At 37.5% G+C, this 288358-nt stretch overlaps 1 protein-coding gene across 1 annotated transcript; it reads left to right on the forward strand.

Moving 5' to 3' along the window:
* The first annotated feature begins 92392 nt into the window (after window positions 1-92392).
* Window positions 92393-185114, forward strand: LOC149261049 (putative MO25-like protein At5g47540). The gene is made up of 11 exons (XM_089421593.1): window positions 92393-93019; window positions 96880-97041; window positions 97320-97438; window positions 116757-116831; window positions 122984-123077; window positions 145400-145459; window positions 145780-145848; window positions 160293-160391; window positions 184041-184085; window positions 184254-184356; window positions 184719-185114. Exons 1-11 carry the CDS (start codon window positions 92906-92908, stop codon window positions 184793-184795), a joined length of 1017 nt encoding a protein of 338 aa, XP_089277719.1. The 5' UTR covers window positions 92393-92905; the 3' UTR covers window positions 184796-185114.
* The last annotated feature ends 103244 nt before the right edge of the window (window positions 185115-288358 follow it).

The raw sequence follows: 288358 nt of genomic DNA on the forward strand, positions 1-288358 counted from the left end.
TCAACCTAGGGTCGTAAGACTCAGAGGCGTAGCACAGGTAATGCCAAAATACGACCTCAACGACTTGCGAAATCAAAACCCTAGAACCTACAAGAAATCAAAAGGCATCAATCAATTAAAGAAACAACACTCTTCAAGGCAAAGTAAACACACTGGGAGTCTACTTCTGGCTCCTCCTGGGTTGGGTTGACTCCTGCAGTAAGTCTTCCTCAGTTGTCCAGGGGACAAAGGAATGTAGGTTCCACTCACACTCACAACATGTTCAGGAAAATAAATAAATGCAAGACACGACCAATGAAAAGCATCTTAAAATCTACTGCTACACTACAAAGATGAAAGAGCATGAACTAAGCTAGAAATCATAAGATCTACTGCTATACTACAAAGATGAATTGAGCTAGAAATCATAAGCAATTAATTCTAACTAACTTACAAAAATAGTTGAATGTTTTTAAAGGAATCAAGATGATGATGTTCTACTTCAACACAAAGTATATCATAGAAATAAGATAGATCCATCTGTTGCTTCCAGGCTCACAGAAATACTATGATATATGCAGCGTTAGTTATGATGAAAGGAATATTAATCATGATTATTGATCTTCACTTATCCTTGCATTATTTCGTTGAGATAGTAATGAATGATAAGAAATCAGCGCCATGAACACTCTAATTTCCTTTTTAGAATCTTAGGGTAATTTCCATTATGCAGCAGTTGAGATCAAGGTAAATATAGTGTTTTAATTCTACAAACTAGTTGAGATGCAAATGAAAGTATATACTCTGCCTCACTCTTTTTAATATAGCATCATTAGTCAAGTTTAAATAACATTCAAAATAATGGAAAGGATTTAAATAATATGCTTGACTTGTAGTCTAGACCAGAAGCATGTTGTCATACTACGCAAAACAAATTGTCACATAATCAAATGGTAATCTATGCCAACACACAGTATATCAAATCAAGCTATATCAATCTAAGCCAAGAAATTAGAAACTAAAAAGACTAGCCAACATTTAAACCATGCGAGGAAATCTGGAACAAGAATTGAGTGGAAAGATTAATATATAAAACTAATGTCGGATTGTATTAATTCTAAAATCGATATTACATATCTGGACTCCAATGGTCCCCTCGGTCATCCCACTGAGCACTAGTAAAACTTAATCTTCTACATTATAAAAAAATACCCTGCCTCTATCAAATGCAATACATCATGTGCTATCGATCCAAATGTGCCCCCCTCTGCGTGTGTATCTGTCTCTATGTGCCTCCCTTGTACAGAGTATGGCTTCATGTTTTATAACCATGATGGTACACCAAAAATCTGTATTCTATGATGGTATAATGCATCATTTATAGTTCAACATCTAAAAATAAAAGATATGATAACTAATTTGCAGTTCCCCTAGAAAGGCAAAAAGAAACATTATTGTAGATATTGTCGGAACGTTGTTTAAATGGCATGTGACCGAATGTTTGACTTTAATTCCACCCGTTGTTTGGAAGGCCTGGACTTAATTGCAGGAACACATCAACATATTGAACACCTGCCCTCCAAAACTCATATGGCCATTTTCCTCCATGACAGTCCAAAGTATGAAAATCATGGAAGTGAGAACAGGATTTCCACTGTTGGTGCGAGAACTGGGCTGCTGGAATAGGAAGTGGACTAGTGGAACTAGATCTATACATCTGCCATCATGGAAACTTGATATGAGTGGTGCTTTGACATGAAAATACCTTCAGATTATTACATAAAGAAGAATTCAAGAATTCACAACTTATTACCTCTAGGTGACTATATATTAGCATAAAAAGGATGGTAATGGCTATAAACACCTGGTGCAAACACAAGTTGTTTAACAAAAAGCATAAAAGATCGAGACAAAACAGAGGCTCAACCACGATTCAACATCCCCCCATGCTCAGCTTCTTGCACGTCCTCGTGCAAGCCAAACCACAAGATGGACTTCAAAACTTTAAAAATTGCAAAAGATGCATAGTTGTGGCCTAGAGCCCTGTTGTATTAATCGAAATGTTCAATTTATTTCTTGTTGTGCTTTTGAGCACTTCAATTTCTGTTTTCAAAATCCTGTTATGAGTAGCATAGGACCTAGCTCGCTTGGTCCACTCCTTGACCAACTTCTGCAATTTCTCTGTCTTAACACCTAGTCTGACGTTTTTATTATATATCTTGGTGTATAGTTCCTCCCAATTTTGGTTCTCTCCTTTTACAATTTCTTCACGGGCAACGAGCTCTCGCACCTTTTTCTTCAATCTCCTAATCACCCTATTTTTCTTCTACAATATGTAATCATCAGTAAGCCCTTTTGATCTTGGTTGATTGTTGGAATGAATGTCCATTGTTCCAACCTTAGGGGGATCAAATTGGGACTCAAATCCTTGGTCCATGGGGCTTTCAAACTGAGGCTTTTCCTTTTCAAAATTTTGATTTGTCCCTACAACTGGTTCAGTGACTGGTTCAGATACCGAATTCTTGATTTGGGACATAAATTTTTCAATAAATTCAGCAAATTTCTGGAGTTTATCTTCCTCAATGGCACCCATCTGTCCTTTTTCCATTTCTTCTTCCTCTGGATCCAAATCAATGGCTTGAAAATCCAAGTTTCTAGAAGGAGGTCGAATGACTTTCTTCATACTGCGTGTAATCCATCGTCCTACAGTGGGAGTCTGATGTTCCAGTGGTGATGTTACGGGCATTATAGGGTGTACAGGGGTTGCAAGGATTTCAAGAATTTCTGCCCTTGTCCACCTCGATTTCCTGGGATGTGAGGAGAGGCAACCATCTATTTTGTTTTCCTCTAGGTTTTTGTCTCGTTTTTGTTTGCTTCACGCAATTCATCAGGAGGCTGGTTGTCGAGCTCCTCAACAACTGTTATAAACCTATTTCTCCGAAGAAAATCGTCTTGGTCATTGTCCCTGATGCCTAACCCTTCTGCAATTAATATTTTGATGAGACCGTAATGGTAAAGGCTTGCCCTAGGATTTTTAGCAGCCCTACGGACCCCCAATGACATCTTTTGCAAGCTCTTGAGAAGGAAATATGGAACATTGATTCTTTGCTCACCAGTCAAATGTAACAGCAAACCTAGATGATAGAGAAAAATGGTTGCATACCTGCCTTCGCAAGTCAAATACTTCTGGAGAATGAATAGAGGAGTGCACCATTCGTCTCTGAAACACAATAACTAAAGGCTTCTAGGGTTCAAATGAGCAGAAAGGATGCTAGGGTTCAAACGAGCAGAAGCAGGTGGGTTGCATCTCCAAAATGAAACTCTTTCCCTCCACCGGTGAAGTGTAGCCCGATTTTTTCCCACGTGTAGCTCGATTTTTTACCTCTGCTTCATGTATTTTTCCCTCCCCTTTGGCCAAAAAAATGTGTAAACAATACCTTAGGTTATATATATTATTGTATAGTATATTAAAACTCTTCAGACCCTCACTATAACCCCAATATATTATTTTGTGATTTTTCCATTTTTAATGCCCCAATATGAACGCACGTGATATAATATTGGTTTATCAGTGACGCCCCCGTGACTAATTCATGACTCTATGTTCTACAACTTCAAGGGAAAGATCAAATCAATCAAATAGTTTAAAATGGCTCTTTTACAATGGTAATAATTAACCAAGGCATGACATCACTCCAGTTGACAAAAACAAATTGAAAATATATCGAGGGTCGTTCACTAAGAATGAGTTCATTTCCACTCTACATAGTGAAACAAAAAAAATAAATGTGGTTGAGGGTACCATTGCTCTCAATTTGGACTAATTCTTTCCAAAGTTTGCTGAAGTGAAAAATAAATTATTTTAGTGAAAAAATTCTTGAAGGCACTACAAGTGTTTAGAACTTGAAAACCATCATGCTTGCAATTCCTTCACTAAAGGAAAATAAATGAATTTCATATTTATAATTCCATATCTATTTTTAAATTTGTCTCATTCCATCTCCAATTTGTAGAATACATAATACTCACTACGTAATAAAGTTTTAGAATACATAATACTCATACTACAAAATAAGGCTACAAATAATCAATGATATCCTTTCACCAAAAGTTGGGAAGTCACACCAAAAGCCACGAAATCAGACTAGTAACATCAATACATGCATTAAAACATCATCCCACAACTTGACAGTGAAGGTAACTTAGATACATATCCATAAATATTGTATTTATGCTATTTAATTACCTATGTTGATTATAAGGGAAACGTTTTGAAGGCTACAATAAGTCCCCAACCTCTTCATAGCTATTAATTCACCAATTTTGTAGCCTTTCTGAAGCTCCAATTTACCAACCTCTTCATAACGGTGCCTAAAGTCAATTATTATTTAAGATTAGCATAAGGACGGGGGAGGAAAGAGATATTTTTCAACCTTCATATTGCTTAAATTGATTGAAAAAAATTATAATATTTCACACCACCAATTTTCCTACCTACATGCCAATTGTCATAAATTTATAAGAAAGGAATGCAAATTAAATGATAGACTACTAACTAAGGGTGAAAAACATGAATGATAATGGTTTTAATGACCCATAATTTGGATAAATATTGATCACCATGGAATTGACATGCAAATTAGTGAAACTACCAATAAGTATTTATGGAGGTGAGAGATACATTGGCTACCAACCCCAACAACGGATTTGAAATAGATTTGGAACAAGTGAATGGAAATGAAAATCATTGGCCTATAAAAATGCTATAGAAACTAATAATGTTAGTTAAAGGTAATGCTAAGGAAGGCACCAAAAATGGTTTTAGTGAAATGGAAGCGATTCCATTCAGCTTCCTACACGTGGCAGGAAGGTGGAAACAAATATCGCCTTCCATCGCACACTAATGTCCGGAGGCCTTGTACCGTGCGATATTACTCTCAACCATTGGATTTCGCTGCATGGATCAACGGCCAAGATTGATTGTGCAGTTAGGTGGGGCGGGACGGTTAAACATCGGACGGTTTCGCTGGACAATTTCTCCCTCTGCCTTTGGATTGCGCGTGGAGATTGGATGGCGTAGATTAATGGGGCTTGTCTGGGGGCTGGTGCGCGGGAGATTCTGCAGATTTTCATATGTTCATCTAACCACTTGGTACAATTATGGTTTGTATTCCTAGGGTTCGGTGGATACTTTTGTAGGGTTGGGGGTTATGCCTTAGGCGACTAGTATTTTATTTTTCCCAGATCCTCGACGTCGGGTGGACGTTTGTATATTATGTAAACTATTTTCTGGCTTAATGAAATAGAAGGAACGACACTTGCTTTAGCAAAAACAAAAAATGCTAAGGCACCAACAAAAGGTAATGGAAAATATTGTTGAGTTCATCCATTGTAGCTTATTGTACAATTCGCTAGTAAACTTTGAAACAGAAACTGTACCGATTACCCGTTTTTTTGAGATAGCAAAAAAATCAACCTATTTTGAAAAGTATTGATTCATAAGATATATATATATATATATGGCATATATTTTGACACTTTAAATTTTTTTAAGTACATTATTTTTAAGATGTTAATGATTTTCATGTTGACTTTGAAAAGTGTTGATGCAATGTCAAGCCCTTTTTTTAGAAGACCTATTTTTTGCCTTTAAATTTTCTAATGTATTAAATGTGGATAATTGTTTTCTAAGTTTAAAATTTTTTTAAGTAATCATCTTCTTCATATTTTTTTGTTTTTCTTTTCGTTTTTTTTGTAGTGAGATCTTTATTTTTTTGCATAGTTTATTAAAAAAAAAATCAATATTTTAAAGTTTCGATCTTCTATATATTTATATATCGTTAATTAATATTTCAATACACATCAAATAATTATCTCAAAAAAAAAATTAATAGTTGACATAAAAATACACATTTTGAATATAAATATAACAGAAAAATTACACATTTTGAGTTTTTTTTTTACTAAAAATGACATGTCAAATAAACAATTTTTATAGGAAAATTTTAACAAAAAATGGTTAAAAACAACATTTTTTTATGAATTTCATGTCAAAAAATAATATTAATCACAGTTTTTTTCAAAAAATAATGGTTCACATAAAAATTAAAGTGAAAATCACATAATACAAATATTAAACATATAACAACAATCACTTAGTACTTATTCTTCTCATAAAATCTCAAAGTCAAAACATTACATGTATAACTAATTAATAGTTACAAAAAATGAGTTTGATTTCCAAGCATAACTTAAATTTAATCAATAATATCACTTAATCCATAATCTTCATCTTCTAGAGTTTCGTCATTGTCTTCTTCCATAATATGTTCTGCTTTAGTTTGCTCATTTTCCTTTTCTTATGGATCTTTGATGTCTGTGAATCTCCCAATGTATGCATTTCCAAACATTTCATCTAATGGTGGTTGAGGCCCCTTTGCCTTTTTTGCCACACGTGATTCATTAAAATCCATTTTCCTCAAACCAACTACTTGCATTGCATCTCGAAGAAATTGAAGAGCATTAATTCTTCATTGAATAAATTTGCACTGTACTGGGTCTTTTCAATGACAATGCAATTTCTTCCTTTTTGTAGACAACATGCTAGTGTTGTACCTAATCATTAAGTACCAAAGAAATAATGAAGTAAATTAGTATAAACACATAAAAATTAAAAAGAATATATTGAAACTCAATTTTATATAATAAACACATAAAAATTAAAAAAGAAGATTTTGAAACTCAATTTTTTATAATAAAACTTACCTAGGCCCGAGAATAAATCTAAAACCCATTCTCTTTCATTTGATCATAAATCTATAAGATAGTTAATCAAGCACTGTGGTTTTTTATAAATGTTAAGTATTTCTCCTTTTACTTTTTTATCTTCATATGTTAGTTTTTTTACAACAACATCATGAACTTGTACTTGGTTGTAACTCTTTCCATCTACCCAATTTACAAGCATAGGCTTATAGCTATCATCTTTTGTCCAACTTTCAACATGGATGAACTCACAATCGCTTATAATTGGTTGATATCCGCGGTTAATAAGATTTGGCTTTTGCCTATAACATGAAATAGTAAAAGTTCAATTAACTTGTACATACATTATTTTTTTAACATTAATCAAACATACAATTTTAACATCTTACCATCTAAGCTGCATCTTTGAAATTGCTTTTCCCTTGAAGCTTGTCAATAACATTGCAAATTGTGTGTCTGAATGAAATGTCAAAAATTTCCATAATGGTGATGTTGTGACATCTACAAATCCCGCAACCACTTTACTAATAGCTTGATAAGTATAGGGTTGCTATCATATTTAATGTTGGGATATTGAAACCATGAGAAATATCTGCAATAACTAGGGAATAATCCCTTTTAGGTATGAGTTTTACGATGTCTTCACAATCACATTGTATTATTTGATATTGGATAGCCTCGAGCTCATTCCAAATGAAATGAGTAAGGCTAGGATCAAGTTCAACATTACTAAGACGTTGCTTTCTCAATATTTCCATCTTAATTTTTCGTCAATAAGGCTTATGAAACTATCTAGTGCTCCATTTGCATCCTTCTTCATCTTTAATAAAATAAACAAATATATGTATAAGTTATAAAATAAAAATTGTATACACATGAATAAAAATGAGTGTATAAATCAACATACATTTTTTAATGTAAGCTGAAAATATTTTAGTGTTGATGTAGAACTTGAATCTGGGTAGTTGCGTACAACATCCTCCTAGCTATCTTCATTCAACAATTTAACCATTTGTTCTTGTATCCTCATTTCAACCTTGTGACTGAATAAATAAAGTAAAAAATGTTAATATAATGATATGTATAAGAAATATTACTAACAACAATATGTTATATTTAAAATAAACCTATAATCTAGAAATAAGTAAAAATAATTCAACAAACTTACTTTTGAAATTTCTCACACATTTCGTCCAATGATAATTCCCCTACTTCACACGAGGTAATATTGTTTTGTCAAGCTTTTCATCCTTCACTCATTGCAATGATCTCCAATGTGTGATAGTCATATCTTCTAGAAGGAGGTTCATTTCAAGACATGATTTAAAGCTGCTACATATCAATGGTTTAGAATTTTTGACCTTCTAGTTTTTAATGCCAATGTTCTCCCATGTGTCGAAAATCTCATTAATAAATTCCCATATCTCTCCAGTTCTAAATTCCAACTGGAAAAGTTATCCATAGCTCTGAATATTTCAGAATTTACTTTGCCACCTTTTGAATTGATTTTTTCCTCAATTTGATACCATGTTTCCATACAACATTCCTTCTAAAAGGCTAGACTAACTTTTGTCATATCCCCTTATGAATAAATATAACCCTTTGTATGAAATTCATAGACATACTATACTAATTATCTATATTATGATCCCATGCCAATAACTTTGTTTTTGTATCTGTTAAACCAGCATAAATGATACAATTCATTGTTTCAAAACATGGGTTGTTGGGATATTCCTCCATCAATTTCCTTTAAGCTTCTACAAAATGTTTCCCCCTAAGTACATAATATTTGTATTCAAAACATTTTGACTTATCAAATGCTTCTTTGTTGGGAACTTGAATTGGATCAACAAGAAGCATATAATCAACCACATGATCATATGGAGTTTACCTCATCAATGTTTTCAACTTGTGAACATGCAGGTGGTGTGGCTTTCTAATTTGATATTTAAATTGTCCTTCATTTGGCTTATAGATTTGGCTGACATTAAGTTGAAATATACACCACCCTCAATTAAATTTGTCTTTGTCAACTAATGTCAAATGGCATTTTGTTTTGTTTTAATAATGTCATCCTCTAAATCAGCTCATGGTGTAATTATTTCCCTGCTTTCTTTTGAGTTTTCACTAGGATCTTCACTGTTGGCTATGATTTTTTTCAGAATGATTAACTTTTAATTTCTTCCTCCTATCGGTTATCATATCTTTTTCTACATAAACAATATCTTCATCATCAACTAAAAGGGAGACATTCTTGGGCATTTTTTCTTTTTGTATTTTATGGCTCTTCTCCTTTCTAACCTCTATTCTAATCTCATCCTCGGTAACGGCAACATATTCTTCATCCTCAGCTTCAATTTCCTAATCTTTAAAAGTAACATGTCTAGCTTTGCTAGATTTATCCACTATAGGGATTCCTTGTTAATCCCTTGTGTGTAGTCTTGTAGCATCATGAAGTACTTTTTTTGCTTGTTTGTCATATCTTCTTCGGAATCTGAGTAGAAACTATCAACAACATTCTTAATATCTCACTCTATAAAATAAATTCCTCCCAACATAATTGAAAGACCCTCTGATGCAGGAGCATTCAGCTCAAGAAAAATCATTGTATTTTAGTAAACATAGGGGGTCTTGTATTTTAAGGAACTTGGTTTCCTAAGTGTAGAATTAATGTAATTATTTAGGCTTTTGAGTGATTTTAATGAAAATAGGAATTAATTAAGTATTGTGAGGCATGATGTAAATGTTCTTGAATGAAGGGGAACATGAGAGAATCAGGATAGTTAAGAGTTTATAAGGATTGATATCTTTGGAAATTAATTGTAGACCTTGAATTAGGAATTAGTTCATGATTTATAGGATTGAGAGGATTCTTAAGTTTTAGTTCAAATTATTAAGGATCTGAACCAAAAATTGGTTATAGACTCCTTTTGTATAAATGTAAGCCTAAAATGCATAATCAAGTTAGATAGTTAGTTGGTTAGCTAGTTAGAGGTTTGATTGTAAGCCTACGAGCAGGTAGTAAAACAAAGGCCACTGATTAGAATATCAAGCCAGAGAGAGAGAGAGAGATACTCTTATGTAAATATTTATTTATCAATATAGAGAATTTGATTCTGAATTGTGTGGTGTGTATTGATTAATGGAGTTATGAATTGTGTGTGAATTAGAATTTTCTGCATAGTATATATATGCAGGTGAAATTCGAGCAGAACACAAAGAAGAGGTGGAGTATGAAGGATCATGGTTTGATCGATGAATTCAATCAAAGGATCCAAGTAAAGTACAAGGATGGCAATGAATAAGAGAATACAGAGTTAAGTTGAGGAGGGAGTTGTGTTACAGAACAACCAAAAACCAGAAACCCTGAAGTAAGCCCGAAACCACAGAGAACATTGAGAAACCACGTAAAGGCGAAGAAAGTAAAGGCACGAAGGAAGGAAGTAAACGTGCACATGAGCCGTTGGATAAGCTAGATCAACAGACGAGATTGTTTGCGATAAGCAACCAGGATTAAGTCGCGCGACATAAAGTAAAAGAAATGAATGACGGAGATTAAACCCAAGTGCTTACAGAAAGTGAATCGCAGAAGTTGATCTAGATCGTCAGATCAACAAATATGTTAGATCAATGGTTATCATGTGGGCAAAATGTGTGAGCATTAATGCGCGAGAAAAGTAGTTTCGTAGGCAAAAATGGTTTATCGGGTGGAGAAAAAGTGATAAGTGGTAATTCAGGGTGGTCACCCGATTCCATTAATCAACCAACATGTAGCACTCGGGTGGAGAGAGAAAATCGCTTTATCAAGCGGGTAATCCTCATGCAAGTTGTTCGTTCAATATCGTTGTTAATCATTGGATCAAATGGGTTTTTGATCAACGGTGGAGGATCGCCAATTAGGTTTGTCAATCGGGTGAACCAACAATCGTCAGATTGAAATGATGAGATCAACTGTGGAGATTGAAGCCAATAAGGCTTGGGAAAGAGAGGGCCCGACGAATTATAATCGGGAGTTTAAGTTTGTTTGAGTTCCAGAGGATGAATGGAAATCACGAAATAGTGATTGATCTGATGGAGTGAAATCAACGGTGGAAGATTGAACTGATAAAGGTAGAGCATCGGAAAATGTGCAAAGGTCGTGGATTGGCGGAAAGGTAAGGTTTACGTGTGCTTTGTGGAGTATTTCTATTATATAAGAATTATAATAGAAATAAAGCGGATAAAGGTTTTATGGGTTAAGTTGAATATAACCAAAGTTAAAGAGTGTGGTTTGGTTAATATGCGTGGGGTATAGATTAACTAAAGTTTATTTAAGGTTGAGTAAAGTACCACTCAAAGGTTAATAGAGGGTCAGACTTAGATGGTCAAAAGTAACGTTTCTGCATAAACTTAATTAAGAAGCCTTAAACCTTGTTTAAGAAGGTTTTCACCATGGATCAATTGATTAAGGCCTGGGACCATTGACATGCAATTTTATTTGCATAATGTGGGTATTATCGGCTTAGGTTGGCATCATTTTGGTATCAAAGCAAAATAAGGAAATTCTGTGTAAAAGGTCTTTGAGAAATTTAGAACTGAGTTATGTTTTAAGATGTGCATGCAGAAAAGAGAAGATCAGATTTTAATCTGAAAAGCAGTAGGCACACAGGGATAATGTGTAGCAGAACTTGCAGATGCAAGAAAAAGAGAATAATCCATTCAAAGTGCATGAGAATGGTAGAACAAAATCATGCAGATATCTTGAAGGTAGAAGCATAAGAAGGTGAGAATATTGCAGCAACCTAGAGCAAGGAGTGCTCAATTGGTTCCAGAGGAAAGAACCAGAGAAATGCTAAAAGACTGAGCTCAGAGGAGAGAAGCTTAGTGAGGCATATGTAGCAAGAAGGAGACTTGTTACTGCAGAGGTATTGTTGCAGTTTCATAGAGGATGTGGGTAGAATTGCTAAGGGATAAAAGAAGCTGGTAAAAGTTTCTGAATGAAAGCAGAATGTGGCAGAACCTTGAGGAATTCCAACAGAGGTTGGATAAAGAGGACAGTTGTGTTCTTGAAAGGTGTAGATGAGTTGAAGCCTAGAAGGAGCAGAGAGAAGTGCTCAAAGAGGTTCTAGAGATAGAGAACCAAGTGCTTGGAAAAAGACCAAGTACAGAGGGGAGCTTGGTGAGGTAAGTGGCAGCAGGAAGGACTTGTTGTTGCAGAGGCTTTAATGCAGCTCCTAGTGAGTAAGTGAAGAACTCATAGAGATGGAGAAGAAGATGAATACTGATAGTCACAGTGAATGTTCTAAGGAATACCACAACAGAAGAAAAGTGAAGAAAGAGAATGCCAAGGTAAATGGCAAGAGGATGAGTCAAGAGGAAATTGACAAAGAGATTGTTGAGATGAAAGAACAACTCAATGTATTAATGATGATACTTGAGGAAAGACAAAGACTAGGTTGGGTCTTGAAGAAAAATCCAGTGAAGTGGCATAAGTTACAGAGAAGGCTACAACAGAGGCAAGTGAAGGGCCTAGTGGAAGAACTGAGAGAATCTGAGTTGGAAATGGAAGTTTCCATTTGTGAAGCATAACGGGGTGAAGTTCTGGGTGAAGATGAAGACTTGAAGATTGAAACTTCAAGTGAGACCAAAGGGTCACATGATTTTAAATCTGACAATTTGTGTATGTTTGCAGGTGAAACATGTGAAGAAGGACAATTTGCTGATATTAACATAAAGCAAGAAGAAGTAGAGAAGGATATCAAGAAATCAAGTGAAGGACTTGATGAGATTGAAGAGAAGACCATTGAAATATTTCTGAGTCATGTAAAGAACTTGGAACAACAAGAGGACTTGGTGATTGAATCATCAAATGAGATCATGAGGTCTTGTGGTTTTACAACTGACAAGTTGTGTGCGAACGTAGGTATTGCAAAAGACAAACCATTTTATGGAACTGTCTTGAATGAAGCTAAAAGTTGCCAAGCAAAGTATGATGATGACTATCTTTCAAATGAAGATCAAGTTGAGTTATTACAACAGAAGGAGTTCATAAATTCCTTGCTTAGTGGAGGAAATATCTTCAGTAAAGATGAGACAGTTATGTATTATGATAAGGAATTTTCTATTGATGAGGACAAAAAGGAATTGATTTTATTAAATGGCCAAAGGGAGAGATATGGATAGACATCTAAAACTATCACAGAGATGGAGGATCATAATTTTATTCTAATCAAGAATGAAGAAGTAGTGTTAACAAGAAGTTATACTTGTGACAAAGAAGAAGATACTGAGGATTGTGTAGAGCTTTTAGGAGAAATTCCAAGTGAGATGGCAAATTTATGGCATGAGTTAAGTCTTTTGGAGAAAAGGCTAGAAAACCAAAAAGTAAGTGTTCAGGTTGTAAAATCAGAACTAAATGAGAATGAAGAAGTTCGCTATAGTGGACAATGACAAGAAGACATCATTGAAACAGATGTCATGGAGGAGAGACTAGCTGACAGACTCGTGAATTCTGTTGAGAATTCAAAACAGCATACTGATGTGCTGACAGAGGAGAAAGAATTAGAGCAGCAAGCTTAATTGTTGTGAAAGGAAGAAAAGGCACAGAAGCCTTATGATTTTTATTTTAACAATTCTTGTATGATTATAGGTTTTGTTGCAGACAAGGAGCAGAAATTAGATGTTGCAGAGGAAGATATCTTCAAGGATATTCAGGAAGTTTGGGTAGAAGCAATATCTACAGCGGTACCTGGAGCAATATCAAGAGTAATAGCAGAAGCTGAAGTAGAAAAGGCTTAGGGAAGTAATCAGTAGTTTGAATATGAATGGACAATGTGCAGTGAGATGTAGAAAGCGAAGGTGCCGAAGTTAGTGGACAACGACAACAACCTGAAGTAGAGAGGAAGATATAGCAGTAAATCGCAGAGTATGGACCAGCCCAAGGATGTGTTGGAAATGGAGATTGAAGAACTATGGTAGTTGATCATGAAACAGTCCAGGCTGAGGAAAATGACAGCAGGATGTGTGATCAATTAGAATTTGAAACTGATTGAAGACAGGAAAATGAATCGGAAGACGACAGATATATAGAAGCAGCAAAGGTGCAAGGCATTTGGGCAATTACAAAATAAAGTTTGGGGCCCTGGAGGTTTTCTATCAACATATGAAGACACATGATCAAGAGATCATGAATGTTTTCTACCTTAGGATTATGATGCAGGCGCATTCAGCTCAAGAAAAATCATTGTATTTTAGTAGACATAGGGGTCTTGTATTTTAAGGAAGTTGGTTTCCTAAGTGTTGAATTAATGTAATTATTTAGGCTTTTGAGTGATTTTAATGAAAATACGAATTAATTAAGTATTTTGAGGCATATTGTAAATGTCCTCAAAAGAAGGGGAACATGAGAGAATCAGGATAGTTAAGCATTCATAGGGATTGAAATCTTTGGAAATTAATTGTAGATCTTGAATCAGGAATTAGTTCACGATTTATAAGATTGAAAGGATTCTTATGTTTTAGTTGAAATTATTAAGGATCTGAACCAGAAATTGGTTATAGACTCTTTTTGTATAAATGTAAGCCTAAAAGGCATAGTCAAGTTAGATAGTTAGTTGGTTAGCTAGTTAGAGGTTGTGAGTTAGAGGTTTGACTGTAAGCCTACAGGCAGGTAGGAAAACAGAGGCCATTGATTAGAATATCAGGCCAGAGAGAGAGAGATACTCTTATGTAAATATTTATTTATCAATACAAAGAATTCGATTCTGAATTGTGTGGTGTGTATTGATTAATGGAGTTATGAATTGTGTGTGAATTAGAAGTTTCAGCATAGTATATATATGCAGGTGAAGTTCAAGCAGAACACAGAGAAGAGGTGGAGTATGAAGGATCCTAGTTTGATCGATGAATTCGATCAAAGGATCCAAGTCAAGTTCAAGGATGGCAGTGAATAAGAGTATACGGAGTTAAGTTCAGGAGGGAGTTGTGTTGCAAAACAACCAAAAACCAGAAACCTGAAGTAAGCCTGAAACCACAGAGAACTTTGAGAAACCATGTAAAAGTGAAGAAAGTAAAGGCACGAAGGAAGGAAGTAAATGTGCAGAGGAGGTTGGAGTCGTTGGATTAGCTAGATCAGCAGATGAGATTGTTTGCGATAAGCGATCAAGATTAAGTCACGCGACATAAAGTAAAAGAAATGAACGGCAGAGATTAAACCCAAGTGCTTTCAGAAGGTGAATCGTGGAAGTTGATCTAGATCATCAAATCAACAAATCCATTAGATCAACGGTTATTGCGTGGGAAAAATGTGTGAGCATTAATGCGCGAGAAAAGTAGTTTCGTAGGCAGAAATGGTTTATCGGGTGGAGAAAAAGTTTTAAGTGGTAATTCGGGGTAGTCACCCGATTCCATTAATCAACTGACATGTAGCACTTGGGTGGAGAGATAAAACTGCCTTATCAGGCAGGTAATCCTCGTGCAAGTGGTTCATCCGATATCGTTGTTAACCATTGGATCAAATGGTTTTTTGATCAATGGTGGAGGATCGCCGATTAAGTTTGTTGGTCGGATGAACCAACAACCGTCAAATTGAAATGATGAGATCAATAGCGAAGATTGAAGCCGATAAGGATTGGGAAAGAGCGGACCCGACGAATTATGATCAGGAGTTTAAGTTTATTTGAGTTCCGGAGGATGAATGGAAATCATGCAATAGTCGTTGATCTCATGGAGTGAAATCGACGGTGGAAGATTGAACCGATAAAGGTAGAGAATCGAAAAATGTGCAAAGGTCTTGGATTGGCGGAAAGGTAAGGTTTACGTGTGCTTTGTGGAGTATTTCTATTATATAAGAATTATAATAGAAATAAAGCAGATAAAGGTTTTATGGGTTAAGTTGAATATAACCAAAGTTAAAGAGTGGGGTTTGGTTAATATGCGTGGGGTATAGATTAACTAAAGTTTATTGAAGGTTGAGTAAAGTACCACTCAAAGGTTAATTGAGGGTCAGACTTGGATGGTCAAAAGTAACGTTTCCGCGTAAACTTAATTAAGAAGCCTTAAACCTTGGTTTAAGAAGGTTTTCACCATGGGTCAGGTGATTAAGGCCTGGGACCATTGACATGCAATTTTATTTGCATAATGTGGGTATTGTCGGCTTAGGCTGGCATCACCCTCAATAAAATTATGTCAATAAAAATTAAGTTATAAAAAATATATTGATACAATTACAATAACGCAAAACACATAAATATAAATAACAATACTTACAAAGTTTTGTGCAATGTTGTTTATGATTTGTTTACATATCCTTGTAGAGTCATCTGTCGTTTCATACATTGATAATGCAAACTGATATCTAATCTTGTCACGTGACTTGTGTGGTTTTGTAAGTACATAAACAACTTCAGTATCCAACATCAAACATATGTCTAGTACTTTTCCCATCACCTCGTAACTTCCACAATCGTAAATCATACCAGCATTTAGATATATCTGCAGATCTTCTTCACCCTCTCTATCTTTCACAAACCATGCAAATTGTGTATGCTTCACTTCTTTGATTTCCTCTAGTAAGAAACCAACTTCTTTTCCTTTGAGGAGCCACTTGCTAGATTTTTAGTCATTAGCTCAGGTCGGGTTCATTCAGTAATATTTTTTTAGGGTCCACCTCTAGCTTTAGATGATGTAACCGTTGTCTTTGGTCCATAAAGATTCACATAAACCTTCCTTGATGTCATTTTCCTGCAATATATATATATATATATAAAAAAACAATATCTTAAGTAAACAAACAAAACAAAATAAAATTTAAAAACGAAAAAACACCATAAACATGCACAGTGACCCCCATGACAAGTGGGTTGTTAGGTTCATCCAGGGTACCCAAAAAAAATCCATTCCTTAAAAAAAAAATTACAATTGTCCCTCAGCCCCCTGGCAGGCAAGGGGTTGATTCTCATAATCGACCACTTGCATTCAAGGAGTTGATTCTCAGAATCGGCCCCCTGCCTACCAAGGAACCGTTGTGCCTTAGGTAGGCACACCCGGCCATGGGTGTGCCCATTCGCGGCACAGCGACTCCTTGGCAGGCAAGAGGGTGATTCTTAGAATTGGCCCCTTGATTGCAAGTGGTCAATTCTAAGAATCGACCCACCCACGGCACAGCGAGCCTGCATGACTACACGCCCACTATGTCGAGGGAGGGCACTCCCACAACCGAGCGTACCTTCCTGATCTGTATTTGTATGATTAGTTTTGTTGTGCTAATAAAAATTACATATTTATAAACATGTGCTTGTGTCTTGCTTTTTGTGCTGAGGTTTCCTTAGTTATTGGTGCTTACAAACAGGTAAATTTCCTTAAGTTAAACAATACATTCATGAGAAAAATAGCTTTAAAAATGAATAATGAACAGCAAACATGTACAATGCAGCAAACCATCAAAGAGACACATTAACACAGTGTTTTAATGAAGGAGTTCACCCCTCCTGGGCTACATCTCCTTGGTCCAGCTTCAATGGCTTGGGCCTTTGTATTAGCTCAATGTGGAAAAAATGTTGTTTAGAAAGCTCTATGGCTCCTGATACCCACACCAATGCTTTCAAAAAGTCCAAATTAGCCAAGAACACTTCTTTCTGATCTCAATTTGGTTGAAAATTGAACAAGTTATGCTTCATTTAAATTTTTCCTAGGAAACCCCGCTAAATCTGGAGAGACTCCAGTTAAGTCCGCCAAAACTGCCAGTTTTCGCCTAATTTGGCGTGCCTCCAACTCAATCCAGATTTAAAGTGCACTTAATTAAACTTTAAACGGAATTAGTTTTAAAAAACATGATTAGCATTAAGCATTATCTGTTGCTAACCCTTGGTCATGTACTTTAGGTCGCATGGAATGGACGCTGGCCTGTAGGGCTGGCTCCCACCACCCTGCCTTTAGACTTTAACTGCACATTTAGATAGGTGTACGTGGTTGTATTTTTCAATTCTGACTTGGTGGTTCGTTGGTAAGGCATAAACTTTAGGTGGGGGAGGTCAAACCCACCTCCACTCATCCCACATATGTTTTACTGCCCCATTTAAATCATTTCCCATATAATATTGTTCGGACTTTGACGTTGACCATATCATAAAATTTAAATGTGCCATTGTATTATGTAGATTTCCAATACATATATAGATTAGATATATATGTGGATTTCCAATACATATATAGTTTAGATATATATGGATTTGGGACTTTGGTATAATGTATGTTAATATATATATATATATATATATATATATATATATATATATATATATATATAGTTAAAAGAAACTTTATAGTATAAATAATAATTATGTATAATATATGATAATATTAAAATAAAAACAATTTCAAATTCCACCTTGGAGCCAACTAGGTAATTTCATTTTCACACAAGAAGATTCCCCTTACTGACTGGACTGCCATGTCATCATTCTGCCCCATTTCTCCAATATTTTTAATTGTTTAGGAAAACGAACAGTGGGCCTTTTCTCCTTCATTTGAACTCTGTTTTCGATGAAACAGATTGCGTTGTGATCGTCTTAATGAGACTGACGCAGTTGTATAGTTTTTGAGCCAATCTGAGAAACTTTGATTTTTGAGCTAAATATTGAGCCCCTGATCACCACAAAAGGCATTGGCACATTCGAGCATGCCCACAGCCAAGCCCCTGCCCAATACACAGGCACTACCTATGCCACAACGTTCATGCGTGCCTGCACGGCCATTGTTTTGCGGGCGGGCACGCCCACGACTAGCCACGTCGGCCCAAGACACAGAGTGCCCAGATGTGGGCGTGCCCGTCAGCGGCACAACAACCCCCTCGTGGGCAAGGGGTAATTCTAAGAATTGGTGTGCCCCACGCAGGCACGCTCAACGGTGGGTGTGCCCACCCGCGATACAACAAGCATGCAGGATGGCAAGCCCGTTATGCCACGGGTGAGCACACCCGGTCATGGGTATGCCTGCTCCGAGTAGAGCGACCACCAACCTACCAAGGGGTTGTTGTTCCATCGGTGGGAGTGCTCGCTCGCGGCACAGTGGCTCCCTGCCTACCAGGGGGCCGTTGTGCCCCAAGCGAGTGCGCATGCCCGCCTGCAGCACATCGAGGCGTGCTCCCATAGTAGGCAGGCCCTTTGTACCACGAGCGGGCACGCCCGCAACACATCGAGGCATGCTCCCACAATAGACACGCCCTTTGTACCAGAAGCGGGCACGCGCGCAGCACATCGAGGCGTGCTCCCACAGTAGGCACTCCCTTTGTACCGCGAGCAGACACGCTCACTGCAACATAACAGCCCACCGGCAACATAGCGGCCCCCATCCTGCCAGGGGGCCGTCAGGCAAGCCTAGCCCATGTGAATTTTTTTTTAATTTTGAAAATTTGAAATTGAATCTATATTTCGTTAACTAAATGTAATTTTTTAATTGGAATGGGTTTTTTGTCTGGTATCCCGCATGAACATAACAACCCAGCTAACACTTAACTACTAATAAACCTATGGGAGTTTAAGACCAGCACTCATTGGGATTTGAACTCGAGTCTACCTAGTTTCAAAAGTTTCCTAAATTTCGAATTAATAAATTGAGTTGCTCCCTAAGACAAAGAAAATAAATTTAAAAAAAAATGATTTGTCGACATATGAATGGTCGAATTAAAAGGGAAATTAACCTTTGAAATGTGATAATCTTTCGTATGTGTTGTCGATGACAATGTAGCTGCTCCACAAAATCGCTCTAAGCTTTTTAACGAAACCTTGAGAAGTCTTGATGTGATGTGAGGAATAGCAATAACAAAATTTATTATATAGCGAAAATTATGGAATTTTTTTATTGCTTCTTAAATGTGGTATTAAAAATACAAATAAAAAAACTAAATATATATTTAATATTATGACAATACAATAATTTATGTTACATGTGGGATAAAAGATATAGTAAAAAAATTAATTAAAAAAAAAAAAAAAATCATTTCTCTAGTAAATGTTATATAATTTAAGTAAAAGATTTAGTTTAATTTTGAAGGAATGTATTAAACGAATTTTTTTTGGAAAATTTGAATGGAAATTAGAGTCAAAATTTTCAAGAGAAAAATTTAGTAGAAATTTTTCAATAAACTGTAAAAGAAAATTTTCAACGAAATTTTTTGGCGGGAAACTTTGGAGGGAAATTTTCATTCTTTAAGCTATATAGTATCATTAGGAGAGAGTGCATTTGTATCATTCAACCTCTTCTGTTTGAAAGTCATGGATTCTTCCGATAGTGAAGTTTCTCTTTGTGAAGCATCAACATCTTTGTCGCGTAACAACTCTATTCATATTAATGAATATAATGAAAATTATTTCACTGTGAATAGAGAGTCAAATCTTCCACTTAGTCCTAATCCTAAGGAATATGAGAGCAGCACTGATGAAGGACATGATGAAGAATTTCAAATAAATAGAGAGTCGCATTCTCTACTTAGTCCTAATCTTATGGACTGTGAAAGCAACAGTGATGAAGGTCGGGATGAAGAATTTCCAATAAATCGAGAGTCATATTTTCCACTTAGTCCTAATCCTAAGGACTATGAGAGTAATAGTGATGAAGGGCAGGATGAAGAATTTCCAGTAAATAGAGAGTCACATTTTCCACTTAGTCCTAATCATAAGGACTATGAGAGCGGCAATGACGAAGGGTAGGATGAACAATTTTCATTAAATAGAGTCATATATTCCACTTAGTCCTAATCCTAAGGACTATGAGAGTGGCATTGACAAAGGGCAGAATGAATAATTTCCAGTAAATGAAGAGTCACATTTTCCACATAGTCCTAATCCTAAGGGCTATGAAAGCAGCGTTGACAAAGCACAGGATGAAGAATATCCAGTAAATAGAGAGTCAAATTTTCCACTTAGTCCTAATTCTAGGGACTGTGGGGGTAGCAATGACGAAGGAAAAGATGAAGATGATGAAGAATATCCTCCAAGTCAGTATTTTAAAATCAAAGATGATGGTAGTGAAAAATTTCCTGCAATTGAGGATGGTAATGAATATTTTTCAAACAATGCTGGTGATGAATTTCCTAACTATGTTCAAAATGATCATAGTGAGGATAATATTCCTCCTAATGATGATGAAAATGCTTATACAAATGATGATGAAATGGAGACGTTGCCAACAACTATTGCATTTAGGAGTAGGAGCATACCTTTTCATATCAATCCAAGATGTTCTAGTTATACAATAGGGTAGAATAGAATATTTCATGAGAAGAAGTTCTATCAATGATCTCATTTCAAGTGAATGTTATCAAAAGGGTTGCTTGAAACATATGGATTTCAAGTTTGCATTGGAGAAAAGGAAAAGATATGTGTCAATGAATAAAAGCATGAAAAATTCATATTTAGTGGGGTGCATGCAATCTACATTGTTAGGTTATGGTTATCACATTGGGTCTTTATTTATCTGTTAAAAGGCTTTCAAAATGTTTCATTCAATTGGTAAATTTCGTCTGTCAAGAATCCAATAAAATTTGGAAAAATATCCCATATTTTATTCATTAGTATGTCATAAACGAGAGTTTGGGCCATTACCAATATAGCTTTATATTAAGAGTATATAAAGGTCATCATTACATAATCAAAAGTCGGATAAGGCATAGAAGTGCCCAGAATCACTTTCAGAGATAGGATGCAGATAGGGAATTAAGGCGAAAAAGGCCTATCAGTCTTTGCAAAAATAGATGACAGATTAAACAGATCCCAAAACAAAAAACTCGAATACCAGATACTATAGATGATCAAAACCAGATATACCAGGACTGTCAGCAGAGACATTCCAGCTTCTGTCATAACATAACCATGAAACTAATGCATGCAAAAATCCTATAAAGAGAGAAGGGGCGGAAAATTCCCAGCCTTGGGAATTTGCGGATCCAAAAAGCATGAAACTGGCGATCTGGGAGCCAAGATCACTAACATGAGCAAAAGACCATGGCATCATGTAGAAGACATGTTCAGCAAGGAGACTTCCTGATGATAGAAATCATGACAAGCCAATATGCGTTGAAGAATAGCTTGAAGAGGTTCCTTAGAGCTTTGGAAAATATGAGCATTCCTCCAGTTCCACATGAACCAACATGAAATGATGAACAACGATATCCAAGATGTTGACTGTCTGCTCCACCATTTAAAGCCCTCCTGAACAGAAGAAAATAGATTGTAAGGGAAACCAAAATGTAAAGAGAATACATACCAGATACGAAGGGACAAGGGGCACTGAAAAAACATATGCAGGTTTGATTCCCCGTCATTGTGGCACATGGAGCATCTACTCGGACCCTGCCAACTTCTCTTCTGAAGTATCTCCCACGTGAGTTTTTTGTTTTCAAAAAGCAGCCAGGAGAAGATGATCATCTTTATCAGGCATGCAGCTTTCCAAAAGCAGGGAGGGAAGATCAGGGGAGGACTTCCAATACTCGCGGAGATCATATCAGCATAAATGTGCCTTACAGACACATGGTTCTAAAGAGACCATAGCAGACGATCCTTTGTTCCTGTTCGAGAAATCCCTGAATTTTCAAGGCTCGCTTTAACCACCCGCCAGAGAGGAACCATCGACTGAGGTAAATATAAATCCGCCCCCTCTTTCCAAACCGGGGAAGAGCCTGACCAACCTTCAATCAACTTATCCCAGGTGAAATATCCCAGTCTATGAAGATCGCTTATCAATGGATGAGGGATCAAGAATTCCTGGTCTGGAGAAATAGAATCAAAGGCAATATAAATATTCGATCCTGAAAAGAGGTTCCATTGGAATTTTTTCATGAAAAATGGAAGGACCTTTCTAAAACTTTGCCATATCCTCGATCTGTTCCGGATACCAATGGTCCGCCTCCTATACCAAAATTCAATGCTTTTCCCTTTTAGATACTTCGACTTTATAATCCTGCTCCATGGCCCGTCATGGAAAATTCCTCTATAGAGAGACTTACAGAGGAGAGCATTTCCAAAGATGCGGATGTTCAACAAACCCCATCCACCGGCCTTTTTTGGTTTTGCAATAGAGGCCAACTTGACAAGATGAATTTTGCTCTGTTGTGCATGACCACCCCACAAGAAATTTGCAACCAATCTGTTCATCTGTTTAATAATACTGATGGGAAGAAAAAAGATGTGTGCCCAGTAGATAGAAAGTTGACATAGGACAGCCTGAACTAAAATGAATCTGCCAGCAAGAGAAAGAAATTTATATTCCCATCCTGCAATTTTTTTATAAAACCGATCCAATAACCAACTCCAGTCCTTTTTTGTATATCCTTTGGCCTTTAAAGCAAAGCCCAGGTATTTAAACCCATGTTTAACTGAATGAGGAGTTATTCCCATCAAATCAGATATCCAATGAACAATTTCCATATTTACATCATTATGAAACAGGGAAGATTTATCCTTGTTGATAAACAAACCTGTAGCTTTCTGGAATGTTGTGAGGATTTCGTTTAAACATGTCCAAGATGCCCTGCAAAGCATAGCGAGGATAAGAACGTCATCGACAAAGAGACTGTGTGAGATGTAATTGTCCTTGCAGATTTTGACCGGGCGGCATCTCTTATCCTCGACGGCTCTATTTATCTGCAAGCTGAGGGAGTTCATCACCAGGATGAACAGTAATGGGGACAGTGGGCATCCCTGTCGGAGGCCTCTCTCCGCTTGGAAAAAAGATGAGGGAATACCATTAACAATCACCGAATATTTAACATTCTCTACGCAAGACATGACCCAATTGACACTTTTTGATTTCAGTCCTGTCTTAGCCAGAAGAATTCTCAAAAAACCCCAGTCAACACAATCGTAAGCTTTTTGTAAGTCGATCTTGAGAATAGCCGCATCCATATTCTTCGTCAGGATAGAAAAAAGACTTTCCTGTGTCATGGCAACCGCATCCAGTATGAGTCGGCCCTTTAAGAATGCATGTTGTTCTCTGGAGATGTAGGAATTGAGAATAGGCTTGATTCTCTCCGCAATAATTTTTGAAATTAATTTGAACATGATGTTGCATAGAGAGATTGGCCGAAAATCTTGAAAGAATTCCGGTCTGAATTTTTTTGGAATCAGCGCAATGAAGGTTGTGGTAGTAGCCGAGTGAATGTTTCCAGACAATCGGGATGCTTCGATCATGCGCAATAGATCTGATTTGAAAAGATCATAGAAATGAGAAAAGAATTCAATAGGCCATCCATCGGGCCCTGGGCTTTTATCCTTTTTGAAGGATTTGATGGCCTTTAGAAGTTCCTCTTCTGAGACTGGTTTAATGAAGTCTTCATTTGCAGCATCATTGAACATTTCTGGCACCAGCTCTATGCCCCAAAGGATATCTTGAAAGATAACCTCTCTTCTTCTATACTGATTTTGGAAATATCTGACAGCCTCCCTCGCTATCTCATGCTGTGATGTGAGGACATTCCCTTTTTCATCTTTTATGCTCCAGATAGAGTTTTTTTCCCTTCTCGCGTTTGCAAATTTATGGAAGAACCGTGTATTTCTATCTCCCTCTTTGAGCCAGATGGCTCTGCTTTTGAGACGCCATGTGGCTTCTTCCTTTAAAAGAAACAAAATTTTCCTTTTCTCCAGCTTTCTGATCGTGTTCTTCAGGTCAAAAGATAAACTATTGTGATCAGTCGATTCGTATAGGGAGGCTAGTTCCCTGTGTATTTCATTTAATTCCTCTTTATCCTTTCTCTTCTTATTTTTTTGCCATTATTTAGACATTGTTCTCAATCTCTCCAGTTTTTTGCGAAACGGCAAAAAGGGAGCCATTTCATGCTCATGGATGCTCTTCCAATTTTCTGAGATGATTTTATTATAGGACTGGTCCTCTAGATAGATTCTGTTGAATTTAAAGGAGTATCCTAATCTGTTAATGCCTTCATGCCATTTTAGGAGAATGGGCCTGTGATCAGAAGAATGGTCATCTCCAATGGATAGTACTGGCATACCCATGTTTCTGATAATACTAGCATGAATAACAACTCTGTCAATTCTTTTAGCAATGTAGGCTTGTACAGCCCTGTTGTTTTCCCATGTGGGCTTCAATTTGTCCAGAATAATGTCCACCATATCCCTGTACAGAAACTCCTTCTTTATAAAATCAGCTAGAGAGTCATTTTTCCTGCAGTTCCCCCAACATTCACCAGAATTGAGTGTCAAATTAAAATCTCCTGCAATTAACAGCGATTCAATCTCAAGAATATGGGAATCGAATAACTTTTTCCAAAAAGGAAATCTGTTTTTATATGGAGCATAGAGATTTAGCAAGTTTAATGCTTTTCCTTGACCCCTGATGGATGCTTTAATTAGAATTCCTGCATAGCATTTGTAGGCTTTTGCCATAATCCAAACAGGATCCCATATAACCATGAGGCCACCCGACTGACCATTTGCTTCAGTGGCCACTATATGCCACAAGGGAAACATTCTCCTAAAGTAAGCTATGGACGCGGAGCTAGGATGCATGGTCTCTTGAATGAATATGATCTTGGGATGTGCCATGTAGAAAACGTCCTTCGGCGCATTAAATTTGGGAGCTGCGCCCAGACCCCTAATATTCATGGAAACGAGGAATGTCATTTTGACGATTCACCAGCCTCACATGCTCTAAGGGGCTGAAACTCGGGTGACTCCAGGACCGAAACTTCGACTAAGGATAAGTTCCTCACACCATGCTCGGATACAACATATCTCCCTCTAAAATGTCGGTTGTCTCCCTTTGATTTTTTCCTGGCAGTGATATTTTTTGCAGATTGGGGACTTATGCAAGGATAGGACGGACTAGACGGTTTATGAATAGTAAGTAGTTCAAGTTCAAGCGAGGCCTCTTGAAGAGACAGTCGATATCACTATCAAAATTATTAGGCGTAGAATCTAAGAGTCGGTTCCTCAGGGAGTGAATATGACATGGGTCATTTTCTTGAATCATGAATGGATTCTTTCCTTTTGATCTTGCAGGGCGGCCTATCACTTGTGTCGGGGAAGAGGAGGAATTCTGGATAGGAAGGGAGCCTACGACGAAGTCCTTTTGTTCCATTTCAGGGGGAGAAGGAATCGGAATGTCCTCTCGGGGTTCCGGAATATGAGAGCATATATGTGGGGAGTTGATAGGATCATGACAGCCAAGGGTGTCTCGAAAGGAGCAGCAGAGATCCGGCTCTGATGTAGGATTTTGTGAAAGGGAAATATGAGACCTCTTTTGAGAAGAATTCAAGGGGATTATGGTATCCTGGTTTGAAATCCCCCGGGAATCAATATCCAGGGAGTAATCAGATTCAGATCTCCTGATTTTCCTGCCATTTATTTTCTTGTTTTTTCGAAGATACCGATGGTTGCAATTCTTGATTAGGTGTCCGGTCTTATGGCACAGGGAGCACCTGAAGGGGATACCCCAGAAATCCAGCCTTTATTGGATCTTATACCCTCCCCAGACAATTTCCATATGGTCAGGATATCCTCCTTTATACGGCTTCTCTATTAAGATCCAATCAATTCTCTTATCTTTCTCACCTCTACACCAGGGGTCTACATAAACAAACTTGCCTATAGAGTTCCCAATTTTTGTAAGAGATTCTTCGGACCAAAATTCCAGAGGCAAATTCAGAAGTTTCATCCAAATCAAGCTGTTGGATGGGATGTTCTTTAATGGATCAAATCCTATATACCATCTAGAAAGAGTCAAGAAGCTTCTTCCAGAAACCCATGAATGGTTTAGGATAAAATCTGCATCATAGGCTTTTTGGAAATGGAAGGAATACCACTCCTTCATGAGGCGGGAGATGATAGGAGTGTATCCGATCAGTGGAGTCCATTTGTCCGACAACCACTTTCGCATATCCAAGTCACCCATCTCAGGAAACTGCCATTTCCCGACCAGTGCTAGATTCTTAAGACTGTCAATTCTTTCCGAAAGGGTAGCTCCGTCCAAGGCTATAGCTGGGTCTCCATCTTCCTTTTTTAACAAAGCAAAGAACCCGGTCAAGACAGAACCTCCACCGAAAGCAAAAAAATTGATTTAATTTTCTCTTGAATTAAATCAAGAGAAAAATTGCAATTTCATATCACAAGACAATTTGTATGAGTTAACTATATTGATTTGACATAGTTGGTTCAATTTATTCAAGTTGAGGATCGAATTTGAGTCATGTAGAGCGTCTCCTACTTTATAGGAGTTCTAGTTGAGTTTATTTTGAGTTGTAACTAATTAATCCAGTTTATCTGAGTTAAAGTCACTTAAATTAGTTCCAACTGATGGAGGAACTAGTAAGAGGTCCAACAATGGGGCGTTGCTTCATGTGTTCAACCAATTTATTGATAATCTAGCCATAAATAACTCATGCATGTCAGATCTAAGAGTTACCCAGATGAGATTGGAGTTCAAGGGCAGTGTACTATCAATTGTATAATCATCCAAGTTGTACAGGTGGTGCATGCAGTTAGAGGAAGGCCTATGATGGATTGCGCAATTCCAATTCAGGAATTTCTCTAATTAACAAGGGTTAATTCCCAAGGAAACAACGCAAGGAAATAGGGACTTGGGGAAGAATAAATTTGGTTAAGTATTGGCCAAGGCTTGTCTAAGAAGCAGTGAGATAGATAGAGATAGTGCAAAGGTTGCTCGGGCTTGAGGAAAGCATTGTAATATTCTCATATTTTCTGACTAATGCAATATACAGATAGTGGGGGTTTTTAGTTGTGGTTTTCCACAAGAAATCATTATGTAATGTGTTGATTGAATTCTTTCTCTTGTATGCTTCGTGATTTCTCGATCGATTAATTTTTTCCGCTAATAAGTAAAGTAGATTCAAGTCTTTTGTTTTAGAAAATTACATAAGCAGTTTGAATCTACAAGGAATTTATACATGGTGCAAGATTTGAAATCACACTAGAAGAGAAGAATATGAGTTTGTCTTTGCAGGTGAAATTGAATTTGTAGTATCACTCTTCAGAGCCAGCAGGATGTCGTTCCATGGATTGAGACTCGAATATGCCCTTGAGGATAGTTCTAATTATATTTCTTGGAAGGACAGGATGGAGGCAGTGTTGGAAGACAACAAGTTGAAGGAATCCATAGACAATGATATTCCTAAGCCTCCAACAATCGATGCTCAAGATCTGACGAAGTGGAAGAAATTTGTTGTAAAGGCGAGAAGGATCATACTAGAATAGTTTGAGACTTGTTTCAGAACAACAATGACCATAGGAAGCTGGCACTGAAGGACAAGCTTCGGAAGATCAAGATGGAGAAGGGTGACAGAATAACATAATACTTGCATAGGTTCACCCAATGTCAGGATGAGCTTCGGAGCGTTGGTATTATATTTTTTTAATATGATCTGGTCAACCTATCACTTCTAGGCCCTCCCAAGGGCTGGCATAGCTACCAAGATTCGGTAAATGGGAGGGAGCGTCTACCAAAGTGGCAGAGTTTGTGATCTGAATTCATGCAAGAAGAGATAAGGTGAAGCACTAGAGATGGAACCTCATCCAAACATGATGATAAGGAGAATTGTGCCTTAGCTGGAAAGGCAAAGAAAGGGAAAGGGAATAAATCCCAATCCAAAGGGGAAACCAATCAACGAGGCAAGAAGAAGGACTTGTCCAAGATTAAATGTTTTCACTGTCATGAGATGGGACACTATGACACGAAGTGTCCGTACAAGAAGGCCAACAAGAATCTGTCAGGAGGAGCGGTAGGTGAAGCTCTAGATTCACAATTCGAGTTGGATTTCACCCTCATTGCATGCATGGTGACATCGGTGATGGGTAGTGTGTGGTATCTGGATAGTGGAGCCTCATTCCATACGACCGACAACAAATAATTTTTTAGCGACTTTGAGGAGAAAGACCTCCATATGCACATTGATATGGGAGATGATGGAAGGTATAGCGTGACTGGTATTGGTATTGTTACTTTCCAAAGGGAGTCTGATTCTCCTTTCGTATTAGAAGATGTCATGTATGTTCTGGGTCTAAAGAAGGATTTAGTTTTAGTTGATGTGTTGTAAGATCGTGGATATGATGTGATATTTAGCAAAGGAAAGGATTTCCTTTGTGACATAGCCCTAGGACAAGTGAAGTAGATCGGGGTTCGGGTGAAGAACCTCTACAAATTGGATGTAGAAGATTGTTCTTCCTTGAGCACAGAAGTAGAGAAGGTGCAGAGCCGAGACATTGGTGAATTATGGCATAAGATACATGGCCATTTGCACCATGGAGCTTTGAAGATCATGCAACAAATTTCTATAGGACTTCCCAAGGGTGCACAAGAGCAGTGAAATACATGCAAAGGGTGTACATTGAGGAAGTACACCAAAGCCACCTTTCATGATAAGGACAATAAAATGCAAGCAATCCTTGAAAAAGTTCACTCAGATGTGTGTGGACCGTTCTCGATAGCCTCCATGGCCAAACACAGGTATTATGTGATATTTGCGGATGATTTCATGTAAGTGTTGGATTTTCTTCATGCAAAAGAAAGATCGTACGTTCTCTAAATTTTGTGAATTTAAAGCGCTTGTTGAGAAAGACACTAGTAGGAAAGTGAAGGCTCTTGGGAGCGACAATGGTGGAGAATCTGTGTCGAATGAAGAACTTATGTGCATCAAAATGCATTAGATGAGAGTTAATAACACCCTATAACCCACAGCAAAATGGGGTGACTAAAAGGAAGAACAAAAGTATTGTGGGAGTTTCACAAGCGATGTTACGTGATCATGGCCTACCGTTGCACTTGTGGGATGAAGCATGCAACATAGTTGTATATGTGTAGATCGGGAGTCCTCGTCAGATTCTCAGGATGAGTACACCAGAAGAAGCTTTTTCGGAGAAGAAACTAGATGTGTCACACTTCAAGATCTTTGGTTCATTAGTTTACTGTCATGTTACCAAGGATGGAAGGAAAAGTCTAGAGCCAAAAATTGAGTTGGGCATATTTGTGGGGTACATTATACACCTCACAAATATTGGGTCTACCTGTCATCCCACAGGCTAATGTTTGTTCGTAGAGATGTGAAGTTCGATGAAGAGAAGGCCATGAGATGTTCCCTTGAGAGGGATCTTCATTCACATGCAGATGAGGAGGTTTTAGCTCCAAAGGAAGAAACTCGGGATGATGTGGAGCACACACATGTAGAGGAGAAGAGAGTGTAAGAACCCACTCATGCAGAGACATCCAAAGATGGAAGGAAGCACGCCAAGGAAGCTAAAAGATTGATGCTTGATGCTAGAGAGAATGCTGGAGCACCCACATCACTGCGTAGGAAGAGGAGGTCACCAGATCGGTACATTGGCTACATGGCTCTAATGAGCGAGAGTGTATTGACTAAGCGATCCTCATTCGAGGAAGCAGTTCAACAACTAGTATGGTTTGATGCCATGGTAGAGGAGTATGAATCCATTATTAGGAACAGTGCTTGGGAAGTTGTCCCAAGGCTAGAGGACAAGTCAGTGGTAGGTTCCAGATGGATCTACAAGGTGAAGCAAGCAGGAAATGGGAGTGTCGAGAAACACAAGGCCAGAATTGTGGCCAAGGGGTTCTCTCAGGTGGAGGGAACTGATTACATGGAGACCTTTGCTCCAGTAGAAAGGTACTCTTCAATAAGATCTATTCTAACACTTTTAGCGCAGATGGGATGGAAGATATATCATATGGATGTGAAGACAGCCTTCCTCAATGGATTCATTGAGGAAGAGGTGTACAAAGAGCATCCGGAAGGTTTTGATACCTTCGAAAAAGAGTCACATGTGTTCAGACTCAACCAAACATTTTATGGATTGAAACAATCACCCTGTGTTTGGTACATCGGAATCAACAACTATTTCACCGAGTTGGGCTTCACCAAAAGTGAAGCAAATGCAAACCTTTACCATATTGTGGTTGAAGGTAAATTATTGATTATAGTATTATATCTTGATGATTTAATTCTAGAAAGTGAGGAGAAGCTAGTCAAATCTTCCAAAGAGGATCTTACAAGAGAATTCAAGATGAAGGACCTGGGGCTCATGCATTATTTCTTTGGTATGGAAATATGGCAAGGAGATGAGGAACTGTTTGTCTCTCAGGGCAAGTATGCCAGCGAGATATTGAAGAAGTTCCACATGGAAAGAAGCAAGCCCATAGAGACTCCTCTAGAAAGGAAATAGAGGAAGGAAGATGCTACTTAAGCTAAAGTAGTGGAGGCTATTATTCACAGGCAACTTGTGGGTTCACTTATGTACTTGGTCAAAACACGACCGGACATGTGTTTTAACGTTAACCAACTTAGTTAAGCAATGGTTAAGCCAACCAAACTTTATTGGAAGACAGTTAAACATGTGTTGAGATACCTCAAAGACACTACTCAGTTTGGTCTTTGGTACAGACGGATAGAGGGGGTGAAGCTTCAAGTCTTCACAGATGCAGATTGGGTAGAGATTCCATCAGACAGGAAGATCACATCAGGAAGCATCTTTAGTATTGGTTCAATACCAGTTTCTTAGTACAACAAGAATCAAAGATCAGTTGCACTTAGTTCAACAGAAGCAAAGTAAATTGTTGCTAGTCAAGCAACTTGTGAATCTATCTAGATGAGGAAGATACTTGTTGGTATATTTGGTCAGCAGATGGATCCTACACTGATGTACTGTGACAATTAGAGTTGTATCAAACTCTCTAAGAATCCAATTTTTTATGAGCAGTCCAAGCATATCGACATCTAGTATCACCATTTATGAAATTATGTGCAAAGGAGAATCATATTGCTAGAGTACATTCCTACAAAGGAACATGACGCAAACATATTGACTAAGGCACTATCAAGAGGAAAATTCGAGTTCCATAGAGGCATGATTGGGGTATCTGATAATCCCTTTCTTGTTGAGAGGGAGCGTTGAAAATGAAAGAAGAAAAATATTTATTTAATTTTCCCTTGAATTAAATTAGGAGAAAAAATGTAATTCCACATCATAGGACAACTTGTACGAGTTAACTAAGTTAATTTGACTTGGTTTAGTTAATTCGAGTTGAGGGTCTAACTTGAGTCATGTAGAGTGTCTCTTACTTTATAGGCGCCCTGGTTGAGTTTATTTTGAGTTGTAATTAATTAATTCAGTTTATCTGAGTTAAAGTCAGTTAAACTAGTTCCAACTGATGGAGTAAATAGTAGAGGTCTAAAAATGGGGTGATGCTTCATTTGTTCAACCAGTTAATTGATAATTCAGCCATAAATAACTCATGCATGTCAGTTCTGAGAGTTACCCAGTTGAGATTGGAGTTCAAGGGCAGTGTACTATCAATTGTATAATCATCCAAATTGTACAGGTGGTGCATGTAGTCAAAAGAAGGCCTATGATGAATTGTGCAATTCCAATTGAGGAATTTCCATAATTAATAGGGGCTAATTCCCAAGGAAACAACACAAGAAAATAGGGACTTGGGCAAGCAAAAAATTGGTTAAGTATTGGCCAAGGCTTGTCTAGGAAGCAGTGAGACAAATAGAGATAGCACAAAGGTTGTTCTGGCTTGAGAAAAGCTTTATAATCTTCTCATATTTTATAACTAATGCAATATACAAATAGCAGGGGTTTTAATCTATGGCTTTCCCCAGGAAATCATTGTGTAATGTGTTGATTTAATTATTTCTCTTGTATGCTTCGTGATTTCTCGATCAATTAATTGTTTCCACTGATAAATAGAGTGGATTCAAGTCTTTTGTTTTAGAAAATTACATAAGCAATTTGAATCTACATGGAATTTCTACATTATGTATGTTTATTCATTTACTTTTTTTACATTGATTTTCTTTTTTTCTTATTTTATTAATATTATATTTTTTCCCAATTTAAATCTAAATTTTATTTTTTATAACATCACTCTTTATTTTATGGTCAAAATGAGGACTTATTTTCGTCCTATACACCCCTAGCACCCTCATTGGGATCAAAGTGATGGAGGTAAGAGTAAATGGTGTTATCACTTTAAGGGCATGCCCCTTTGGGGATTCTTAAGTATAACTTAACTAGGGTGCATTGAGAAACGAATTTGAGATGGTTGTGGTAAATTTTTATTAAGTTATCTCTAGGTCAAATAAAGATTGACTTCTTTAGATTTACTTTCTAGCATTACATATATTATTTTAGATTACATCACATTTTTTTCCACTCATAAGTGTAGCTTTGAGGGTCCTGATTTTAGTTCTTTTATGTTGTTATGAGGGTGAGATTGTCTAGCATTTGTTCTTGGACTATACTTACACTAGGCAAGTATGGGACTTCCTTGAAGTGGAGATGAATTTGTAGCATTTGTGGAAGAAATGTAACATTGAGGCATGTTTTAAAATATTTTGACGATAGAAATCTTAAGAAGTTGAAATCATTGTGCATTGTTGCAGTATGGGACATTTGGTTGAGGATAAATTGACTTGTCCTAAGAAGGTTTCACTTCAAATATTGATTATCTTCAATTCACAAAAGCCATATAACAAGTTAAATCCTCCTCATTATATTGGGGAGCTTCATATCAACTAGGATGTAACATGGGGATCTTTTTACGGTGTCAATCAAGAAAATGCTTGTTGTATGGACTTCATCCTTCACTTCTCAACAAACCATTATTTCATGGACAAGGCAAATGTGTGCAATGGCACCAAGAACATGGGGGAATTCAATGCCCTACTTGCATTATTAAAATGTGATATGGAGAGAAACATCCCACACCTATAGGTATTTGTTCATTATGTATTGGTCTATCATTAGATGCTAGATAGAGTCCAGATTAGCAATCCAGGCGTCACTACTATTACACAACAACTGAAATCTGTCTTGGTACACTTTCAAAAGATCCAATTTTCTCATATTTACATAGAATTAAATGTACAAGTGGATTCTCTCTCTTAGGCCTTCCTACTCACAAAGGGCATATTTATTTGTGAAGAGCAAAATGACATGCATATCATTTCTTGACATGGGAGCAACTTCATTAACCTATGATTTTTTTTGTCCTCTACTTTGTTTTTTCTTACAATTAATGTATATGTGCATTTTTTGGCCACATCATGTCAGCAACTTCCCTAAGAAAATATGATTTATAACTATTTGATATGAAGCATATTCTTTCATTGTTTGCCCAAGGATCCAATTTGATACTTATATGAGACCTTGTTTGATTTGTTTAACATTTTTATACACTTTTGAAATGTATTTTTAACTTTATCTTGAAATAGAAAGTGTGGTTTTTCTTCTTGGAAAAAAGAGTGCATCTTACTTCTCTTTTTACAGCCAAGGGTTGCTCACCAAGCTCATATAAACAAATACATATATAGATGATGTGCCCATAAAAAATCATAAAAGGCATATTTTAAAAATGCCTTTCCACTTATAACATATTAGAAATATATATATAGAATTCAACCTCTTTATTTATAAATTCTTTAACTTATAAATTATTTTATTTAATACTTTTATAATATTAATGTTAACTCCATTAATTTAATCCCAACAAAATATATATATATATATAATTAACTTTACAAAACCATTTAAATAATTATTTAAAATTAAAAAAATTGCTCAAAAAATATTAAAAACATATTTCCATAACCGCTCCATTTCTACTTAACAATGATAAAGGAAATAAACCCACTTTTACATCCATATCACATTTTGATGTAGTCACATAAATCCAAACATCCCAATCCAATATGAAACCTTTGATTTTAACTACAAAGTGATAAGCACATCAGATAAGGAATTGACATATACCCTCGGAAAAACACCTATGAAATCCCTACAGATCACGATTGAAATTTATACGTGTATCATGCTTTTCCATATGACCATGCGCATTGATAGGAATACAGCACATTCCCAATCCAAAGTGAAACCTTGATCTTGACTTCAAGGTGATAAGCAAATTGAATAAGGAATCACCATAGAAAAATACCTTGATTTTGACTTCAAGGTGATAAGCATATTGAATAAGGAATCACTATAAAAGAATACCTTGAGATCACGACAATACAACCTTTGAGATCACCATCAAAATTAAAATTCTTCATGCATAAGAATATTAGTGATTCATAGTTGGATTCATAATTTAATTTATGAAAATAAGTATAAGTTTTTTTGGGTGATTAAAGGAAATTATAATTGGGTTGATTTAGTATTTACATGATATGGGGTTGATTCTATTATTGTTACTATACCCCTAAATATTTACATATATTTTTTTTTACAGATATAAATAAATCATAAAATTTGAATCTCTCCCCTTTTACAGATATAAATAAATCATAAAATTTGAATCTCAAATCACTTGATACAATATTTCATTGTCACTCTAACCCCTAAATATTTTTTTTTTGGGGGAGGGGGTTGTGCAGAAGAAGCTTTTTATATTACATAATTTACATTTTGTACAACAGGATTTTTTACAATTGTTGCGTCACACTGACAGCAACCCAGAATAATCAATATACGATGCGTACAGCATCCGGCATGCAAGGGAAAATCGAACCCGGGTGGGGAGGACAATATTGCTTTGTCCCAACCACCCGGGACATGTCGCAAATACAAACCCCTAAATATTTACATATACTCTTTCTACAAATATAAATAAATCATAAAATTTGAATCACCCCTTCTACTGATATAAATAAATCATAAAATTTGAATCTCAAATCACTTGATACATCATTTCATTATCATAATATTTACTAATTAAGTTATCTCAAAACTAACAAACATAAACATAAGTGTACAATAAATTTTTATAATAAACATAAGTGTACAATAAATTTTTATAATTGAAACTATTTACAATAAAATTTTATAATTGAAACTATTTATATTTGAGAAACATCTTTAATGTTTTGGAAATACCACACCTTATTTACAGTGGAATCAAAATAATTAATAAAAATAAATTAAAATAATATTAATATGCAATAAATTGTTAATAAATTTCAATATAATAATGTGCTATTTGTTTTTATTAAAATAATGTATAATATTAGGTAGATAAATATAAATTATAAAGATATTAAAATATTAATATGTAATAAAATTTTAATAAACTAATAAAATGATTGATTCTTGTATTAGATGTTTGATAGGTATGTTAGATAAGTTGCATGAAAGTATAATTGTTTCAATATGCCACCTACCACATGCTGGACAACGAACGGTATGGGCCATGTGAACTTAGTGGTGTAATTTATTGGCAAGGATAGCCCTGAGCTGGAGAGGGATATTTTTCTAACATAGTGTTGTTAGCATGATATAGTTACAAAAAAAAAAAAAAACATGTCAGAAATTGATGTAATGAGCATGGTTTTAACATGGTTTTTCTTATGATTTGGCTCCTCGTGTCTTGCAACAAGCAAAGAATAAGATCGATCTAAGAATTGGAAAGCATGATTCAATGTTGCATCTATGTCTTTAGACATTGATTCATTTTGGATGACCCCAAAATTAGTATATTGTTAATTCTATTTGTGTGCATGGTTGTTTACACATCTCATCTCGAAAGGCCTCCATTTGTCAGAGTAGGGAAAATATTGATGCTCTAATTTCAAGAATTTAACTTTATCCACCATTTCATAATTCTATTAAGGCCATTAAAGATGACATCAAGGTAGAGAGAGCCTACAAGTACAATGAGGAGGTCAATCATTTGGAAAAGGAAATTGTTTTTAACTTAGGAATTAGTCGCATGCAAGACACCAAATTCATCCCAATTACGAAACTCTATTGGGACACCAAGATTTTTGTTGCACATGCCTTACTCACAAAGGAGAATTACTTTCAGGAAGTTTAGTAGAGGTTGGACGTTCTGGAGAAGTTTAATCACCTTTTGATTACCCTCTGCTCCTAATTACTACGAAAAAAAGGAGGGGTCCTCCCAACGGAGTTGATCGAGACCTGAAAGGACTCCCCTATCATGATATACCTTGTCAGGGTTGTTATTAATGGGCATACTTAGTTTTAATTATGGGTTTTCATTGCAATGGTTTTTACTTTTGATATCACTTGCTATAGTTTTTTTACTTCATGAACTCTCTTATATGGTTTTATATCACACTAAGTCCATTTTCCTCTATGGAATATCTGTCTAGTTTTATCCTTATATAGATACTATTACTCTGCAACTCTGAATTTTTGGTATGGCATGGTTTCCCTGTGGACAAGTTAGGTTAATTTATTGACTTTTTGTGAATTCTTTGCACATATAGGTGTTTTGGGACTATTTCTTAGCATTAACAGAGTCGTCAATTTCCCTAAGGTAAACTAGTTTTGTAGCTTCTTTGGTTTTGTTGTAATTATATATTTTCTTTCTAAATACAATAGAATAAAAAATTCATACAAAAAGAAAAAGAAAAAACTAATACAGTAATAAAACAATTTATAAATTTATGTAAATAAAATATAACTTAAAAAATATCATATTAAAATTTGAAGTGGACTAATGCAAAGTGCCTAATTTATCCCATAATGCTTAGTTGTAGTGTATCCTTGGATATTTAGTAATACTAAACATGAAAGACATAACAACATAGGACTCTTTATCTTCTTACCCAAATTTTATCTAGTCTACCATTGCCATACGAGTAGGTACTATATCAAGATATACAATAACCCATTGTTATTTTTCTACTAAGAGGTTTTCCATCTTAATTTCCATGGCTCAAAGATCTAATTGTTAAATTTGTCAATATCAATTCTAGAACACTCATCATTCCCTTTCACACAAGAATAATAGATGTAGAGCTCCTACTCAACTTGGCTCTATCACAAACCCAAGATAAACTTGTTCTATCAAGGACGAACAAAAGCTTGGCAAAAAAAGGCATCCCCTTTAATCCAACAACATGCTTCCAAAGAAAAAAAATTAGTGACTTTAAAATGAAGCAATGCATATAGATTCTCAAGCAATGAAAGGTAAACAATGGGAAACATGCATAGTACACATAGATTTACCTTCAAAACATTGTCTATAAAAACTAACAAAACATAAATCCATGCCTCTATTTGCATTGTATTAACTTGACCATTTACAATATAATATTTAAATACTATGTAACATCCAAAGCCCTAATATGTTAATTTGAATGAGGTTATATCTCTAATCCCTTAATGATGATTAGAATACAATGGCTTGAAAAACATTGGATCGAAAGAAACAAAAAATAAGCTAAAACATAAATAGTGCACATATTAGTTTTTTGCTTAGTGCAACTAACACTTTGTGGTCTCACTCCTTGCATGTTGCACATTGTAATATTGTTAGCTCCTTATTTGTTCATTTTTTGTATTACGTTATAACATTGACATTTAACTACCTTTAAAAGCCATTTATGTCCTAGGAGGTTGAATACATATCTAATGATTTACTATTTTTAGCTTCAACTTGAATTTTATTTACACATCATGTCAACTAAGAAATAAAACAAATATGTTTTCTTACTACTACATGCCTCAACAAAGCATTAAAAAGCCTTGCAATCTAAGAGATATCCTTATTATTATGATTCTTTTTCAAGTTTTTTAGTACTTTGACTAATAATATTTATACAATAAGAATCTATCAAATTCACTACAACATAAATATTTTTGATATATACATAATCCACTACAACATAAGTATTTTTGACATATACATAAATTTTACATTTATTACATAAAATTATATAACTAATATTAAAAAAAACAATAACAACAACATCATATTAATACATACACATTAATCTACATTAAAAACAAAACTCATATAAAATATTCATTATTAATAACGCCATTATTTCCTTGTCTAATAATGTTTTTGAAAATCACAAGTCATCGCACTCCTTTTAAAGCAATCAAACATTAAAATCCATACACACTAATCTACATTAAAAGCAAAACTCATATAAAATATTCATTATTAATAAAGCAAAAATGAGACTAATTTTATAGGGGCGGTAAAATTTAATTTAATTTTTTTTAACAAGGAAATCATATTTTTTTTGTTTGTTTGTTAAGTTGTTTGTGATCTTTTAAGGTTTGATTTATGGTTTGAGGAGTCGCGACCCAGGAGCATTTAAGTCATCAAAGTCACCCGGGGATTGCACCCAGGCTAGGCCACACCAGCCCTTAGCTAACTGGGTTTTTAGCATGTCTCCTCCCCTAGCAGAGGGCACAACCACCCCGTGAGGTTTGATCTTGGGTCGCCTTGCTAACGAGGCCTATCCTCAACCAGTTGTGCTAGTAAGACTTAACAAAAAAAAAATCATACTTTTTTTCCCGTAGAAAAAGTCGTAATTTCTATTAATCAAAAAGAAATTACATTCTGTAGATGCTGAGCATATGCATACTGAGGCTGTTTGCCTCTCAAGAAACTTCTAACAAAATACTGTTCTTTGTTTCAGACAACTAAAAAAACTAGATAAGCTAGACAGTAGTTACTCCTCTCACCAAACTGTTTGTCCACACAGGGAGTTTGTGAGGTCCATCCAAAAAAAAAATCATACTTATCTTTATCTTTATTTTATATTGCTAATTCGTTTAAAAAAATAAAAAGCCATTATAATAAATATTTTCCTTATTTATATATTTTCACTTTAATCTGTAATATTAATTTTAATTTTTATTAATAATATAATTTTAAACCTTTATTAAAGATATAAACTCATTAAAAATATAAAATTAAAATAATTATATATACAATAAAACCACACTGATTTCTCAATTTAAGTAGGGTTCTTGACATGGATCACATCAAAATCTTTAATTGATCCATTTTCCATGAGACATATTTAAAATGTAAGCAACATCATGTAAAGTTGATGACATCTCTAATTTCAATTTTAATTTAAAGTTTCTTTAATTCAAATGTTTTTAAATGTCGTATACAAAAAACAATGAAAGCCATGGTACTTATCATCTTCAATTTTCAAAGAGGGAACTTTGTCATAAAAATTCAAATAACCGCATGTATGGATTGATAGGATACAAAATATTCATTTACATTCGAGAGATATCGTATTGCAATTGAAGAGTGTCATCCTCCATTCCTAACCATGACCCCACGCACCTAGACATATGCAACAACTTGGCAAATGGATTCCCTTTTTGCTTCCAAATCAAATGACTCCCGTGTTTTCTCAAAGATATCATATTTCAAGATTCGATTCTCTCAAGAGATATGACAATTTTCTCTTAGCTTTATTTGGATTTGGATTTATCCACAAAAAGTGTTTCTCTTTCCGACATTCCATAACTCTAGGCAAAAAGGCAAGGTAGAAAGATGGGTGGGTTGATTATTGTGGATGGTTAAGTGGGACCTACCTATCTAGAAGGTAGGATTGTTATGGTGGATGGGGTAAGTGGGGGCTACCTATTTAGAAAGTAGGATTGTTATGGTGGATGGGGTAAGTGGGGCCTACTATCTAGAAGGTAGGATGGTTATGGTGGATGGGGTAGGTGGGGCCTATTTATCTAGAAGGTAAGAGGAGTAATGATAATGATAAATGGAATATGGGAAGAGCTTCTAATTTAATAGTAAAAAAAATTGTTTCCATAAAGTTTATGGCATCATTACATTTCACTTCATTGTGAAACCTTTGATTTTGACATTATGGTGATATCACCATAATAGATAAAAAAATCATTATATATTTAATAAAAATGGTAGCATCAAATTCTTCATATTGGTATAAAATTGTAGCATCAAACCCTTTATATTGATTAAATGTGGGAAATAAATATGGTTTATTTCTAAGTAATAATAATTCATTTTAATAACTTTTAATATAGGGATATGTAATTATATTAAAATTATGTGTAAAATTATATAAATATTTGATTATGAATAATATTAAAATATAATAATTTTTTATCATTTTTATATAAAGAAATGTTATTGTTATTAAAATATTTTCATTCTAAGAAGTATTAAAGTGAAATCTAATTTTATTATATAAATCTAAAAGATATTATTATTGAAATTTTCTAAAAGATATTATTATTTAATAAAATTTCAAGAAAATGTAATTTATAAAATATGGTTTTAAATTTCAATAATGTAAATATCAAAGGTTAATTTTCAATAATGTAAATATCAAAGGTCAATTTTCAAATTAGTGAAGTTTTTGGTGCAATTACAACAATATCTAATCACCAGCTAAAACAATATTAATTTAAAACTTTGAGTAACCACATGCATGTACTAAATGTTGCCCAAATAAGTACAATTGCATTCTCAACGTTAGAGTTCTTCATATACCATAAAAGTTTCATAACCTTTAAAGATATAAAGAGGGTTAATGTATAACAATATTCTAATACAAAAATATGTTATTGTAATTAAATAACTTAAAAATTTACATAAATAACAACCACAACTCAATGAGCATGAACTACAATATATATTGATATGAAATGTCAATGATATTAGCACCAAAGCGACCATGTACAATAATTTCATGCAAATGTTGAACGCTGACTAAATAAATATAATTGGATTCCTTAACTAAAACATAGTTCCCTTCATATAGTTAAATTGTCATAGCCTCATGCAAGCATTAACACATATTAATGACATCCTAGACATTCATTAGATGTCTATTATTATTAATCCATTATGTATTATGTCTGTCTCACAATTATTATTAATGTCAAATTTTTCACCACAACCCATACAAAAAAAAAAAAAAAATCCATGTATAGATTTAGATGATTAAAAAATAAATTAAAACATATCAATAATAAATTTTTGACACAAATAACCTACACAAGGCTTGATCATGATTTGCACTCATAGGACTTGTGAATCTCTATCACCCTATGAAACTCGTATTATTTATTGTCGTAAGTTAAATCTCTTATTTTGGATAACAAATTAGAGAAAAATAATAATATTTCTTTAAAATGCATAGTGATATTCAAGATATTAATTGGCCTAAGATTCATAATGATCTCCTAACAAAGATGTTTTTTAAATTTGATGGTATGAAAGAGTTATCAAATAATGACAAAGTTGTTTTTTTCTCATGTTTTTGTTGGAAATACTGAGAGGGGGGTGAATCAGTATTTCTTATTTATTTTTTTTAATTGTTCTAGTGATTGCCAAAAGCATATATAGATATGTATATGTATACACAGAACACAGAAATCAACAGCTGGAATAAATGCTTTTATTAAAACTCAAGACGGTGCAATGAAATAAATACAATATAAGTATATATCTGACTGTGAATAGTTGCCAAGCTCCAACTTTGACTTCAGTGAGGCTCCAACCTCAAGAGCACCAACTCTGTTTTACAGTGGTTCTGCACTTAGGAGCACCTACCCCTAATGATTTTAATCTTGTTCAGTTCTGAGGCTCCAACCTCTTGGGCTCCAACCCAACCTTGGTATAAACTGGTATGTTGCTACACTCTATTCAGCTGAGGTTCTCTCACTCCTACTCTCCTACCTCTGCTGCTTCTACAGCCTTCGCTGCTTCTGCTGCCTCTTCTGCCTCTGTTGCTTCTGCTACCTCACACTATGGTTCTTCACCATCACAACAGCACCAACAGTTCTCTGTTTTTATAGTTTTATACATTCCCATGCCTTTGTCCATTCGTTTCCGCTTTCTCGTTGGCTCTTTGGCTTCCTCCTCGCTCGCTTGAGCTTCGGATTTCTCAACACTCGCTCGACCTTCTGGCTTCCCTCCTCCATTCGCTTTAGCTTCCTCTGTGCTTGAATTAACCAATTCTTCACGGGACACGTTCAAGAGGAAGAGGGGCCGAATTACAATAGAAATGATGCTTATTAAAAAATATCAGAGAGGTCCCTTTTTTCTTTTCAAGTTCACGAGTCATGAACTGTTATTTGTTCGTAATATAGATGCCCGAGATCAATTCCAGAAATGAAGTGTTTCAAAATATATATATATATATATATATATATATATATATATATATATATATATATATATATATATATATATATGACTTCTTCCTATCACCAAGGGACATGTTCATAGGGAGGAGAGACCGACTTGTATATGAAAAATATATATGTCGGAGAATCTTTTATTCACAGACTTATTACTTCACGGGAACCATATAAACGAGGCTATAGCCATATAGAGGTCCCACATGCCACGTCATCCTTTTATCGCAATCGCTGCTTCCGGAGGTTCGCACATAACATAGTCGATTGTTGATGGCCAATTCCCCTGCTGGACGCGATATTATATAAACTGTTTTTGATGAGTCCATCGGGTCCATACCTCTATCGCAATTGGCGGATTTAACATCCCTTCGAGACTAGCGACACAGCGGATGCGATATTACATTGAACCATGTTGCAATCGGACCATCAGGTCCGTGACTTACATCGCAATCAGCATTCGGGAGAGTGTAATTCCTTTGTGTATTGTTGCGATGGGCGGATGCGATATAGCATTCAACCATAACACAATGCCGCATCGGGTCCGCATGCGTCATCGCAATCGGCGCATAGCAGGAGGACAGCCCTTTGGATATTGCGATGTGAGAGTCCCGATAGGGTGGATGCGATATTGCATTCAACCATAACACAATGCCGCATCGGGTCCACGTACATTATCGCAATCAGAGGTTTCGATGGTGACACATAGCCGAACCGCCGATTAGCGCTGTCACCGATATACATATATATATGCCGATATATATATATATATATATATATATATATATATATATATATATATATATATAAACTTCTCTGTCGTTAGTGTGTTTGCCATATATATGTGTTTTGGCCTCCGTTTTCCCTCCGATAGTGTTAAACGCCATATAACTATGTTTTTGCCGCCGATGGGTAAATGCATATATGTATAAGCCTTCCGCCTCTGTTTGCGTTAAACGCATATATATAAGGTTTTCTCTAATGGCTCTGTCTGTTCTTTGTGTTGGTTGCTCCCCTGGTGGCTCTATCTCCTCCTTTTTGCTTCGATAACTCTGTGTGCTCCTCTTGGCTCTGTCTACTCCTTGAATATTGCCATATTGACATCAATGAAAATCTGTGTCCAACAGTTTTAAATAAGAAATAATATCATTAAAACAATGAATTTGTAATGGATTACCATGTTGAAGAGAATGATTTTATAGAGTTTCTCATAAATAGATAAAATTTCATGTTAGATTACCACAGTTCATAATGTTATGGTATAGATTAACTTTAACTCTATATTTTTAAGTAATAAAAGAGATAAAAACCCCAATATCAAAGCATCTCATTATTTAACAAATCAGATTGTTCAAAGCATATTACAATAGCTCTCTTCCTCTCTTCTTTTATTATTATTATTTTTTCCATTTTAACTAAATTAATTTTATTTTATTTTTTTACAACATTATACATTAGTTTTTTTTGAAGTTCAGGAATTATTTCCTCCCTATATACTCCTAGCACCCTCATTGGGTTCAAGGCGATCAAGGTAGGACCAAATGGAGCTACGACTTCGAGGACATGTCCCTTTGGGATTCATAAGTAGATCTCAAACGATGCGCATTGTGATTGAACCTAAGATATGTGTGGTGAACTCTCATTGGTTTATCACTACATAACACCTCAATGACTTCTTCCATTTTAGTCTATTACCATTGCATATTATGTTAGATTACATCATACGTTTTTTCACTCACAATGTAGAGTGCATCTTACTTCTATCATTACAATCAAGGATTACTCATTAAACCTATATAGACAAAACATAGATTCATAAATGCCATGTGTCCACATTATAAAGGGACATAAATAATCAAATACCTATTTAAAAATGCCTTTTAACTATAATGTATTGGAAATATGTCCATAAGAGATTCAACCTCCTATTTCAAAGATTTTTATTAACAAATCACCTTGCTTGAAACTTACATGATACTAATATCAATTTTATTATTCCAATCTCCAATATTATATAATATCAAACATTTAAATATTTTATAATATATATTATAATTATATATAAATATAATTAAATTTATAAATTATTAACAACATTATTTTTAATAATTTATTCATTGAAATCAAAATTTATAAATTATTTACTTTAAAATAACAATTTTTTATTAAATAAACTTATTACAATCTCATTTTACTGCCCTCTAATAAAATCAATAAATTTGTATACCTATGAAGAGGTGAAAGTTAAAATTAGAACTTCAGCATGCAATTTTGAATGTTTTAGAAGCGATATCGAGGTCAAGCAAGGTTGCCCACTCCTACCATTTTTGGTTTATATATCAACAAGCTTGAGGAGTGGTTAAATTTGCAAGGGGGTGATGGTATCTATTTGTGCAAGTTTGTTATAAGGCTTCTTTTTTACGCAGATGACCTTATTCTGATTGCTAAATTGGCTCTTGGTTTGCAAGAGCACTTACTATCCCTTGAGCATTTTTATAGAAGTGTGGGGATGCAAGTAAATATCAGCAAAACGAAAGTAGTGGTCTTCTCTAAGAAAAGAAAACATAACCAGCATAAGTTCTACTTTGAAGACAACATTCTGGAAGAAATTGCGGATTACAAATACCTCAGAATTGACTTCAACAAAAATCTAAGCTGGAATGGTTGTAGAAAGAAAAGAAATTTGGGGGTTGGAAAGCGTTTTATGCTTTTCAAAAGCAAAATAGGTGTAGAGAGGTAGAGTTATGGGACTGAAAAACCAGTCAAACTCTTTTTGGGATTCTAGTGATTCTGGTGATTCTCTATGGTTGTGAACTGTGGGCTAGCAGTACCTCCGACATGCAGTGGAGACAAATTGAGAAAATTCAGAAGCGTTTGATTACAAACAAATTTAAAATTAAAAGTGCAGTTCCTTATGATATATTGTTAAGTGAAATAGGGACTGCTCCTATTGAAGCAATTGTTATGGTGTGAGTCATAAGGTATTTAAAAAAAAATGAGCAAATGGAAGAGGGTAGATGGCCTAAGGTTGTCTTTAATGATAGATTGTGCAAGAGCAAAAAAACTTGGATGCAGCAAAATAACAAATGGTTTAGTAAATGGGGCATTTGCTTGAATGTGTGTCTCATAAACAGCAAAGAGATAAAAGCTTTTGTTATGGAAAAGTTCCACAAACGTACTTGGGATAAGGAGCTAGGAAGAAAGAAAAATTACTATATTGAAGTGTTTAATCCCACTCATAATCATCAACCAAAAGCATACATAGAGGCAAATATCTCTTGGAGAGCCAAAATTATTATTGCTCAGTTAAGGACTAATTCTCATCAACTCCGTTGTGAAACAGGGCGCTGGAAAAGGCCAAAGGAAGTGTGGGAGGAAAGGGTATGCATTTTTTGTTCTTCCAGAAAAGTGGAAACAGAAAAACATTTCATTTTAAAATGTGAGGCCTTCAAAGACAACAAAGAAAGTTATGCAGATATGCTGGCAGCTAGCTCTTGGGATAATCTATTTAGCGAGGGGTTTGTCGAGAAGCTGGGAGCATTTATTTTGAAGCTTCACAGAAAAAGGGTCGAATACATCAAGCAGATAAAGAAGCAATCTGTCCCATAGGCTATCTTTAGCCTCGTGGACATTAAAATAATTTATTTCTTTCTTCTTTCTTCTATTTAACCATCCCAATCCATCATAAAAACTTAAACTTTTCTAGAGTTATTAGCTTATGAAAACTTAACCTTATTCCCCCAAAACAGTAAGTATATGAATTAAGCAATCACCCTTTATCTCCACTTGAGATCACTACTATAACACCTTTAACGTCACTAGTATAATTTTTATTTATATCATGTTATTCCATGTTGTTAGACAAATTCCTAAGAATGGAACTTTTAATTTTGATTTTAAGGTGATAAGTATATGAATAACTAAGTGAGGTATCTTAGTTGGTGATATTGGAGTTAGTGAGTGTTGGAGACACAATTGTCGTTACACCAAAACCCGCAGGTGTTAGTAAACAGACACATCGCTAGTGTTAAGCACATGCCACGAAACACACGGGTAGCGTTGGATCAACACCACCATTAACGAGGAGCACAACAATCTCCCCCCCCCCAACGCGAGCTAGGTGTGTTTCGAACTCGAGACCTTAGGCTCTGATACCACTTGTTGGAGACACGATTGTCGTTACACCAAAACCCACGACTGTTAGTAAACAAACACATCGCTAGTGGTAAGCACATGCCACGAAACACACGAGTAGCATTGGATCAACACCACCATTAACAGGGAACACAACAATGAAGATATTGGTTTCCCAAGGTCGTAGGTCCAAATCTTTTTTAATAAAAAATGCATTTAGAGATGAATAAAAAAATAAACAAAATAAATATTAAAAATATACCTAAAAAATAAAAAATAGATAAAAATAAAAAATAAAAATAAAAATAAATAAATAAATAAACTTATATATAAAAGAATATATATATCGACATTAAAATTAAAATTAATTATATATATGTTAAAAATTTTCCTATTTTGGAAACATTAATTCATTGTTAAACCATAATTTAATTAATAAAAATAAATACACACATAATTAATGTGCAATAAAATCTTATGACAAACATCTCGTGTATATATATATATATATATATATATATATATATATATATATATATATATATATATATATTAAAATTCTTCATATTTCGAAACATTAAAATTCTTCATATTTCGAAACATTAATACATTATATATCAAAATTAAAATTCTTCGTATTTGGAAACATTAATACATTATATATATGACCATCAAAGTTAAAATTCTTTATTGTTGAGCAGCCCTGGAATTTCAAATTCCTTTTGCCTGTCAAATTAAAATTTGACGACGTTTTTGTATTTTTTTTACCCTTCGTTTTACGTTTTAATCAAATATGTGAGTGTCACAGAAAACTCTATTTTAACAATTTTTGTAAATTTATTCCACAACACACAATAAGTCATCAAATTGGAGGCTGATAATGACTGTTATTTATAATGATTCTTGTTAGATTGACATTGCAGATTTGTAGTCTATCAGATTTATAGCTCAGATTTATGGTGGGACCATTTAAACAATAAAATCTTTGCAAAACTTACAATCCATGGACTATAAATAAATTATCTAGTGAGACTATAAATAAATCATCTAGAGAAAATACAGAAAAGTTATGCAATAATAAACAGTGATTATACTTCATTAAAAGTCAAACTTTCTGGAGAAACTACAAAAAAATTTATCAATAGGAATATCTCAATACATAGATCCTCTATTAAACATAAACTAGAAGAATTTTCAAAGCTCAAGAATCCTTCTTGACTTTGTATCTGTCCATATCTCATATACTGCATGCCAATCAACATTAGATGATTCAGGTCCATTCAAAGATACTCTCATTAGAGCATCTAGTGTATCCAACCCAAGCCTCGATTTTCTAATGTCCTTGATGATGTTTTGCTTAGAAAATCCCCTTTCACAATCCATTGTACTTGCAGGAATAGTGAGGACAGCTTGCCATAATTTCATCATATTAGGATAAGTTTTATGCCATTGTTTTGTGTTACGAAAGACTTTCCATGCTTCTTTCATAGAAAACCCCTCACAAGCCAGATTTAATGAATCAACAAAAGGGTACAACTCTCTTTTACAAGCTTTAACATCAAATAAAGCTACAAATACAACATCACTTGATATGGTATGTTGCAAATGTTGAAAAATCTTTAAAAATGAACGCTCTGAATTTTTCTCATGACTACGACGCTCTTCTGAATAATAACAATTGCTGAACTATTTCGCTGCATTAAAAAGATGAAGGTCTAGAAATCTTTCATTCAAAGAGTCTATGAGAGTCTTTATATAACCTTCAGTGAGTTGTTGGCAACTCTTTTGTGTACCTTCAATACAAGGTATCATAGATTGCTTCCTTGCTTCATTGGATTCAATATCCATGGCTGAGATAGAGATGTATCGTAACTCATGTCTATCTACAACTTTCCCTTCATCTTTAATATCAATGTATCCATTTTGAGAATCATTTAAAAACTTTGAAAGATAAGTTGCAAATGTCTCTTTTCTAAAAAACCATCTAGATAATGTGCTTATAGTTACTTCAAGAGCCAACCCAATAGTTGTAATGTCTACATTTTCTTCTTGAAAAGTCACATTCAACTTGTTCAATTCCCCTAGCACATCAGCAAGCATATGTAAACAAAACTGGATAGAATATATTCTCGTCTTATCATACCAAGATGAAGTTTTTTTTCATTTTTCCACAAAGTTAAAATTGCTGGCATAAGCTTCACAAGCCTTATAATAACTTCCCCCCTGGATAACCATCTCACTGAATGTATTTGTAGAACATCAAGAACATCAATTTGCATGACTCTAAGCAAATCATTAAGTTCGTTATTTCTCTTTGGAGAGTTTTGAACCCATGAATACACTTTGTTTGCAATTTTTTCAACAAATAATAACTCAGGTAATTTCTTAGAAGCATCTGCTGCTGCTAAAGACTCACGATGAGCCACACAATGAACTGTAATAAGGTTTGGATTGTTCTTTTTCAAAAATGAAACAAAGCCATTTTCATGTCCAATCATTGCTGAAGCTCCATCTGTAGAAACAGCTATCAAATCTTTATATTGAAGGCCTCTAACATCTATTAATTGATTGATACTATCATATATTGTTTTTCCTTTTCCATCTCCTACATCTTTGAGCTTCATAAACTACGAGATAGGTGACCCGAGACACTTTGAGTCTAAATATGTTGCATAAATAACAAGGTGTTGCTCTAAGGTTCGATCACTGCTTTCATCAACCATCAATGGGAAGAAAGGAATTTCCAACATATTTTTTATCTGAATCTGTTCAAGATGTTTTGATATACAATATATAAAATCATTTGCAGACTTACAATTTGTGTATGAAGAGTACTCTTGAGACTTTGGCATATTTGGAGTTTTTGCATCCATTAGAAATTTGCAAAGCTTCTCATACTTTGATAGAGATAAATCTTCTTGACAAATGAAATATGATATTTTCATTGTAGAAATCACTCTTTCCTTATTGGCATCTCTCACCTGTCTAATATGATCTGGAATTGGTTTCATCTTTCCCTCTAATGCATTAATCCATCTTTCCTTAGCATCTTTATGCACCTGTGATTTTTCATGAGTAACAAGAGCATCATGTTGTAATGTGGTGCAACCATTCCCTAAACCCCATGGTCCATTCATCCTATACTTCTCACAATAGTTACACTTCATAGTTATTTTATCATCAAACCTCACATAATTCAACCAAACAAACTTATCTAACCATTCCATGCGAAATTGTCTTTTTGTTTGCACTTTCATTTTTGAATTATCACCAACCTCTTCTTCAACTTCATTTGTTTCTTCATCTACATCATGTTCAGAAGAACTTCCAAAAATTTCATGTAATTGTTGTTCCACATGAGCATTATGGGTTTCTTCAAGTGTTTCTGAATTATGTTGAGTCTTAGAAGTTTTCCCTTTTGTCCATCCATACATTTCCCCAATTGTAACTTGTATCTTTCTCTTTTGAGACATTTGTAGGTTTGTGACCACCTGTATAAAATATATATATGAAAACTAAAATTCATTAAATCAAAAGTGAATATAACAGTTGACAACATTGTAGAATAAATAAGCAGAACGTAAATATACCTGAAAATGAACTTCAGCCTGCTAAAATTTGCATCCCAAATATGCAACACACCAAACAGAGACTCCAGCACTAAATATAAACAAAAGCAATAACTAAACTGAAGCTAGTAAGAACTTTCAGGACCTTATCTGACTGAGAATGGTCGTTGGAACTTGGGGTCAACCCTATAAGACCAGCTTTCCCATTTTGTTTGAAACAGGTATATTGCCTATTTATATTTATGTATATTGGATCATGGATGTCAATCATCAAACTGCATTTCACGCATCACAAAGCTAATCAAGTATGTCATCCTGGTACGTATTTTGGTACTGATTCGCAATTCTGGATGGTTTTGTCTGCACAAATTTCCATAATAGTGACTCCTAGAGGGCCGGGATTACCATGCTTTAAATATACCCGGGATTACCATGCTTTAAATAGCAAGAGTGGAGATAAAAATCAGTAAATTGGATATTAATATCGACATTAAATACAACAAATATTAAACACTATACAGTAAGTTAATTTGGCTCATTACTTTTTTAACAAATAATGAGCAAGAACAAATATTAAATACTACCCAATAAATCAATCTGAATCATTGCCTTTCCATTTTATCTTATAAATAAAATAATATTCAATAAACAAAATAAAATAATAATAAAATAATTATTAATTTAAAATTTACCCATCAAACACAACCATACGTTAAGCACCAAGAGTGGAATAAAAACCCTTATCCTCAGATGCCAAGCATGGCCATACAATATGATACACCATTACCCTCGTACAAAATTAATAACAGAATTTTTTCTCTGGTATATATCAAAACAAAATGAATGTTAAAGGGCCAGTTAGGCTTCACCCGACCTTCATATCGGGCCTGGGTTTAAAGGTCATAATACGCGGGTACCCATAACATTTATCTATAGTTGTGGGCGTTGGAAGCCAACTCCATGTCTCCTCGCTTAGACTGTAAACGGCTATATCCATACATCTGCCAGATGTGAAGCACATGCAATCCCCCACACCTACGCACTCAAACGAATCAAAATACGAATTCCTCTGAAAAACTTGGCACAACGATGAAGGCATCCTCGCAAATTGAAACCCTTTGAAAAAATTCTATTTTTCACTTATTTTCATGGCGTTACTGCTTTCTTGTGTGCAAACTCTAATTTCTAGTGGCTTTCATTATTAAAATAATAAAGAGCAACACGCTTGAAGCGCGCAACTTTCAGTGAAGCCTCTTTAGCACTGTCATTGAACGCTGCCGTTTTTTAAGCGTTTTGATCTGTTCTTTTTTTTACATTATACGATAGTTTTGTGTGCTTGAGCTTTCCAGAGATAAACCCTCAACATGGTTTAGTCTTGTTGTAGCTGGTAATATTTCCCTGGTCTTGTAACTTCGAAACCAGAGGAAGTACCACTAACAGTACCGTTTTTCTTACTCATGTCGGAGGAAGATTCTGAGGAAATTTTTTAGGGTTTTCCTAAAATTCTAGTGTATTTTTTAGGGTTTTTTTGGTATTTTCTTTTCAAATTTCCTAAAAGTTCGATTTGTGAAGTTTACATAATTTAGTTTGTTCTAGTTTTCTAAAGTATTGAAATGATCGGTTCAATTCCTGATATATCAGGATTGGGGTGATACAGTGGATATTGGGGGTGATATGGGTGATACAGTGGATATGTTGAACATGTAGTTTCGTCAATTTTAAAAAAATAAAAAATGTTTTGCTAAATTCTGATAAAAAAAAATAAAATGTAAAATGATTAGACAAGAAATGAAAATTTGAATTATACTTTCAGTGTCTTTTATATTAGTAAATCTGTTCCAATATTTATATTTGTAACCCTTAATTTATTTGTTATAAATTTTGGAAGTTTTCCCTGCTTATTTTCCAATCTAATTTGCTCATAATAAAATACAAATTTTAAAGATTTTCTCCCTTTATTTTCCAATCTAATTTGATCATAATAAAATAAGAATTTGTTTATAACTTATAAACTCTCCACATTCTAATCCTCAAAAAGTTTTTCAAGATAATATAACTTTAAAAAAAAATTACCAGATTTCTACCAAAAACTCTGAAACAGTTAGTTAGTACCTATCTCTAATGGTTGTGTTTTATCCAAAAGTCTTTTACCGGTAATATGTCGCTGACATATGCCTGCTCTGATTCATTCAGATCTATGAAGTGTTTATTTCGTTTGTAAATGCGTCGGGAACAGAGTTTGAAGAATTATAGAATGATTAGAAAAGGTTTAATGAAAAATTGAATCTTATTTTCAGTGTCTTTTACATTAGCAAATATGTTACAATATTTATATTGGTAAGCCTTAGCTTATCTGTTACCTATTTTGGAAGGTTTTATTTTTTATTTTCTTATTTAATTTTACATCAGCAAATATGTTACAATATTTATATTGGTAAGCCTTAGCTTATCTGTTACCTATTTTGGAAGGTTTTCCTTTTTATTTTCTTATCTAATTTACCCATACTCGGATAAGAATTTGTCAGTGAATCATAAGGCTCTGATAGGAATTTGTTAGTGAATTCTAAACTCTCCCCATTTTAATATTTAAGGAGTTTTTCAAGGTAATATGACAAAAAAAATCACCATATTTGGTAGTCAACGCCTATCTGTAATGGTTTGGTGCTTTATCCAAAAAGGTTTTTACCGTTAAAATGTCGCTGACACATGATTGCTCTGATTCATTCAGATCCGGCGAGCAGAGTTTGAAGAATTGTAGTCAGTTAAACGCGCAATGGCAGCCTACTTGGAGATTGGAAATGGTTGGCAGAGCCCACGCATGTCATTTACTCTCGACCTCTCGCAGACCGACACTACAAGTGACGATAGACAGAGCCCTAGAATTTCATTCTCCCTCAATCTCTCGCAGATGGACGGGATTTCACCGGAGAAACGGAAAAGAGAAGATGTTGCAGATGTTAGTTATGGGCCACGATGCCTTGGTGAGTTAAAGCCCAGATTTTAGGTAGAAGATGGCAAAGAAGAAACGAAGGTTAAACGAACAACTGATGGAGGCAAACTGGGCAGTCCTGGAATTCCAGCATAGAGAATGAGAGGGAGTAAGAGCGGTCAACGAACTACTGGAAGAGTTGGTGGGAACGGGAGATTCATGGTTCGAAACTTGGAGAGGTGCAGTAGTAATGCCGCAAAGGCTGCCAGCTTGGACTCCCCACTAAGCAAGCGGATGGCCAAGGGATCATTGCTCGCCAAGGCTAACAACTCCATGGGAGTTGAAGGAATGAAGGTGAGTCCGGTGGTGAATGTGTCTGTGTGCATTGGCTATGGAGGAGGCGGGTGGATTGGCGGTGGTGGCCTCTTTGGCTTCTTCTCCAAAAGAGAAAAGAAACAACAATCAGCATATCATCTTCATCACTCTCATGCCACCGTTGCCAACAGGAAGAAAGGCACTTGAATCCCATTGCTTATTATTATTCTTTATGAATCAGTTGATTTGTTTTGTTGGATATACCAGACTTAAGAGAATGATTTCTGTATTTGTGAATTTGTAGCTGAAACATATCATGCCCACCATAAATATTTCTAAAATAGTGTTCAACCTAACCCTATTTAACTGTCATGCTTCTGCTATGCATTACACTTAACCTCAAACTCTAGATGGGAATCGAAAGTACCAAATTATTTTATAGGAGAAAAGTATTGGAATACCTGTGAAACTTGAAGTGGAGAGTTGAGTTGTTGAGCATCCAAGTTTGCTCACAGATTCCACTCAGACATGGTCAATCCGCAAGAGAGGAGCACGTTGCACCACTGCACCAGAGCCGATTCCCGAATGTGCAGAAGTCGCCTAATGTGCAGAACTCGAAGACACCTTTTCTGCGACGCTGCAAGTTGCAACAATTCTCCAAATTAGCCAGCTGCCAGGGTGAATAGGTAAACCGTAAGCCTTAGAAGTTAGGGTGAACACTGAATAGGTAAATCGTGATTCGTAAGCACTAGCAGACTGCAGTAGATTGCAATTTGCAAATTACAAGTCTTGTCGGATTAAATTTGAGCAGCGGATTGTAGCTGGATAATTAATGGTAAGTACTAGGTAGTACGCAGTGGGACGGTGATGCATTTAAATGCTTTTAGTTTAAACTGCGTTGTGTACCAGTACTACTGCTGGTCCGGTGGTCCCAGTCTCCAGACTCCTAAGAAATAAGGTATCCTAAATTTTTACGTTTCAACAAGTGAAACAGACGTCGTTTTGACGGTTTGCAGGGGTGTATCACACGTCGGATTTGACGTGGAAATTTTTTCTGCTCCTATCAAATACTTTCCACAAGTCATCAAATTCCAAGCTTGTTGTTGAGTCATAACTCAATTAATAAAAATAAATACACATTAATTATGTGCAATAAAATCTGATGACATATCACTTATCCATTATTATTATTACATTTAATAATAAATGATTAAAACAATTTAGTATTGAATTGTACGGCTAATAAAATAAAATTATTATCTATTTGGTAAATAATAATTATTAATAAATAAAATTTATGAAATATTTTTAATTATTAATTAAATTATTTGACTTATAAGTATATGTTTATCAATTTTATTTGAAATACAGTGATTTTTTTATAATATAAATTTTATTTTAAATAATAAAAACTCAAAAAAATGATAATTAAACTACAACGTTGCATTTATTAAAATTTATACAATAATATTTTAAGAGTTTACCTAATTTTAAAATAATTCCCGTTAAAAATTTAATTAAAATTGTGAATTAATAAATGCTGAATTTTTGTATGATAAAACTTTGAGAATTGGCATAAAGTTTCTTATAAAAGTAAATATTTTGTAATAATTCACGTGACTTTTTGGTTCATGCTTTAATGAGTGATGAGGTTAATAAGATCATTGATTTTTGTACTGGACAATACACCAAATTACGTGATGTTATAAATGGATAATAATATTCGTATGGGGAGAGATTAATATAAATTGATTTTAATGTTAGTTTTATTAAATATTAAGAAATAAAAAATAATTTAATGAATTTATGTTATTGTATTTATTTAAATTATTAATTTTTTTATGGGTGAATATTGTGGCAGTTGTGGTAGAAGAGGGGACCAGGTAAGTCGTTACTTCTTAGTATTCAAAGTAATTGTAGATGAGTGCCTCCCTGTCTCTTCACGTGACACTAAATAAGGTGACACTAAATAATCTAGTTGAGTTGATGGCTCACAGTTAGCGAATCAATGGGATGAGGTATGGTGCAATGAAGTCTCGGGTGGAGTTAGCAAAGGTTCATTCACTCATAGAGTTGGTAGAGGAAGTTATCACTTGAGGAATCGAGAGCCTAACTTTGTGTTGACATTCTAGTTCAGAGGGGGAAACTGAGTGTGGCGGCCAGAGAAATTCAAGGATGACAAGAATGGAAGGTCCAAGTCTTCCTACCTTACCTTCCCACTGAATTGTTGTTCCATCGACCTTGAGTTTGAGTTGAAGGGCAATAGAATCTCCTCTGCAATGGTGGCTCTAGTTTTTGGAGGAGGAAAAGGTAGTGACGTTTAGACTACATGTGAGGGTCAAGGTCTTTTGGTTGTTATAAGGGAGTCAATAGTTTAGTTGCATGGTGTGTTAGGCTTATTCAATTATCGACCTCTATGGACAGTGAACCACATAAAACAAGACCCATTTTTCTCTCAACTTGATAGGTTATTCTTGGTAAGCTCAAGTCCTCATTCTGGTTTCACTTTAGATAAAGTTGTCTCTCAAAATCCTGTATTATCATTCGCGAGAGGTATCCTACCATTTTATGTGGGATTATGTTGTCTAGTTTTAGTTAGTGAGCTCTTGCAACTTTATTTGGTTGGTTATTTATTGTTTCCGCTTAGAGGGGGGAGTCTTTTGGCTCAATTTCGTTGCACTTGTTTAGCTTTGATGGGTCAGGAGGGAGCGTCACCTTTTAGGTTATTTCATTTCTAGTAAGCCATCCCCAAGATTTCTTCGTAGATTGGTTTTTTGACTCGCTTTGTAGCGCGATCACCTTTGGTAGGGTTGTTCGGTTTTTGGGTGTTTCCTCAAGCCCTCACGACATGGTCATTTTCAACCCCCCACCTACCTTACTAGTCTTGTCAATAGCCACCTTACCAAACATGCCACAATGCCACGGAAAAGGATGAGGTCCCAATGAGGAAACGACAGCAAGGGACCTGATCCTTGGAGTCAGGAAGTTTTGGGTAGCTCATGGGCCCATGAACAAGCTCAACGGGTTACTCAGGGCTTTAAAGCTTGCAATCTATAACCAATTAAAGAAGACATTCATGGAGTGGAGTTTGAGATCATTGGAGAGGGACGATCTTTATCTGATTCTGAAATCAAAGGTTGCCAAAGATTGGTTTCCTGACATTAGACACACCAAGGGTCGAAGAAACCAATACATTTAGGCTATTGAACTTTACTGGCACATAAAGACCCTCATAATGAAAGTGATGCACGACAAATCAACTACTCAAGAGAATTCAACCAACATCTTGAGGGATATTCAAAAGACATCCAACACTTACACTATCATGTTCTTAGTATTAGATATAGACTCACCTAATTGGAGTGACATCTTGGTGGTGAGAAATCGCACAGCCCAGTTGGCCCGACCAACAATATGGTACACTTAGAGGTCTGCAGCTCATCTGGCTAATTTGATGCATTTAGACGAAATGTTGTCTTGGTTTTATTTCAATCATGTCTTTTAATTGGCGATGGTGTCGTAGCTTGTTATCTAGTTTACAATTTTATAGTCTAAGTATGGGGGGAACAATTTTTGAATGTTTGTCTAGTGTTTTGTATTGGTATAATACATTTTGGACTCTTCATATAGCACTTAGTGGTCATACTAGTTTCCTGTCATGGTGGAATGCCCTACGTAGGATCATTATGACCTGTGAATATTTGTGATATATTAATAAAATGATGTTACTAATTAACAAAAAAATTTATCAATTTTTATTTTTTTCCTATTTCATATTAAATATTGAATACCAAAATTATTTGATTTAATTTATTAATGTTATATACATTATAATATGGTGATTACTAATATTTACTAAAATCATAATTAGTTTGTTGAGCTTTAGGAAAGGTAATAGATTACTTAGATTTCTTTAAAATTATATCACTATAAAAACATTAAAAGAAGTGCTCCAAGATCACTATAGTTTTGATGACTTAGAAGTTTGGAGATGTTGGTATTATGGCAAATACTTTGAAATTGTGATCTAATTTGGTTATATTCATGGCACTCTAAGAGAAAGTGTTTTTCATTTTCAAATCTTGTAATGTCACAAAGATAATAGATTCTTTCATCCCATGGTGTTTTGGAAATTCTTCAATGCCTAATCTTACCATGTAGCTCACGAGAGATTGTTCTTATTATAACAATGTTAATTCCCTTATTTGTGTAAATCAAAATTAAGAGATATTTTTAATATTCTATATGAAGATTGAAGATCTCCTTGTATTACTTTTCATGTGATCAATATTTTACAGAATAATTTCTTCTTGTGTTCCCCAATGGTTTAGCCAAGAATTGGAATCCTTATGCCATCCATGCTTGCATTACCAGTGGTTTTGGTTAGACTTTAAAGCAATTTGGGAAGCCTCTTATCATGCATGTTTCTTATCTTGTTCTTATACATTAAGTACCTAATCATGGTTGTGTTGTCAATGTGGGAAAGTCTTGCTTCTATGAGGAGGATGTGATAGGGTGTATTGCTTTTAATCTTGATATTATAAGGTATAAAATTCCTTTCGATCTTCCCTAATTTTCTTCAGGACTCTCTAGAGATACAACATCCCCAAAATTCACATCCATAGTGCATCCATATAAGATAACACTTGTTACGATAATCTCAAATAATAGTTTTTCCTTCTCCTATATCCAAAAGTCCACTTATTTGCAATTGCTTTCTAGCCCATGATAAACTTTCCACCCACCATTTATCATTTTTTAAATGCTATAGTTTCAATTGAGCCTGTGATTAATATCAATTTTGAGATATTTGTATGAAGATACTTCCTCCAAGCTATTGTTGTCATACATGAAAGTATGATATGTGATCTTTTTTAATTTAATTATCATAACATTTATTTTATTATCTTCACAGTCATATCCACACTAAAGCAAAAATCCTAAAGTATTCTTATTTGCTTATCAGGGTCATATGGATTCCTTTCCATAAGAACAATTGTTTAGCGTAAATAAGAATGATGATGATACCAATGAAAGTTGGACTGACACAACTTACATCTTTTAGATAGCCATCTAACTTGTTAATGTATATGCCAATAATGGTAGGGAATAAATAACAACGCTACTTGACTCCTATATTATAATTGATTTGTTATGGTCCTCATTATTCCTAAACTTGGCAATAACGTTCTCATACAACCTTACTACTGCTGCTCTCAACTTGAAAGGTACTTTGAACTCTTCTAGCCTATTCCAAAGGTTATGTCAACAACTTTTCTAAAATCAACAAAACAACAAAGGAGATTGGTTTTATTATAGCAACACTCATTTGCAATAATCCTAATTGTAACATGGTGGTCTATACTCGAATTATAGTGTTTGATCTCAACATGGTGTTTAACTCTTATTTGTGGCTTTCTAATCATATGTTGATGTTCTTTTCCAAAATGCTTTCATACAATTTCACTAAAATGGGGCAAACTGCAATGTTCCTATAATTAGAAAGATTGTTGTTATCCCCACTTTTAATAATATGTACAATGATCTTTGGGTCTAGGGTTTAGGGAAGCCTTCCTTGACTACTAAATTGAAGAGCTTGTGTACGTGGAGGATGAGGAATGAACCTCCCATGTTTAAGATTTTATATTGGTAACCTTCAAGGTCCTTTGAGTCATTTAACCTCAATCTTTATGTTTTCTATATATAAAACTTCATCCTCTATAAACATATAAACACATGTGAAATGTTATCCATGATAACAGGGATTTCATAAAGACTTTTAAAGTAGGAATCCCAATCCCCCAAAGAGAATCATATTATTTTCTTTATTTGTACAAGTCTGAATTTACTTCCATAGTTTCTTAAGAACTGACTTAGATAAATACAAAAGCTTCTTTTACTTTTTATGAATAAAAAGTTTGTTTGTTTGTTTGTTTTTTGGTTTTTTTTTTAATTAAAAAAAATGTAAACTATTTATTTTATCAAATTTAATAAGATAATTAAAAGCGTCTCTAACAACTTGTTTTTACAAATTTACATTCATTATCATAGATTATATTATATACTCATATTTTCTTTATCTTGTTCTGATGATGAACCACACTTGTTGGTTCGAAACACGTCGACAAATGAATTTTGATGTGATTATTGCCTAAAATATGTCTCAAAATTTTGATATAAATCACAGAAACCTCAATTCAATAATAAATACGATATTTTAAAAATATTTTTACATAAGTATACATTTTTTAGTAAATTTATATTTTAATTAAATATATATATACAAACAAGTATAAAAAGCCATGAAAAAATAAACACCTATTTCAATATTGTCTTTCAATATAACGTACTCCAAGTATATTCAACTTCATCTAACAAAGATTTATTCATTTGTAACTAGACTTACTTAACGATAGCACTTGGGATGTATAAGATACATTATCATGCATATTATCGCATATGCATTAAAATGGTCGTAGTCTAACAATTATGCTTTTTTGTTCGGAAAGTTATGGAAATTCCAGCTATATTTTGAACAAATCAGGTAGAGATTTTTGTAAATCCAAGTAAAAGATGTCAAAAATCATAATTTTAGGTATTTTAAAAGTTTTCGATGCCGCTGAATCTATTTCCACCATCAAAAACATGATTCAAACATTCACTCTACAGGATTTTTTGAATTTTTTTGCCCAAATTCTGGCCAAAAGTGGTCGTCCAAGCAATTCCTCTGCCTGCATAGACGACTCCTTCAAATTCCTCCGCTTGCATAGGCGACTCCTTAAAATGTTCTTATGAGGATGGATAAAACAAATTAAAAAATAAAAATAACAATAAAATTTGTTGTTTCTAATGATTCCTTTGCAGCTAGTTTTTTACAAAGAAAATATGCCGAGCACTACCTCACCTTGCTCAATTTGACCTCATGTCTACAAAGCTCATGGGACCATCAAATACATTACCTAACCAAGCTCAATTTGACCTCATGTTTGCAAAGCTTATGGGACCATCACATTTGTTACATCGTGTACAAAGCTTATGGTAAATGACATTCTCTGACCTTTTGTTCCCAAGGCTCATGGGACCACCACATTTCTAAAACTTTATATTTTAACGTAAATATGATAAGGAGAAGAGATAAGGAATCACCATATACCTAATTGAAAAAAGCATTCATAAGGGCATAAGTAAAAACCGAGATACTGGATTAGAAACTCCTCATGCTTATTTTTATTAAATAATAATACTTCATAATGAGTATAAAAAATATTAATACAATATAAAAAATTTAATTTAATGATATTTTATTGTTATTAAAATAGTTGATAAAATTAATAAATATTTAATTATAAAGAGTATTAAAGTGGAATTGAATTTCACCATGTAGATATAATATTATTTAGTAACAATTACATGTAAAATATAATTCACAAGATACGATCTTTTAATGATGTAAATATTAAATATCAATGTCTAAGTTTTTGGTGCATTTACAACCATTATTAATTACTATGTGAAACAAAATTATCAATTTATAATTTTAAGAGGTTTCATACATGTATTAAATGTTGCCCAACTATATTGTTCTCTATTTTAGATAAAGTTTCTTGTACATCCTTTACAATATATTTTTTTATTATTTTTAGTGTTGATAAAGATTAGGAGGAGGAAGTTATTATGATGATCTCACTCCCATAGTCATATTATGCAAATGGGATTTAAATTTTTGGTTTTTTTACCCTTTCAAAACTCAACGAATGATGTCATTGTGTTCATCTCATCGAGACGATTTCAATGATACAAAATTTGTCCCAATCTGGTTCTTGGATCAACATATATAGTTGATTAAAGTCATGGCCAATTAAATAATGCCATGACATCGGGCCTACCATGTGGAGCCCTCGTGGCTGTCCATGTCATAAGCCAACTACTAGCTCTCAACTCGCTCATACCCTGGGTCACGGATTGGCCCATCTCGTCGGCTCATAAAGCTTAATGGAGGACTTAAGACATATACATAAATTCATTCAACGTGTGCAGGTGTGGGCCACCCTTGCCACCTCACCCTGGGACTTCAATCTCGAGCATTCCTTTATAACTTTCGTCAAAACACTTTGGGATGACAAGGACCGAGATGATGTGGCAATTGGTGGACATGGACTTGCAGAGGGACATGTCAAGCCTGAACAAAACATTGAGTGATGTGGTTTATAAGGTGCATCAGATCGTTAAAAGACAAATACAAGCACTTTTTCATTCCTTGAACACTATCGCCTCGGAAGGTTCAAAGGTGTGCAACAAAAGATGAGTCAGGGTGACTCAGCACCGGGGGGACGTGGCATGAGGGCCCATGTAATGAACCACATACAATTACAAACAAAATGTGAATATTAGCATGCATACAAGGCATCCATATAATAGCTATGTATACATGACCTCTATGTATTGCATTAGTATACATACCGACTAATATTGGAAAATATCTAAGCTTAAGTTAATAAATCAATTATTGAAGTAAATTTCTAACTTATCAAAATATAATAAATATATCAAGTTGGGTACTTGATATGTATACCACCCTTATATACACATATATGATAAATACTTAATCAAAAGAAAATATAATTTAAGTTACAAAGTATATTGGTTTAAATTAATAATATAATTTAATTAAAATTTGTAAAGTAAATTAAATTAATTAAGTATTTAAATAAAGTTAATATTAAGTAAACTAATAAAAAAAACCTACGTAGCTTATCCTCTAAAAGAATGAACCTACTCAATCACATCTATATAAATTAAAAGCCTGAATCAAATCTATAAGCATGCATAGCTCCACGCAATCACGACAAAGACATAAAGACAGAAAAGAGGAGAAAGACGGTGATTCAGAGAAATATAAAGGGAAAGGGGTACGACTAAGAGGGGGAAGGAGGAAAATTACAGCAGAGAGCCACATGCAGAGAAAAAGACTGAAGCCTTAATTGTTCTTGGGTTTTTGGGCACAGGGGCAAAGTACTTCAGAAGTAATTTGGGGTTGGGTACCAAGATTGTGCCCAGTTTGGCTAGGATGTTTTCATCATTTTGGTAACGAAAGCGGGAGCAGCAACTGCAAGAAACACCATCAGGCAGAATTTCAATTCCATCAAGTTCAGGAACAACCCCAAACGAAATTATAAGTAAGTACTTGTTGATGTTTTGTTGAAATTAAGAATGTCTAGATACTTCTTAAAATTTAGGGCTTTAGTTCTATATGAATGATTAAATTTAGGGCTTTACAACAAATTGGTGTATGTAATGATTAGATTCAGGGCAAAAACATTTGGTAATAATCTCTCTCGTTAAATTGCACCATTAGGGTTCTATAGCCCAATCAAATACATGAAGGTGAGAGAATGAACACCAAGTGGAAACAAGCCCGCATAACTTAATCGTAGCACCAATGTTGTCCTAGAAGGGAGATTCCTAGAGGAAATGAAGAGTGAGTTCTGCATGACAGGCTGGGATGATGAGGCTTCTGGATCACATGGAGGCGGAACACAAATGCCTAATATAAACCATAGAGAGCAGGCCATGGGATTGTTGAGTTGTTCGGGCACTTGACGAGTAGCCAAGTCGGGGTAGCGTGTCCTAGAGGACCACATTCACGAGCCTTGGTCACATGTGGCCGCATGGTAAGTTTGTATTGACATTGAAATTAAACGCCAAGATTATATGACATGGTCGAAGGTGCCATCGAAAGGAAGCTTTTCTAAGGGACAGGGAAATAACATAATGCATAAGCCTACCCATCGTATAAAAGGTATGAATGGATTCTTTCCAGTGCTTTTACACAAGTACCTTCCCCACGCCACATTCATGATTGACGCAAGTATGAAGGGATTAAATCCACAATTAGGTGAATGAAGTGCCCGCATACACACACACACACACGTGAGCGTTATCCTTCTTGAGCTTGAAATAATAGACAAGGCTTAATAACCAATCGTGTAAGTAACACAATAAATAGAATAGGGATTTTCCAATTCATAATCATTAAGGCCCATTAGACAAATTGTAAGATGATAAAAACTCAGAGGTTTGCAAAACTCTTAGGCTGATAATAATATACAAAAATCAATCCCATTTTAACTCAAAGTCCACTGGTCTCTTGGAATACTAATAAACATATAATCAAACTTATGAAAACAATAAGAACCATATGAGGCCCATAATTCTTACAAAAAATAAACAATCCACAACAAAAGAGAAATCTCATTCTCGATTCCATTCACAAGCATAAACCATGCATTTTAGCATTAAATTAACATCATACAATCATGTAGCCAACACGATGAACACATTTTAAACATTTAATTACAAGAGTTTTTGTATCACTTATCTTATCAATTGAAATGTGTGGCAACTAAGATTAGGACTACAACATTCCAACTAACCATAGACAAGTTGCAACCAAGTCTTTTTTGCAACTGTCATCCCCGAACCAGATTCTAGAGCTTGAGGTGGAGTGCTTTTGGGAGAAAAACCAAATAATTTCTTCAACTGAAATAGGATGACGCCAAGTCACACAACCTTCATCCACCAGCTACACAACTTCCCACTTAGTCTTCCATACTTACATACAGAGCTAACATCCATGCCAGGATACCACATCCTAGAGAATTCTCAACTCACTTTTAGGAGAAGATAGTCCACATTAAAGGAAGTTTCATCAATGGATAACTACTGATAAGTGGAATAAATCACCTCTCTAGGTGGTTCATTAGTGAGACAAACACCAAAGCTTACATCCCCAAGGAAACTCTTAGTGGTTCATCGACCTTACATTCACCTAAGTGATTCTCCCCAATACAATATGTTCTTCAATCCCAGACTTCTGGTGGGTTCTTCAGCCCTGATTTAAGCCTTGACTCTTTGTAATATTTCACCCAACAAGCCTCTCTCAGAGGATTCCTCTGCACTTTCCAGATTTCGATTCCAAAACTGAGAGCCATGTTCCTCTCTTTAGCTCTGCGCTCTCATTTCCTTTCTTTCGCTACACAAGAGAGTCTCTCCCCCTTTACTCTTCTTGAGTCCCTTGCTTTGTGTGCCTCCCTTTTATTTTTCTTTACGTTTGCATGAAGAATTCCCCAACCGACTAACCGTTTGCTAGTCAACCCCTACACAACGCAGTCCATGTCTCTCCTTAAATTTTGTTATTTTGTTGGTTATGGTTGGAGTTTAAAAGACACTTGGACTCGTCCTTCCTCTTTCAATTAATTTATGCCATAGCGAGCCCATTTAAAACCACTTAGCCATTAGAGTAATTTTGAGGTAAAAAATGGGCCTCAAAACAAAAATGTACAACAAAATCAACTTTATAAGAATCAAATATAATGTCAACCATGGGAGATGATTCACCATTTTTTGAGTAAAAAAAAAATTATATATGTATATATATTTTCAACTCGTATTTTCGACTTGTCACCTTGCGATTTGACTCAAATTTTAAGTGGGAGCACCCGTTGGATGCATAATTCAATTTTGCATCGAATGAGTACCCATGTTGCATACTTTAGATGGACCCTACTACACGATATCACTAAAAATATTTTGTCTATTTCAGCGTTGAATAAGATTATACGACAACAATTCCCTCAAACAATAGAATTTGTGTCATTTTCTCAACCATTTAATTAATTACAATTTATTGCAAAGAAAAATATTAACCACGAGATGTCACATCATCAACATTTCATAACTCATAAAGATATAAAAAATAATAGAGTGGATTGGTCACGGATTGGTATTCCAATATAATAGTATGTTATCTTAATTAGATAACTTAAAGCTTTACATAAACTCCAATTGTAATGTGATGATCCTACATTACAATATATATATATATATATATATATATATATATATATATTTTAATATCGGAATGTAAATATTGTTAGCACCAAGGGGACCATGTATATTAACTTCATGCACGTGTTGAATGTTGAGAAAATGAATATGGTTGGATTTGTTGCCTAAAACATAATTCTCCATATATAGTTAAATTTTTGCATCCTCATGCATACATTAAGAAATTTCTCCATTCACTAAGCATTGTTACATGTTCCTGCGGCACATGGACTGCTAGGTTACGATATGTTTTTTGACAAGAGGAATATGTGGAAGTTGGGTGTTCTCAACACCCTTGCTACTCGTGCCCTTAGGATCTTTGATGAAAAAAGCTTTGAGAAAGAGAAATCCCACCTCCTTAATGTCTTTGTTGAGAATGGTTATAGTAAGTACCTGGGTCAGAAAGCTTTCCTCAAAGCTGCCAAAAATTCATTAACTAAAAGAGAACCGAAAGAGCGGGTCCCAGGTGTCCATCTTCTGTTTGTGCAGGGGACTACTGATAAGATTGCTAGGATTCTTAAGAAACATAATGTCCCCTCGACCTTTAGACCCCTCAACACCATTCGTAAATCCCTCAAATCTGTGAAGGATCCTATCGACCCTAAGGACATGAAAGGGGTTTATATTATTCCTTGTTCCTATGGGACCCCCTATATTGGTGAGACTGGTCGCTCCATTAATCAAAGGATTAGTGAGCATGCAGCTGACCTCAAGCATAGGAGAACCAAGTCTTCCGCTTTAGCTGAGCATGCGGAGAGTACCAAACATCATGTATGTATCGAGGAGGCGAGTGTTATTGCTAAGGTTTCGCAATTCCATCACCGCAAATTTAGGGAAGCCCTTGAGATTGAGAAAAGACCAAACAATCTCAATAGAGAAGACGGATGGAAGATCAGTAGTTGTTGGATCCCAGCCCTCTCTTCCTAGTCGTTTTCTTCCCTTCCTCCCCTCCCTCCTTTTTTAGCTTGTTATCTCGTATCCTTCTCTCATGGGCCTTTAGTCTTTGATGAGATTTTGTATTAGTTATGGGTCCCGGCCCTCGCCTCTTAGTCGCTCTTCAGGGTTATGTTATTTATTATAAGGAAATTTAGGTTATAAGTATACGTCTTTATTAATAAATTTATTAAATATTATTATGATAACACTATTATATTGATAATAACAATACAATTAATCCTTTCAAAACTCTAATAATAATTCTATACCTTGAAATCAATCTATGATAATATGCTAGTTTAACCCTTAATTAAACTTTTAATTAATTTAAAAAAAATTATTCTTTCTAACCCCCTAAAATTTTCTATAATATCTATCAATAACTACTAATTTAAAAATGATTTTATTTTATAATTTATTTATTTTAATATATAAAATAAGTCCCTTTATCTTTAATATATATATAACTAACTATGTATATTCATTACTCTATTTAATAACTTTTTAACTAACTATTAATTTAAATTAATTTATTTATTTTATGATATATTCGTTTATAGTCCCTTTAACCTCGATTTTAATAAGAATATAACTAACTAACAATTTGATATTTATTTGAATTAACTTAATTATTAAAATAAAGGTCATGCCCTTAATCCTGTCCAACTAACCGTCTACTGGTCAAATTTAGCCGTTAGTCAATATAGTCGTTGCTTGGTCAAGAAATATAGTCGTTGGATGTTCTGCTCTGTCTATTTAATATGCAAAGCTAGATCTGATTCTTCAACTTGTCCTGATGATGAACCACACTAGTTGGTTCGAAACGCGTTGACAAATGGAATTAAATGTGATTTACGCCAAAAAATCTCTCATAAATAAACCTATCTTTTTTTTATTTTAGGTTTCTTTTTGGTTAAGATATAAATATAGAGATATTTTCTTAACTATAAAGGTATTTTGATGTAATTTTTTGCAATAGAACATTCCGACTAAATGTGATGGACATGTGAACTATGACATATGTAAATAGTATATTATATCTAATATAATAATGTTGGTTTTCTATGGTGAAAAAAATATATATATTAATACCACCCCACGCATTCTTTAGTTGCCCATTGTGGTTAATTCAATAAACACTATATTCATCTCAGAATTATCATGGATGCATATTATTCGACTCACATAAATTAAAATATAACTTGAAACATATAATTAGTAGATTTTTAACACAAATAACTTAGTCAAGACCAAATTGCGATTTACAAGCATGGGAACCAATAATTTGTCTCATCATACAAAATATGTTTTGTTTGTTGCAATGATTCAAAGTCTTTCATTTTAGATAATAAATTAAAGATACATTAGAATATTTATTTAAAATTGATTTTATTCAAAGTCTAAATATACACAAGTATTTTTAGTGATAAGTTACATCGAAGAAATAGAAATTTGGAAGACTATCTTGAAAAAAAAAAGTTATTAAATATAAGAACTATTACTTTTAATATAATAAAAAATATTTTTAATTAGAAATAAATAATAAGCAATTATACTGTAATATGGTTAATTTTGTATTATTAATGGAAATTTTCTCTTTTATTTATATATTAAAATAAATTATTTTCTCACTATCATAAATATGAAGTATTTTTTAAATTTAAAAAATTAAAAAATAATTTATATAAATATTTTTAATATAAAATTATAAAAAATATCAAAGTTTCCTAAAATTTGTAAAAGATTTGGTGGACCCTAAGAATATGAAAGGTGTTTATGTAATCTCTTGTTCATGTGGAACACCCTATGTTGGTGAAACTGGCCACTCAATAAATCAGAGGATTCAGGAACATGTGACAGACATCAAACATGGGAGGACCCGCTCCTTAGCATTAGCAGAACATGCAGAAAAGACAAAACACCACATCTGCATTGAAGACGCCCGAGTCATTGCTAAGATAGATCATTTCCATCACCATAAGTTTAGGGAAGCTATAGAGATTGAAAGGAGGCCAAGCAATCTGAATAGAGACAATGGCTGGAAAATTAATAGTTGTTGGATCCTTACCATTTCTTCTTAAGTTTTTATTTATTTTATATATATTTATATATATTTCTAATTTCTTAATTTTTATTATTTATTTGTATTTTTATCTTGACTACTCATAAACGATTATTTTTTTTCATTATTGATTTATTTATTTAGTTAATTAATGAATTAATTTTTTTTTGTAAGTTTGGTAGGACTACATCTTCATCATGTCCAACTTCTCAACCCAATTGGGGGGATAGCACAAGATTTGAACCCAAGGCTTCGAGTTCAGTGAGACCTCATTTCCAGGCCATTACGGATTGAGCTACCCCAAGCGAACAATTAATTAATTATCATTATTATTATTTGTTTAATTAATTATTTTTTGTGATCATTTATTATTTTTAAGTTTTTAGAATTAATTTGATTATTTAAGTTTGAACATTTATTATTTTTATTTATTTTTAAGTTTTAAAATTAATTGTTTTGATTATTTAAATTATTTTATTATATTGATTTTATTATTTAGATTCAACCTAAATATTTTTTTTTAGTTATTTATTTCATTAAAATTTTCTTTTTGATTAATTATTTTCCTTAATTCAATATTAACATTTATATTCTAAAAAATATTTCTTTATATTAAAATATTATTTATTTAGTCAAATCTAACGGTTTTCTTTATATGAAAATATTATTTATGTAGTCAAATCTAACTTTAATGTTATAATAGCTAAAAAAAATATCTTCGTCTATTTAACTTGATGTCCATAACTTGTTCTTCGTCTTGTCCTAACGATGAACCACACTCAATGGTTCAAAACATGTCAACAAAACTCTAATGTGATTTTTACCAAAAAAATCTTACTTTTCATAATATAAATCACAAAAACCTAAATTTAAAAATATATATTATTATAATCACAATTAAATATAAAATATATTGAATAACTAATATATCTATCACATAAATGAGAATTTTTCATTACAATTTTTCTTATTATAAAAAACATATAAATATAGCAAATTTCAATATCATAGCTAATATAATTTAATTGAAAATAATTGTCAACAAAATAGAAAAACATCTTTTCTTATTAGAAAATTTCCCAAAACAAGTAAAACGCAACTATTAAAAAAAACAACTAACAAACATAAACCTTAATATCCCTTTTATGCATGATTGATTTGATAATACAAACATTTGGCTTAAGTATAAATCATTAGTTTCAAAAATGGTTCGAAATATATATAATATTGATTTTAAAAAATGATGTTATCTAATTTATCAGCTGCCAAGAATAAAAAGGGAAAACATTTTGATAGATAAACACAACCCAAAATCCTCAAATCTCGATATGTTAAGTTGAGAACCAATCCGAGTTTGGAAGTTTAAACATTAATGGCAGAACCCCAAACAAAATCAAGCGAGGAATGTTAAATAATGAAAAAACTAAATATAATCAACATAGATAAACACTTAAAACACTTAACTGAAACCAAGAATGAGTAGATGAAACTTTTTTTACGAGGATAAGTGAAGGTGATTGCGAAGAACAAAGCTAAAATTCAAAATTTAAATACGAGTGAGATGTGATTGAAGCCAGGCAATCTAAATATAATAAAAGCCAACTATGTTAAATACAACTATAGATTCTGAGTTCGATATTTTCATTTCGTTTTTGGATTTTGCATTTCATGGAATGGAGAAAGTACATTTAATCCTCTAAATGTAAAATATTTTGTAGGTTTCTAAAACGTACATGTAATTGGAGTTGGAGGGTGATTTTATGTGGAATGGAGTGGAGTTAGATTTGTTGAAGGAACGAAGTTTTGAGTAGCAACAATCTGAAAATTTATCAAAATTGCTTAGTCTAGTTTTTTTAAATGGCAGTGTCCATCCTAAAAGTTTTTAAAAGTTTAATTTGAGTTTGAGAAACAACGACTCAAACTTGGATTTTCCCATCATTATTGTTGTGATATAGGACGCCTAGATCATAGCAAAGCAGAATCCTCATCGAAACACTGCAGAAACTAAAAAAAGAAAGAAGAATGAGACACTTGAGTGCTTCTTAGGCATTTGTGAATGGAGTGGCAACTAGAGATTTGAAGATCAATCCTCATACGAGCATTTGGACTCGTATTTATTTGCCTGAACTTTCGCCATATATGCTTACCTACATCTCATATGTGAATGACCCAGAGTTTGAATCCTGCCGATATTCTGAATGCAATGGGCCTGAAGAAATCCAACAGAAGAGCTCCTCCTATGAGATTCAGATATGAAATAGCCTGAGAGACTGCATGAGTTCTTGGTGATTATTTTTTAGGCATTGCAGAAAACCGGGATTGAGCCATGAGAGTGTTGTTTGGAGAAAAAAGTATATAAAAAGCAAGATGAAGACCGAATGGTACCTACATCTCAAAGTAACCGCCATTAACTGTGTGAATCTAGCAGGCGGAAAAAGCTCACGAAACAATGCATGGTGTCATCGATCAAAATCTGGCAATCCTTTGCCACATTGTAAAAAATTATACTAATATTTTTTTGATTAACTGGATCTACCCAGCCAAACCCATAAAATTATTAAACAAAAAGGACAAAAACTAACCATTTTAATTCACTAAATCCATGTAACCACTCATCATAAAAACACTTTCAATGTAATTAAATACATATTATAATATTTATTTAAAATAGATATTCTTATTTAAAATTTAAATATACAAAAGAGTTTTAGTGATATCATGACAAAGTTGTCTTTTGAATGAAGTGATATGAAGATTTATCGAATACTGTCCGAAGGTGTTTATTTTTTAATTTATATCTTAAACAAGTAATGAGGTCTTTAAAATATTAAGCTGGGTGGATTACTATATCAAAGACTATTGTTTTGGGGTTTAATATAAATTGCTATCATTTGCATGGTTGGTGATATAGTAGTATAAATTCACTTTAACATTGTGTTTATTAAGAGAGATAAAAATAACTTCATAAGGAGGGCTCTTGCATTTATTTTTTTACGAAATTTACTATTTACATTGACTTTTTCTCTCTTTCTCATCGTATCGTTAATATATATATTTTACATTTTATTTTATTAGGACACCACTCTTAATTTTTGGTCTAAGTTAGGGATGTATTCCCCTTATACGCCATTGTACCTTCATCGAGATTAAGGTGATAAGGTAGGAGTAAATGGAGTTATTGTTGAAAAGACATGTCCTTTTGGGAATTGTCATGTAGATCCCAAATTTACTGTATTGAGTATCAAATTTGAGATATTCAAGAGGGGAATTCTCATTGATCTATCATTAGATCACATCAAAATTGACCTCTTCCATTTTCATTTATTAATAGCATATATGTTATATTGTGTTATATCACACATTTTTCCACTCACACGGTAAAGTGCACCTTTCTTCTTTCACTACAATCAAGGATTTCCCACCAATCTCATATATACAAGACACATGTTTATAAATGAAATATATATATTAGGAGGTCATAAATAACTAAACATTTATTCTAAGTATATTCTTTAACTTTTAAATGTGTTTATGTAAGATTTAATTTTCTTTTTTATGAATTATTTTTATGGGTAAGTTGTCTTGCTTAATATTTGTATAATATTTATATCAACAACTTGAATGAGCTTAATGGTTAAGAGCATGTGCCCCCGATCGGGGTGTGGCAGAGAGGGGCCAATGGCGATGGGAAGTGGAGATGTCATATATCAACCACACGAGCGCAAGGATAGAGATCTCTTCGGGATGTGGAGGAAGAGGACAACAGGAAGGGCAGGTGGAGGCACAGGGCAGGGAAGGAGCAAGTCTTGAGAGGAGGCAGGTGGAGCCAAGAAGGGAAGGTAGAGAGGAAGGGCATGGGAGTCAGTAGGAGAGCGAGCAGAATGATGCAAGCAAGTGGCAGGATAATGGAGAAGGACTCATGGCAGGAGCAGCCGGAGGCATGCGGGAGTTAATGAGAGTCAGAGAGGGAAGGGACAGAGGGCCATCATTTTGAGGTGAAGGAATGAGGAAAAGGGCTGCGAGTAAATTAGAAGGACAAGTGGTAGGTGCGTCGAAAGGCAACAGGGAAAGGGAGGTAAAACAAAAGGGCAGAGAGATAGATGGTAGTTGCATGCAGAATGTGAGAGCAAGAGTAGGAGCAGAGAAAGGTGGTGGATGCAGGACGACGACGTAGACCGAGGGAAGCAACTGCGCAAACTCCAGTAGATGGTATGTTTTTCTCCATTTCCTAAACCACGGAATTATAGTTATGTCAAATGCAATAGTCTTTGGGAAAGAGATTGGGAAAGGTCTGGACTCTGAGAGAGTTGAAACCAGGATCTCCTGGGACACCACCTGGGTCGAGAGTGAGGACGAAAGAGTGATAGAAACAAGAGTCAAAATTCTGGCCCTGAAGAAGGCGAACATGGAGAAGGAGGGAGTTTGGGGAGAGAAGAGCGAACCTGGCAAGGGAGAAGGTATGAGGAATTCCATTCCGACCAGGTGGCTCCTGAGGCTCGGAAGAGATTAGGTAGGTAACTGGAATAAGGAAGAACCCACCCTAGAGACCTCAGGAGATAAGACAAGGGATAACACGGCCTCTGAGAAACCTACCTGGAATTTCATGAGTAAAACCGAGAGGAATACCAGAGGTTCAATTAGAGTAAATAATGTAGAGAGGAGCGAGAATGGAATGAAATTACCTTGTGCAGTCCAGAACAGGGACTTGGTCCTCCCCTATAGTTCTCCTGGTAGGCTTTCTATGGTAAAAATACCTCGTGGTGCCCAGAACAGGGACATAGACCCCCCTAGTGGTCTCCCCAATAGGTTGTCCATGGAAAACCTTCTGTGTGAAGGCCGACAGGGTGATACTAACTTGAGAAAAGAAGAATTGAGGGTCAGCAAAGAGAAAACCCAAGAGATGGTAGGGGGAAACTAAGGGGAATGATAAGAAAACTCAGGCCGTCAAGTCTTAAGCGAGATACCAAGCATGGCTCAACTAAATGTAAGACAGATTGGGTGTTATACCAACAGAATACTGATACTTTTCATGGTAATGTTTTAGGTTTAATCATAATCTGCGTCCAATACAGTGTGAAGGCAAGCAAGAACACAGAGGAAAGCGAACTGGGAGAAGGCAATGACAACCGCGACAACGCAAAAATGGGAAGAGATGGAAAAGAAGTGACTAAGAAGAGCAATAGAGGTACAAGTAAAAAGACAGCCGGGGGGTGGGAAGCTCCAGCAGAGAACAACGCAAGAGAGGGAGAAAGACGGGACAGGAGCATATGAAGACCCTCATTGATGCGTACATGGCAGGGAACCCACCTGAGGTCAGAGCCCAAATAGCGGGTTGGGAGCGAGAATTAAATGACAGTATTACCAACCAAGATATTCCCATGGAAGAATGGGAAGACATGGTTCAAGACCCGAGCAACACCCGCGGCTGGCACACCCTCTTCAGACAAATAATCCAACAATACTAGGTCATGAAGAATGTTGTGGCCCCAGCCATGACTCTCCACAAAGAACAGGCAGAAAATAAAGGTCAGGAGAGACAAGAGGACACCAAAGAGAAAGATCTCATTAGAGCAGAGCTTCTCAGGGAGATAGTGTTGGCATTATGATACAGATTTGGCTCTATGACATAGGTGTTGTCCTTGATGGCAACTCACACAAATGACAGATCACAGTTCAGGCTCACAAAATGAAGAAAGAGAGGTATACGCAGGTTACCCATTGACCAAGCCGCGTGTACACGCGGGTTCGCAGACCAAAAGGCACATATAGCGTACACACGCACTTTCACGGAAGAAAAGGCCCGTACATGTTGGAAAACTTAGTTTTGGTCCGTGGTATTTGGTCCATGGTATTTTGATCCATCGTATTGGTCCAAGGTGTCTTGTCCGAAGTGTTGACCCCAGGTATTTAGTCATTAGGCAAAGGCACTCATGAATTGAATATCTAATGAAGAGCAAGATCTAAAATACAGATCATTGAGTTATGGTGCACAACTGGATCTGAATCAAGGATGAACTTGAGTGCTTGATGAAGGGTAAGTTCTATTGATGGGTCAAGATCTTAAGGCTTGAAGAGAAGTATCTTTGTGTGGTTTTGATCTTTTATCTGAATAATTGGCGCATGCTGTAATCTATAAATATGATGATCTGGGTATAACTAATGTTTGGAATTGTTGTAAAGTTTAAATCATCATTTACAGATCTGTACGCAAGGTCACTTTAGCAGAGACGCGTATACACATTGGTTCTGCATATCAAAACAGCGTATATGCAGGTTAGCCTTGAGAAAATGGCGTATGTTCGCAGGTTCGACACATTGAAGTAGCGTATACCTAATAAAATATGCTTTAGCTACTTCTGTTTGCTGTTGCAGTGTTCTGGGTTCTAGTTACTGTTACTGTGTTCTAGTTACAACTTTCTTAGAAGTGATTGATTGATTCAGTTTTGGTTGGTGTAAAGGAGATTGATTGATGTAGATATATTTGATGTTTGATTCATGTTAGTGATGGATCTAGTCTGAACATTTATGAAACATGGTCCCTGGAAGAAAAGAGAAGGTTGTAGCCTTCTATAGGCCAGCACCTACGTACTAGTAAACATATCAGCTAGTACAAGAGCTAGGGGGTAGTAGCTCCCTTCCAGGAGAAGCTGGAGAACGAGAGAAGGTTGTAGCCTTCTGCAGGTAGAAGTTTGCGCACTGGTATAAGACTGCACCAGTACAAAAAATTTTAAAAAGAAGTTTCTTATTAAAAAGAAGAAAGAGACGATTGCAGCATGTGGTTTTCACCCACATTGGGTTTCCACCTTATATCTTGTGTTCATGTGTGTGTGATTGTCTGTTCTGTTTTACTGCACCTGGTTACTATTTATATGGTTCTGATGCACTAAGTAAAGATCAACATATGATAAATTAATTGAATCATAAGTTTGCAGGATATACGCTAGTTTCCTTAAATACAGTTGCGTATACACGCAAATTCCATTAATTTAAGTAGCGTATATGAATCTGATTATGGAAATGAAATATTATTGACTTGCTAATACTGATTCACCCCCTCCCCCTCCCTCGCCCTCTCACTATTATTTCCAACAATTGGAATCAGAGCAAGTCCTTCAGAAGAAGCTTGATCGCTTGAAGGAAGATCTATCATCATGAGTAACTATGAAAGAGAGGGATCCATTACACCACCAATCTTTGATGGGAGCAACTTTGTTTATTGGAAGGTAAGGACTACAAATTATCTTCAATCTCTTGGAACAGATGTCTGGGAAATCGTGGAAGGAGGATATACTTTTCCATCAGCAATTCCTACAGATATGACAGGTAAGAAGCAATATGAAACCAATGCCAAGGTTGTCAATACATTATTAGGGAGTCTGTCACAATTAGAATTTGTCAAAGTTATGCAGCTCAAAACCGCCAAAGAAATATGGGACAAGATCGTTCTAAGCTATGAAGGAGACAATCAGGTAAAACGTGCAAAACTGCAATCTCTCAGAATTCAATATGAAACTCTCAAAATGCACAATGATGAAAGTATCGCTAGTTACTTCTTACGTATAGATGAGATTGTTAATTGCATGAAGAACTTGGGTGAAGAGATAAAAGAAGTTACTTTAGTTGAAAAGGTTTTAAGATCCTTGTCTACTAAATTTGAATCAAAAGCATCTGCCATAGAAGAAAAGCAGGATCTTAAGGTTATCACTATGACACAGCTGCATGAAATCTTAATTGCTTTCGAAATGAGAAAAGGAGGTCCTTCAGATATGAGAGAAGCCGCATTCAAAGCTTCAGGAAGAGAAGAATTCCATGAATCAGGACATATTTTAGAAGGAGAAGAAGAAGCAAACTTTGTCAAGAACCTTCAACGGGGTTCCGGGAGATTCAGAGGTAAAATACCTTTCAAATGTTTTTCTTGTGGAAAAGTCTATCATTATGCTGCCAAATTTCCTCATAAAGATAAGCTTGATAAAGGTAAGGAATCAGCAAAATGGAATAGAAAACAAAGTGTAAGTAAGAAGAGCTACTATACTCATGAAGATAGTGATGGTTTATGAAATAGTGATGAGGATGAAAATAGTAATGACTATAGACTTGTAATGGCTTTTGAAGATGATGATTTCTTGGATGCTTTAGATGAAGATGACCTTTATGAAGAAATCTCTAAACTCAAAGTCTGTTTAGAAGAAAAGAATATGATTATAGATACTCTGACATTCCAACTTGCTGAAAGAGAAAAACACAATGAAAAACTAGAATGTGAAATTGTGGGTCTAAGAAAGGATATTGAGAAAACAAAAGCTCTCAATCTTAGATTTACTAAAGGATCAGAAACCTTAAATGAAATTATCAAAGTGCAGTGTTCTCCTCTGATAAAGACAGGTCTTGGATATACTGAAGAAGCATCCCAAGCACAGAAGCCGTCAACCTCCACTAAAAGCTATCTTGATGCAGCAAAGAGCAGTGAACAATTTGACAATCAACAACAAAGGCATAAAGCAGATCACCAGGTAAATCAGGCTCAATTTACTTCAAGGATGAACAAAAGCTACAAACCTCAGGTAAATCATACTCAATCTGCTTCAAGAATGAATATCAATAGCAACTACAATCACCAGGTCAGTAGATTCGATAATCGCAGGAACTTCTTTAATGGCCAATGTTTTTCATGTCATAACTTTGGACACAAAGCTGCTCAATGTGTTGCTTACAAGACCATCATGACTAGAGAAGCACGAAATCAAAGGAATGTGACAGGGATCATGAAACGGACTTACAATAACTTTTCTTTTATTGAAAATGAAATGGAATGCTCTATCTGCGACAACTTCGGTCATGAAGAATTTGAATGCAGGAGTAACTTTCGGCAAACATCTCAGAAGGAGCAAACTTCATTAAATCCCAAAATATGGAAAAAGAAAGAGCCACAACTGGAGAGATGTGGAATAGCCTTGTTTGCAGAAGGACAAGAAAATCAGTGGTATATCGACAGTGGATGCTCAAAACACATGACATGTGACAAAGAAAAACTTCAGTCATATAATGCCTTAGAAAAGGAAAAGAAGGTCTCATTTGGAAATGACACTCCTGCTGTCATAAAAGGTAAAGGCTCTGTTCTCTTAAAAGAAAATGTTAAAGCTGGAAATGTTATGTATGTTGATGGTCTAAAGCATAACCCGTTGAGTGTCAGTCAAATGTATGATCAAGGAAATGAAGTAGTATTTCGATCAAATGGATGTGTTTTTCGTGAGCTTGACATAGGTGAAACCATGATCAAAGGTATAAGAACTCCAAATAACTTATACATACTTAAGGGAGGACAACAACAGTGCGATCTAAGCAAAAATGATGAACACTGAATATGGCACAAAAGATTGGGGCATCTAAGCTTCTCTCAAATAAGGAAAGCATGCAAATTCCAGGTTGTTCGTGATCTTCCTGATATTATCACTCCAGAAAATACAATATGCAAATCATGTCAATTTGGTAAGCAAACCAGGTCACATTTCCCTGAGAAGGAAGGATCGGCTAGTAAGCCTCTTGAACTTGTTCATACTGAAAAGGAAAAAGTCACCTCGTGGAGAAGAATACTTTATATTGTTCATTGATGATTTTTCCAGAATGTGTTGGATAGGACTTCTAAAGTATAAAGATGAAGCATTTGAAAAATTCAAAGCCTTCAAAGCTTTGTTTGAGAATGAATTAGATCATAAAATCAAATGCCTCAGATCTGATCGAGGAGGGGAATTTACCTCGAATAAATTCTTTGAATTTTATGAAGAACATGGAATAAAAGGGGAAATCTCCACTGCAAGGACTCCTCAGCAAAATGGAGTGGTAGAAAGGATGAGCAGAACTGTTCAGCAAATGCCTCGTGCTATGCCAGATGAGTCTGGAACTCCTGCAACCTTATGGGGTGAAGTTGCATTCACTGTCGTCACTATTCTTAACAAAACAAACGTTCGGGTAAACAACACTCAAACTCCTCATGAACTTTCGTATGATAAAACTCCTACTGTAAAATACTTCAAAGTTTTTGGAAGCAAATGTTACATCAAAAGAACTGATGAAAAACTTGGTAAGTTTGAACCCAGAGCAGATGAAGGTATTCTCCTTGGTTACTCTTCCAGAAGTGAAGGATATAAATGTTATAATAAAAGACTTTGGAAAATTATTGAAAGTATTGATGTTGTGGTTGATGAAACATGCAAAAATCCAAGGCAAATAAAAACCAAAGAGCATGAAGAAGATGAGGATTATCCTTCCACATCAAATCAGACTAATTCTGAAGAAGAAACCAATGAACCACCAGAAGAAGAGATAACGGTAGAAGAAAAGACTCTGTCCGAGTATGTTCAGAAAAATCATCCAAAGACTCAAATTTTGGGATAGAAAGGGGCAGGTGTGCAGACAAGAAGAACTATTTCAGAAGCTTCAAGCTATCTAGCATTACTATCCTCCACTGAACCTCAAAATGTAAGTGAAGCATGTAAAGATGAATGTTGGGTCAAAGTTATGAATGAAGAACTCGAGCAAATTGAAAAGAATAAAACTTGGGAATTAGTTCCTAGACCTCATGATAAAAACATCACAGGAACTAAATGGATATTAAAAAACAAGCTGAATGAAAATGGAGAAGTTATTAGAAACAAGGCCAGACTAGTTTGTAAAGGATATGCTCAACAAGAAGGTATAGATTTTGAAGAAACTTTTGCACCTATTGCTAGACTTGAAGCTATAAGAATGTTCCTTGCTCTTTCTAGCTTTCAAAAATTCAAAGTATACCAGATGGATGTAAAATCTGCCTTTCTTAATGGAGACTTAGAAGAAGAAGTCTATATTGAGCAACCAGACAGGTTCATTCTTGGAAATGATGCAAAACTTGTATGCAGACTCAGAAAAGCTCTCTAAGGTCTAAAACAAGCTCCAAGGGCCTGGTATTATCTTCTTGACAAATATCTCCATCAACAAGGTTTTTCAAAAGGGTCAGCTGATAGCAATCTATATACAGAGATTGACAATAATAAATTGCTAATACTTGTTGTGTATATTAATGATATCATTTTTGGTAGCAATGAAGAAGCCATGAGTCGGAATTTTGCTTCGGTAATGCAGCAAGAATTTGAAACGTCCCTACTTGGTGAGCTTACATATATTCTTGGTATACAAGTTCAACAACATAAAGATGGTATTTTTCTGTCACAAAACAAATATCTCAAACAGATCTTGAAAAAATATGGCACAGAAAATTCTAAACCAGTATGTACTCCAATGGTAACAGGATGCAGTGTGAGCTCAAATGATGAATCAGCAGCAGTACATCAACCGACCTACAGATCCATGATTGGCAGTCTACTTTATCTAACAGGTACCTGACCAGACATCATGCATGCAGTGGGAATAGTTGGAAGATTCCGAGCAAATCCAAAGGAATCACACCTTCAGGCAGTCAAAAGGATCTTCAAATATCTTCAAGGAACTCAGAATTTTGGTTTATGGTATCCTAGGGACACAAATCTTACACTTCATGCATATACAAATGTAGATTGGGCAGGAAGCATGGATGACAAAAAAAGCACTAGTGGTGGTGCATTCTATATGGGTTCCAGACTAGTGTCTTGGTTCAGCAAGAAACAAAGTTCAATTGTATTATCTATAGCTGAAGCAGAATATGTGGCTGCTGCATCTTGCTGCAAACAACTCCTTTGGATGATGCAAACATTGCAAGACATTCAGATCACATGTACTCCACCCATCTCCATTCTATGTGATAATACAAGTGTAATCAATATTTCAAAGAATCCAGTCATGCATTCCAAGACGAAGCACATACCCATCAAATATCATTTCCTACGTGAACAAGTGCTTGAACAAAAGGTCAAATTGGAGTATGTTCCCTCCAAAGAACAGGTTGCTGATATATTCACCAAACCATTGCCCAGAGAGACATTTGAATATCTTAGACAGAAGTTGGGAGTAGTTGATGCATCATCTTGCTGTTAAAACTTATTTATTTTAGAGAAAAGCGGTTGTACACGAGTTTCATGAAGCATATCCCCGTACATACGCCAGTTGCTGTGGATACAGTTGTGTATATGTTGGTTTGAAGAAAAACAGTGGATGAAAGGAGTCTGATATGGGTCTGACAATGATCATCTGGCACAGGTTCAGGGGGAGCATATACTTATAGTAATGCATTGTTGGCATTATCTTAGAAGATCTTGGTACAACTTCACAGTTGTTTTTGATTCAGGGGGAGATCATGGTCGCTGGTCTGGAAGGTGATTGACAGATGTTACTGATGATAGTTGCTGATAACTATCATAGTCTTGTTTTAGATATTTGGTCTCTATGTCATGTATATCTTTTATTGTCAAGGTCATGAAACGACCTATTTTGTTTCCCCACTATGCATGGGATGGATGATGTAATGTTCTTGTTCTGACATGTATAAACACTTGGTATATCCCCACTTGGTTGGGAGATGGATGTATGTATGAGTCATTAGTGATAGGAAGGTCATTTATGATGTATGTATAAAGTCATGTTTTTGTATACCTTGCTTATATTTAGGGGGAGCATGGACAACACACTTCAACATATCAATGAATTCAGCATGTACTCAGGGGGAGCATAACCCTTTGCCCTTGATGACAAAGGGGGGGAGTGACTTGGGGTTACCATCAAGTCCAAAGGGGGAGATTGTTGGCATTATGATACAGATTTGGATCTATGACACAGGTGTTGTCCTTAATGGCAACTCACGCATATGACAGATCACAGTTTAGGCTCACAGAATGAAGAAAGAGAGTTATACGCAGGTTGATGATGATGATGATAGTGGTTAATGTCCACTGAGACCAAATTGGTCTATCGGACCTATAATTTTCTTAGTTTTTAATTATTTGGCTCCTCGTCTTTCTTGGCGAGATTGGTGTTGTAGCTTTCTTTCTTTTTCTACTGTCTTCCAACTTCCTTGATCTTGCATCTTTTCATCTCTTCTGGTTCTTGGGACATTGGTGTCTTAGCTTCGCGATCTATTGTGTTCGTCCTTTTGAAGATAGTCGGAGAAGAAGTTTGGTCTAGGAGATCTCCTTTGCTGTTAAATGGAGATTTATTTTGTACGGTATTTGAATCCTCATAACCGTTGATGCTTGAGGGGTTGTTGAGTTCACTTTTTTGTTGTTGGGCGGGGCTTTCTCCCTGCTTGTCTTGAGAGTTGTTTCTTTCTTGCCCGATTTCTTGTGATTCAGAGTTTTCTCTAGAGTATTCTTCTTTGATGATAGTGTAGTGTTCTTTTTGTGCTCCTTCCCACCATGTAGATCTGTGGTGGTTTTTTCTAGCAGAATTTTTCTAGGAGGCTTTTGGGCAATTTTTGGCTAGATGGCCTGTCTCAAAGCAGGATCGACATCGAAAGAGGAGACTTTCATAATCGAGTTTCTGGTTCCACATCTAGTCTTTACTTGTTAGGTTTATTTCAGCTTGGAATCTAGCACTGAAGTCCATTTCCACATAGATGCGTGCATAGGTGGTTCTAGCATATTCCTCTGTTTCTGGGCACCTGCAGTAAAATTTCCCAATTGCATTTCCAATGGCTTTTAGCGAGGAGAGATTCCAGAGATGCAAGGGTAGGCTTGGTAATCTCATCGAAACTGGTGCTGAGGTTATGACTGCTGTTGAGGGATCGAATGATGGGTTCCATGGCTTCATGAATAGGCCTGAGTTTTTCCAAAACCAAGGGCCGGAATCTAGAATACATTATCTGCTTTCAAGATTTTCAAAATTTACTATAAAGAAACCCCTAGCACAGGGGTAGATATTAATTTCATAAAAAATGACAGGCTTCCATACCTCCGAGATCCAATTATGGAGAGTTGTTAGTCGTGGCCAAAAACCACTGAACTGGCAGATTAGGGCACTTTTAGAAAACTTCAAAGCCTCATCGAGTGAGGCCTGGACCACTTGGACAGTGGGAGCTGGGGCTTCACTGACAATATGGGCAGGGGCTTGCCCTCCAGAAGCGGATGGAACTGAGCCAGCAGTTGACCAAGCTGCGTGTACACGCGGGTTCGCAGACCAAAAGGCACGTATAGCGTACACACGCACTTTCACGGAAGAAAAGCGCGTACATGTCGGAAACTTAGTTTTGGTCCATGGTATTGGTCCAAGGTATCTTGTCTGAAGTGTTGACCCCAGGTATTTGGTCTAAGGTATTGATTATAAGTGGTTTTGGACCATGGTATTGAGTAAGGCCTAAGACTATAAAAGGAGGAGAAGATCATTAGGCAAAGGCACTCATGAATTGAATATCTAATGAAGAGCAAGATCTAGAATACAGGTCATTGGGTTATGGTGCACAACTAGATCTAAATCAAGGATGAACCTGAGCGCTTGATGAAGGATAAGTTCTATTGATGGGTCAAGATCTTAAGGCTTGAAGAGAAGTATTTTTGTGTGGTTTTGATCTTTTATCTGAATAACTGGCGCATGTTGTAATATGTAAATATGATGATCTGGGTATAATTGATGTTTGGAATTGTTGTAAAGTTTAAATCATCATTTACAGATCTGTACGCAGGGTCACTTTAGCAGAGACGCGTATACACGCTGGTTCTGCATATCAAAACAACGTATACGCAGGTTCGCCTTGAGAAAACAACGTATGTACGCAAGTTCGACACATTGAAGTAGCATATACCTAATAAAATATGCTTTAGCTACTTCTGTTTGTTGTTGCAGTGTTCTGGGTTCTAGCTTGGGTTCTGGTTACTGTTACTGTGTTCTGGTTACAGCTTTCTGAGAAGTGATTGATTGATTCAATTTTGGTTGGTGCAAAGGAGATTGATTGATGCAGATATATTTGATGTTTGATTGATGTTATTGATGGATCCAGTCTAAAAATTTATGAAACGTGGTCCCTGGAAGAAAAGAGAAGGTTGTAGCCTTTTGTAGGCCAGTACCTACGTACTAGTAAACATATCAACTAGTACAAGAGCTAGGGGGTAGTAGCTCCCTTATAGGAGAAGGTGGAGAACAAGAGAAGGTTGTAGCCTTTTGCAGGTAGAAGCCTGCGTACTGGTATAAGACTGCACCAGTACAAAAAATTGTAAAAGGAATTTTTTTATTAAAAAGAAGAAAGAGACGATTGCAGCAGGTGGTTTTCACCCACATTGGGTTTCCACATTATATCTTGTGTTCATGTGTGTGTGATTGTCTGTTTTGTTTTACTGCACCTGGTTACTGTTTATGTGGTTATGATGCACTAAGTAAAGATCAACATATGATAAATTAACTGAATCATAAGTTTGCAGGATATATGCTAGTTTCCTTAAATAGTATACACGTAAGTTCCATTAACTGAAGTAGCGTATATGAATTTGATTATGGAAATGAAATATTATTGACTTGCTAATACTGATTCACCCCCCCCACTCTCCGTATTATTTCCAACAGATAGCAACAATTCAGATACAAACATATCGAAACAACCTGGCACTGGGAAGGATTAAACAAAGTCTACAGGATATGAGGAGAAGTGAGATGTCGGGATCCAGTGCTAAATCCCCAGCCCCCGTTAATTCCTCGGACGAGGAGTAAAATAGTGATTCAGATAAATTTTGTTTTTGTTTTATGACGATTAGCTTTAATTTTTCAAAGTTGATTTTCAGTATAGATAAATTAGACAATGCTGTTAGGTTGATAGAGAAAGACTTATACAAATTTTGGACAACTTTTAACGCTGACAGGTTGCCAACCTGGTTTCCTATGGGCAAGTTGAGGCCACCTGGAACAAATGGAAAAATTTGATTTGGGCCAGTTAATATAAATAGCGAAAGTACTACCAAGTTTACAAAAAAATGGTTAAGAATATGTGTTTCCTCCTAAAAGGTGACAGACTCAAAACCAGAGAGATAGACTATGTATGCCTTCGTAAACTTAACAGTGAAATCATTACGCGAAAATAAATCCTTTGTCCCACAAACAAAAAATTCACATACACTAATTTGATATTTGACTTGACAGTAACCTTAAAATTAGAAAATAATAATAATAATTATCTCAATATTAAATTTTAAATTTTCTATATTATATTTATTATGAATATAAATATAAAGTATAACTAAATTTACAATATTATTAAAATTAAAATTAACCATTATTTATTTTACCAAAACTTCATTTCTCCTCAGACTAATAAATTTTCTTTATATTATTATTATTTTACACATATTTACGTGCATTGAACCATCCTAATCCAATATAAAAGCTGTGATTTCGACTTTAAAGTAATACACAAATATATCAAATAAAGAATCCTAGTATATTTCATGAAAGCACCTTTGAAATCGCTATTATAGCACCTTAAAGATCACTACTAAAATTCGTATTGGTATCATGTTTTTCCATATGCTCAGATACATTGGACCATTGTATTCCTAATCCACCGCGAGTCTTTGATTTTGATTTCAAGGGGATAAGCATACGATGCAAACAATCACCATATATCCAATGAAAGGCACCTTTGAGATCACCATTGTACAACCATTGACATCACCATCAAAATTGAAATCCTTAGCTGAATCACAACTCAATAAATGAAAACAAGTATAAGGATAATTAATTAATGGGCAATAAAACTTAAAAACATCATTTATCCATTATTCAGTTATAATAATTAATAACAATAAATATAAAAAGTTAATATATAATAATAATTTATTAAATTTTAATATAAAAATATGATACTTACTCCCTATTATAAAGACAATAATAAAAATAAAAATGTTAATATACAATAAATTTTAATATAAAATAGGTTATTTACTCCTTGGTATAAGGATAACATAAGATATTATGTAAAAATTATGATGCAAAATAAATATTTAAAAATAATTATAAGATATTAATATATATATATATATATATATTTGATAATGATAGGGTATAATACTTACTCTGAAATATACAACAATATATATTTCTATTCAAATTCATATATATATATATATATTATTTTTATCGAGGATAAGCTACATTTGTTGGCTCAAAATCAATACAAAAATTTGATATGAATAATCTAGAAATGTCTTAACATAATATATTTTTTGTTATTAAAATAATGTAAAATATTATATAAACAAATATAATGCCAAATAAAATATAAAAATTATTAACATATAATCATATAATATAATAACAAAATTATATATATATATATAGAGAGAGAGAAAGCTATGCAGGACCTTTGTATTCATTTTCTATAATAAAAAAGGGTAAGTTACAAACACAAATCAAATATTTAGGTGTCCTCAACCTGCCCAGAGGGAAACTAGATCCGTTGGTCATCTAACTGCATGATATGCCATCCAAAAACAAAATAGTATAAGTCTGTCAAGCAATGTTAAATATGTCTGAGTTTTCTTAAACTTGTTATACTCTAAATAACTGAAAACATACAATAAAGTCTGTAGCTTCTGCATATAATAAAAACAAAACAAAGATTAAATCCTCATGCTACTAACTGTTAAATGAATCCACGAGAGTAGGATCCTTCGCACTAGAGCCTGGAAGCTCAATTTGCGGGATACAAGGAATGTGTTGTTCGATGCGACTAAGACATCCATTCTACTTTTGAAGTTGAAATTGAATTTGCTGAAGGTCCTTGTTGAAATCTAAGATTCCTTGGGAAGTCGAGGGTGAGCCCGAAGGGATGTGCACCAGTGCTTTGGCTAATAGATTTTTCATCAACCACTACAAATGAAAAATTTACTTGTATTGAGAGGACTAACCACGAGAGTGATCGGGATTAGGTGCTGAGGCTTGCTAATCTCCCAAGTCAATTTTCGTTTCAGCAACTTGTCGATTGAGTTCGGCTTCCCACCTGACTATGAGCTGACACACATGATATGAGTTGCCCTCGTGGTACACAATGGCAACATCATTGATTATTGCGAGAAGTTGATTTCTGACCTCGGCCTCTACCTAAATGAGAATTGGCTTGAAAACCCTCAGGGGTTTGCCTCTATTGCTTGCCACGTTCACGTGATCCCCAGGCTTGTTGGCCCTTCATTGAAGCAGCGAGAGCCATGTAGCAATAAGAGCTTAAACCTCTAACAATAGCAGGTTCAAACCACCACAACAGACCTAAATTTAGCTTGCAATCATGAACCTTACACTTCCCATATTTGCACTGGACAAGAAGACTTGGCAAGTAATCAAAGAATGAGGCTAAAAAATAATAAGTTAACCAACGGTTTACCCTCCAACAAGCAGCGAGACATGATTGAAGCAAATCCCAGAATCTTAAACCATACCACCAACCTTGCAATGAGCAACCGAGGGCGAGGAATTGAAACGAATAACAAACAAGCCTAAACCAAATAAACCCAGAACCATGACAACATTCAACGAGATAAATACCAATGCCATCGCTCCAGGGAATCGGATAGAGAGAAAACATCAAATGGCATAACTTCCCCTCCCAAAGAATGCCCATGTGAGAAAGAAAAATACCACAGAAAATAGAGACATGAGTACAAATTACAGATAAACCATCATAAAAATCATCAATTGCCAGCCAAAAACCCTAGTTATGCTTCCTTCGAACCTTCAACTTCAGAACATAACCTTTCCTCTAAAAAGCTAGCAAAATTACGTGGCTATCCATGGGAGCGAGGCATCAAAAACATAAACTAAAAACATACCTAAAGAGAGTAATCTAAGTAGACTTAAAGACGACAATCACCCAGTGGAAGACCATGAGGAGCATCTCCCCAAAACCATAGCTTGCCACCAACCTGCCTGTATCGAAATTTCCTTTGTAGACAATGGAATGACTTACCTCAACAACAAAAAAGTCCGAGAATCCTCGTGTAAAACTCTCCCTGCCACCTTTTTCACTCACATTGAATACTTGCATGCATGAGGCCATCGTTCCATGTGTCGTATGCATGTGGAGGGTGGTGGATTGCCGCCCAACGACCATATTCATTTCAAAAGGACGATTGCATGTCTCGATGCTTCCAACTCACACCCCAGTCATGGAAAATAAAATTTTAAATTAAATTAATGAAATTATTAATATATAATTAAATTCTAATAGTAAAATTATTGATAATATCACATAAATAAAAATTTATGCTAATAAATATAATATTAAAATTTAGATGATATTATTTTATAATCAATTTTAAATTATAAAGTTATAGGAAATTCAGAATCTGTATCAACAATGAAACACCACAAAAATTTAAAATCTAACATGGTTTCATATATGTATTGAATTAATTTAAAATTTTACTAATTTTAAATATGTAATGAATATTAATTAATAAATAATATTACTATAAAATAATAAATAAGAAAAAATAAAGTTTTAATAATTTTTTTAATAATAATTTATATTAAGTTCAAAAATAAGTTATATTTATTCAATCACTTATAAATTTAGTTCCATAAAATTTGGTTTCTTATCTATTTATAGCTTATATATAATTTAAATTAAAAACTTAAAAAAAAAACCATTTGTATAAGTGATATTGGAAAAAGAAGTGAATGGATCTCTTCTCGACTCTTTTGTGGTTAGGGTTTTTCTAGCCACCTGCATCTTTCTACAAAGGTGAGCCCCTCATTTAATGACTCCGTGCAACCATCTCTAGTGTCTCAGAGGATTGTCTGCTTGGTTTATGACTTGGCAGATATGAAGTTGTTTAGCACTAGTTCATGGAACTTAAGAAAATGTCGTTGTCACCTCATTGTCAAATATGAACTCGTTTAACTTGTTGTTCACTGCTCGTGGTTGTAAGGATGTTTAGATTCGTTGTGTTGAAGTGTAGATCAAATGTAGTCTATGCATAGATCCAAGCTTTTTGCCACTAGAAGTTGCTTGTTAGCGACCTTCATGAGGATTTTTGGGTTGTTCTGTTGGTTGTGTGCTTCATGTAGGTACAATGAGCACCCCTAAATAAATTTGTGAAGAAAGCATAATCAAATCCATCTTTGGATCCAGGGTTTCTCTCCTCAATGAAAGAGAATGTGGTATTCTTGAAGGAAAACAAGTTACTAGGAAAGTTCACTGGTCTGTGGCCAAGTCTTGAAGTTGTTAAAGACTGAGCCTTTGGCAATTGGGCAAGTTATGATCCCAAGAACAACTTTTATTGCGAAAAATGGATATTATTTATTTCTCTCTGCAAAATAGAAAGATAAAGATGAAATCTACAAATTTGGTCCCTATTTCATGGGCACTAGAGGTTTGTTTATCAGTCAATGGTCTCTTGAATTTAATCCATTGATGGAAATCTCATTTGCACGTGTGTGGATCATATTACCTTTTGCCCCTCCTTTGTTGGGGTGAAGACATTTTTAAGACCATATGAGATAAGCTAGGAAAATATATCACCTGTGATATAGAACATAAGAATAATTATTTGTGCCCCAAAATTTACGTTGAAATGGATTTCTCTAAAGGCCTCCTTGAGGTGATTCAACTCAATCTGGATTGGTGGCCTCATCTCTAGGTTCTAGATTAGAACAATTTCCTTTCAAATGTAATATGTGTCGTGACTATGGACACTTGTCGCAAAATTGTCCAAAAGCTTCAGCTTCTCAAAGCTCCCCAACTCCACCACCTCCTCTAGAGCAAGAAGATAACACGTAAGGATTCACTCTCGTTAAAAGGAAACATAAGAAGCAAGGAAGTAAAAAAAACAACAAGCTTGTAAGGCTAATCTTAAGCATCAATCCCTTTCCAAAAATAGCTTTGAAGTTCTGAATGCTTCTAAAGAAGAAAGTGAGAATCTCAAGGCCTAAACAGATCAACCACTAACCTTGTTCCAAAGGTCCCTCCTAATTTGAATGATGAAGAAGATCTAGATTAGCCCCCTCCATCAGTGATGGGAAAGTCTGCCACATAGATCTTTGTACTAAAAGATAGAAAGGCTATTATGGTCTCTAAGAAGAAGCCCTCTTCTTCTTCCCTTCATATTTAAATGTGCTTAAAAAACAACATTCCTCCCCACTGGTGATAAGAAGCAAGAAATAGTAGAAAGAACTTTGACCTTGACATCCACAGGTCAAGTAGCAGGCCATCCGCTAACAATTTATAGAAATGTACTACTTTTGCATTTTTCTGTGTAAGAAATTTGTTAGAATTTATTCCTTCTCTTTTGTAATGGTAGGAATAAAAACCAGAAGACTTTATTCTTGCTCTTTTGTAACGATAGGAATAAAAACAAGAAGACTTAGTATTGGAATTTTTTCCTCCTTGCTCTTACTAGGAGGAGGTTGGTCTCTTAGTTTTTTTTGAAAGTGCCATTAGTCGAATTAGAATATATTATAGCTCACTTCTCGAGTAACAACAACATTTGGGTGTAGATTCTAATACAAATCCTACTCATTTTTGTTTAAAAAAAATTAAAAACCCGAAAAATATCAAAGATATTAATATTAAATAATATTTAGACATTAAAATATGTTACTATATTGCCAACTTAGATTGATTAACTCTGAATCTACCAAGCGCCGAGAGGGATCAAATCTCTTTTCACTCTAAAAGAGGGTTGCAACAATATATTTGATAAATGCACATTGCCTTACTATTTTAAGCTAGTTTTAATTCTCCCAAAGTGGCTTCTATCCTCAATCCCTCCCCATGAGGTTTAAAGTGGTTTCCATCCTCAATCCCTCTCCATGAGGTTTGAACCTGAGACCTGGTAGGGAATAAATCCCAAGTAAAACAACTACTCTACACCTCAAGGTATAAACTAAATTTGACTTCAACAAAAACCAAATGGATCATGTAAAATAACTTCATGCATATAATGCGTATTGATTAGTTAAATTTAGAAAATCAAAAGTATGTCTTTGTGTTGATTAACACTATCCTAGATCCATCTTAACTCTGATTTATCAAGCATTGAGAGGGATCAAATCTCTCGAGGTGCAAACCTTTCCTAAAAAATTGCAGTCATTTTTACTATATTAATAAATTAATTCTATTTTCATAGTACCAATAAATATAATTTTAAATCGTTGTGTTGAGAGATGTTTTCTAGCCCACTATGGTAGAGATGTTATAATGTTAAACATTTGACTTGGTCAAAATAAAATAAAACAAAATAAAATAAAATAAAAAACATAAAATTCTCCAGCCCATGGCTTTTCCCATGGCATTTTTCTCTAATGTAGAATATTTAAGGCTAATGATTAAACTAACCTAGATCCATCTTAACTTTGGATCTACCAAAAACCTAGAGGGGTCAAATATCTTTTCACTCTAAAAGAAGTTTGCGCCTCAAAAGATTTGATCCCTTTGAGCGCTTGGTAGATACAAAGTTAAGATGGATCTAGGCCGTTATTAAGATTTGTAAAGTTAAAACATAGTATTTCTCAAACAATTATAATATAGAAATTATTATGTTAATTTAGGCTAATAGTCATATAAACACACTTAAGGAAAATTCATTAGAATTTTATACTTTTATATAGGTTACATTAGAGAAGAATACAAAGGGGAAAACCATGGGTTGTCAAAACTCTTAGTCCAAAAACCACTAACTGAATCAAAATGTTTACATAACATAACATTACAACATCTCTTCCATACTTCGTAGGAGAGCACCTCTCTACACAATAAAAGAGAAAATCAACATTCTTAAAATAAGAAAAGTTCACATGAATTTGATTCCTTATGTCAAGAAAGTTAAAAATAAAAAGCACTTTGTAAAATATACTTTGTAAATACACATTAAATCACATTTTCAAAATATTTGTTACAACACCAATCTTCTTAATCTTTTAGCTCATAAAAATTACAATAATTAAGTTATAAGTACTTTTAAACTTTTTGAAAAAGAAAATAAAATTTTAAAACAAACCACGGGATATGTTATCTATCTTAAAATTTATTAAACTAAATTTAGTTTAGCCTAAGTACCACCACCATCAACTAAATTGTTATGATTATTATAATTAACTTATCATTATAATTCTAATGGTCAACAACTACCTATAGACTTAAAATTTTAGAACAAACCACGTGATATTTTATCTATCTTAAAATTTAATAAACTAAATTTAATTTGGCCTAAGTACCACCACCATCAACTAAATTGTTATGATTATTATAATTAGCTTATCATTATAATTCTAATGGTTAATAAATACCTATAAATTTAGGTTATTGATGAAAAAAAAACCTATAACAATAAAATGGATGAGAATTCAAATCTAAAAATCACAAGTTTCCTAAATAAATAAAAACACTTTGAGCCCCAAGGGTTAGCTCAATCCGTCGGGCCTCGCCAATGGGAGGTCACAGGTTCGAAACCCGAAAGCTCTTGGGGTCAGGTCAGTAAATAGGCCCAGGGGGCCACCCTATCCTGGATGTAGCGGACCCACTTACCATGGATATCTCTGAACCAGAAGTGAAAAAAAAATAAAATAAAAACACTTTAATGATAAAAATAATCACACATCTTTATTTATAAATTTATTATAATTTAATAAATTTAATCACAACTTTTATTAAATAACCATAACTAAAAATAATTTTTTATTAAATTGAGTACGAATAAAAAAAAAAATCCAACTCTTCCTTTTAATATAAACAGACAAATAACTCAAATATTATTAAGTAATTAGACACCATCTCTATCCCACACTTAGTATAAATTAAACAAAAATTTCAAACCCCCATAAAAAATAATATGTTAATGAAAATCTCAAATTAAAAAAATATAATCAATAGGTCTTCGACACGTAAAGGGCTCAGGCAAGACCCGATCCCGATTCGCGCCCACGTTAGCCGTGGATCTGTCTCGCCCCGCGAAATCCGTGCCGTGCGTGGTCGTGTCAGGGGCCCTGACTCCTATAAAGTCTACTCTGTGAACTACTTAGCAGTTTTCTCGTTATGTTTATTTGGCCTTTTTCTTTTTATTTTTAATGTGTTTACAGAGGGCTAGAATCGGACAAAGAATAAACCCTTACCGGGAGATCCCAATTATCCATGGCCGATTCGCGGTTCCCATCCATAAATTTATGGTGTGATTAAGGCTCTATTGTATTCCTCTGCTTGAGCAGAACTGGACAAGTATATTTTGTCGGGGTATTGTTGACTTATGCTCTTGGCTTTACGGTGCCGAACCTGCCCGGGTTCGATCCCTGGAGAAGCCCTTTCGGTGGATTGTAATGGGCGTTCATACGACATTGTACGGTGCCGTGCCCGTCAGCCACAAGATCGGGGGAGACAAGTTCGATTGCCTAGCTGTTTTACTGTGTCGTCGTTTCCAGAGTTCGCAGTACCAGTAGAGTGAAATGCCAGTATAAATTATTTATCTTCGCAGTAGGTTTGCGGCATTTTGGGTACCTTAATTGTCTAAATTTGGGCCTGGACAAGATAATTTGAAAGATGAAGGGCTTGTTCAAGTCGAAGCCGCGTACTCCGGCTGACCTCGTTAGACAGACGAGGGAGCTTCTGGCGTACGTCGAGGCGCCTGCTCGAGAGCCCAAGCGAGAAGAAAAGGTAAGGGCTTGGCTTTCTTTTGACTCTATTCTGGAAGTTAGGGTCCGACATCGGGATTATTTATAAAAAAAATCGCTGCTCAAGGTTTGCCTTTTTCCTCAATTATTCCAAATTCGTTTTATTTTGTAGTCCAGCGCTGTCTGGAGAATTCGGCTCAAGTTTTGTAAACGTCAGGGCTTCGTTTGAATGTTTTTTCAATTATTTTTGACAGTTTTTCTAAATCAAACAAATTAATTTGCTGTAGTTATAACTGATTATCACCCGGAATTCAATTAAAATATCTTTGCCTTATCTTGATATGGCTAAGGTTTCTGTTAAAGGTATTTGTTGAGATTTAAAGTCAATACTATGACAAAATCACCTTGCTCGGCCGTTTCTTAGATTGCCTGAGTTTTTGTTTTGTTTTGTTTTTGTTTAAATAATTACTTGTGCTTTCAAGCTGTTAATTGAAGTTCTCTCCAGACATTGCCAAGGAACCAAATATTACCTTGGCGATCCTTTGTGATCCTCTGACAAAATAAAGTATAATCATCTGCCAAGAATTAATTAATTCTTTTTAAATATTGAAGGTTTTTATAAAAGCTATAGAAAAAGTAGGTCATTTTTTCAGGTAAATTGGTTTGGTCCCATAGAAATCTGAGCGAATTTTTTCTTTCAATGGTGAAATCTTTTGGGCCAAAAATGGACAGTTAGCCAATGGCAAATATTAGCCATTAATTTATTTTTTCTTTTTGTTTCTGCCGGGTCACTGCAGTTTCATAAACTAAGTAAAACTAAAATCAACCAAAATGTGGATTAAAAAAAGGAATTACTTGGCCTTGTTTTTTCTGTTGGATAATTTAATGTAGGCAATCTGAAGTGAATTAATAATATACTATATTATGAGCAGATATAACGTTTGGGTGAAACTGTCATTACTGTCCCATGTTCTGTATAAGTCGAGAACTGTTATAACATGTTTTTATGTACGAGGCAGTTGCTGGGGAGAATTTCACTTGGACTCGATGTCGTCAAATAGATTACTTTAAAATATTATTCACTTGTCGTTCTTATCATTTTTATTTGGCTCGGAACATTTTTGCGGTTTTCAGTTTTCAAGTAAACACTGCCCTTTGATTTTATCATTTATGTAAGCTCTAAAGTGAATGCTTTTGTGTGCGTGATTGATTTTCCTCTTGCAGACTAGGGTACTTTTCCATTCTATTTATAGCTAGCCTCAAGTTTGCTTTTGGATGGTCTTTGTAAACTATGGGTCATTGTGTAGGATTATTATCTGTTTTTCCCGTTATTTTTTAATTTAATTGCAAATAAGGAAATCTTCAAATTAACATCAATATCTCCTGTGTCAGAAAAACTTAGAAAATGGAGGGAAAAGGAAGAACATAAAAGGCTGCCCTTTCCACATAATGAAAATCAAGGGAAATGGAGATGAACCCTAAATTGCATTGCCAAACCTAATTCTTAAAAACAAAAAAAATGGCAAGGATCAAAATAAGGGCCAAAAATTCCAAAATACTGGTGAAACAGTCCACATAAATCTCACTGGGTGATTAGTTCAATTCAATCAATATACGGCTTTTATTGTCTTCTCACAGAAATCGGTTAAAACCTCTGTCAATAATAATAAGATTTAACTCTTTCTACTCAATTCTACATCTCTAGAGAGATTCCTAACCTATCTGCTAAAGTACGTGGAGGAAAATGTGTTCAGGTAAAGAGATCACGGATCATCTATGGTGAACACTCTAGCAAACACGAATCCAGCATAAACCTTGAACAGAAATATTACATAAACATAAGTGAATCCAGGAATAAGAGAACAAGAGAACAAATTGTATGGTGCCCTTAGGCAAAAGAATCTATCACTTTTAAATACAAGATAATGATAATCATACGAAAAGACTCATAAGATGTGTATTTATGCACAACTTACGAGGTCAAGTGCCTTCCTCATTTGTGGGGGTTGCGGCCACATAAATGCATAAGTTGGATTTAACCACCTAGAATAATATAAAACAATATTGGTTAGGTCAGATATTAAATTCTAACCTACCTCGTTGCATTCTACAACTTAGTATCGAAGAGATTGTAATGTCCGTGCCACCATATGTCAGCTAATGATAGCATTTTATACAAAACTAAAAACAATGTAGTAATAATAATAATAAATTTAATGTCCATCTAAATAAAGTCAGAGTGCATATGCCAAACATTACACACACAAACAGACAAGTGTACATTCATCTTAACTTGGGAATATTTTAAGTACCCAGAGATTTCACCTCTTCTTTTTTCTTTTCTGGGTCACTCTTGGTGCTTAATAGATTCAAAGTTAAGATGGATCTATGCTAGTGATTCAATAATGAGGGCACTTAGCCAGATTTCCAAGTAACCACAAGTAAAGAATAACATCATTTGGACAAAATGTTTAAATATTTCAGAACTTATTTTGTTGTGTATTTGTAGTGTGATTAGGATTTTTTGATTGCCGTATTTATTTTAACAAAATCTAGTGTTTCTATTCACAAAATATTTTTAGAAGGTCCTGACTATGGCCATTAGAATCAACCCAAGTCCTCTACATCGATTAGGTTCTCAAGTGACTGCTAGGTTCTCTTTAGAGAAAAAAAACCAGGGAAGTGGAGCCGAACACTCCCGAATACTTTAGTTTCTGCCATTACCTATATGTCTAAAATCAGGTTGAACACATAAGACCCAACCAACTGACACATATGCAGGAAAGGTAAATTACAGCTCGGGGAATATAGGCTGACTAGTGGCTTCATTACTCGGCTGCCAGGGATATTCAACAAAGGAGTCCTATATTTATGATTTCATGTTCTACAATATTTTTTCTTTATTTTACGATCTGGTTGCTATTCATTCTCCAATTCACTCAATGAGGTGGACATATTATTATTCATTGGCATTATTTTTACTCCTAAACTTAGTCTCTTCATTTGGCAATCTTAAAACAATTACTGAACTTTGTTGAATCTGTAGCAGTCTCAAATTTAATTGGTTAGGTGGATTTTTTTTGTAAAATTTATTTAAATTTTGGGGAAAAATTGTAAATGTTTGCTTTTTATTGAAACTAAAAAATATAAAACAGAATGTGTGTGTACTTATGAAAACAATTTTATCACTATTTTTAATATTTATGCACTGGTGGGCTTTTTTGAATTTTATTGTTAAACATGAACAGGAAGCAACCCGTTTTCATTTTATGAATTAGTTATTTTTTAATTTAGGCCAAGGATTTTCAGGAATAAAAAAATTGGATGTGGGTGATTCCAAGTTGTGGATGCGAGATATTTATGAGAAAAATTGAGAATAGGAGAGTTGAAACTTGAAAGTGTCGTCTTGCCTATGCTTTTGCATATCAGTTGAACTGTGATACTCCACCTAAAGTTAATTCTCGCATGCAATTATGCCTATTTTGAGATGATATATCATATCTTTTTGAAGTTAGTTTATCAACATATTTTACAGAATCTCGATTAGCAGGTTATCCATGTTTTACATAACCTTGAATGGCAGGTTATACATTTTTTACAGAACCTTGAGTTGCAGGTTATCTGCCGGTGCTGTCTTATGTGGTTATACATTATAATTGGTGGGTTAGGTCTACTGGTTCTGGTATTTGTAGGTGTGATATGACATTTGTATACATGGGGTAGAATGTCCAGTACAATGTCCCGATTTAGAGATTTGTGTTATTCTATCTATTGCTATTCATGGTTTGTTGTCTGGCCATTTTGATGATCTCATTACAGATATTCCCCATCTGTAACACTGATTTCTCTTAAATTGTTCTTCAGATGTTACATTTGTCTGATTGTTAGCTTATGCTTTTGCAGATGGCAGAACTAGCTAAAAACATTAGAGAAATGAAAACAGTTCTATATGGGAACAGTGAAGCGGAGCCAGTACCAGAAGCTTGCGCCCAGCTAACTCAAGAATTTTTTAAAGATAATACATTAAGACTTCTTATAGTGTGCCTCCCCAAACTAAATCTCGAGGTAAGTCTTACTGAAATTTGGTAACCATGAGTTGTGAATTTTGTGGGTTTAGATATTAATTTCAAATAGCATATTAATAATGTTTGGAAATGGCAAGGTATTACATTGTTGCTTGTTATAGCTGAATGGCATAATGAAAGTCTAGGTGGATTATGAATAAGGCCCTGGAGATATAGAAATGAAATAAAACATGGAAGATTTATTATCTACTAAGATAGGCTTTGTAGCGTTCAGTCTTATGTGACATCTTCATGAAAAAGCAATGTATTTCTTGGCAGGTACGCAAAGACGTTACTCAAGTTGTGGCAAATTTGCAGAGGCAGCAAGTTCATTCACGCCTAATTGCTTCTGATTATCTAGAAGCAAATAAAGATCTTCTCGATATTCTGATAGCAGGGTGAGTAATCTGTTAAGGCCATGCAATATTTTCATGACTGATTGCCTTTAGTATCATTAAATTTGATGCAGATTTTTGGCTTACTAAAATGCAGCAATGATTTATGTAATTTGATAACATTCATTATTATGCTTAAGCCCCAAATTTGTGGTATGTTTCAAGTTTTACCCTATGTTTATCCTGTCTCTGCAGAGTTTATGCTATTATGTTAGGTGGAAGTTTAATTGTGCCTGCAAGATTATGATGATAAACATTATTCATCTAAATTGCAGGAAACGTGACTGTATGAATTCTGTAGGGTACTTTTTTGAAATGTTTCTGTGCCATACGACTGTACAGAAATGCATTTCATGAAATGGATACATGTTTCGGTTCAGTGCACTAGTTGACTGTTTCGTTGTTTCTGTTGACTATTCTGCCCTTAAAATGGACTCTGGAACCCGTAGAAAGTGAAAAAAAAAAACACTGAAAGCTCCTAATTAATTACTAAGTCACCCATCTAATTAGTATCTAAGCCTAATTTCTACAGGCTTCCTTCTAAAGTATCATTGATGTGTATAATGTGTTATTTGAAAAATTCTATTCCTTTATATTTATTTGTATTTTTGAGATACCACATTTCCCCCGACATACCCCTTTGGGGAGGTCATTTTTCTATACTGTTCCGGTTTCTGAAATCCTTACCTGTTTCCATGTTTTATCCGACTCAGATTTACATTGATTGATTTGTACCTTGTTTACAAAATGTTCAACCAACGTACCCTTTTAGATCTGCAACAGGTTTTATGGTTGGGATATTCACAGAGCCTTCAACACAGTAACATGAATTTTATGCTTAACAACTCTTCTGAAAGCAATAGGAATTCTTAATGTCTGTTGAGAATTGAGATATGCCTTTTGAAGGTGATTCTGAATTGAGCACATCTCAAATATAAAATCTTGATTTTTAATCCAACAAGGAAAGGGTTGCAGAAAAGTTGAATGCTTAAAAAATCAAATGAGGGTGTATACAGCTATAAATATGCTCGTGTTGATTATCAACAAGAGATGCTAGAGCTCCATTTTCATTTTTCTGTCTGATGAAGCTGCTTCAAACTTGAGGAAATTTTAAGTGCATAAATAAGTGAACTGATGCCATTATTAAGATGCTATCCGTGAAAGTTGATGCTTACATGAAGATGTAACTGATCTACTTTGAAGACAAACACATAGTAAACTGGTAAGAAAACATGTAATTATTAGAATGTGGTGGTCTGTGTTTACTTGATGGTGTGAACATTATACCGTTGATCACAGTTTTTAGTCCATTAAAATGTCAGACAACTCTGATTCTAGGAAGATTATGTTAAACCTTTGTTCTCTTGTTGTTTTCCATGACATGTATGTTTCCTATTGGTGGTAGTGCATCCAGATTCCAAAAGCACAAAAATTAAAGAGGACAAAAGGAGGTGCATATCAGTGATCAACATGATCATTCCGCATCATGATCAAATTTATCACCAATACTAGACACAGGATCATCAACTGGAGCTACATGAACATCATCTAGATTAGAGTCTGAGGATGCCTCAACCTCATCTGCAACCTCAGTAGTAGCACTGCCACCAATAACAATAGAAATGGACCTAATGGAAGCACAAGTTGGTTGAGCTGCACGACTAGTACCTTCCATTGGTTGTTTACCTTTGCTTGATGCGGCTACTAATTCTGGTTCCGATGGCATTGCTGCTACCAAATCTATTTCATCCACCCTAACTTCAACATCAAACACAGGATCTTCAGTTTCCTCCACTCAAAAAAGCCACAAAAAAGCCTCATAAAAGGCCTTAGAAACCACAAAAAAGCCTCCCAGTGGGTCCGCGGCGAGCGTGGCAATGAACCAACTGGTTTAGGACAGAACCGACCAGTTTACCCATAAACCGGTTGGTTCCGTCATAAACCAGCCGGTTAGGCCCAGTTTTTGTGAAAAACAGGTGAAATCGGCCCTCTAACCTGGTTTTTTGCCTGGTCCGGTTGGTTTAGCCAGTGAACTAGCTCGGTTTTTGTGAAAAACAGGGGAATTTGGCCCTCTAACCCGGTTTTTTGCTCGGTCTGGTTGGTTTAGCCAGTGAACTGATCAGTTTGACTAGTTTCCGGTTCAGACCGACTGATTTTTTAAACTATGCACTAAACCTAAACAAAAACTTAACTCAACCCTAGCAATGGTGGCAATTAGTGGTAATGGTTTGGTGCCTAACTGGTACTAAACGACCCCAACTAGAGGGTTCCTCTCTAAACTGGACCAGTCAGATCTCAGATGTGTGGGGGGAGTTTGGGACCCATAGTGGCGGTTTTTCATGTGGTTTTGGAGGAAAATAGGGGTTGTTTCCCTCCCAAAAACAACCCCCTTGGCTATAAAACCAACCCTCCCCCTCCTAAACTCTAAACCTAAACCAAAACCTAACTCAACCCTAGCAATGTTGGCAATCAATGGTAATTTTAAATTCTTAAAGTAAAAATTAAGATAAAATTTAATTATGCTTAAAATTTTAACATTACCATTAATTGTTTCAAGATGTTTGAGAGTGGTTCCAACCTTATTGGACTTCATATGGAGAAAGTAGAATTTCATATCCCACTCAAAATTCAGTAGACTTAATAGTTTTCAGGATTTTAGGATTGGTAGGATTGCAACATTTTCATTGAATTCTATCATGTATGAGGGTATGGGATTGGCATTTAATCAAGAGCATGAAGCCCTTTATGTACCTTGATGTTGGTGGTATTGATTATTGAACTCCTCTACCATGGCCTTAACAAAAATGTACCCTTCACTTAAACCAAAATAATTCGTTAGTCATGTTAAACGTTTTCTACCATATTATAAGGTTGAGGAGATGAACCTTTCATTCAAACCAAAATCTTTGGTTAGGCATGTTAAACTTTTTCAATTTCTCCCATATTATAAGGTTGAGGAATCTGAGTCTGAAGACTTTGAGCAAGATGATGTTTATGTAGCTCTCGTTGATGATACTGTTTCTAATAGTGGTGAATTAGTGATGAGCTTAATGAGTGGTCATGTTGATCAGTGATTTGTAGTAGGCTAGTGGCCTAACAACTCGTAACATTGTGTTAAGTTTCCATGAAATTCCGCAAGTACTTAGATGAATAACTAAAAACTGAAACTAGCTTACTTTCACCAAGATCCGAATTTCTTAACAACTTATAAGCAACAAAATAGAAACACATAGATAAAAACACATGCACAAATTGACACTTATTTTTCTCACGAACCCAACAGGGAAAAACCTGTCTCCTTGATGTGGTATTTTATTGATCTTGAGAAATTTTATTTATTACAAGGCAATCTTTCTTATTGAGAACACCTTGGTTCTCTTGCTAAACTAGCTTGGACTTACCCTGCAAATCCTCTGACTCAATTCCTCCTTTCTTGCCCACTGCTTGGCCCTATTTCCTTGCCCACTAGGCCTTCTAAATCCTAGTGCACAATAGGCCCTATTTCCTAGCACAAATTTGCCTCCTACTTCCTAGCGCAATCTATTCTTTAGCACACAAGCACCTCAATCTATGCACGCTTTCTCATCAAGGCTACGCACACCACAAGCAAATCCTTGTGCTGTTGTCCTTCTTTTATAGATTCGATTCATGCTAAATTAGGCAATTGCAAATTTGGAACTCAAATTTGTTGATTGGCAAGTTAACTAAGAGTGAACTCTTTCTCTCTCTAAGCACCAGTGGAGTCATAACTCCTCCTTCCTTCAGTTAGTGATTGAAGTTCCAACTCATTTTATTTGAACTCGTAAGTGCTACTCAATCTTGCAATAAACTGAAAGAGGCTCCACGTAACTGATCCTCCAACACTACACATGAACTGAAGTCTATCTCATGATTTCAAACCATGCCAAAGAGAAGGACAAACTCGTGGTATTTCTGGCCAAGGCACAAGCCAAAAGACCTTGACTTGCTACAATTTTCAACACTCCTCTTAGTGAGGAAGGGATTTCGTACAACTCCCAACTTATCTCTGAAATAGACGAAATTGCCTCTTGCCAATGCCTTGGTCAAGATATCTACTGCTTGCTTCTCTATTGGAATGTATAGTAGCTTCACTGTCCCTTTCTGCACACAATCCTCGAGATGATGATACCTGATCTCCATATGCTTGGAGCGATCATGAAACGCTGGATTCTCTGAGAGCTTAATGCAAGTCTGATTGTCACAATGTATCACAATAGGCTCCATTCCTTGCCTAAAAGGTCCCACTAGCAACTTCCTCATCCAGATAGCTTTGCACGTTGCCAAATTGGCAGCCATATACTCGACCTTTGTTGAACTTAGTGCAACTGATCTCTGCTTCCTACTATACTAGGAAACAACTGCTGGCACAATGTTGAAGACGCAATCTGAAGTACTCTTCCGATCTGTGGAGCTCCCTGCCCAATTTGCATCTGTGAAGCCTTAAAGCCTCACTCCATTAACATGTCTGTACCATAATCTATAATCTGTTGTGCCTTCGAGATACCTCAAAACATGTCGCAACAACCCAGTGACCTTTGGTCGGTTCCATCAAGAACTGAATCAGTTGGTTTACTGCAAAACAAATATTGGGTCGTGTGTTGACCAAGTACATCAACGACTCGATGAGCTGCCTGTAAAATGTAACATCTACCCTCTCTGCTTTGCTAGCATCCCACCTTCCTCTAGTTTGTGATTAGAGGTGTGGCCATGGGACTACAATCCTGCATATGAAACATCCTGAGAATCTTCTATTCCAAGAAGATCTTACCATCACCCTACCAAACCTCCAATCCAAGGAAATAGTGCATAAGCCCTATATCCTTCATCTCAAACCCCCTTGCAAGGTCCGCATTGCAATCCTGAATCAAGATATCTGCTCTAATCAATATAAGATCATCAACATAGAGCACTAGAATGAGCAGAAGCCCTCCAACCGTGATGTAGTACAGGTTGGGATCTGCCTCACTCTTGGTGAAGCCCAATCCTCGAAGGTAGCTATCAATATGAGTGTGGACCCCATGACCCATGGCATGTTATGGCGCTTGATCCATGCAAAATCACCTTTTAAGCTACAATCTCAACACTCCCTCTTAGTGAGGAACGTGTTTGGTGCAACACCCAACTTATCCCTAAAGAATACAAATTTGCCCTTTATCAAGGCTTTCATCAAGATGTCTGCTACCTACTCGTCTGTGAGAATGTATAACAACTTTACTGGACCCTTCTGCACACAATCTTTGATGAAGTAGTGCTTGATCTCAATATGCTTCGACTTGTCATGGATTATTGGATTCTCAGAGAGTTTGATACAACTTTGATTATCATAGCGAATGATAGTCGAAACTAGTGCTTGTTCAAAAATCCCAACAAGGAGTTTTCGAATCTAGATAGCCTTGCATGCCACCATACTGGGAGCAATGTACTTGGTCTCTGCAGAACCCAACGCAACCCACGTATGTTTCTTAATGTACCAAGAGATTGCTCCTGATCCCAAACTGAAATTGCACCCATAAGTGCTCCTCTTGTTAGCTGTACTGCCTGCCCAATCTGCATTGGTGTACCCTTCCAGCCTCACTCCATCCTGTTGAGTGTACCTTAGCCTCAATGTTTTAGAAACTGGAACCGGTCCACCTAATGAACCAGGTTTCAAACCGGAACCAGTCGAATCGGGACTGGTCAGGTCTAAACGAACCGGTTTGAAAAAATACATTAAATAATTTTTTTAATGAAAAAAACTATTTTTAAGATTTAAATCCATGATTCCAAGCCAATAGAAACAAAATATCCAAGGTTTTCTCATCTATATACCATGTAAAGGTGAATATTTCAAAATGGCATCGAGTGCAATACATATCCACAACAAAATACATAATCAATGAGGCTCTAAATGGCCTCTGGAGTCCGAAAACAATGCTCTAAGCTATGGGGTCGTTGAACTACTACAACTCTACATATCAGTGATCAACAACATGATCACTCCTCATCATGATCAAACTCATCACCACTACTAGACAAGAGATCATCAACATGAGCTGCATAAATAATATGCCTCCGAGTTTGAGGACTCCTAAAACTCCTCTACAACTTTAGTAGTAATAGCAAAAACAAACATCAAAACTACAAATCACTGATCAACATGGTCACTCTTGAAACTCATCATTGATTCAACGCTACTAGAAATACATAAACATGATCAACAAGAGATGCATGAATATCATCTAGCTCAAAGTCTTCAGACTTGGATTGCTCAACCTTATAACATGATAGAAATTGAAAAGGTTCAACATACCTAACCAATGATTTTGGTTGGAGTGAAGGGTTCATCTCCTCAACCTTATAATGTGCTAGAAAAAGATTAGCATGCCTAACCAGTGGTTTTCCTTTGAGTGAAGGGTGCATTCTTTTTAAGGCCATGGTAGAGGAGTTCAACAATTAGTACCACCAACATCAACAAAGTTCAACAATCAATGCCACCACGATCAAGGTTCTTAAAGGGCTTCATGCTCTTGATCAAATGCCAATCTCATACCCTCACGCATGATAGAATCAAATTGAAACATTGCAAACACCCAAACCATGAAATCCTGAAAACCATTAAGTCTGCTGAATTTTGAGTGAAATCTAAAATTCTAGTTTCTAAACCGGTCAGTTTAGGACAAAACCAGCCGGTTAGGGCAAAAAAAGGCGAAATGAGGAGGTAAACCAGGTTTTTAAGCCGGTTTGACCCAGTGGTATTGCTAACCGTCTGGTTTGACTGGTTACCGGTTCAGACTGGTCGGTTTTTAAAACATTGACTCAAATGTGCCTCAGAGATATGTCAAAACATGCTTTGTAACTACACAGTGCATTCGCTTAGGCTCTAACATAAACTGATTGAGTGTGTTCGCTAGCAAAAAAATTGTCTGGCCTAGTATTGACTAGATACATGAGAGAGCTAATCAGCTGTCTATACAAGGTATAGGGTTGACTACCTCTGATTTGGAAGTATCGATCTTCTCCAGTTGGTCACAACTGGTGTAGCCATGGGTGTGCAGTCCTCCATCTTGAAATGCTTCAAGATTTAATTATGTATTTCCCTTGTCCAAGGAAAATCTCTCCCTCTCTTTGCCTCACCTACAATCCCAGAAAGTAGTGCATTAGCCCCAAATCCTTGATCTCAAACGCTTCTGCAAGATCTTGCTTGCAGTGCGCTATGAACTCCTCAGACCTTGTGAGAAACAGGTCATCACCATACAACACCAATATGAGAGGTTCACCTCCTGAATGTAATACATGTTTGGGTATGCCTCACTCTTGGTGGGGTGACCCTTGACATTCCCCTTTGTGACCGTTCATCTATCCTCATGACTCTTCAACTACTCTTTGACTGTTACATTCAACTATTGATACTTGAACTTCCACTTGATAGGATGTTACATACAATTTGCACATGTACCCATGTGAGACAAAAATGGCTTGAGCAAGCCATGCAAGACATCATTGACACTCGTACCGTTGGGGTGAGAACAACTCTTTGACATCCTTGTGATGGTTGATGGTGGAGCACTGATGCCAAGCTTGGTCATCCGTGATGGTGTCCGTGCGCTCAATGGTGACATCCTGTTGAAAGCGAACTTTTGCCTCCGTTGCATCCGGGTACACTAATATGGCCCCTTTGTCCAACTCGTTTGATAGCATGTGCATCATTGTCTTGAGTGTCGCTGGACCAACAACATACTGATGCATAGCATGCACATCAAGCAAACAAACCAAAAAGCAAATCAAGAAGCAAAAGCAGATGCGAAAACAAAGCGAGTAAGCAAACAAACACACAAAGAAAGAAGCAAACATGCATGCAAACAAACAACTCAAAAATCAACACTACTCCTACTCCTAAGCTAACAATGAATGGGTCATCTCATGTGAAGTGATACTTCAAATGCAACCACTGGTGCATTGGTTGACCCATGTCGGTGAAGGCATGGTTTGCAAACAACACAATTGTGCGAACTAGCAGATGTGAAAGATACAACAATGAAGACAGACACTCCGAGCTTACAAGCGTCCACATAACAAAGATGAGTGAAAGTGCATGACATGCAGTCCGTCGACATGCCATGATGCTGTGCTATATTGCGTGTAGATGTTGAGTGTATGCATTCTCTTGACTGTGACATGCAAGCAAACGTGAGAAAGGTAGATCACTTATGTTGTGCATGTGTGCTTGTTGTGTAAGATTCCTCCAATGCATGAGTGATGGGATCATGTATTTCGAGTGGAGAAAGTGGAGTCTGAGTGTCGGATTGATATTTAGTGCAAAGTAGAGAGTGATGAGGAGTGTTACGTGCTTCAGTAATTCCCTGATCAGAGGCAAAACCAACCTCAGGACAGTGAGGGCCTGACATAACCATCAACTCGGGCTGAAGTGCCTCGACAGTCTGCGGGGTTTTGACTTTGTCGACAGATAGATCATCGTAGCCCAGTGTTGTAGACAGATTAACAATGATTGAATCAACATTGTGATTAGATGAAGAAGTAGAGAGATCATGAAAACCAAGATTAGAAAATTCAGGATGTTTGTCGACATCCTCATGATTTGATGAATCATGCAGAGTGGTAGATGAGAAGCAAGGATGTTCACCCTTTGTATTTTCAGAAATGACAGATGACAGATCGGACGGATTTTTAGAGGAAGATGTGTCCTCTCCGTAATGTAATGATCTGTGTTGCACGGGTACCCGCACCCGGGGGTGGGGTTCTCGAACCCGTCTCGGGTTCCTGCACCCAAGTACCGGATTCGGGTACGGGTTCTTCCCAGACGAACCCAGAAGAACCGGGTTCTTCAAAAAAAAAAAATTGGGTTCTTTTCCTTTAACGGGTTCTTGGGTTCTTCGGATGCTTGGGTTCTTCGGGTTGAATTCTTTGGGTTCTTCATAAAAAAAACTATATTAAAAATTTAATTTTCAAATAATTTTTTTTTTATTGAAATTTAAAAAATAACTTATAACAAAGGTAAAACTTATAACAAAACCTAAAAACCCGTAAATCAATTATTGTAAATCAATTTGGAATGAAACATTCTTCCACGATCCTTACCATCAAAACCTGTGTTGTACGGGTACCCGCACCCGGTTTTTAAAGTTTTTTAAAAGTCTTGTTTTTTAAGAATTCTTGTAAATCAATTTGGAATGAAACATTCATTCCCGAGCCAAATAACCATCAAATTATAAACTGTATATGCACACATACAGGTTCAGACATTTTCGGTCAAATAAAAAGTAGGATTGAGACCAGCCATAAGCTGTAATCAGCTGATGCTGTTAAATGGCGAAGGACTATTTTGGACAATGGCTAAATTAAGTATCAAAATCTGCCAATTTCTCACAGCATTCTGATAACATCATGTTAAGATTAAAACTAGGAAATATGCCTAAATCATATATGGTCTCTACAGACTTGTACACCAAGTAATCTCTAAAAGCTGCGAAGATGTTTTATGTTTAGACAATTAATATTCAGGCAGAGCTTCGCACTCAAAGACAAACTATCCCTCAAGCCATCAGATGGTTGCTGTGCATTTTATTGGGAAACAAAGACTGATAAGCGTGTTTCGTGGAAGGGTAAGGCTGCCACTGTTTTTGGGATTGCTTTACACAGAGCACACCATGCATGGAGCAGGTGGATGATTAGACATCAAGAAAATTCTAGACCACTATCAGGTTGAGAAGAATCTCCTATGAAATTTTTTTGTTTTTATATGGGAGAGACTAAACATTCAAAGCAAACTTACAAGCTCAAGCTCCAGCCAGAATGAGCAATTTCAATAAGGAGAGAAGTTGTCTTGAAATTAGAGCAGGAGGTAGAAATGCTAACACTCCTTGGCTGTGTAGGAGGAAGGGTCTGTACGACCACAACCTGATTCATTGATAGGCATCCTTGCAAATGAGCCTAAGCTGCATAGTTATTTTAAAGCCTGTGTGTGACAAAATCTGTCCCAAGTTTCACCAAAATAGCTGAGTCTAGCATTTATCCTAGTATGTATTTTGAACTTTCAGTTTTAGTAGTAGCCTTGAGCTCTCTCACATAGCTGTCACATTGTCATGGTTACACGGAAAAGATGTAAAAGAACAATTTTTTGGTGATAAATTTTGAAATTTCAATGTCAATGTTGAATGTTCAATGATGTGCATGTTTAAATGATTATCATTAAAGTTTTCTTGTTTAAAGTTGAAAAAATATACAAATTGAAATTTCATATATATTATTAATTATTAATTTATAATTTATAAAATATAATTATTAAAATTTAATATTATTATATTACCTGACGAACCCACGCACCCTGTTTCCAAAAATGCCGTCCCCGTCCCCATCCCCGTCCCCGTCCCCGTCCCCGTCCCCGCACCCACGTTTCCTGGCAACATAGGTAATGATAGACTGACATCTGACGTGTCCTGTGAACGATCAGAAGTAGAAAAATTCAGAAATGAGTTTTCACAGGGGAAATCAACAGTAGCAGAATCACAAGGGATGTGAGGATAGAGCGGGTGATGTGCGGATGGAAGGGATTCATCCTTCACTGCAGGTTTCTTCTTTAGATTCCTGCACACACTCATCATGAATGATGGCGCAGGTTGGCTGCATAACACCAACTCCGTCGACAACTTGATCCTCGTTCACAGCAGGTGAGGAGTCCAGAATGGAAGAGCACAAGACAGTACAATCCAGAGGATCAACAGAATGCGGGGACAGAGGTTGAGGGAATGAATCCACGTGACAACCAACAGGCTTGCAAGCCAAATCTGTGTAGATATCAAGAGTAGTTAGGGTGGGAGGGTGTGACTGTTCAACGAACATGTGCGCATGATCTCCCACATCACTCTGCAGTGGTGGAGTTGTTTGATGAGGTGAAGGCGGACAGTCGCTTGTCACAACAACTGTGCCTACCTGTGATTGCGTAGCTCCATCATCGAAGTGTGCTGAGCTGGGTTCGAGTGATTTCAAGGATTGTGGACTTTCGGATATGTGAAGAAGATACTCAAATCTTCCGTAAAGAAAGTCCCAATCAATTTCATCTTCGGGAAATTGGTATGCAAGACTAGAAAAGCGTGTGTAAAACAATTCAACGGATTCATCGGGTGCTTTTCATAATTTCAGAATTTGCTTATCGAGTGCTTTATGGTTAAAGTGATTGAAAGCACGGTCAATCTCTGCGACCAGATGAGCAAGAGAATGAATAGATTTTTCGGGCAGCATGGCACACCAGTGCGTTGGGTGCCCTTGAAACGTTTAGATGAACAACGCGCAACTCATGTACTCTTCAAAGATTCCTTGTCTTTCGCATGAGCCTACAACGCCGACCGCATGCCTAACCAAGGCTACATAGCCTGCACCATCATATGTTTTGTGTGACAAGTTATCTGAGAGCTCTTCTGAGATTTCGAAGTCGTTTCCATAAGACATACACTCTAGAAGAGAAACTCTGTAGTTAGTCATGATGGATATGTAGAGATTCAAAACGGATGTGAGGACTCAGCTTGTCATCTGGCCCTCCTTCTAGCACCAAAATGTTGACGGTGCTAGACCTGCCAACATGTCAGGGGATCTCCTTGGTAAGAAGTCCCAATTAAAACTCAGACTGTTTGGTGTAGGAGTCCCAGCAGTGGGTCATATGGTATTGCCCTGACCGCGGTTTCGCACACAGGCAAGTAAGATGTCCCGGTTGGTAGCAAGGGTGTGACAACTGCGACGAGTCAAGGAAGGTGCATGAATGGTTCTAACACACGGAAAGTGGGGTGAGTACCCCTTGGAAACCTGTAATAGTACTTGGCTTGAAAGGGAACACACGAGCGAAAATGCATCACCAGTTGGAAAGCAAGATAGTGAGCAATCCAAAGTGACAGTTAAACCAATCAACACATTTTAGTAAGATTCATACATACTTATACAGAATAGTCCATACATGCATGCATAAGCAAACAAATACATATATCATTTAGAGTAAACAAGATAGCTAGAATACAATACGACATATGCATGAAACGTGCTGGCTCTCTTATATTAAGAAGTGTAAGTTCTAGTCATACAATACATCCATGTCCACCTGCTAGCCCCGATAGCGGAACGTTACAACCACAACCGCCTGCTCCTCCAAAGAGATATACTAGCTCTGCGCAGTGGAGAAGCCAAGGCTCGTTACAATATTGTCCAAGCTTTCTCTAAGATACTCCTATTGGAAGCTTGGTCGACCAAAAGCCTTTACAATGAGTTATGAGACTTTATTTATAACAAAGGGTGGGGTGACCCTTGACATTCCCCTTTCTGACCGTTCATCTATCCTCATGACTCTTCAACTATTCTATGACTGTTACATTCAACTATCGACACTTGAACTTCCACTTGACAAAATGGCTTGAGCAAGCCACGCAAGACATCACTAACACTCGGATTGTTCGGGTGAGACCAAATCTTTGACATCCTTATGATGGTCGATGGTGGCAAACTGATGCCAAGCTTGGTCGTCCGTGATGGTGTTCGTGCGCTCAATGGTGACATCCTGCTGAAAGCAAACTCTTGCCTCCGTTGCATCTGGGTACACTGATATGGCCTCTCTATCCAACTCGTTTGATAGCATGCACATCATCGTCTTGAGTGTGGCTGGACTAGCAACATACTGATGCATAGTGTCTGTGTTGATCTCCAAGTGTGTGCTGGTGACCATGCACATCAACTTGTCGAAGTACATGTTTAGCTCCAGTCAAGACTTGCTTCTTGTCTTCGCCTCGGTGAGTGTGCCAAATGGGTGGGATCGCATGCGTGCACACAATGACATGCATGTTGCTGAATTCCCTTGCATGCGATCAACAACACTGCTCACCTTGTCTGCTCCGTGCCAGCTGCTGGGATGGATCTATAACTTGTATGGGCGCAGTTTCATTCGTCTGTGCATGTTGTGCCCCCTACTGTACTTGTTCCTGCTACAACTCATTCTCTCGTCTGTGCAACTCCTGTTCTTCCTTGAGTTGTTGCTTCAACACATGCAACTCCTTCTCTGTTTCTCTCTCTGCCTTCGCGCGATCTTCGTGTCGCGCTGTCACCTCATAGCCTCAATCTCCAAAGCTGCTTTCGTCATGAGTGGATCTGCTTTGAACTTGCAGCTTTGTTCCGCCTCTATGTTGTCAACAACCTTCCTCTTGCATTCGTCACGTGCAGGTGTGCTGCCTTCTGTTGCTGCTCGCTGTGATGCCATTTTCCATTCATCTTGATATCCTTGTCTATGAACAACTTGATGTCTTCATGGATAGGCAAGTTCATAGACACTTGATCGACTGCATCCCCAATTGCGCTCTTAATGGTGTCTTTGACTCTGCTCTCCTGGAAGCCATTGTACTTGTGCTGTTGAGAGACAGACGAACACCTGTGATACATGGGGACATAGCAACACTCATGGCAAGCAATTTGTCTGTTGAAAGCCAAAACAACTTGAGAACTGACTTGCAACATACTTGTGTGATTGATCATGAAGGTTGCACAAATTCCACCGGGAGTTTGGGAGATTAACTGCCAAAACTACGCAAGGCATAGTCCGAGCTGTCAAGAGGCTGATTGACTGCTGGAACTGCGCAATGCATGGTCCAGCTTGGCCTGCCGAGGACTGAATATGTGCAATGCGCAATTTCAGTGAGCAGTGACGTGCAACCAGCAAACTGCATTGCGCAATTTTCGGGGCCAGCAGGACACTACCTCCAAGAATTGCACAGTGCAAGCTTGGAGGTCAGTGTTGAGCCAGACTTGCGCAATTTCTGGAGGGAAGGCAGAGCCTTCGGTTTCGAAGGAAATATAGAGAGTGAGTTATTTAGGATTATGCGACTCATCCCGAGGAATGCAAATATTGGGGGGAAGGTAAGGACCAAAATGTTGATCCATCTGCCTACAACAACGAGATGATGGGGATTCGGTTTTGAGTTTTACATTATCCGTAATTGTTGAAAAAGCCTTTGCTAGCAAAGTAATTGATTTCCCAGCATGTAATCGGAAAAAAAAATCATTGTCTTGCTTATCGTATAGTCCACGAGTTGATGCAAGTAACACGGTGCTGCTGTTGACTTGTCGTCCATATGAATCCCGGGCGGATTCCAACAGATCCGTATCCGAATCCATATCCGATCCGGGCATGCACGAATCTAGCACCCAAGCCTGACAGATTCGGTAACTTAGATTAACCTTTCTTGGATCCCTCTTCTTGTTACCCTTGGAAGAGGACCCTCGCTTTGCCCTTTCTTGTCCTTCTGCTTACCTAGCTTGCCAAAGAAATGTTCTCCTCTTCTTCAAATCTCTTCCTCTGATGGCCAGAAATGACCGAAATCAACAATAAGGAGACCACCCAATCAGAGCCCCAGATCAGACTCATTTCCGCTTGAAATGGTGATTGCGAGTCTCGACTGCTTCTAATGGGTCTAGTTATCCCCATTCTCCCTGCTAAATTGTGATGTTTCTAATTACTTATCAACAAAAGAGTAAACCAAACTTACCTTCTTGTTGCATGCTTGCAAGAAAGCAGTCCTTAAGTTGACACAAAAGCTCGACCAAGCCACACTAGGGTTTGCTCCCGCAGAAGGAGACTTCTAAAAATGTGGTGAATCTATTCTAAATGCAAATCTATTCTAGGATGCAAGCAATAGAAAATATATCTTGAATCTATCTCGATTGGGAAGATATAGGTCTGGGCCCAATCGAGAGCAAGGTAATGAAGTTTGGACCAACTTGAATTTGGAATAAAAAGAGAAGCTAGTAGGCCAAAGAAATAGTTCCATACCTACCATTTATTCACACAAATATGCACATACAACCGTATGATAAGTAGTTAGCAGATGTCTATTGCACACACATCCAAACTCATATAAAATGAACTCAAAATCTGTGACCACTGACATGATTTCATTAAAGAAATAGTTCTCATAAAACAATCATGATTAAAATAAAGATAAACTTGTCATTAATCTGCTAAATAGTTAACAACAATAACAATGTCCATCTATTCAAATTCATTTCTCAACTTGATATCAATTAGATCCAACAAGAAAATATAGGTTTTCATTGATTAAATAAGCATATAATTAAATTGAATTTAGAGTAGTGCAGAATACATAAACTAAACACTTATCTAGATCAGTAATTGAATCAAATTGAATTAAAAGAAAGCTATCAATCAGCTTTTAACGTTGACAATATCATACAGAAGTTGCAGATCTGATCAAAACTCTCTGAGTACATGAAATTCTCAGAAATTTTCATGATAGCATGAAATTTTCAGAGCTGAAATACATATCTTTAATCTGGTCCAAAGAATAGCTGATTCTCTACAAAATTCAGTTCTCTATAGTAGTGCAAAAAACCCTCTTTTTGCAGAGAATTAGAACCCTTTCCTCGTTCTCAAAACTATTATTTTATAATTTACAAACAATCTCCCAAAAAGGAGAGCTGTTGAAAGCAATTTTAATCCATGATCTTAGAGCTGCAAAATCCCTCTTTTCTCTCTCGCTGGTGCAATTTTATTGCTCCAAGACTCCTGGGCTTGCTTTTCTCCAATCTCTTCCTCTGATCTCCTTGCCGACCACTTTCTTCGATCTCCTTTTATATGAAATCATCCCAAAGTCTCGCCCAATCAGGCAGGTAAAACTAGCCCATAACATGCTTGACAAAGACCTCCCAGTGCTTCGGAAAACCATTCAAGGGTATATGCACTAACTCCTCAACAATCGTCTCTCCAATAACAGCCAGTTCGTCCCCACCCTATGTCAGCTTGGACAAATAAGATGTCATGCTCTCGCCCTTGGACATTTTTGTGCCATGCAACTTGTCCTTGAGCATCATCTTTTGACTTTGATATAATGTGTGAGCGCATCCCACATCTTTTTCGCAATATCCTTCTCTAACAGGTGGAGGATGAGATTAACTTTGACCCCATTGAGAATAATCCTCTGTGCCTTGGCTGCCTTGACCTTATGCAGATGAAGACCAATTGGATCATTTGCTGGTGGAATCATTGTCATATTAATGAAGTTCCACAACTCTTTCTCTTTGAGAACATCTGAGATTCGAACCTTCCATTGTAAATAGTTTGAAGAACCCTCAAGCTTGCCCTTGTATTGAGCACTGGTAGCCATTGTAGAATAAAACCCTCAATGAGATTGGAAACTGTAATCTGTTTTGTTTTTGTTTGTTTGTTTATTTTTTTGTTTTATTTTCTCTGAGACTTGTGTCAAATATCCTTGGCTTCGTATTCAGAGTTTAGAGCTTTGATACCATGTTAATTTCTTTAAACCCAGTTACAAATTTATTGTTTCAACAAATAATCACATATCTGAAATAAACAATGCTTTCTAATATGATTTATAACAATAAATATTCTGGGTTTTTAGCCAAATAACAATAAAAGCAAAAATACTTGAAACCAATCACACGCAACAAAAAGTAACACAAATATACCTGGGAAACCCCATTGTGGGGAAAACCAACAAACATTGGGCTTCTTATTCAGCTTTAGGAGAAATATTTTCTTACAGCAGTTACACAAGAATTTGCTCCTGCAAATACCCAACAAAAGATTTCAGCCCTCTTTCTCTTACTCGGCTCTTGTACGACCCACACGCATGGCCCAACAGAAAACTTCTGCATACAAATAAACTTGGCCTCTGAACCAAAGAGAAAACTCAGCTTCTCTGCTGATTTTGCTTGCCTTGATCTTGCTCTAGCTAGCTTGATCTAGCCTTTTCTCTCTTTCACTCCCAAATACTATGGTCCACTGAATCCCATCTCGTGCCAAATTGTATGTGCTTCTCCTTTAGCTCGAGCCTCCTATTAAAAGAATCAAACCCTAATATCAAGCGAAATCCCTAATGTCAACTGTTGAGAATAGATGTTAACAGCTATGACTTAATTTGTCATTGACTTATTTTCTCTTTTTTATAAAAAAATACCCAACAAATAAATTAAATTGCCATCTAAAGTCTTCACTTAGAAAATTCATTAATAAACTGTCGTAAGACATAATTAAGATGACTCGCTGCATGCCATGGTACCTGATCCATGCAGAATCACCTTCCAAGCTACAATCTCAGCAATTCTATGCATCCCATCCCTCCCACCTATGTTAATGATCAAGGAAACTCGGTGTTGCTTTTCCAAAGCTGCTAGTGTATGACTGCCCGCCCTGCTTCTCTCCTCTGGCAACTGTGCTTCATCATGTTCCTTTTGAAGTTGATGCATATCCTCTTGGTTGATAGTTGTGCAAAAGATAACTCCCTCTTTGGGATTCCAAAGCCAATGGGATTTAACCCCTTGTATATGACCCTGTAAAACTGTTTTTGCAATTGTTGCAATTCCATAAGCATCTTGTTTTTTGCAATTGTTGCAATGCCATCCAACTGTTTTTATCCCTTTTCCTCATCTTTTCTACAAACTTCTGGAGAGTAGGATGATTAGGGTATTTCAACTGATTTATTTTTACCTTCTCCTCTCTCCATTGAAGCCTCTCTGAGCTATTGAACATGTTGCCATTGTAAATATAGAGTATAAGAAAGAAAATAGAGAAATGATGGTTCTCACTACTGTTCAAAGTTTTGCCCATAATAATGATTTCTACAGGTCTGCCCTTTGAATGTGTATTTCAAAGGTGCTGAATGAAGCTGTGAGGACTCAGTATGCTAATTATGTCACTGAATGAAGGCACTGATGCTCCTCAAATCTGCTCTGCAACAAGTATGACACTAAATGAAAGCACTGATGCTCCTCCAAATCTGCTCTGCAAGTAGCTACTGTGCTCTCCAAAGTGTTCAATTACAAAATGGTTGAAGTTCAGGTTGCTTTTGGTTTTGTGGGTTTAGTTGGAAAAAGAAGAAAAATGTGAGAACTCTATTCCCATTGGTTGTGTGGAGGCCATGTACCTCACCCCCTCCCCTCCTGTGAATGTCAATTTTATTTATTTATTATCTATTGTTGTTTTCTTCAGGATCCATTTCCTGTAGTGAGAAATGGTTTATGTTACTCAGGATCCATCCTCAGTTATGGGGACTCAATTACAGTCTGCCAAAAATTGTTCCAGCAGACAAGTAACTTAATCTGGCTGTTTTAGCTAATGGATCGGCCCTTGTGCAGTTCTGGTCCTCACCACATATGGGCTTGCCACTATTTGGCAATTCCAATAAGTGTAATACAGTGACAGAGAGCTGAATAGTATTCTTAAGCATCCAAAACCAGTCCAATCAGGACAAAGACATATAGCTCAAATTTTGTACACTTGTTATTACGGTGACAAAATATAGCCAGCCACTGTGAATTTACTCTGTGTTTTCCCATCCTTGTGAAAGGAGGCTGGGGGAGCTATTTGCTCTAATACATGGAGAAGAAAAGAAAGGAGAATGGAAAACCTTATATGATGCTAAGATGATGATTTACAAATGAGTTACAATGCAATGTTTACATGAGGAAGAGGATTATTGCTTTATTCAAGACAATCTCAGATGGTTGGTCTTGGGTGCTGTCAGAGGTTGTTCACTGTTTGGGGGCAGGAAATCAGGTCATCCTGGGCTTTCACTAGTTCGGGTAGAGTTGATCATTGGCTTCTGTGCAGTTCACTGATGACCAGGTCCACTTTGGTCACACAATGTGTTTTCATTGGGGTGTGCTCTCTAAACACTGAACAAGAGTGTTTAGGGAGCACACTCCAAAGAGTTTTGTCCAGTCTGGACTCTGGAGTGCGAGTCCTGTAAATTGTGTTTATAATTTATAAATATTGGGGTTTCTTCTCTCTTTATCGCTATATTAATTTGTTAAACACCTTGATATTGACAAATTCTGGAGACTTGAAATATTGAAAATTTGCTGTACCTGCCTAGGCAGCTTCTTCTTTTTCCACAGTTCTGAAAACTTAGTTAAATAAATTCAATGATGCAATATTTAGCATATAATTTCTATGGAAACTTGAAATTTGCGTTTTTTTGTTTCGAATAAGCTAGTATCAACTGTGTGCCTCTAATGGATCTAAAATACTAAGAATGCTTTTTTGGTTTTGTAGGATTGAATAAAGTATCCATTGTTTCTTTTCTAGAGGATGATAATATTTTATTCAAAATACTTGTAGGATTGAATAAAGTATCCATTGTTTCTTTTCTATGCTTTTAAGCTTGATGGGAGGAAAAATTTAATTGTTTGTTTTTTCATTATAGGATGTCCACTAAATGTAACTGTGTGTTTTCTTTTTTTGTAGACCAGTTCTTTGATATTCTTTTTTGATATTATATTGATAATAACATTGTTGCAGATATGAGAACACGGACATAGCTTTGCATTATGGTTCAATGTTGAGGGACTGTATACGCCATCAAAGTATTGCAAGGTATTTATTTATTTATTAATATGCTTTCCTTTCAGTTTCATTTATAATTACGAAAATGTTCTAATAGTGCTTCATACTTAAGATCACCAAACTATGGAATTCTTAAGGGTTGTGTAAGCTGTGATGTAAATACAATGTTTATGTTTATGATCTTTTTCTCAATTGATAATTTTATATTTTATCTTCCATGGTCAGAGACATTTCATCTTCCTAATAAAAAGGGCAATCTTGCTTAGCTCACTGATATGTTTGTGGAAACTATTGGATCTTTTGGAGTTGTGGCAGCTGTTGGATCTGTTGGAGTCTTGGAGAGTGATTATGTTCATGATCTTCTCCCCAATTTAATAATTTTAAATTTATCTTCCATGTCTGGATACATTTTAGGGCTGGAAATATGTGATTAATAAAAATGGCAACCTTGTTTGGCTTCTTCATATTTTTGTGGATGTGGTTGGAGCTGTTTAACTCTTTTTCCCTTTAAAATAAATCCTTGGTAAACTCTTCACCACTTCCCCCATTAGTGGGTGGTGTAGACTTAGTACACCTGACACTGGGAATTGAACTGGGGACCTGTGCAGTGTGCCAGATTACCAGCAATGTCCTTGCAATGGTGGCTTCAACTGGTTGAGCTAACTTCTGGTGGTTTAAAAATGTTCGAAACATCTCGGCCTACCCTAAAGCATTCAAGCGAGATTCAGATTGCTGGTATCTTGCCAGCTCCAATCAAACCTTGAATGCAAACGTCGCAAGTGGGATTTGAACCTGGGTGGATCACCTCCTAACCACCCAAAGCTAGACCCAGTTGACAGAGCTGTTTAACTTACCTATGAGCCCAAGTATTTGTTAGTGGATTTCTGACAGTTGATCAAACAGCAATAATCTTAGTGAGTGTGCCAGCCCTTACAAAGTACAGTTACATTATTCGAGAGATTGAGAACATTATAAATTCCCAGCACTAATCTGAGGGTATGAAAGGTGATAAATGTACAGATGAAAAAAGTTAAAAAATCTCGATTTTAGGCTTGAACACCGAAGTTCTATGCGTGTTTTAATTTTCAGGGGGCGTGGCATACACTTTGGCTAGTGCATGCCGAGTCACGATAATTCTCTTCTTCTCAGGGTTCATCTCATTCTTCTGTCTGAAGTCAGCATCCATGATGTTTATATCCAAGAATAATTGTACCTGACTTAATCTGCTTTGTTAATTGTTTCAATATGTTATAAGCCCAAGGAACTTGTAAAAGCAATGGTTTTCTTTCATGTATGAATGCCTAGAGTCTGAAAGATTTCATATTTGCATTTTTTTTCAACTTTTCATATATGTATTTGCAGTCTACTACTGTTATTTTTGTTTCTTTACTGCTGAAGATAAATTCCTTTTTCCCTGACAAGTGAAAAATCTGTAGGCCTTTGTTAATGGTAGAGTACGTTGTTTGTTCAACATCCTTCCTCAAATTGGCATGATAGTTTGACTTCGGTCAGTATGTATGTCCAACCTGAAAATTTTCAAATCCATAAGTAACAAGAACCTATTCTAGAAAATTTAACTTGAATTTTCAGATATGAAATACTAGTTATTCGATCACTACCTTGAACATTCAACTACATGACTGACTGCAATGGTCACAGGATTTCTATTTCTATTCTCTCTAAATAGATATTGTGGTTGTCTTTGGAATATATATATATAGAGCTTCAAGGGTTAGCCGAAGTGGGACGTGAAGTTCTTCGATATTGTTGCTAGTTTTTGCTGATCACAAGTTCGACTATTTTTGATTCCCTTGGGGCGAGGCTCCATAATCAGGGCCGATGGTTTACCATCCACGAAATGTGGGGAAGTACTTTGGGGTTTCTCGTGCTTTCATTCCAAGTATATATATATATATATATAGAGAGAGAGAGAGAGAGAGAGAATATATATATATATATATATATATATATATATGCCCTCTACCTCGACCAACTATATGTATATCAATTAGATTTAGGTGCGTGTAGCACTTTGCAAACTTCATGGACATGGTAAACTAGTCTCATAAAAACAGTTTCACCCTTAATCTTTAGCATAGTTTTAAAACTCGGACTTGGACTCGGAACAGGTCGAGGGTCGACTTTGACTCAGTATCGACTCAGCCTAGTTGATTTCAATGACTCAGTCTTTGTAAAAAATACATTAAATATTTATTTATTTATTTATGAAAAACATATTTTTAAACATTTTTATTCATGTTTCCAAATTCAAAGCATTAGAATAATAGAGAGAAGACAACATATGATCAAAGTATGCTCATGAATATATCTATTATATCAAAATGACACCTAGTGCATTGCCCAATACATGTAATATACAGAGATTAGAACAAAAAAACATAACCAATGCTGCTCCAAAGATTGCCCAAGAAACTCCTCAATGCTGTTCCAAAGACCAACTCCAACTGCTCACAAACTCCTCACAAATGCTCACACAAAGGCAATGAGATGGCTATGAGGAAATATGAGGGGGTTGGGTCACCTTTATAGGGATGGGAGAGGGGTAGAGGGGCTAGGAAATAGTTTAAACATAAAAAAATTTGATTTCAAGTCCGTCCTGTTGAAGAATGTAACTAGGTTTGGTCTTCATACTTGTATTTGAGTCACAATGAAATTTACTTCTGAAAAATATTATTATTATTATTATGACTTATTAAAGCATGGGTTTCATGCTTGGGTCATCATGTTTTAGGTCAAAGTCTCCATTGAGGACTTCTAGGGTTTATACTGAGTCATTAGAGTCATTGTACATTTAATGAGACCCTTCTTGGGCTTTTGAATCATGTAAAAAGGTTTATTATTGAGTCAAATAAGGTATTTGTCACCTCCAAATCAAGTCGGCCTTAAGGAGATCAAGTTGGCCTCAAATTGGGTAATTCGACCCCACCAGAAGCCTATATATTTGATGAAATTCGAATTCATTTGGAACACTCACTCACTCTCACACAAGTTCGATAACCAGAAGAAAGAGTTGGAGAAGTGCGAAGTAGGAAAAGAAGGCTAAAAGGAGTGCGAAGTTGGAGAAGAAGAAAGAAAGGGTCAAGATCAAAATTTTGGGCTATCTCTCTCTCTCTTGTGTGGATTCCTCTAGGAGATCAAAGTCTCTCTTGTTAAGTTGAAGTTTCTGTTGTTGCTGCTACTGCCAGTTACTAGGTCGAAGTTGTTGCTGCTAGGTCGAAGTTGTTGCTGAAGGGTTATCATCTACAAGAAGGAAGAAAGGGCTGACTTGGTGTGGAGGAACTCTGTGTCTAGGTCAAGAGTCTTGGTTTATCTCAAGAAGTTGTTTAGGAAGAGTTGTTCACTGGGTTTTCCCCTAGATAGGGGTTTTGCCCTTGCTATCCGCCTATATCTAGTGTCTGTGATCTTTGTGCTATTGTTTTGGTTATTGCTTGTTAAACTAAAAGATAAAAGAAGAACACAAAGATAAGAAAGTCACAAGTAACTATCTATATAAAGAAAATCTTTTTGGCTTTTCGATTTCCTAACACACCCAACCCACCTTTTTTTCTCATCACTGAGACCGACCGGTTTAAGTTGGGCTCGGTCGGTCCGTAACTGAATCCACTGAATCGTTGACCAACTCGGTCGTTTTGGTAATGGAATGGTTGCCGAACTAGATAATTGACCTAGTCGGTCCGGGCAGGGGTATGGCTCGGTCAACAAGGCTGATTCCGAATCAAACTGGCCAAGTTTTAAAACATAGGTCTTTAGAGTTGTAAATATAGAAACATATCTCAAAATCTATTCATAAAAGAGACAGAAACTCCATCTCTGATATCCTCTAGTGACATGAACCCTTCAACTACTGTTTGACCTGCTTTTGATAATGCATCTATTTCCTCTTTCAATTCCTGGAAAATTTGAGTATAAATTAAATTTGTTCAAAGGGATTTGCAACTTCTTTCAGCTGGTCCTAACTCCCCAGTAGGCGTGAGCAAGAGGTTATTCAACTGTGAGGTGCCTTTCATCTAGTTCATGACTTGGGTGGATTCCCCAATTTATCTGTATGCTTTTGACATATTTCTTCAGGGTACATTTAAGAAGAAATTTCAAAGTGATGAAATCAGCAAAGTTGTTTGATCCTTATCCCTAGTTAGCTTTAAACTTGACAAAATATGAATTTGATACTTACAAAAGTTTTGGGCTTCTAAATTTAGTGGACCTTGTCGGATGCCATCAGAAAATCCTTAGGCTTGTCACTTATATATTTCTAGATCACCTAACAGTCTGGGAACCTCTTGCTTAACCGACATTGCACAACTTGTAACCGAAGATCTAATTAGAAAGAAACATTGAAAGGTAGGAACGCAATGTTCTACCAAGACTCCGATGCAGGGAGATGCGGGTGCAAGGAGTCGCACAGGGGGGATGTGTGGGAGTACTCTCAAATTTTAGGGAAATTTTGGGGGTGTGGGGGGACGTTAGAGTTTATAATTTTTTTATATATATATATATATTCAAGCTCATATTCAATAATGAAAGCATAAATAGACTAATAGTAATACATTGAAATTTGATCCACACATAAAGTAATAAATTTAAATTCATAATTGAGTTAAATAATGAAATACATTGATCCGTCCTTGTCATTCATTTTGATACATACATCATTCATAGGACATAATCATCATTCATCCATACCATGATATTCAATAATAAAATTCAATAATGAAATATTCAAATACATTGATCCATATCATTCATCATTCTACAATCTACATTGATTTAACAATCAAATTTGTCATTCTAGAATCTAAATTCAAAGCAAAACAAACTAGTATATTAGTATTACTATATAGTATATACTAGATACTGAAGTTTGAACACTAAAATAGTAAGTTACTAAATTTAAAATTTATATAACTGAAATTCTCAAACTCAAAAATAGTTAAGAGTGAGGAGTCAAGAATGAGTCTGAGGTCATCAATATCTAATGTCACAACTCAAGAGTTAAAATTGAAAAGTAAAAATGGATAATGAACACTGAGAATAAAATCAACATCAAGGACTCAATCTCAATGATTGGTCCTCTACATCCATTTGCTGTATGAAGTCATCAGGACCATCAATGGGAATGTTGCTATTTGAGTCAGAGTCACTCTCGAGTAACCAATAGAACTCCAACCAAACCATGCTGCAGTTCATCTGGTCCATACTCATCATCTATCTGTGCACTGTCCTCTGGATCCACATCCCATCATGTCGCTGGTCCCATCTGATACCCTGGTGTCTTCCCATGTGCAAGGCATAGAGAACTGTGAGTGTGCACTGCAACTAGCTTCTCTGCCATCCTAAAGGAAAGTCTATTCCTTTTGAGGAGAGGGGGAGGGGGTGGGGGGCAGGGGTGCCCAGAAGCACCCCTTTTGGGGAGTTGTGCCAAAAGGAGGGGGGGGGGCACCCAGAAGCACCCCTTTTGGGGAGTTGTGCCCCCCCTGCATCTCCCCATGACTCCCCAAAAAGGGTACGTGGGGAAACACACCTCCAGACGTCCCCCCGTCCTGGGTGTGAGGAATCTGTGCAACCAACCCTGGGGACGTGTCCCGTGGAACACTGTAGGAACATGTTTTTCTTCAAAGATTTGGAAATTTCTGGCTTGCCAGATAGCCCATATAATCAAGCAGGGCAAAGCTCTATACGCATTTAACTCTTTCTTGTTACATGATGCTTTCAAACTATCTTCTGTGGAATTCTTGCTGAGGCCCGATATATCGTTAACACATGTAACCTGCTCTGCCTCACTCCATAATGAGAACTTAACTAGCAAATGAGTGATTGTTCCTCCTATATCCTGCACGGCATACAGATCCCTGGACGTTCTCTGTAAAACTTTCCATGTCAGAGCCTTGTTCATTATTGTGGACCATATAAAAATACCTGTCTTTTGGGAGCTTTAAACTCCAACATCTATTTTGACTGCAAGTCTCTTGTATTATCTGAAATAAATAATGGTTTAGTAAATTTGCTGAGATGTTGAACACTTTTCTTGATTGTTTAAGGAAATTTAATTTATTTGCTGAGATCCAAATGCTTATTTAATTTCAATTGTTTTTATACCATCCAAATGTTGACTGTTATGTCACATGGAAGTTTTTCCCAACCTGAATTTTGCTGTTTTTTACCAGGTATGTTTTGGAGTCTGATAATATGAAGAAATTCTTTGGTTATATACAGCTCCCAAATTTCGACATTGCATCAGATGCTGCAGCCACCTTTAAGGTTTACTATCATATGCTGAGCACAATTTCTTTTGCTGCTTTATCAATATTCAATTTGAAATTTGAATAAACTTTAGAAAAAAGCATAGTTTATTTTATGCTTGGTAAAAGGACTCCTGGGATGTGCATTTTGTGTTTGAGGAACAATTTAAGGTTCGAAGGTCATGTTTTTTGCTGATTTCTTCTTTGCACTCATTGTTTGATAGCGGAGCCACCTTTTCCTAGTTAAAATTATTTCTTCATGACTGCAGCTTTTATTACACATTAGTGGTGTTTCCCAATGTAGCTACATGTGGGTTTTTCCTATAATCTGAAAACATGATCTTGCATCACCAGGCCCATTTTCAGCATCTCCCAAAACCATTACAAGTGAAATGCATTTCATTTTTTTAGAACTCAGTGGGTGTAATGAACAACATTTTTGTAAGTGAGCTGACTACATATAAAGGCAAACGGTTGAAAGTGCACTGTTAAGTAATCACACAGATCTGACTGCTTTTTTTTATTTGACTGATCTTGTCATAGTTTCTCTGCTGAATTGTGCAGTTTAAATCAAAATATATGATAGTCCAGCTATGAGGGCCTCCACTCTACTGTTAGCTGATCTTGTTAGCTTTCCCTCCTGTCTATATGCATTACCTTGATGATTTACACGGATTGCAATTTTTCAAGAATAGAGTTAGTATTTATCATTTTGTCTGAATTACAATCATGACAATCAAAGCTCATTATCTGGACAATAACATGATTTTATTCTAGATGTTATTTCTGCTTATTGTTGGTCTTATAAGCGCACATTTACAGTCAAGATAAACACAAGGGCCAGTAGACTAATAAATGCTTATTTTAGTGCTGCACCAAATGTATATCAGAGGGATTACATTATGAATGTTCTATAAAGCCATTATTGTTGTTAATATTTTTTTTGAATTATGATCATGAAAATCAAAGCTTGTTATCTAGATAATAACAAGCTTCTATACTGGATGTTCTTTCTGCTTACTGTTGGTCTTATACGAGTACACACCATACATGCATTCAAGATAGACACGGGGGTCGGTAGACTGATAAATGTTTATATTAGAGCAAATGTACATTTCAGGGCGTGCCCAGGGCAGGCTCTCTGAGAACATAAACACACATACGACTTTCTCAAATACATTATCTCTAGGATACATTAATAATAGTTCTATAGAACCCTTATTGTTTTTACCAATCTAATGCTGACCTTGGCATTATTTGTTACATTTTGGTCATATGTCATTTCACTAACTCTATTGTTAAAGTTCCCTTGACATAATATAATGATATAATACAAAAGAATACTTGATATACGTTTAATTTTGGAGCTCACTATTTACTTCTACAACACCCCTACTTGAATGAAACTCCAAAAGTCTTCTAAAGCTCTTGAATCTTAGATTCAACAGAGTACAGGCATTATGATAAAGTTATAAACACAATAAAGTGGAGAGAAAATGAAATGATATTAAAGTATTACTGCATCAAATATACAATGCAAGGATAGCTTGAAAGAGGCTTGCGATGTATATACTGGCACATGGCAATCAAATAGATCATCTCTTAGATACATTATTAGTTATTCCTTAGGCTGTTTTGGTGGTTCAACCACCTAACATTTAGCGTTAACCTTTTGTTCAAATTTCTAGTTCTTAACATCAAAGTCACTGACATAATATGGTTACATAATACAAAACTACACTTAACAACACTCAATATTACAGATAGCAGTTTGCTCCTTCAAAACCCCACTTGAATGTGAGGAATCATTAACTACTACTAAAACTTGGTGGTTATCATCTTCACCGTCCCAAATGAGAGTTGAAAGTGCTGAAAATACCTAACAGTGATCCAAAATTGAGCGCCTTCTCTTGTTTCAAAGACTCATCTACTATTCCCCTGAACATAAGAGTCCGTCCATCTTGTGATTTGACCCTTATCGATTGGGCTTTTAATCCCCCCATTACTATCTTCTTTTGGACAATAACTTTGGTTTATCTTTAACTAAAGCTTATTTTGGGTTACCCCTAATTATACTTGAAAAATAATCTGTAGATTGCATATGGGTTAGTTCCCACTAAGTCATTTGGGTAGGCAGTCATGACTCTTGACGGTTATTTAGAAGACTAACCTCTATACAAGTCATAATCAGATTTTTGCTGCAATAACAATGTTTTGTCTGATTCCTTTTAAGCGTTTCCTGTTGCAGCCCAAGTGTTTTGCCTCATGTCTGTTAAACCAATGCCATTGCTGTGCAACAACACAATACAGGGAGGACAACACAAAAGGGAAGATGACATGACTTTCAACTCTGCAAATAAATTTCATATTTACCATGGGTTCTATCATCTATGCCCACAATTGGGTCAGGCCACATGGGTCAACAAATGCTGAGTCATCACATTTCTCCATAAACATCTTTCACTTGTCTGTTGCACTTGGGTGGCTTGTAAAGAATCATGTAATCACATATTTCTCTTATGGGGAAACAATAATTTTTTTTTGTGACCTCTTTTATGAAGGTATACAGAGTGTCTAACATGGTTCTGCAAGTTAAAAAGTAAAATACTGTTGGCCTTATGCTGGAATGGCCAGTTCACTGTTAAAAAATGACTACACAAAAACATGTGAGATGTGGAATGGGGTTGTTGCATACAATGTGCTAGATCACCATATATTAGGTATTCTTACATAGTGTTTGATATCTTTTAAAAGGGAAGCTGCACTTTTATGGACTGTAAACCTGGAAATAACTCATCCTACCCTCCCACTTTTAAATTTTTGGAATCGTTCCAGTGGAACTACAAAATCTGCCTGAAAGCCACATCAATATCAGTAGCCACATCTGGCAAACTCATGCAAGGGGGAGCATGCATACCAGGATTTGAATCTGGGTCATTTTCAGGACAACTGCCCCAAGTTGTCTCTAGACCACAGCCTGAAGGACTTTTTAAAATGATAACTTGTGTCTTTGATGGATGGTAATCCCTGGAATAACTTGTACTGCCCTCCCACACTTAACAATGGCGTCGTTTTTGATTTCAATAATTTCCTGAAGGGATACGTCAATATCAATAGCCAAATTAGGCAAACCCCATACAGAGAGAGAGCATTCCCGCCAGAATTTGTACCTAGTTCATTATGACAACCTCTCCAACGTGCCACTACACCGCAACCTGATGGACAATAGTTTATGATACGTACCTCACGTTACTACACTTTGTGACTATAACTAAATACATGTTATTTTTCTTCTTGTCACTAAACCAATTTTTATTTATTCATTTATCAACTTTGCACTCTAGTATTGGAGTGTTAATACTCCAATACTCCAACACCCCTTAACACAAATACAAGTACTTGTTTTTTCATGCAAATGTGTCTTGCATTCAATATGCCTAAATTTTAAAACTTTGTTTTATCTTTTTGTTACATACTTGTGGCAATGACAATGCACACAGAATATAATCTTCAAAACATTTTTAAACATTACTGCTTACCTTTGCTGATCTGTCTCTCTTGAACATCCACGCTCACTGGTCACTGCTTATCATAGCCAGGCATGTCTGTTTTCCATTGTTCCGATGTGAACAGTGTTGGGCATGTCTATCTTCCATTGTTCTGATGTCAACATTGTTGGGCATCTCTATCTTCCATTATTCTGATGTCAACAGTGTTGGGCACCTCTATGCATTCATCTTCAAATGTCAACAGTCAATAACTGGGCTGCTGCTGCTGTTAAACACCCTCCTTTTTTTGCCTTCTTTAGTTTTTCAGCAAGTGTGAGGGATTTGTTTGTTTAGAATGGTGCTCTTCTATCAAAACACACCCTTCTCTTTTCAGTGACAATTTTTGCGCTTTTTAGGATAGTACTTGTATTATGATTCATTATCTCAGTACATAAAGCTACCATAGCCACAATGTATAATGGTCCTACACTTATTCATAAGAATGGGTTGCATACTTCAGAGCCACAATGCGTATGACAAAACACCAGTGCTTCCTCTTCAACTATTAATAGAAGTACAAATAGAGAGGAAGTTGTTATTGGTGATGACTCAACCCTTCTAGTCTCTGAATGTGGCAATGTCCTTGTTGGCAACATTAAGTTTGGAGAAGCTCTTCTTTTTCTAGGAATAGGACCAAATCTACTTTCTATATACAATATCTTTCAAACCAACAAAAAAGTGAAGGTTTGGCTAAATTGATATGTTATTAAGAACATGAATGATGGCTTTAATGTTGCCACTTATAGGTTTTGCGATAAATTTGATTATACTTATAAGTCAAGGAAATCTTCATCTCCTTCAAATGAAGTGGATACTTTGCCATCGTTGCTATCACCAACACCAACAAACTATGCCATCAATACTCAGGCCATACCAATTTTGGGACATTGCATCATTTGTGTCCTCCAAGTATGGCATAGGGCCTTCCACAGATTAAACCACCTAGTGGTAATTTTGAAGGATGTGTGCTGGGAAAACACCATCACGAGTGTTGGGAAAACATACAAGTCAACGTTGCATTCTAGTGGGCTATAATGAAACATCCAAGATATATTCCCTATGTGATCCTTCCACCAACAAGGTGATTGAAGGGACATATGTTGTCTCTAATGAAGTTCTTTCCCATGCTTTGCCAGGATGTTAGCTCATTCTTACTGGAGCAACATACGACCACAGGGTGACTCACCCTCTTCTGGTGGTGCGCATTGGGACAAGATGATTCGCTCTCTTGTGGGACAGGATGATTCGCTCTCCTGTAAACAGGATGATTCGCTCTCCTGTAAACAGGATGATTCGCTCTCCTGTGGACAAGATGATTCGCTCTCTTGTGGAACAGGATGATTCGCTCTCCTATGTAGCAGGATGATTAGTTCTCTTGTGAGGTTTGGATGATGTGTTCTCCATGACAAATGTGGCAGGATGATTAGTTCTCCTGTGAGGAGGGGATCGATTCAAGTTCTCCTGGCGAGGCATCCTACCCATGCAGTCTGGGACTCATGGGAAGTACCTCTCATCTGATCAATGAGTAGGGAAATGAAGATAGGGACCATAGTAGTACTGATGGACGCATCGCTGTATCTACTGTACTCCCTACGCTAGGATGACCTTCATTGAGCTGGGATCAATGATACTGGTCTGGGACTAGTGGTAGGAGTTGTACCTACTATGACACTGACTTTGGGTCGGTTGAGACTGGTTTGTGACCAGTGGTACATACTTTGAGAGTGGTATATACTATGACGCTGACTTCGGGTCGGTTGAGACTGGTCTGGGACCAGTGGTACACTCTCTGAGCCTGCAATACTAGTCTGAGACCAGTGGTAGGAGCGGTACCCACTATGACGCTGACTTTGGGTCGGTTGAGACTGGTCCGGGACCAATGGTACATACTCAGAGACTCACTTCGTGTCAATGTAGGACTGGTCTGGGACCAGTGAGAGTGGTACATACTATGACGCTGACTTCGGGTCGGTTGAGACTGGTTTGGGACCAGTGGTTGGAGTGGTACCCACTATGACGCTGACTTTGGGTCAGTTGAGATTGGTCTGGGACCAATGGTACGCACTCTGAGGTTGACTTCGGGTCAGTGGAGAATGGTATGAGACATTCTCGATCAATTCTTCTTCTTCATGGTTCAGCAGAGCTAAGTTGAGCAGAGCCAAAGCCAGCAGAGCTGAGCAGAGCCAGAGCCAGCAGAGCTGAGCTGAGCAGAGTAGAGCCAATAGAGCAGAGCAGAGCCAACAGAGATGAGCAGAGTATAGTAGAGCTAGTAGAGCTGAGCAGAGCCAACAGAGATGAGCAGAGTATAGTAGAGCTAGTAGAGCTGAGCAGAGCAGAGCAAAGCTAGCAGAGCCAACAGAGCTGATCAGAGTTGGGCAGAGCAGTGTAGGGCACTGATGGCAGAGATAGTACAACCGGACTTATGGATCAGAGGATGGAGTTCTCCCTAGTTGAGAGGGAGTGTTAAATTGGAAACTAGGGTCAAACTCCATGTGGGTCAGTTTATTTATGGCAGCTGAGATTTTTATTGGATCCCTCTCGTCGAGAGGTGTAGGATTGATCTAAAGATCATCCGATTCCGATAAGTATTCATGGAGATATGAATTTATTTTGATTATGGGTTTATCATCTAGTCGACGAGCAACTTGAGTAGGCTTAGAAGCCCAAAAGACATGCCTATTCATCACCTACGTTTAGTATAAATTGAAAAGGACTTGAGGTCATTTGGGAATACACATTCTTCATGTGTTCTCCTCTCCACGTCTTGGGTTTTTGGAAAAGGAGAGACACTAATGAAGGATGCCCTAAGATGATGCCCTAATTCACGCTGGAAATGGAGACACTTAGCCACAGATCAAGGAAGACATTTACACGCTGGCAAACAATGAGCATATACGCTGGTCATAGAAATATATACACTGGGCATAGAAATGAATATACACTGGGCATAGAAATGAATATACGCTGGTCATAGAAATATATACGCTGGGCATAGAGATTGATACGCATAGCATGGATAGAGGCACAAGATTCAATGAATATATATACGCACAGTAATCTACAGTACGATGCCCTAATTATACGCACAACAATGAAACAGTTAAGTTACATGCTATTAGGGAAACACAGTTAGGGAATGGACCACACAATCAATACGATGTTTAGATACGCTAGAGGTGATATGCCGTTCATATATACACGCAGTCTAATATATGTAGTCATATGAGGAATATGGAACCACGTTCATATACATATGCAGTCATATGAGGAATATGGAATCACGTTCATATATATATGCAGTCATGTGAGGAATACACTGCCCAGTTCAATATATGGAACGTAGTCACAAGTGATGGAATGTAGACAAGGCAGCAAGGTAAGAAGGAACACGGGAATACGCTGTCCAGTTCAATGTATGGAACATAGTCAAGGCAACAAGGTAAGAAGGAACACGCTGTAATGTAAGGAAATACACTGTCCAGTTCAATGTATGGAATACAGTCATATAGACAATCATATCCCTGAGCAAACCCTATATGGAAATAATGGGACTGCGTGGAGTATTGCGTGGAACTATAGCCTAGCTGCTTTGCTAGGCTGCAAGCCATAGCAAGCAGCTAAGGCTGATATGTGTATGAACTCCATAATGAAGCAACAGAAGGATAGCATGGGCAACCTTATGAGCAGCATGATGTATGATACATGGAGCATGGACAATATCATGATAAATGTAATCATAAGTATGGGTTGTATGATGAAATCATGAAGCAGCACGACACATGGGCAGCATGAAGTATGAAGTCATGGACAACTTGATGTATGGGCAACACAGTGATGCATGATGCAGCATGATGGTGCTACACGGTAAGGTGCAACAGATGAACGAAATGGATAGGTGAAGCCGTCACCTAGGAGAATCAGTTGAAGTAGAATGTCTTCAACTGATCTCATGTATCATCGTTATAGGAGATGATCTATGCTCAGATCTAGATAAGTCAAAGTATTGACTTTTGATGTAAATGTACTATCTCTCACTTTCTCTGCTGAACTTTGAAGAACATAAAAGAAGAATTGATCAAGGGTTTCCCCACACATTGTGGGGTTTGTCCCTGGCTAACGCCACATCTTGTGTCCTCTTGTCTTGGCATGTCTTCTGTGATTTATATTTATGTTCTATCTGCAGTTTATCTTAATGCTGATGTGATTGCTAACTGTGAAAATTTAAATAAATTGCTCTAGCATAGAACATACCTAAAATTAACAAATGGCAAAGGAATAAAAGGAATGAAGGTCATCAAAGAAATGGTCGACCCTTCAAGAAAGCAAGGAACTCCAGGTATGAAAAATCAAATGTTGCTTTTGAGTATTATTGATAGTAGTGCTTCAAGGCACTTCATTGGATACAAGGAAGCTTTCTCTAATTTGATAGAGAAGGAGACAATCATGGAAACTATTCTTGGAGACAATGCCACCTATCCCGGAAAGGGTGTTGGAAATGTTACTCTTCAATTGAATGAAGGTAGCACGATTCATTTACAAGAAGTTCTTTATGTACCTGATCTCAAAAAGAACCTTGTGTCCATTTTAGCAATGGAAGTCAAAAGTTTCATGGTGGCATTCATCGATGGAAAGGTACGTGTTTGAAAAAGGAATTTTTCAAGATGCTTTTACTCTTGAGTTTAGGGTTGGCAATTTGTATCTAGTTGCAGGAAGTCCATTAGGGACCATGTCGATTGACACATCTCTTCTATAGCATTGCAGGTCTGCCCATCTTCATTGTGGGGCCCTATCCGATGTGAGACAGATGGTGACAGGGATGCTTGAATTCAAGAACAACATGGAGGTACATGTGCGAGATGTACTGAAAGAAAATTTACAAGGGGACCATTCCCCTCATGTAATAGAAAGACCATAGATGTGGAACAACCCGAGGGGTTTGAGATTCATGATCGGGAATTTCATGTATGCAGGTGGAAGAAAGCTCTCTATGATTTAAAGCAAGCACCCCGAGCTTGGTATGAGAGGGTTAACAAGCTATCTAATGAAGCTAAAATTCACTAGGAGTGAAGCCCATCCAAACCACTGCCTTAAGGTTGTGGATGATAGACCTCTCATACTAGCACCTTATGAGGATGACCTCTTTCTGATAGGTGCAGACCCTCTCATTTGCAAAAGTAAGAGGGAGTTGGATTCCGGATTTGGAATAGTGAACTGCAAGCCCGTGACTACCCCGATGGAGCTTAACTTTAAGAAGTTATGTGGTAGTACTGCCGGACTTGATTAGGGAAATGCCTTTGAGTTTCATCAACTCATAATAGCATTGATGTTCTTAGTGAACTCATGTTCGGATAAATGTTTTGCAGCTAGCATGTTGACCTCATATATGGTTGAGCCTCACTGGATTAGTGCCAAGAATCATTTGTGATACCTTCATGGCACAATCTCTCATGGATTGAGATACACAGTTGGAAATGTGAAACTATATGATTATTCTGGTGCTGATTAGGCAGGCAGTGTGGAGGATCGCAAGAGCACTTATGGGTGCTGGTTCTCTTTAAATTCTGCTTCGATATCCTAGATGAGCAGGAAGCAGAAGTCTGTTGTTTTGAGCACCGATGAGGCCGGATACATAGCTATAAGTATGGCCTCCTGTGAAGCTGTTGGGTTGTGGAAGCTCTTTTGTGAGCTATTTGGGTACGTGTTGGATACCATCGTGATCTTTTGTGATAACTAGAGGGGGATTTAATTGTTGAGGAATCCCGTGTTCTATGATCGCTCCAAGCATACCGACATCAGGTACCACTTTATCTGGGATATGGTACATTGAGGAGCAAGGAGGCTCCTTTGTATTGAGACTGATGTGTAGGTCGACGATATTCAGATGAAGCCGTTGGGAAAGGTCAAATCCTTGACTTTCTGAGAACGACTAGGAGTTGTGGAGAGGTTCTCTCCTCAAGGTCCTCTATAACATGGACACTGAGCTCTGGGAGCTCTAGGGGGTTTGGGGTTACATCCTGGAGCGATGAGAAACCATAGGGTGAGTGGTTCAAGTTTCCCCTAGTGGTCTGCTATGTAGGCAGGATGAGTGGTCCATCCTTCTCTTGCTGAGACATAGTCATAAGGTGAGTGGTTCAACCTTCCCCTAGTGATTTGTTTTGTACAGGGTGATGAGTGGTTCAACGTTCCCCTAGTGATTTGTTATGTACAGGATGAGTGGTTCAGCCTTCCCCTGGGATACCCCTGGCGACATGTAGGCAGGATGAGTGGATCATCCTTCTCCTGCCGAGACATCCTACCCATGTAGTCTGGGACTCATGGGAAGTACCTCTCATCCGGCCAATGAGTAGGGAAATGAGGATAGGGACCATAGTAGTATCGATGGACGTATCGTGTTACTATCGTACTCCCTATGCTAGGATTGATTTGGGATCAATTGGAACTGACTTCGGGTCAGTAAGAGTGATATAACTCACTCTCTTTTGGAACTGATTTCAGATCAGTAAGAGTGGTATGATACACTCTCTTTATTTGGAACTGACTTCGAGTCAGTAAGAGTGGTTTGACACACTCTTTATTTGGAATTGATTTCGGATCAGTAAGAGTGGTATGAGACACTCTCTTTTATATGGGACTGACTTCGGGTCAATAGAAGATGGTATGATACATTCTTGATCACTTCTTCTTCTTCATAGTTCAGAAGAGCAGAGCAGTGCACGACATTGATGGCCGAGATAGTACATTCTGGTAGATGGATTAATAGATGGAGTTTTCCCTAGTTGAGAGGGAGTGTTAAAATTGGCAACTAGGGCCAAACTCCATGTGGGTCTTCTTATTTATGGCAGTTGATATTTTTCTTGGATTCCTCTCGCCAAGAGGTGTAGGATTGATCTAAAGATCGTTCGATTTCGACATATATTCATGGAGATATGAATTTATTTGTGTTATGTGACAATTCGTCAAGGTCGGCCAACAACCAAATTGAATGTGACAATTCGTCAAGGTCGGCCAACAACCAAATTGCCCCCTCTTATCCTCAACGTTTTAGTATAAATAGAAGAGGACTTTAAGTCATTTGTCACACACACTCTTGTGATCTCTCTTCATTCTGTTTTGGGTTTGATGAAGATGAGATCTAGAGGGAGTGCCCTAGGATATACGCTAGCCTAATGATGCCCTAATGCTGCCCTAAGGAAGATCAAATCACAACCATCTATAACGCTGTCAAGAAGGTGAAGGATGATTCCATTACGCAACAAGGAGAGGCCTATATGCTAAGCAACCTAACGTTGTCCTGAAGGGGTCATAGCTGCAGAGGAAGAATGGCTTTATTCACAGCTAGCCGCAGTCCAAAAGGGAGACCCTAGCCGCAGTAAGGAGGGACCTTAGCCACAGAGATCTGGCTGCTATCTTGGAGAAGAACCCTAGCCCTAAACGCTGTCTAAGGGAGCTACAATGCACAACCTAAAAGGGTTCTCTAATCCGCAGTCTATGGGACACTTCTATCCGTTGTCAAGGAAGCCCTATCCGCAGACAAGGGAAGGCTTGCACACACAGCTAGACACAGTCAAAGGGAGCATAAAAGAACTCCTAATCCATTGTAAGAAACAATCCTCAAAGATGTGATTTAGGTGTTGTCCTGTAGCCTAAACTACAGGTCAAGAGGTGACCTCTATCCACCGTGAAGAGTGATTCAAGAAACCCTTATTCACTGTAATAAGGTGTCTCAAGCACGTTGTCTCAATCTTTGATCTCAGATGGACAGTGGAAGAGGTTAGTGTAATCACAGGAAAGATAAAGGATAACAGAGTTCTGTTTAGGACTAATATCAGTCAACACAAGCTCGGATTCATCTCTGATCTAATACAATGATAAGCGGATAAACTACAGTGAGATGTTTGATGTACAATACGAGTTCGGATGGCTTGTAGTGAACAAGTATTTCATCATGTGGGAACTCAAAATACAATGATAAGAATTTCGGTGCTGTTACAGTGGTCACATTTTGGTGACACTTGATTGAAGGGGCCATTAGCTGTGTTAAGTTCTTATGGTGCTTAGAGGCTGGTTGATACACGACTGAAGGTTTGTCTTGTTGCTAGGCTAGGCTGCAAGCCATAGCCAACAGCAAGGCTATTCTCAGGATTGCTTCTTATGGTGCTTGGAGGCTGGTTGATACACGACTGAAGGTTTGTCTTGTTGCTAGGCTAGGCTGCAAGCCATAGCCAACAACAAGGCTATTCTCAGGATTGCCTATCAGATGGACAAAGCTACTGTCATGGGCTAATATCTATGTTGAGGATTAGTTAGCTAACAAGGATGCAACATGGCGATAATTGCAGCATGGTTAATGCAGCGCACTGAGGTGCAACATGGGGCAACTCAGTGATGAGTGCAACTCAGTGATGGGAGCAACACAGTGATGAGAATAGCTCATTGATGGTGCAACATTGTGTGATGAATGCAACACAGTGATGGGTGTAGCATGGTGATGGAATCACCTGAGTTCAGATATGCTTCTTAGAGAAGATATATGCTTTTACTCTGTCAAGTCAAAATGTTGACTTTTGATGTATATGTACTATCACTCTCTCTGCTGAACTATTGAAGAATACAAGAAGAATTGATCAAGGGTTTTCCCACATTGGGGTTTGTCCTTGGTTGGCGTCACAACTTGTGTCCTCTTGTCTTGGCTTGTTTTTTGCGATTTATGTTTATGTTCTATCTGCATTTTACTATCATGCTAAATGCGGTTGCTAATCTGGAATTGATATTGAGCTAATATGGAAAATTGAAGTAAATTTGCTCTCAGCATAGAACATACCTAAAATTAACAACAACCCATGATAAGACATGTGTGGATGACTTGTTTGGTGCTACTTGTGCCAAAGTCTTTTCCTGTCACTAGTTAAGTGACCCCATAATGGTGATACTGCATAGCCCATTTTCTTCTGCCCTTCATTTGACTAGGCCACTACGAATACTTAAGTGGGCCAAATCTACCCTTTGGGATTCTATTCCACTCCCTCCTCTTGAAGGAGAATTGGAATGATGGTGACATTCCCTTGCTTTACAAGTCCTTGTCTCCAATGGTGATGTTGATTCTATTACACTTAGGAAAAATATTCTCTAGAATGGAGGGGTGCTATGGTTGTTGAAACTTGAACATGATGCCCTAATGAAAAATAAGATTTGGGGTGTAGTCCCCTTACTCAAGGGTAATAATATGGTTTATTGCAAATGTCTTTTTAAAGGTAAGTATGATGCAAATGGAAAACTTGATAAGCACAAAGCTTATTTTGTTGCTAAAGTCTCTCCAAGAGAGAGGGCATTGACTGTTCATAGACGTTTACACTAGTTGCTCCTATGGTCTCAATTTGGATGATTATATCTATAGTTGCTTCATTGATTTGGGAAGTTCCTCATATGGATGTCAATAGTGCCTTTCTTCGTGGTGACCTCCAAGAAGAGATTTATATGTGGCAACCACCATTGTTTGTACAAATAGTCATGTTTCCTTAGTTTGTAAGCTAACAAAATCTCTATACGGTCTCATGTAGGCGTGTTGTGCTTGGTATGAGACGGTGCACCTTGTGCTTCATATGAGAAGATTCACATTTTTTTTTGAGAGGTGACTTCACCTGTTGTGAGTTTGAGCATGATTTCTATATTCATAATCAAGATGGTAGAACTCTCATCCTTGTGTTATATATGGATGATGTTTTTTGATTGGTTCTTCCACATCCATGATCAATGACATGAAACAACTTAAAGATTCTTTTGAGATGATTGATTTAGGTAAACTTTGTTCTTTTGTGGGGCTTTAGATTTATGAGACCCCTACTTTGCTTTCTTAGCCTCAGTTCTCCTTGGATCTCTTGCAATGCTTTGGGATGGAAGACTACACGCAAGTGAGTAGTTGCATTGCTTTTGAGATGGAGTCAAGTATTCACTCAAAGTGTGAGTTGGGGGGGTGTGTTGTGATGAGATCGTGTGGCTAATCCTCACTTGAGAGTCGAGACCACATGCTGATTTGTTGTATTGATGTATTAATAACTTTATGCAGTGTACACTTAGGTATATAAATAACACATTTATTGTATTTTTCAATATTTGACATATGTGGAGGACAAAAATTATATTTCAATGCAAAGACTTGGGCCATTGGAATGCTATTGGACTAATACTGTGCCCATATCCAAGGTGTATGTGCATTGTGAACCATATACATGGGGTATTGTACAGAATATCATCCACTCAGTCATATGAATCGACTTGGCCCTTTTTCTCAGCGAATTAGAATTGACCTATATTAAAACCATTGCATAGGTTCAGAGTGAATGAAATAATCCTTTAGCCAAATTTATGTTAAAATGGTGCATCAAGCTTAGAAGAGAGCTGTCATTCACATGATATGGAGGCTGATGCCATATCCTTGTAAAGCTGTGGGTTCTCAATATCTGTTTTCAGTCGTTTTTCACTAGCTGTGGGTCCACAGGCTCCTCTGATCGAGCCACCTTTAAACACAAGGTAGTAGTTATTTCTAGGGTAAGGATTGGGCTGTCCTCCAAAGGATTGTGCGATATAATCAACCTCTTATTGAAAACATTTCTGCAATTTTCGGGTCCTATCTACATGGATCCAACCAATCAACGGCTAATCTAATGTCTAATCATTTTATGGAGCTGATTATGCTGTTTTCATGGATTAATATTTGGCTGGGGATGCCTGTTAAAATTTGGGTACCAGAGGACAAGTGGTTCCCTAAGGCTTTGATTCTTGGTCTAGGGAAAAGTGTCCAATTTTTTTTTTTACTTTTCTCCTAAAGTGACTTTATAAGTGGTAAAGTCAATTTAATTTAAAAGTGACTTTAGATGTGGTAAAGTTACATTCTAATTTAAAAGTGACTTTATAAGTGGTAAAGTTACATTCTAATTTAAAGGTGACTTTATTAAAGTGAATGAAGAATTAGAAAGTGAAAAAGTGACTATGGAAATAAAATGCTAAGTGGGTCTTTATTTAAGTGGGTGAGTTAAAAAATAGAAAGTGAGATTTAAATGCACATTTATTCTCATCCATAGATCTAAATGAATCTTAGCCATTAGATCTTAGGGTAACACAAAAGGTCATTTAGAGAATAAAAGGAGGAGGAGAGGAAAATATCAATTCATTCTTTCATGAGCATTTGAGAGAAAGAGAAGAGAGAGCAAAGAGAAAATTTCTGAGCAGTGAGGAAGTGAAGGAAAGCGGCAAGAAGACATTTCAGCAAATATGGGTAGCAACATTTATTGGCACGCATCCCAAGGAAAAACCGTACAGTAGGAGAAAGACACAGAAATTGAGGAAGATGGACAACAATTTTCGGGCACATTTTTCGAGGTTGGCCGTACAACATTTAATGTTGTTGTATTGCTGTAAAAATTTCTGTTTTGGCTGTTTGCTGATTGGCACGATTTTCGAGGTGGAGTTTAAGCACATAAATCAAGATAAGTTGTAATTTGTGGTTGTTGGAATTTTTACTGTGTATTTCAGTTTTTCTGTAAAAGCATTTTCAAAAATAAAAAAGAGCTCTTAAATTGGTTTTCCCCAAGAGTTGTAGGGGGTTTTTCCAGGGTCACATTGACCAAAAATAACTGTGTTATTCTCTGTGTGTGGATGTCATAATTTTGCAGTGTTTTATTTTTGCAATTTCAGCAATTGTGAAATCTCTAAATTTGTGTTTTTAGAAAAATATTATCATTTCCAGATTTTAGAATTTTTATCATGCTTGGATTTAAAACTAAATGCATGGAGTGATAAGGAAAATTAATAAGCGGAGTGGGGGTTGAAATTTTTTCATTGTACTGGAGTTTGGTTGGCTGAAAAGTTCAGTTTGGGACAACAAAGTGAAAATTACAACAAAGTGATTTTTACACAGAAAACAAAAACCTTTATCACAGATTTGAAAATTTTAGTTTGGTAGGACAGTGAAACATGTCTTTGGGTTTGAGAGTTGAAGACAGGTTGGATGGGCAGAACAACTACAATATATGGAAGGAGAGAAACTAGAGCATCTTTGAGGAAGCAGAAGTTTGAGACATTATGGTAAATACCACACAGAACCCAGCAGCAGTACCTGCTGACCCTGTATAGTTGGCAGAGTGTAACAAAAAGAATGCTAAGGCAAAAATGTTGATTTTGGAAGGAATCGAAGACTATGTCATTCCTCATATGAGAGGAAAGACTTATGCACATGAGATGTGGACAGCCTTGAGTAGTCTTTACCAGAGCTCAAATGAAAACAAAAAATGGTCCTAAAGGAGAAACTGAAGGCCATTAAAATGGTTAAGACTGGCAGTGCTACAACATACCTTACAAAGATCACTTCAGTGAGAGATGAGTTGGCAGCCGTAGGTGAGATCATTGCACCCACTGAGTTGGTGAGAATTGCTTTGAATGGTCTTCCCAAGACTTGGGAGAATTTTGTGGATGGCATTATTGCACGGGAAAACCTTCCCGTTTGGGAGAGGTTGTGGGATGATTGCATTCAGAATGAGATTAGAAAAAACCATCTTGGGGCAGCCAAACAGGTGGAGGAGGATGCCAATGTGGCATTGTTAGTAAGAGGCAAGAAGGGCAGAGCAAAGAAGCAAGTTTCCAACAGTGGAGGTAAAAGAAAAGGTAAAGGCAAGCAGCAGAGCAAGGAGAAGGACTATTCCAAAGTCAAATGTTGGAATTGTCAAAAGTTGGGACACTATGCTGTTGTGTGTCCAGAGAAGAAGAAAAAGAAAGGGAAAGACATACCCATGGCAGCTTCTGCAGGGATAGAGAGCTTCTCAGAGAGATTTGATTGGGAGTTTTGGGTTCATAGCTTGTGAGGCCACTAGCGCAGGATCACTTGCCATACAGGTTCAGAGGGAGTGTGCATTCCCCGCTGCTAGCAGAGCATTTTCTAGCATTTGGTATATTGACATTGGCACTTCCCGCCACATGACAGTAGTTAGAGAGTACTTATCAGAGCTTTCAGAGGGTGATAGGGGACCTAAACCTCCCTTGAAAGTGTCAGAGGTTCCATATGTGCCTGGAATGAAGAAGAACCTGATATCCGTCTCAACACTTGAGGATAGAGCGTATGATGTGTTGTTCAGGAGGGGGCAGGTGCTTATATATCCTAGGGGAACTCTAGCTTCTTCAGCTAGAGAGATTGGTGTGCACCATGCCAAGGTGTACAAGTTCTCATTCCAGCCCCTGATGGCATTGAGTAGGAGCACTCAAGACAGGACAAACAACAGATCTAGCAGTTCAGAGTTGTGTGAGATTTGGCATCCCAGGATGGGGCATATGTATCATGGGGCCTTGAGTACATTGCGGGAGATCACCACTGGTGTGCCAGATTTCAGTTTTGATCACCTTGATGTATGCAGAGTATGTGCTATGGGGAAGTTTGCCAGATCCCCTTTTCCCAGCAGTGACAGTAGAGTGATCGGGATCCTTGACTTGATTCATACCGATGTGAGTGGTCGGATGTCTCATGTATCCTTGAGTGGCTATGAGTACTATGTTTTATTCATTGATGACCACTCCAGGAAGACTTGGATTTATTTCTTGAAGATCAAAACTGAGGTCTTCAAGCGGTTTCAAGATTTCAAAGCTCTTGTGGAGACCTAGACAGGTAGGAAGATCAAGGTCCTCAGGTCGGACAATGGAGGGGAGTATAACCTTGGTGAGTTTGTTGATTTTTGTGCTGACGCAGGGATTAGGAGGGAGTTCACAGTTCCTTACTACCCCCAGCAGAATGGGGTTGCAGAGAGGAAGAACAGATCCATTGCAGGGGCTGCCAAGGCCATGCTTCATGATTAGGGGTTATCTTTATTTTTGTGGGCAGAGGCCTACAACACTGCTGTGTACTTGCAGAACAGGAGTCCACATCGTGCCTTGGGGAATGTCACTCCGGAGGAGGTTTTTTTTGGGAAGAAGCCTGATGTTGGGCACTTTCGTATCTTTGGGTGCCTTACATATTCCTATGTCCCCAAGGAGAATAGGACCAAGCTAGAGCCCACTGCAAACAAGGGCATCTTTGTGGGTTATAGCGAGACCTCGAAAGCTTAGCGGATTTATATTTCTACATAGAGGAAAGTGGTTGTCAAGCGGGATGTGAAGTTCGAGGAGAGAGCTTTCAGGAGGTCATGAGAGTTAGAGTATCTAGAGTCACCAGACCCTCAGGAGTAGCTGAGTCAGTCACAGGGATCCAATGGTCAGGGATTAGGGGGTACATTGATTACAGTGTCAGGTCCATCAGTGAGTAGTGGTTTTCAGAGTCAGGTGGGTGGTTCTTTGGGCAACATGCAGGGCAGTCCATAGAGCAGTTCACAGGGTAGTCCACTAATGGACAGTTTGCACGGTACTTCAGCATCTACAGGCGTAGATTCAGGCATGAGGTCAGTTGATAGGCCCTCAGGAGTTCAGGCTTCTGATGGTGATGAGAATTCTTTCACTCTAGTGGGAGAAGCATGCTCAGGGAAGAGAAAGCCCAAGTGGCTTCAAGATACCTTGCGCGAGGCCACATCAGTTGCTGGGCCAAAGAGACAGGTTAGAGAGAGTAAACCACCTGAGTGGTTTTGTAGTTACATGGCATTGGTAACAAGCATTGTTGACTCCGAGCCTTCTAGTTATGAGGAGGCAGCCAACCAACAGGTCTGGAGAGAGGCCATGATGGAGGAGTATTCTTCTATTAGGAAGAACGATGTTTGGGAGGTAGTGCCGAGGCCTGAAGGTAAATCAGTTGTTACTTCTAGATGGCTCTTCAAGATAAAGCATGCTGCAGATGGCAGCGTCGAGAAGTTCAAGGCTTGATTTGTGGCGAGAGGGTTCTCACAGGTAGAGGGAGTTGACTATGAGGAGACCTTCACTCTCGTAGCTCGGTATACATCTATTTGCTCCATTATATCAATTGCAGCAGAGATGGGTTGGAAGATCCACCAGATGGATGTGAAGACCGCATTTCTCAATGGCTTCATTCAGGAGGAGGTTTATATTGAGCAGCCGCAGGGCTTTGAGGTGCATGGGAAGGAGTCCCATGTATGCAGATTGAAAAAGGCACTATGTGGCCTGAAGCAAGCTCCTAGAGCTTGGTACTCGAGGATTGATACATACTTGCAACAGTTGGGTTTTACAAAGAGTGAGGCTGATCCGAACCTATACTTCATTGTGGTGGGTGAGGAGCCTCTCATTCCGGTGTTGTATGTTGATGACTTGATCATCACTGGAGCAGAGAGATTTATTGAGGGCTGCAAGAGAGATCTTGCTTCAGAGTTTGAGATGAAGGATATTGGCTTGATGCATTATTTTTTGGGATTGGAGGTGTGGCAGGAGGGGCATTTCTTCCTGGGACAAGGGAAGTACATTGTGGATATTCTTAGCAAATTTCACATGGAGGATTGCAAACCCATGTCTACACCTATGATAACTAACTGGAAGAAGCTTCACGTTTCGGATTTTGAGTTGGTGGATCCTACTCTATATAGATAGTTGATTGGTTGTTTGATGTATTTGGTCAACACTCGACCAGATATATGTTTTTCACTTAACGCTATGAGTTAGTTCATGTGTGAGCCCAAGAGAGTGCACTGGGTGGCTGGAAAACACATTCTTCGTTATTTGCAGGGGACTGTGGATTTTGGTTTGGATTATAGACAGGGTGATGGAGTGAGATTGGCAGGGTACACGGATTCAGATTGGGCAGGTTGTACTTCGGATTGGAAGAGTACTTTTGGGTGCTGTTTTGGGTTGGGTTCGACAGTTGTGTCGTGGATTAGCCGGAAACAACAGTCAGTTGCATTGAGGTCAGTTGAGGCAGAGTATATGGTTGCTAGTTTGGCTAGTTGTGAGGCCATATGGCTTCGCAAGATGTTATTTGGTCAGCCATTGAGACCTTCAGTAATTTACTATAATAATCAGAGTTGCATAAAACTCACGGAGAATCCAGTTTTTCATGACGGTCAAAGCATATTGAGGTCAAGTATTAGTTCACTAGAGACTATGTCCAAAAGGGAGCTGTCAAGCTTGAGTACATTTCCACAAATGAGCAGGTAGCAGACATTTTCACCAAAGCCTTGCCATGGGGCAAGCATTTTTACTTCAGAAACAAGATGGGAGTGGTGAGGAACACTTTCCCCGGTAAGAGAGAGTGCTAAAATTTGGGTACCAGAGGACAAGTGGTTCCCTGAGGCTTTGATCTTTGGCCTAGGGAAAAGTGTCCAAATTTATTTTTTACTTTTCTCCTAAAGTGACTTTATAAGTGGTAAAGTCAATTTAATTTAAAAGTTACTTTATAAGTGGTAAAGTTACATTCTAATTTAAAAGTGACTTTATAAGTGGTAAAGTTACATTCTAACTTAAAGGTGACTTTATTAAAGTGAATGAAGAATTAGAAAAGTGAAAAAGTGACTCTGGAAATAAAAGGCTAAGTGGGTCTTTATTTAAGTGGATGAGTTAAAAAATAGAAAGTGAGAATTAAATGCACATTTATTCTCATCCCTAGATCTAAATGAATCTCAGCGATTAGATCTTAGGGTAAACCAAAAGGTCATTTAGAGAATAAAAGGAGAAGAGAAGAGGAAAAGATCAATTCATTCTTTCATGAGCATTTGAGAGAACGAGAAGAGAGAGCAAGGAGAAAATTTCTGAGCAGTGAGGAAGTGAAGGAGAGCAGCAAAAAGACATTTTAGCAAATCTGGGCAACAACATTTATTGGCACGCATCCCAAGGAAAAACCGTATAGTAGGAGAAAGCCACAAAAATTGAGGAAGAGAGACAGCAAGTTTTGGGCACATTTTTCGAGGTGGCCATACAACATTTAATATTTTTTTATTTCTGTAAAAATTTCTATTTTGGCTGTTTGCTGTTTGGCACGATTTTCGAGGTGGAGTTCAAGCATGGAATCGAGATAAGTTGTAATTTGTGGTTGCTGGAATTTTTACTGTGTATTTTAGTTTCTCTGTAAAAACATTTTCAGAAATAAAGAAGAGCTCTCAAACTAGTTTTCCCCAAGAGTTGTAGGGGGTTTTTTCAAGGTCACATTGACCAAAAATCACTGTGTTATTTTCTGTGTGTGGCTGTCATAATTTTGCTGTGTTTTATTTCTGCAATTTCAGCAGTTGTGAAATCTCTAAATTTGTGTTCTTAGAAAAATATTATCATTTCCAGATTTTAGAATTTTTATCATGCTTGGATTTAAAACTAAATACATGGAGTGATAAGGAAAACTGATAACCAGAGTGGGGGTTGAAATTTCTTCATTGTCTTTCCTTGAGCCGGACTGTTTATGCAATGCAATGTCATGCCCCTACACTCATTCCTTCAAACAAAGAAAAAGCGTGCTGGTATATAGAGCCGCTTCCTATTTTCACTTATTGGCCCATGATTTTTGAGATGTGGAAGAGTGCCATATGGCCCATGGAGCTCTATTAAGACTATGGTCTGCTCAATCTTCCTATCCATTTGAAAAGTAGTTTATAATACTTAGGAGATATTATAATATTTTTAACACTTTCTAGAGCAAAGTGAATATAAATTTTTTGTAAGAGGATGAGCTATAGTTTCTATTTAAGATTACCTCCCTCACTTCTTTGGCATGGTTGAATTTGGGAGACTTCTCTTCCTTCAGTTTTAATGACAATCTGTTGGATGTATTTGGAGGTTCTGCAACTCTCTTGTGGGTGAGCAAGTTATGTATATTTTTATCGCTGTCTCTTTATTTGCTGAAATATTTAGACATATGCTCAAGGAGTAAGAATCTGATATACTCCTTCCATTTTCAGTTTGGTTTGTCATTGGAGTAGTGCTCATGCTTGCTCTTCTTTCTCTAGTTCTGTATGAATGTGATTTAACATTCTTTCTGATAGCTGTAACTTCCTTGAGTATTGTGGATGGTATCTACTTCAGTACTTGAATATATTTCTGCGATATAGGGCAGCAATGGGAACAGTACTTTGGGTTTGTACTTTTCAGCTATTGTACCTCTTTATGATCTTTAGAATAGACTCCCATTCTAACCTTGTTATGACTCCATTCACCCAATGGATTAGGCACTAATTTCCGACTCTCCCATCCCACTTTTTCATTCAACTTTTTCAAAAATTTATTGCTAGAAATTGCTCTTCACATCACCTCGTACTTCATAGCTTTAGTTTCCAGCAATCCTAATTAGGGATGCCTTCCTTGAGCCGGTTTAAAAAGCAGAGGAGAGTTGGTGAAGTGACAGTGGTTTACCTCCTAGCTATCCAAATCTAACATCTAGGTGCTCGGGGCATTTAGACAGACAGGATGATAGATTGAGAGGTAACAGGCAGATTTGATAATATTTAACATCAGAGTTCGTTCTTTACTTCAACTCTTGTAGATGTGCTTATTTTCTTTATCAAGTTTTAAATTTCTCATTCTGATTGGTGTTGCTCTTGCTATACCTCTTCGGTCTTTTTCAATTTGTAGAACTCTCTCTAGCACTTGTTGAAAAAGTGGGACTTAGAAATAATAACTCAGCAGGGGTCAACAAATTGGAAAATTGGAAAAACCCAGGAAAATCTGAATGAATTGGCAAAATATCAGCAATCAGAGAGGACAATCAGAAAAAATCTGAAGGGAAGTAAATTGGAAAATCACAGTTTTCTTGGTGATATTTTTGACACTGCTTTGTAGTAGTTATGTGAGCTGAATATGGAAACAAATTTTCGACTTGTGGTAACTATAACTACTTTTTATGTGATTGAGTTTTGTCTAAACATATATGATGGTCTTACTTTGATATTGTTTTCTACAGGAACTTTTGACAAGACATAAGTCAACTGTAGCTGATTTTCTAAACAAGAACTATGATTGGGTATGCTTCAATACTTGGGCTTTTTATTTATTTTAATATGCCATGAACTTCTTTCTGTGTGCATTTAATATATTCTGATGTTTCTCACTTCCATGGAAATGAAATGCTATTTGAAAATAGTACTATGCTATTGTTTCAAAAGTGAATGGTGTTTGCTACCAAATTTTCTGGAGTGCATGTTCATAGTTTGGATGATTCAAACATATTGCTACTTTGAGATGCTTCTTTGTATGGGTGATATTCTCTTTGTAAAGATGAATTATGTAGCAAATGAAACTCACTTGCCTGCGTTAGTTGCTAATATGGTTATGGTTGTGTAGTTTTTTGCAGAATACAACAAGGATCTATTGGAGTCTCCAAATTACATTACAAGGAGACAAGCTGTGAAGGTATGGAATATACATGTGTTTTCTGGATATTATCACTAGTTGAGCTCTTGCTTTATTAAGGGAGGCTTTGATAATTGTTTAAAGCTGTGGTTCTCCTAAGAAACTAATAAGAAATCTGGTAAACTGAAATGATCAATTGCAAGAATAATTTCTTCAAAAGTAGCCAAGCAGTGGAGGTATGAAATGCACATTTTTTAGCTGAGCTCTTGCATTAGGGGGATCTCTTGATAGCTTTTTCAAGCAGTGATACTTCTAAGAGATTTGTTTTTAATAGTTTTGTTGTTGGAGAATGTTTCCTTACAATTGACTTGATCTGGCAAGTGTGTCCAGCCTGTCAAAAGGTGAATCACAATGTACCCTGTATCTGCCTTATGACATAGGGATATGACATTCTTGAACAAGACAAAACTCATGTTTGGAGGGGGTTTTTATTCTGTCAAAGTTACCAAAGAATTGCACCTGGCTCCAACCACTAGGGAATGTGCCTTTGGAGAATTGAACCTTGGCTCAACGTGACACTTTCGAGAGAATATTAAGAGAATATGACAAAACTAAGTTTTACAATTACAAGCCTGTTATCTACAAATTATGAAACATTTTCTCCAACTTTAAATGTGAACTTAAACGATGTATTGCTTTATTAGGGAAATCTTTCATACTTGTTTCCCGCAAGTGGCAATCAATATCTTTCTATAATTTGTCTTTCTGACTGTGTTCCTTGGTTTCATACATATAAACAAAGTCTTATTTTTTTTCTCTTTTAAGATATAATATATGCTATAGATACCTGGGTGGCTACAAAGTTGTTCGTGTTTAGCTAGAGCATTATGGAGTTAATAATCTTAATTTAAATTAGTAATAGAAGGCTTAAACACCAGAAACAGTTCACTTGCCTGTCTATCATTTTACCCTAAAATGAAAATTGTGTATCATATATACAATCAAACTTGGCCTTGTGATATAGTCACCCTTTGTGACCTCTTTATTGTATGAGTTTTTTCTTTCTCTCATTCAGTCATTGAAATTTATATCTCTGTTTGTTAGTTAGATGCTAAGGGGCAGTCTCTTATTTGCCATTTTTTTTTTCAAATTAAGCTTTCTATTGTCATGAATTGAGTGTCTAACAGGTCACCCTTTGGCTAGGCAGCCATGCGTGGGGGTATCCATTCTGTCAAAGGCACCCATGACTTGCATCTGGCCTCAACTTTTTTTTGTATGTGCTAACATGCATCCACAGGCATGAGTACAAGCATAAGCATGCCACTCGCAGTACTTGAATCCTGGTGGGGGCTATGTTGGCTACCTGCTTTCACTGACCAGATCAAGCTGCTCCCATTTGCCTTTTCACGTACAAGCTTGTTCATGTTTTATGATGGCGTGCCCTATGTCCACCTTCTTGAACCAGATAACAAGCTCTCTTTTTCTTGCAGCAAATCTGATGTTTCCATTTTTCATTTCTTTGCTACCCTTTGATGAGGTTGACAACCATATTGAAATTCCTCTTATTCTCATTTTACTTTATCCCCATACATCCATGATTAGGTGAAGTTTCAGCTCCATTATTAAAATAACTGTACCTTATTATTAGAGGCTTGGTTGAAAACAATGCCATATATTGTAATTACATTTGCTTCACGGTCTCTTATGGACCTTCCGGTCTGGTTTGCTTTTTCTTTTGAATCTGCATTGAAAGTCATTTAATTTAATCATTAATGAGTCAGAATCCAGTCTTGTTTGGACTGACTATGTAGATTATGTAAAATCTGTTACCAACCATTTTGTGGGTAATATCCCTAGGAGATTTTTTTTCTCCAAGATGGTCCTCATCCGAAATGCCATCAGCCCCTTGCAGCCATCAGCTAGCTCATTGTGCCATTTCTCTGCCACTTGAGCCAACCATGTGTTCCCTCGCCCTTCTGCCATGATCGTATGTTTGAAGGTTGGCCTTCCGAATCTAAAGGTATGCCTTGTCATTTTGAAATTGAGTATTGTAATTTGCTTATCATGGACACTTCTGGGCATGGATTAATGTGGGATTCGGCAGAAAGAATGGGCTAGGTCTTGGCTTCTATCCCTTAGACCCCTTTTAGGAATTAACCTTGGATTCTAGTCCAGCGGGATCTCTTTGACTGACCATTTGGTTTCAAGGATGGTGGAAGCTCTACCCCATCATCATGGCCATTACCCTGGTTCCTTCAGGTTCTATGAGCCTTCTTCATCATATAGGAACCTATGATTGTCCCAACCCCTGGTGGGTGATGAACCGCTCCACCTTAAAAAGGGAATTCACTACAATATCTTATACATCATGCTCTAACCCCTTGAGCCCTGAGTAGTTAATCAAAGAAAATCATAAAAAGTCAAAAGGCATATAAAGAAGGGTGGAAAAACCAAGGTCGGGGTACCTCATGTACCACGATTGCTTCGTCCTACACATTATAAACCCAAGTGTGGGCTTCCCTCTTATTAGCTACTCTTGTACCCTAGCATGTGACCCAGGGATGCCCCCTCTCATCCCCTACTTGATTCACCTATTTGTCACATGTCACCACCTTTTGAAGGATATACCTTGAACATATTATCCCCTTTTAGAAGTAGAAACCACCTAATAGGGCACTTGGTTAACCCCATTCAAAGTTTAGGAGACATTTGCACACCCCGAACCCCATTATGGAACGACATGCCATTATGAAGTCCCTACCTGTGTTCCATGATTAGGTAAGCTCATTTACTTGATTTCTCTAATGACTTGTTGTACTGGAAGGCTATGGGACACATTAGATCTTATGCAGGATTGCAGATGGTTTCCATTTGGGGTTTGGTCTCTCTATACAGGGTACTAATCCTCCAGATGGGCTACATTGGCACATGCAGGGTGAGCGTTGAGAGCCATGGGCCTCCACAACAACATATTGCACTTCATGGATCCCTACAACCATTCAGAGATTGCTCGTGGTTCACTTTTTAGACGAGGAGGATGTACATGATCCATCATGCCCAACTGACCCCAGATCTACACCATACATTTGGCAGATGATCCAAGACTGTACGATGATGTGGCATCACTTACATTATCGTCCTAGCCATTGCAGACAACCCACAAGCATCGTCGATTTGTTTGGAGACCCATGAGGACACTTGTGTGCCCCCACGTCATTTGGAGCACTACAGGTTATTACAAAGGGCCAACCCCTTGTCCACTGTTTTTGAGGGTCCTATTGTTTGTTGTGGCACCCATGGACCTCATTAGACCTCTTAAAGGTCCCTACAACATGCATAGATCATTATTTGACCTCTTGAGAGGCTTACTTTTTCATTTATGAGCTAGTTTGGTGGGCTTGTTCCCAAAAGGATGTATTATTAGCACATTATTTTATTTTTGGGGCTTATGTAGGCCAAGGAGGCTAATTCAAACTCCTAAGATGTGTATAAATACAAGTGAGGTGAGATCATTTCTCATCATCACTTTGGTTGGGATCACTTATCTCTCTTGAGATTTTTGCACTTTTTCTAAGGATGAATTGGAGACTTATGGATGAGTTTTGATCTAAGTCACCTGACACGGGGATTCGAGATTCCACTGTTGGATACGGACACGTTGACCCCCCGGAACAAGACACGTTCGGAGACGTTATATATATATATATGTATGTATGTATGTATGTATATATTAAAAATTAGACATTTCTTAGACAAATTCTCATTTATGATACAAATTCATTCATTCAAATGTAGATCTTCATCTAGATGTAAGTTTTACAAAGTATGCATACAAAATTACAAATACAATTGTGACATAAATGATAAATGATCAATTATAAATTTATAATACATATTCAATTTATCAATGATCCAATAGGAGAAATACAAGATAGTAAGATAAAGATATTGTAGTTTTCTCATTAAGTCATCAAAATCAAAATGTGTTACTGTTTACATAGGTAGTGCAATGCCAATGGAAAATAGAAATAACAAATACAAAACAACTACAACTACAAGTCTACAAGTATACAAGCCTCAAGGCAGTGGGTAGCTCACGACTCATGAGTTATCAATCCTCATAGTCATCATCAAAATCAGCATCACTGTCCTCATCATCATGGTCACCACTGCTCTCCTTTGCTGCATACTCCTCTGTATCCAAAGTCATCTTTGCATCTGCTAGTGTGAAGGATGACCCCTTTATAGTATCACCATCATCAAATCTGACAGGATCTAGCACTTACCTATTGCTTGAATCTCCTTGAAAATGCTCCCACACCCTTTGCTCCTTGCTCCCAAACACCCACAACAAACTAAACAAGTAAATGTGCAAATACGCCTTTATAACTTTGCGCGGGTTCTTGATTTCCGGATTCTTCTCTGAAAATTAGGACACGTTCTGGATTTGAAGTGTCCTAATCGGGACACGTTCCGGATTCGAAGTGTCTCGATCGAACATGACGTGTCCCGATTTTTGGACATATCGTGTCCGATTCAACGGATTTGGGACATGTAGGGCCTGGGGGACGAATCCGGTTTCATAGGTTTTGATGTATAGATATTGGTCTATCTTCTCTTGGAGCTTCTTTATTGCCAATTGTGAATGGATGGGTGTACTCTATTACATGTAAGTACGTGCTTTTGATGTTATTCTTGTTTACTTTTGTCATATATGTTGGATTGAGATTTTCCCTGTTCTAGGGCATAATTGCTGCATGCATTTATTACTTAATTTATTAGGATTTGTCTCTATTATAGCATTTCCTTCAATGTATGGGCCATGTAATAGGAGCAAAATCTTCTAGGGTAAAATTTGACCTTGACAAGCCATTTCTCTTGCACATCGAAGTATAAAAGCTGCAAGGTTGCTTCTCCTTGACCTAGAAGGAAAATGAAGTGGTCTTGAAGGCCTCCTTGACTGGAAACCAAGAAATTCTACTATTACTCAAGATAGACTTCATTCTTCCAAAGATTAAGGCATTGATCTACAGAGGGTGGTGACTAAAATCCACATATTCTCACATCCTTCCGGGACTAGCCACATTTGGGTAACTAAGGCATCAATTTCCCGCCAAGATAGCCATCAAAAGAATTCGATCTCCTAGGGTCTCCTGCGCTGGTCTTTCCTCTACCTCTCCTCCAATTTTGAAGCCATTCCGACAGTGGAGTTGGGAGAAAAGTCAAGCCCTAGCTTTAGGACCAAAACTTGCCCTGCCATCCCCAAGGCTAGTGCCTCATAGGGTGAAGACAACATCTTCAAGTGAAATTCTTCTCTTGATCCTTTCCCCCACCTTGTCTAGGGTAAGAATATCATTGGTTGCTTCATACATTCCTCATACCTTATACCAGGTCCACTTGGTCCCATGTGTGGTCTCGTTCCTTTGAAAAGATAATTCTCCAAGAACCATCCAGAATATCAAATTCAAATAAGGATTTTAGGGACTAGGAAACTCTTACGAGCCTATTCCCATAAACCTAACCCTCAAAACCCTCTTCCTTTCCCTAGAAATACATAGTACCTTGCTTAGAAAGCAAGCAAACTCCATCCTTTCAAACTTTTCTGGGAAAGGGTTTGGGTCACTCATATTCATTGCCTTATAATTCATTAGTGACTCCATATATATTGGGTCTCCTCGCATTGATGAAAGTCCGTAAATAAAAGGGAGCCTTAGTTGAGGTGACAATGGGCTAAGACTACATTTGTTGCCCTTGGCCTAGCATTTTCCCTTTAGGGATTCCCCTTAGGCCCTTTGCTAGTTTGAGCGGTAACAAGATCTATTCCTTAATGAAAGGAGATAATTTTTTGTTTTGTAAAGTATTCTTTTCAATTGTGGTTTGATCCTGGTGATTCCCTCATTAAGTTATGTTTTCATCAATGGAAAGATTATATTCAGTTGGTGTTTCTACACGATCAAAAAAACTTATCTTAGGTTTTATACAAATGGTCTCTGTAAAGCTAATGAGGAAAAGGGAGATATAATTCATCAATAGAAGTGGAGTTGCCAAACTTTTGACTGAAATCATGGAACAAAATAAGTATTTGATCCTGAAGGACCATAGTGTGGAAGTCTCTCTTCGATGACTAACTTCATTCTAATAAAGTTATGATTATAATCCTTTTATGTTTTGTTGGGGATTGGAGCTGGAAGTTGTGAAAGGTATGTTATCCTATAAGTGAGTTTCCCTTGCTCTTTCATCTTGAACTTCCCGTCCTTAAGAATCTGTTGAAATTGGCAACTAGGGCCAAATTCCATGTGGGTCATCCTATTTATGGTAGTTGATATTTTTCCTGGATTCCTCTCGTTGAGAGGTATAGGATTGATCTAACGATCATCTGATTCCGACATGTATTCATGGAGATATGAATTTATTTGTATTTCTTGACAATTTGTCAAGGTCGGCTAACATGTAAAATAGTGTTGCACACCCCCAGCTAAACCTCAACGTGGGATATAAATAGAAGAGACCTTGAGGCATTAGATCACTCATCTCATCCTCACATCTCTTCTCTCTCCTTGTCTCTTGGGTATACAAAGGAAAGAGGACGCCAATCTCACGTGGGAAAGAGGACGCAACTAGGGCAGCAAGGACACGACGATGCAGTTAGGGCAGCAAGGACACGACGATGCAGTTAGGGCAGCAAGGACACATGAAGGTACAACAATCTTGTTTGGGGCGATTTAGGCCTGCGTTGACCAGCATATAGCCTCCATTGACTGCGGTTTTGTGTGGGCAGCCTCTCCTAGGCTAGGGACAACCTGTGTTGACTTGTTGGAGAGCTCATTTGGGACAACATTGACTGGTTAGGGCTGGCTGCAATATGCTGTAGCATTCACTGCTGTTTTGACCTTATTACATTGATTGTTTTGGGCTGCAATTACTGTTTTTGGAGACCGAGTTCTCTTAGATTATCTTAAGGACATTTGGGAGTTGATTTGTTGCCCTTGTTATTGTTGTTCAAAGGTTTCATTATTGCTGTTGTAAATCACAGATTTGTGATATTGTACTATCTCTCTCTGCTGAATTATTGAAGAATATAGAAGAATTTATCAAAGGGTTTCCCCGCATTGGGGTTTGTCCCTGGCTAGTGCCACATCTTGTGTCTCTTGTCTTGGCTTGTCTTCTGTTGATTTCATCTATGTTCTGTCAGCATTTTGCTTTCATGTTAATGTGATCGCTATATCGAAATTGACATTGAGCTAATAAGAATAATTGAAGTAAATTGCTCTTAGCATAGAACATACCAAATTTAACATAGTACCAGAGGTGAGGTGAAGACAAAGCCCAAGCAAGAGCAAGAGAAATCACCGAAGACAGTTGGAAAAAGTCAAAAGGCTTCATGGTTTCCTCATTACACTTCCTCGCCAAAGACAAGCTCTGTGAGAAGTCTGACTATCACGGATGGAAGATGTCTCTTGATCTGACATTGGAAGAGTAGGAAGTTTTGGACTATGTGAGAGGCAGAATTACGGAGCCTCCATCAAATGCACCAATTGCTATGAGGAACAAGTACACAAAGGGTGAAGTCAGAGCGAAGAAGATCATCCGGGACTCAATTGACAAGCGTCTGGTGGCCTACGTTTCCGAGTTGAACACCTCCAAGGAGATATACGATAGATTGGTAAGCTTGTTTAAAGTTAGTGATGAAAATCAAGTTTTGTTCCTCAAAAATAAGCTAAAGGATATTAAGAAGGGCAAGGATGAGGATATTCAATCCTACTTCTTAAGGATCACTGAGATCAAGAATGATCTCCTATCGATTGGAGAAGTCATTGCTGATAGGGAACTAACTATCACTACTCTTGGAGGGCTCCCATCCGAATGGTATGTATTTAGAACCACTCTTCTCAACAATGATTGAATTTCGGGATTTGAGGAATTGATGGCAAGATGCATTCAAGAAGAGACAAGGATGGTGGAGCAAGAAATGCCTTCAAGCAAAGGCAATCCCACTGGTTTCTCCTCTCATTCCAAAAGGAAAAATAATTCTGGGTCTAAAGGTCACTTCAAAGGAAAGACTAGATCGAAGGGTGGAAGGAAGGGAAGTTACTTCGTTTGCAATAAATTTGGCCACTATGTGAGGGAGTGTCCAAATAGAAAGAACTCATTACATGACGATGATCAAAATCACTCCTGCGGCAACTCTAACCACAATCAAAGGAATGGTAGGTTCAATGGCAAAGGAAAGAGGAATGTCGGAAATCAAGGAAGTGGTCAACCCTCCAAGAAAGCAAGGAGCTCTAGGTATGAATCAAATGTTGTTAATAATAAGCGAGATGAATATTATCTGATATTGGCCCTCTCCACTACCTCTCCTCCGGACTCGTTGGGCAATTGGTTTATTGATAGTGGTGCCTCAAGGCATGTCATTGATTACAAGGAAGTTCTCTCTAATCTGATAGAGAAGGAGACAACTTGAAGATTATTCTTGGAGACAATTCCACCTATCACTTAAAGGGTGTAGGGAATGGTACTCTTCAATTAAATCAGGGTAACACAATTCATTTGCGAGAAGTCTTATATCTACCTGATCTCAAGAAGAACCCGGTGTCCATTTCGGCAATGGAAGACAAAGGCTACAAGGTGGCCTTAATTGATGGCAAGGTACGTGTATGGAAGAAGAATTTTAAAGATGCTTTCACTCTTGGGTTTCGAGTTGACTCTTTATATCAAGTTGAAGGAAGTCTATTGGGAGTCATGTCTTGCGACACATCTCTTCAGTCTGAACTTATGGCATCAGAGGTTTGCCCACCATCATTATAAGGCTCTACCCGATGTGAGACAAATGGTGACAGGGATGCCTGAGTTCAAAATAGAGCATGAAGGTGTATGTCCGGGATGTGCCGAAGGAAAGCTCAAAAGGGGACCATTCCCCTCTAGCCATAGCAAGACCTTTGACATTTTACAATTAGTTCACTCCGACATATCTGGTATGATGCCTGTGAACTCTTTGGGAGGATATCTATATTATCTCACTTTTACAGATGATTATTCTCGTAAGACTTGGATATACTCTTGAAAAAGAAGGATGAACTGTTCTTCTGGTTCCATCACTTCAAAGCTTTGATCGAGAATCAAACCGAGAAAAGGATCAAGATCTTAAGGACTGATAATGGGATCGAGTATGAATCTAATGAGTTTCATGACTTTTGCAAAGAAGCTGGCATTAAGAGGGAGACCACAACACCATACACTCCTGAGCAGAATGGTGTGATGGAAGGGCATAATCGTACGATTGTGGAAGCTGTTTGTGCCATGCTCCATGATCAAAGGCTTCCGAAGATTCTATGGGCTGAAGCTGCGAATACCGCCGTATATGTTCAAAACCGATGCCCTCATCCAGCGTTGGATTCCAAGACTCCCAAAGAAATGTTCACTGGTAAGAAACCTGATGCCCCTTATTCTAGAATTTTTGAAAGTTTTGTATATTTTCATGTGTCGAAAGAGAAAAGAAGCAAATTGGGTGCATCTGGGAAGAAGGGGATCTTTGTGGGCTATAGCGAAAATTCTAAGGGCTATAGAATCTATGTGGTTGGGCAAAAGGAAGTCGAGATAAGTCATAATGTCACCTTTGACGAAGACATGGCTCTTAGCAAGGTTGACAATCTTCCTATTCTAAGGAAAGATAAAGAAGTTGACACCAGGAAGCCGGATGAGAAGGAAGATGAGACGATGCCCGATGTGGAAGAACCTATGGATCATATTGATCCCCCTCTGCAAGAACCTTCCTCTTCAAGGAAGAGGCCCTCATGGCTTAGGGGGACTCTTGATGATGTTGAGGGACATATTGCACTTAGAGGGACTTTCCGTGAAAGTAAGAAGCCAACCAGGTATCAGGGATACTTGACCATTATGAGCACCATCATTCAAAATGAGCCTTCATCGTTCGAAGAAGCCGTGAAGCATCAAGTATGGAAGGATGCCATGAATGAGGAATACGAGTCCATCATGAAGAATGATGTCTGGGATGTGGTCACCAGACCCCAGGAAAAAATAGTTGTCACCTCGAAATGACTTTACAAAATAAAGCATGGAACTGATGGGAGTGCTGAAAAATATAAGGCTCGCTTTGTTGCTCGAAACTTCTCTCAAAAGGAAGGTGTAGATTATGATGAGATATTTGCACCTGTTGCCCGATACACCACCATCCACTCGATCATAACCCTTGCTGCTTCACAAGGATGGAACCTACATTAGATGGATGTCAAGGTCGTGTTCTTGCATGGTTCGATTAAAGAGGAAGTCTATGTGGAACAACTCGAGGGGTTTGAGATTCATAATCGGGAATCTCACGTATGCAGGTTGAAGAAAGCCCTCTATGGGCTGAAGCAAGCACCTCGAGCTTGCTATGAGAGGATCGATAGCTACTTGATGAAGCTTGGGATTCGCTAGGAGTGAAGCCGATTCAAACCTTCACTTTAAGGTTGAGGATGATAAGCCTCTCATACTGGTGCTGTATGTTGACGACCTCTTTTTGATAGGTGCAAACCCTCTCATTCACAAATGTAAGAGGGAGTTGGCTTCCGAATTTGAGATGGAGGACCTAGGACTGATGCACTATTTCCTAAGGCTAGAAGTTTGGCAAAAGCAAGGAGAAATTTTCCTATCTCAAGGAAAATACGTGGTGAAGATATTGGAGAGATTCGGTATGGTGGATTGCAAGCCCGTGACTACCTCGATGGAGCTTAATTTCAAGAAGTCATGCAGTAGTGTTGCTGGACCTGCTTTGGGAAATGCTTTTGAGTATCGTCAACTCATAGGAGCATAGATGTTCTTGGTGAACTCCCGTCCAGATATACGTTTTGCAGTCAACACATTGAGCCAATATATGCTTGAGCCTCATCACTCACATTGGATTGGTGCCAAGAATCTTCTGAGATATCTTCGGGGCATCATCATTCATGGGTTGAGATACGTCGTCGGAGATGTGAGGCTACATGGATATTCCAATGTTGATTGGGCAGGTAGTGTGGTGGACCGAAAGAGCACTTCCTGGTGCTGCTTCTCTTTGGGATCTGCCTCGATATCCTGGATGAGCAGGAAACAAAAGTTGGTGGCTTTGAGCATTGTTGAGGCAGAGTGCATTGCTGCGAGTATGGCCTCTTGTGAGGCTGTCTGGTTGAGGAAGCTCTTCAGTGAGCTGTTTGGACATACGTTGGATACTACCATGATCCTTTGCGACAACCAGAGTGGGATTCGTTTATCATAGAATCTCGTATTTCATGATCGCTCCAAGCACATCAATATTAGGTACCACTTTATCCGGGATATGGTACAACGAGGAGCAATAAGCCTCCATCATATTGGGACTGATGAGCAGGTCACTGACATTTTGACGAAGCCCCTGAGAAAGGTCAAATTTTTGACTTTCCGAGAACGACTAGGAGTCGTGGAGAGACCCTCTTATGAGGGTCCTGTATGATGCATACAATGAGCTCTGGGAGCTTAGGGGGGCTTAGGGTACTTCTTGGAGCGACGAGAGACCATAGGGTGACACCCTCCCCTAGCGGTGCGCTATGTACAAGGTGAATGATTCAGCCTTCCCCTGTGATACCCTATGGCGACATGTAGGTAGGATGAGTGGTTCATCCTTCTCCTGCCGAGACATCCTACCCATGCAGTCTGGGACTCATGGGAAGTACCTCTCATCTGGCCAATGAGTAGGGAAATGAGGATAGGGACCATAGTAGTACCGATGGATGCATCGTGTATCTATCGTACTCCCTATGCTAGGATGACATTGATCTGGGATCAATTGGAACTGACTTCGGGTCAGTAAGAGTGATATAACTCACTCTCTTTTGGAACTGACTTCGGGTTAGTAAGAGTGGTATGACACACTCTCTTCATTGGGACTGACTTCAGGTCAGTAAGAGTGCTATTGGGCACTCTCTTTTATCTGGGACTGACTTCGGGTCAGTAGAGGATGGTATGATACATTCTCGATCATTTCTTCTTCTTCATAGTTCAGCAAAGCAGAGCCGAGCAGTGCAGGGCAGTGCATTTGATGGCTGAGATAGTATCGACAGACAGATGGATTAGCAGATGGAGTTCTCCCCAGTTGAGAGGGAGTGTTAAAATTGGCAACTAGGGCCAAACTCCATGTGGGTCATCTTATTTATGGCAGCTGATATTTTTTTTGGATTCCTCTTGTCGAGAGGTGTAGGATTGATCTAACGATCATCCTATTCCGATATGTATTCATGGAGATATGAATTTATTTGTATTTCTTGACAATTTGTCAAGTTCGGCCAGCATCATCTCATCCTCACATCTCTTCTCTCTCCTTGTCTCTTGGGTATACAAAGGAAAGAGGACGCAACTCTCATGTGGGAAAGAGGACGCAGCTAGGGCATCATTGTGAGAGGACGCAGTTAGGGCAGCAAGGACGCAGGAAGGTACAACAATCTTGTTTGGGGTGATTTAGGCCTGCGTTGACCAATGTATAGCCTCCATTGACTGCGGCTTTGTGTGGGCAGCATCTCCTAGGCTAGGGACAGCCTGTGTTGACTTGTTGGAGAGCTCATTTGGGACAACGCTAACTGGTTAGGGCTGGCTGCAGTATGCTGTAGCATTGACTGCTGTTTTGACCTTATGACATTGACTGTTTTGGGCTGCAATTACTGCTGTTGGAGATCGAGTTCTCCTAGATTATCTTGAGGACATTTGGGAGCTGATTGGTCACCCTTGTTATTGTTGTTCAAGGGTTTAATTACTGCTGTTATAAATCACAGATTTGTGATATTGTATTATCTCTCTCTCTGCCGAATTATTGAAGAATATAGAAGAATTGATCAAAGGGTTTCCCCGCATTGGGGTTTGTCCCTGGCTAGCGCCACATCTTGTGTCTCTTGTCTTGCCTTGTCTTCTGTTGATTTCATTTATGTTCTATCAGCATTTTACTTTCATGTTAATGTGATTGCTAGACTGAAATTGACATTGAGCTAATAAGAAGAATTGAAGTAAATTGCTCTTAGCATAGAACATACCATAATTTAACAGAATCGTTATTGATCAAACTGCAATATATTATCTCCTAAAAATCTTCCACAATTATTCGTCTCTCTTCCCCTGGTGTACGTACATGGGTGCATCTCTTCCAAGGGCTGATATTCCTGTTTGCACTAAATATGAATATCTAGAGGAAGTTTGAGCTATGTAGGATAAGACCCAAAGAAACTGGAGTTCCTTATAAATGGCCAAGGGGAGTGTCAGAAGTGGTGTCATTCTCTTGTTGATTGACGCCATCTGTTGACAAAGACGAGGGGGGCATTTCTTTGTACTTTTGATCAACGTATAGCCTCCATTGACTGTGGCTTTGTGTGGGCAGCCTCTCCTAGGCTAGGGACAGCCTGCGTTGACTTGTTAGAGAGCTCATTTGGGACAGTGTTGAGTGGTTAAGGCTGGCTGCAGTATGCTGTAGCATTGACTGCTGTTTTGACCTTATTACATTGACTGTTTTGGGCTACAATTACTGCTATTGGAGACCAAGTTCTCCTAGATTATCTTGAGGACATTTGGGAGCTGATCGGTCACCCTTGTTATTGTTGTTCAAGGGCTTCATTACTGCTGTTGTAAATCACAGATTTGTGATATTGTACTATCTCTCTCTCTCTGCTGAATTATTGAAGAATATAGAAGAATTGATCAAAGGGTTTCCCCGCATTGGGGTTTGTCCCTGGCTAGCGCCACATCTTGTGTCTCTTGTCTTTGCTTGTCTTCTGTTGATTTCATTTATGTTATATCAGCATTTTACTTTCATGTTAATGTGATTGCTATACTGAAATTGACATTGAGATAATAAGAAGAATTGAAGTAAATTGATCTTAGCATAGAACATACCATAATTTAACAGAATCATTATTGATCAAACTGCAATATATTAACTCCTAAAAATCTTCCACAATTATTCGTCTCTTTTCCCCTGGTGTACGTACATGGGTGCATCTCTTCCAAGTGCTGATATTCCTGTTTGCACTAAATAAGAATATCTAGATGAAGTTTGAACTATGTAGGATAAGCCCCAAAGAAAACTGGAGTTCCTTATAAATGGCCAAGGGGAGTGTCAGAAGTGGTGTCATGCTCCTGTTGATTGATGCCATCTGTTGACAAAGATGAGGGGGGCATTTCTTTGTACTTTGATTCTTGAGTTGAAATTAGCATTGTCTTTGTTATGATTTCTTCCTTAATTCAAAGGGTCATATATTTTTACACCATGCACCATGGGTATTTCCTGCTTGTTTTATGGGTATTTACATTATGCCTTGAAGATATATCATGCTTGTTTCATTTCATCAACACTTAGTGATTTAACTAACGATAAAGAAAGGTTACTACACAATGGAATAATCATTATACTCCTAGTTTGTAATTGAATGCTTATCCATAACATCTTTTGTTGGAACCTCATTGAATTTACCAAGCGTTCTTAGACTAATCACACTGCATTTTTCTCCATGCAGCTACTTGGCGATGTTTTACTGGATCGGTCAAATGTTGCAGTCATGATGCGTTATGTGAGCTCAAAAGAAAATTTGCGAATCCTGATGAACCTTCTCAGGGTATGTAACCTGATGTGAAATTTATTGAAAATGGACCAGGACGAAGCACTTTGCATACTTAAGTATATAATGCTAGGTTTATTTTCACAGTATGATGAGTCAAAGATGCCGAAAACTGGAGAAAATGATCTTTAAAGTCAGCCTAATTTAATATTATTTCTCTCAATTATTTATACTTCCAACTTTGGGGCTGGTACATTTTTTAATTGAACTAGATAAATCTGGTTGAATTTACAAAGCTGTTTTCTTGGTTATACGAGAGAGAATGATGGGTTGATCTGCTAGGACTCCAGGAGGATGAGATGAATTTGTGTTAGAAGTCAGTTGATATTTTTCTTGCTGTCTTCATTGACTTTTATCCTCAATGCTCGTTGACAATTGACTTGTGATAGGTTTTTCCACCTTCGGAAAAAATAAAAAAGTAATGCAAATATATATATATTAAGTTATATATAATTAATACATTAGTATATGGAAATATGTAAGTATTAAAAAGTTATTTAAGATATAAAATTAAAATATAAAATACATTTTTAATAATAATGTTGAATTTAATATCAAACTTTATTTTCTGGATAGATTTTTATCAAATTCGAACATGAACATGAGCTAGGTGACTTAGTGGTTAAGTAAGTTTTGAAAAATCAGTTTCCTAGGTACTTTTTTCATTGCTACAAATTGCTATTCTTGCATTCATTATTATGGAGATCCAAAAACATATGTAACATAGAGTATTCTAATCACAATAGTTCCTATCAATTGCCACATTGGCTATTCTTTTTAACAATATATTACCACTCATAATATTGAAAATTATACTATATAAACTATATAATAAAATGTGATTTCTTGAAGTTTAACTTCAATACCCCAATTAAGTTCTCATATGTTAATCTTGTAGAAAAGGGAAATGATAATTTTTGAATCCCCTTTGGACGCATCATCATTGGAAAACTTTAGATACATCAATCCCAATTCTAGCTAGGATTGCTTGCACCTTTGCTATGTTATTAACAAATTGGCTTAAATTATTGTCAACAAACAATATATCCTTACCCTATCCTAAATTTGGTTGGTAACAATGAAACCTTGTAGGGATATTTCTTTTATGACCCCACCACCAATACAGTGGTTGAATATAGAGAGCTTATTTTGACAAGGTTCCTTCTCATGGTTTGTTGGGATCTTCCCATTACTACTTTTAGAATATTCTTTAGATGAATCTTAGTGTGTTGCCATGGATCATGCTTCTTCTCATCACCATGTAGGTCCTTTTCTAAATGATTCCTGCTGTGTTTTAATGGACCCTTTCCCTTCAAAACATGATATCAGTCCTTGCGCTATTTAGGAATACTTTCTCAAGTACTACAATAGTTGGTGGACTCTTGTGGTTGATGTACACCCTATTGATGGCTCTGCTTTGCCTCAGTTTTCAGGATGCTCTTGTCAGTGGCTTATTGACTCCTAATGTTGTAGATGACAATGTTCTTGTCAATGGCTTATCTAGTCCTCATCTTGTTGATATTCGTGTAGTTCGACTTGATTCCTTAATGATGATGGTGACACCTTGCATGAATCCGTTGCCCCAACGCCTCTTCCTTTGGATAGGTCAAGGACTACATATAATGGGCTATCTCCACGTTTGTTGACGCAACAAAGTTTCTTGTTGGTCTATCTAGAGGAATCTCCTCTACCTCGAGCTCTTCTTGCTAGACTGCTAACGGTTTTAAAGGAGACATTTGATGTAGCTAAGTTCATTGGTTCATTTGGGCACTATAAGGAGGAATCTTTCCCTCCACAAGCTGTTATTCAATATTATGATGCCCCTTCCAAACTATGACATCTCCCACCTAAATATATCTAGAGGTTAGTGTTGGTGGTTGATGATCTTAATGGATTTTTGAAGTAGTGATGTGGAGTATACATGGTGTGATTTGCACTCCCCCTACCCCCTTCCCAAGTAGTATCTATGAAGTAAATTTGTAATGTTGTATTGTAATGACATCTCTCCTTGACCCCTATTCAGCTCAAGAGGGGGTGTTGGGATTATTGTTGTAGTTTGCACATGTGGCCATGACCCATTCATGTGTATCATTATGTACTTGTAATTATGGCTAAGACTAACATAGTCAAACTTGATATGTAGGCTCAATAACACTCTTGAGGTGTGTGCCTTATTTTGTGAGCCCATCACCCCCTCTTGAAGCGATTTTTCATTGAAGTTGCGTATAAATATACAATTCAAGCTCATTTGTACAATCTCTTGGGTGCACTTGTGTATTTTTATTTTCAGTGTTTGTGCTTGGCTTTTGAATGATTTCTCCAATGCACAAGACCTATCTCTCTCTAGTACACTTTTGTGAGGAGGCTATCTCAAAATTTGGGTAAGATTTGGTTCCATCAACTCTTTTCTCGACTCTTATACATTTCAACATCCTTTTTCTTTCTTTCACAAATGGAGTGTAGATTAGGAATTTAAACTTCAAAATTTTGATCCAAGGGGATCCAAGCTCTTAACAAGAAATTTCCAGTAAACCCCTTGATGTCCTTGGACTCAAAGTACTACTTAACTTCAATCCAATAGAAGTTTTGCATCTTTTTCTCTAAATCTACCAAGCTTGAGTATTTTCAACAATTTTAATTTCTTGCTCCTTGCTTCTTAAAACATTTGGGTCCTCATTAGGTGGATTCCTTAGGGCCATATTACTTGAAATGTTAAAGCCCCTTAGAACCTTCTAGAGACTTCTTGCTTTCAACCTTATTTGAGGGGCATATTGAGGTTGAAAAGAAACCTAAACACCCTTCCCATTCTAGTACCAATGTCTAAGAACTTGGCCTTTAGAGCTTTGTTAAATAGAGCCATCTTTAGAAGATTTTCACTTTGAATTTAGACCATTTTGGAACACAGTTGTTTCTGATCAAGGAGGTATGATTACTTTTCATCCATCATTGCACAATTATTTCCTTTGGAGCTTTTCATTTTCTTTCTAGGCTTCCTATAGGGTTTCTATGATGGAGCTATGCTAAACAGGAATTACCTACAACATTGTTTGATAATTGGTAGTCTACTTGTGTTAGTCAACCATCTGAGTCCAAGAGAAGAGGTCATCCTTGAGTTTTTTCAATTACTTCCAATCAATCTTTTACATTGTGACCTTTCTTTACAAGTGACACTAAAATTTTTGGTAAGCATGTTTCCTTGTTTAAAGTTTCAACCTCTAGGTGGTTTTACTTTGAGAAATGGATGGACTATTAAAAGGTCAAAGGAAAAAATTCAAAGGCAACTCAATGCAAAGTTTGTTTGTAACCATAGATCGTTGTTATTAAAACTTAACAAAACTAAGGTAATTGGTCTTTGACACCTGTAAGAGCCATACAAATTTTGAGACTTAAAGCACATCTGATGCTACCAGAAATCAACACTCCCTTTTAGCGGGAATGTGCTCTGGCAATGCAACCTTGCTGAAACATCACTCTGTTTTGTAACATCTCCTTCTGCACTGCTGATGTCTGACATCTTGTCCACCAACTACTGCACAAATGTTGCATCTGTGCTGCTGTTGACCCTGTCACTGTCAACACTGCATCTGTACTGCAACTCCCTCTCAATTATGCATTCGTGCTGCTGCTGGCACTGCGACTGCCAATTGCATCTACACTGCAACCTTCTCCAACTATTGCTGCTACTACATCAAAAGTGGAAAAACATCCCAAATTACTGAATTGATGTTCAGTATAATGCATCTTGTTGCTGGAGTCTGACCATTGCTAGTCTCTACGCTGACCCTTTGAGGCCTTTGCGCTGCCGCTGACATCTGCTCCATGCCATTTGCACTGCATCCAACTCTGCTCTACGTTGCTGAGACTCTAGCGCTACTAGCCACTGCAACTGTCACTTTGACACTCCTCTGCACTAACTAACACTAATCCATCCTGCTACTACTAATCTGGGCTCCTGTAGTAAGGAATTGATTCGAGAGGTGGGCTCCTCAAGGATCCCGCCCATCTGTAGTCCTTTTGAACTATAGTTCTAGATCTCCCCACCTCCCTCTTGGAGATGCTTGGGTTGTCATGGCGAACTCCTCTTCCTCGATCTTCGCGACTACAACCTTTGGATCATGCTTCTCATCTTTGTCCTTCTTCCTGAGAGGACAATGTGTTGCGTAGTGGCCAAATTCACCACACCTGAAGCATTTGATCTTCAAAACATCTTTCTTCTTCTTCTATTGCTCCTGCTGCCTCTTGGTTGCCTGCAGGGTGTCATGCTGTTGCTTCCGTCAAGTTTACACTTGACCAAGTCTCTCCTTAGCTCCTCTTGCTTAAGAGCTGCCCACATTTAATCCTAGTTTGGCAAAGTTTCCCTGACCAGGATGCTCTGGACAAAGACTTGCCACTCGTCAGATGTTGAATTTAGGGCCAGTCTTACCATCTCGGAACCTTGAGGTGTTGAACCCACAACTGCTAGCTCATCTCGAGTCTCCTGGAGCTTAGTGAGGAACGTATCAATGTGTTCCCCCTTCTGCATCTATAGAGATCTGGTCTTCTTCTCTAAGTACATCTTCGTTGCTTGGAAGATCCTTGATACAACGTCGACAATGCATCTCACATCTCCTTGGCAGCGTCTTTGCCAGCGATGTGACAGACTATATGATCCTTCACTTCGTCGAGGATCATTCTCTTTGGCTTCACCATTTATCCCTTATACTTCTTGAGCGGATCTGGATCTGCGGGCTCAGCGGCCATGCTGTCGACGTAGATCTTGAGAAATGCTCATCCAGAAAACATGACATCCTTGCCTTCCAGATCACATAGTTGGATGCACCATCCAACTGTTCCTGATTTCTCAATCCACTGGCTGCCATGTTTGCCAATCGAAAAAATATCTCAATCCATTGGTTTCCATGTCTGCCAATCGAAAAAGTCGAATGACCTCCTCTTTCCTGTTGCTGCTAAGCAAATGAGAATTCGAATTCCCTGGCTAGGAATTCTCCGAGGAAGAAATTCCCTCAAGTGTCTCTCTTCTTCCTTCTGACGTCTTTCTGCCCAACAACTGCGTGCAGAAAAACTGCGTCCCACAAAAAATCCCTCTTTGCTGAAGTTTCTGTTGCGTTGCTCCCTCTGTCGCTGACAGATTTCAATATGGAAATCCTACCTCTGTCAACTCACTCAGACAAAGATTTGCCACGAAAATCTAGCCCTCGTGACGTGAACTGCGCAATCCCTCTGGGGATTCGAATCGCTGTCTTTGCAAGAATTTCGAACTCCCTTTCTCCTTCAGCTTTGGGCTCTTCCGGCTCTGTTCTCTTGTTTCACCTACAACTCTGATACCATGTGAAATTTTGGATGCCCAAATTCCTACTGCAACAACTAATTACGTTTCTCCTATTTGTTAATCACTGAACAAAATTATTTACCGTTTTCCTACATAAAACAATGAAACGAATACAACATAAATAAAAAGCCCTAACCAAATAGTTAATGCTGGTCAATAGGGTAGAATTCTTCCTTAATTCAGCTTGGTTAAACTCAATCAACTTCGGCCTCCAATAGCAAGTCTAATAAGCCCAAAACAATGTGAAAAAGTCTAGTGAAAACTGGTCAACAAAAGTAAACACTGTAGTCAGCCTTAGTACAGTCAACGCTTGTCAAACATGAGGTTAGATTGCCTTGGTTTTGTGCCCATAATTGTGGCATGCTAAGACAAAATTCCTCCACCCAAAACCGCACCAAAACAGGTCAGCGCTTGGTCAATGCAAGTCAAAACAACTTCTGCAATTTTTGGTCAAATTTGGTCAACGGCTAGAACAGAAAAACCCTTCCTTTCCTTCGCATGTGTGGAGAGCAGCTTCTGATTTTCGTACCCAATCAATGAAGGAGAGAGAAGATGTGAGTGAGTGAGGTGTGCTCAAATGAAGTGGAGGCATCATGTATTTATAGGCAAACAGTGAGGATGAATAGACGTGACTGTTGGGCTTCTGAGCCTACAGGAGTTTTACTGGCCGACCTTGACAAATTGTCCATAATCAAAATAAATTCATAATTTCATTTGTACATATCAGAATGGGATGATCTTTAGATCAATCCTATTCCTTTCGAAGAGAGGAATCCAAGAAAAATATGAGTTGCCTCATATGAGTTGTCAAATGTGAAGTTTGGCCATAGTTGCCAAATTTAACACTTCACCATTTAAATAAAATGCTAAAACAAGAAAATGAACAAGAGAGATATACAAGACATCTACACAGTTATTTTTGGACAAATGTCCTCGAAAAAATCCAATGTGGGAAGACCAGTGCACTTTGAGGGTTTTATTATTTTGCAATAGTAATTTCTGAATACAATCTCTGGATGCCTTCTCGAAAATCTAGTTACAGAGAATATCACTCACAAAGAGATAAGTGAGGTTACCTCACACTATCACTAGAAACCCTGGCTGTTCTAGCCACTGAATGAATTGCCCCTGGTCGCCTCTGCGTGGTCACTGTGTCAGCCCAAAGTCACACCCTCTAGGGATAGTGTCACCCCTTCAGCTGATTGATTTGTTGCCCAAGAACTTCGATTTGCACCTCCCAGTCTCACACCCCATCTTCCGGCTTCTGCAATCGATTGCTTCAACAAATTTTTGGATTCCCTCTAGGCTTCTTCGTTGCCTCTGCGTCAACCTCTCTGGCTCAATGTTGCCTCTGAGTGGCTTTTTGTCAACCTCTTTGGCTCAACGCTGCCTCTGTTGGATCTCTCTCTCTCTTCTCTGCTGAGCATTCTTGACTGAGAAAGATTTCCCTTCGGATACTATCCCTGCCCCTCACTGCAAAAGATCACTATCGAAAATCTTTCCGGCAGTTGTTCTGCTTCAGAAAATCGAACTTCTGATCTTCACTCTGTGTATTCTCCAAGTGCCCCTCAAGCCTCTTGTATCTTTCTGTTGGACAATCAACGGCCCAGATTAACTTCTAATCAACCGCTTAGATCATTTTGGCTTGATCCTCGTCTTCTTCTAGAAGTTACACCCACAGTTAGATTAATACCCTTTAATTATTTTAATTTCCTAAGTTTAGACTTAGCGTCCCATTAAAAATAATTAATTATTTTAATAAAACTGTCTCTAGGTAGAATTTCCCTAAACGATTTCTGGGTATTGGAGAATGTATGTGTCTAAGCCTCCCTGCAAATTTTGAGACTTAGAGCACATCCAATGCTACCAGAAATCAACAAAGCCCACTCCATGGAAAAGAGTAAGGGGGGCCGAGTAACTCCATGGCGACAGACAATGGTTGTTGTGTCTAGTGTTGGGGAAGATAGCACCTTCGGGCCCATGTGGCTTCAGAGAGGTGCCACATGGTAGAGAGGGGCCATGCAATATAGAAGGGCATGTAAAGGATCATCATTCATCATCACCACCCATTATGATAGTCAGTATTCTCATCATTAATCCTCATCATCTCAATACATCACCATCTTCAATATTTATCATCCATTCTATGGTGGGAGGCGGACAATGGATTTTAGTTATGAACCAGTTGGTGAACCGGGTGTGGGTTTTGGAACTGACTGGGTATTTTTAGTAGGTGAGTGTTATGCTTGGACTCTAGAACTGACTGGAGTTTCAGTGAACTCGGTTTTATTGACTAGCTGGTGAGCCTTGTGCTTGGGTTTTGGAACTCACTGGGAGTTGTTTTGATTCTGGTGATCGGTTGGTGAGCCTTGGGCTTGGGTTTTGGAACTAACCGGAACCAAGTTGTTTATGTCTTGGAAGGGTGCTTGGAAGCATCACGAGCTCTTGGAAGTCCTATGCTAAGAAGTTCTTGGCTAACCGTAAGGTGCCTTGGAAGGTGGGCACTGCAAAGGGACTGACAGGGCCCGGAGAAGGGTGTGCCACTTGGGCGCAGGTTTGGTGAGGTAGAGTGCAGTGGTTGGGGTCATGACTATTGGGTTGGTGCCTTGGCCATGGATATGTTGATATTTCAGGTTCTCACTGTTGCGTGTCGAGTTGTAGCCCCAACTCGAGGGTGACTCATGGTTGAGATTTATGAACCACGAGGTCTATGGCTGGGTGGAATACGGAGAGCCCGCAACGCATTTCTTTTTTTATGCAAATAGGTGTTCATTTTCATTGCTATGATAGCTTATAAATTTATGATGTTCTGCTTTTTTTTTGTCAATATATGTTTGAAACCCCAACTTCAAATTAAATGCTTAATTGTTGGTAATTAGCGAATTTATGTTGGAAACCCTAGTTTTTGGATTATGTGCTTCGTTACCCTTATTATTGCATTTACTTTTATTATTATTCCACTGTGCAATTATGTATTCAGATTTGTATAGGTTGATGTTGCATTTCTGCATCTATGGCATACCAAATTCTCGTATCTTTTGTTGTATGCTTTGCTTCTGCGATTAATTCTCGTCGACAATGTAAATGATGTGGTTGTGGTAGTGTTGCCCAACGGGGGGCCGAGGAATGTTACACTCAAGCTCCTTTATAACATTGGAATTTAGTTATATTGTTAACAAGCATCATCATCTCCAGTAGTGACACATTTCAAGTTGAAATGATCTGGATGTCCTATTGCACTTGATCATAAATTAACTGAAATTCCATTAGAAACTAAATTCTAGACTTTATTTGATTTTGAAACTAAATAAGGTCATGATCTTGATATCCTTGAGAAAATTATGCTTGATAGACCAAAGCAATCTGGACTTAACACTTGATTTGTACAAGGCACAAATTGAAGCAGTAATGAGACCAAACACCACATCCCACTACATGATAGAATTTGTTAATTGTGCCATATGTAGGAGACTGATATAGAAGAGCACTTCATGTTTTAGGTGCCCCATATATTATGAGATATGCGGGCAATATCCTTGTTTATATTGAAATTCAACAAAGGTCCCTTGGTAGCTGTTAGAATTCCCATGAACCTATCACCCGATATTTAATTCCTAGCAGAAAGTTGATCTACTGAATACATACATAGCTAGGTTCCTAACACAAATTTAGCGTAAGAAAATCTAGATAACCGATCTCAAGCACATAAGACACAGATTTATGCCCAATCACAGTTCTTCATTTAACAAATTAATCTAAACCTAGCTGGGTTCCTGTCTCGGGTTAATGGCCCAACTGAGAAATTACATATACAACAATAAACTTGGAGTTATCCACCTGATCAAGCCCTAGATTTGTCCTTTGATCTTCCTTGACCAATTTAGGTCTGTCTCCCTCATTGCTCCTTGCACCTTCCTTAGATGAAGCGCATTGGAGTATTACACTCCTCCTCCTCCTAAGGCTAGTGCTGTTGTATCTTGTGTCTTCTCCCTCTCCCTAGCCTTGCTTTTATAACTTCACATTGAGCTAAACCTTAACCATAACCCTATCTATGTGATTAACAACGGAGATTAGATCTCACCTCACTTGAGATCAACGACTAAGATTAAAACTTGCTCACTAAAGTACATTGCTTTACTTTTCCCAAGTTCTATTTAGCTCAATAAGCCAACATGCTAATATGGGTTTTTTCTAAGTTAGACTTGGCTAAGTTACATTGGTAACTTGCTCACATTTGAGCAAGTGATCTTCATCTAGGGAGAATGTGGGAACTTTTGCACGCCTAGACACAAGGTCTATGCAGAAGTACTTGCCCAAGATACAAAAATCAACACTACCATTTTTCATCTTCTAGACTCATAGACCATATATATTCAACCATATTCAAGACCACCAATCCAACTACACTTATTCTTTTTCCAGTTTATCTTAGCAATTAGAGTTGTTAAGCACAATGAAGATAATCCGTCTAGGGATGTAGGGAACATTAAGTGAGTGAAATAGTGCACCCCCTCATGATCCCTTGGAAGATGTCATACTTGCATTCTTCCATAGAGACATGCCTTCTTTGCAATAGAGACTTGTTCACAGTGGTTTATCAAATATCCTAGCACAGAGATGCTTCCCACTCTTAGGTGAGGAGTGAGATGGATGTAGTTCTGTTTAGCCTAAAAAATTAGGAGAGTTCTAATTGGTTGTTCTTGGGCTTCACCTAGGTTTACACAACCAAGCATTCCCCTAGAGGACACGATGAGGGTTTGCATTGGTTTGCATACGACGATGGATGATGACAATGATGCTTTTTCTTTAGCCTTTAAATTTACTTCTTTCTACTTTAAGCATAATATGTTTTTCATTGAGAGTTTACCCTCTTGTTTTAGCCCTTCTAACATATTTTGTTTTCATTTCATTTATATTTCTTTTTCACCCTGCACTTTGGAGTAGTATTTGACACTCCCACACTACTGTGGTCGAATGTTGTATTCTGTAGTCTCATTGACCTGTTTTGGTCACTTTGTGGACATATATTATAATTATTAATTATCTCATTTTTTTTTTTTACTTTTGTTCGTTGATTTCTTGGCCAAAGGTTGCTTGATAACCTTCCAAAATCTGCTTAAAGGATTTAGCCTCTTTCAACATGGATTTCCAAACTAGAAAAAATATCATTACAAAGTGTGAATGAGTTAGAGAATCCAAGCTTGAGGGAGCATTTAACTCTTCTAGTTGTTAAAGCCAAAATATTATCAAATTTGCACGATTATATTTCATACACTATACCAATTTATAAGCATACTCCCATTCTTGTCATTGTGAAGAGTATGTATCAGCGGTCTGCAGTTGTGATCTCGCGGAGGAGTTGCCTATAACAAAGCCTCCTCACTCATGATATATGTTTCGAGGTAGTAATTGTCATAATATAATAGCAATGATTTTAGCTATGGTTTTGTACCCGAGGTTACTGGAAGAGAAAAGATTTTGGATAAAAGATCAAGGGAAGTGTCATTTAGGGATTTCAAAATTTGCTTTCATTTTTGTGATTCTTCAATAACATTTACAAAAGAATTTTCATAAATAAGCACTGTGAATTGAATCTATTTGAATTATTTTGGTATTTTGGGGCGTTATGGAATGTGAGAGAAAAATATTAGTGCCCTTGAGGACATTACATAAGCACCTAAAGGTCCTCTCCTTAACAGTCGAGCCTGCTTACGCATCCTTATAAAGCTAAAATTGGGAGACAAAGAGAGGATTGGAGCTAATGGTAAACTAAGCCTTTAAATCTTATAGTGAGGTTATGTCGCACCTTCATTTCACCTTGTAGATGTCAGCTTATGGGTATTGTTTTATCTTATAGTTACATGGGCATATGCTATATATTCCACATGTCTTCCTCTTTAGAGGACACATATCTGAAGAGTGTTTTCTCAGTCACTCCCAAAAAGACGTTTGTTTAGTTGAAATTTGATGTTTCAAATAGATTGCAGTTGTTTGATGCAATTGTGATGCTATCCATCTTGTGTTGGGTTTTGGGGACAACTTTTATCCATTGTTGGGTGGGCATCTCCATATTTAAGAGGGCACAAAACATTGCAATATCTTGTGGTATGACTTGTCTATTTAAATTTGTAAGTGAATGTTATTGTTTTGTATCACAACTTTCCTACTATAAGTGAATTTTGCTGCATGGTATCGTTTTAGCCTAGGTTGTAGGAAATGCTTTCTCCTATTTGTTTATATCGGTGAAATGCTTTGAAATGTGGAAACTTGTTTTAAAATGCCCTTAAAAAGTTTCATTGGGTGTTTTCCAATTTTGAAAGCGCTCAAGTTTTGGTTGAGTTTTTGGTTAGAAAAAGCATATTTTGAGCCCATAAATTCACTTGAACAGTTCACCAAAAACCCAAGAAAACACTTGGGAAAAAACAAGTCGTCTTCCTTTTCAAATTGTCATTAACTTATATTCAAAATAGGATCTTGTATACCATCTTCTTGCACCGTGTTGAGAAATCTATAGGGCTGCAATTAGGATGATTTCTCTTATACTTGATAACTGCTTGTGATGTATTTTTACTTTTTTCTTAATTATTAGCTTCTTCTTTTATTACGTTGTTCTCATCATCAAACAACTACCAAAAGCATAAAGATCAATAGTACACAAGAACACAAGATGTAGGTTGCAAGCCAGGGCCAAAACCTCTCCACTTGAGAGGAAAACCCACAAATCACTTCTCTTCCTATAGATTCTTCAAATGACGAATTCTAAGACCTCTAAACCAAGAACAATACCCATCCAAGACCAAGCCAAACCTTCTTGATGAAGAGATTTTTCTATCCAAGTCAAACTTAGTCAAATCTCTTCTAGTTGCTCAATTTCGACCTCCACTGCAAGTTTGAAATTTTCAGCCCCTGTAATAGTTGTTGTTTCCATGTGTGAAAAAATTTAGGTTTTCCAAGGCTTCCTTTTGACCTTCGCTTGGGTTGCTTCTCCTTCTAGGGATTGTAGGTGACCTATTAGTCCTTTCTTCGACCTTCTTTCTGCAACTTTCACAACTTCAATCTTGCAGTTGCAAAACCCTAGCCTTATCTTCGCATGTGTGTGTGTGAGAGAGAGGGAGAGGAAGAGAGAGAGATAGATAACCCAAAAATCTTCGTCCTTCTTCCTTCTTCACTTGCTTTTATTCAACTTCTCCTTCTCTTGAATGATGAGGAGTGAGTGAGTGTCCATAGGAGGCTGAGTTCCCTCCTATATATCCTGTATATAGGCTTCCAAGGAGGACGACATGCCAGGCCAACTTCTTAGCTACCAGGCCGACTTGGTCTTGGAGGGTTTTTTGACACTTCAAATACAAAAATAATTCTTTTGAAATGTTACAATATGCCCAATGGGGTCTTCTTCATATGACAATGACTCTATTGACTTCTTGAATCTATGACAAACCCTAGAAGCCCTCAATGGGTGCTTGACCTCTAAATAAAATAACCTTGAGCTTGAAACCCATGCTACCAAAAAAATAACAACAATAAATTTTCTTCCTTTTTACAATATACAAGAATCAAGAGTACATTTCATATTTATGAAGACCGAACCTAGTTACATATTTCAACACTCCCTCTTAACTAGGGAGGTATTCATAATGGTACATGGACATTCTCAAACTGAAGAGGTCTCATAAGAAGAGTTGGATTGGTAAGCCATCTTATAAGCTATTATTTCAGCTTATCTCATTGCATCTCATCATACCAACCAACATTGTCACATAGCAAGGCCTTGACTAACAACTCTATCTCTCCACAAGATCAAAGCACAATGCTGGCGAGACAAATGACTGATAGACACCATCATCATTGTCTCTCAAGGCACATACCCCACCTGGGTGTTCAAAGGGTATGTCCTTTTAGGACAATTCCTGTCTTGGAATAACACATCCTCAAGGAATTTCCTCTTCGACTACTCTTACCTATTGGATGCCCTACCTCATCCTCAAAGAGTATCGGAAACCAGATGCTTACCCAATCCTCCATTCTTTCTTCACAAAGTGAAGACAAGAATGATGTGTCTATCTCTCCCTCTTAACTTGGGAGGAGATATCAACCAATCCAAGCTTGTCCCTTGAATATACTGTTGAAGGAAATGTAACTAGGTTTGGTCTTCATAAATGTACTTCTGATATTTGTACTTATTCAAGAAAAGAAATATTATTTTATAATATATGTCAATGAGTTTCTTGCTCATTGAAATAGGTCTAGCACTAGTTTAAGTGCTATAGGTGAGTCAAATAGTCAAAAGGAAATGTTGAAGGCCTTAAGGGCATGTTACACCATGTATAAATATGTATTAAAGACCAAGGGAAAACCTCCAAGCAAAGTCAAGTCTACTCCTATGCAATAACACCATCAAGAAGCTCCTTCAAGCATACTACACCACCATGGAAACTATCCAAAGTCTGCTCAACAAATCAACCTCTAAACAACCCTCAAAGTCGGCCTACAAACAAGATGACTAATCGGCCTTCTAGTCAGCCTAAATGGAGGGATAAACCACTATATATAGACATTGTTCACTCCTCCATAACACACTTAATGAGCTCTGAAATCTGTGAAGGAAAAAGGGAAGAAAGAATGAAGGAAGAGGGTCTCCAAGGGCAGCAAAGAGGAAGGGGATACCACCGAAGTCAAGAGGTTTGTTCTAGGGCTGCTGCAGTCACACGTGCGAGGAAAACAAAGGGTTGTCCCTATGGCTAGGACAACAACAATCCATAGACACTCATCTATCTTCGTTTGGGGCTAAAACTAGGCCTACAAGGCCTCCTACTCCAGCGTAGAAGAAAGACACTCAAGCGAAGGAGAGAAGGGCATATAACACCTAGTAATCCTCCCACATGTGCGAGAAACTAGGGCGACAGAATTGTCATACACTCGAAAAGGATCTCGGTTGGTCAAAGTTGAAGTATACTTGAGCAAGGGATAGAAGAGGAGCACCTCATCTAGAAGACTCACTCAAAGAAGGTTTATCTCTAGACAAGAATCATAGTAAGAGAACGAAGTGTCGGAAGAAGGAGGACGAAGTGCTGGAAGAAGTGTCGGGGAATAAGGTGCAGAAAGAAGGAAAGACTTGACTTGTGCTTGGAGGATATTCTTGTCAGGGGTCTAGGGTTTGGCATTGATCAATAGAAGCTTCAATAAGAGAAATTCACGAAAAGGGTTTTCCTCTCAAGAGAAGAGAGGTTTTGGCCCTGGCAGAGAGCCAACATCTTGTGTTCTTTTTTTTTTAATGTTTTGGTAGCAGTTTGATGAAGTGCACACATATGCATTAATACTAAGAAGAAGAAGATTAAGCTAACAAGAAAAGTTAAAGGACTCCACAAATTGTTATCAAGTAACAAAGAATCACAATAGACCACTTTGCCCTAGATTCTTCAACATATACAAGCTTCTTATTAGGAAGAGATTTTATCAAAATGTCACCTACTTGCTCATTGGTGGATATATACTGTAGCTGCAACACTTTATGTTGCACTAACTTTCGTATGTAATGATACTTGTTATTTATGTGCTTTGCCTTTCATGGAACATTGGTTCTTCAGACAACCTTATGTAACTGGTGTTATCACAATGCATAACGATAGGGTCCATCGGTCCTTCAAATAGGTCGAACATCAACTTCCTCAACCAAACAACTTCTCTGCTTACTTCACATGTTGCAATATATTCAGCCTCAACACTACTGAAAGCGATTGACTCTTGCTTTCTACTCATCCATGATATCACAAAGATCCCAAACTAAAACATCCTCTAGTAGTGCTTCTTCCATCTGTTTCACTGCCTCCCCAATCATAATTCGTATATCCAGTCAGTTGGACATCATTCTTTCTATCATACCTCAGGCAATAATGGATTGTTCCTCACAGATATCTCAGTATATTCTTGGCTGCTATCCAATGGTCGTACTTGGGCTCTATCTAAAATTGACTGAGAATATTCATTGCAAAACAAATGTCTGGTCGAGTGTTCACCAGATACATCAGAGAGCCAAGCAATTGTCTATACCTTATAGGATCCACGGGCTTGAATTAGAACTTCTTAGCCTCTTAAAATTTGTGATCATGGGGGTTGTCATAGGTTTGCAATCCATCATGCCAAACCTCTGCAACATTTTAATCACATATTTCCCTTGACCTAGGTATATCTCGCTAGGTCCTTGCCAAACTTCCAACCCCAAGTAATAGTGCATCAACCCTAGATCCTTCATGTCGTGCTGCGAATTGCTTCTTGCATTCTTGAATACGACCTTCCACACTTGTTATGAGAAGATCATCCACATATAGAAGAATGATTACGGGTTCATTCTTGTTAATTTTAGGTATGTTCTATGCTAGAACAATTTATTTCAATTTTCACAGTTAGCTCAATATATTTTCTAGATTAGCAATCGCATCAACATTAAAGTAAATTGCAGATAGAACATAAATATAAATCGTAGAAGACAAGCCAAGACAAGAGGACACAAGATGAGGCGCTAGCCAGGGACAAATCCCAATGTGGGGAAACCCTTGATCAATTCTTCTTATATGTTCTTCAATAGTTCAACAGAGAGAGAGAGAGAGAGAGAGAGAGATAATACTTTTACAACAGAAGTCGACACTTTGACTTATCTAGATAAGAGCATAGATCATCTCTAAAAAGATGATACATGAGATCAGTTGAAGACGTGCTGCTTCAACTGATTCTCCAAGGTGACTCCTTCACCTATCGTTGTGCTGCATTTCGTCATCATGCTGCACCTCATCGTGCTGCACCATGCTGCACCCATCATCACTATGCTGCATCTTGATTCTCATCACGCTTCATTAATCATGACTGTACCCATCATTGTACTGGATTATGTGCCATTGTTGCACCATGTTGCCATCCTGACCTATGTGTTAGCTGCACCTTGCTTGCTTGTTGTCCCTAGCATACTTGTTTTCCTTAGCATGCTTGTTGTTGCATGCTAGTTGTCCCTTGCATGTTAGCTGTAACATTGCATGCTTGGTGTATTTGCTGTTAAGTACCATACAACTGTCCCAATGTTAGTTAGTTGTCCCTTGCATGTTGCTCTCCTTCGGAGACAGATGCTCTGGCTGTTCCGACAGTTCCCGACAGTTCTAGCTTTTCCGGCTTTTTCGGCTTTTCCAGCATTTCCGACAGTGCCAACTTTTTCGACAGTTCCGACTTTTCCAGCAATTCGGGCTTTTCTGGGTTTTTCGGCTTTCCGACAGTTTTGACTTTTTCAGCTCTTCCGACAGTTTTGGCTTTTTCGGCTTTTATGGTAGTTTCGGCTTTTCCGGCAGTTCCGGCTCTTTCGACAGTTCCGGCTTTTTCGACAGTTCCGGCTTTTTCGATAGTTTCGGCTTTTTCGACAGTTCCAGCTCTTCCGGCAGTTCTGGCAGTTTTGGCTCTTCCGATAGTTCTGGCAGTTTTGGGAGTTTCGACTTTTCCGACAGTTCCGAATTTCTGCCCTCTGGATCAGGGCAACATTATCCCTTAGGAACTCTCCTCCTACTAAAACCCAAAGACAAGTAGAGAGAGGAAGAGATCCCAAGTGTGTGATGATGAAGTGTCCAAATGAGGAGAATGCTCCTTGTATTTATATGCAAAATGTTGAGGTTAAATAGACATAACTGTTGGGCTTCTGAGCCTACATAAGTTGCTGGTCGACTTTGACAATTTTTCCATAATCAAAATTAATTCATATCTCCATAAATACTTATCAGAATTGGATGATCTTTAGATCAATCTACACCTCTCGATGAGAGGAATCTAGGAAAAATATCAGTAGTCACAAATAAGGTGATCCACAGGGAGTTTGGCCCTAGTTGCCAATTTTAACACTCCCTCTCAACTAGGGAGAACTCTGTCAGCAATTCATTCCAACCTGAGATCCGGTCTTCCAATGAAGTGATATTTAGGTACGCCATATTCTGTTGCGCCATTATGATAATATTCTCTGTTTCGACTTCACCCTTGGTGAATTTGAAAGGGATGAGGAATCCACTGATCCTTTTGTCCTTTCCCAATTGTCTTCAATGATTGCTTTTTCACTCTTGCTTGGGCATTGTCTTCACCTCAGCTCTTATCCCAAGTTAATTTTAGGTATGTTCTATGCTAGAGCAATTTATTTCAATTTTCACAATTAGCTCAATATCTTTTCCAGATTAGCAATCACATCAGCATTAAAGTAAATTGCAGATAGAACATAAATATAAATCGCAGAAGACAAGCCAAGATAAGAGGACACAAGATGTGGCGCTAGCCAAGGACAAACCCCAATGTGGGGAAACCCTTGATCAATTCTTCTTATATGTTCTTCAATAGTTTAGTAGAGAGAGAGAGAGAGATAGTACGTTTACAACAGAAGTCAACACTTTGACTTATCTAGATAAGAACATAGATCATCTCTAAGAAGATGATACATGAGATCAATTGAAGACACGCTGCTTCAACTGATTCTCCAAGGTGACTCCTTCACCTATCGTTGTGTTGCGTTTTGTCATCATGCTACACCTCACCACGCTGCACCCATCATCACTATGTTGCTTTTCATCACGCTTCATTAATCATAACTGTACCCATCACTGTACTGCATTATGTGCCATTTATGCACCATGTTGCCATCCTGACCTATGTGTTGGCTGCACCTTACTTGCTTGTTGTCCCTAGCATGCTTGTTGTCCCTTGCTTGCTTGTTGTCCCTAGCATGCTTGTTGTTGCATGCTAGTTGTCCCTTGCATGCTAGCTGTAACATTGCATGCTTGGTGTATTTGTTGCTAAGTACCATACAACTGTCCCAATGTTAGTTAGTTGTCCCTTGCATGCTGCTCTCCTTCGGAGATAGATGCTACGGCTATTTCGGCAGTTCTGACAGTTCCGACTTTTTCAGCTCTTTTGACAATTCTGGCTCTTCCGGAAGTTCCTGCTTTTTTGACTTTTCCGGCTCTTCCGACAGTTCTAGCTTTTCTTGCTTTTCCAACAGTTTCGGCTTTTTTTTCTGGTTCTTCTGGCAGTGCTAACTCTTTTGACAGTTCCAGCTTTTCCCGCAGTTCCAACAGTTCCGACTTTTTTGGCTTTTCCGGCTCTTCCGGCTTTTTCGACAATTCCAGCTTTTTCGGCTCTTCCAGCAGTTCTGGCTTCTCCGACAGTTCCGGCTTTTTAGGCAGTTTCAGCAGTTCCGACTTTTTCGACAGTTAGGGCAGTTCCGATAGATCAGGCAGTTTTGGTAGTTTCGACTTTTCTGACAGTTTCGACTTTTCCGATAGTTTTGGCTTTCTGCCCTCTGGACCAGGGCACCGTTATCCCTTAGGATCCCTCCTCCTACTAAAACCCAAAGACAAGTCGAGAGAGGAAGAGATCCAAAGTGTGTGATGATGAAGTGTCCAAATGAGGAGAATGCTCCTTGTATTTATATGCAAAACGTTGAGGTTGAATAGACATGACTGTTGGGCTTCTAAGCCTACATAAGTTGCTGGCCGACTTTGATAATTTTTCCATAATCAAAATAAATTCATATCTCCATAAATACTTATCGGAATCGGATGATCTTTAGATCAATCTACACCTCTCGATGAGAGGAATCTAGGAAAAATATCGGTAGTCACAAATAAGGTGATCCACGTGGAGTTTGGCCCTAGTTTCCAATTTTAACAATTCTTCACTACCTTGATATATAGATTCAGATCAACAAAACTCTTCGAGAAGCCCAAACTTTGTAGGTATATTTCCATCCTAGCATACCAAGCCCTTGGAGCTCTACTTAAGGCCATAAAGTGCCTTCTTCAGTGTATAGACGTGAGTCTCTCTATCATTCACTTCAAATCCCAAGGGTTGTTCTATATAGACTTCTTCATCGGTAGTACCATTTAGGAATGTTGTCTTGACATCCATTTGATGGATGTTCCATCCCATCGATGTTGCCAAAGAGACCAACGAATGTATAGTTGTGTATCTAGCTGTAGGTGCAAATCTCTCTTCATAATCGATGCCTTCTTGTTGGGAGAAAACCCTAGCCACAAACCTTGATTTATATTTATCAATACTTACATTTGTTGCATGCTTAATCCTAGAGAGCCACTTGGAAGTCACCGCAAATTTGTATTTCGGCCTAGGAACGATTACGAAAACTCCATTCATTATTGATTGATATTCTTCATTCATAGCATCTTTCCATTCTTGATGATTGACAAATCTTCAAAGGTGGATGGTTTTGCTTCAAATAACTTTGTCATATAGGCTGCATACCCTGAATATCTTTTAGGCTTCTTACTTTCCCTGAATGTACCCTTGGCTGCTCCATGTCGTTTTGCATCTTGAAGAGTAGACTTCAACCAATTAGGTCTCTTTTTATTTTCAATAATGATGACTTGTTGCACAGGTTCACTTGGACCATCTTCTTCATGATTGGAATCTTCTTCCTTCCTAGAACATTTTTCAAATATCAGTAGTTTTTCATCATCAGAGTCAATCGTGAGATTGTTAGATTTCTTATATGCAACACTTTCATCAAAGATCACATCTCGGCTTACTTCAATTCAGTGGCCTTCCTTTATGTAGATCCTATATGCCTTTGAAGTGTTACTATAGCCAACAAATATGCCTTTCATGCTTGTAGGATCCAACTTCATTCTTTTATTTTTTGGAATGTGAATGTAGATAGGACAACCAAATATCCGGAGATGGTCTACACATGGTTTCTTCCCAGTGAAAGCTTCTTCAGGAGTCATGTTTTCCAATGATTTGTGAGGACTTCGATTTTGAATGTAGACTGTTGTTTTAGATGCTTCACCCCATAGAAATTGAGGTAAGTCTTGATCATGTAACATAGGTCTAACACTTTCTTCAATTGAGTTTTTCATTCATTCTACTATTCCATTTTGCTCTGGATTGTATGGAACTATCAACTCCCTCTTAATTCCAGCCTCCTTATAGAAAGCTATGAGCTCCTTTGATGTGTATTCACCTCCATTGTCAGATCTTAGTATCTTTATCCTTCTTTCTATAAGATTTTCTACTTTCGCTTTGAATTCTTGAAAATTTTCAAATACTTCATCCTTGGATCTTAGCAAATAGATCCAAGTTTTCCTTGAATGGTCAACAATGAAAGTTACCTAGTATAACTATAGATGACCTCCTAGAGACTTTGTAGAAATAGGACCACAGACATCGGAGTGAATGAGATCCAGGTTTTCTTTAGATCTTGAAGCACTGCTTGCAAATGGTTTCTTAACATTTTTACCTAATGCACATCCCTTGCACACTCCTTAATGATTCTCCTTAAGTTTAGGGATGCCATTCACCATTTGAGTTTAGAGTTGGTAAGATTTTGTAGTGAAGGTGTCCAAACCTTCTATGCCAAAGCTCACATGGGCTGACTTCAATGTGAACCAAGGCTTGAGAGAGAGGGGTAAGTAACCTGTAGAGTCTTCACGAATCCCAATGACTTTTGCGTTGTTGATGCTAGAACATTTATCCCATCCCATAACATTTCCATCTATAAAAGAGACTATCTCCCTTATCTCCTAGACATGAAATAGAAAGTAAGTTCTTTTGCAAACATGGTACAGATAGAATGTTATTGGGATGTATGTTTCCTCCATTCTCTAGCTCCAACGAGGTTGATCCAATTCCTCTTACATGATAGCTCTTCTTGTCTCCAAGTTCGACAGAGTAGGAAGATTTTCCTCTCAATAGGGTCTTTAGTTGTTTGTGCTCACCTGTAATATGTTTGGATGTTCCATTGTCAATTACCCATATGTTTCATCTTCAAACGTACCTGTAAGTGCTAAGAATAACCCTTTGTCTTTTGTAGTAGAAGGCTTGGTCATATGACTCTTCATAGATAATAGGAGATTCCAAAATGCTTTGATGCCTTGCTTGAGGTGACTTGTCATCATAGAGAATTGCTTCAATGACTTCTTCAAAGATGTAGTGATCTTCATTATGCCCTTTGTCAACCTTAGCTCTAATACCATGGCTAGAAATCTATGGGTCTGCAATTAGGATGATTTCTCTTATACTTGATAACTGCTTGTGAGGTATTTTTACTTTTTTTCTTAGTTATTAGCTTCTTCTTTTATTATGTTGTTCTTATTATCAAACAACTACCAAAAACATGAAGATGAATAATACACAAGAACACAGGATGTAGGCTGCAAGCTAGGGGCAAAACCTCTCCACTTGAAAGGAAAACCCACAAATCTCTTCTCTTTTTATAGATTCTTCAAATGATGAATTCCAAGACCTCTAGACCAAGACCAATACTCTTCTAAGACCAAGCCAGACCTTCTGGATAATGTGCTTCTTCTATCCAAGTCAAACCTAGTCGAATCTCTTCTAGCTGCACAACTGCAATCCCTAGCTACAAAATTTCTGCCTCCATTGCAGGTCTGAAATTGTCGGCCCCTATAACAGTTGATTCATCCACACGTGTGGGCAAATTTAAGGCTTCCGAGGCTTCCTTTTGACCTTTGCTTCTGGTTGCTTCTCCTTTTAGGGCTTGTAGGTGACCTATTAGTCCTTTATTCGACCTTCTTTCTGCAACTTTCACAACTTCGATCTTGCAGCGGCAAAACCCTAGCCTTATCTTTGCTAGTGTGAGAGAGATAGAGAGATAACTCAAAAATCTTTGTCCTTCATGCTTCTTCCTTCTTCGCTTGCCTTTCTTATGCTTCTCTTTCGCTTGAATGATGAGAAGTGAGTGATTTTCCATAGGAGGTCGAGTTCCCTCCTATATATAGGCTTCCAAGGAGGACGTCATGCCCTAATGAGGCTGGCTTCTAGCTGCTAGGCCGACTTGGTCTTGGAAGGGTATTTTGACACTTTAAATACAAAAATAATTGTTTTGACACGTTACAATATGCCTAATGGGGTCTTCTTCATATGATGATGGCTCTACTGACTTCTTGACTCTATGACAAACCCTAGAAGCACTCAATGGGTGCTTGACCTCTAAATAAAATAACCTTGTGCATGAAACCCATGCTACCAAATAAATAACAATAATAATTTTTCTTCCTTTTTACAATATACAAGAATCAATAGTACATTTCATATTTATGAAGACCGGACCTAGTTACATATTTCAATAGGTGCTTGAGTTAGAATTGGGCAATCTAATATTGACATATATAAGGGGAATAGGCTGCTTGCCCAATAAACAATTGTCATTTAAATTTTATCCATCAACTCTTAAACAATGATGAATTAACACAAATCTAATTTTTATGAAATTGCCATATATCATATATGTATCAGTTTTAAATATGAAGGGAATGTACTATTGCAAAAGCGATCTATTGTTGAATATGTATAATTTTTCTATATTGAGATACCATGTTTCCATGGTTCCAAAATGTTTTGGGGTCATGTTTCCATGCCATATCTGTTTGGAAAGTGAGTTTAGTCTTACCCACCTCTTTTGAAGACTCCTTCAGGGAAATGTCATATTTACATTATGTTTGATATATTAGTGATATGTTGACCTTTCTCACATTCTGCGTAATGGCTATGAAGGACCCATCATGATTTGCAAGAGGTTACTGTAGGGATCTTCCATTTGTTTCAAGTTCTGCAGCCATTGCTTCATTGATATCTACCTACGGGCTTGTTGCTGTGTTCACTTTCTAACAATAAAAAACTGGATTAATTATTCCAGTCAAGAGGAGGTGAACAAGCCATACTACAGTCAGAGCCTTTAGACTTTTCCTCATAGTCTCTTAATCGCAAGATAGCATTTAATGTTTGTGCATGCTATGGGTCATCGTTACATAAGTGAATTTTTTGGATATTTATGCCTTCCATGTGGTTCATTGGTTGATATTATATTAGTGGGCATGAAATAATAGCTGTTATTAATTTTGGCAAGTTCAGAATTGTGGATGGCAATCGTTGCTGCAACTTTGCATTTACAAGTTTGCACATGCTCAAGATCTGCATCATCTTTTGTTGGTTGCCCTCACATAACATAATTTCTAAGATGTTGTATGCTTATATATCTTTTATTTTTTACTTGTGTAAATGCTCAAGGCAACTGCTTTGACCATATTTATCATGCTTGCAATTTTCCCATCCTATTGACTGCATTTTGGGCATCGATGGACATGAATGGAATTTCTTTCTTTTCTTCCTTTTGTTAGTGCAAGAAATTATAATTTTATTTCTACAATAATTTTTTGACTATGCAGATACTTCATTGTTCGCATATGCCTTCCATGTTTTTCCCCCATTTATACCACCGTTATATTGACCAAAATTATTTGTAACTATTTTTTTTAATGTTCTTGCAGGAATCTAGCAAGAACATCCAAATTGAAGCTTTCCATGTATTCAAGGTGCCTCTCTAAATTGTGTAGAGATTATTGTTTGTTCCATGTCTCTGGTTGCTTCTTTTGGATTTTAGAAAGATTTCAATGCATGACATATATCTCTGTACAATTACTGGTATGGGGGTGTGTATCATTTTTAGGTGCTGCAGAAACTCATTTTACCTATTTTTGTAGGTCTTTGTGGCCAATCAAAATAAACCACCTGAAATTGTGAGCATACTTGTTGCCAATCGGGAGAAGCTACTTCGTTTTTTCAGTGAATTCAAGACTGAGAAAGGTACAAGTGCATTTTCTTTTATTTTCTATTTCTTTTTTCCAAGGAAATCTTCAGAGAATCCCCCTTCTTTCCCTGGAATATCTAGATGGAGGGTGGCTCAACTGCTGGCCACAATAGTGGCTTTTAAACCCTAAAGGACTTGACTATATTTGAACCTGTGACCTATGGCCTCCACGTGGGCAGTTATATTTTCATTTGTTATGAGTAAAGGAATCAATAATTCGTTTTGCCATGTTTTCCCCCAGAATATTGTTTTTTGGAAAAGTCCAAATTGCAGTTCTGCCAATGTGTTATTTCCTGTGTACTGGCTCACAGGGATTACAATCTTTAGCTGAAGTAGGTCTCTTTTCAATGTTGTGCAGAGGATGAACAATTTGATCAAGACAAGGCTCAAGTTGTGAAAGAGATTGCTTCCTTGGAGCCAAGGGATCGGACATAATATCCTGTCTGTGATCTACTACATATGATCCTTTGTGATCAGAGCTTCTGATTTTCTGCTGGAACTTGTACCAGTGGAAACAACACTTTGGAAGGTTGGACTTGCTTTTGTTGGACACTAGGACTGATGTTACACAGGCCGTGTTTGCAATAATGTGGATGTTAGGATATATACTTTAGAAGGTAACATATATGTAAGGCCTTCCTGGCCCCCAAGGAATCTGTGAAATAAGGATTGGTTTGTTTCTATATTTCCGTAAACTGTCTAAATATTATTTGACCATTGTATCCCTCTCTCAATAATATCAAATTTTGCTGAATTCTAGTGCATGCTTGAAGCAATACTGTGTAAATGTGCTGTTTACTGAGCTGTAGTGTGGTCAGTGGAGCCTCTGTAATATCCACTAGCCATTTAGGGATGCTCTTAATACATTTTATAAGAATTTTAGAGTCAGGCATTTACTTCTTTGTCCCAGTGTTTCATGCTTTGACCAAGACATATCTATTTTGAACCAAAATGTAATTTGATAGTATTACTGCTATTGAATTGTAAATGTGATTGTTCCCCCTCTCTCAACAATATCAAAGTTTGCTGAATTCTAGTGCATGCTTGAAGCAATACTGTGTAAATGTGCTGTTTACTGAGCTGTAGTGTGGTCAGTGGAGCCTCTGTAATATCCACTAGGCCATTTAGGGATGCTCTTAATACATTTTATAAGAATTTTAGAGTCAGGCATTTACTTCTTTGTCCCAGTGTTTCATGCTTTGACCAAGACATATCTATTTTGAACCAAAATGTAATTTGATAGTATTACTGCTATTGAATTGTAAATGTGATTGTTCCCAATTATGGATGAGCTTCGAGTTTACAAAATTATACTGAAAAAAAGTCATGTTTTGGATGCAATGTATTGTCTAGCAATCTTTTGGTGCAAAATCAATTCAATGGCAGTGATGCTGCTACAGAGAACAGTGATGCAGCTCAACATACACCAGGTCTGCTGCAGAGACCTGGTGTATGCCGAGCTGGGGAATGAAGAAAGTATGGAAACCAAATCAAACAACTATATGGTTTTTTTCCCTTTTTTTCTCATATATTTTTGGCAATTCAAGGTTGATTCTGTTTTCCTTTTGAATTTTGTTACTACTTGTTTGCATTACCTCCACAAGTATTATCTCTTATTATTTCCAATCGCTATCACAATCATTTCCGGAAGCAACTTATACACTTAAATTTATTTGCTGTTAAATTGCATTTAATTTTTATGAGCAAATGTACTCAATTAAATTTGCCACAGAATCTTGAGAGATTGAAGTCATCCGAGATGCAACAGATGGTTCATTCAAGCAGTAGTAACTTTGTAATGTCCCCAATTTTGATTTACTATCTGAGGAGGTTAGCGGAGACCCTTTAGGTTGTGCCAGAAGTTGTAGGAGGTCACATGCTCAAGTGGGGGCCACAAGGAGGCCATGCACACCACTAGAGAGAGAAGTGCGATTTTGGGAGGCAAAGTGGGGGACACCAAGCAGGCAATGTGCACCAATAGAGAGGGAGTGCGATTTTGGAGGCAAAGTGGGGGACACCAAGCAGGCAATGTGCACCAATAGAGAGGGAGTGCGATTTTGGAGGCAAAGTGGGGGCCACCAAGGGGAGTGTATGGGGGCCAAGCTTCTTTAAAGGCAAGGAGGGAGGACTCGAGGGTATCTTTTGACTATTACACTTATCAATTCATCTTCTCTTGGAGCTGTTCAACGCAAGGGTTATAGTGCTGTTTAGCACAAGGGTTTCAAGCGAAACCAAGCCGGTTTCGGAGGGCTTTGAGTGCCTCCCTAGCTGGAGATTAGAGAAGTCCACCTCAGGGATTCTACTGAGCTCAACCTTCATCACTTGGATCGGTAGTGCACATTTCCTGGGTGCAGAAGGAAAGTTGACTTGGCCAATTGCGCATGCTAAAGAAGAGATTGGGAGATAAATTTTGCAAGGTTTTTCCCTTGTCAGAGAAGCAGAATTTTGGTGACAGTTTGCAGGGGTAGCTTTGGGCCGTTTCTGAGGGCCAATTTCATCATTCTTAGGCAATGCATAGGCACCCCGGGGCACAGATTGTGTAGACATTGTGCAGTGTGAGTTGGGGAGCTAGAGATTTGGTGGTTTTTCGAAGATAATCCTGGGGAGCTAGGGGAGCTAGAGATTTGGTGGTTTTTCGAAGATAATCCATAGGTGGCTTGGAGGGTTCATCAGCGAGGAATTTGGGGGTGCCCTAGTAGTAGTATTTCCAGTGGTGCATACAACCAGCCAGAGAGCCACTTGCACCATTTGGAGGGCTTCTGCGTCACTTGGTTTTAGCCCAAACCCTTTCCAGGTTGTTGTGGGTTTTGGAAGAGTTCAGGGCTAAATTTTTAGAGCATTCCAAGGAGTATTCGGCACTGAGATCATTATTTCAGCCAACAGATTATTTATGGGTAGTGTGCATTTTTTTGTTTTGGGTCATTTTCCCATCTGAGTCTGGGATATATTATCTGGGTTTTGCATAGCTTGCTTGGCAAGCCCAGATTCTATTATTTCAGCCCATTTTATGTACCTGTTCCCAGTTTATTAATAAAATGGCTCGGAGCATTTTATTGGTGTCCTTGTGTTTTAATTTTTGTGGTTGTGTTTTTTTATTTTATCTATTTCTTGTTCCGAGTTTCTGTTTTGTTATACACTGTTAATTTTTCCATTAGGAATATTGCAGTTGTATCAAAGCATGATATTGGCCAGCTGTGGTGAAGCCAACAAGATCATGGAAGAGTGGGGCATGCATGCACAATAACTTACAGAGCTATAGACATTCTAGTGACTCAAGGAAGGAGTATGCAGGGAATCATGAATGAGATCCTCATGAACAATGAGAAGCAAATAGAAATGTTGGCCCAGTTAAGTAGTTGTAAGGTGATAAGCCAGAGCCATCCTCATCACAGAGACCCTAGAGGCAGAGTTACCTAGACAGATCATATATATTGACAAAGCTGTTACAAGCACAGGTGTTCTTGCATCTGGTCCCTCTCATGGGGTTGGGTGGTGAGAGGTATTGAGTTGGTACCAAGTGGAGCAGGCTAGGTGTTTGGATATATCCATGGCCAAGAGCAGAGTTTAGCAAGGGTCGTGGCTTACCAGAGGAGCTTGAGGGCCAAACTATTGATGGGATCCAAGTGGGATAACTCATCACATCATGAATTTGGTCAGTGATTGTATTAGTAGAGTGGTGGATTCGGTGGCTGAGTGCCCCCACACTTTCATATGCTCATCAGAGTCCTGAAGAGCACAAATGGCAGGTTGGATTGATAAGGGAGCAGGAAAATTCTATGAGTTGTCTTGGCAGGTTGGCCGTGTATGGGGTTGCAAGATGTTTAGGGTACCCAAGCGGGAGTTGTTCGAAGGAGGTCGCATTGGCATGCCACCAGACAGGGCCATGGATGGAGACGATGATTTCTCTTGGATATTTGGGTCACAAGGGTCACCGAGGAGCAACACTATAGTGGCATCACCACTGGCACATAGGGAGTTTTTCCTCTTAGTTCTCTTAGGGAGGTTTTGAGAGGGGAGGTCCGCCCATCCGAGGTTATGGAGATGAGGTGGTGGAGATGGTGATATTGACTGGAAATGGGATGGTGCACATTGACTCAATCTTAGACTATGGCATTCTATGGTGTATAGAGATATGCAGCGATGAGCAGGACTCGCACACAATTACAGAGGAGTTGGTTGTTGTCCCTTGATGCTCTCATCATGAGCAACATGACACAAGAGGCTTGTGAAAATTTCATCTATCACAACAACTGGAAATTATTTTCCTAATTGTTAATTTATTTGCAGTTTGCTATGGCAAATACCAAATAATTCACACTGTGATTTTCACAAATAAATGCTGCAGGAGAAAATAGTGTTGGAACTGAGAAATGCTAGCACACATAAAAATTAACACCGTTATTTTTGGACAAAAGTCCCCGGAAAAACCCAATGTGGGAAAACCGGTGCAACAGATGAGGGTTTTATTTTATTATGTGGTAGTGAAATTTGAGTACAATCTATGGATGTCCAACTGACAATCCAAAAAGGAAGTAAATTTGCCAATTTTTTTATGCGAAATTACCCTTCCATAAGCAACCCTGACACAAATTCTCTTCAGAAACTCGTCCTCTTGGACCCTCTGCACTGCGCCTCTGAATCGTCTCTGATAAAGTCCTTATGCTTGTCTTTGCGAAGGAAATCGCTTCTCCGACACTCTGGACCTTCTGCCCGGCCTCTAGAATAGAAAACGAATTTCTCTTCAACAAACTTGAATTGCTTTTGAAGCAACTGCACAATCCTCCTTGCTGCGTCACTGCGAATAACTCGACCCCTTGCTACTGCCTCTCCATATCTGGAAAACTTCCTTCAAATCAATGTCTCTGCCCCTCACTGACCCTGCTTCGATTTGTGGCTCTCCGACAACTGCTACTGCTCTCTGGAGATCGATCTGCCCAGAAAATCGAACTACAAAAGTGTCTTCTCCAAGTGCCCATCAACTTCCTCTTATAATCCACTGTTGGAGCATCAACGACCAAGATTAAAACTTAATCAATGACTAGGATCATCTTGGAGTCGATTTGTGTGAGTTTCTAGATTATTTTCACCTTATCTCAATTAATACCGATTAATTAACCATATTCCCTAACTTTAGACTTGGGAAATATTTAAAAAACGACGAATAATCTAATTGAGACACTTCTAGGTGGAATTTCTAGAAACGATTTCTAGATTTTGGAGAACTCATGTATTCTAGCCTCTCCACCAAATTTTGTGGCTAGAACACATCCGATGCTACAAAAACTAACACTCCCTCTTAGTGAGGATTGTGTTCTCTCCAACTAGTGCTCAACAACGCATGTTGTAATCTGCTGCATCCTGTTGCTACAACACCCTGTTTCTGTATCACCTCTGTCACGTTGTTGATGTCTGGCTACTATTGCCCACTAATCACTGTGCAACTTTGATGCTACATCTACGCTGTTGTTGACTCTTCAGCCATACTACTGCCAGCACTGCATCTTCACTACAACTTCCTCTCATCTGTTGTTGTTGCAACTGAAAAGCATACAAAATACTGAATCAACTGTGTTCAGTATGATGCATCTATCTCTCGAGCCCTGATTGCTACTAGCATCTGCACTATCTCTGAAGAATCTGTGCTGCTGCCAACTCTACACTGAGCCTCTTGCTTTGCTGTAAACACTGCACTACGCTCCTCAGCGTCTCTGGCTGCTACTAGTATGTCACTGTCACTCTGGTACTGACTGCATCAACTGCCATTGATCCATCATCCTATTGAACACTGTGGGCCCTCGTAGCCAGATAATGATCCATGAGGTGGACTCCTCAAGGACGCCGCCTAGATCTGTAGCTCTCTGGGGCTACAACTCCAAGTCACCCCACCTCACTCGTGGAGGTATGGCTGCCAACATCACGAATTCTTCCTCCAACCTGGAGGACAACTTGTCGATCTTAGCTAACGTTGCCTGCTGGTCTCGTGTCTTCGACTTGTCCTTCTTCCTGAGAGGACATTGCGTGCTATGGTGACTGAGCTCACCACATCTGAAGCACTTGATCTTCGACAAGTCCTCCTCCTTTCTCTGCTCCCCTTGCCCCTGACTGGGACCCATAGATGCTAGGGCCACATTTTTCTTGTGCCTGTTGCTACTATTGCCACTGATGGAGCTCTTCAACAGAGCTCGCCTCAATTCTTCTTGTTGCAAATCAGCCCACATTCTGTCCCATCTTGGTAGCGTGTCTCTACCCAATATACTTTGGACGAAGATTTGCCAATCCTTTGAGAAACTGTTGAGTGCCAATCGTACTAGCTTTGAAGGTTGAGGCGCTACCCAAACAACTGAAAGCTGGTCTTGGACCTCCTGAATCTTGGTGAGGAAGGGATTTATGACTTCCCCTTTCTGCATTCTGATGCATATCAGCCTCTCATACAGGAACATCTTCCACTGCTCGGAAGTACCCTGGTATAGTGTGGAGAGAGCATCCCACATTTCTTAGCTGTTCCCTTGACCGCTATATGTGAGACTATATGGTCTCGGACTCCATCCAGGGTCAAACGCTTTCCCTGTGCCATCTCCTTCCTATATTCCTTGAGTTGGTCCACATCCTGGGGAACTGCCACCACATTATCTATGTAGGCTTTCAGACCATATTCATCTAGAAGGAAATACATCTAGGCCTTCGAGATGACATAGTTGGATGATCCATCCAACCTATCTTGATCTCTAAGCCACGCAGTGGCTGTCTTGAATGACTGTTGAAAGTCCCTTTTCCTTCTGCTCGGCTGCTGCTCTGCTAGTTGCACTCGCTTTTGGAGTGAGAAGATCTGCTCACAGCTACTGCCAATCTGCAAGGAAAAATCGAAATTTTGAGTCTTGAAGTTCCCTAAGAGAAATTTTCCCTCTGTTGTGTGTGCTTTTCTGGTCCACCCAAAGCTGGTTCTATTGCTGCAAAACCCTTTGCATCCAACCAAGGAATTTTCTTAGCAAAAATTTGAGCTGCAACTGCTCCCTTTGCCTGTTGGAATCACTATTCTGGGAAATTCAAACTTTTTTTGCTGCTTGCAACTGAGAATCGAATTATTCTCAACAATTTGTAGTGCCTAGCTAGGCACTAGAAAATTTCGCCCTGTTGCTCCCTCTGAACTACGAAATCTTCCTCTTTGCTTCTGAGCATCTTGGTTGATCACTCACGCTTTGATACCATGTGAAAATTTCATCTATCACAACAACTGGAAATTATTTTCCTAATTGTTAATTTATTTAACAATTTATTTGTAGTTTGCTACGACAAATACCAAATAATTCACACTGTGATTTTCACAAATAAATATTACGGAAGAAAACAGCGCTGGAACTGAGAAATGCTAACACACACATAAAAATTAACACCGTTATTTTTGGACAAAAGTCCCCAGAAAAACCCAATGTGGAAACATTGGTGAAGCAGACGAGGGCTTTATTTTATTATGCAATAGTGAAATCTGAGTACAATCTATGGATGTCCAATTGGCAATCCAAACCACAAGTAAATTTGGCCAAAATTATTTAAGGGAAATTACCCTTCTTCCACAAGCAACCCCAACACGAATTCTCTTCAGACACTCATCCTCCTGGATCGTCTACCAGTGTGGAAAAAGTCTGCAAAAAATCCCAATTTAATCCTAAAAACATGATTTTTTGAACTAAACAATTTAATCCCCCGACTTTTTGGCGACTTTTTCACATCCTTATACTCCCGATTTAATCGGGAATCGACCCAAAAAGTCTGCCTCCCTTCCCAGGCCGCGGATAAAGAGGCCACAAAGGTGAAAAAATTGTAAATTGAACCTTCCATCCATGCATTTTCAAGTTATTGCATTGTATTGTTTGTCATACTTCTTGCGAGTATAGTAGTCTCATTTGTAATCTGTTAGTTTTGAGGTTAAGATATGTTTTTGTTTTCCAAGGAAAAACAAATCTTTATACTTCATATTTCTAGTTAGAAAGCAAAGTATACATTGGCTAAGCCTCCAGGCTTTCAGTGATCCAGACTCTAACAACCACTGCCCCTTTAAAAGATTACAAAAGTACCGAAAGGACAGGCATACAATAGTCTTCCGTAGAAGGAACCCCACACCATCAAAAACATTATTACAGTTGTTGAATGCTTCCAGAAGAAACAACAAAGAGGAGGTCATGAAGATCAAATAACAACAACCTGTCCAATTAGATAGTGCATGGATCCAGGGTGGGCTTAGTTGTACAATTGGCACCCTAGTATTGCTTGCAATGACAGTTTGGGTTTGTAGATAGAGAGCGCTTGTTCGAGCATTGCTTGAGGACAAGCAATTTTGGGAAGGGAGGACTGTGATGTTCCCAATTTTTTATTTACTATCTGAGGAGGTTAGCAAAGACTCTTGGGGTTGTGCCAGCAGTCAAGGACAAGCAATTTTGGGAAGGGAGGACTGTGATGTTCCCAATTTTTTATTTACTATCTGAGGAGGTTAGCAAAGACTCTTGGGGTTGTGCCAGCAGTCATAGGAGTCCCACTCTCAAGTGGGGGCCGCAAGGAGGGCATGCACACCACTAGAGAGAGAAGTGCGATTTTTGGAGGCAAAGTGGGGGCCACCAAGGAGGCAATGCGCACCAATAGAGAGGGAGTGCGATTTTGGAGGCAAAGTGGGGGCCACCAAGGGAAGCGTATGGGGCCAAACTTATTTAAAGGCAAGGAGGGAGCACTCGAGGGTATCTTTTGACTATTACACTTATCAATTCATCTTCTCTTGGAGCTGTTCAGCACAAGGGTTAGAGTGTTGTTTAGCACAAAGGTTTCAAGCAAAACCCAAGCTGGTTTATGAAGACTTTGAGTGCCTCCCTAGCTGGATATTAGAGGAGTCCACCTCCGGGCTTCTACAGAGCTTAACCTTCATCACTTGGATCAGCAGTGCGCATTTCCTGGGCGCAGAAGGAAAGTCGATTTGGCCAGTTGCGCAGGCTGAGGAGGAGATCAAGAGATAAATTTTGCACGGTTTTTCCCTTGTTGAAGCAGAATTTTGGTGACAATTTGCAAGGGTAGCTTTGGGCCGTTTCTGAGGGTCAATTTCATCATTCTCAGGCAGTGCACAGGCGCTCTGGGGGACAGACTGCAGTGCGAGTTGGGGAGCTAAGGGATCTGGAGATAATCTCATAGGTGGCTTGGAGGCTTCATCAGCGGAGAATTTGGGGGTGCTCCAGCAGTAGTATTTCCAGTGGTGTGTGCAGCCAGCCAGAGAGCCACCTATTTGGAGGGCTTATTCATCGTTTGGTTTCATCCCAAACCCTTTCTGGGTTTTGGAAGAGGAGTCCGGGGCTAAATTTTCAGAGCATTCCGAGGAGTATTCGGTCCGAAGATCATTATTTCAACCAGCAGCCAGCAGTAAATTATTTCTGGGCAGTGCGCATTTCTTGTTCCAGGTCATTTTCCCATTTGGGTTCGAGATATATCATCTGGGTTTTTCATAGCTTGCTTGGTAAGCCCAGGTTCTATTATTTTAGCCCATTTTATGCACCCTTTCCCTGTTTATTAATAAAATGTCTCAGAGCATTTTATTGGTGTCCTTGTGTTTGTGTTTTAATTTTGTGGCTGTGTTTTTTTATCTAGAGTTACTGTTTTGGTATACACTTAATTTTTCCATTAAGAATATTACAAACTTTGGGTTCAATTGCAGTGACCATGCAGTAGAGGTTATGGTATATTTTTGAGAGATAGCTGAGCAAGTGAGCAAATGCTTCCGTTGAAATAAAATAAAAATTCAAATTCACAATAGCATTATCTGTTTTTCATATCCATCTCCATTTAAGCAGGATGCATCCTTGGTTTGAAACCAACAAATACTTCTTTGTCAAGTTACTCGTCTTGCTTTGCAACTTACAGCAAATTGCAGTTTTTAGTACACAGAAACATAACAGAATCACAGGTAGTGTTGAGTGCATAAATTGGCTGCTAATGGTAATGATTGCAAGCGATTAGTTTCTAGTCTTTGTTAAAAAATGCCGGTTTCTATTTATGGATTTCATGAATAACGCTAGAATAAAATAAAAAGCTTTGAACGAATAAAGCTATAATAAATGTATTTATTATCAGTGCAGCCTCAAAATCTTCGAATTGTACGTGTGTGTATATATATATATATTCTAACTCAGATCACAGAGTCACTAGAACAACACATTTTTCTTTACATTATGCACACTGTACAAAACAGATATGCCCATTCTGATCAAAGCCAGAAAACTGCAAACCAAAAGCTATACCTATAAACCGATAATTTAACCACTGGGGATTCAGTCCAGATATGATGAAATGGGACTACTAGGAATGAAGGTGCTTGCAGTGGTCCAAACCCCTGATGGGTGTTTCTTCTGAGTGCCCAACGGCATGTCTTCTTCCTAGTCTTCATGATTTTACACGGACTTTCCAGATACTTAGACATTTGCGGTTGCTGTTCTTGAGGGTTTTGTTCGTCTCTTGGTCCTTGTCGATGACGTTAACTGGTGCAACATATATCTCAAGCAGGGACATATTTTTTTCCTTTGAAAGTTGGCTTGTTTTAACTTTTTGCACGTTCCTTCCTTGGAGTCTCTTTCCAAATTCACATGTCCACTAATAGGGCTCTCGTGGGCTTCTGAGAACTCGGATCCAGGGTTTGGGCATGATAACCTTGTTGTTTCATAAAATATTGAAATCACTCTTTTGACTTGAAAGGGTCGTGCTAGTTGAGTTTTTGATGCCACAATTACCCCTTACTGGGGTGTGCTCTAATGCTCAAGAATGCCCTACTAGCATGGAGAGAGAGAAGGCGAAGGGTAGGGTGGGTAGAGGGGAACATAGATGCCTAGGTGTCTAGTTATCTCAACCTTCCATCTCTCTCTCCATCAAGGTGGACCAGAAATAGAAACAGATACACTGCCTTTAGAAATCTTCGCCTAGTTTGCGCTGATCGATCTTTGTAATGGCGACGTTTGTAATCTTCAAAGGTTTTTCTAACTTCTCTGCACGAGTGCAGCTGCTTTCCAGCTCCTACAAAGTGCTTTCCAATGTTCATTTATAAGGTCTACTACTAACCGAGCCCCCGTCGAATATTACCCTTTTTTATACCTAGGCAAAGGGCCTCAATTCGTAAAATCAGAGCTTCGCATTCTTTTTCATTTACTGGTGTACCATTACCCATGAGATAATAGTACACAGCTAAGCATTCTATTTCATTATTGGAACCATTACCCATGAACAATAATACTCTTACGTAATATCTTTTTTGGACTTTTATGATGTGTCCCTTACTATCTCTGATCAATCCTCAACCGTGTGAATTTGGGGTTGTCTTCAGAAGCACCATTAAAACTTATGTACAAGCCATGCCAGCTCACGATTATGAGCAGAAGTATCAATGTTTATATTGACCATCTTTTCAATGAGGAAAAGATTTATTTTCTGTTCTTTTATTGAAAAACCAACTCAATGTTTATATTGACCCATCTTTTCAATGAGAAAAAGATTTATTTTCTATTCTTTTATTGAAAAACCAACTCAGGATTTACTGCAAAAGTATTATTATTATTATTATCCAATTTTAAGGTTACGGCCAAGTTAGACACCAAATTGGTGTATGAGACCCCCTTGTTTGTGGGACAAGGGACCCACCTCCGCACAACCATTTGACTGGTAAGTCTACAAAGGCATACATACTATACCCCCTCTGGTTTTGAACATGTGACCTCTTAGGATGAAACACATGCTCTTAACCACTAGGCCCACTCAAGCTGTATGACCCATCTTTTATCTTTTCAAAAACAAGAAAATTTATTTAAGATTTGTTTTCTACTCGTTTATTGAAAAATTGTTTATATTGTTTCCAAAAAATGTAATACTTTTGTAAATAAACCCATGGTAGAAAATGAAGTTACATCATAATGCTACATGGTTCAGAGTATCATTTGTACACAGTGATCATTGATTATTGAAACAAAGGATGTGATACGGGATAAATGAATATAATAATTGGCTTGATTATTGAAACAAAGGATGTGATACGGGATAAATGAATATAATAATTGGCACGGAGAAATGGTTGTAGGATATTTGATTGCAAGTGGAGCAAATGAAAAGCCTAATTGGAAAACTCGTTGTTGGATGTCTTCTTTTTGTGTTGATCTAAAATGTTTATTAAAAGAAGAGTTAAGTGCGAAAATCCTATCTCCATAGGATTTTTAAATCTCCTCTCCTTTTTTCCAGTATTTGAAATGTAAAATATTTCCTTTTTCCTCTTCTTTTTTTATAGTGTTTGAAGTGTAAAATATTCAACTAATTGTAACATTAGAATATCAATTTCTGATCTAATTCAAACCTAATTTAAATATAAGCCATCTTCCTTCGAGACCAAATATGCCACTAGATTGTGTCTTTAAATAAGAAATGTCATAACTTAATGACCAACTTTCATCACCAAAACGGTGCCAAGAAAATTGTGAATTACTTGTTAATGTAAAATCTAGCAGTGTTGGTGCAAAGCCTTGTTGATTTTTGTTGCCCGGGTATATATTTTTGCATAGGCCTTGTGTCTAGGAGTGCAGAAGTCACCAACATTCTCCATAGAATACTTGCTATAGTGTGAACAAGTTGCTAATGTAGCTTAGCCTAAGTCTAACTCGGGAAAAATTGCATTAATATGTTGGCTTATTGAGTTAAAAGAAACTTAGGAAAAGTAAGTAATTTACTTTAGTAAGTTTTAATTTTAATGAGGTGAGATCTAATCTTGGCCATTAATCACTTCAAGATTAGGGTTTGGGTTAGGGATTTAGCTCAATATAAAGTTATAAAAGCAAGGTTGAAGAGAGGAGATAAACACACTACAACAACACAAGATTGAGAGTGACATCCCTATGAGCAGTGTACTGGGTCCAAGGGAGTGCAGAGACACTATAGATCTAGATCTGCAAGAGAGATTGAGTACTGATCTAGGGCAAATCTAATGGATAAAATCTAGGTTATTTTATTATTTATTTTCTCAAGTGGGCCATTATCCCAGGATGGGACCCATGCAAGTTTGGATTCTTTTAACGAAAACTTGTTGGACAGAAATATGTTTATGATTGAGATCGTTATTATTCTTTTGCTAAATTTGCTTGGAACCTGCTTGTGTTCTTATTTAGTAATATCACTTTTTGGCTAAAATTTAAATACCAATTGTTAGCTCGCAAGAAATATAACATGGTATTAGAGCAAGAACTTTGAAGAAAATCGATCTCGGAATTGTAGAAGTTAGGTTTGTATAGAATGTTTGGGGTTGGGTTTGGTGGTTGCCATTGTGTGAGGCACAATTTATTTTTGGAGAGGCTAAACTTTTTTGAAGGAATTAAAAAAAGGGTGGGAAGTGGCCCAAGCATTTCTTAATCCCCAAAGAGTCGGGGGAGGGGGGAGAGAGTCAAGTGACCTGGCGGCCCACCCAACCTTCACAGGAAAATCAACGACACACAAGGAGAAGGACTAACAGGTATGCCCACAAAATAATGTTGGGGTAGTAGCGTAGGAAAGCTAGTGGTGACAACCAATGGTTGTAGAGAAAAATGGTGAGTGGACAACGCATAGTCGATGGAGGCCAACTAGGAATGACAACCCCTAACTGCCAGCAAATTCTGTCGATTTCCAGCTAGTTGCATAGAACAATGTGTGATAGGTGTTCGTGGGAGTGAAGGTGGAGGTAGCGATAAGGATTGGGTTGTAAATTAGCCACTAGTCGAGGCTAGATGTTTTTAATTTTATGCAACAATGGTATGTTCTATGCTTTAGAGCAATTTTACTTTGTTAAGTTATGGTATGTTCTATGCTTATAACAGTTTACCTCTTTTTCTTATTATATTCCACAGATTAGCAATCACATGTACATAAAGTAAAATGCAGATAGAACATTAAATGATCGACAGAAAGCAAGCCAAGGGACAAACCCCACAATGTGTGGGGAAACCCTTTGATCAAATCTTCTTTTATCTTCAATAATTTAGCAGAGAGAAATAGTATAATAAATCTGATTCATATCAGCAGTAGCAAACCCTAGATCAGCAGCATCAGCATTAGCGACTTCTTTATCAAACTAGGGCAGACGATATCTCACAAACCGACCGTCCGATTGATTTCATTCCACCACCAAAAGTTGCCTCTTCTAGAGGAGATTCAGATGAACCTACAATGCAGTTCAGATGAGGAGATATTCTAGGCCACGCAGGTCAATATCTACTTTTGCAGTTGCAGCTTCAGTTTCAGCAGTTTCTGGCTTCAAACTAGGGCAATCGATATCTTGCAAATCGTTCACCAGATTGACTCCATTCCACCACCAAAAGTTGTGGCTTTCAGAGGAGGTTCAGGTGAACCTACAACACAGTTCAGATGAGGAGATCTTCTAGGCCACGCAGGTAAATCTTTGGATCTGCAGTTGCAACTTCAGGTTCAACAGCTTCCGGCTTCACATGTGTGAGAGAGAGACCCATTTCTGCGCAGTAGAGAAGAGACTCATTTCTGCGCAGTAGAGAGAGAGAGATGTGATGAGAAGAGTGAGTGCAAATGAGGAAAATTCCTCTTATATTTATACACAACGTTGGTGTTTGAATAGATGCCACTGTTGGGCTTCTGAGTCTACATGAGTTGTAGGTCGGCTTGATAATAATTCCATAGTCAAAATAAATTCATATCTCCATGAATACTTATCGGAATCGGATGATCTTTATATCAATCCTACACTTCTCGATGAGAGAAATCTAATAAAAATATTATCAGCCATGAATAAGATGACCCACATGAAGTTTTGCCCCGGTTGCCAATTTTAACACTCCCTCTTAACTAGGGAGAACTTCATCTGCAATTTGTCTATCGGTCGTTACTATTCATCCATCAAATGCACTGCCCCGTACAACCTGACCCTTGCCCTGCTCTGCTCTATTCTGCCTGTTCTGCTTTGTCTTGTTCTGCCCTGTACTGATCGGTATTGTGTTGCTCTGTTTTGCTCTTCTCTTGCATTGTTCTGTTCTGCTCTGCTTTTGTCCGAATTATGAAGAAGAAGAAATGATTGAGGATGTATCATACTGACTCAAAGTCAGTCTCAGAGTATGTACCACTGGTCCCAGACCAATCTCAACCAACCCGAAGTCAGTGTCATAGTGAGTACAACTCCACTGGTCCTAGACCATTATCATCCTCCACTGACTCAAAGTCAGTCTCGGAGTGCGTACCACTGGTCCCAGACCAGTCTCAGCCGACCCGAAGTCAGCTTCATAGTAAGTACCACTCCTACCGCAGTCTTAGAGAGTGTACCACTGGTCCCAGACCAGTCTCAATCGACCCAAAGTCAGCATCATAGTATGTACCACTCTCACTGGTCCCAGACCAGTACTGCACTGACACAAAGTCAGTCTCGGAGTATGTACCACTAGTCCCAGACCAGTCTCAACCGACCCAAAGTCAACGTCATAGTATGGTACAACTCCTACCACTGGTCCCAGACCAGTATCGCAGTCTCAGAGAGTGTACCACTGGTCCTAGACCAGTCTCAACCGACCCGAAGTCAGCGTCATAGTATGTACCACTTTCACTGGTCCTAGACCAGTACTGCACTGACACGAAGTCAGTCTCGGAGTATGTACCATTGGTCCCAGACCAGTCTCAACCGACCCGAAGTCAGCGTCATAGTATGGTACAACTCCTACCTCTGGTCCCAAACCAGTATCATTGATCCCAGATCAAAGGAGGTCATCCTAACGTAGGGAGTACGGTAGATACAACGATGCGTCCATCAGTACTACTATGGTCACTAACTTCATTTCCCTGCTCATTGATCAGATGAGAGGTACTTCCCATGAGTCCTAGACTGCATGGGTAGGATGCCTCGACATGAGAACTAATCAATCCTGTCCTCACAGGGGAACACATCAATCCTGCTACAATCGCCATGGAGAACACATCAATCCAGGCCACCATGGAGAACACATCAATCCTGCTACAATCGCCATGGAGAAGACATCAATTCAGGCCTCATAAGAGAACACATCAATCCTGCTACACAGGAGAGCGAATCATCCTGTTCCACAAGAGAGCGATTCATCTTGTCCCACAAGAGAGCGACTCATCTTGTTACAGTGCGCACCACCAGGGGAGGGTGAGTCACCCTATGGTCGTATGTTGCTCTAGTAAGAACCGCAAGCCCTTAGAGCTCCCAGAGCTCAATGTATGCAACATGCAGGACCCTTGTACAAGGGTTTCTTTATGACTCCAAGTCGTTTGGGAAAATCACAGATTAGATCTTTCCTCGGGGCTTTGACAAGGTGTATCGACTTGTACATCATCTTAATGCGATGGAGCCTCCTTGCTCATCGACTTACCATATCCCAGATGATGTTTATCTACTAGAGCAATCGACGAATACAGGATTCCTCAATAATCGAATCCAACCTCTGGTTGTTACAGAGAATCACAGTGGTATGTGTTCAAACAACTCACTGAAGAGCTTCCCCAACCAGGCAGCTTCATACGAGTTCATACTAGTAGATATGTATCCGGTCTTGGTGGTGCTTATGGCTACTGACTTCTGCTTCCTACTCATCCATTATATCGAAGCAGAGTCCAAAGAGAAAGAACACTAAAAAGTGCTCCAGTGATCCTCCACACTCCCTGCCTAATCAGCGTTCGAATAATCATGCAGTTTCATATTTCTGGTAGTGTATCTCAATCCATTAGTAATTGTGCCACGAAGATATCTTAGAAGATTCTTGGCACCAATCCAGTGAGGATCAATCCAATGAGGCTCAACCAAATATGAGCTCACAATGCTAACTTCAAAACATATGTTCAGACGGAGGTTCACTAAGAACATCAATATGATGAGTTTATGAAACTCAAAGGCATTTCCCAAATCTGGTCCGACATCACTACCATATAACTTCTAAAAGTTAAGATCCTCGAGGTAGTCACAGGCTTGCAGTCCATCATACCGAATCTTTCCAATATCTTTACCACATATTTTCCTTGAGATAGGAAAATTTCCCTTGGCTTCTGCCATACTTCAAGTCCTTGGTCCTTCATTTCAAATTTAGAAGCCAACTCCCTCTTACATTTGTGAATGAGAGGGTCTGCACCTATTAGAAAGAGGTCATCCACATAAAACACCAGTATGAGAGGCTTGTCATCTTCAACCTTAAACTAAAGGTTAGGATCGACTTCACTCCTAGTGAATCCTAGCTTCATCAAGTAGCTATTGATACTCTCATACCATGCTCGGGGTGCTTGCTTTAGCCCATAGAGAGCCTTCTTCAACCTGCATACATGAGATTTTCGATCATAGATCTCAAATCCTTCGGGTTGCTCCACATAGACCTCTTTTTTGATCGAACCGTGCAAGAACGTGGTCTTGACATCCATCTGATGTAGGTTCCATCCTTGTGAAGACACAAGGGCTATGATCAAGCAGATAGTCATATATCTGGCAACAGGTGCAAATATCACATCATAGTCTATACCTTCCTTCTGGGAGAAACCACGAGCAACAAAACGAGCCTTATACTTTTCCATACTTCCATCTGCTGCATGCTTTATCTTGTAAAACCATTTGGAAGTAACAACTGTCTTGTCCTGGGGTCTGGGAACTACTTCTTAGACGTCATTCTTCATGATAGACTCATATTCTTCGGTCATAACATCCTTCCATACTTTATGCTTGACGGCGTTTGAGAATGATGAAGGCTTATTTTGTATGATCGTGCTCATGATGGTCAGCTATCCCTGATACCTATTAGGTTCCTTACTTTCACGAAAGGTTCCTCGGGGTGCAACATGTCCTTCAGCATCATCAAGTAGCCCCCTAAGCCATGAAGGCCTCTTCCTAGAAGAGGAAGGCTCATGTGGAGGAGGATCAATCGGATCCATGGGTTCTTCTACATCAGGCATTGATTCATCATCTTTTTCTTTCGGTTCCCTGGTGTCGGCTTCTTGAGAGCTCCTCAAAGTTGGAAGATTGTTCACCTTGCTGAGAGCCATATCTTCGTCAAAGGTGACATCATGACTAATTACAACTTCCCTTTGACCGGCTACATAGATTCTATAGCCTTTAGTGTTTTCACCATAGCCCACGAAAATTCCCTTCTTTCTAGAGGCACCCAATTTATTTCTTTTCTCTTTCATCACATGAAAATATACAGTGCTTCCAAAAATTGTAAAATGAGAAACATCAGGTTTCTTACCGGTGAACTTTTCTTCAGGAGTCTTGGAACCCAATGCTTGATGAGGGCATCGATTTTGTACATATACGACAGTGTTTGTAGTTTCAGCCCATAGAAACTTCGAAAGTCTTTGATCATGTAGCATGGCCCGGACAGCTTCCACAATCGTGCGGTTCTTCCTTCCCGCCACACCATTCTGCTCAGGAGTATGTGGTGTAGTAGTCTCCCTCTTAATGCCAACCTCAGGTATGCCTGAGTGAACCAATTGTAATATATCGGAGGTCTTGCTTTGGCTCGAGGGGAATGGTCCCCTTTTGAGCTTTCCTTCGGCACATCCTGGACATACACCTTCTTTCTCTGCTCAAAATTCGGGCATCCCTGTCACCATTTGTCTTACACAGAGTATAGCTTTATAATGAAGGTGGGCAAACCTCCAATACCAAAGTTCGGACTAAAGAGATGTGTCATAAGACATGACACCTAGCGGACTTCCATTGACCTGATATAATGAATCAACACGAAACCCAAGAGAAAAGGCACTTTAACATTATTTTTCCATATACGGACCTTGCCATCGCTAAAGGTTACTTTGTAGCCTTTGTCTTCCATTGCCGAGATGGACACCATGTTCTTTCGGAGGTCAGGTGCATTTAATACATCCTGGAATTTCCAGCCTTTTTAAATGCTTGTCCTCTTCCTTGATTCCTAGCTCTCCTCTTACCTTTGCTATTGAATTTTTCATTCCTTTGATTGCCATCAAAGGGATTTTGATCATCGTCCCGGTGTGAGTCCTTTCTATTAGGGCACTCCCTTGCATAGTGACTTGCTTTATCGCAGATGTAACATCGTCCTTTTTTTCCACCCTTAGGTCCAACCTTTCCTTTTGATTTAGTCCCAGAATTATTTCTTTTCTTAGCATGAGAAGAAAAGGCAGTAGGAGGAACTTTAGGCATGGGCATTTCTTGCTCTTCTACCCTTGTTTCTTCTTGAATGCATCTAGCCATTAATTCCTCAAAACCAGGGATTACATTATTATTCAGAAGAGTAGTCTTGAACACGTACCATTTTGATGGTAATCCTCCAAGAGTCGTGAGTGCCATTTCCCAGTTTATCGTAGATTTCCTTGGAGGTGTCCAGTTCAGAGATGTAGGCCACCAAGTGCTTGTCGATAGAGTCCTGGATGATCTTCTATTTTGACTTCTTCGTTTTTCCATTTGTTGCATGCAGCAACAGATGCATTTGATGGAGGCTCAACAATATTGCCTCTTACATGGTCCAACACTCCTGGATCTTCTAGGGTTAGATCGATAGACATCTTCCATCTGTGATAGTCATCTTTCTTACGAAGCTTGCCTTCGGCAAAGTGTTGAGGACCCCATAGTTCTTTTAGGATAGCCTCGCCAATCTTCTCTTTGGTGATTGCTCTTGCTCTTGCTCGGGCTTTGTCTTCACCTCAGCTCTGATACCATGTTAAGTTATGGTATGTTCTATGCTTATAACAATTTACTTCTTTTTCTTATTATATTCCACAAATTAGCAATCACATGTACATAAAGTAAAGCGCAGATAGAACATTAAACGATCGACAGAAAACAAGCCAAGACAAGAGACACAAGATGTGGCGGCTAGCCAGGGACAAACCCCACAATGTGTGGGGAAACCCTTTGATCAAATCTTCTTTTATCTTCAATAATTCAGCAGAGAGAAATAGTACAATAAATCTGATTCATATCAGCAGTAGCAAACCCTAGATCAACAACATCAGCATTAGCGGCTTCTTTATCAAACTAGGGCAGACGATATCTCACAAACCGACCGTCGGATTGACTTCATTCCACCACCAAAAGTTGCGGCTTCCAGAGGAGGTTCAGATGAACCTATAGTGCAGTTCAGATGAGGAAATCTTCTAGGCCACACATGTCAATCTTTACTTTTGCAGTTGCAGCGTCAGTTTTAGCAGTGTCCGGCTTCAAACTAGGGCAGTCGATATCTTGCAAACCTTTCATCAGATTGACTTTATTCCACCACCAAAAGTTGTGGCTTTCAGAGGAGGTTCAGATGAACCTACAACACAGTTCAGATGAGGAGATCTTCTAAGCCACGCAGGTCAATCTTTGGATCTGCAGTTGCAGCTTTAGGTTCAACAGCTTCCGACTTCACATGTGCGAGAGAGAGACCCATTTCTGCGCAGTAGAAAAGAGACTCATTTCTGCACAATGGAGAGAGAGATGTGATGAGAAGAGTGAGTGCAAATGAGGAAAATTCCTCTTATATTTATACACAACGTTGGTGTTTAAATAGATGCCACTGTTGGGCTTCTGAGCCTACATGAGTTGTAGGTCGGCTTGATAATAATTCCATAATCAAAATAAATTCATATCTCTATGAATACTTATCGGAATCGGATGATCTTTATATCAATCCTACACCTCTCGATGAGAGAAATCTAATAAAAATATTATCAACCATGAATAAGATGACTCACATGAAGTTTTGCCTTGGTTGCCAATTTTAACATATTCAATTTCTTTACTAGCCCAGTTTCAATATTCAGATTAGCAATCACATCAACATGATAGTAAAATGCAGATAGAACATAAACATAAATAGTAGAAGATAAGCCAAGCCAAGAGGTCACAAGATGTGGCACCAACCAAGGACAAAACCTAATGTGGGGAAACCCTTGATCAAATCTTCTTTTAGTCTTCAATAGTTCAACAGAGAGAGATAATACAATATACAAATTTGATAATTTTATAACAGTCGCAAAAGAGCCATAACCAGAGAAGTCAATGTAGGTCAACAGGGAAAATTTGACCCTCAACAAATCGGTCAACTTTAGTCAACTTCGGCCTCCAAACAACAAGATAAAACAACCCTCAAAATAATCAAATTCAACCTAGTCAAACTTTGGTCAAACATCCCACCTGCGGTCAGTGGTCGCTGCAGCGAACGCTGGTCAACAGTCAATGTTTAGCGTTGATTTATGTGCCCAAAAATGTGTCTTTCCTAAAGAGAGATAGGCCTCACAAAAACACAGTCAAAGGAGGTCAACACATGCTGGTCAACGCTTGGTCAATCTATCATGAAATTTCGGTTGTGTGGATAGAGTGAGACCCAGAAATCCGTACCTAATCAATGAGGAGAGAGAGAGAGAGAAGTGTGAAGATGAGTGTGTCTAAATGAGGCTAAGGCATCATGTATTTATAGCAAACGTTAAGGATGAATAGACGTCACTGTTGGGATTCTGAGCCTACAAAAGTTTGTTGGTTGACCTTGACAATTTGTCCATAATCAAAATAAATTCATAACTTCATTTGTATAGGTCGGAAACGGATAATCTTTAGATCAATCCTACACCTTTCGAAGAGAGGAATCCAAGAAAAATACTAGCTGCCATAAATAGGATTACCCATGTGGAGTTTGGCCCTAGTTGCCAATTTTAACACTCCATCTCAACTAAGGAGAACTCTATTTGCTAATCCATCCTGCCAATCTGTACTATCTCTGCCATCAATGCAATGCTCTGCATCGCTTTGCTCTGCTCTGTTGAACTATGAAGAAGAAGAAGTGATCGAAAATGTATCATACCATTCTCTACTGACTCGAAGTCAGTCCCAAATAAAAGAGTGTCTCATACCACTCTTACTGACCCAAAGTTAGTTTCCATTGATCTTAGATCAATATCGGTCATCTTGGCATAGGGAGTATGGTAGTACATGATACATCCATTAGTAGTAATATGCTCCCTATCCTTATTTCCCTACTCATTGGTCAGATGAGAGGTACTTCCCATGAGCCCTGGCTTGCATGGGTAGGATGTCTCAGCAGGAGAAGGATGAACCACTCATTCTGCCTACATGTCGCCAAGGGGTATCATAGGGGAAGGTTGAACCATTCACCCTGTACACAACGAACCACTAAGGGAAGGTTGAACCACTCACCCTATGGTTGCTCATTGCTCCAAGAAGTACCCTAAGCTCCCCGGAACTCCTAGAGCTCAATGTCCATCTCATACAGGACCCTCAAAAGAGGGTCTCTCCACGACTCCAAGTCATTCTCGGAAGGCCAAGAACTTGACCTTCCCTAGGGGCTTTGTCAAAATATCGACAACCTGCTCATCAGTCCCAATGTGATGGGGCCTTATTACTCTTCGTTGTACCATATCCCGGATAGAGTGGTACCTGGTAACTATATGCTTGGAGTACTCATGAAACACAAGATTCTTTGATAATCAGATCCCACTTTGGTTGTCGCAGAGGATCACAGTGGTATCCAACACATGTCCAAACAGTTCACTGAAGAGCTTCCTCAACCAGACAACTTCACAGGAGGCCATACTAGCAGCGATGTATTGGGCCTCGGCAGTGCTGAAGGCAACCGATTTTTGCTTCTTGCTCATCCAGGATATCGAAGCAGAACCCAAAGAAAAACATCATCCAGAAGTGCTCTTGCGATCCACCACACTGCTAGCCCAATCAACATCAGAATAACCATGCAGCCTCACATCTCCGGCAATGTATCTCAGCCCATGAATGATTGTGCCCCGAAGATATCTCAAAAGATTCTTGGCACCAATCCAATGTATATGATGAGGCTCAACCATATATTGGCTCAATGTGTTAACTTCAAAACATATGTACGGTTAGGAGTTCACCAAGAACATCAATGCTCCTATGAGTTGACGATACTTATAAACATTTCCCAATTTTGGTCTAGTAGCACTACCACATAACTTTTTAAAGTTAAGTTCCATCGGAGTAGTCACAGGGTTGCAGTCCACCATCCCAAATCTTTCCAATATCTTCACAACATATTTTCCTTGAGAGAGGAAAATTTCACCTGGATTTTGCCAGACCTCCGACCGTAGGAAATATTGCATCGGTCCTAGGCCCTTCATCTCAAATTCAGAAGCCAACTCCCTCTTACATTTGTGAGTGAGAGGGTCTGCACTTCCATCAACTCCATGCTTGATTTTGTATAGCCAATTAGAGGTGACAACTGATTTGTCCTGGGGTCTAGGGATCACATCCCAGACATCATTCTTCATAATTGACTTGTATTATTCATTCATAGCATCCTTCCATACTTGTTGCTTTACGGCTTTTTCGAATAATGAAGGCTCATTTTGAATGATAGTGCTCATGATGGTCAAGTATCCTTGATACTTGTTCTGCTTCTTGCTTTCATGGAAAGTCCCCCTTGGTGCAATGTGTCTCTTGGCATCTTCGAGAGTCTCCCTAAGCCATGAGGGTCTCCTCTTCGAGGAGGAGGGCTCATGAGGAGGAGGATCTATAGGATCCATAGGTTCATCAACATCATGCATTGTTTTGTCCTCTTTTCACTCTGATTTCCGGTGTCAACTTCTTTTTCCTTCCTTAGGATAGAAAGGTTGTTGATCTTCTTGAGGGCCATATCTTCGTCGAAGATGACATCATGACTTATCTCAACTTCCTTTTGACCAGCCACATAAATTATATATCCCTTAGAATTTTCACTATAGCCCACGAAGATTCCTTTTTTCCCAGATGCACCCAATTTGCTTCTTTTCTCTTTCGGCACATGAAAGTATACGAGACTTCCAAAAATTCTAAAATGACAAGCATTGGGTTTCTTACCAGAGAACATTTCTTAGGGAGTCTTGGAGTCCAATGCTTGAGGAGGGCATCAATTTTGAACATACACGACGGTATTTGCAGCGTCAACCCATAGGAACTTCGGAAGGCCTTGATCACGAAGCATGGCACGAATTGCTTCTACAATAGAGCGATTCTTCATTTCAACCATACCATTTTTCTCAGGAGTGTATGGCGTTGTAGTCTCCCTCTTAATCCCAACTTCTCTGCAATAATCTTGGAATTCATTGGATTTGTACTCGGTCCCATTATCAGTGCTCAATATTTTGATTTTCTTCTCGGATTGGTTTTCGATCAAGGCTTTGAAGTGTCGTAACTAGGTGAACACTTCATCCTTTTTCTTCAAGATGTAGATCCAGGTTTTGCAAGAACAATCATCCGTAAAGGTGAGATAATATAAGTATCCTCCCAAAGAGTTTACGGGCATCATACCAGATATGTCAGAGTGGATCAATTGCAATATATCTGCGGTCTTGCTATTATTTGAGGGGAATGGTCCCCTTGTATGTTTTCCTTTGGCACATCCCAGCCATACATCTTCATGCTCTACTTTGAATTCGGGCATACCTGTCACCATCTGTCTCACATCAGGGATGACCTTATAATGAAGATAAGCAAACTTCTGGTGCCATAGTTCAGATTGTAGAGATGTGTTGCAAGACATGGCTCCTAATGGACTTCTTCCAACTTGATACAAAGTGTGAACCCTAAACCCAAGAGTAAAAGCATCTTTAAAATTTCTTTTCCAAACACATACCTTTCCATCGATGAATGCCACCTTGAATCCTTTGTCCACCATGACTGAAATGGACACCAGGTTCTTCTTGAGATCAAGTACATATAGTACTTCTTGCAAATGAATAGTGTTACCTTGATTCAATTGAAGGGTAACATTCTTTACTCCCTTCACCGGGTAGGTGGCATCGTCTCCAAGGATGATCTCTAAGTTTGTCTCCTTTTCTATCATATTAGATAGGGCTTTCTCGTATCTGGTGAAGTGCCTTGAGGCGCCACTATCAGTTAGCCAATTTCCCAAAGTGTCCGGAGGAGAGGCAGTGGAGAGGGCCGATATAAGATAGTAATATTTTTTCTTATTGTTAACAACATTTGATTCTTCATACCTGGAGTTCGTTGATTTCTTGGAGGGTCGACCATTTCCTTGATGTCTCACATTCCTTTTTCCTTTGCCATTGGACCTGCCATTTCTTTGATCATTGTTATTGAAGTTTCCCTTGGAATGATTGTGGTGATCATCATGTGATGCGTCCCTTCTATTTGGACACTCCTTTGCATAGTGGCCAAAATTATTGCAAACAAAGAACCTGCCCTTCCTTCCTCCCTTAGATCCAAGCTTTCCATGGAAATGACCTTTAGACCCTGCATTATTTCTCCTTTTGGCATGAGTGGAGAATGCATAAGGGTTGCTTCTATTAGAAGGCATTTCTTGCTCCACCATTATTGTTTCTTCTTGAATGCATCTCGACATCAATTCTTCAAACCATGGAATTCGATCATTGTTGAGTATAATGGTTCTAAATACATACCACTCAAGTGGGAGTCCTCCAAGGGTGGTGAGAGTAATCCTTGATCTCAATAATCCTCAAGAGATAGGATTGTCCTTGCCCTTCTTAATATCCTTCAACTTATTTTTGAGAAATAGAATTTGATTAGCATTACTAACCTTGAACATGCCGAGCAACCTGTTGTAGATCTCCTTGGAGGTCTTCATTTCGGAGATGTAGGCCACCATATGCTTGTCAATGGAATCCCTGATAATCTTCTTTGCTTTGAATTCAGCCCTATTGTACTTGGTCTTCGCAGTAGCCGATGCATTTGAAAGAGGTTCAGGATTTTACCTTGCACATAGTCGATCACTTCTTTTTCTTCCAAGGTCAAATCAAGAGACATCTTCCATCCATGATAGTCAGATTTATCATGGAGCCCGTCTTCAGTCAGGAAGTAGGATGATGAACCCATTGAACCTTTTGTATTTGTCCAACTATCTTTGGTGATTTCACTTTCACTCTTGCTTGGGCTTTGTCTTCACCTCAACTCTGATACCATGTTAATTTTAGGCAAAAATGGTATGTTCTATGCTTTAGAGCAATTTTACTTCAATTTATTTATTAGCTCAGTATCAATATTCAGATTAGAAATCACATCAACATGATAGTAAAAGGTAGATAAAACATAAACATAAACAATAGAATACAAGCCAAGACAAGAGGACACAAGATGTGGCACCAGCTAGGGACAAACCCCAATGTGGGGAACCCCTTGATCAAATCTTCTTTTAGTCTTTAATAGTTCAACAAAGAGAGATAGTACAATTTACAAATCTGATAATTTATAATAGTAGCAAAAGAGCCTTAACAAGGAAAATCAACGCTGGTCAACAGGGCAAATTTGACCCTCAACAAATCGGTCAATTTCGACCTCCAAACAACAAGATAAAACAACCCTCAAAACAGTCAAATTCAGCCCAGTGAAAGTCTGGTCAAACAGCACCCCTGCGGTCAGCACTAGTTGCAGTCAATGCTGGTCAACAATCAACCTTTAGCCATGATTTATGTGCCTAGAAATGCGGCTTTGCCCAAATAGAGATAGCCCTCACAAAGACGCAGTCAAAGGAGGTCAACGCATGCTAGTCAATGCTTGGTCAAACTGTCCAAAAATTCGACCTCTTGAAATTTCGGACGTGTGGAGAGAGAGGCCCAGAAATCCGTACCCAGTCAATGAGGAGAGAGAGAGAGAAGTGTGAAGATGACGATGAAGAGAGGCCCAGAAATTCGTAATCGAGAGGCATCATGTATTTATAGCAAACGTTGAGGATGAATAGATGTGACTGTTGGGCTTCTAAACTGGCATAAGTTTGTTGGCTGACCTTGACAATTTGTCCATAATCAAAATGAATTCATAACTTCATTTGTACATGTCGAAATCGGATGATCTTTCGATCAATCCTACACCTCTCGGAGAGAGGAATCTAAGAAAAATATCAGTTGTCATAAATAAGATGACCGATGTGGAGTTTTGCCGTAGTTGCCAATTTTAACAAATGCACTACGAGGGTACCAACTGCTAGGAACTGCGACAGGAAGAAGAAGCCACCAAGCTTAGGGAGGAAGGGTTGTGGCAGGTTGTTGGGATGGCAATTGAACTCAATGCTGAAAGGAAGTCACCAGCGCAGAGTAGGCATGGAACATGATAGGAGTGCAAACACGAAGGTATGGTTTGCCTTGTAAGGCTGCAGATCGACCAATAGTTGTCAAGAGTATACTGTGAGAAGAGTTACCACAGGGTGTCTTGAGCTGAGTAGGAGTCATCGTGTGCCTAGTAGCTATGATATGAAGTCACAGTAGTTGGTAGAGAAGCCAATGCGTAGGGTGATAAGGTTTGGAATAACTTCCACAATTGTCAAGTCACAGTGGCCCGAGTAACCGAGAATAACACAACTGTTAGTCGCAGGGTCAGGGTGTCATTGACATATGTAGAGATAAGGCGAAAAAACGTTGTGGGGTTTGAGAAATAGACAACATGAAGAGGAGTGCAATTTTCTTCTTCATCAAGGAAATAAACTTTTGGTGGGGATGGATTAGTTGGGTAGAGATGGCTACAGGTCTCAGGTTTGAAGATTGTTTGGATGGGTTGTCTCACTACAACATCTGGAAGGAGAGAAATGCATTGGTGTTAGAGGAGGATATTCGAGTGTTTGTAGCACAAAGTTAAATTCCTCTTATCGATGCAATACTTTTGGCCACCCATAAGTTGAAGGACACAAAATCCACGAGGATTATCTTGGACGAAGCGAAGGATCACATTATTCCTCATATATCCAGGAAGAAAACTGCTAGAGAAATGTGGGAGGAGTTGTCTAAACTATAAAACTAGAACCATAAAATGTTGTTGAGAGAAACACAGGGGCCCCAAGATGTTCAAGACAAACAATTTTTTCTTATCTCACCCGAATATATCAAGTATGAGATACGCTTGTTGCAACTGGGGAGAAAGTGTCAAACTTAAAACTAGTGCAAGGAGAGGGTCTGAACTGGTTCATTGAGTGGTTGGGTACCTTTGTTAAAGGAATCATGACACAAGAGAATCTCCCATTTTGGGATAGGTTGTGGGATGACTTCACCCAAGAAGAGACTCGTGGGGAGGCTCTATGTGGCAACCACGAAAAAGGTGAAAGGGACAAGGAGAATGTTGCTCTTTTAGGTCATGTAAGAAGGGGAAAGGGGGCTACCAAACTAAACAAGGGAGAGGAAGGATCCTCTCATGATGGCAAGAAGAAATACATGAGCAAAGTCAAGTGATTTTCATGTCACAAGTCAAGACATTATGTGAGCTAGTGTCCAAACAGAAAGAAGGGAAAGGGAAAGAAAACCATGATAGTCATTGGACAAATGGACAAGTTGGCTTAGGAGTTCAAGGGGGAACTCTACCTTGGTGTCATGCCTTTTTGGAATTATCACAAAAGGTGTTTAGTTCGTGGATAGTGAAGTATCTCGCCATATGATGGGAATGAAGGAAGTGTTAGTGTTTTAGAGATGGATTTAAACATGCATGTGAAAGTTGTTATGAGTACCATACACACAGTAAAAGGGGTTGGAACAATGTTATTTCAACTAGAACTAGGAGGATCTTTGGAAGTGGCAGAGTTGTTATATGTCCCAAAGCTGAAGACAAACTTGCTTTCACTCTCAGCGCTAGAGGGCAATGTATGATGTGTTTCAGAAAGGTAAAATCTTCATACATTTAGAGGGAGCTACCAAGGACACAACAATAAGGCTTGGTGTTAGGGCCAACCTATAAGTAAATCCAAGGGGATGTTGAATCGATGTTAGTGACAGAGAATGAGCAAGAGGCTCTTGTTGGGTATGCATTATTTTCTTTCCACGACTAGCCACACATGTTGTACTTTGTGTTAGGTGTAGTGGGTTGGAGGGCGGGTCACAGGGGGGCGGCAACCCCCCCTTTTGGGGGTTTGCAAAGGGGGTGGTAGCCCCCCTGCACAAGGTCTGAGGCAACACCTAAGGAATTTTTTTTATGCGGACCCAATAACAGTTGGGCGAACCCAAAGATGGTGGGTGGACCTACCCATGGTTTTGTGCATGGGTTTTGCACATGGTTTTGAGCATGATGGTTTTTTACTCATGGTATTTTGTAGATCCGATCAAGGGAACTACAATTATGTTCTAATCCAGGGTTAATGGATTGGGGGTTATGAATGCTTCAACATGTATATATATGTATTGTAACATTGAAATAAATATAATGAAAAGTCAATCTGATAATCCCAATTTTGGGGTCCAAGGGAAAATCTCTGTGTATATGTGTTTTATGTTCTCGCCTTTGTATATTTTTCTGTCTTAAGAATTCGTTTGTAAGTAATTTATGTACAGGGTTAAAATCTACTCGAGACACTATTTTCTAATCTAGAAGATGGGAAGGAGGCCTCTACCAAATTTTTCAGAGCAAATTGGCATGAACTAACATTGATGGATGCTCAGGAGCAACCTCCTATGAGCATCGTTGGCATAAACAGGGCTTCAGTGCAGATTCCAAAGCTCATGTAGGTATTTCTGCACATGCCTTGTGTCTAGTGTTAACAAGTTGCATGTAACTTAGCTTAAGTCTAACTTAGGGAAAAACACTTATTAATATGTTGGCTTATTGAGCTAAAAGAAATTTAGGAAAAGTAAAGTAATTTACTTTAATGAGTAAGTTTTAATCTTAGCTACTGATCTCAAGGGATGTGAGATTTAATCTCAACCATTAATCACTTTAAGATTAGGGTTAGGATTTTAGCTCAAAGTAAAGCTATGGAAGCAAGGTTGAAGAGAGGAGATAGACACACTACAATGACATAAGATCGAGGGTGGCATCTTAATGATCGGTGTGTTGGGTTTGAGGGAGTGCAGAAATGCTAGGGATCTAGATCCGTAAGAGAGATCAAGCACCGATTTAGGAAAAATCTATTGGATCAAATCTAGGTTATTTTGTTATGTATTTTCATAGGTGGACCATTATCCCCAGATGGGAGCCCACGTATGTTTGGATTTGTTTAATGAAAATATTGTTGGGCAAAATTTTGTTTGTGTCATCGTGATTGAGATTCGTTGGAAATACTTGGGGGGGGTGAATCAATATTTTTTTTTCAATTGTTATTTTTCCCTGTTAGATAACTTATATTTAGAACACAAAATGAATAATGATAGAATAAATACTTTTATTAATTTCTTCTTTACAATAATGAAGTACAATATATGTGTAGGGCTCCAACCCTAGATGAAGACACCAATATTCAGTATCCCAGTGTCCAACCTTGTCAATTTCGAGGCACCAACCTCTAGGGCTCCAACCCTATTTCTGATTCAAGCTTCGACCTGGTTTCTTGAGGACTCCTATCCTCTAGGGCTACAACCCTATCTTCTTATTGAAGAAAGTGTCTAGGTTTGGTATTTACAAAATGTAATTTTGATCTTTGTACTTGTCACGAAAAGAAATATTATTTTTTGTAAATTATAAGAATGGGTTTCTTGCTCATTGCATAGGTCTAGGAAAGTCAAAGAGTTAAAGACATGTAAGGAGCTCTTCATGAGCCCATGTAAAATATATACAAGTCTAGGACAACTCTCCAAGACAAGCACAATCCTCTAAAGACAAGCACAATCCTCCAAAGACAAGCACGAAGAAGGCTGCCTACAAAATGATGAAGAGATCAGTTAAGTCGGCCTCAAAATGTATATTGAAGAACAATCATGTCGGCTCAATTAAGGTGACATATCTATTCATGAATACAAGTCGGCTTACATACAGGACATACCACTATATATACCCAATAGGGTCTACGCAAAAGTGAGAAGAGATAACTCAGATTTTCTCTGTAATTCTTCGTGGGTATAGTTACAGGATCTCAGACTACTCAATGATAAAGACCTCACAATCTCAGAAGGTATCTAATTCTTCGGATGGACAATCTCAATGACTTCATCGTAACTAAGTCTTGGTAAACACAACGAAGGATAGTATCTTGGCATATGATCTCGGTGAATACTCTATCTCGGTGAAGGAAGAGAATACATTGTCTCGGCATTCCTGTGATCACGGTTTCAACACAATTACAATCTCGGCATTATTTCTGAGTCAACGCATAACCTTGATCACTGATATAGTCTCTCTCTCGGCATAATTACAGTCTTGGATTAATTATGGATCACAACGTATTCGTTATGATGTGACTCAACTGTGATACTCTGTCTCAGCATAATAAACAGTCACAACATACCTATAACAACGAAGATCTCAATACATGAAGGAAACATAGTCAGAGACTCGACATATATATAACAAGGTTACACTCTGTATCAACAAGTGTTCTGGATGATGGTGATCATGATCTCAGTCATGATCCTCAGGTCATAATCTTAACAAAGATCTCGATAAAGAAGAAGTAATGGCCTTGGTGTTGCAACAGTAATGACAATCTCAGTGATGCAGTAAAGATGGCTTCAGTGTTGCAACAGTAATGATGATCTCACAGCAAGAAGAGGATTGGTGTCTTGGTCTTGGAGTGGCCTGGCAGGTCAAGGGTTGTGGTCTTGGTATTCGTCAATTGGAATCACTCTAAGAAGAATTTTGTGCGGGTTTTCCTCTCCAAGAGGGAGAGGTTTTGGCCCTGGTAGCATGCCAACATCTTGTGTTCTTGTCTCTTTGTTTTTGGTAGCTATTTGATGAACTAAGAAGACACTCTAATAATAACAAGTGAAGACTATGCTAAGAAGAAAAGTTAAAAACACCTCACAAATAATTATCAAGCTAAGAAGAACCACAATAACTACATTTTCCCTAGATTCTTCAACACTTGCAAGGCACCAACCTTGTCTTCTACGAGGCTCTAACCTCTTGGGCTTCAACCCTTAGCTTTACTTTGTCAAGATATGTTTGGTTATACTTCATGGCTCCCAATGTCTTCTTCAACGAGCCTTGTCAATCTTCAGTAATGCCTTCACTTAGTCTCCACGTCACTTCATCAATGACAACCTTGTCTTACCATGAAGGTGTCGCCACTACTCTTCATATTACCCAAACACTTTCTCCAAGGTCACTTCATGATGACTAATGCATCATGGTCTCCAAGATTAACTCCAAGGACAACTAGGGATTCTCAACAATGTGTCTATAATAAATTGCACTAAGCCTCAAAGTCTGCACCAAATAATTCTTCTAAGGATTCTACAATGTACCTTAACATTGTTGCTTCCAGGATGCTTCAATACGTCTCCAATAGTTCTCCAATGAAAACTCCAACAAGTCTTCTTCCAAGTAATGCTAAAGAAGACTCTTCTCAATGACTGCTTCTAGATTTTCTCCAAGGCTTCTTTAGTGTCTGCTACAAGGATATCTTCAAACTGTCATCACAAAATTTATTGTCCAAAGGTCCTCAAGTTCTTAACTTGTTCAAGGTTCCAAAAGTTCCACTGTCCAAAGCTTCACTTGTTAAAATATTCTTCATTTCCCAATGCCTTAATACTTCTTTACTGCCCAATGCCTTAATGCTTCACTGTCCAAACTTCAAGTTATTCTCTATCCTATGCTCCAAGCTCTTCTTTATTCACTGTCTAGGGTCCAAGACTGCTTCAAACAATGACCTCAAGATGCTTCAACTAACAAAAGGTTTGCCTCAAAAATTAGAATCACATGAAACCTTCTTTAACCCTTGACCCATGCTTACTTGGTTTAGTCTTCACCAAGATTTCACTACCCACAATTTTGGGCTTCACCGAGACTTTAATGCCCACAAATTTGGGCTCCACACTTCTTATAGTTCTGGGCTCCACTGGTTTTTCTTCACTGCACCTGCCACAAGGTATCACTGTAATGAATCGTATCACTGATGAAGGCTCTTCTTCACTGATCAATGTATCACTGCACCAGTTCCGAGTGTCCTCACAGCAGGTCTGAGCCACTAAAAAGGATGCACAAATCCGAGGGTAAATATGCTAATGTTTCCTAATTCTTTCACAGAAACGCAATGCATTTAGTATTATCTTTAAGCCCAAACAAAGAATTTCAGAATAGTTCCTTCCTTTTTGTCCTTAAGCTTCGCTCCTCGGTATCTATATATTTATATATTAGATTACCAAATTGAATGCTCAGAAAGAAGTCTGAATCATGTATATATAGTGATTTCGTTTTAAAATTGAAGGGACACGTCTTTCTGGAGGGAGGCCGACATGAATGTGTAAGTGTAGGCCGGCTAGCTAATAGGTATATTTTTCTTAACTTAAAATTCAATATCTTATCAACCACCGGGAATTTCAAGGCAAGTGATACTTCATTAGAAAGAAGGAAAAATCCTCTTTAAGATGGTCTAGGATTCATTTTGAAAGGATGCCTCCAAGGTGCCCAATTTTATTTCTTTGTGAATTCTCTTGAATTTTTAATGTGAAAGGTGATTAGGATAACAAGGGCTTCTTCTTTGTCACCAAGTGTTTTTAAGTGAGCTCTCCACTTGTTATGTCTTTAATCATCATGCCATCAAGTGATCTCCAATTCCTTCATTGTACATGTCATCAAATGTAATGTCACCATAAATGCCATCATGATAGTGCAGTGATATGTTGTTAACCATATGCAACAATCATCAATTTGTTATAACAAGGGCTAGATCATTACAAGGAGAGCTTCTTCATCAAGAGTCACTATGAGCATCAATAAGGACTTCTTCATCAAGAGTAAGGAAATCATCCTGATTTCTAGGGCTTCTTCATCAATATCAAGGATACAAGAGGTTATAGTGTTTTCATGGTTAGTTCAAGGACATCTAGGACATTATGAACAATGGGCACTTAGGATAAGACTTCTTCTTAGTGACTTGACATCATAATGGCATCATCAATAGCTTGACATCTTCATTAATGGTATCCTTATCAAACAAGAGGGACTTGTCATCATGAGCAAGGACATCATCATAATATGCATGAGGTTATGATATCACAAGAATATTTTCCATACCAATAGTACCATATTGACATCAATGAAAACCTTGATTAACAAGATTGTTATATTTGCTTCCACTGAATTTGTTAGGAACTTGCGTGTTTATTCAGTAGATCACTTTTCTGCGAGGAATTAAATATTGGGTGTTAGGTTCGCAAGAAATATAACAAGTCTCACTAGGAAACCTAGGTCTTATGACAACAAGGGATCAAGCACCAATGTCACCTCAATGGCCTCTCTCCATCTATTTAATGGTGGATGTTATCCCCATAAGGGAGGCTTCCCTAAAAATATCACCAAACAAAGTCTTCAACAAATAAGGGCTCAAGGGTGGTATGAAGTCAAATGGGCATGGAGGAAGGCATTGGTTGGGCCTTGATGGTTGAGATAAGAGATAGAAGCAATCAAACACTCTTTCCACTAATTCCAATGGACAATAAGACATTTGCTATAAACTAGGGTTTTATTCATATGCAAATTTATAGCATGTAAATCATATAGCAACCAAGAAATAATCTTGTGATAGGAGATAAACATAAGGGAAATTTTAAGGTTAAAAATAGGTAAAAAAAAATTGTACTAATAAAATTAGCTTTAAGAGAACCAATAAGATTCAAGATGATGATGTCATTCCCAGGGGCAAATATTTTTAGAAAGAAAATAAGAAAACTACTTTTCTTTCTAGTATTTTTAGCTTATCTTCTTATAGGATTACTCAAATATAAAGTGTAAATACTCGTTGAATGGGAAATTGAATTCCACATCCAACGATTACCCACTCTGCATACTTTCGAGTAGACCCACATTGAAAAAAAATGAAAATGCGATAAAAAACATTTCTTCAACTCGTTAGATGTGGAATTCAATTCCCCATCCAACAAGTGCATACACTTGACATTGAGTAATCTTATAAAGAGATAAGCTAAACATACAATAACATAAATTTATTTTTTTTGTTTGGTTTCCTTTAAAAATTCATAAAAACCTTATTTTATTATTTTACTTAAGAGGTCATTTTAGACCTCAAAATTCCCGTAATGAGAAATTAAAAACACTTTCCACCAATTCCAATGGACGAGAAGATGATTATTATAAACAAGTTTTTATTAATATGCAAGTTTACAATGTGAAAATCATATAACAGCCAAGAAATAGCCCCAAGCCATCGCTTGAAACATAGCAAAGAGGTGTTTGGGCAAGAGGAAATGTCCACTTTTCCTCGATTCCCTGATGTGAGGGAAGGAAAAATGGGTATTCTCCTAGAATACGAGGGAATGCAAGGAAAATGAAGAGCCAAAAGGAAAAGTGAGCACGAGGAGGAGAGAGACAACAAGGAGAAAGATTCTACGGAATGTTGAGAAACATAGAAAGAATTTAGGGAATTTGAACAGGGAGCATGAAAGCAATACTAGAGACATAATTGAGCTCGTCGCTCTGAAAATTTGATGTGTTTTCCCCTATATTGATGAGTTGGGCCACTGGATTGTGGTTTCCAAGCTTGAATGGCCAATGGAATGTCAAAGGAGGATTGAACTATGAGTGCTTGCTAAGTAAGTTTATAAATCGCCAAGTGCTTGTTGAAAAAGTGTATAAACCACTTAGTGCTTGCTTAAAGGGTTGATAAACCATGGGTGCTTGCTATATGGTTGATAAACCAATAGGTAGGGTAGCTGGACCATTATGGTGCCTGCCAAGAAGGCTGATAAGTCACATGGACAATGAGATATGAGCTCCTACAATGCTTGCCTTGAAAATTCAATTAATAAACCAACTAGATAATAGATTCATACTCCTTGAGTTGAGAAAAACCTCAGCTAAGTCTTGGGTGAATTCTTTGAGCATGCATCCCCTTAGACTTTGGAGCCGGCTTGGGGGTGGTCAATTACAAGAAATATTGTTGTGTAGTTGGCCTATGGTTGATTGGAGAGTTGAAGTCCCAACTTTAGTTTCCAGCCATTTCAAGTTATTTAGATAAGTATAACTACTGCCTAAATGAATTATGGATGATGAAATTTCCTTACATGTTATGGAAATTTATGGATCAATACTACTCATGTAAGGTTGTTGGATTCATTGCATGTTCATGGTGAATGAGTTTCCTTATATTTCCTTATCGTTATGTGAACTTCTGGCATTATGCAATGGCTATTTTCTTTATGAACTGCAAGGTTACTTATATGAATATAGCTGGTTGAATGAGATCTTTGTTGCTAACATGTTATTGCAAGTGTTTCTCGCTATTGGACATGTTTATGAACGTAATGGCTCATTTCTATACATAAGATTGTAGCCCATCTCTTGTGTTGTATGTTAAATGAGGATTTAGTTAAGTGTTGTTAGTCACCTGGTTTAAGAGTGAGGTGATGATCCTATGGTTTATGCATTCCCATATATCGTTGTGATATCATAAGGTTCACTGATTAAAGCTTAGTTTGAAGCTTTCCTAGGAAATTTGGATTTTTTATGTCGATGCTAATGCCCCCAAATATTTCTTGGCAACCACTCTGATTTATTACTAATCAAGACTGTGGATTGGCTTTGGTTCACACATAATGCAACGTTGTTAGCGCTTTTTTTAACTCATCACAGATGTTGCCACAACAATGCACAATCCCTAAAATTTTATTTAACCTTGACATTTGACTTAACTTTATCTTGGATTCCAACTATCAGGACTTCCCTCGTATTACAACTTGTCGCCTTTTCATTTCCTCAAAGTCCAAAGAAGCGACAAAACAATTGATGGGAAATTTCATGTTTATCGGCGCTGTCAACTGACAGAACTACTTGCCGCTCATCGACACTTGCGACTTTTCACACATCCCTGGCGGGGCAGTGGCAGTAGATAAAACTGCAACTTACAAGATTTTTTCCATCTATTGGACCCTTTATGTTGATGACACTACTCAACGCTCACAACCCAAGTGCTTGTCAACATTACGAGTGCTTTAGCATCTTTCGGAAGGAGGTGGCAGTGAATAAATGACCATTGATTTGAAGACTTTTGTCTATTGAGGTCGTTAGTTGAAAGAACCCCTACCACCACTCACCGCTCAGTTATGAATGTTTATTAGTAAGGAGAGGAGAGTTGTGCCAGTCCCTACAAGCACACAGGGGTAGGAACTTGTGGGGCCCACACTTTAGATGACATGGTAGTACATTGTTGACTTGCAACTAGGCTTGAGCTGAAGTGGCAGTGCCTTATGGAAACTTAATCTTGACATGGCCTAAAGTGATGGGATGAACTTCAAAGGGACAACTTTGAATCCTAGAGTCGGATTGTGATAAATTTTATATCGCCATAAAGCTCTCGACAAGTTGGATGCAATGATGGTATTAGAATTCAATTCAACAAACTTTGAAAACTGAGGATTTTTGTAACCCATCTTCATAACAGACCTTGGAGGTTGGGTTAATTCAATGAGTAACACCTTCCGCAACCTGAGATAGTACAAAGGGGTAGGAGGGAGTGTTACAAAGTGGTATCAGAGTGAAGGTTTAACACTGGACCTAAATGTTGATTTTTCAAGTGCAATAGATACAAACACACATTTTCTAAAGCACTGATAATTACTTCTAATGATGTTGATCTTTTTTTAACAATTACAGTTTATCATTAAGAAATTTCACTTTAGAAATTCAACCATAAAAGAATAAGGATAGTAGAGACCACAATGCACAAATAGAACACAAGAATTACCCTGGAAAATCCCACTTGGGGGGGAAACCGAAAAACCTTTTCCTTAGAGAAATTATTTAGTTCAACAAGAGATACATCTAATGAAACTAGTCAACTATGAGGTCAAATAGACCAACAAGCTATGATCAATCCTAGTTAAGCAACCCTCTATTCGAGTCAAGTCAAACTTCTGCACTTCAACTTTAGACCCCTCTAGTTTGCATAAGCTGAATTTATGCATTCCAGAATATTCCTTGAAATTTGGCACTACTGCCAAGAATAATTTGCCCAGAATTTTGGCTTGCCTAGAATATGTTGCCTAGAAATTCACACGTGCAAGGTTAAGAGAGAGAGAGAGAGAGATAAATAATAGAGCTGAATTCGTCCTTCTTGTCCTTCTTCGTTCTTCTTCCCCTTCTCTTGGATACCAAAATATTACTTGCCTTGTGAGAAGTTGAATGGTGCCTTGAGGAGGAGGTCAAATCTTTATATAGTGATCTGCCTATTCGAATTGGTGTGTCTCTTCACTAGGGCTGACTTGACTAGAGGGAGGGTCGATTTGACTAGTTTGGAGACAAAAAATCCAAAATTCAATATTCAGAATGTTTCCTTTTAAATTCGACATGAAGAACATGTCTTATAATAATTCTTTCAAGGGCTAATCAATGAAAATGACATGAACATGTGTTACAATTACATTATACATTTCAAGGGCTAAATTATAAATTATGAAGATCAACCATAGCTACAAATTTCAACACTCCCTCTTAGCTAAGGAGGTATTCAAAATGACTAGACAATTGTTCTTTTGTTGACAAATTTCTCTAAGAAAAGGTTATAACAAATCATCATTACCATAAAGGGGTCAACAATTGTGACACATGGTAAACCAATAGCATCAAACATTTACCCGTGGTTTCTTATGCTCCACTCCTATATTGTGGGAAATACTTTGGATAATGGGAGAATTCAAAAGGCCTGGTCCAGAGCCAGAGAATTGGTTAGGTTAATCCATAGAGTTCGAGTAGGCTCATTGTACCCCACTATATGAAATAGATATATCCTAGAACAGACTAATGGGAGATCCTATCCATATTCCTAATGCCTCACATGGGAATTGAAGAAGTATATCGGTGGAAACAAATATTCACAATGGGAGCAGAATTTAGATATATTGTCTCCCATTGTTATTTTAGAAGCATCACAAGACCGAGTACACAAAATCATTTATTTAGTGGGGCATACCACACCTTACGAGTTTTTCGCCATGGTCAGTGGGGTGGGTATACGAGTTTTCCCATGAAATGAAGGGAAATCTACGATTCAATAGTTTTTCCACACTAGCCTAGCTATGATTCATATTTCCACTCCACTCAGTCATAATTAGTTCAAACAACTTTGACACATGGTACTAAGTCAACAACATCAACAACATACCATCATTTGGGTCATTACCACAAACCTATGGTATATCCTTACCATAATTTGGGTCGGTACTTCAGACAAATGGTACATCCTCACCATAATTCGGGTCAGTACTTTAGACCTATGGTATATCCTCACCATAATTCAAGTTAGTAATTCATACACATGGCACATCATTTAGCATTAACTAGTCACCATAATTTGGTTCAACACTTGACACATGGAATCTAGATTAGTCTTGGTTCACCATCATTCGGGTCAATATCTTTGACACATGGTGAATCTCCAAAGGCCACACTCTCACTGAGTAATTTAGGGTTTGATTCTTCAACACCATTCTTCCTCATTTATATCAATATGCTAGACACAAGAAGAATGACTATCCTCTGCCAGACCATTTTCCCTAATTCGTGTCAATATACTTGACATGGGAAGGATGTCAATCCACGATGCTATCTCATCAACACTCCCTCTTAATGAGAGAGGCATTCTCAACAATTCCAAGTTTTTCCCCGAAGTATACAAACTTCGCTCTAGACATAGGCTTTCTAAGAATATCAACAATATGATCGTCAGTAGAAAATACTGGAGCTTCACTGCTCCCTTGTGCACCATGTTATGAATGAAGTGATACTTGATATCGATGTGCTTCGAATTGTCATGGAAAATTAGACTCTGTCATCTTCACACAACTTTGATTATCACAATATATCAGGGTCGGTTCTCGCACATGTCAAATAGTCCTGCGAGTAACTTCTGAAGCCAGACTGCTTGATAACTTGCTAAAATAGTTGCAATATATTTTGCTTTGGTAATATTTAGTGCAATAGATGTCTGCTTCCTGTTCATCCATGAAATCATAACGAAGCTCAAATTAAAGAAATCTCTAGATGTACTCTTTCTGTCTTAAGCACTCCTTTCCCAATCTGTATCCATATAACCCTGCTGCTATATCTCACCGTTGGAGACATATCTCAAACCATAATCAACTGTACCACACAAATATATCAATACATGCCTTGTTTCCTTCCAATGATCATGTATTGGTTCCACTTGGAAATGGATTAGAGTATTCATTGCAAATCAAATGTATGGCCCAATATTAACCAAATACATGAGTGAGCCAATCAACTTATGATACATTGATGGATCTACCAAATTTGACTGAGTGTCTCTCAAATTTATTAGATTTTTCACCATGGGAGTCATCATCGATTTACAATCCATCACTCCAAACATGTACAAGATCTTAATACTATATTTTCCTTGACCAAGGAAGATTTCACCAGGCTTCTGCCATACTTCTAGCCCCAAATAGTAGTGGATCAGCCCAAGATCCTTCATATCTAATTTAGAATCCACCTCCCTCTTACTTTGAATAACGATATTCTCCACACTTGTCATAAATAAATCATCAACATACAATAATATGATGACAGGTTCATTCTTCTCAACCTTGATATACAACTTTGGATCAACATTAGTTTTGGAGAAACCAAGTCTTTTCACGTAACTTTCAATTTGAGAATACCAGGCTTTAGGTGCTTACTTAAGTCCATACAAGGATTTCTTCAATCTACAAATGTGAGACTCTCTTCCATGAACCTCAAAACCTTGAGATTGTTTTATGTACACTTCTTCCTCAATCACACCATTGAGGAAAACAATATTTACATCCATCTGATGTAAATTCCAACCTATAGAAGAAGCAATGGAAATAATAGATCTAATAGTAGTGTACTTGGCAACTAGAGTAGAAGCCTCATCATAGTCCTCTCCCTCTTTCTGAGAGAACCCTCTAGCCACAAATCTTGCTTTGTAGTTTTCAATACTTCCATCCATTGCATGCTTGATCTTGTATAACCATATGGAGGTTACCACTGAATTTACTTTCGGTCTCGACACAATCTCCCATACATCATTCTTCATAATCGATTGTTATTCTTCCAACATCACATCCTTCCAAACTTGTTGGTAGCTTTTTCTTCGTAGGTGGAAGGTTTAGAATCAATGATATTAGTCAATACTGTTGCATAACTAGAATATGTCTGTGGTCTCTTGATTTCCCTGAAGGTGCCACGTAATGCTGCATGTCCTTTTGCTTCTTGCAAAGTGGATCTCAACCAATTTGGTCTCTTCTTGATTTTAGGAACAACTAGGTCTATTGGATTGCTAGGCCCTTCTCACTCTTCTTGATGATCTATGGGATGTTTTGAAGGATATAGGGGCTTCATGTTCTTTGTCCTCATCACAGTCCATGCGAACTTATTTAAATTTCCAAAAGGAAACATCTTCATCAAATGTTACATCCTTGCTAACTTCAACCTATTTTTGACTTGGAACATGGATTTATAAGCCTTTGATGACTCACTATATCCAATGATTATTCCTTAATATTTATTTCTTTCCTGAAGGCTCTAGCTTCTTTCTCTTATATTTGGGTACATGGATATAGACTGGACAACCAAATATTCTCAAATGTCCAACTTGTGGTTTATGTCCGGTGAATGCTTCTTCAGGAGTCCTATTTTCCAAAATTCGATGAGGACTTGTATTTTGAATATAAATGGTTGTCATGGATACTTCACTTCATAGAAACATAGACATGTATTGTACATGCATCATTGAGTTAACAAATTCTTAGATGGTTCTGGTTTTTCTTTTAGCAACTCCACTTTTTTGTGAATTGTAAGGGACTATCAACTCCTTCTTAATCCCAACTTCTTTACAAAGGGAAACGAGCTCCTTGGAAGTATATTCACCCTCATTATTAGATCTAAGGATCTTGATTTCTTACCCTTAAAGTTTTCCACTTTAACCTTAAATTCCTGAAATTTGTCAAAGACTTCATCCTTTGTCTTCATGAAGTAAGTCCATGTCTTGCGAGAGAAAGTCATCAATAAAAGTTACATAGTATAAAGAGCCTCCAAGAGATTTCACTAACATTGGACCACATACATTAGAATGGACTAGATCCAAAATTTCCTTGGATCTACTTTCGCTACTTGGAAAGGGATTTTTGAAATTCTTCCCAAGTGCACATCCTTGACAAACTTCTTCATGTTCTACCTACAAATATAGAACACCTAAAACAATTTGTTTTAAAGCAGAAAAATCTCTATAGTGCAGATGTGCATATCTTCGATGCCAAAGCTCACATGGATTGATGTCATTATGTATCAATTTTTGAGCATGTTGTTTCAAAATTCTATAGAACCTTGCTTCACGAACTCTAATTACTCTAGTGGAATCTATACTAGAGCCTTTAGGCCATACACAATTTTTCATCAAAAAATGCTACTCTATCTCCATTATCTTCCAAACATGAAATGGAAACCAATTTTTTTTGAAACCTGGTACATCTAGGATGTTACTAAGATGAACGCTTTCACCTGATTCCAACTCAATATAAGTTTTCCCAACACCTTTTACTCCATAATTGTTATTGTCTCCAAGTTCTTCCTTTTGCGATAATCTTTTTTTCCATTAGACTCGTGAGGTTTTCACGATCTCATGTCATGTGCCTTGAGGCACCACTATCTACTAGCCACAAATCATCGCTATCTACAATAGAACTTGTAAGAGCAAAGAAATAGAATAAACCTTTTGTACCTGAATCTTCAGCCTTGGGTTTCTTTGGAAGTTCATCAATGTCTGTTATGGTGACATGATGCTTTTCCTTTCTCTTTCTATTATTTGATCTTTCAGGACAATCGTGTCTATAGTGACCAAACTTGTGACAATGATAACATTGAACTTTTGACATATATCTCTTTCCTTGAGGGGAAGATCTTCTTCCTTCATTTCTTCTTAGGAATCCAAACTTCTGAAACCTATTGCATATGCTTGAGAATCACCTTCTTCAAATCTCTGAATCTTTCGGTTTTATATGAACCTTGATTCTCCTTGAGTACATGCAATCCATAGTTCTTCAAACTTTGGAGCTTCCTTTCTGGCACAAATACCTGATGCAAATGAGTCCCATGAATCAGGTAGACCATTAAGTGATGTAGTCACTAGTTCTCTTTCATAAATGAATTCATCAATTTCTTAAAGTTGATCTCTTAATTGAGAAATCTTCATGAAATATGAGCCTATAGTATCGTTTCTTGCATCTTAACATCACAAAGCTCATTATTCAAACTCATTCCTTGACCAATTTTTTTAATAATGTATAATACGACTAGGGCGTTACACATATGCTTTGAAGATTCAAGAGTTGCAACATAAGGAATCAAGCGATATTTGATAGAGTCCACAATGATGCTCATAGTTGTGATGTCATATTTCTTATATATTTTTTTCCTTCACTATATAAGGGTTCAATGACCTTGCCTTTCACAATACTTAAGAGATCATTATTTGCAAGGATAAGATCAATCCTTGTCTTCTAAGCCCTGAAAGATTTGAAACTATGTTGATTTTTCAAGTGCAATAGATACAAACACAAAATTATGAAACATTGAAAATTACTTCTTATGATGTATACCTTCTTTTTAACAATTCCAGTTTCATTAAGGAATTACACTTTAGAAATTCAACCATAAAAGCATAAGGACAATAGATATCATAATGAAAAGAGCACACAAGATTTATCTTGGGAAAACCCATTTGGGGAAAAACCCAACAACCTTTTCCTTAGAGAAATTCTTCAGTTCAACAAGAGATACATCTAATGAATCTAGTCAACTATGAGGTCAAACTGACCAACAAGCTATGATCAAACTTGGTTAAGCAACTCTCTAGTCCATTCAAGTCAAGTCAAACTTATACTCTTCAACTTCGCCCCTCTAATCTGCCTAGGATGAATTTTGGCCTCCTAAAGTATGCTAAGAAATTCAACCTAGATCTGTAGAACAATCTGCCCAGAATTTCATCTTGCGAAGAATATGCTACCCAGAAATTGCCCAGAAATTCACACATGCGAGAGAGAGAGATGCTAGAGAGAATTGTCCTTCTTGTCCTTCATCTTTCTTCTCCTTCGTTTGGATACCCAAAATATTATTTGTCTTGTGATAAGTTGAACGGTGCCTCTAGGAGGAGGTTAAATTGTCTTTATACAATGATCTACCCATTTGAATGGGCATGTCTCTTCGTTGGGGCCGACTTAACTTGAGGGAGGGCCAACTTTACTAGCTTGGAACCAAAAATTCAAAAAGTCAAATTTTGAAATTTTCTCTTTTAAATTTGACATGAAAAACATGTATAATTATAATAATTATTTCAAGGGCTAATCAATAAAAATGACATGAAGGACATGTATTACAATTACATTATACATTTTAAGGGCTAAAATATAAATTATGAAGACAAACATAGCTACAAAATTCAACACTGAAGAGGCTCACACCCACATACAAAGGATAAACACTTAATCCGATAGTTTAATTGCTATATGCTCATATATTGATTGCAGAATTACAACTGATATTATTTTTTAATTGACAAATTGCTAAAACGTTATTTTGTTTTCTAACCTATAGGGTAACATGGAGTTTGATTTTACAACGAGTTTCAGATCAACATGCTTATTGCAAACATGTCAAGGTGATGTATAAATATGCTTAATGATCCAGATTGGATCATTATATTGTTTTTCACCCATTTCGTTGCATGCAGAGTGGAAAAAGTGGAGGAATCATCTCACGAGATTGTTTTTACCGGCAATACCTTGTTTGGAAAAACGAGGTTTGAAACCTTCCGAGTGCATTTTGAGGCATTTTTTGGGGTAAAAATTTGTTTCTTTAGTGAAACATAATTTCATGTTGTTCTACACATAGATATCTTTCAAATGTCACACGAAGTGCGTCAATCATAGTCTGTATGCAAAAGTTATGATACTCAGAAGTTGACATTCCTGTTTTCACATCTATAGTTCGAGAGGATGCCATATCGGCCCCCATTATTCATGGAAAATGGGCTAGCCATGTGTTTGTGATGTAAAATACTCTAGAGGATTCTATATTGTAACTCTAGTTAAAAGTCGATGTAGTCAAAATTAACCACTAGTGGGCTATCAGTTTGCGTTATAATCGGACCACTAGGAGGAAGAGACATTCCATTATTTTGAAAGCATTTTGTTCCATAACTGAGAAAAGATAGCTAGGATAGATAGGATGTCGAGCGCACAAAGATGATCTATGAACTGTAACATCCCACGGGTCACAAACATTACTTCTTTGTACTTGTAGCCATATTTACAAACAGAGAAAGAGAGCGAAGTGGCCTCACCTTCCAAATTGGTTTTCTTCTGAAAGGGTTTCCTAGAGAGAATATTTTGTGTCTAATGTGTGTGTGAGAGATTATTTTTTCGTTCTCTACTTTTTCTGCATAATTTTCATTCACATGATTGCACTATTACAGTAAAATCTACAAATCTAGAAATTAAATAAAACTGTAATAGTGTAGAATCTCATATTTTAAATATAATATTATCAAATTTGTTATGAAAAACTGTCTAGTGGAATATCCATGAAAGTTTACAGATCATTTGGTATCAGAGTAGGTTTCTTTGGGTATTTTGTGGAGATTGCATGGATCTATTTCGACAGGGTCGAAAATCGTAAAACCCTAATCATGGCTGACGAATATGTAAACGAACCTCGTGATCATGTAGAATTGAGGTTTACACAGTTGAAGCAACAAGTCATGGATATTAACCACAATGTAAGCCTCCTCATGGTGGCCTTGAATAACAAGCTGGGGATATTTGAAGAAGATGGGGATTCGAATGCAACAGACAAATCAGAAGGGGGATCAGGAAATTGGGAAGACATGGAGAACTAGCTGAAGAAAGAACCTGAAAAATATCAACCTAGTTCGAGTGTTGTGAACCAATCACAGTCCCTCTTTAAAATGGAAGAAAAATTCGATATCAACTCATACCATGACAAGATCGACGCTCTGAAGCTGAACCACTAGTTATAACAACTGGAAGTTTATTTAAGTGTCCATCAGATTGAGGAAGGGAAAAATATCTCATTCATGTGTCTGAGATTAGAGGGCCATGAACTGACTTGGTGGGAGAGCCACACAAAAACCTTGAGGTTGGAGGGAGAACCTCCAGTGACTAAGCGGGAGGATTTCAAAACCCTCATTAAGTCACAATTTTATCTGATTGGGTACGTGGAGGGCCAGTGGATCCGATGGCATTACTTCAGGAAAAAGTTAGCCCAAAGAGTGCAAGAGTACACCAAGGAATTCGGGAAGATGGATATAATGTTGGGTACTTCTCCAAAGAACCCAGATGTACTCCTCAAGTATTTGGGGGGTCTGCACCATCATCTACGTGAGAAAGTGATGTTGTTCAAGCCCAAGTCATTGGACAAGACTTGTGTATAGGAACAATACTTGGAGAACATAGGTGTGAAGAGAGCGCAATCAAGTGGATCGAAGCAGAAGGAGAAACATAAAGCTTATAAGGAGGGAAGAAGAAGAAAAAGGGGGGAAAAGATAAGAAGATGACAACCATGACACACTAGTGCAAAGATCCTAGTAACCACTGCAACCATCGCAACATTGATGGCCATACAAAGGAAAAATGTTGCAAGTTTCATCCAGAGTTAAATCCGAGGAACAAGAAGAAGGATAACAAGAAGAATAATCTCATGGTCACTAATTCGAGCAACCAAGTTGAAAGCAACTTGGACGTGGATGAGAAGATCATCTGTACATCAATGCATAAGGAGGTGAATTTGAGTATCCTTCAGCAACAGGAAGAGAAATAAATGACCAAACTTCCATATAAAGGTACATGTAAAGAAGACAAAGACTGATGCTCTATTTGACTTAGGATCACAGGCGAATCTCATTGCAACAGATCTGGTCAAGAAGTTAGGGGTGGAAGTTCATGATCATCCAAACCCATATCCAGTGGGATGGGTGAATAAGGATGCAAAGTTGAAGGTAATAACACAATGTAAAATTAGAATTGCTATCAGTGCTAATTTTATTGATGAAGTAGACCTAGATGTGTTTCCCCTTGATGTATGTGGAGTCATGTTTGGGAGTCCATACATGTATATGCGTGATGCAATATTAATGAAGAGAGCCAACCAATGTTGACTTATCAAGGATGTAAAATCATTCATCATCAACATGCACAAAGGCAAGTTGAAAATCTCACTGGTAAGTGCCAAGCAAGCGAAGAAATTGATCAGTTCCAGTAAGAAGTATGTTTTATTATTTTTAAAAGAAAGTCAGTCTGAAAAGGAGTCAATAAGAGGCAAGACATCCCTGGAGGGGTGTACTAATAAACATAAACAACAATTGGAGGAGTTGTTACAAACATACAAGGATGTGTGCTGAGAGCCTAAAGGGTTACCACCTAAGAGAGAAGTGGAGCATGAGATTCAACTATTGCTAGACTCGACATTGCCAAATATTACACTGTACAGGTAGTTTATTAGAGAAATATGTGAGGTGAAGAAACAATTGTAGCAGTTGCTGGAACAAGGTGTCATTTGACCGAGTACATCACCATGTGGGTCACCCATCGTCATTATGCCAAAGAAGGATGGGACTTGGCAAATGTGTATAGATTACACGGCGTTGAATAAAATCACACTCAAGAATAGATACCCTTTGCCCAGGATAAATGATTTGCTAGATCAGTTGCATCAAGCAAAGTACTTCACCAAGCTGGACTTGAAGTCTGGATATCACCAAGTTCGAGTCAAAGAAGAAGATACGAAGACCACCTTCAAAACCAGGCAAGGTTTGTATGAGTGGTTAGTCATGCCATTTGGCCTATGTAATGCACCAACTACGTTTATGAGATTGATGAATGATATACTGTGCCCTTTTATAGATTCATTTGTTATTGTCTATTTGGATGATATAGTGGTATATAGTACTACTTGGGAGGAACATATTTCACATTTGACGCGGGTGCTAGAAACATTGAAGAAACACCAACTGTTAGGAAATATTAAGAAGTGCGAGTTTGCGCAATAGTCTTTGGTGTATGTGATTGGTGGGGGAGAATTGAAGATAGATCCTTCCAAGATGGATGCCATCATGAAATGGTTGGTGCGTACTAATGTTTCTAAGGTCAGGAGTTTCAATGGGGAAGCCCAATACTTGAGGAAATTCATAGCCTCATTTTTAGTGATAGAAACACCTCTCCATGCCATAACAACAAGTGGAAAGAGTTTCCAGTGGGGAAAGGGTCAACAAAGGGTTTTCAAGGAGCTAAAGAAGAAGAAAAATCAAGCACCAGTTTTGGCATTACCAAACTTCCAGTGACCCTTTGAAGTGGAGACAAATGTGAGTGGGTATGCTATGGGAGTTGTCTTGATGTAGGGAGGAAGGCCTGTTTGATACCATTCTGAAGTATTTCATGGGGCAGTTCGTAACTACCCTGCCTATGATATGGAGCTCTATGCCATGATGAAATATATGAAGAAGTGGAAGCACTATCTGATGGGAAAGGAGATAGAAATCCACACTGATCATTAACCATTACAGTACTTGCAGGCTCAGAGTAAGCTACAACGGACCAAACATTACAAGTAGATGGGGGTTTTACAACAATTTCATTTGGTGATCAAGTATAAGAAGGGAAGCACAAACAAGTTAGAGGACATGTTTTCAAGGCCACCCACATCAAAGATCACAAATTTGGGGACTCTTATGCATATGGAGCCATTCACCCATGATGCATACAAAGAAGCATATTCAGAAGGTAAGAACTTCAAGGAGGTGTATCAATAGTTGCAAAGTCAGAGTCATGTGCACGATGGCGATAACATGGTTGACTACTATCTCGAAGATGGGTTACTCTATAGGTTGGATAAGCTATGTGTTCCTAAAGGCGATCGATTGCAACTAATCAGAGAGGATCACACCTCCAAGGTTGTAGGGAACTTTTGTGTAGGGAATACCATGACTAACTTGCAGAGGTATGTGTATTGGCCCAAGATGCAAGAGCAGGTAGATAAGTTCATAAGAGGATGCATACTTTGTTGTACCAACAAGCCTAGCAAAAGGACATAAGGTATATATCATCCCTTACCTGTAGCTACTCGTACTTGGGAAAGTATTTCCATGGACTTGTGGGAGGTTTACTGACAACCAAGAAGGGACATGACTACCTATTTGTGGTAGTTGATAGGTTCAAAAGATGTGTGTTCTGATGCCCTGTAAAATACCATTAGTGGACAAGAAGCAACAAAATTGTTCTTTTGACAAGTCTGGGTGCACTTTGGGATACCAAGGATCATCATTTTAGACATGGATACAATATTTCTCAGTCCATTTTGGACTACATTGTGGGAGAAGATGGACTCAAAGTTGAAGAGATATACATCATTCCGTCCACAGACAGATGGACAGACAAAAGTAGTCAACAAGACTTTGGTGCAAATTTTAAGGGGATACAACGAGAAGCATTTGAAGACCCGGGATAAAAATATGGTATATATACAACATCTTTGCAATAAAGAAGTCCACACTTCTATAGGAAAGTCCCTATTTGAGACTTGTTTTGGATATTTTCCACCTTCACCTTTGAATATTGCATATGTGCAACAAGGAGGAGTAAGGGAAGTTCTTACAGGGGATGCTTTGAAGGATGAAAATTTATAGATAAGATTAGACAAATCCATTTATAGGTACAAGAAACACTGAAGAAGTCACATGAGAAGTATAAGGCCAGGCATGATCAACACATAACATAAAAGTCATTCAAGGTGGGAGACAAAGTATGGTTACTATTGAACAAGGAGAGGTTGCAGGGGCCTGGTAAGAAAATCAAGGCTCTGAGATATGGTCCCTTTGAGATACTAGAAAAGGTGGGAGATAATGCACATCGACTCAGTTTACCACCATATATACACATTTACGAAGTTGTGAATGTAGAGAATTTGAAACTCTATGAGCCTTCCGTGCTAGATCAAGAAGATGAACAAGTCCGACCTTTTGCAGAAGATTTGGCACCATATGCTAAGGTAGAGTTGAAAAAAGATACTATTTTGAAGAAGAGGTCCAAAACTACAAGACATGGGCAACATGACTTTTGGTAGATTGGGTTGAAAGGATAGCTTCCAGGTAAAGCTAAATGGTACACCAGAGAGAAGTTAGAGGAAAAATTTCCTCACCTCATTCAGTAGTAGTTTTTGGGGACCAAAACCCTCCTAAAATGTGGAGGTGTAATCTAGATTGGATCATTATATTGTTTTTCATCCATCTCGATGCATTTGGAGTGGAAAAAATGGAGTAATAAGCTCATGGGACTGTTTTTATTGGTGGGACACAGTTTGGAAAAACCGGGTCTAAAACCTTCCGGGAGAGTTTTGCGGCATCAAACGACATTTTTTAGGGTACAAATTTGGCCCTTTTGCACCACATCACTACATTTTTTTCTACACAGTTATCTTTCCAACGACGCAAGAAGCACGTCAATCAGAGCCCGTATGAAAAAGTTATGCCACTCAGAAGTTAACATTCTTGTTTTCACACCTATAGTTCAAGAGGATGTCGCGTCTGCCCCCATTATTCATGGAAAATCAGCTAGCCACATGTTTGTGATGTAAAAGACTCTAGAAGAGTCTATATTGTAACTCTAGTTAAGAGTTGATGTAGTGAAAATTAACCACTAGTAGGCTATCAGGTTGTGTTATAACTGAACCACTAGGAGGAAGAGGCCTTTTATTCTTTTGAGAGAATTTTGTTTCATAGATGAGCAAAGATAGCCAAGAGAGATAGGAGGTAGAGCACAAAAAGAGGATCTGTGCACAACAACAACCCATAGGCCACAAACATTACTTCTTTGTACTTGTAGCCATATTTCCAGACATAAAAAGAGAGCGAAGCGACCTCACCTTCCAGTTGAGTTTTCTCTGAAAGGGTTTCCCAGAGAGCATATTTTGTGTCTTATGTGTGTGAGTGAGATTATTTTGTTGTTCTCTACTTTTTTCTGCATAATTTCCATTCACATGCATGCACTAATTATAATAAAATCTACATATCCATAAATTAAATAAAATGGTAATAGTGTAAAATATCAAATTTTAAATATAATATTATCAAATCTGTTGTGATGAACTGTCTATAGAATATCCATGGCAATTTACGGATCATTTAATATGTTTGATTCAACTAACAATTATGTGTGTGTAACAACACATAGAGGTATAAATAAGAGATTCCAACAAGAAAATAGAAGAATGAGTAGCAAAATGGTGTAGTATGACACAGATAGATCATCTCACAGTTAGGAAGATGATTTAGCGGGGAAAAAGTCAGAGGAAAACTCCTCTGGTTGGATAGATACTCTGAGGAGCTTGAGAGTTGAATTGAGAAGTTGGAATACAAATAATGAAAGAATCGTTAGAGCACAAGAAAGAAAAACAAAGGTGAATATAGTGATTTTGTAGAGATTATCAGACCTGCAAAGGCAATAGCAACATGAAATCGATGTGAGCTATTTATGCAAACACAAATCCAAGGAAAGCACATCAGAAATCTAGAAGCAGGGATTAGAGACAAATAGGTCAGAAGACAACAAGTCAAGGAAAATACATACACAAGCAAGTGAAGACATTGTAAGAGGAGAAATTCCACTCAAAAATCCAGAAAGAGAGTTAAACAACCATGACCAGTCGTCGAATACTACAACCAGAAGTCACCATCAACAAAGTAGAAGGGAGAAGAACTCCATGATAGAGGATTTCAAGAAAGCGAAGCCCCCTACCTTCGATGGAGAGATAAATAAGGCTAAAGAGGCAGAAGCTTTAACTATTGGTAATAAATAAATACTTTAGAGTGCATGACTAATATGAAAACATGAAGGGCATAGTATCCATTTTTAGCTTGAAGGGAAAAGTTGATATATGGTGAGAGGATTTGAGAAATGTTAAATACATTAGGAAGAAGGAATTGTGATGGAGAAAGTTTGAGAATATTTTCGAGTGTAGTACTTTTCTGAAAGGTATTATGATAACAAAGTTAAAGAATTCCACGAGCATAAGCTGGGGAAACATATTGTTGATGAAGACACCAACAAATTTTTGGAGTTGTTGAGTTATGTGCCATATATCATAGGTGAAGAGGTGAAGATTCGAAGGCACCTCAATGAGTTACCACAAGCTTACTGAGACAAGATTGAGTTTTATGAGCCAAGAACATTAGAGGACACTATCCGAAAGGCCAAATATTGTTATGAGCAGCCCAAACACGAACTTGAGTTCCAAACATACTGGATATGGAGAGAAAAGACCAAATTAAAGGGAAAAGGGCCAAAACCCTTAGGATATAAGCACGAAGAGAGGAATGTGAAGATTACAACTCCTACTAAGAACGAGTATCAACAAAAATCCACCATTTCCAATAGAAACTGGCACACTAAACTAGCAAGAAAAGAGGTCGAGGGTTTCACGAAAGGGATCGTGTATTGTTTAACATGTGGAGAAAACCATCTGTCGATAATTTTTTTTCAACATCCACATAATCTCAACAAGGACAATGGTATTGATATTAGTGGAAGCTATTAATAAAAATTAATCTTTTAGTAGCAATTATTAGGATTTGATATTAAATATTAAATATTAACTATTAACTATTAATATTAATTATTAGTTATTAATTACTTATTATTTTTTTTTTGGTTGATAAGTGGGTGAATCCTGAAAATCACTCTTACCCTGTGGCTGAGAGGCCACGACTCAGAGGCATCTAAGCCGTCAAAGTCGCCTGGGGATCACACCCGACATGCGTCACACCAACGGAAACCATGCTGGATTTTATGGTATCAATGAGACTAGAACCGGTGACTTTTTGCTTACAGAGCGCCTTAACAGTGTGCTCCTTCACCGATTGTTCTAAATCTCTTTGATAATTATTAATTATTAATTATTATTAATACATTAACATTAGTATTATTATTAATTATAATATTATTATTAATATTAATATATTTTTAGTATTTAGTATTTCATATTTAATATTTAATATTTAATATTAATATACTAATATTACTTTTTAGTAATAATAATTTAAATTTTTATATATTCACATATTAATATTAATATATATTGAATATTAATACTAATATTTAATGTAAATATTTATTATAATAATTTTGATTAATCATTATTTGGGATCTACTAATGAATCTATTAACTGAATTAAACCATTAATAATAAATTTAAACATTTAGTAGTAAATATTGATGATAAAGATTAAATAATCAAAGTATTTATTTATTTTGACTTTAATAAATAGTTTTTTGAAAATACTTTAAAATACTTTAAAATTAATTAAAAATAAGGATAAATAATAAATAAAAATGATTAAAACAAGCCGACATCCATTTAAATCTTCTCACCTCAAAACTATTAAAAACTATTAAAAACCCTCATTCAAGCTCTTCTACTATCATCATTCAAGAAGTCCCGATGACGGATCCCTGTTGGGATTTGAAACGTTGAAGAAAAATGGTTGTTACTGTGCGTTCTCCGGTTACGAATTTAGAAGATATAAACCACAAATGTCTTAAATCCAGAATAATAGAATGACACAAAGTTGTAAAATGTGCAAGAGGAAACAATAGTGAATGATATCGATCATAATATACACAAATTTATGTCGCATTGGATAATAGGCAGACAAACCATCAATCTTCAGTAATCAAGATGGAAGGTATGGTTGTTAACCAACCTATTTTAGTTTTAATTGACCTAGGTTCTAATTTCAGTTATATTAGCTTGAAGATGGTGGAGACATGTGCTTTGCAGAATAAAATCCATGAGAAATCATGGTTGGTTCAGTTGGTCATGAAAACTAAAAGACAAGTGACAAACATGGTGGAATCATACCACATGACAATAAGCAACATGCCTACTTCATCCTCTATCAACCTTTTATTATTGGGCTCATATGAAATTCTAATTGGCGTGGATTGGTTAGCGACACATAAAGCCAAACTTGACTATTATAGGAAGTCGTTTGCCCTGCCTCAACGACGATGGTAAATACGTGCCGATGTAGGGGATAAAGAAACTTGTCACGCTTAAGCAAATCTCAAATTTTCTAGTGAAATGATGCAACAGAAATGGGTATGCCCTATATGTGGTCCAAGTGACCATTGAGTCAAAATTGAAGAGCTCGAAGTAGAAAATCGCCTATTATTGAAGCAGTTTAGTGATGTGTTTATTAAAGAAATACAAGCACTGCCACCTATGAGGGATATCAAATTTTCCATTAAATTGATCCCTAAGAAGTGTCAGCCTCGAAAGTCCCATACCGTATGAGTACACCCGAGCTAGTTGAGTTGAAGATGAAGTTTAAAGAAATGTTAGATAAGGGGTACATTAGACCCACTGTGTCACCCTGGGGAGCCCCAACATTATTTTTAAAGAACAAGAATGGCACACTGCGACTATGCATTGACCACCAACCATTGAATAAAGCTACAATGAAGATGATGACAAAAGGGAGCTCGAGAAGGTGAGGGTGCCTTCACAAGTTTCGCTGGTGGGTCTCGAACACCAAAGAGGTAAGGAATAATAGTTGGAGTTTGGTTTCCACTGTAGGTGGTTGCGTTATGTATTCCTTGTAACCCTCTACGGGTGCCTTACTATCCTTCAAGTGTTCTCGTGGTTGTGCGGAGCTGCTGTTGGATGAGGAGTGCAGGAACATAAACCCTTTGTTTTGTTATCCTCGCCATTCAAGTCAGACTCCAAGCTCTTTTTATAAAACGAAAGGTGTAGACCATCTGTGGTCACGAGAACTAGCTGGGAGGTTACGGGTCTGTGGGTCAGGTCTAGCAGTGTTCATTAAAAAAGAACCCTTTGTCTTTTTTCAAAACCCGCAACCATTCAAGGGTTTCGTAGTAGTTTTCAAGAAGGGGAACGACAAAAGAGCCCAGAGGACTCAGGTGTTTGCTGCAATCACAAAGAAGCCGCTGAGGTTACGGTTGCTGAAGGTTAGGTTACGGAATGGAGTTAATTTCTCTGTGTTTTCCCGGGTGTTTTCCATCTTTGGTCAATATGGTCCTCATTTCTCCGGTTTCTAGGAACGATGCTCTGAAATCCCGGGCAGCTAGCATTCAGATGGATGAGTAGCTAATAGACTATTCTACTGACTCCTTGACCGCTGAAGACATCTGGGTCAATTTCTCCTGCTCGAATCCTGCATTGACTGAGCCGGTGGCAGCCAGTTTACTGGTCACAAGGGTTGAGGCTATTATATTGCAAATGGAAGATATGGAGGTTACAACTCAGGACCTAGATTCAAAACCGTTACCGACAACGACGAAGGGTATTTTTACCACGAGAGAGGGCTCGGAGTCACCCTTTCTGCCTGTCCCTTCACCTTCGGAATTGAACAAATGGTCACATACCTTTCTGGTAGGAACAAATACACAAGGAGGCGCGAGCTCTTCAGGAGAAGGGATGAATGGACACAAGGGTTGTTGCCTGAACATCTAGGCGTCCTAGGGTCTACCCCTTTCTATTCGACCTTCCAACCAGTTAGTACTGCCCCTCCCTCAGGCTGATTCATAGGCATTCCTGGGCAAGAACAAGAAATGGAGGACATCTGCTCTTTGGACTCCAAAGACATTGGACTTGCGGAGGGTGAACAAGTCACCAAGACGTCGCCAAAGCGAACAAAAAAATCAAGAAATTCAAAAATAAGAGAAAGGGACAGGTGTTTAGTTTTGGTGAAGGCATTACTATGGCATAAGCTGATCTAACTGAGATCTATGTGTTAGTTGGCAGGGTAAGAGGTAGAAATTACTCCCCATTGTGCCTGCGGAAGTGGACTGCGGAGATTTGGGGAAACCTTCTCCTTCAGCTACTTGGTATCCTCTCTCTTTCCCGTGGCTGGTTTGCTTTGATTTTTGCCCACGCAGATTAGCTAGACTGGGTTCTTACACGGTATTGGCACATCGAGGAAAATAATGGAGCTGGCCCAATCTGGGTTCGTCTGCCCACTCTCCCGCTACATTTTTGGGGGGAGGAGATCTTTAAGGTGATAGGTGATGATTTAGTTGTCTATTTGAATCATGATAGAACCTATCAAGAAACAAGTTGTTTGGTGATGGCTTGTATTCTTGTGCATTTAGACACTAGAGAAGGATTGGTAGAGAGCTACTTGCTCCAGATGGATGACATTACTCATCAGCAAATCTTGGATTACGAAGGCATTCCTTTTCATTGTTGGAAATGTCATGAAGTGGGGCATCTCTATAAAGACTGTCCAAGAGTTTTAGGGCTGAGCTAGATCCTGGCCAAAACGTTGGTCTCATCCTCCACACAAACTATGGATTCAAAGTTCCCTTCTCCAGTGGACATCCAAGAGACTACTTCTCCCTCTAATCAGGAGCTGCACCCCATCAGATCGACAGGGCTTCAAAAGCTTCTCCAGTCAAATCCCGTTCCAGGGACACGATATTTGCAGGTATTCCCTTCTCCTCTCTCCCTCATTTATCTCAAGCAGTAAAGGGTTCTGTTAATTTAACTACATCTATGAGTTTTGTTGGTTCACTAGCGGAGGTTAGTATGTTGTGCTCTCCTGTTTGTCTGGTTCCCTCTACCCCTCCTTCCCTACCATCCCCCATCCCCCATACCTCTGTGGATCAGACCACTCACTCGCAAGATGGAATTCCTCTTTCAAGTGGGCTGCACCGATACTTCCTTCGTTCCCTCCCCGTTGCACCTTCATCGGCTCTTGGTATGGACATTGACCCTCCCCCTTCCATTCCCCCAAAACCTTCTCGCGATTCCAATAAAAAATCTCCAAGGAAATCAAAACGACTAGTGTTGAAGTGGCTTCCGGGGTCCAAACCCTAATGGACTAGGTTCTTAGAGAAAAGAGCAACCCTCTCATCGCTCCCCATGATTTATCTCTCCTTTAATTGTAGGGGTTTAGCCAACCCAGACAAAAAGCTGGCTCTTAAGAGACTGCTTGTCTGAAAAACTGGATGCAATCCTTTTACAAGAAACACTGGGAGAAGGATTACAGGTCAATAAGCTCTTATTAAGTTTTCTTCCAGATTGGGATTTTCACTTTCTGGATGTGAAGGGCCGCTCTGGCGGTTGTGCCTTGGGTTTTAAAAAATGATCCACAAAAATCCTCAATGTCTGGGGAGGAGAAGGTTTTCTTGGGGTTGATATTATATCGGTGGAGCTCAATAGACCTCTCAGGATTATCAATATTTATGGACCTTGTCAGAACAAAGAAGTCTACTGGAATAGGATTTTTGGGGCTAAGTTCATGGACCAAGAGAATATAATCATTGGTGGAGATCTAAACTTCTCCCTTGGTTTAGCTGAATCATGGGGTTCCTGGGGTCAAAACGATCATCTCACGACCTTTTTTGAAAATTTTTGGATTCCCATGACTTTTTGAATATCGACCTTGCAAAGATTAAGCCGACTTGGAGAAACCACAGAATGGGGGCTGAAGCTCTTGCTAGAAGGCTTGGCCGTTTTTTGATCAAAGCCCCTCTCCTGGCAAGTTTAAACCTGTTTCGTCAATGGGTGGGGTGCGGAGGAATCTCTGATCATTCTCCCATCTTTTTGGAGCTCAAGGGTAACTCCTTTAAACCCCCTTCGCCTTTCAAATTCAACTCTTCTTAACTACTAGAGCCGAGCTTTCGAAATTTGGTCTCGGCCTCCTAGATCCACTGCTCTCAAGATGAGCTCTCCTCTCCTGGGGAGGTTTTTGCGAAGAATTTAGTAGCCTTAAAAGCCAAAACAATAATCTGGGCCAGGGAGAAACGAAGGAAAGATGATGAAGACCTCCAAAGGATTGAATTGGATCTCATAGCATTCGAAGAATCTGCCCCTAAAGGAACATCCTCGGCTGACCAAAAGGTTCAGTTGGTTTAGCTTGAAACTGAAAGAATTAAACTTCTTCGATTAAAAGAAGAAAGTTGGAGACTAAAGAGCAGAGCAATCTGGCTTCAATATGGTGATGAAAACTCAAATTTTTTTCAACAATATGCAAAGGGCCAAAAAGCAATCAACACAATCTGAGAACTACAAGATAATGATGGTAGGAAAGCGGGCTCTTTCGAGCAGTTGGTAGACATGGGGATTAGACACTTCTATGATATTTACAAAGCCCCCATTGGAATAACTCTTCCAAGCATCATCCACACAGCTGAAGCTTTACCCAGATTTGTCGAACCAGATGAAATAGAAGATTTAAACTCCCAGGTTTCTAGAGAAGAGCTAGAAGCGGTGCTGAAGTGCTTTAAAAAGGATAAGATCCCAGGGCTAGATGGGTGGCTGGTTGAATTCTACAACTCCTTCTTTGAGTTAATCGGAGAAGACCTCCTCCAGACCATAGAGGAATGTCAAAGAACAGGCAGAATTTTGGAGGTTTTCAATTCGACCTTCCTGGACCTTATCCCTGAAACAAACAACCCTTCCTCCTTTGACGATTACCGACCCATTTCCCTTTGCAATAGCATTTACAAAATCATCTCCAAAACAATTTCACTTCGTATCAAACCCATTCTCTCCCGAATGATATCCAAGGAACAATTCGCCTTTCTCAGCCAGCACCAGATCCATGAAGCTATTGGAACTGCTCAGGAAGCCCTTCACTCGATCAAAAAGCTCCATAAAAAATCAGTCATCCTAAAAATTGATCTTTCCAAAGCCTTTGATTGTTCCTGTTGGTCCTATCTCCAGATTACTCTCACCCACATTAGATTTCCTTTTGCTTCATCAACTGGATCATGAGATGTCTTATTTTTGTCTCCTACAATGTTCTCATCATTGGAGCGGCCCTGGGGTTCTTTCATGCAGAACGAGGTCTTAGGCAAGGATGCCCTCTTTCTCCACTACTCTTTCTTCTTATTATGGAAGGGTTTAGCAGGTTGATTAAAAAAGGAAAAGAGGAAGGCTCTTTGGCTGGTGTTTGAATCTCTGATATGTCATCTCTAACCCATATTTTATTTGTAGATGATGTTAATTTTTTTTTAATGGATCCTTTCAAGACTTATGCTTTCAAGTCCATACTATCCCTTTTTTGTAAAGCTACAGGTATGGAGCCTAATTTTGTGAAAACTACAATTATCACTATCACCTGCTAGCCGAATGAAACAAGATTTGCTTGCCAACTATTTGAATATGCGAGGCAAGACCTGGATGCTGGCATAAAGTATTTGGGTTTCAGATTGAAACCAAATGGTTATCGCATAGCGGATTGGGCTTGGCTCATTGCTAAGATTGAAAGCAGAATCAACATTTGGCAACAACATTGGCTTTCTAGAGCAGGTAGGCTCACTCTACTCAAATCAATTCTGGAAGCTATATCAATGTATTGGATGTCGTTGGCCAAAGCACTGGTAGAACCTTTGCTTGGGTTCGTTGGGATCGCATTGACAAACCTAAAAAACTGGGAGGCTGGGGCATAAAGAACTTGCAATTATTCGCAGAAGCACTGGCTGCAAAATTGGGCTAGAAGCTCATAAATTCCAGAAGTCTTTGGCAGGAAATTACTTTCTACAAATACATCTATCCGCTCTTAGTCTTGGATTGGATTTGCAGCCCCTCAGTTCCTACAGCTGGTTCCTCCATAATATGGAAAGTTATAATTCAGTCTCTTCCCCTCATCAAGAGTGGACTGGCTTGGAAAATTGGCAATGGGGATCAAACAAGGATCGACCTGGATGCTTGGAGTGGCTATGCGAATGCCCACATTCTTCCTTGGCCTCTATGCAATTTTCTGCATGCCACTGGCATCACCCACTTAGCACATATAACAAACGCAAATTAGGACCATTGGCAAAACCAGACCTGGATGGATAAAAAAATGCTCAACATTACAACATGTTGAGTTGAAGACTGGCAGCGGTTCATTGGTTCTCTTAAGGAGGCCAATGTGCGGATCATCAATAATCATGATGTCCTTATTTGGGCGATGGACCCCCATGGCAGATACTCCCCCAAAGTAGGTTATGCATCCTTAATAGCAGCTAGACACACAAGAGATATTTCTTGGTGGTGGCGCCACCTTTGGAAATTAAAAGCCCCCTAAATCTAGGCTATTCATGTGGTGCATTCTAATGGACAAAGTTCCTACAAAACTAATGCTAATGCGTCGTGCCAACTGCGGTCCCTCTAGATGTAGTCTGTGTAAGCAGCATGAGGAAGATTATTCTCACTTATTCCTTACCTGTCTTGTGTCAAAATTATTTTGGACAAGGATCATCACCTCTTTGAATATACACATTGACTAGTCGGGGCAAGACATTGAGGTGGCTTGGCACAAATGGTGGACGAAAGCCAATTCATAGAAATTTAAAAGCTTGTCACTAATAATTTGTTGGGGAATCTGGTTGAATAGGAACAAAACTATATAAATGGATTCCAAGATAGATTGGGAATCCTCCAGTACTTCGTTGATGGCCATTTTTAATTTGCTCCCGGAGGACCCGGTTAGCAGACCCCCTCGGGTCATTACCCCGGAAATTATTGATACAAATTCCCCCTGGGGTTATTTTGATGGTTCGGCATAGGCCGAAGGCTATGGGGGAGGGGGCGGGTGATTTTGCACATTGATAATGTTGTGTCCTATAGAATCAAAGTCGGCCTAGGTAGAGGCACCAACAATTATGTTGAATTGAATAGTCTAAAATACCTTCTCCTTTTTGCAAGAGAACTAAATTGCCAAAAGATTCAGATTTTTGGGGACTCACAGCTCACTATAAACTGGACAAATGAAGTTAATCATTGTCACTTGCACACACTCAGAGATATTCTGACTGAAATCATTACTCTAAAGTCTCAATTTGATTCCTTTGCATGCTTACATATATACAGGGAAAGGAATGAGATCGTTGATCGTCTTTCCAAAGCGGCAACGCAGCTGAACAGAGGTCAATGGCAGATTCAGGAATTCAGGGAAGGCACTTTCTATAGTTATTATCATCGACCATTCATGGACATGAATGGGCCCTCACTGAATGATCTCTAGATCATCCAGTTGTTTTTTCTCCTCTTTTGTTTCTATGTACATATTTTGTCTTCTTAGGTTTTGGGACAAAACTTTGTTTTATACTTTTCTTGATGCTTAATGGACTTCACAAAAGTTTATTATTAGTTTACATCATGATGGTTTTTGTAAAATCTTATAAATGAATTTGAACCACTCCATTTTGAGATAGCATTTCATACATGCAGTATTATCCACCATGTAATTTTCTTATCTTATTAATGAAAATTACGCTTTTTCCAAGGAAAAAAAAAGCTACAATGAAGAACAAGTACCCACTAAATAGGATTGATGACTTGTTTTATCAACTAAGAGGAGTTGTGCTATTCTAAAAAATATATTTTAGGTTTGGGTACCATCAGGTTCATATTAAGGATGAAGACATCCGACAACTTTTAGGACGAGATATCAAAACTATGAGTTTGTGGTGGTGTCATTTGGGCTTACAAACGCACCAACCATATTTATGTGCATAATGAACAATGTCCTCAGGCCATATTTGGAAAAAATTATTTGGGTTTTGTGGATGATATTCTGGTTTACTAAAAAACTAGAGAAGAGCATGAAGAGCACCTAAAAGAAATTTTGCAATTTTTGTGTTGAAGTTGTAACTAGGTTCAGTATTCATAAATGTATTTTATCTTTGATGTATTTATTATAACTTATCAAAATAAAATTTATTTGTATCATGTCCCATTTGAACATTTATAAGAAAAGAAAATTGAATTTTAGTGTCTCCAATTTGCCAAGTTAGCCTACCCAAAAGATGTGTCCTGTCAAATGAAGGAACACCTATATATTGGAACATATCCTCCACCATTTGGAAAAAAAATTGGTTCTCATATGTGGAGCAAGAATTCAGATGCCCGAGGCATGTATTTTTGTGGTATACAAACTTACTAAGGCACCATAATCTTTGTGAAGTGTGAGCTAAAGGAGGACTATAATCTTTGTGAAGTGCGAGCTACAAGAGGATTGTAATTATTGGAAAAAGTAACTACGTTCAGTCTTAAATAATGTACTTGAGTCATTGTGTAATGTACTTGTCAAAAGAATAAAGAAAATAATTTTTATAATTATTATTGTGACTTATTAAAGCATGGGTTTCATGCTTGGGTCACCATGTTTTAGGTCAAAGTCCCCATTGTGGACTTCTAGGATTTATTATGAGTCTATAGGATTATTGTACATTTAAAGAGACCCTTCTTGGGCTTCCGAATAATGTATAGTATTGAGTCAAATATGAATTATGGAACCTCCACACCATGTCGGCGTAAGGGAAGATCAAGTAAGCTTAAGACCCTATTCAACCCCACAAGAAGCCTATAAAAGGAAGGACATTGAATTCATTTGGAGCATCACTTCTCATCAAGTTCGAATTCTATCTACTGGGCAGAAGTGCGAAAATCTGTTTGCTGGGCAGAAGTGCGAAGTGGATAGTCGGGAAAGTTTGTTGTCAGGAGGCCGAAGTGAATGCGCGTTTGGGGGAGTCTTTGGAGTAAAGGAAAATCGAAATTTTTGTGGTGGTCTCTGTCTTTTTTGTGCTCTAGATTGGGAGATCGAAGTCTTCCACGTTGGAATGCTGCTGAGAGTTGTTGGTTGTTGCAAGTTGATGCATAGTCAAAATTACTGGGAAGAGTTCAATCTTCTGGAGGCTGACTTGGTGTGGAGTGAAGGTCTGGTCTTGGTCTAGGGTGAAGTGTCCCAAAGAATACTATTCAAAGGAAGAATTACTTTGACTGGGTTTTCCCCTTGAGGGGGGTTTTGCCTTGGCATGTGCCTACATCTTGTGTCCATTATTTTATGTGTTTCTACTTTTGGCAATTGCTTGATGAACAAAATAAACAAGATATAAAGAATCATAATAATACAAAACATCACAAGTAATTATCAATATCGAGAAAATATTTACTGCCTTTCTGATTTTCCAACATGGTATCAAAGCTTTGGTGAAGAAAAAGGAAGATCCATTCATAGGCACTATCTCAGGGAAGGAGTCTATCATATTCAAGGAAGATGTCTAACTCTATCAAGGGTGAGTACAAGCTTGAAGGAGCATCTAACTTCAGATCGTGGAATAATAGGATTGACCTAATCCTCAAATAGGGTGCTAAACTTGGTTGAAGGAAATGTAAAGAAGCCTACAAAAGAAGCCAGTGATGCCGACAAAGCAAAATTCAGGGATCTAGAATTGGTGGATATGACTATAATGGTAGACGGGATAAAAGACAATCTTGTCCCATTCAACATTGATCATTCTTAGGAGCTGTATGAAGCCTTGTCAATTCTTTTCACTATTAAGAACATCGGTCAAGTAGTAAGTTTGAAAAATGAGCTGATGAATACAAAGATGACAAAGGAAGATATTGTGGCATCCTTCTTTGTGAAGATAACTAGACTCAGGGATGATCTTTTGGCCATTGATGAGATTGTTTTGGGCAAAAAACTGGTGATCACTGCTCTATTAGGATTGCCACCTTCTTGGGGTGCATTTACTACAGGTCTCAACAATTGGAAGTTTGTGGGTTTCCCTCAAGCTTTGGAGGGAGCTCACAACTACTCTCAAAGATAAGTATTTCATGTATTTTCAGTTTTGGGTTCATGTAATCATTCAGTTTTGATTATATTGAATACTAATCACCTTTCTCCCTTTGTTGTCTTGTTTAAGAAAACAACTGCAAGAAGGAGGATCTCTCAAGACAAGGTTAGTCAAGAAACAAAGGTATGCTTTGAATACATTGATTATTAATTTAATGATCTATTACTAACTTTTTTATGACTAGTTGTATTGAATCTTATTGATTCTTGTTTGGGTGATTCATATCTTGATAAATCTACCTACCCTCTCTCATATTATGAACTAATAGAACCTTAGACAGGTTCTAGAAAACCCTAACAGAAGGGTACGTTAATGTCAATGTTTGAAATCCTAAGCTGATTAGGGATATTGTGAAATTCTAGTTAAAGTTTTATTGATGATGTCATGTTTGGGATTTTGGTGTCATTGGGAAATCCTAACCTGTTAGGGTTTAGTGATAAGGTCTAAAATCCCGGAACCTTTCAAGTTTTGGTAATATAGGGTTTGCTATGTGTTCTACATTGGAACCCTAGCTCATTAGGGTTTGGTGGAATGTATGTTTCCACATTGGAGCCCTAACCCATTAGGGTTTGGTGGAATGTGTGAGCAATACCCTTATATTATCTTAGAATTGATTTACTTGGTGTGTGTGTGTTGTCTGGTCAAACCCTAGTATAATCGAAATAATTGTGTGTCTAACTCATTTGATATTGTTGAGAAGTTGGACTTGACTAACACACGATATGATATATATTTGCATGATGTTAAAATCTAGGCATATTTATGGATATGTTCTTTTGGTTGAAGTCCTAGGTTGGTCTAGGTCAAATGTATTTATGACTGGACATATGATATGCTTATGTATGGTTATGATCTCCTATATATGTGTTGACCTAGTCATTGATGGTCAAGAGTGTTAGGATTTAATGGAAGTCCTCTCTTGAAATTCTAAGATGATGATATTTGAAAATGTAGGGTGTTATAGCTTAACCCCAGTGAAGTTAAAATTGTCTAGTATGTGCGATATAACAATCCGAATTCTATTAGATAATTGTTGAAATTGAAAAATCTAGGGTTTAGCCGTTAAATCCTAGTAGTGACATTGTCTAGTGTGAAAATTTGAGATCTATGTATATAATGATTGTTGAGATTGTGGAAATGAAATTCTAAGGTTTTGGAATTTTAACCTTAGTCAAAGTAAAATATTTGGAATATGATGATTTGATATTTGTACAATATTGTTGAATTCTAGGGTTTTGGAGTTGAACCTTAGTCGAAATAGAAATCTCTGATATACGATGACTATATGATAATTTGAGATTTGTGAAGAGATTTTTGAAATTGGAATTTTTGGTTGAGTTTGACGATTGATCAGAAATCTAGGGTTTGCACAACTAACCCTAGTGATGCTTGGTCATGTTAGTGATTGTTTGTTGGTTGATTGAAAATCTAGGGGTTAAAACTAACCCTAGTGGAAGCTGTTCAAGTTAATGACTAAGCAGTGATTGATTTTGACTGACTCTCTTGTATGAAATATAGGATTTGTATGAATCCCTAGTGAGAAGTCGAACATATGTATTTTAAAATATTGTTAGATTCTTTGTAGATTTGTTTCTATGGTTTTATATATGTTGTATCAAGGTATGTCATACCTTTGGAAGACATATTGAAACTCTAGATAGAATAAAAGGTGGTATGATGTAGTCTATGGTGTAAATCAAAATCCCTAGAAAGATGTTGAAGAGTATATGTCTCTTGTTTGTAATTGAGTTTGGGTATTTGATATGTATAAAGATGAAATGAGTCTGTGATTTTGATATGGATAACATCATGCTTCTATAGATTTGGTTGTACTTTCTATTTAAGTTGTCCAGGTACATAATCTCCAACTTGGTAGAGATGCTCGTTAATGTGATAAGCATGATGAGGATGCTGATAACTCTGATCAAATGGTTGGAAGCCATGAAATACTCTCCGATGTTGAAAAGAAGAAGTTGATCTCCCGGAGGAAGCATGAATAGAAGAAATCTCCCTAAGATTAAGAGGGAGTTTGAACAGATATGGTTCTTTGATTCATGTGTCATGCACTAGACCAGGACTAATAGCCGTAAGTATGAGTGAAGGCCATGAACATAAAAAGGAAATTGGAGAATGCATTTTGAAGTGCTATTGAAAGAAGGAAAGCAAGATCCGACTGAAGAATATGTTGTGGCATATGAAGTAGGAAGAAAGATGTATGATTGAGGAATCTTCTGTCAAATATTTGGTTGATAGTCTTACTATGGAAAGTTGAGAAGAAACGTTTGTTTCCTGAAAGGCCATCGAGGTTTGTATGTTATTATGTACATGTGAAAGTATGTTATTGATTTGGTTTGTGTTTGTACATGTGAATCTCTCAAAGGATTTGATAGCATGATGGTTACCAATCAGTTTGATTGGGAGAGATTGGTTATTCTTGAGGATCAAGGGTGGTTGAGGCTTTGCGAGTGAAGTGTTTCCTAGGCAGACATCTGGCTGGAACTTAGTGCTGATGATTGGGTCTCGAAGTTGGAAAGGTGGTGTTGATCAAAGAGATTTGTTTTGGATACACACCTAGATTTTTGGGTTGATGGTTAGCAAGTAAGCCTGATAGTACTTAGACGGGCTGAAAGCTTGATTCCATCTTAGTCCCACTTGGATAGATTTCCTTGGTCATGAATCTAGTCCATGGAATTTTGGTTCCTAAATTATTGAGTAACTGGTTGGATAGATTTCCTTGGTCAGGAATCTAGTCCATGGCATTGCGGTGCCTAAGTTGTTGAGTGATTGGTTGGATAGATTGCCCTGGTTAGGAATCTAGTCCATGGCATTGCGGTGCCTAAAAGTTCTTCATGGCTCATATAGTTTGAGATCTTCCATTATGTACATTATGAATACCTCCCTAGTTAAGATGGAGTGTTGGAAAAAGTAACTATGTTCGCTCTTCAATAATGTACTTGAGACATTATGTAATGTACTTGTCAAAAGAATAAAGAAAATAATTTTTATTATTATTATTGTGACTTATTAAAGCATGGGTTTCATGCTTGGGTCACCATGTTTTAGATAAAAGCCCCCATTTTGGATTTCTAGGATTTATTCTGAGTCTATAGAATTATTGTACATTTAAAGAGACCCTTTCTTGGGCTTTTGAATCATGTAAAAAGTTTTAGCATTGAGTCAAATATGAATTATGGAACCTCCACACCATGTCGACCTAAGGGAATATTAAGTCGGCTTAAGACCCTATTCGACTCCACAAGAAGCCTATAAAAGGAAGGACATCAAATTCATTTGGCGCATCACTTCTCATCAAGTTCAAATTTTATCTAATGGGCAGAAGTGCGAAAATATGTTTGTTGGGCATAAGTGCTAAGTGGGTAGCTAGGAAAGTCTATTGTCGGGAGGCCGAATTGAATGCGGGTTTGGGGGAGTCTAAGGAGTCAAAAAAAATCGAAATTTGGTGGTGGTCTCTCTTTGTTTCATGATCAGGATTGGGAGATCAAAGTCTTCCAAGTTGGGCTACTGCAAGTTGCTGCATAGTCAAAGTTACTGGGAAGAGGTCAATATTATGGAGGCTAACTTGGTGTGGAGGGAAGGTCTAGTCTTGGTTTAGGGTGAAGAGTCTCAACGAATACTATTAAAAGGAAAATTTACTTTGCCTGGGTTTTCCCCTTGAGGGGGATTTTGCCCTGGCATTACCTACATCTTGTGTCCATTATTTTATGTGTTGTTGCTTTTGGTAATTGCTTGATGAACTAAATAAATAAGATATAAACAATCGTAATAATAAGAAACATCACAATTAATTATCAAGATCGAGAAAATATTTACTGTTTTTCTAATTTTCCAACAATAATTTTTGTGTAATGCAAGCTACAAAAAGACTATTATATGTGTGGGACGAGGCATCTAAAGGACAAACATGAGGCATCTTGTAACCAAACTCATTGACATAATTGAGAAAAAGTTTGGGATATTAAAGGAGGGTTGACTTGGCACTTGGAACACTGGTTAGTTTAACTCTGATTTCTCCTGTTGACTAAAGATTCTATTTGGAAAGGATTGTTGGGTTTGCCCTTGGCCTTTGGTCTAATTTCTTGTGTCTCTTGTCTTTGTATTTGTATAATTTCTTGATGAACTAACGAATGAAGTAAATGCTTAAGGAAAAAGAAAAATAAACAAGTCACAAGTAATTATCATGATAAGAAATTCAAGCTTGTAAACGAATTTCAACATGAGGGAGCATAAGCTATATGCCAAACTCAACAAATGTGAATTCTTCTAAACACATGTTTAATACTTAGAGCATGTCATTTAAAAAGGAGTGATTATAGATCCTAAAAAGATCAAAGCCATAATGGAGTGACCCACTGTGTGGAATGTCACAAAGGTTATATTATTCATGGAATTGGCCGGATATTACTGTTTGTTCATTCAAAAAATTTCAAAGATTGGGCATCTAATCAAAACCTTACAGAGGAAATAAGTCAAATTTAAATGGAAATCAGAGTGCATTCATTTTTAGCAGCTTAAGAAATTACTCACAAGTGCACTTATTTTTAAATAACATATCGAGAGAAGGAATTTTTGGTTTGCACAAATGCTTATAAGAAAGGGATATATGGAGTTCTGATGCAAGAATGACATGTGATTTTTATGAGCCGAGGAAATTAAATGAACATAAGAAGAACTATTTTATTCGTAAATCAGAGCTTGCAACGATAATGAATACTTTGAAAATGTAGAGGCACTACTTACTAGGGAGAAAGTTTGTGTTGATTTCAAACCATGGAGGGATGAGATACTTGTTTGACCAACCCAAGTTAAATGTTAGACAAGCCGGATGGTTGGCTTTGATCAATGAATTCAATTTTGAGATAAAGCACATTGAAGGCAAGGGAAATAAGGTAGCATATGCACTTACTAAAAGTTTGCAAGTGGCCCATTTGGCAGTGGCGAGAATTTGTGAAGTTGACATCAAGGAAGGGGTCAAAGAGGCTTTGCTTCATGATGAGCATTACCAACATGTGAACGAATGTTTGCAGAAGAATCCAAAGGGATCAATAATCAAGAACTACAACTCACTAACGATGCTATGTCGTTGTTCAAAGGTAGAAAATGTGCTTGGTGTAGCCGACTTAAGGAATTTCATCATGGATGAGTTTCATAAGAGACCTTACTCAAGTCATCTTGGTTATTAGAAAATGATAAAAATCATGAATAAAATGAATTATTGGCAATGATAGATGAAGGAAGTTTTTGAATACATTTCCAAGTGTCTGGAATGCCAACAAGTCAAAGTAGAATGTAGGAACCCAATAGGGTTGCTACAACAAATCCCAATTCTTGAGTGGAAATGAGAAATCATATTTATGGAATTCATTACAAGATTATAAAAAACAACCAAACATCATGATGCCATTATGGTGGTAGTGGAAAATTTGAGTAACGTAGTCCACTTTGTAGCTGTCAAGTCAACCCACAAGGCCATTGACATAGTTTAGATATTCATGAAGGAGATATATAGATTGCATGTCGTGCCTAAGAAAATCATCTCAGATTAGGATGCCAAGTTCACTTCCAGTTTTTGGAAGGTATCCTTAGACAAATTTCCAAATGGATAGAGTGAACATAATTCTAGAGGATATGTTGAGATTATATGTCATGCATCAACCAAAGAAGTGGGAGGACATCCTACTATTAGTGGATTTTTCCTACAATAATGGGTACTAGGAGACACTAAATATGAGTCCTTTTGAGGTAATGTATGGTATAAAATGTAACACTCCTATTAGTTGGGATGACCCAATGAACATAGTGGTTCTTAGACCTAACATGCTAAAATAAATGGGGCAAGAAGTAATCAAGATCAGGGAGAAATTGAAAGAAAACTAGGATAGGAAAGAGAGATATGTAGAACAATAGAGAATGCACAAAGAATTCCAAGTGGGAGAACATGTATACCTCCGCATAAGAATAAGGAAGAGCTCACTGAAAATGAGGTCTTATGCCAAGTTGGCACTAAAATTTTGTGGACCATTTTAGATTTTGGAAAGAGTGGGGCCAGTGGTTTATAGATTGGATAACTTACAACCCACAGTGAAAGCACATGATGTTTTTCACATTTATTTTCTTAAGAAGTATGTACATGACACTAAGCATATTCTTGATTACTTTGTGATATAGGTGGAACCTGAGGGAGAGTTCCAACAAAAACCCTTGTGCATCTTGGACTGGAGGTAGACCGTGCTCTAGGATCAAGTAATAAAGCAGGTCAAGGTGTAGTAGAATCACTTTGGACCCGATGAGGTCACTTGAGAGATGGAAAAACAAATAAGTTTACTATACCTGTTTTTACTTAATGATTAAGAGAATGTAAGAGTTGTGATTATAAATGTCAACTTCATTCTTTTTCTTTTTGGTTACAGAAACACCGAGGATGGTGTTTATTTTAGTGGGTGAGGTTTGTGGCAACCCCTCTTTCTACCCCCTATTTTTGTATATGTGGTGATAACTGTAAATACTAACATGGAATGCATGACTGGTTGAGACAAATCTTGTAAACAATTCAAGTATTAAACTATTTTTTGGAAAATAATGAAAATATGAAAAGTTGGTTTGCAAAGAGGGACACGTGGATCCAATTTTGAGGGAGTGTTACTAAGCCACCACTTGAAACATCGCAAATAGATGATTGGGTAATAAGAAATTTCCACATTTCCTTGATTCACCGACGTGAGGGAAGGCAAAGTGGGGGGTCTCTCAGAATATGAGAGGATGCACTGAAAATGAAGTGAGAAAAAAAAGTGAGCGTGAGGATGAGGAGAGAGACTTCAACGGAGAAAGAATTCGAGTAACATTGAGAAATGGAGAAAGATTCTAGTGAACATCAAACATGGAGCACGAAAGGAGTATTGGAAACGCAATTGAGCTCAACACTTTGAAAATTTGGAGTGTTTTCTCTTGTATTGATGTGTTAGGCCATTAGATTGTGATGTCTAAGCCTGAATGGCCAATGGGAGGCTTAGAGGAGGATTGAACTACGAGTACTTGCTGAAAAAGTTGATAAACCACTAAGTGCTTGCTAAAAAGGCTCATAAACCACATAGTGTTTTGGGTGCTTGTTGTAAGACTGATAAACCACTAGGTAGGGTAGTTGAACCACTATGGTGCTTGCCGAGAAGGTTGATAAACCACCTGGACAATGGTTTATGAGCTCTTGCATTGGTTGCCTTGAAAATACAACTAATAAATCACCTGGATAGTAGATTAAGACTCCTACAATTGGGAAATACCCTAGTTGAGCCTTGGGTGAATTTCTTGAGCATGCATCCTCTCAAACTTTGGATCTAGCTTGGTGGTGGTTAGCTATAAGAAGGAATGTGGTGTAGTTGGCCTATGGTTGGGTGGAATTTTGAAGTACCTCCTTCATTTTCCAACCATTTCAAGTTATTCGGATGATTATAATTACTTATGCCTAAATGAATTATGGATGATGAAATTGTGTGATATGTTATTGATAATTTATGGATCAACTCTACTCATGGAAGGTTGTTGCATTTATTACATGTTCATGATGAATGAGTTTCCTTATATGTCGTTATGGTTAAGCGAACTTTTTCCATTATGTGATGGTTATCATTCTTAATGAAATGCAAGGTTACTTATATGTGATGGTTATCATTCTTAATGAAATGCAAGGTTACTTATATGAATATATCTGCTTGAATGAGATCTTTGCTGCCAACTTTTTATTGCAAGTGTTTCCAACTATCTGACATGTTTATGAATTTAATGGTTCATTGCTATACATAATATCGTATCTTATCTCTTGAGTTGTATGTCAAATGAGGATTCAGTTAATTTTTTTTAGTCACTTGGTTTAAGAGTGAGGTGATGATCCTATGGTTTATTCACTCTTGTATATTGTTTTGATATCACGAGTTTCACTGATTAAATCCTAGTCTGAAGCTTTCCGGGGAAATTTGGCTTTTTCATGTTGACGTCGATGCTCCCAAATATTTCTTGGGGACCCACTCTAATTTATTAGTAATAAAGGCTATGCGTCAGTTTCCATTTATGCAGAGTGCAGTGTTGTCAACACTTTTCTTAACTCCTCACATGAGCCGCAACAACAGTGCACAATCCCTCAAATTTTATTTAGCCTTGTCACCTGGCTTAACTTATCAACCTTGCGACCATGGCTGCTGACCGAATGCACGAGATATTAGATTTTGGCTACCGAGACTTCCTTCGTATTGTAACTTTCCGCCTTCCCATTTCTATGAAGTCCAGAGAAGCAACACAACAACTGGCCAGAAATTTATTGTCCATCGGGGTTGTCAACTGACAGAATCTCCTACCGTTCATCGACGCTTGTAATTTTTCACACATCCTCAGCGTGGTGGTGGCGGTAGACATAATTGAAACTAATGCGAATGTTTCCTTCTGTTAGACCCTTTATTTGACGGAACAACTTAACGCTCACTGCCCAAGCGCTTGTCGATGCTCCTAGTTCTTTAGTGTCTTCTTGTAGGCGGTGGCAGAAAACATAATGATCGTTGATAGGAATATTTATGTCTATCGAGGTGGTTGTTGAGGGAACCCCTACCATTTCTCATTTCCTAGTGCCCAATTTTGAATTTTATTTAGTAAGGAGAGGATAGTCACACTGGTATGGTATGACATGGGTCTGTAGACCCTACCAAAATTACAATATGGGCCAAATTGCGTTCAACGGGGAAAGCCCTGCATGCACATAGGGGTAGGATCTTGTTGTGCCTGCGCTTGGGATGATGTGCCAGTACCATGTTGACATGGACCCATGCCTGAGCTAAAGTGGAAGTTCCACATGGAAGCCACATGGAAACTCTAGGTTGATGTGGCAATGGAAACTCTATGTTGATGTGGCCTAAAGTGATTGGTTTAAATTCAAAGAGACTTAAATTTGAATCCAAGATTTCGAGATAAAATTTATATTGCTAGAAATATCTCGACGAGTTGGATGTTATGGTTGTATCCTAATTTAATTCTACAAACTTTGACAAATGAATATTTTTGTAACCCCATTTTCATAATGGACCTTGGAGGTCACGTTAATTCAATAAGTAACACTTTCCATAGGCTAAGATGGTAAAGGGGGTGGGAGGGAGTGTTATGATAAATGTCCTTGGATTAATAGGGTGAAATACTGGCTTTCTTCTCTTGGATGCCCTAGCGACTTCTCCACGTGCAAGATTTAAGGTCAAGGGAATGTATAAACCAAGTTCCCTTGATGGATTATTATAAAAAATATACATATCATATAGAATGAAGATTTCAAGAAGATATTTCACTTTTTAATTCAACAAAAATAGAGATCTTAATTACAACTCTACTACATATGGGTGAAAAAAATGACGCTTTACTCTAAAAGTACTACGGACTGTGTTCTCCTTGAAAATCAGCAAATGTTGATGTTGGAGACATGTTCACCACAGAGGAAAGTAGGGGTGAGTGCTTAACAATTGCGCTATCAATTCCCATTTTCTTTTTGTACAAAGTTAAAAAGAGGCAAATGGAGTATGATGTGAAAGGGGAAAGGATGTGGGCAGTTTCAATATAATTTTAGCCTTACTAACTTATGTAATTTGATGCACTGAAATGAAGGGCTTCCGATGACCTCGCCTCCTACCTATCCTTAGGTGTGGACAATGGAAATTTGCTCTAAAAATGTGTGCTCACACCATGTTTTGTCTATTGGTATTGTTAGTATGTCAGTTTCTTATGCACCACACATGCAGAATTCAGAGGTGAATGACATGTGTTGAAGAGAAATAGGGAGGAGCCTCAGCCCCGTACTGTAAGGGGGAAAGTTGGAAGAAAAATCTCTTGCTTATCCATTTACAAATGTTGTCTGCCATTTGTGTTTGCATTGCGACTCCTGCAACTACAACTATAGCCCAATGGTTTTGATTTGGAGACTTTTAGGTTTCAAAAGCATATACACCATATTTGTTAGGTGCCCAAATTCTAGCCCTAGTTGTGTCCTGGAAAAACAAAAAAATATGCCTCTGAACAAAATAGGGAGCAGCCTGCAGGTAATGTTCAACAAAATTTAAGCAGCTAGTACAGACCTCCCAAGCCATGGTGAGAACATATCGGTGCCTAATAAACATGGAATTACATCAACTCGATGTCAAAGTAAAAGTTCTAGCATGGCTGCAGGCATATAAACTGGCAATCAAGGCACCATGGGTATTATTTTGTTGGTCCTAGTGACAGGTCTTGCTATAAGATTTTTTTGGATCTTTTTATTTTTTTAAAAATGTTATTGAATAACGCCGGATATCTACCACAAAACATAAATGTGTCGGATATTCGACGCATTCAACAGATATCTGATGGATTCACTAGATATCTGACACCTTCTGATTACGTTAGATACCCGACGTGTATGCGATGTGCGTTAGATTTCCGATGTTTGACCAGGTCAGCCATGACACTATCGAAATATTGATGCTGGATGCGATCAATTTTTTGACCATTATACAACGTCACCCCATAATCTGCAGAAGTCGGGAATCCGATGACAAAAATTATATATAAAGGTTAATTTTTGTTTAGGAATAATTTATTGATTGCATTACAAATAGTTAAAATATGGTTGATTTTTGAAGATAATCAATATTAAAAGTTTGGTAAGGAAAAATGGGTGGTGGAAAATAATATCTCCCTCGTACCAAATCTAGGGGCTACAAGAGGAGGAGGGCTACAAGCGGAGACTTTTAATAAAAACAACTAAAAAACATTATAGAGAATTTGGACACCTTGAAAGTGGGCATGCATATTGTCCATTGGTAAGTTATTCATTATATGTTTTTATATTACAATTTTTTTTTGTAAATTAAGGGTTTCTAGTATAAGGATTTTAGGGTTAGGGATTAAGGGGTTAGGCAAGCTTAGAGGTTAATAGTTTAGGGGCTTACAGGGTAGGGGTTAAGTTATTAAAAATTAGGGGATAGAACCTAAGGGGTTAGAGATTAAAGGTTTAGAGTTTATTTATGGTGTGTTAATGGTGTGTGTGTGTGTGTGTGTGTGTGTGTGTGTGTGTGTGTGTGTATATATATATATATATATATGAGATTTAAATATTTTTAAGTGAATATGTAAAATTAAATATTTAATTTTTAAAATTTAATAAAAAATACATTATAGTACACATTTTCTTAAATAATAATAAAATATTATTTTTTAATAAAATTAATTAATTTCTAATATTTTTATATCTTTTCAAAGTTTATATATATGTATATTACTTTATTCATTTCCTACCCCCACGCACACATATATATTTTTGTTTGTAATTCATTTTTTTTTTCGAAATTTATTTGTATAATTAAAATTTATAAATTTTATTAATAAATATTAAATTTGAAAAAATATCAATCAAAAAAAGCACCTTAAATGTATCATAAAATTATGTCTATAAAATCTTAAAATATTCAAATTATAAAAAATTCAAATTCAAATTATAAATTAAAATTAGTGGTTAATAGGTTAAGGGGTTAGGGGTTAATAGGTTAGGGTTTAAGTTAGGTTTAGGGGGTTTAGGGCCTAGGGGATTTAGAGGTTAATGGGGTTTTAGGGAGTAGGGGTTAGGGGTTTATGGTTTAAGGGGTTTAGCGTTAGGGATTAAGGTGTTATGCGACATGTAAAGGGTTAATAGTTTAGGGGCTTAGGGGGTAAGGGGTTATTTCTAAAGGGTTTAGGTTGAATGGTTTAGGTGTTAAGGGTTAGGGGCTTAGGGGTTACGAGTTAAAGGGATTAATTAGGGGGAATGGGGTTAAGATGTTAGGGATTAGGGGTATTATAGGGTCTAAGGGGTTAGGGGTTAGGGCCAGTTGATGGTTTAGAGGTTAGGGGTGGGTTAACGACTAAGGGTTAGAGCAAAAGACATCATCGACGTAAAAACCCATGTGGTCACCAAGTGAAATCAAGGAAGAATATGACATAACAATGGAGGTGAAATAATAATAGGCTCTTTTTGTTGGTTTTGACTATATATCTCACAAAGTGTCTCTCTTTCTACATGTCAATAAAAGTAACATTTTGCCTAATTTTTCTCAACATATTCCATAAGCATCTTGATAAATTGCACAAGCTTCATCATTGATTTGTTATTTTTGTTTCTCGCTCTCACGTAAGTTTATTGTTCCATCTTGACTACCAACTCCTATGTACCCCTAACGTATAGATGCTAATAACCTCTTAACCCCTAATCCATCATATATGAACCCCTTATAAATTACATCATGGTCTCCAATTAGTTGGCTTGTGGAAAGTTTCCATCCACACCAAACTTGTGGTCTCCGAGTGAAATCAAGAAAGAATATGACAAATTGATGAAGGTTAAATAAGAATGGGTTGTTTTTGTTGGTTTGAATATATATCTCACAAAGCGTCTGTCTTTCTACATGTAAAAAAAATAACAATTTTCCTATATTTTTTCAGCATATTCATAAACATATAAATTACAGAAGATTCAACATTTATTTTCTCAATCTCACTTAAGTTGTCTTTGTCATTGTCTTTGTTTTCCAATATTGTATTTTAAAATGTTTATATCATTTAAATATTTGTTACATACACTAATATTACTTGATTGCTTGTAATTAGAAAGAAATAATGCCCTAGGTACTGGCCATGGATCAGGATGGCATGGTCATGATACAAATGTTTTTTTAAGAACATAGATTGAATATTGAAGATCAAGTTAATGATCCTATGGAAGAAGATGATGATGTTAATAACATAGTGGAAGAAGAGGGGATACACATATTGATCAATGAGACATTTAATAATGTTGGAACGAATGATGATGACAACTAGTTAGATGGTGTTTTTGATAGACCTCTAATTGAGAAGGAAACACAACTTATTTATGAAGGCTCCAAAACATGTCTTCTCTCTATTATATTGCTGCTAGTGAACTTAAAGGTTATGATGGTTTGTCAGGAACTTGTGTCACATCACTCCTAAGGTATGTAATATATTTTGTGACATTCAGTACATGATGATAAATGTTTATTTTTCCTTTATTTTTATTGTTAGTTGATCCTCTATAAAATTTGGATGCAATATGAACGATTTATGTTCTTTACATTAAGACTGATTTTTTAATCATGTTGTATATTGTTAAGTTATTTTTTGTTACCATCGTCAAATCTTTTACTCAACACATACTGAGATTTACATGCCATTATGAAAATATTGGAATGGAGTATCAATCTATTCATGCATGTCCCAATGATCATAATATGTATTATGGATAATATGTGTTAAAAGGAGAATGATTAAAATGTCAAATTAGTAGATATCAAACCGATCAAGCAACAAAAAATATTCCTCACAAGGTTCTTTTTTATATTCCCATAATTCCATGTTTGAGGTGATTGTTCAGTTGCAAAAGCATAACACACTTTATGGATTACCATCAAAGAATAGGTAAAGATGGTGTTCTCTGAATGCCTGCAAATTGATTTGCATTTAAGAACATAGAGGAAATATGGCCACATTTTAAAGATGGACCTTGTAATATTAGGCTCTCATTGGCAGCTAACGGTGTCAATCCATTTGGAGAGCTCATATCTACTTACTCAGTGTGCCTTGTTTTTGTTACCAACAATAACATTCCTTCATGAATGTCAATAAAGAGGGAGCACATAATGTTGGAAATGATTGTTCCAGGTATTTGTTTAGAATATTTTTTTTTCAACACGGTAACATCTCATTTGTCTTGTTTGTTTCATAAATATGTCTTATATGTTTGATATTTTTTTATTTACTGATATATGTAGTAATTATGCAGTGTATTTTCAATCGATTAGGTAAATACGAAGTCAAATATATATATATATATATATATATGTGAGCCTCTTGTCGACGAGTTACTAGAGTTATGGAAGGGCATCACTATATATGATATATCTAGACTAGTAGGAGCACAAAGATAATTTCAATTCCATGCAGTTCTTGTACGGACAATTCATGATGCCCAAGGGCTAACACATTTTTGTGGTATGTTATAACGTTACGCCGCACTTTAATAATGCTTTATTTTATGAATTTCATGTCATGCATCGTTTTTAAATAACATACTTCAAATAATTGGTATATAATTTAATCCACTTTCACATGTATTCAAACAAATGTAAATTTGCATGTCCAATTTGTGGTCCTAAGATGAAATCTCGTCGTTCTAGAAGTTTAGGAAAAGTGTTTGATGAGTATAGGCACTTCCTCTCTAGGAACCATAGGTATCAAAGTACTAAAAAATATATTTTCAATGGGAAAGAAGAGACTGGATTACAACCATTGAGAAGGACACCCTGTCTATGGGAATTGCAATATAATATAATTAATCATCAAGGTATGGATCAAAAAATTGTCTATGTATCATACATGAAATGTTTGGAATATTTTATATTTTTATTTCATTTTGTTCACTATACTAATTGACAAGCATTGTTGTAATATCTTTAATTATGCTTCACCTTGAAGTTCGTGATCATGAAGGTAGTAATAATGGGGCACTTCCATGAGGAATGAAACATTCCCCTATACAATTCAGTAGGCTACCCTACTATGAGCACCTAGAAATTGTCCAATTGTTTGATACCATGCACATTGGGAAGAACGTAACAAAAAAATTATGACTAATCTTAGATGGAAGGAGTGACAAAGAAAAGATTGTCAATATTTGTAATGACATTGAGGAGGCCAGTCATGCAATGCAAAGTGTGATTCATTCAAATAGCGATTGAGAAACAAATATAAGCACCCTTCCATGGTTATTAACAGAGAAACGAAACAAGGATGAAAAAGAGGTCATTGAAAACAATAAGTTTCCCACTGGATTTTCTTCAAGCTTAAAAAATATCTTAACAAAAAAAAGGTGAATTAGGTGGGGCAAAAACTCATGATTGACATACCTTGATTAAGGCAATTATTTTGGTGTATATATTTGTATATTGGTTAAACATCTTGTTAGTGTTTTTCTTCTACTAATTTAGGAATAAATAATGATTCATTTCTTTTGTTACAATATGTTCTACCTCTATCTCTCCAAGGAAACTTTGACAACAATGTCAAACAAGTTATATATCAACTTGGAAAATACATGAGGTAAGTGATGATTTATATGCAAAGTGTAATTTAATTTGTTGAATTTGTTGCGCAACTTATATTGATTGCATGCGTTTTACTTTTAATGTACTCACAAATACTTTCTGTTTTTGAAACCTATGATTTGTTTGCATTAATCATAGATGGTTGTCATTTAAATAATTCGATAATGAAGAAATCAAGTTTTGGAGGAGATAAATTCCTTGTCTGAAATGAAAAAGTATCTACTTCCAACATTATTCAGTGTGCAAGAACACTACCTCATACACCTAGTTGAGGAGATTGAAAAGTGTGTACTTGTACACAAAATATCAATGTGGATGGTTGGGAGACACTTGAAATCATTGAAGGTTTTGGTTAGACGAAGAGTACATCCTGAGGTTCTATGGTAGAGGGATATATGGTATATCAATCCATGGTTTATATTACTTCATATATTCCTAAGTTCGCTACAAGTATTAATGGGTTGATTGCATTTGGGATTTCAACCCCATCAACAAATTTGAAGGGGAGCACCTATTGGGGAGAGGAAAAATGAGGAAAGTGAAATGTAAGTAGATGGTGGATATTTATAATATATTTGACTTTTTTCTTTTATGTACATCATATTTATTTAATTTTTAGTCTACCTACATAATCCATTATTTTGAAGATATACCGTGGTAACTAATTATATGTGAATTGTTTTATTTTAATATATCTAGATGGAGGTGGGATGAAATACATTTTTACATTGCAAACAATCTTGATTAGATGAAGGTATAGGTTGAACAATGTAAACAATCTGATGATGATAACTTATCATGGTATGGTGTGGTTTCATTGGTCAAAAAATCTAAATATGAAAGAGATACCAATCTTATACAGAGGGAAATTGGTTTAGCAAATGGTTTAAAAGATAATTTTTCAAGTATATCCACCCATACATTTTTAAAAAAAATATTATATTGATGTATATGGCAGGTTTTTTTTCTTGATTTGCATAATTTCCCGGAATAAATACGTTTATCAATTGACTATGCATTTATGTGCCTATCATATTGTAGTTGATGCACTACAACACTATGTAGTGCGATGTCTACAAATTTTGCATCAAAAAGTTGGATGAAAAGATGAAAATTTCTAATAGTGGGATTACTACAGTGTTTCAGGTTACTAATTTTTCCTCTAGAAGTGGCAGACATTCAAAAGCCTCTGAAAATCAACACTATGGGTATTTGGAAGATATACTTGAGTGTGACTTTAAATCCTTCAAAATAGTTTTGTTGGACATCAAATGGTATAAACTCCTAATGAATGAACACGATCTTGATATAACTATTATTGAGCATGCTAATGGATTTACCATGGTCAATACAAAGAATATTGAACCAGGATCAGAGCCCCGTGTTCTTCTAAGCTAATGTGAACATGTATTTTAATCAGAGGTTCTAGGTAGAGGGGGTTGGTCATATGTTGTTAGATATGATCCAAGAGGAAGGCCAGTAAAGTATAATGTAGTAGAAGAAGATGATGTAGAGGAGTATTTAGTTCATGTGTCAGACAAAGATGTTAATCAAGACAATGTTATGGATGAAGATGATATTGACAATGTGCTGTCAGATAAAGAACTTGAAGAATTCAAACCAAATGTAGGAGATAATGTTATTCATGATGATATAAATAATGATATGATTGGAAATTATGACATTGATGATGATGCTAATATGGCCAATCATCTCAACATCAATTCTGAACCAGAAGATACAAATGTTGACATAGATGAAGAATAAAATTAATGATATCAAAATGTTGAAATTTATGATGTATGTGTTTATATGTTTTCAGTTGATTTAGCTTCTTTCACCTTATTTTTTTCTTAGTTTGTATTTATGCTTGATTCTTATTATGTTGCTTTCAAATATTTTATAGTAGACAAATTGGGTATTGGGGAATTGAGAGTGATGTGAGGGGTGGCGAGGGGCCATATGAGCTTCCACATTCACTAGTTTCCCTTATTCAGTAGAGAATATATTATTATTGAAACCAAGAGAAGCTCAATCGTGTTTATACCATCAACTCCAGGTGGTCGAGTACCCATTTTTAAAGCACCTTAATTTTATATTGAGAGGTCACAAGTTGAATTCTCTCCATGCTCTAAATGTTCAATTCACTTAACATTTTCTAATCAATGGAAATTGTGCTTTGATTAATTGACCCACACAAAGGGGGTTGTGAATGGGGCCAACATTGAATTTTTTTTCAATTTGTGCTTGTATGCATTGAAATTTGACATGGTTATAGTAGATGCATGTGTTGAATATATGAGAGGGTTTCAATACTCAAATATGACTCACAAGAATAATTTCACAATCAAATGAAAAATTTCTAATATAAATGTCAGGGAGATGAAATTATTTATTATTTTTTACTATCCTTATCATGGTATGTATTTATCCCCTAGGGTTAGCTCAGCTAGTCGAGCACCCATCGTTAAAGCACCTTAATTGCTATTGAGAGGTCATGGGTTGAATTCTATCCATTATCTCAGGGTTAGGTAAATGTTTAATTCACTTAACTTTTACCAATTAGTTGAAATTATGCTCTCATTAATTGACCCTGCATAGAGAGGGTTGTGAATGGGGCCAACATTGAAATTTTTTCAGTTTTTTCTTGTATGCACTAAAATTTGACATGGTTATAGTAGATGCATGCATTGAAGGTATGGGAGGATTTCGAGACTCAAATATGACTCACATGAAGAATTCAACAATCAAACAAAAAAATTATAACATAAATGTCAAGGAGATGAAATTATTTATTACTTTTTAGTGTCCTTATCATGGTTTGTATTTAGTCCTGAGGGCTAGCTCAATCGATTGAGTACTTGTCATTAAAGCACCTTAATTTTTTATTGAGAGGCCATGGGTTGAGTTATATCCATTCTCTTAAGGTTAGGTAAATGTTAAATTCTCTTAACAATTACCAATCAGTGGAAATTCTGCTTTCATTAGTTGACCCTACACATGGGGGGTTGTGAATGGGGCCAACATTGAATTTTTTTTAGTTTGTCCTTGTATTCACTGAAATTTGACATGGTTATAGAAAATGTTTTCATTGATGGTATGGGATGGTTTTGATACTCAAATACGACTCACATGAAGAATTTGATAGTCAAATGACAAAATTATAACATAAATATCAAGGAGATGAATTTTTTATTTTATTTTTTACTCTCCTTATCATGGTATGTATTTCATTAGGGGAATTTTGAGGTCTAAAATGGGCCTCCTACGAAAAATGTACACCCAAAATAAACTTTATAAGAACCAATAGGATTCAAGATGATGATGTCAACCATGGGGGATGATTCACCATTTCTGGAGTAAAAAAGTAAAAATTAATAAAATAATAAAACTACTTTTTCAACTTGTATTTTCAACATAACTCCCTAAGGTTTTACTCAAATTTCAAGTAGGAGTACCCATTGGATGCAAAATTTAATTCCTTTTCCAGTGAGTACCCATGTTTCATACTTTCGATGGACCCTGCTACACGAAAAATGAGAAATACATGAAAAACATGATTACAATAATGTTTTCATGTATTTGTCATTTTTGTGTAGTGGGGTCCATCGCAAGTATGCAACATGGATACTCCTTGGATGATGAACCAAATTATGCATCCAACAAGTGTTTCCGATTGAAATTTGAGTAAACCTATAGGTAGATAAATTGAAAATATGAGTCGATTTTTATTTTTATTTTTTTCCCTCTAAATTTGATGATGTAATGTAATCTTATTTAATTATTTCCACTATTATTTTATAATTTCCTTAAGAGGCCCATTTTAGACCTCAAAATTCCCCTAATGTGCCTTGAGGGTTAGCTCAATTGGTCGAGTAATCATCGTCAAAGCACCTTAATTTCATATTGAGAGGTCACAACTTTAATCATCTCGATGCTCTCAGGATCAGGTAAATGTTCAATTCACTTAACATTTAATGACTATTGGAAATTATGATTTAATTTATTGGCCCCATATAGAGGGGCTTGTGAATGGGGCCAACATTGATTTTTTTTAGTTTATGCTTGTATGCATTGAAATTTGAAATGGTTATAGTAGATGCATGTGTTGACAGTATGGGATGGTTTCAAGAATCAAATATGAGTCACATAAATAATTCAACAATTAAATGACAAAATTATAACATAAATGTCAAGGAGATGAAACTATGTATTATTTGTATTGTCATTATCATGGTATGCATTTAGTCGTGAGGGTTAGCTCAATTGGTTGAGTGTCCATTGTCAAAGCACCTTAATTTTTTATTGAGAGATCACAGGTTCAGTTCTCTCGACACTTTCAAGGTCAGGTAAATTTTCAATTCACTTAACATTATTAATCAATGGAAATTATGCTTTAATTAATTGACCCCACACAAAGGGGGTTGTGAATGGGGCCAACTTTGAAATTTTTTCAGTTTGTGCTTGTATTCACTAAAAGTTGACATGGTTATAGTAGATGCATGCATTTATGGTATGGGAGGGTTTAGAGACCCAAATGTGACTCACACAAAGAATTTGACAATCAAACAACAAAATACAAACATAAATGTCAAGGAGATGAAATTATTTTTTATTTTCTTTATCATGGCATGTATTTATCCTCGAGGGTTAGCCCAATTCGTCAAGTACCCATCATCAAAGCACCTTAATTTTCTATAGATATTTCACGAGTTCAATTCTCTCAACGCTCTCGGGGTCAAGTAAATGTTAAATTCACTTTAAAAGTTAGCAATAAGTGGAAATTATTCTTTAATTATTTGACCATGCATAGAGGGGATTGTGCATGGGGCCAACAATGTGTAATGCCCCACTTAAATCTTATCCTACAAATTGTGTTAATATTTACATTATCTGAAAATATTGAGAAATATTGGTCTAAAATAAATTTATGATTTCCATTATTCAAATTCCCCACTTACCTTCTCAATTTGAATATTGTGTAGGATATGGTCTCCTTCCATTAATTCAAAATATATTTATTCATTCACACACCCCAATGTACCCTCACATTTAATAAGGAGAAGACAAAGTCCTCTCCATCTTATCATCAATATATATATTTATTCATTTCACATTCCCCAATGTACCCTCACATTTAATAAGGAGAAGACAAAGTCCTCTCCATCTTATCATCAATATATATATTTATTCATTTCACATTCCCCAATGTACCCTCACATTTAATAAGGAGAAGACAAAGTCCTCTCCATCTTATCATCAATATATATTTATTCATTTCACATTCCCCAATGTACCCTCACATTTACTAAGGAGGAGACATGGTCCTCCCCATGTAATTACACTTCACATTCCCAAATGTACTTCCCCATTAAATTCTCAATTTTAAATTCATATCACAATTCCAAATGTACTCTAGCTTGGAAGAGAAGTCAACCAAGGATGGGTGAGAGTTAATGACATTAATGAGAGGTGGTTGAGGAAAGAGGGTATAAAAGGGAAGGGGGAAGGAAGAAGGGGGGGGAGTTGGAGTTTTGCTTAGGATTGTGGGGGTTGGTTGTGATCGTTTGGCCTTGTTATGATTTTGGGAGACCTTGGAAACCTTTGGAGGTTTCTGGGGTTTGAGAGGAGGAAAGTATCATTACCTAGTTTTGCACATTCTTTTGAGGACACACTATATCTGGTTGGACTTGGGCACGGAGGGCTAGGGAACCTGTGGAGGTTTCCTGGGCTAGGAATTTATTTCCTAGTTGGCTGGGAGGTAAATCCGGTTGGGTCGGCCAGAAGGAGCGTTCAGCTGGAGCTATCAGACAAAGGTATCGTCATCAACCGCCGGAACAGGTATTTTTCCATGGACTACTCTTGTTAAGTTGATATCAATAGAATGCTCACCTTAATTTATGTTGCTTATGATAAAATGATTAAATGTTAAATGTTTAAAGCTATGTGAAAAGGTCAGCAAGCTCCTTTTGTTATTTATAAATTAACAGGAAAATAGATATGTTAGTGTATAACGAAATAAAAGCTCTAATAATAGGATTCATGTTCTTACACAATGTAAGGGACATGGGCATGTTACCCTTGTCAATGACCTTAGTAGTACCCCTTATACCAAAGAGTTGGAATACTTGACCAAGAGATTAATGATGTCCATGAAGGTGAAAAAAGAGAAAAGGCATAACTTCCAAGAATCATAATTCATTATCCAATTCAACTCATGGTCACTACTTTCATGTCAAATACAATTAGTGTTAACATTTAATATGAAGCAATGGACAAATGTATCTCATGTGTGTCAAGCTAAGCACAATATGAGAGGCATATGCAAGAAATTGTCTAGGAAAATCATACATGTTATCATTGGGACTTTTTTTGTGATCATGTGGGTCATCAAAGAAAAAATATCCTCTAGTTACCCCTAGATGTGATGGGGTAACGTATAACCCCATAATTTATAACCATAGCACCAACGTTTAACTTGGATAATGTATCAACATGGTAAACCAAATATGACATGTTTAAGACATATTTTTCACATGATAATGTGGTGTGACAAACAAAGGGGAGGTCATTTCCCTTATTCATCATTCAATTCTCACTAAGGTCTATTCAAAGATGAAAGTGGAGGGGAGTGCCTTTAGGTCCATCTAGGAATACGTGTGAGGTGCATATAAGTGATATAACCCAATGATTTATCACAGTAGGATCCAAGCTTGACTTGGATAGTGTCCTAATAAAAATCACCAAGGAAATGTTGTAATGTTTAACATTTTGACTATGTCAAAATAGAATGAAAATGAAAATTTATTTCAAATTATAATTATATAAATAAAATAAAAATAATTTTCTATTTAATTTTAAAATATTAATATATATTATATATTATATATAATAGCTCTGCGCATAAAATTCCATTATTTCGAGTCCATTTCAAACCACGAGAGCACCCGAGGTCGATTCCATTAAAAAAGATGAGATTACTAGAGAAGCCATTGTGTCAAGTCCATTCCAAACCACAATAGCACCATGAGCACCGGGCATGAGAGCATGAGAGAATTGAGGGAGGTGTTCCATAGGCGCCATAGAATACTTAAAGACGTCGATCCCTCTCATGTTTCTTCTATGGTAATGATAACATAGAATATTCTTCTTATTCCTCTTATTTCTATTGTCAAACAAAAGTTGCTTTGAAATGCTATTGATAATAAAATCCCTCTCCGTGAACCATTTATTAGATCTGATGTTTGACGAGGGATTAGCGACTCACATATTAATATTTGAAGGAAAAAATGATCCCCATGCTATGACAAAATTGAGGGACTATTTTAGTGCCATTCCAACCTTGCTTGTGTAAAAAAAATGCAAAAAAAGGGGGAAACCCTAGAAGTTAATACTAAAAAGAAAGTTCCCTAAAAATGAACCCTAGATAAAAGGGGTTGAACCCATGAGGGTTGAAACTCAAAACCAACTTGCAATCCTAGTTAAAAGGCACTATACAACTTGATTCACCACTATTCAACAAACAAAGTCACATTTTCCAACTACCCCTATGTTAAACATACCAAAGGGATGAAAATACTTAGTTTCAGTAGCATACTCGTGAAACACTCTCTTCTTTCCCCTTTCCTTGAGAAAATTAGCACTGAAACCCTTTCAGTTTGGTTCCCTGAGAAAAGGAACTAAAACAATGTACTCCATGTAAATTTTCCTTTGATGCATGACCATAACACACATAAAAAAATAATGCTTTGATATTTTCTTCAGGAATCAGGTAAATACATAGATCCATAAGAAATTATGAAATAAGTGTTTGTTGTTGAAAATATTGGTTAAAATTTGATATAACAGTTAGCATAAAAAATGATCACAACACTGAAATTAAATTGGGATAGAACCTTATTAGGGTCTAACAATCCCTTTCATCTATTAGGGATTAAAAATCCCTTTCACCTATTAGGGTTTAATAGTACCTTTCATGTAATCTATTTCTAATGATGTTGGTGGTGCTACTGCCAGTGTTGCCTTTACCCAACTTCTCTAGTGCTTCGACCCTTTCTTTCACAAGCTTCTTAGTTATTTTTCGCCAATTGTCCACCAAATATGGTGGGACTTGTGTTGGACCGTGTGTATGTCGTCTATTAAAAATCTATTGGATAGGGATTGGGTGGAGACTCCTATGCTTATACATATAAGGTAAACATATTTTTAGGCCTTATGTTTTCCCCTTGTATAAGAGGGAGGTTGTTTTCTTAGAGGAGGTTGCATCCTATGTAGAAGAATGCTAATCATGTGGAAGTTTAGAGAATTCCATTCATGCATAGCCATCCTTTATAAAGCCTTAATGATAAGAGAGTAAAGCATTCCATTCATGCATAGCTATCCATTCCGTCTTATAAAGTCAATTTCCATATGTTTAGGAGAGTTATTGAAGGCCTCTAGGATGTAAGTAGGTCTTATTTATGATTTACCAACTCATTAGAAAAGTTGGGATCAATTTTAATAAGGTTTAAAGCCTTGGAGAAACTTAGAATTCCTATCTATAGCATTCCAATCCAAGAAGTGACTATGAAATAACTACTTTTTCTTCCATCATACTAATTTGAACCACTGAGATGGTGTAGGAAGTCTCATCTTGAGGAGAATTATCCCAGATATGATATTTTATTGAAATGTGATTTATTATCCTTTAAAAAGTGTTAATGTGTGACTTTTTTAAAAACACCATTTTTAAAATTGAAATTGAGAATAAGAACCTGAAAATAGAAATTGCAACAATTCAGAAAATATAACAAGTACATTAACACAATGACACCAAAAGTTTGTTAAGGGAGTTCGGTTATCTACAAGCCTACATCTCTGGGCCCTGATCTTCAGCGAGGAGGCCTTTATATTAAAAACTTCAAAACCATAAATACATAAACAAAAATTTCTTCATATACAATCCTGAACAACCCTACTGTAATCTACTTTGTCTCAGGATCCTGTAACAAGTCTTGGTTTTGAAAAAGGTTTCCTAGATCTCCCAAAAAGTGCCTTCAAAGTTCTTAGCCTCGCTACCCGAACCTACTCAAAAACTTCTCTGCTGCATAAAATGTCACAAGGCCTCCCCCTTCTATCTTTTCTAAGGCATAACATTACATATTTATAATGTTTGTGACTACCAAATATAGGCCTATTAAATACAAAATATTTATTTTAACAATATTACATTAATAAACCTTATCAATCCATAACAACATTATATTAATAAACCTTATCAATCTATCCATCCACGTAACTACAAGCCTACTTTAATTATCCATATCCCATGGCATATATTATTCAATCCATGTTTAATATAAATATGCCATATTTGGAATTCGATGAATGAGGAGCGTGGGAAATGGTGGATAAGCATATGGCATGTTGGAGTTTAGATATTGCATGGTGGAGGTTATAAGAATTATGGAGGGTGTCTTGGCGGTAACAGAACATATAAAGATAAGCTTTGGGTTGGTGGAGGTATGGCGGGGCCGCCATTAATGGTGGAATCCACCATTTTTGTTTAACAATAAATATCACGCCTTTAAATAAATGTGTTGGGAACTTTATAATAAGAACCATATGTGTAGTCTGATCAATAAAGTGTGGAGTTTGTAGCTGAGAGGTCACCTGTTCGAATCTTGTTAGCTTCATCGAGATCTTAACAAACTTTTGACGAATCCGACAAGGCCACATTATAGAAAATATGCTATGTAGCTTAACCCGATAATGCAATGTAAATCAAAGTAGAATACTATAACCTACTTCTACTATCAATTTGCAGAAGCTTAAAGATTGAGCTGAACAATATAACTAGAAGAAGAAGAATTAGTGCACATGAAAATACTTTGGGGGAAGCCTCAACTAAAAACTCCACTATTTGTATTATCATACAAGGTGGAAATACATAGGAATTATACAAAGCCTTAGCTCTCACAGTTGACCAGCTCTTAGTACAATCCTCACAGATGCTCACAGGAAAAATTCGCTACTCTCTAGCCTTCCTCTCTACCCTCCAAGCTCCTATTTCCTTGCGTTGTTCCTCTGGGATGATTCTCCTTCAACCAAGTGGAACACTCTGATCTCACACACTGTCAGAACTGCGCAATCCTCAAGGAATGATCCCTTGACTGCATGCATGAGTTTTCTTTATAAGAAAACACATGCAATTGATAGTACATTCTCCTTGTCTTTAATCTCAACCGGGTCTTTCTCAGAATAGACATGCATGAGTTACTGATGAGGGAATCTTCAGTTAACTGGAGTATACTAGTTGAGTGCATTCATGCATCAACTGACTGTTAACTCACCATTAGTTCCTCAAACATTTTGGAACTAATTTAACTGGACTTAAATCAGTAAACTGAGTTAACTAATTACAACCCAAATATAACTCAATCTTATCTCCTTAATTTAAGGGATAACTCTTGCATGACTTTAGAAAGACTTCTAACTTGAATTTCTCCAACTAATTAAGTCAAAATAACTTAATTAATTATTTCCAAGTAGTTGTTAAGACTAAATTCGATTTTAATTCACAATTTAATTCAAGGACAAATTAAATTGGAATATTCTTGTTGCCACATTTCAACACTCCCTCTCAACAAGAAAGGGATTATCTGCCACCCTGATCATGTCTCTATGGAACTTGAATTTACACTTTGACAATGCCTTTGTCAAAATGTCAGCATCTTGCTCCTCTGTCGAAATATACTGCAACAACATGATCCTCCCATCATCAGCAGCTTGCTTTACCTTGTAAATCCAACGAGAACTCACAACGGACTTGTTCTCTGGTCTCAGAACCACGTCCCAAACACTGTTACGAACTATGGAGTCATACTCCTCCAACATAGCATCAACCCAAATCGGCTACTGCACTGCTTACTCAAAGGAAGATGGCTCTGTCTCAACACATTCCCCAGCAAGGGCCATGTATCCAGTGTACCTCTTAGGTGACCTCCTCTATTTGCGCTGAGAGGATGGTGCTCCCACATTCTCTCTCACATCCTTCAACAATCTGTCAGCTTCTCTTGTGCGCTTCTGTCCATCTCTGGAAGACTCTGCTTGAGTGGATGTCTCCACTCCTGGAACCTCTACATATGGCTGCTCTGCATCAGTTTGAGGCTCCTCCTCCTTAGGAACCAACGGTTCCTCCACAGCCTATAGTTGGAGCTCCCTCTCAAGGAAAACTCGCATGGCCTTCTACTCATCAAACTTGAGATCTTTGTGAACCATTGTCCTTCGACTGGTAGGCAAGTACACCCAATAGTTGTGAGGTGTATCAGTGTACCCCACAAGTATCCCCAATTCTGTTGTCGGCTTAAGCTTCTTCTGTGCATCCTTTGTCCCACGACAATATACCGATGAGCCAAAGATCCTAAAGTGACCCACATCTGGTCTCTTACCAGAGAAAGCTTCCTCTGGTGTCTTCATCCCAAGTATGCGATGTGGGCTTCTATTCTGCAAATAGACTGCTATGTTGCATGCCTCAGCCCATAAGTGAAATGGTAGGCCTTGGTCATGCAACATTTCCCGTGCTACCCCTACAATAGTTATGTTCTTCCTCTCGACCACCCCATTTTGTTGTGGGTTATGAGGTGTCGTCAATTCTCGTTTAATTCCTTTCGCTGCACAGAAGTCCTTAAACTCTTGAGAGATATATTCTCCATGTTGCCGCTTCTTAAGGCCTTGATCTTCTTCCTTGAATCTTTCTCGACCAAAGCTTTGAACTCACAAAACTTTGTGAAAGTTTGGTCCTTCTGCATGAAATAAATCGAGCATTTACTAGAATAGTCATCAATGAAAATCACAAAATACCTTTGCTTCGTTGTGGATGCCACCGAGAATGGTCCACACACATCAGTATGAACTCACTCTAAGATATCCTTTGCTCGACTATCTTAATCTTAATTACTTGGTGTAATTTCCCAAGGTACAACCTTTGCATGTGTCAACTTGCTCAAGTTTACCTTTGGGAAATCCGGTAGATATCTACTGCATTATCTTCAAAGCCCCATGATGCAAATGGCCCAACCGCCTGTGCCGCAACTCGCCAATGTCTTGGCTTTGCACCATTTCTGCTTTCGTACTCAATGCTGTACAATCATATACCTCTAGCTTATAGAGATTCTTCACCCAAATCCCTATCCTCTTGGTCTGACCTGTGGCTATGTGTCTTAGGAACACCTTTCCTTTACTGAAGACAACATCCTAGCCTTTGTTCTCCAACATTGCGACCGATACCAAATTCTTCTTCAGTCCAGGCACATACATCACATCTGTCAAGGCGAGAGGAGCTCCATGATCCCTCTAAAAAGCAACCGTGCCCACTCTTGAAACACTATACCTTCCATCGTCACCCATCTCTATGCGCATCTTGAGGTCTTTCTCCTCCAAGGCACTGAATAAATTTTTATCACCGGTCATGTGGAATGAGGCTCCACTATCAAGATACCAGACACAACCCATCATCGATGACACCATGCATGCGATGAGGGTAAATTCCATTTTGAACTGAGAGGCTAATGCCTCACCTTCTGATCCTTCTAAGGATCCCTTCTTGGACTTCTTCGATGGGCAGTTAGTTGCATAATGTCCCATCTTGTGACAATTAAAGCATCTCACTTTAGACATGTCACCCTTCTTCCCTCCATGAGAAGAATTTGATTTGAAATGGGAAGCCTTCCCCTTCCCTTTCCTTGCCTTACTTGCTAAGGCCAGATTTTCTTCATCATCATCCTTGGATGAAGAACCATCTCATGTGCTCCTCTTGATCTCCTCCTGCATCAGATCTGACCACAGTCATTCCCAATCCGACAGTTTCTCCCTTCCATTCACAGAGTCTTGGTAGTTATTCCAACTCTTTGGAAGGCCAAGGAGAGCGAGGCTCACCATATCTTCATCGACAGTAGTTATTCCCACACTGCCAAGCTCATCTCTGTAGGTGGTGATCTTGTTCAGATATGTGGAAATAGTATCGCCCTTCTCCATCTTGATTCTTCGAAGCTTATCCTTAAGCGTCAATTTCCTCTGGTCGTTATTATTCTAGTAGAGGTCCTTCAATGTCTTCCACATTGAAAATGGAGTATCCTTCCCATGGAGACTCAAGACAATATGGTATCAAACTCCCTCAAGGATGATTTGTCTCTCCTTCACCACACACTTCTTCCACTCAGCCAACTCTTGTGCATTAGTTAAAGTTGGCTTTGGGATTTCTTGATCAATGAATTCCTTCAAGCCATTGTCTTCTAATACAACCTCCATTCTATCTTTCCATGCTATGTAATTTGAGCTACCTTCCAAGGCATACTCGAATCTCAAGCCATAGAATGCCATTGGCCAACCTTGAAGTATGATATGAATTCGATTTGCACCTGCAACCCCGAACTTCATACTTGTAATTCTCTTCTCAGTATATTGTTCACAGCTCCTATGTCATGTAGAAAATTTCTACAAATCCAACTCCAATACCATATAGAAAATCTCTACAAAACCTAGCTCTGATACCATGAAGAAAAATTCTACAAAACCTGGCTCTGATACCATGTAGAAAGTCTGCTATGTAGGTTAACATGATAATGCAATATAAATCGAAGAAGAATACTATAACCTACTTCTACTATCAATTTGTGGAAGCTTAAAGATTGAGCTAAACAATATAACCATAAGAAGAAGAATCAATGCACATGAAACACATGAAAATACTTTGCGGAAAGCCTTAGCTGAAAACCCCACTATCTGTATTATCATACAAGGTGGAAATACATAGGAATTATACAAAGCCTTAGCTCTCACAGCTAGCCATCTCTTAGTACAATCCTCACAGATGCTCATAGGCAATCTTGGCTGCTCTCTAGCCTTCCTCTCTACCCTCCAAGCTCCTATTTCCTTGCGTTGTTCCTTTGGGATGATTCTCCTTCAACCAAGTGGAACACTCTAATCTCACACACTGTCATAACTGTGCAATCCTCAAGGAATGATCCCTTGACTGCATGCATGAGTTTTCTTTATAAGAAAACACATGCAACTGATAGTACACTATCCTTGTCTTTAATCTCAACTGGGTCTTTCTCAGAATAGACATGCATGAGTTTCTGATGAGGGAATCTTTAGTTAACTGGAGAACACTAGTTGAGTGCATGCATGCATCAACTAACTGTTCACTCACCATTAGTTCCTCAAACAGTTTGGAACTAATTTATCTGGACTTAACTCAGTGAATTGAGTTAACTAATTACAACTCGAATATAAATCAATCTTATCTCCTTAATTTAAGGGATAACTCTTGCATGACTTCAGAAAGACTTCTAACTTGAATTTCTCCAACTAATTAAGTCAAAATAACTTAATTAATTATTTCCAAGTAGCTGTTAAGACTAAATTCGATTTTAATTCACAATTTAATTCAAGGACAAATTAAATTGGAATATTTTTGTTGCCACATTTCAACACAAATGTCACCTTGGGATTGGTACCCATGCACCCAACCGCAACCTGCCACTTTTCAATGCAGCACTGGTCCATACGCGCGCATCCTAACCTGCCACTTGTCAATTTCTCGTGCTATCATGTGGTAGTCAAACCTTGACCTTTGACTTCCAGTTGATCGTTGATTTCCCGTTGACTTTGACATTGACTTTAACTTTTTGGAGTTTGCCTAAAAACTTTGACTTTGAATAACCTTCACATACGGACTTGGTTTTCACTCGTTCAAGTTGCACTGGAATCATTTTTCTGAGCTCTATGCAATGGTGTTGCTTTCGCTCAAATCCAACAAATTTGAATTTTTGGCCTTTTCTGGATCCATTGATCAATTTCAAATATTTACTCCTCGCTGAGACCTTTTGGACCACCAAAAGTCTTAAATTCCATAAAACAAATGTGAGTATTATTTTCCCACTTGGCTGGTATCTGTCCACCCTGTTCTAAATTTGTACACTTTACTCATCCATACAATCGTCAGTAAAACACACAAACTGCAAAGTATATCGAGTCCTTTTTCACCCACATCTACATTCATATTTGCTTCTAATATTTAGGCACCACTAAACAACAAGAAACCCATTAACAACATTGAAAGTATTGACATAGATGAAAGCATACCTTGCTTTTTCTTCATATCTGAAACAAAACTCAACTTATCATGCTGCAACTCTTGTCGATGTACTATTTTGGATTCCTTAAGCATGTCTCTCTGTCTATGATTAACTTTAATGATCTCATGCTTAGGTACTTTAGGTTGTAAAACAACATTTTTACTCGCATAAGCTGCTTATTTTAAGTGTTTCATTGTGAAAATATATTTATGTGCTTTTATGGGGTGAGAATGTACAATATGTTCAATTCCTTTCTTGAACAAGTGATATTGACTCTATTCCCTAAAAAATATTGCTTTCCGATCATATAAATATGGGCTACCCAAGACCATCCCACATGTATCTAGTTTTACCACATCACACATCACCTTATCCTTAAATTGAGAAATTATTTATTGCAAATGGTAACATACATTTCTTAGTGACTCACAATTTATGGTTTTTTCTCATCCAAATTAAAGTATAAGGTTTATGATGCTTTATGGTTTTCAATCCCAATTTCTTAACCACTTTTTATGAAATTAGGTTAACTTGATATCCACTATCTAGTAATGTTTCGATCTTTGTATGTTTCATAACAACCCTTATACGAAATAACTTGCATCTGGAATTGTTAGAATCGTTACCTTCATCAGATTTACCGGTCATAATCAATGATGCGATCTGCGCCTCGTGAAAGCTCCTCATTCTTAAGAGCTTTAACTTCATCATTCATTATATGTCATTATGCATGTAGGAGGTCAAACTTCCCTAACCTCCGCCACGGTCAAATGGCCTATCTCGTAGGATGCGTAAGCATGCTCGACTGTTAAGGATGCGTAAGCAGGCTCGACTGTTAAGGATGCGTAAGCAGGCCCTTTTTTTGACTTATTTGAGAGGGGCCACCCACTAAGTAAATTGAACCTTTAGGTGCTCGACCATAAGGTCCGTCAGGGGCTCGACTGTGCCTGAATTTGACCCTAAGTTCATCTGTTTCACTGTTGTCGCAACCTTTTGCTTCCCTTTTTTGATCCACTTTGGTTTCATTTCAGGATGCAATTGCCAACAGTGGTCTTCGTCATGGCCATCTTTCTTGCAATGTTTACAAGAGAGATTTTCAACCTCCATCTTAGTGTAGTTTTCTTTCTTCACTTTTCCTTTTCCCTTGCTCTCCTTTCTGGCTGTTGATTTTGATGATACCCCAACTCCTAATTTACCTGCTTCAATGTAAGTTGCTTGTACTGCCACTTCATCCAAGTTAGTAGGACTGAACATAAATACAATATTACGAATATACTCAGGTAATCCTCCTATGTATTTCATTAGAGTTTATTGAGTATACAAAAGAATATCTAACATCAACGCCTTCTTACGAAACTCATCCATATATTCTTGCACTAAATGACCTTTCCTAACTTTTAGTCCTTACCATTCTATTAAATCTTTTTCCTTATATCCCAATGGATAGAATTTCTTTCTAAGTGCAGTAATAAAATCAAACATGGATGGAAAATTTTCACTGAAATGTTAAGTACCTTTCTGTAACTTACTTTGCCACTAGATCAATGTTGTGCCTTCTAAACAAAGTGATGCTAGCCTAATTTTGACTTCATCTTCAATGATTTGTTGCATGCTACAGTAAACCTCCATTTGCCTGACCCAGTTGTCAAGCTTCTTAGCATCAACTTCTCCATTGTACATGGGTAACTCAAACTTAACATCGAGCTTCAACAATGGTTTCGAAGTTTCAGATGGAGTCAAGAGAGAAGTGATAGGGTCTTTTTGATCACTTTCATCTTCTTTTCCAAATTGTGATGGTTGTCCCTCTTCGTCTTTAGGTTTTGCATCTTCATACATTTCTTCGACCATGGCTCATAAGGTCATGAAAGCATCCACAAAGCCTGCATCAGATCCAAAAGGATGATCACCGCTTCCTTCTTCAGCCATCTCTTCTCCTCGAGTTGTCCTTCTTCTCGAGCCAACTTTTGGATCTCCTTCAACAAGTTCTCCTTCACCAAGATTTGATTTTCTCATGGTGATCATGCACACTTATAAATCACAATTATCAATTAGGCTCTAATACCTAATGATCTTTTATTGAAATGTGATTTATTATCCTTTAAAAAGTGTTAATGCATGACATTTTAAAAAATACACTAAAACTGTTTTTAAACTTGAAATTGAGAATAATAACTTGAAAATAACAATTACAACAATTCAGAAAATATAGCAGCAACCACATTAACACAATGACATCAAAAGTTTGTTAACGAAGTTCAGCTATCTTCAAGCCTACATCTCTGAGCCCTGATCTTTAGTGGGGAGGTCTTTATATTAAAAACTTCAAAACCATAAATACATAAAAGAAAATTGCTTTAGATATAATCCTAAACAATCCTACTGCAATATGTTATGTCTCAGGATCCTGTACCAACTCTCGGTTCTGAAAAAAAGTTTCCCAAATCTCCCAAAAAGTGCCTTCAAAATTCTCAGCCTCACTGCCCGAACCAATGCAAAAACTTCTCCATCGCATAAAATGTCATAACTCCTCCCCCTTCTATCTTTTCCATGACATAACATTACATATTCATAATGTTTGTGACTAACCAAATATAGGCCTATTAAATACAGAATATTTGTTTTAACAATATTACATTAATAAACTTTATCACTCCATAACAATATTATATTAATAAACCTTATCACTCCATCCATCCACGTAACTACAAGCCTACCTTAATTATCCATATCCCATGGCATATAATATTCAATCCATGTTTAATACAGCTATGCCGTATTTGGAATTCGATGGATGAGGAGTGTGGGAAATGGCGGATAAGGATATAGCATGGCAGAGGATATAAGAATTATGGCGGAGGCCTTGTCGGTAATGGAACAGATAAGGATAAGCTTTGGGTTGGCAGAGGTATGGTGGGGCCACCATTAATGGCGGACTCTGCCATTTTTGTTGAACAATAAATATTATGCGTTTAAATAAATGTGTTGGGAACTTTGTAATATGAACCAGATGTGTAGTCTGATCGGTAAAGCGTGGAGTTCGCAGCCGTTAGGTCAGAGGTTTGAATCTTGTTAGCTCCGTAGATATCTTAACAAACTCTTGATGAATCTGACAATGCAACATGTTGCCCCCTAATAGGGCCAAGTGTCACCTTGGGATTGGTCCCATGGACCTGGCACATGTTGCCCTCTAATAGGGCCAAGTGTCACCTTGGGATTGGTCCCATGGACCTAACCGTAATTTGCGATTTTCCACTTGGGATTGGTCCCATGGACCTAACCGTAATTTGCGATTTTCCAATGTAGCAATTTGATTGGTCCCATGGACCTAACCGTAATTTGCGATTTTCCAATGTAGCAATTGTCCATATGCACCAATCCTAACCTGTCAATTGTCACCTTCTCCTGCCACTTTTCAATGCGCAATTGTCCATATGCACCAATCCTAACTTGCCAACTAATTGTCACCTTGGGATTGGTCCCATGGACCTAACCACAACCACCAATCCTAACCTGCCAACTAATTGCCACATGTTGCCCTCTAATAGGGCCAAGTGTCACCTTGGGATTGGTCCCATGGACCTAACCGTAACCTGCGACTTTCCAATGTAGCAATTGTCCATATGCACCAATCCTAACCTGCCAATTGTCACCTTCTCCTGCCACTTTCCAATGCGCAATTGTCCATATGCACCAATCCTAACCTGCCAACTAATTGTCACCTTGGGATTGGTCCCATGGACCTAACCGCAACCACCAATCCTAACCTGCCAACTAATTGTCACCTTGGGATTGGTCCCATGGACCTAACCGTAACCTGCGACTTTCCGATGTAGCAATTGTCCATATGCACCAATCCTAACCTGCCAATTGTCACCTTCTCCTTAGCAATTGTCCATATTCACTAATCCTAACCTGCCAACTAATTGTCCATATGCAGCAATCCTAACCTGCCAATTGTAACCTTCTCATGCCACTTTCCAATGCAGCAATTGTCCATATGCACCAATCCTAACCTACCAATTGTCACCTTCTCGTGCTGCCAAGTGGCGGTCAAACCTTGACCTTTTACTTGACTTTGACTTTGACTTGGAATTTGTGGAGTTTGCCTTGAAAACTGACTTTGAATAACTTTCACATATGGACTTGGTTTTCACCATTCAAGTTGTGTTGGAATCGCTTTTCCGTTCTCTACACAATGTCGCTTCTTTTGTTCGAATCCAATAACTTTGAATTTTTGGCCTTTTCTGGATCCATTGATCAATTTCAAATCAATAATGAATGAACACATAGGTTAGTAAGATGACACATTATTCATTTAATAAGATCCGACAATCTCTCCAATTATAAGTCAACATATCTTCATATTCTTCATCTATTCCCTGGGCTTGGATTTGGATGTTAGGACTAAGAGAACCTAAACTTGGATGTTAATATTAGACTAGCCTATCCTATCATCATCCTATTGAGATCAAAGACTTTCAATTGTGCCTTAAATATCTTGCAACCCTACAATTTAAGAATCTAATGGGATATCATGCAACTTATTACTTTTCATAAAGTGTGGTGCTTTCCTTCTTAACATCTTTAACTTATGAGATCTCACTAGTATATATGTTTAAATCTCTATATTTATTTATACGTGCTTAGTTCTTAGTTTTAAGAATCTAATGGGATATCATGCAACTTATTTACTTTTCATAAAGTGTGGTGCTTTCCTTCTTAACATCTTTAACTTATGAGATCTTACTAGTATATATGTTTAAATCTCTATATTTATTTATACGTGCTTAGTTCTTAGTTTCAATTTCTTAAAGGATGCATGATGTCCTTTTAGGTATGCACATCATGAATGTTATGAAAAATATTTATAATATAACATATTTCTTTTATTTTTAACATTTTAAATGTTAATTTAATTTTTTTATAAATTTAAAAATCCCAATTTTTTTTATTAAGTAATATAGTGGGTTATGTGTACAAATATCATTATTTATGTTGTTAACTAATTTTAAATGTTTAAATTCTGACTTAGTTATACCATTACATTGTCAAGTTTAAGAAATGTGATAAGAGATTGAATACAATTTTTTTAGTGATAAGTTTGTTACGATCCCATATTAATTCTCTTAGTTAGTAGAATATATTGTTACTTAATGTATTTTGGCCATCTTTATTAAATAATCTTAAAAGGTATTAGAGAGTGAAAACAATAAATGTAAGCAATATTATTGAATAAGGTCCACTACTTAGGGTTTTAAGTCTTATTAACGAGTGTTGATAAATTATTAGGGTTTTGGTAAGTTAGAAATTATATATAATAATGAAACTTACATTATTAGTTTTAAAATGAATATTATTTTATTTTGGGCTCTATTGAGAAGCTTTCTGTAGAAGAGGCAAGTTTTCCTTATGGAAGAAGCAATATACTATGTCATTGGTTACTAAGAGAATATTATTTTATTTGGGGTTGTAATCAGTTAGAAATTTCCTTGTGAAACAAGCAAGTAAATTTTCCATGAATAAAAGACATTAAAGTTTGTGTGATAGAGGCAAGTGAATATTTATCTAATTCATAAATATTAATAAAGATTTGTGTTCTCACCTCTCCATGTTTTAAAGCTTCAGAGGAACTTAGAATCTCTCATAATAATGCTATTTCTTTATTTTGGAAAACTAAAAATCGTAGGAATACTTTCATTTACTCTAATGTAACCTATGTTATTAAAATTTTGCTTGTAACCAATGCTATCAACATTTTCTCCTATTTTCACTTCCTTATTTTCTTCTCCAAGTCTTGAATCCTATAAACCTCTTAATAGTTCAATTAGGCTTCAGGTTCTTGAGCCACATCCTTCTCTAAATCTCATCTCTCCATGTATCATGAAACTTTGTTATGGCTTTGGGCATAAGTGTGTAGCTATTGTAATCTCTCTAGTTGGTTAATGGAAACTTCATTTTGATTGTTGGTGTACTTCATTCTAGCTTGCTTCTTTGTGGCTTTTGACGAGATCTCGTTGGTTTAGTTTAGATTATATATTTATTTTTAACATAATATATTTCTACAATGTTAACTTTTGTTATATTTTGCTTGAGTAATAAGTTTGAATGTTAGAAATTTTGTGGTATTTGGCATACATATCTTGTGTTTTAATATTAACATACATATTTGGTGGTTCAATATCTTTCGGTTTAGATAATTGGTTTGGATGTCAACAACTTTGGTGGCTTGGATCGAATGGTATAACCCTCACTGAAGTTTGTAGTTTTTTACAATATTGTTCTTTAAGGCTCATCGTAGAAGGAACATGACACTTTTCCCTTCCTCTTTCTTCATGCTATATTTCAAACATCTTCCTTGTTTCAACATTAAATACTATCCTTTCTGAGCATTTTCATAGAGCCCTTGTATAATTGATTGGAAGCATATTGGAGTTCATGAATTAACCTAGTTTTCGCATCAGTAATTAGAACACATCCATAAGCACCTACCTATGTATTAATCTTAATCTTATAGTGTACTTCATCCTTATTTTGAATGGTTAAACTTTTTTTTACCAATAGATTTGATTTTTGCATGTAACTCTCAATCATTGTAAATGATCTATGGCTGAAGGGTGAATTGGACTACTTTTTTATAAGTTGTTGAAGTGTCGAGGACTTGAATGTTTGAAGCACTATTCCATTACAAGAGCTCATTGCAGACATAATAAGCTTTATACAATGGTTTCTTGCATGAACAACTAGATCACATTAATACATGAGAAATCTTTACATAAACGCAGCAATGCACAGTGAATTTTTGCACTCATGATGAAACACATCAATGCTGAATAATTCATTGAATACATAGTACATTGCATAGTGGTTTGTTGAATTGACATTACGTTACATATACACCACACAATGAGTTATATCAATCCATAGTGATCTATGTTGACATGTATAGTGTAGGAACACTTTGAATGCATATGAGTGACAATTATTATTTAGTTTTCTTGTTGGAGTTTGTCCTCCTTGCACAGTTAGGTTATTGCACCTTCCACTAGTGGAACCCACAATACACTCTAGTTTTTCGTATTTTTTGAACAAACATGGTTATCATTTTATTGCATTTCTATTTGAATGAGTTTTTGTGCATAGGGATAGTTTGAGAGTTGTTTTCTTTACACTGCTAAAAAAACCATGTCTTCTTAGAGGAACCAATCAATCACGTTATAACAACACCTAACCAGTGTTAATAAATCAAGAGTGAGGCTGGCTAGAGAAAGGTTCTAAGTTGGAATGAGAATGTCATTGAATATGTAGGCAGCTAGAGAACCCTAGCAAAAACACCCTTGTACTGAGACAATTTATCTAAGTGAAATAGTGTGGAGCCATCTTAATTGTGCTCACATCTTTCACATTCACCTACAATCACTACTTGTTGCTTCTTCACTTGATCATCTCCTAGGTCTGATGCATTTATACAAGCTTTGAGTAGTCCTATAAATAGACGGATAAGACTAGTGGCAACTTGAGTTCGATAAATAAGTCCTCAAGGTTAAGCGAATTAAGGATGTTTGATAAAGACCTGATGATCCAAGGAAACTATGGAAATTGCTTCAAGCCAATCCCAATGTAAGGGGGACCTCTAATTCAAAGAGGATTAAGGGAAGTGATGAATAATTATTCTTGGATGAACTCACAAATAATCTTACTCAAATAAGTCTCTTCAAACCCTAAAAGGAAAGAGACTTTCTAAAAGACCTAGGGCTGAAACTAGTGTTTCAGACCGAGGGATAGCCAAATCTCTCAAACTATCCAATAAAACTCAACCCTTTTCCAGGAAATTATTGGCTAGGGAAGGTTCAACTTAGACCTAATTTTCTTGGGAAAAATAAGACCTCTAGGCTTCATATACAAAGGTATGATGCTTCATACAAATGTTGTCCAAAATCTCGTTTTCCTTTTGACGATTTTCTTTCTATTTTGAGGAAAAAATGGATTTTGACATTTATTTCTTTTGTGCACCAACCTCTTCAGGGGATCCTTTCCCAAATGGCTCAAGTTTCAATGTATAATTCAAGGGCTAACCAATCCAAGGTGACACAAGTATTGAAGCTTGGGATGTGAGGAGATTTGTGATGAGCATAAATTGGTAAGTATAGTTTGGAGATGGGCACACTTTCATAATTCCAAGTATTCCCACTCAATATCATCCTAGGAGAAAGATAATTGTGACACAAATCATAATTTATAGAATCAAGGGATAAACTCCAAGGAGAGGAACAAGGACCAACCTCCATAATTTTGTAATGGTCATGTTAAAGAGGATTAATGAGGGATTTAGAAACCACATTTTCTTCTTGGGAATCATCCTATGCATGAAGTATAGTAGCCCAAGGCATCTTTGTCCAAATCAACTTTCAAGCATGTTTATTCAAAAAGCAACTCCATTGATGAGTCAACTAAAATACCTATAGAATCACATAAAGTCTTTATATCCTAACAAGGCATCAATGGAGGGGTATTTCTCCTCCCATATACGAATATATAAATCTCAAAATACATAGTTTTCTAGCATCATTTAAAATAGGAGAGACTTGTGTAGAAATCATCTACCTACGACTGAAGAAGAAGGATTTCTTTTTCACCTAACCATAGGCTCAACTATTCCTAGATATTTCTATAGAAATTCCCATTTCCATAACCAATTATTATCCTTAAGTATTACTTGATTTTTATTCAATTATTCAACTCTTCTTAATCAATTATATTCAGATCTCTTTAGTCACCAAATTTCTCATTTTCATAACCAATTAATAGCTCCAAAGCTTACCTTATTTTACAACTAAATTTTTCTGCTTGATAAGTATTTGGATTTCAAAGACTAACATTCTCATTTTCCTAGGAAAACCAATTATGCATTCACACAGTGTACACTAAATCCCCATCCAATGAAATATTGCTCATACTAAAATATAGTTAAAGGGGGGGGATCATATGTGCACATTGGCATGTTACAAGCCATAAATTCGATAACTACTTCTCTCATTCAATGGACTGTAGGTACAACCAAACATGTACCGCTCATATTTGTCTTCATCGAGCGATGGAAGTTCACGTAGTGGGGAGGAAAATCAAAGTTCTAGTATTTCTATTAGACAAATATCATCAACTAGTGGTGAGAAGATTAGAATAAAATTCCATAGACGCATTGAATTTTTTCTTCCTAAAGGGGGGTCATGTTCTTATGATGCTGAGATAATAGACAACATCGAGGTTCCCTTGAGGTACAAACATCTAGTGAAACGATGGGTGTTGTTGACGGTGATGGAAATCCATCAACCAGGGGGTCTCCCCAATGTGAAGTACCAATTAGACCTCACACCATTTGGAGTAGAAGCCCCATCCGAAGTATCGGCCCGACTACAATGTATCCTTGTAGGTTTTCCTTAGCTACAAATTTCAACACAAGAGAGTAATACACATGTATTTTTGGATCGTTAAGTGAGTATGCCTTGTCCTTCTACTAAAAGTAACAAGGTCCTTCTACTAAAAGGGAAGATAAAAGTGGGCCCTTTAAAGAGAAGTTAATACTAATCTAGAAAAGCCACACAAGCATATAATATGAATGAAATGTTGATCAACTAGAGAAATAGTCCACAAGGAAGCAGTGATTGTTAAATAAAATACATCACACCTTCAACAAGATAAGTACCAAAGCCATTGAAATAGTTCATTTTCATTAGTACAGATGAAAACAACATACATCAAAAACATTCAAAGAATAGTCTTACAATATTCACGACATATTCATGAAAGTGTATTGGCTCAATGAGCTTATGAATTAAGTAAAAGTTCCAAGATACATCAAGACAATGATCACCACTAGCCCCAATAATGGAGCATTAGATTAGCCACTTGCTCCTCCAAAACAATGATCTTCCTCTCTAATGCCCGGTAGGTGGAACTAAGGAGAAAATTCCTTTCACATGTACCATGAGGGTGTATATGTAACAAATGGGGTGCTCATTCACCTCCCTTATGAATCTTGGACTACCCTCATGACTGGTTGACTTCTCTATGATCTTTTGACTTCCTACATTATTTTTCACATTACATTGATGACTCATGGACTTCCACTTCAGATTGCATTTCTATAATATTTAATTTACATAATCCACAAAATGATGTGGCATATGATGACTTGTGAC

This window comes from Pinus tabuliformis, chromosome 6 (assembly GCF_031772625.1).
Source record: "Pinus tabuliformis cultivar Carrire ecotype Pingquan chromosome 6, CPIR1, whole genome shotgun sequence".
Taxonomy (NCBI): Eukaryota; Viridiplantae; Streptophyta; class Pinopsida; order Pinales; family Pinaceae; genus Pinus; species Pinus tabuliformis.

Excerpts from the sequence above, each read along its gene's own strand:
- LOC149261049 (XM_089421593.1), top strand. The coding sequence starts at position 92,906 with ATGAAGGGCTTGTTCAAGTCGAAGCCGCGTACTCCGGCTGACCTCGTT. Across the intron at positions 97,439-116,756 it reads CTCGATATTCTGATAGCAGG|ATATGAGAACACGGACATAG; the intron begins GTGAGTAATCTG and ends ACATTGTTGCAG. Across the intron at positions 145,460-145,779 it reads TAAACAAGAACTATGATTGG|TTTTTTGCAGAATACAACAA; the intron begins GTATGCTTCAAT and ends ATGGTTGTGTAG.